At 45.0% G+C, this 280,199-nt stretch overlaps 24 protein-coding genes, 1 long non-coding RNA gene, 1 other non-coding gene and 1 pseudogene across 35 annotated transcripts; 18 read left to right on the top strand and 9 right to left on the bottom strand.

The window, feature by feature from the left end:
* The first annotated feature begins 1,582 nt into the window (after nt 1-1,582).
* On the top strand, nt 1,583-6,223 carry LOC133929406 (3-deoxy-manno-octulosonate cytidylyltransferase). 2 transcript variants are annotated; one of them, XR_009911597.1, is made up of 8 exons: nt 1,583-1,896; nt 3,004-3,049; nt 3,144-3,230; nt 3,324-3,448; nt 3,702-3,841; nt 3,920-3,971; nt 4,068-4,201; nt 5,831-5,928. XR_009911597.1 is itself a non-coding variant. In XM_062376144.1 (8 exons), the coding sequence occupies exons 1-8, from the start codon at nt 1,666-1,668 to the stop codon at nt 5,921-5,923; spliced, it is 885 nt and encodes a 294-aa protein (XP_062232128.1). In that variant the 5' UTR covers nt 1,585-1,665; the 3' UTR covers nt 5,924-6,223. The 2 variants fall into 2 exon arrangements, 1 of the variants encoding a protein (XP_062232128.1); XM_062376144.1 differs by having other exon boundaries at nt 1,585-1,896; nt 4,091-4,201; nt 5,831-6,223.
* Nucleotides 6,224-31,208: 24,985 nt separating this feature from the next.
* Nucleotides 31,209-33,063, top strand: LOC133929908 (gibberellin 2-beta-dioxygenase 3-like). Its single transcript, XM_062376665.1, has 3 exons — nt 31,209-31,728; nt 31,849-32,191; nt 32,375-33,063. The coding sequence occupies exons 1-3, from the start codon at nt 31,337-31,339 to the stop codon at nt 32,708-32,710; spliced, it is 1,071 nt and encodes a 356-aa protein (XP_062232649.1). The 5' UTR covers nt 31,209-31,336; the 3' UTR covers nt 32,711-33,063.
* Nucleotides 33,064-40,517: 7,454 nt separating this feature from the next.
* LOC133929405 (ubiquitin-conjugating enzyme E2 36-like) lies at nt 40,518-44,194 on the bottom strand. 2 transcript variants are annotated; one of them, XR_009911596.1, is made up of 8 exons: nt 44,058-44,194; nt 43,892-43,919; nt 43,675-43,761; nt 42,657-42,715; nt 41,731-41,772; nt 41,570-41,643; nt 41,272-41,376; nt 40,518-41,170 (listed from the first exon to the last, which is right to left on the bottom strand). XR_009911596.1 is itself a non-coding variant. In XM_062376143.1 (8 exons), exons 1-8 carry the CDS (start codon nt 44,091-44,093, stop codon nt 41,133-41,135), a joined length of 462 nt encoding a protein of 153 aa, XP_062232127.1. In that variant the 5' UTR covers nt 44,094-44,192; the 3' UTR covers nt 40,518-41,132. The 2 variants fall into 2 exon arrangements, 1 of the variants encoding a protein (XP_062232127.1); XM_062376143.1 differs by having other exon boundaries at nt 41,272-41,369; nt 44,058-44,192.
* A 2,080-nt stretch (nt 44,195-46,274) lies between these two features.
* LOC133929404 (trihelix transcription factor ENAP2-like) lies at nt 46,275-53,231 on the bottom strand. 2 transcript variants are annotated; one of them, XM_062376140.1, is made up of 2 exons: nt 51,570-53,231; nt 46,275-46,634 (listed from the first exon to the last, which is right to left on the bottom strand). In XM_062376140.1, the coding sequence occupies exon 1, from the start codon at nt 52,599-52,601 to the stop codon at nt 51,588-51,590; it is 1,014 nt and encodes a 337-aa protein (XP_062232124.1). In that variant the 5' UTR covers nt 52,602-53,231; the 3' UTR covers nt 46,275-46,634; nt 51,570-51,587. The 2 variants fall into 2 exon arrangements, with proteins under 2 accessions (XP_062232124.1, XP_062232126.1); XM_062376142.1 differs by lacking the exon at nt 46,275-46,634 and adding an exon at nt 49,912-50,041.
* A 3,627-nt stretch (nt 53,232-56,858) lies between these two features.
* LOC133929907 (uncharacterized) lies at nt 56,859-57,699 on the top strand. Its single transcript, XM_062376664.1, has 2 exons — nt 56,859-57,100; nt 57,194-57,699. The coding sequence occupies exons 1-2, from the start codon at nt 56,986-56,988 to the stop codon at nt 57,307-57,309; spliced, it is 231 nt and encodes a 76-aa protein (XP_062232648.1). The 5' UTR covers nt 56,859-56,985; the 3' UTR covers nt 57,310-57,699.
* A 2,593-nt stretch (nt 57,700-60,292) lies between these two features.
* LOC133929403 (tubby-like F-box protein 10) lies at nt 60,293-64,316 on the bottom strand. 2 transcript variants are annotated; one of them, XR_009911595.1, is made up of 5 exons: nt 63,678-64,315; nt 62,942-63,029; nt 62,090-62,228; nt 60,958-61,645; nt 60,293-60,885 (listed from the first exon to the last, which is right to left on the bottom strand). XR_009911595.1 is itself a non-coding variant. In XM_062376139.1 (4 exons), the coding sequence occupies exons 1-4, from the start codon at nt 63,939-63,941 to the stop codon at nt 61,087-61,089; spliced, it is 1,050 nt and encodes a 349-aa protein (XP_062232123.1). In that variant the 5' UTR covers nt 63,942-64,316; the 3' UTR covers nt 60,293-61,086. The 2 variants fall into 2 exon arrangements, 1 of the variants encoding a protein (XP_062232123.1); XM_062376139.1 differs by having other exon boundaries at nt 60,293-61,645; nt 63,678-64,316.
* Nucleotides 64,317-82,362: 18,046 nt separating this feature from the next.
* On the bottom strand, nt 82,363-83,392 carry LOC133929402 (photosystem I reaction center subunit VI, chloroplastic-like). Its single transcript, XM_062376138.1, has 3 exons — nt 83,168-83,392; nt 82,924-83,053; nt 82,363-82,669 (listed from the first exon to the last, which is right to left on the bottom strand). The coding sequence occupies exons 1-3, from the start codon at nt 83,290-83,292 to the stop codon at nt 82,490-82,492; spliced, it is 435 nt and encodes a 144-aa protein (XP_062232122.1). The 5' UTR covers nt 83,293-83,392; the 3' UTR covers nt 82,363-82,489.
* Nucleotides 83,393-93,190: 9,798 nt separating this feature from the next.
* LOC133929400 (golgin candidate 5-like) lies at nt 93,191-102,458 on the top strand. The gene is made up of 19 exons (XM_062376137.1): nt 93,191-93,872; nt 94,452-95,659; nt 96,012-96,083; nt 96,296-96,370; nt 96,718-96,832; nt 97,129-97,190; nt 97,288-97,335; nt 97,800-98,084; nt 98,261-98,320; nt 98,406-98,489; nt 98,651-98,716; nt 98,875-98,973; nt 99,096-99,314; nt 99,590-99,677; nt 99,787-100,010; nt 100,861-100,920; nt 100,996-101,109; nt 101,903-101,977; nt 102,069-102,458. The coding sequence occupies exons 1-19, from the start codon at nt 93,728-93,730 to the stop codon at nt 102,093-102,095; spliced, it is 3,126 nt and encodes a 1,041-aa protein (XP_062232121.1). The 5' UTR covers nt 93,191-93,727; the 3' UTR covers nt 102,096-102,458.
* A 4,145-nt stretch (nt 102,459-106,603) lies between these two features.
* Nucleotides 106,604-108,100, bottom strand: LOC133928190 (uncharacterized). The gene has a single exon (XM_062374426.1). The coding sequence runs from the start codon at nt 108,098-108,100 to the stop codon at nt 106,604-106,606; it is 1,497 nt and encodes a 498-aa protein (XP_062230410.1).
* Nucleotides 108,101-115,131: 7,031 nt separating this feature from the next.
* Nucleotides 115,132-115,213, bottom strand: TRNAS-CGA (transfer RNA serine (anticodon CGA)). The gene has a single exon. It is a non-coding gene; the product is annotated as a tRNA-Ser (tRNA).
* A 484-nt stretch (nt 115,214-115,697) lies between these two features.
* Nucleotides 115,698-119,114, bottom strand: LOC133929399 (probable beta-1,4-xylosyltransferase GT43E). The gene is made up of 4 exons (XM_062376136.1): nt 118,826-119,114; nt 117,396-118,468; nt 116,781-117,030; nt 115,698-116,343 (listed from the first exon to the last, which is right to left on the bottom strand). The coding sequence occupies exons 2-4, from the start codon at nt 118,319-118,321 to the stop codon at nt 116,173-116,175; spliced, it is 1,347 nt and encodes a 448-aa protein (XP_062232120.1). The 5' UTR covers nt 118,322-118,468; nt 118,826-119,114; the 3' UTR covers nt 115,698-116,172.
* Nucleotides 119,115-128,890: 9,776 nt separating this feature from the next.
* LOC133929398 (auxin-responsive protein IAA19-like) lies at nt 128,891-133,007 on the top strand. Its single transcript, XM_062376135.1, has 5 exons — nt 128,891-129,369; nt 129,906-130,135; nt 130,987-131,128; nt 131,839-131,900; nt 132,693-133,007. Exons 1-5 carry the CDS (start codon nt 129,038-129,040, stop codon nt 132,728-132,730), a joined length of 804 nt encoding a protein of 267 aa, XP_062232119.1. The 5' UTR covers nt 128,891-129,037; the 3' UTR covers nt 132,731-133,007.
* A 12,840-nt stretch (nt 133,008-145,847) lies between these two features.
* LOC133929397 (U-box domain-containing protein 25-like) lies at nt 145,848-148,219 on the top strand. The gene has a single exon (XM_062376134.1). It carries the CDS (start codon nt 146,702-146,704, stop codon nt 147,743-147,745), a length of 1,044 nt encoding a protein of 347 aa, XP_062232118.1. The 5' UTR covers nt 145,848-146,701; the 3' UTR covers nt 147,746-148,219.
* Nucleotides 148,220-157,974: 9,755 nt separating this feature from the next.
* Nucleotides 157,975-160,193, top strand: LOC133929906 (protein SPEAR1-like). 2 transcript variants are annotated; one of them, XM_062376662.1, is made up of 5 exons: nt 157,975-158,249; nt 158,383-158,487; nt 159,149-159,210; nt 159,344-159,434; nt 159,529-160,193. In XM_062376662.1, exons 1-5 carry the CDS (start codon nt 158,019-158,021, stop codon nt 159,625-159,627), a joined length of 588 nt encoding a protein of 195 aa, XP_062232646.1. In that variant the 5' UTR covers nt 157,975-158,018; the 3' UTR covers nt 159,628-160,193. The 2 variants fall into 2 exon arrangements, with proteins under 2 accessions (XP_062232646.1, XP_062232647.1); XM_062376663.1 differs by having other exon boundaries at nt 159,149-159,235.
* A 10,380-nt stretch (nt 160,194-170,573) lies between these two features.
* On the top strand, nt 170,574-172,601 carry LOC133929905 (aldehyde oxidase GLOX-like). Its single transcript, XM_062376661.1, has 2 exons — nt 170,574-171,172; nt 171,273-172,601. The coding sequence occupies exons 1-2, from the start codon at nt 170,645-170,647 to the stop codon at nt 172,599-172,601; spliced, it is 1,857 nt and encodes a 618-aa protein (XP_062232645.1). The 5' UTR covers nt 170,574-170,644.
* A 707-nt stretch (nt 172,602-173,308) lies between these two features.
* Nucleotides 173,309-176,751, top strand: LOC133929396 (exosome complex component RRP41 homolog). Of its 3 annotated transcripts, XM_062376132.1 has the most exons (12): nt 173,309-173,475; nt 173,561-173,607; nt 173,714-173,774; nt 174,307-174,348; nt 174,425-174,492; nt 175,018-175,096; nt 175,188-175,224; nt 175,585-175,701; nt 175,790-175,875; nt 176,052-176,141; nt 176,312-176,369; nt 176,455-176,751. In XM_062376132.1, the coding sequence occupies exons 1-11, from the start codon at nt 173,419-173,421 to the stop codon at nt 176,354-176,356; spliced, it is 729 nt and encodes a 242-aa protein (XP_062232116.1). In that variant the 5' UTR covers nt 173,309-173,418; the 3' UTR covers nt 176,357-176,369; nt 176,455-176,751. The 3 variants fall into 3 exon arrangements, with proteins under 3 accessions (XP_062232116.1, XP_062232115.1, XP_062232117.1); XM_062376131.1 differs by having other exon boundaries at nt 176,312-176,751; XM_062376133.1 differs by having other exon boundaries at nt 173,392-173,475; nt 173,561-173,617; nt 176,312-176,751.
* A 5,963-nt stretch (nt 176,752-182,714) lies between these two features.
* Nucleotides 182,715-184,620, top strand: LOC133929394 (uncharacterized). Its single transcript, XM_062376130.1, has one exon. The coding sequence runs from the start codon at nt 182,759-182,761 to the stop codon at nt 184,091-184,093; it is 1,335 nt and encodes a 444-aa protein (XP_062232114.1). The 5' UTR covers nt 182,715-182,758; the 3' UTR covers nt 184,094-184,620.
* Nucleotides 184,621-186,472: 1,852 nt separating this feature from the next.
* LOC133929393 (uncharacterized) lies at nt 186,473-190,556 on the top strand. Its single transcript, XM_062376129.1, has 9 exons — nt 186,473-186,905; nt 187,696-187,821; nt 188,236-188,443; nt 188,585-188,701; nt 188,849-188,977; nt 189,170-189,219; nt 189,343-189,440; nt 189,584-189,868; nt 189,979-190,556. Exons 2-9 carry the CDS (start codon nt 187,752-187,754, stop codon nt 190,483-190,485), a joined length of 1,464 nt encoding a protein of 487 aa, XP_062232113.1. The 5' UTR covers nt 186,473-186,905; nt 187,696-187,751; the 3' UTR covers nt 190,486-190,556.
* Nucleotides 190,557-191,129: 573 nt separating this feature from the next.
* LOC133929392 (large ribosomal subunit protein bL21m) lies at nt 191,130-198,396 on the top strand. Its single transcript, XM_062376128.1, has 5 exons — nt 191,130-191,617; nt 191,704-191,784; nt 192,395-192,496; nt 197,783-197,857; nt 197,978-198,396. The coding sequence occupies exons 1-5, from the start codon at nt 191,207-191,209 to the stop codon at nt 198,047-198,049; spliced, it is 741 nt and encodes a 246-aa protein (XP_062232112.1). The 5' UTR covers nt 191,130-191,206; the 3' UTR covers nt 198,050-198,396.
* A 2,285-nt stretch (nt 198,397-200,681) lies between these two features.
* On the top strand, nt 200,682-201,620 carry LOC133929904 (uncharacterized). 2 transcript variants are annotated; one of them, XR_009911667.1, is made up of 3 exons: nt 200,682-200,783; nt 200,900-201,070; nt 201,176-201,620. It is a non-coding gene; the product is annotated as an uncharacterized LOC133929904 (long non-coding RNA). The 2 variants fall into 2 exon arrangements; XR_009911666.1 differs by having other exon boundaries at nt 200,688-201,070.
* Nucleotides 201,621-209,155: 7,535 nt separating this feature from the next.
* On the top strand, nt 209,156-217,730 carry LOC133929391 (probable ubiquitin-conjugating enzyme E2 24). The gene is made up of 10 exons (XM_062376127.1): nt 209,156-209,786; nt 211,572-212,399; nt 213,229-214,640; nt 214,855-214,977; nt 215,070-215,213; nt 215,284-215,490; nt 215,601-215,664; nt 216,302-216,441; nt 216,535-216,846; nt 217,112-217,730. Exons 3-10 carry the CDS (start codon nt 213,240-213,242, stop codon nt 217,337-217,339), a joined length of 2,619 nt encoding a protein of 872 aa, XP_062232111.1. The 5' UTR covers nt 209,156-209,786; nt 211,572-212,399; nt 213,229-213,239; the 3' UTR covers nt 217,340-217,730.
* Nucleotides 217,731-219,411: 1,681 nt separating this feature from the next.
* Nucleotides 219,412-224,766, top strand: LOC133929389 (putative ubiquitin-conjugating enzyme E2 38). Its single transcript, XM_062376126.1, has 8 exons — nt 219,412-219,584; nt 219,698-219,815; nt 222,350-222,484; nt 222,585-223,031; nt 223,107-223,170; nt 223,362-223,501; nt 223,602-223,913; nt 224,153-224,766. Exons 1-8 carry the CDS (start codon nt 219,565-219,567, stop codon nt 224,444-224,446), a joined length of 1,530 nt encoding a protein of 509 aa, XP_062232110.1. The 5' UTR covers nt 219,412-219,564; the 3' UTR covers nt 224,447-224,766.
* Nucleotides 224,767-226,236: 1,470 nt separating this feature from the next.
* On the top strand, nt 226,237-228,104 carry LOC133929390 (uncharacterized; annotated as a pseudogene).
* A 2,753-nt stretch (nt 228,105-230,857) lies between these two features.
* On the top strand, nt 230,858-233,635 carry LOC133929387 (MACPF domain-containing protein NSL1-like). Its single transcript, XM_062376123.1, has 7 exons — nt 230,858-231,205; nt 231,295-231,533; nt 231,635-231,839; nt 231,936-232,001; nt 232,134-232,317; nt 232,422-232,588; nt 232,706-233,635. The coding sequence occupies exons 1-7, from the start codon at nt 230,945-230,947 to the stop codon at nt 233,399-233,401; spliced, it is 1,818 nt and encodes a 605-aa protein (XP_062232107.1). The 5' UTR covers nt 230,858-230,944; the 3' UTR covers nt 233,402-233,635.
* A 144-nt stretch (nt 233,636-233,779) lies between these two features.
* LOC133929388 (uncharacterized) lies at nt 233,780-239,765 on the bottom strand. Its single transcript, XM_062376125.1, has 17 exons — nt 239,463-239,765; nt 238,814-238,877; nt 238,478-238,586; nt 238,221-238,283; nt 237,654-237,754; nt 237,487-237,553; nt 237,324-237,395; nt 236,536-236,697; nt 235,966-236,039; nt 235,777-235,874; nt 235,322-235,429; nt 235,105-235,199; nt 234,870-235,007; nt 234,716-234,763; nt 234,485-234,599; nt 234,131-234,228; nt 233,780-234,046 (listed from the first exon to the last, which is right to left on the bottom strand). Exons 1-17 carry the CDS (start codon nt 239,542-239,544, stop codon nt 233,957-233,959), a joined length of 1,584 nt encoding a protein of 527 aa, XP_062232109.1. The 5' UTR covers nt 239,545-239,765; the 3' UTR covers nt 233,780-233,956.
* Nucleotides 239,766-251,058: 11,293 nt separating this feature from the next.
* Nucleotides 251,059-255,683, top strand: LOC133929386 (aspartic proteinase NANA, chloroplast-like). Its single transcript, XM_062376122.1, has 2 exons — nt 251,059-251,808; nt 254,476-255,683. The coding sequence occupies exons 1-2, from the start codon at nt 251,276-251,278 to the stop codon at nt 255,299-255,301; spliced, it is 1,359 nt and encodes a 452-aa protein (XP_062232106.1). The 5' UTR covers nt 251,059-251,275; the 3' UTR covers nt 255,302-255,683.
* Nucleotides 255,684-256,384: 701 nt separating this feature from the next.
* Nucleotides 256,385-258,741, bottom strand: LOC133929385 (large ribosomal subunit protein eL43z). Of its 2 annotated transcripts, XM_062376121.1 has the most exons (5): nt 258,590-258,741; nt 257,479-257,518; nt 257,289-257,377; nt 256,718-256,800; nt 256,385-256,627 (listed from the first exon to the last, which is right to left on the bottom strand). In XM_062376121.1, exons 1-5 carry the CDS (start codon nt 258,590-258,592, stop codon nt 256,564-256,566), a joined length of 279 nt encoding a protein of 92 aa, XP_062232105.1. In that variant the 5' UTR covers nt 258,593-258,741; the 3' UTR covers nt 256,385-256,563. The 2 variants fall into 2 exon arrangements, with proteins under 2 accessions (XP_062232105.1, XP_062232104.1); XM_062376120.1 differs by lacking the exon at nt 258,590-258,741 and having other exon boundaries at nt 257,479-257,545.
* Between the last annotated feature and the right edge of the window lie 21,458 nt (nt 258,742-280,199).

Genomic DNA, 280,199 nt, shown 5'->3' with positions numbered 1-280,199 from the left:
TTTCAGATGTGATCGTACAAGCGCATCGGCATTGGCAGACCCATTATTGACCATAGCGCGTACCAGTTTGCTCCAGACGATGTCGATGGCCCAACTATGGGGTCCTTGTGGTGCAGACGCAGGGTAAGTGCCATGCTACTTGTATATGTATATGTTCATTACGGACATATTTTTGTTTCTCTAACTTAGTTTGGTTGTACAACTTAGTTGGTTCAGCGTGCAGACACACAATGCCTACCTGGACTTTGTTCACCAGTTTGATGAGCTGATGGTGAACTGTGTCCGCTGGACTTCGTACACGGAGGCTAATGTACATCGACATGCTCCACTTGGACTTTCATTGCTCTGTTTAGGTGATCGGGAGTACTGGCTCATGACTTGCACTCTCGACATCTACGTCGAGGAGTACTAACCCCCATCGCGTGATATGGTAGTTCAGAAAGTTACAGACGTTCCCGCTATAGGTGACTAGGTCAGTGCCTACCAACATATATATGTGTGTAACGTTATAATTACATTTTCATTCAACCATCTTTCTACACCTGTTTCACGTATATATGTAACATACACATGTGACTATCAACATACACAAGAGCAACTCATGAGAAAGACAATGAAGAAGCACGTCGTGGCTGAAGCACGCAAATCAGAGAGGGAGATGAAGCAGAAGAGGGTCCGCTGCGCTAAGGCGTAGGGCCCGAAGCCTTGCGAGAGGGTAAATATCCTACGTAAATATTCTAGGTGCACTCAGTAGAGAGTATCTATTATAACCAGATATTTTTTTATTCCCTAAGATATGTTAGGATTAACAACGAGACGCTATTAGATTAGTCTTTAGGTATACCATACATACCAATGTTTATTGTCATAATCTCTTTATAGTTAGTGTCCTTTCGCACTGCGACGATAAACCCGATGTCCCATATAATATTTGTCAGTGTATGTAATCTCCGTGTCGAGTTTAATGCTAATAGTGCTTCACAACTACAATTGTTCGAAAACATAGATTTTGTATCATGCAACATTATTTCACTAAAAATTACTCATACAATTTTACATCAAATAAATAAATAAATATCGATAAATTTACATCAAATTAAAATTTTCAAAACAATAACCACTGTCGACAACTATTTGTATAACTAACATTTCTCACCGAATAAATATGCACTATTTTTCAAATTGCCATATATAAAAAGTTAAATTTAAAAAAATTCTATATATGCACATCGTTTGTTCAGTGAGAGAGTATAACATGTCGCCTGCTAAAAGAGCGATATGAAGGTCTCGCACGTTAAGAGACAGCTAACGAGCAAAATCTTCTTCTCTTATATTATTTAATTCGCTAACCGCATGAATCTACAAGTTTTCATCCATTTAACATGTGAGAATGCAAAACCTCATCTACTTGTTTCAAATGAAAACATATATTTGTATATGTAACAAGGTCTCGTCCATTAAAGGGACTACGATACGTTAAATCTGCGATTCTATAAAACGACGTGTATTTTAAAAATATTAAAGAAATAAAATATATAAAAAAATTCCGAGATGAGATCACACGTACGTGGAGTGACGTAGTCGTACCCTGGTACAGTCGGCCTGTCGGTCAGTGCTCATCCAGTGCTGCTTCGCGTGGATCCAGGCGGCCGGGCCGAAGACGCGATGCCGATCTGCGCGCCGTCGTCGGACTCCTCGGCCTCGGGAGGCCGCGCGTGGATCGTCCACGGGCTGGCGCTCGGCACGGCGGCGGCGGCTGCGGCGGCCGCGGCATACCTGTACCGGCGGCCGGGCGGGTTCCGCAGCCGCGCGGTGGGCATCATACCCGCGCGATTCGCCTCCTCCCGCTTCGAGGGCAAGCCGCTCGCGCTCATTCTCGGCAAGCCAATGATCCAGGTATCCGCCACACTCTCCCCTCCCGTGATAGCACGGTTGTACTTCCCGCGTCGAGACTGGATCTGACTGAGAGAGCGAGTGGAAGCCTACGGTAGAAACATCGAATGGGCAAATTGTATGGGCAGCTCGCGGTTTGAATAGCGAGGCGAGGTCGAATTGTGCTGTTTCGTCGTCTGGAGTTGGGTTGCGATGTCATGTCGGTGTCGCCTTCTGTTTAGAGTGACCTACAGTAAGAGCACGGCGTTACAATGAACGCAAGATGATGTTTTTTGGTTGACTGTACTATAACATTGCCAGTATTGCCGGTCTGTTGATATACCAAGTCTAGGTGGAAGTGGAATAATAGTGTTGTGAATTGTGATGTTGTCCAGACCTCATTCTTGACAGTGCAAATTGATTCTCAATTCAGTGACTAGGGTGAATTTATGTGAAGCTGCTGTAATGTTGTGTTTACCCAGGTTGGGTTAAGATAAAATTGGCTACCTCAATATAATCTAGTTCAAATAATGGAGTTCCTGTGGCCAAGTTGATTACTTTGTTATCTATGTTCCAAATGATAAAATTGAGTTATAAATTATAGTATATATAGTGCATATTCTGCTTCTTTAGCAGGAGAGATGTCCACTTGTCCAGTATTCATTTGGTACTATTGTATACAAATATATGTGTTCATTTGATCCTTTCGGAGTGTTTTTCATGTGAGAGCCCTTTGACTAGAATGTACTTGACCTAATATTGTATTGGTCATCAATATTTTTTCAGCGTTACAGGTTAAGCTTGATTTCGTTTTTTTTTCTTGAGCTGATAAGCTTGATTTTGTTGTTTGTGGCTGCAAATGAATTTCTATTTGATCGATGGATTTGGAAAAGGAAATAGCAGATAGGTTTAAGTTTGAGTCAGTGTGTTATTATCTTTTCCACTTATTTTGTTGAGCAATGTGTATAGTTTCTACAGTACCTTATGTGGGCACTTCTTTATACTGAACATAGATCTAGTTATTTCTGAACGGACATTATTGCTTCTTGAATTATTTTTGAAAATATATTACATTTTAGGGTTTCTTGTTTTGGTGATCAGTTTAAAGATTTTTAAGTTTCACATTCACAGAGAACATGGGAAAGAGTTATGTTAGCTTCTTCTTTGGACCATGTTGGTAAGCCCAAGACGGCAAACCTTAAAGTTGATATTTTATTTAATTGGTTTCAGTGTTTGCCGTGTTCACAATTTCTCTGTTTTCCTTTTCTTAGTTGTGGCAACGGATGATGAAAGAATTGCGGAATGTTGTAGAGGATTTGGAGCTGATGTTATCATGACATCAGAATCATGCAAAAATGGTACAGACAGTATTGTTTTGTAGCTATGTTATCTTTTCATGATTATGTAATAGACTACTGTATGTGTTCATTTGTTTATGCTTGGCAATTTAGGATCTGAACGCTGCTGTGAAGCGCTTAAAAAGCTTGAGAAACATTATGATATTGTCGTCAATATTCAAGGAGATGAGCCTCTTATTGAACCAGAGATAATAGACGGTGTGGTTATGGCACTGCAGGTGGTTACTTATGAAACACTATATATATGTTTCTTGGACTTCTCTTCAACCAAACAAAATCATTCTTAGCTTTAGTGGCTGCGGACTAAATCTTTTGTTTGTTGAAGCATACTCCGGAAAGTTATGTCCTTGTCATTCTAATTATGTTGGATATTACAGATTTCCCTTGACCTTTTACTCCTAATCACCCCATACCTTTGCACATCTTGTTTTAATCAACCTTATTTCTTTGCACTTCCAATTTGGTTTGCAGCGAGCTCCTGATGCAGTCTTCAGCACGGCTGTTACTTCACTGAAACCTGAAGATGCATTCGATACAAATCGAGTGAAGTGTGTTGTGGATAATCAGGGCTACGCAATATACTTCTCAAGAGGGCTTATCCCATTTAATAAGTGAGACTCTGATGTTTGCTTTAACTCTTCCATCAACCATATTTTCGCATACAATTTTTGACTTTGAAAATTTTTCAGATCAGGGAAAGTCAATCCTAAATATCCATATCTTCTTCATCTGGGAATTGCGGTATCTTATCAAACCTTATGCCTCATAACTATTTATGTTTGCTTCATTGTCTTTTGCGATTAAACCTGTGGGCTGTAACACCCCACACTTGACTAGTTATTGAATGTTTTCTCATGCAGGGTTTTGATTCAAAGTTTCTGAAGATCTATCCAGAACTTTCACCAACTCCATTACAACTGGAAGAGGACCTGGAGCAACTTAAAGTTCTTGAAAATGGCTATAGGATGAAGGTAATTTGGCATGGAAACAGAGCTTTAGGAACTATGATATAGAAAGTGCCAGTTTGTTACTGCTCTGCAGATTTTGCGTGATCAACTTGTATGGTTTGATAGCATTTCAGTTGAGTTGGTAAATGGTAGTCTGTGTGTTTAACTTGGGCAGTATCATATCCCCTGTGCTGGTCGTGCTGTCCTTGTTAGAGCTGTTCTCACGGCTATCCCAATTTACCACTTGATGGCCCTGGACATCCCCCGTTGGGTGATTAAAGCAATCGACAAGCGGCGGCGTGCTTTCCTTTGGAAAGGCCGGAAAAAGGTTAATGGTGGACATTGCCTCCTTGCCTGGAGCAAAGTTTGTTTGCCAAAAGAGCTCGGTGGTTTGGGTATTCACAATTTGGAGCTGCTCAGTTGGGCCCTTCGTATGAAATGCCTGTGGTTACAAAAAACTGACCCTCATCGCCCTTGGATCAGCTTTGGAGTTTCTGTTCCTCATCAGTCCTCGGCTTTGTTCTCGATCTTGGTCACCTCTGAAGTTGGCAATGGTCGCTCTACTAAATTTTGGACGGACCGTTGGTTTTTGGGTCAATCTCTGGTGGATTTGGCGCCGGATTTGTTAGGACTGGTGCCTAAACGTATTGCGAAAGTGCGATCGGTTCAACAAGCCATCTCTAACAATTCTTGGATGCATGATCTCAGAGGAACCCTCACTGTCCAAATTCTCGAGCAGTTCCTGCATATCTGGGACCTTGTGTCTGAGGTGCAGCTTCATGAGGAAGAGGAAGACACGCATATTTGGACTGCTAACCCCTCTGGCATTTTCTCGACCAAATCAGCCTATCAATCCTTTCTCATTGGGCATACTGGTTTTGACCCTTGGAAAAGGCTGTGGAAATCTTGGGCACCACCTAGAGCAAAGTTCTTCATTTGGCTCGCTTGCCATAACCGTTGTTGGACGGCAGATAGGCTGTCTCGGCGTGGCTTACCCCATCCATCTAGGTGCCCTCTCTGTGATCAGGAGGCTGAAACCATAACCCACCTCTTGATTGGTTGTGTGTTTGCTAGGCAAGTTTGGGTGGATGTCCTCCGGGCTGCTGGTTTGATGTTTGCAGCCCCGGCTCCCCCTGTTTCAAACAACTTCCAAGATTGGTGGCGTGAAGCTTCCTTGCTGGTGGACACAAACCGAAGAAAAGGATTCCATTCTCTGGTCATACTCATTGCTTGGTTCATTTGGAAACACCGCAATGAATGTGTCTTTGATAATGCGAGTCCTTGTGCCTCCTCGCTGGTCCAAAAGATCGTCGAGGAAGCCTCTTCCTGGTGTTTGGCGGGTGCTGCTGAGCTTTCTTTGCTCTTTGCTCAGCGCGTTGGCAGTAGTGGTTGATCAGTGTTTGATCAGTGAGCTTGTGTGTGTGCGTATTCTGTTTTGATCTTTTTGTATAGTTGTGTTGTGGTGCGTGCGTTGGTTTTGAGTTTGGTGTACCCCCTTTTATTCCTTCTTAATATAACGACGGGCAGTTCCCCTGCCGGTTCGAGAAAAAAAAAAATCCCCTGTGCATGGTGCATGCACTGTTATAGACTAACAGTCTGTAGTTTATATCTTAAAGTGCTGAATTGAGTTTTCGTTTCTTTCCATGGCTGCAGGTAATCAAAGTGGACCACGATGCCCATGGTGTGGATGCACCTGAGGATGTCAAGAAAATAGAAGCATTGATGCGAGCAGCAAACATTCAGTAGCAAATGGAGTTAAAGGCTCAGTTTCGAATTGACATCGGCATAAGCTCGGTTAGGTATTTTGGTCTGCTTACATTCCTGAAGATAGCATGATGGTAAGCTGTTGAGTTGATCAGTTCAGTTGCTGTTTGTGTGTGCGTTGGCTCCCACATGTCTCTGTATTTGTGTTCGTACGACAGCGTTTCAGGGAGTGGCCAAATTTCCTTGGTCCAGTCAATGTAATTATTAGATATATGAATCAGTTCCTGAAGTTTGTGCTAGGCTGCTAGCTAAACCTTGAATAAGAGCACATGTTCATTGTCAGTGTTGCATTACTCAGCAGTCAGGGCACAGGTGGGTTGTATCTATACTTCAGGAGTTAGCCTTCGTAGAAGTAATTTCGGTTCTTCTGTAGAGTGGTGATAAATGGTTTTTTTTTAGACGGGTACCAAATGGTTTCTGGAGCAGAATAATACAGTAAAAAGCACATCCGTGGTATGATATAGACAGGCAGCTTCGCACTACCCTTGAAGAACATCCATGTCCATGGTTATTTTGTCATAAAAACAGGACCAAGTTATGACGATTAACGAGCAATGCAAGTAGGAAACCACATGAGACTAAGCAGGAATACTGAAACGACGCCGGTTAAGCAACTCAATTCAAGTGGGAAACGCGAACGTGCCTTCGGCACGGTGTTAAGGCCAGAGGATTGAGCCGAGCCCACCTGGGCTTTAAGTCCAGTGACGCACGGGAGGATCTGATTTATTTTGGATTTCTCCGGTTTCTCCAGCGTGACGCTACAGAAGGGATTACGACGTGCTCGTCGTCTTCGGGATTCTCGTTGGGTCCTGGTGATATTTGATGGACGCTTTCTTCAAGCTGTGTGTAGTTGTAGGGCTAGCATGTGCGTGCGTTAGGTGTGTGTGGAGTGAGTGCGTGTGTGTGGTGTGAGTGCGCGCGTTCATGTTCAGATACTGTAGCTGTATTCAGTGGTGAAGAGTCAAAAAAAAAATTCAAGTGGGAAACCACATGGACGCCGGTTATGAGTCAGGAGCAATGCAAGTAGGGAACCAACGCAATTCAATGGTGCTGCGGGTCAGGCCCGCCCGGTCCGTTGCAGCCGTTGCTCTCTACCGTCTCCCGTCCGTGACGCATCCACCCGAGTTAAAATCATTTCAAAGGATTCTGGTCAGGGATCAAATTCTTTTTACGAAGGGATTTGTGTTCCCGTTACAAAAGGATTTCAAGATCATTCTCTTTAGAATGAGATTCTCTCTCATTTTCTTTCACAAATCACTTTTTTTTTAAAAAATTATTGCAGATGAGAGAAAATAAAAAAATAAAAAAAATCAGAAAAAGAACAAAATGAAAGAAATACGATTGAAGATGATCTAAACGAGACGCCGGAGCATGAAGTCCACGCGGCCGGTGGCTCTGCGGACCCGCGCGCCAATGGCGTTGCCACGAAAGGCCCTGAGCTAAAGATCAGAAGGCATGACAGGTGAACGCAAAGCCTCGTCTACTTGTTTCAGGATGTACTCCACCAGCTACGCTACTAAACTTGGTGGTGGGTGAGTATGTACTGCCTAGGTATTGCGATCCGATTAAGTGTTTATATATGGAGCTAGTGAATTGGTGACTGACGATCACATCGTAATGCAAGCAAAAATAGCCCAATCGACTTCGTGCGCTGCGCCGTTGCGGCCTTCAAATCTCTAATCTTACGAAGTCACTACCCACTATCTGCGGACGTCAAGCGTTTTGCTACTGATCGGTGAGAACTGACAATGGCATCGCTAATCTTTGTGCATGAGCCACTGAAAGAAAAGGCCGGCGGTGAAGAGCATCACATGACGGCCAAAATCATTATGCTGTGTTTTACTAGAATGGTATTTGATACAGTGACATGCGGTCTTTTGTCTTTAGCAGCGCGTGCTCCTCCCTCTCTCTATATAGAAGTGCTATATTAGCTAGGGTATACATACACCACCCAAACCAGCCCAGCCTGTCAAACTCCGACCTAACTCGACCCAACCCACTCCACCGTGCATCCAACTCACCTAACCCAATCAAAGCAACCAGACCCGTTTCCCCTATATGCTCGCATCGTCCCACATGCGCCAGACCCATTCCCCTCCTCGTTCCCCTTCCTAGCGACTCCATCCGCTTTGCCTACGATGGATTTTCTGGATCGAAGTGTTTTGCAGATTCAAAACATATCGTTGTGTTCGAATTGCTGTATGTAACGCTGAATATATTTAATCACGGACGTGCCAGTATACAAACGTATACAAGAGAATATGAGACAAATGTAATTGAAACACGTAACTTTATTCATTCCTTATCGAAATCATAAATTACAGTTTCATAGTTTATAATTTGTTCCACACATGTACAAATGCACAAGATATCTGACTAGCCTTCAAGCGATCTTTCTGTCCTAGTTCCCGTGGCCTCACGAGGTCGCCGGTTAATTACATCTGACTTCCCGGACAACCTTCGATTAAGCTGTTGACTGGTCGTCATCAAATCATCTCCGAGTCTACAAGGCTATAGTCACACGCATCAAAGACAAAGCAAAGTTATAACGTTAGAAATAAATAAAATAGGAAGCGGGACAAACAGTCTAGCGTGAGCTTTATAGACTGCTTATATATCACGGGTGATCATCGGCCACGTAGGCCTCATAATTTGTAGCCCCTCATCATCGGCCGCAGCCTTTGGTACTACAAGGAAACAAAGTGAAAGAGAGTCCAGCTACGCAACAGTTCACTAGCTACAACCTTGCAGGAGCCCAGTGAACTGCAACGTTTCTGAACTCCTATCTACGACCCCCTAACCTCGACAACATCTCACATGCAACTCAGCCACGAAGGCAAACACCACAAAGGCGAAAGGGTAATAACAATGGAAACCAAAAGGGACAACTGCACGGCCGGGCCTCAATCTGCATCATTAGCCACGACATCCTTAAGTAACAGTAGTGCTCAGCACAAAACAACCATAAAGGCAATAACAAATCTCATCATAAGACAGCCAAAGCAGAGCTCAGCTACAAAGGCGATGGTCATAGTGCCACCCAATAACAGAAGGGGCAAATCAACATCACCAGCCCTACTTATGTGTCATGACAGAATATCATCAGGCAACAACACTATGTCACATAGCAACACAAACACATGATCACAAAAGGGGCAGCACCAAGGAGCACCCACATCAGGCCATCAACACCATGGATCTACTACCATCAAGCCACCAGAACAAGAGAGAGAAGGGCACAAAGGGAAAAAGGCACCTACGCATCGTGACTATCAAAATATGGCAGCAAACGCATCATAACAATATAGCAACAGAGAGTAGCATCATGTGTATTAGCTCAGCCCTAAGAGGAACAAAAGGGCAGCAAGCAACTAGCAGCCTCATCTTTCAATGAACAACATAAGCCATGGATGAACATCATGATAAACTTCCTAAGATGACAATGCCATTAGTAATAAAGAAATAGCGATTGCTTGCTGAGAAAACCGTACGAGATATACAAAGAGATGATGACAATACCTTATTCCGTTAGTAACATAACGGAGATGAGAAAACCGTACGAGACATACGTACAACAAACTAAACGATAAAGGTCTTCGTTGGGCCGTACTTCTCGGTCCCTGGAAAAGGTCTGAACGGGGCTACGCCGTCCCTCCGTTCAACGACAAAGAAGCAGGCCAACATCTCATCGCGTCATTCCACGCCCACGTCCCTAGCCCCCAACAACAGCACCCGCGCAAGGTAAGCCCATCAGGAGCGATACATCCTTGAATGTGGGCACCATCTCGTCACATGGGAGGTGAAACGTATGCGTCTCAGAGCGCCACCTGTCGACAAGGGCCGTGAAGAGGGCCATGTCATAGCTGAACCGCATCACCACCTTCGAGGCCCCTACCAACGCGTCTACCTTCACTAGCTGGCACAACGGAAGTAGGCCAGCAGCACGTAACCTGCAAACACAATACAGTTAGAGACGAATAACAATAAAATCGGGAGCTCCTCAGCCTATATCGCAATGCGGTATGAATGGTGCCTAACGTCGATCTCAAGGTCAAGCATCTCTAGGTGCGTCATACCTGCATGTTCAGAATTTATTTACATTTGTATATGCAACACAAACATAGAGTAAGAAGTGGCGACCACTCTAAACCTTGTCTAAACTATCTTTATTTATGGGAACTAAACAAGTAAACGTCCAACATATAACATGACATAATAGATTGTTCAAATCGTACATAAATATATGACCAAATCACAACTTAACACGTTACAATCTCGCACATAATGATAATCTTAATACTAAAATAGTAAAATACAATGTTATGCATATGAATATCCATAGCATCAACGGCTGACGAACCCGAGGATGTCTGCTATCTGCACCAAACTCGAAATGACCTACTTCCACGGGGTTCACACTTGAGACACCAAAAATATATTTCTAGTAAGTGTGTCATGACATATGTCTAAATACTATATCTAATTGCTAAGATATGCATATAAACAGGATCTAATTGCTAAAATAGATCAAACTCTAATTCTAAAACTAGATCTACATCACACCTATGTTTAGTGATTATCCTATCAGATTTGTAAAAAAATTCTAATTATAACATCTAACCTATGTCAAAACTTAACACTACTAACTATCCTACCGGATTTGTAAAAAAACAAAGAAAAAATATACCTCTTTTCTCTGGCAGAACTTCGCCATACAATTTTTTCACCCTTGTCTTCCCTCCCCTCTCCTATCCTCTCCTCTCGGCTCAGTGGGAAACAAATGAGGGCATGACATCGGCAAGGCCTGCCGCACCTGTTTAAAAACTCAAAAGATCTAGCCCACTCAACAAGCTACACCTTTTGGGTGGACCTACGCGGCAGAGATACCACGAAAGTCTCGCCCGTTCAACGAGCGAGAACTTGATCTCGCCTGTTGAATGGGCGAGATCTTTCTCTTTCTAGTTATTTAATTTGCTGATCGTCGGGGCTCATAAGATCTCGCCGATTAAACAGACGAGATATTGTTCTCGCCCGTTGAACGGACAACGGTAGTTTAGATCTACGATTTTTTAAAACAACCGTATATTCTTGAAAATACTAAAATATTATATATATATATATATATATATATATATATATATATATATATATATATATATATATATATATATATATATATATATATATCCTCATCTCGCCAGTTGTCACGGGCCACGGCCCAGCTACCATGTTGGGCCTGAGTTGGCCCAGCCCAAATGTCTCAGATAAAGCAAGGATTTGGTGGCCCAGCCCGCGTGTTTCCTCAGCTCGACGCCTTCCATTAGGCGGTTCATCAGTACAGTGCGAGGATTGTTTCTTAGGTACTCTAAACAATATATGGTACACTCGTAGAATCACATACATCAACTCATAAAACAACTACCAGAAATCAGAAATACAGAGCTTACAAATTAATAAAATCTATCAAAAAATTCCACATTTATAAGGCACTCAAAAAAGCAAACATATGATTCCACCTTTGATGGATAAAAAGTATAACCACCCCTACTAACTAAGCATTGCTTTCTTAACGACTAAAGTATGCCGCTCCCTATCATTTTTCTCTCTCTAACTACGTGTCTATTCAACTTTGACGTTGTAAACATTTTTTTGGTTGCTACAACCTTTTTTTGCGCTTTTTCCCCCTATCGTTGCTACGACCTTGAAGTTACGAACATTCGATGGAGTAGTAGAAACGAACCCAAACTGGCACGCTGAACTTTATGCATTGACGTCTAGTACAGGGAAAATGCATATGAAAGTTCTTGCTGTGCAGTTCAACGAGAGAGTCTCTGCGACAATGTCAAGAGCCCTGTCGTCGAAGCAACGTTTGATCACGCACGGACGTCGTAACTTAAGCACGGTGTTGACTCGCTGCACGCAGGCACGCCTCGTACGTGAGAGCATAAACTAGCTAGGTGGACCGTCATGCAGTCCACGCGAACTCTCGCGTGCAGTTAGATGGTCAAATAAATATGATTCACGTGTGCAATCGACATTCTTTCTTTATTTTCTTCTCGGGAATTAATCCGTTTGGTAGTGTTTCATCTTCTATTTTTACATCATATTTTAAAATTATAGACTAAAAACTAGTTAAATTTTTATTTTTAATTTAAAATAGAAACAATATACCTCAACTAAATACCCTTAGCGTACATATGGTTTTAACTCAACAAATTTCTAAAACTATAAATATCCGGTTCAAAAAAAATTAAAACTAAAACTCTACTAAATAAACCATGAAAACACGTGCAGCTCCAAGTATCTTCGCTCTGAATTTATTCTTCACTCTGAATTTAATCATTCGTTTCACTCGCCAAAGGCCACGCACATGCAGCACAACACACGTGGCTCTGCTGCCTGCAGTCCCGAACACAAACCAGATTCGAACATGTTTTCCGGTGGGCGGTGACGCCATGCGGCGAACACTGTGGACGACAGGGATCAACGCTTCAACGGGGCATTACCGACCACTTAATTTCGTTTCCGTGTGCGCCTAAGACCATCTCCAGCAGCTACCTTAAATTTTCATCCTCAAAAATACTATTACAGCATCCTTTATCACTATTACAACATTCCTTATTTTTTCATCTCCAGCAGCTACCCTATTTCCTATCTTCTACCCCTCTTTTTCTCTCTCTGGACCCGTCTGTCAGCCTCTGTGAACAGTGCTGATACAGTACTTGCTACAGTCCCCGACGCGTTTTCCTTCATCCGGGCCCGCTGGCAGTCTCTGGGAGCAGTGTTGCTACAGTGATACGCGCTGCTACAGTAGTCCGCAAAAATACGGCCCACGTCTGTCTCTCCGCAACACTGTAGCGTCACTGTTTGGCACTGTAGCACTGGATGCGGTATCTGCTGGAGTGCATTTTCCAGTGCTACAGTACTTTGCGGAGTACTGTAGCACTGGATACTACCTTTGCTGGAGATGGTCTAACAGATTTTCATGTGGCGCGGACGTCGCTTGATCCGTCACCACTCAAAAATCCCGTTTCTTATTCTCAGAATCCAGCAGGTCGGCGTGCCATCTCACTTCCAGATTCGCCTCCTCGGGTCTATCCGCGAAGGCAGCCACCGTGGCGTCCCATTTGTTTCGCGCCACAGAATGCAACGCCAACCTTTTTTTTTCTTGTGTGTGCTGGTGGTGCTGTGCGTATGAAACTTCCTGACGGGAAATCAACGTCTGATATTTGAAAAGGCAAGCCCGGAAAATCTTAGGTGAAGTGTGGTATCTTAGTCCATTATTAAACACAAGTTGAAGTTGGATAAGCAACGATATAGGATTGACATGTCAACTGGTCTTCTTTTTTTCTTATTTCAGCGAACCTGTCAATAGATCATGACTGTTTATTTTGAACTCATCTGTACTGTGCATTCTAAGTCTCGTTCCTATCAACAGTACAAGTTGGCAGGACCAGAGTGTGATGAATTCTATAGTTGTGGCGTGTGACCAAACGATCAACGTCCACCCAACAACGACGCGTGCGCCGCTCGGTTTGCGGCGTGAACTCCAAGTCATGATCTGCCAATTGGCCGTGGAACCACCAAGCTGAGAACACGTCCGCTCTCCGCTCGTCGCATTCCTACGCACGCACGCACGGCAACTTTTCATACAACGAAAACCTGCGGCCGTATCCGTGTGCCATACCAAGTTTCCATCCACCGATCCAGCAACGCCGGCGACTCGCGGAAGTAGGAGCAGCAGTCGTAGCCGAGCCGCGTCCCCGCGCTCATCTGCCAACGCCCCCTCGCGCGCGGTGCAATAAAACTAGGTGGGTTAGCGCTTGTACGCTGCGCCTAATTTTTATTGCAAAGAGTATAATAAAAGAAAATTTAAAAAATAGATTCACCAATTTTAGACATCTCGATATTTATTTATAACATTATCAATATTTAACACATTTATTGAATTATAGAGAAAATAGTGATACTATCATACATGCAAATAATTTTAACATGTAGACGATATTAATACAAATAGAACTAAATTTGCTTCATATTTTTTTGAGTTTAGATATTTTCCTATGCATTTTAGATTATTTCATTAGATTTATCAATATAATTATTATTCATTTTGCTATTTTTCTAGAATTTCAAAAAATATGTGTGCATATATATGTATTATATATATATATATATTTGTATATATACATATATGGGAGACTCATATGAACAATAGCTACAATAACTTGACATTTAGAATCACTCTAAATTTTGCCCTTTTAATATATGTAATAGATTAGGTGCCCCGCTCGGCATTGACATGCGGAGATCACGAGTGATTTGGCTGCACCACACAGGCACACGCTGTACGAAACCAATCAAATCGCGAGAGAATTTGAACCAATGATGGCAGTGGGTGTCACGTCCAAAATGCTAATCACGTGATAAAGTATTTATAAGCATCATGACATTATGTTTATGTGTATTCGTTTGATAATTTGAGTTTAGATATATTTTAAAAATACTTGGAGCTTTAGAATCTTTTGAGAAAATTCTAAATGCCTTGGTGATGAAGAAGAATAGAAAAGTATAATAGAATTAAGTTTTCAGTACAATATCGCTCTCGCGGTCTGATCGGGATTTCACATGATCTGACCGTCAGAGGGTAGCCACATGGGCTTCCCATGATCTGATTGACATTTCCCGCTATCTGACCATCACAGCGCACAGGCTCAATTGAAGAAAATCGGCCAACTCTCTCACTCACTCTCTCTCACACTCTCACTCTCACTCGCCCTTCACCCACACATATTACTTGTTTTTTTTATTATGCCTTGATATGATGAAGCTTGTTGTAAAAGTATGTGTCGTGATCTTGAGTATAAAATACATACTGAGACTACTGGTATTGAATTCAGGTTAATCATGAATAGTTACTATTGTAGTGATGAGACGGACATGTGCTAGCTCTCATTTTATTAAATGATTGTCATAATGATTAATTCTAATATAATTTAGACGGTTGCTCACACTGGCGTAACCATTATAGCGTGAGGAAAACTCCGTTTCTGCAGAGGAGTGTTCCCTTTGGTTAGAACTATCTAAGATGATGATAAAAACTTAGCACATATGTTCATAATTAGGAATATCTAGGGAAAATTTTGTTATTTTTTAAACAAGCTAGCGATAAGAATAGTGAGTACTGAGTAGGATTATTATACATGTTGTGTAACCGACTGATTTGTTGGTTTTACCAACTTCTGAGATCCTAAACAGTAAAAGTAATTGTAAATAGTATTTTATGAATAATATCCACAAAATTTTAATTAAGAATAATTCATGCCCCGTTTGTCACCGCTATAAATCCAAGATTTCTGAAGCTGTGGATGGATTAAAGATATTTAGTTGAGTTATTTGGTTTTTATTTTGAACTAAAAATAAAAGTTCAAATTATTTTATCTTACCGTATAAAATTCAGATCTAATATGAATCTCGAAGCTAAAGTATGTTAAACAGATCTTAATCAAAGGTTACACTAATTGAAAGTGACGTACATCGAAGAAAATTAAATGGAAATGATACGAATAGATAAATAGTGAGAACATAGTGGTGAATAGTGCATGTGATTGGTACTTGATATGAATAAAAGATGATGAACACCTTTTGTCACCTTTGTGTAGTGGAAATTTAGACAATCTTTTTCCAATACCTTGAATAGAAATACTATATATAAAAGTATAATCTACAGATGAGGACAGCTAATCAAACCAAACTTTTCACTATAATCCTATGCTTCCATTACACTTTCTTTTTTGCCGACAAAGCAGACAGAGTTTCCTTTTACTTTTAGACCAATAACCAATTAATTAACTGGCTTATATATACATACGTACACACACATATATATATAGAAAACGAGTTTGAGCTTGATGTACGGGTAGTCCGCCATGGTTTCCTTTCAAAAAGAAAGGGAAAAAAAGAAAAAGTCCGCCATGGTTTCCTTAAAAACGAGTTTGAGCTTGATGCACTTGGGCGCTTTTGCTCACTAGTTGGACTACTGATAAACAAAGTCCAATTGATTAGGCCACTTGGCTAATGGCCACCGCGGTCCGGTGCGCTTATCAGACATGAATGCCCTATCGCTATCGGCATACGGTTTCTCGTCGTGGCGGCGCACTTATAGTTGGAATGTAGGTCAAAACGCTCATGGCAGACAATTTTTTGTGTGTGCTACTGTCATTTCAATGCAGGTTGGTAGCCGTCTACGATCAGATTTTTTTTTTTTAGCCATTGTCGGCTTCATCTTTCCCGTTTCCACAGCAGTTCACGATGCCATCTGTCATGCATACGGCGTACTCTTAAGGCCTTGACTGCCTCGTGGCAAAAGGATACAGACAATTTTACGAACTATCTAAACTCTGCCATATGAAAAACTATAACACACAGGAATAGTACAGACAATTTTGGTAAGCTTTGATGCACAGTCACGTAACATGACACATTAGCTAAGTACGTTATAATAAAAATATAAATATTGAATGTGGTAATATCATATGTAAACTCAAGTATATAGATTTGGATACGTTATTGGAACGATAATCTAGTTTTATTTTATATAATCTTTGAAAATAATAGAAGACTATACACTAATTTTCTTCCTAATTATTTATTTATTTTTATTAATAAAATAAGTCCTATATCTATAGCCGGTAACAAGAGGATGAGGCTAGAGGATAAGAATGAATAATAAAAATTAGTAAATTATTTAAATTTTAAAAGTTTTTATTAAATATGAGGAGAGTAGAGAAAGATATGATATAGAAACTGTTTTATACGGTAGAGATAAAGTGTTAACATAAAGTATCCATAACAGGAAATCCGGTCAATGTCCACTCACCTCAAAATTAGGGCCAATCAAATGCTATTGGCACCGAACTAGCTTTCAATTGATCCATCTAAAGTGCCTTTCGTGGTAGCGAGGTGAAGTACGAAAAGCTGGCAGAGTTGTTTTCTTTGCTCGCGTAATATGCGGAGGATTTCCATTTGGTACAAATAATGATTAGATTTATATCGAGATGGGTTCAGTTCCTGTCTCCATTCTTCTACCGTACCACGTACTCTAGGATTTGTTGGTGATGGTTCCTCAGCGTTTAGATTGGGTTTGGACTTTGGATTGATCTGAATTCAGCAAAGGTTATGCGTCATATTTTGTGCCAAGATGAGTAAAAGTAAGACTATCTTCAACTATATTTTTTTCGTTTTATTTTTTTTTCGATTTTCTTCTTTGTTCTTATTCTCTTTATTTTCTCTCAATTACAATAGCTTTTTTTCGAGAAGAATCGTGAGAAAAAAAGAGAGATAATCTCGTCCTAAAAGAAATGACATTGAGAATCCCTTCATGATAAAAACTATAAAAATAAAACGTTGAAACGTTAAAAAAAACAAAAATCTCTTCACCATAGAATTTTTGTCTTCAAAAGAAAACCGTTGACTAGTGGACAGGGCTTGAATGAAATGCTTTTAGTTGTTGCGCAGCGGAGCATGTGGCGCTAGGACAGGTACACAAACTCGATCTGGCCCAAAGAACTCCATACTGAAGGTGACCTGAATTTCCGTAGCACACTAGTACATCTGCACGACTTTTTTTTTATCGATATCAGCGCGACATATTAACTATCCGAAGAACCAGTGTACGTATGTATCACAACCATTTGCAACTTGTGGTTTGTGATTCTGAACTAGGACGCCGTCGTATCCTAGCAACATGGTTGTATCTTAGCAGTGTATATATATCTACCATATGGAAAGCTAAAATAAGCTTCTTTTATTCAGACTAGCACAAAAGCTTGCTCTTCGATCTCATCTATTTCGGTATATGACGCGGACACCAACGCATTTTACATGAAGAAACCTGCTACGATCAAAGTTCAGACTTTCAGTGATGCTGAGGGTCAGGGCCACCGGGGCTGCGCCTCTTCAATTCGCCGACGCCGTCGTCCGTCTCCTCTCGCATTACCTTCCCGAAGTGCCCCCTCACGGCCGCCGTCGCAGCCGCGTCCCTCCTCCCCCATTGCCGGCCGGCCTCGGCCGTCACAGCGGACGAGAGAACCAGAAAGACGCACAGCAGCACAAACACACCGGCCAGGACGCTAACCTTCGCCATGCACACTCTCCACTCGATCTCAGCTCGTCCCAACCGCACCTGGGCTGCAAGTCGGCAACGCACTGCGGGTCCGCGAGTGGTCAGGTACGCTACGCGAACGGCGCGGGTTTATATAGACGCGGGCGCCTCGCGCGCCCTCGAAGAGCCGCGCGGCGGAGCTAGTGCTCGTTGCTGACCCAACGCGGGCGGCGTACGTGCGGAGGTCAAATCGGTTTGGTCGTTTCCGCATTGCTCCACCGGCACCGGTCCGCGATAAGACGGCCGGCAACTACGCACACAGAAGTGGCGCCCGATAGGTCCTCCGGAGCCGTGACTCGGATCGGAGGCGTTTGCAAATGCTGGGAACTGATAAAGCACTTGAGCCGGCCGGCCGGCCGGCCGGCAAATGGCCGGAGAAATTAAATGGGGCTTGCACGTCGGATGTGCATGCCGCGCACTGCCGACTCGTACTGGCTCCTGTGGTGCGCTTTCTTCTGACGGAAAAGCTCGCGCTTGAGGTTCGGACACATCTCACGGTCGCTGTACTACTACAGATGTGGCGATTCTTAACGTGCTGGCCGGGGTTTGACCTGCTGAGCACAACTCTTAATTTTCAGGACAAGACCGAGAACGGTTGATCGGCGTTGAAAATGTATGGGCCGGGGCATAATGTGGTACCGTTTGAAAAGGACGTCAATGCAGTAAACAATTTCTGACCGAACACCGAAGCATTATCATGTGTATCTTTCCGTGGATCTTTCAGCCGTTGCACAAAGAGATTTTCCTTTTGGCATTGGCAGCGTTCCATCTGGAAGAAAGAAAGTGGGTGTGCGAGCGTGACGTATAATACCTCTTATCGCTTTGACCCTAAAAACAATAAAATAAATTATCGTGCCCAAACTGACAGGGTTAGCTATCCTGCTGCGTACGAGCAATCGCCAAAGAAACGCCGCCTCACTGACTCATGCAAAAGAGCTCATGTATTACGGCGTGTCGGCGCCTCGGCGGCCGCCCAAGCCATGGATATTCCTTAAAAGCTCATGTCAGGCTCGCCGGAGCGCAAGATAATCAATATTGTATTCTGCCTAAGATAAACTTACAAAATAACTATTCATGCCCGACACCCCGGTTACAACACCAAATATGGGTGTTTGGAGAGGCAATAAATAGTGTGGTTGGAGAGGCTTGTACAGCCCAATATCTGGCCCAGGTCATCAATCGCTACTTACTTTGGGCCCAGTACAAGGATATCATCCGGGGGAAAACACTTTGAGCAAACTAGCAAATCGGTACAAACGTGTTTGTGCAAACAGTGAATGTTGTCCGTTTAGTACTCATCCGAAGACTTCGGTTGATCTTATTATCTCACTAATATAAAATTATTTTGTGATAATTTATGGTTGCATGAGGGATTTTCTACAAATAGATGAACCTTAGCTTTCAGATAAGAATCAAATAAATAGTATTTATTATTTGTATATTTACATCTATTTACTTGTTTGCACGGGATATTTTACCGATCATCCCGGAACTTCTCTTCTTTCCTTGAAAAAGCTCGTATTCGAATTATGTTCAGTAATTTCTTAATTTGGTGGTTCGGTAAATCAAATGTCCAACGTTCCTTTTAGCAAACAGGGTTCATTCCGTTTATCGAGAAGTAGAAGTCAAGTGATTTTGAAAGAATCAAAGAAGACGGGAAGGATGTGCTTTATCCAAGTACCGTGAGTCGATCATTCAACTTCGTATGCACGGAATAGTCAGAAGTCAGAACACTTCGTCGTGTTGCCGTTCCATTGGGACAGCCCAATCCGAACCCCGTGCGGGTCACGTGAACATTCACTGGACAGACGCGCTTCGGTCGCGTTCATCGCAACAAGCTGAGGAGATAGCGAAAGCGACGCCTCGGTTAGGTCACTCGTAGCATGCAGCTAGCTAGGGACGTAGCTGCTTGCATTACATGAACTTGCATGTGTCACACACCGTGCGGTGCACCGGCAACGTGCGGCGCCTGATCAGCATACGTGACCGTACCCACGCATGCATGGAAGAAGCTTAGTTCATAGCCGAGGGCCCCGATCATCGATCGGCGCCGCGCCAGTGCTCATCACGTCGATCGAGCTAGTCTAGGCGGCAGTAGCTGCAGCTGCCAGCGCGACCGATGCGCCTGACACGTCTGTACTTGCGAGTTGCGCCCACCGAACGAGTCATCACCGTCGGACTGGCCCGGCCGGGCAGTGTCGCGACGTACGATGTATCTTGGCGTTCCTACGAGCTAGCTTTGTTGCTAGTGCGATGGAACACATCACCTACCGGCCGGCGGCCAGACTACTGCGGCCATGTGGCATGGATTCTAACCCAGCTTCTCTAAAAAACGATTATGCTCCCAAACAGTTCGTTTTTGGACGGCTTCTCCCGGCATCGCTTATCTCCTTTGCACTGAAAGCGAAAAGCGGCTCGCGACCTGCTTCTCCTACATGCCACAGTTTTTATGGGAAGGTGAAATAAAATTGCCTTCCAATTTTAGTAAAAATTACCCATCATTATTACTGATATACCCTCATCAGCGCCCAGTGAGCCCAGCCCCCGTGACCCCTCCTCTTGCCCCGACTCGCCTCACCCAAGCTCTAGCGATAGGGTTCACCCCTCTCCACCACCGCGTCACCGCCCTCGTCGACCGCGACGCCACCCCTCTCCCCTGCCCCGACTCGCCTTTAGGGTTTTAGTGCTATTCTCCCGACGGTGCCTCCACTCCACACTCAGATCGGGAGGCGAACCTAAGGTGACTGACCCCTCCTCGCTCTCCCTCCCTCTGATTGATGTTAGCTGGTTCTTAGTAGTCGAGTTTGAGGCGTTTTAGATCTATTTTGTGCTGTCATATGTTGACTGGATTGAGTCGGATGTGTCGAAGTGGTTTGCGTCGCTCGAATATGAAGTTTTGTGTCTGTAGTATCGAGGTAATTTGTGTCAATTCGTTGGATTACAGGTTCTAGACATGTCTTATGTTTGTCTGTCCGATTTGTCAAATCGTTTGTGTCGCTTGAATCTAAAACATTTGGAATATTATGTTGTTGGTAGCTTGTAACTGATATTGAACTTGGGTTAATTCCATTCCTGATTAGTCAAGGCAGGTCAACAATAATCAAATCAATTTATTACGCAAAGATTTAGGTACGCATTATTTCAGGTTTTTTACATCACATTCACTATTTGTTTTCGTTAAATGGAATGACTTGTCTATGTTTTTGCGGGCCATGTCCGAAGCCAAAAAAAAAATTAGGTTTGCACCATTGCAAAATGAAGATGAACTACAAATCATGTTTGATGGTGGACATGCACCAATGAGTCTGCGGTGGTGCCTGGTGTAGATGATATTGTATATGTACCTGTCGGTGAGGAAAACACCTCTTCTAGCACCCCAATTGTAGACAAACAAGCTAAGAAAAGAGTTATAGTTCAAGCATCCCCTGCAAATAAACATAAGAAGAATTTTAGAGACCTACAGTTCAAGCAACTTCTGGATTCTTTTGTGGAGAAAGCAAGTTCTAGCAGATCTTCCGCAACATCTACCCCTAAAGATATAGTTAGGGAAGAGATTGCTAAAATGTTAAACTCTATTATTGAGGCCGGTGCAGATAAAGGGAGTGATGAGTATTTCTATACCACACAACTACTCATCAAAAAGGAATATAGAGATGTGCTTGCCACTAAAGAACCGAAAGGGAAGCTCACATGGCTTAGGAGGTCATGGGAGGAGAGGAAGAAGCGTTAAACTTTATGTGTTGTATTGCATGTTTGCATGAGTTTAGAATTTGTTTAGTATTAAACCTTTTATTTTTATTCATGAGTTGTATTGCATGAGAAACTATTTTTATCATTTGACATGTGTTGTATTGAACATTTTATTTTAATTCATGTGGTTAAGTTCTATTGTTATGCTCATCTCATTTTATATAAAACCTTTTCCTGTTCGTGGATTGTTTCGAGTTCAACTTGCTCAAGTGAGTCAAGTAATGATGATATGTTAAGTTCTCACCAAGATAAATAGGATGAAGATGACTTCTTGTATGAAGCTCCAGCACTTGCTGATTATGCAATGCTTGATTTTGGTGACTTGTCAGCTAAGAGGCCAAGGAAACAATTGGTAGAGACTGAGATTCAGTGGGTTGAGAGGCAACTTAGTGATTCAGAAGATTGCTATGAGATGTTCAAAATGAGGAGGTCTGTATTCCACAATTTGCATGAGTTGTTAGTTAATAATTATGGCTTAACATCATCAAATGATTGTTTTTATGGATGTGTGGTGCACCTTAGTCAGTTAGACAAGGAAAGAACAAGTTTACCGATTCTGGAGTAACCATCGGTAGAAAGTTTACAGAAGTTCTTAATTGTGTGAATTGTTTGGCAGCAAATATTATTAAACTAAAGGATCCTAACTTTACTGTGGTGCATAGTAAACTTCGTGAGCCTAGGTTTTGGCCTCATTTTAAGAATACCATTGGTGCTATAGATGTGACTCATATTGCTGTAACTGTGTCACTATCAAAACAAGCTGTGTATGTTGGCCGATATGGATATTGTAGTTAGAATGTTATGGCCATTTGTGATATCGACATGAGATTTATATTTTTTATAGAGGGATAGTGTCGGTGTATCGGGAACCAGGGGTCCCTGAGTCCCGAGACCAGGCCGGTCGTCCGCCACGTGTCACCATCCCGTGAGGTTCCCCCCCTGCAGGACGAGGAAAATCTAAGTTTCGGGAGAAGGTGCTCGGGGCCACAGCCTCTGGTTCCCGAGCACCCCAGTTCCCCGATGACCCACAGAGTCCAAGTACCGGGAAGAAAGTGCTCGGAAGGGTTCCCCCTCGCCCCCAAGTACCATAGTCCCCCGATGGGCTGAACAAACAAGTGCTCGGGAGAGAGTGCTCGGGGCTGCACGTGACAGTCCCCGAGGACTCGGTTCCCCGAAGGGTCTAAAGGAGTGCTCGGGAGAGAGTGCTCGGAGCTGCACGTGGTAGCCCCCGAGGACTCGGTTCCCCGAGAGGTCTACAGAAGTGCTCAGGAGAGAGTGCTCGGGGCTGCACGTGGCAGCCCCCGAGGACTCGGTTCCCCGAAGGGTCCTACAGGAGTGCTCGGGGCTGCACGTGGCAGTCCCCGAGCACTCGGTTCCCCGAAGGTTCGCGCAAGATCGCCCGACGCCCCCGACAACCCGAAGGAACCCGTCGGCGGGGTGTCAGCCAGTCAAAGGTCCAATGCCGCATTTAATGAGCACGCGCGGCCTGACATTCTGACATCCTGACATTCTCAACTGCCCATACCATGGTGTCAGTCCCTGCCACGCTTTGGCAGGGGGGCGTGGGTCCATTAATTGCACGGGTCACATCCCGTATCATCCGGGGTACCTCGGGATAACGCTGCCAAGATCAAAGCGTTCCGCCTGTCACCCTGCCCTGACAGAAGAACAAGACAGGGTGGGCGCATCGGGCGCCTCTGTGGCCGCCCAGTGGGCCCCCTCAACGGCGCCGGAGGACGTCCACAGTGGCGGGTGGTCGGATGCGCGCCGCATTTTTCCACCGCCCCTGTCACTTCGCCCAGACGGAATGATGACGCCTTTCTCCGTGGCGCCTTGGCACTCGCGCCCCCTCTTTCCCATTCGGGATAAGTCGAGGTCGGCGTGTGTATAAAAGGAAAGGATGGAGAACACATGAAAGCAGCGAAGCCAAGAAACAACTAAGCCAGACAAGACGAGATCAAGAGAAGAGACCACAAGAGACGAAGAACATCACAAGCGAGCTCGAGCAGAGCTAGAGCATGGGAGCCTCAAGCTCTCTGTAGACAATACACCCTTGTAACCAGACACATCCTTGAAGAATTCCCTTTAAGGAAAGATATTGCACTCACATAGGAGTAGGGTATTACGCCCCCGTACGGCCCGAACCTGTCTAAACCCCGGTGCATTTATCTCTTTTTTGCACTAGGACGATCATCCCCCACCACCGGCCGTTGCATTTCTTTCCGTTTCCATTTATTTCCCCGACGAGCTTGTTCAGGATCATCCCCCCGGCCGAATCTTTAAAAAGGGGTCTCTCGGGATCCCTGCGACAGGAGTTCATCCTCCGACAGATAGCCTAGATCAGCTCATGACGCTCGGATATTTTTATATTCTTTAATCAGGTATAAAGACCACTTTCCACATCACCTAGAAGGTATTACTTCATTTTCTCGCTCTATGTTTTACTTTCGTCATAATATATCGAGAGCTTGTTTTTAACAGGAAAGTATTATTTAGTTGACTCGAGGTACCCAAACCGAGAGAGTTATCTTGCACCCTACAAGGGTTAAAGGTATCACATACCTAATTTCGTAAATAGTGGTCAACTAATTGGATTGAAGGAGGTATTCAATCATGCCCATTCATCGCTCAGGAATATTATTGAATGTTCTTTTGGTGTTCTTAAGATCAAATGACGCATTCTTCTAAATGTACCAAGCTACCAAATGAAGAAGCAAAAGAAAATAATAATTGCTATCATGGCCCTACATAATTTCATTAGAGATAATCAGTTACGCGATGAAGATTTTGATAAATTTGAGTTAGATGAAACGTATGTTGATGGAGAGATCAGACCTAATGCCAATGCAGATGATGTTGTGGATAATAAAGATATGGGTGAACTAGGTGATGATATTGCAGCAGCTTTGATGGCTTCGTAATGTTGTACATATCACAAAGTGTTGTATTTTGTTAAACTCATATGAACTACATAATGGATATTTATATATTTTATTGTTTTGTCATCAAAATTTTCTTTCAAAAAATATAAAAATAATGAGACAACAATGTCTCTACTAAAACAACAACAAATAAACCATCATACTTATCAGAGACATTTCAGTCTTTTCACATTTAAAACGGACAATCAGCCATATAAAAAATAGAACTGCCAAACAGCCTACTTCATTAGCCAGCAACTTCTCAGAGCAGCCAGGTTCTTAAATAACTTCTAATAAAAAAGCTATGTCAACATGGTCTACACCTGGCCAGGCACACTGTCTTGCATGCGTTCTCGATCTGTCCGAGAGTTTTGACATGCACGCGTGCTTCTTCTTTTTTTTTTTAACTTTTATACAGCTCATTTATCTGGGATTTGTACGTTCTTACGTTATCACATTCTTGGATAGCACGAGAGGCACATAGGATGCATGGCAGTGGAGTTTAGCAGAGTAGCAAGAACAACAGACGAAACGGCTCGCCGGCTCTCGATCGATACGGCCGGCGGCGCCGAGCGCGCGCCATACCGTACGTGGTGTGCGCTCGTCGGGCCGGGGACCAAGCTATTGGGTGACGGCGGCGATCTGTGCACATTGACGTGCGCGCACGCCAGGGTCCTGCTCGATTCGATCGATCCGCACGTTCGAGTTTGACACTTTGACTCCGGGGTTCGGACCCCAATAATTGGGCCGCGGCGTGGTCCGACGCGTGTTCGTGGACCCTCCGCGCACTCTGCCGCGGTCAGACGCTTGTCGGCTGGTTCTCCAGGCTGAGGGAGGGGCCGCGGCGGAGGGGGGCCTGGAACTGGAACCATCCTCCTCCTGGCTCCAATGCGTTGGACCTCGCGGTTCCGGAGTCGGCGACGTCTGTTGTTCGTGATATGAATGGATAAAAAATTTATGTGATCCGGTTTTATTCAAAGATTTTTTTTATGTTACATATTTCTCCTCTTTTTTTTTAATTACATATAGCAGCTGTTAGATAAAAAAGACGGTATAGATTAAAGTTTTATAGATGTCCTTTGGTATTGAGTCTCGTAGAATTTCTTTTGTCCCATAATATGTTAGGTGGGAAAGGTAACTCTCACTTAATATTTATCCAACCATCAATTCTTTTATATATTTTATATTTTAATTCTATTTTTTATACTAATCTTGCGTAAATGAACAGTTATGAAAGTCCTATGCCTGTGAAAGCTACGGAAATTTTCCCTTCCCACCAGCATCTCCAACCTTATCGTATCTATCCGGCAAAATACTGTACCAATTGCCGGTTTATTCTTTTGCTGATCGGAACACTCCGTAATGCTCTCTAACAGCTTCCGTTTCTAACGGTACAGTAATATGGACGGAGGAAGACAACGACAAACTTGCGGACGGATCGAACACTCCGTATCACTATTCACTAAGTATGCGTGTGGATCTAGAAAAAAAAAAGAGAGAAATAGAAGATAAAAAATAGGTAGCGACTAAAGATGAAAAAAATAAGAGATACTGTAATAGTATACGATCTTACGCACTTGCGCTAGTACTGTAGCAACATGTTGTGCGAGTTGTGTGGACCCATCGGAAAATTCGGATCTCTGGATCCGATGCCGCCTTGATCGCACGGGGTTTGCACGGTTACGACGGAGTGTGCTAGTCCAGCAGAGTGTCACTGTTCTAACGTGTCACATCGATTGACTTGCACATCGAATCGTAACCGTTACATTTCCAGGACGTTTTCATATTGCATTTTATACATTTAACTGGATCTTCGTTCATTTTTCTTTTCTCTAGAAAGATCGATGTCAATTTGTGTACATACTTCCTCGACTTTGCTTGATGTAACTTTGGCTCGCATGCACGTGTCGTACACGGTACACCAAAGGCCATGAGTCGTACGCCTGTTTCGTGCATGTCACTGGCCGAGTTACGGAAAAACTACGGATGCAACAATCTCGCTGATGTATACTGTGTATGGGCATATATTACAGCGCGAAGCTAAATACGGCCAAACGAATTGACGCGCATGCATGCTCTACACGTACGTACACACGAACAATTTCTACGGTCGTTGTACTTGTAGCTTGCTTCAGGACGCAGGGTCGATCGCTGTGTCACATTCGACGGAGCAGAACATGTTGCACGTCGTTTTAGCTTTTGTGTTACAGCAACGTACGGCAATGTGAACCACGACAGCGATCGTTTCCTAGTGTCGGTTGGAGATAGGTTTACAAATAGATCACAAACTTCTTTGTTAACATTCCCTTTCAATCTCAGCCTACTGGAATGAGTTTGAGATTGTGTCGTAACGACTCCAACATCGCCCGTGTTGAGGGTTTTGTGGAGACATCTGCAATCTGATCACTAGAAGATACAAAATGAATTTCAAAGAGCTCATAGTGTTACTTTTTTCTATAAGGAACGGTGATATTTTAAAAAAGATGAATTAGAACACTTACAAACTAATAGCTTCAAAAAATTTATAAGATAAATTTATTTCAATTTCTATCTAAATGTGTTTTATATTTATATAGTATATCTAGTTTAACATTCAAGAGGATTACAACATATTCTATGAAGGTAAATTGTAAGTATGAAAATAAAAAAAGTAAATAAGGTAAAGAGACAAACTCGGCACAATAGATTTTTACCCAGTGGTATCGATAACACACAATTCACCTCTAATCTATATTAGAGCACCAGAAAAGATATATACCTGATCACCAAGTCTTTTCCGGATACAATTTTTGAGCTACCAAATCGCCAAGACAAGATCTCAAGCACGATTAGTTACCAAGCCAGCAAGATGAGGTCTTGACGCTAACCTCTTTTCCGAGTACTTGTACGCTATTTTCACTCTGGAGCTTTAATCACAAAAATAAGTGCTTTCACGTCCCCACTCAATATTCTTGTTGCCACTTCACACTAAATCGGAGGGTCAACAAGTTACCGACGAGTCATCAAGATTTCAAGACACCGTCGTACCTCTCGGTACACGGTTAGAAAACTCCAGCCACATGACAGTGTTGTAGCTACTCCCACCGGCCACAAATACATGTTGTTTTAGAAAATATTTAGTTAAAGTTTTAAAATGTTGACTAATAATAGTTTTTAAAAATATTTAGTTTGGAAATTTTAAATTTATATGTGTAGATTTATTTTTTAAAAATCCTTAATAATATCACAAATTTAATGAATTTTATAAATATATTTTAATAAAAATAGTGATTAAAACCATGTATTAGAAATAATTTTTTGTTAAAATAATATATATTTATGAATCGAGGGAGTAGTAGGGATTTGGAAACTGCTGTGGATTTTAGCCCATGGTATTGGACGGTGGATTTGGTAGTAACGATCGGTGCTAAATATGGCTGAGGGCTGAGGCGTCCAACTTTGTTATCAAAAGATGAGCTGAATTACTACTCATGCTCGAAAGCTATGAGCTACTAGTAGCCTAGTACTAATAGGATAAACAATGCTCAAACAATACAACAGTGACATAAACAACGTCCTCGGATTAAGAAACTTGAATAGTCCATTTGCCTAACTAATATATCTTCAGGCATGAGGCCTTTAATAACATTTTAGCCCAAGGAGGTTAGCCCCAATTTTCAGAAAACAACGGCTATAATGGGAATAGTAATTATTTCACTCAATCATCTAAAGGGGAAAAAATGCAGTAGTGTCTTCAGGAGGATGATCTGAACTTCAGTGGAGGGAATAGCTAAAAAGATGTCGTTAACTCGAATTTACATAAGCAAGCCGTATATGGCCATTTGTGGATCTTTTTTCCAGTGCAGGTCAGACGCATATACGCATTCTTGCAAGTACACGTCCGGCCTGCAAATTATCAGCATACTGCATGCAAACTTCACTCATCACTGGTTTGACGCATAAGCCAGTGCCGCTATCTTGCCCCCGAAAGAACTGTGTGCAAGCGGTGGACTTCAGTGACTTGCCTTGCCTCTTGTGTTTTTTAGACCTCCACTCTTGTGGCACCAGCTATGGTATCTCATCAACTCACACGCACACCAACTCACATCCCTAATACATATGTTAGATGTACACATATATGTCTGCGGAAGAGATTTAGGAACCTCCAGGCTCCGCAAACGAAGAACATGTCGTTATCCTATTGTAGTCCAAAGGCACTAGAGGTCGACCCGAAATTATTTTGAGGACAAATCCTGGTGAGACACCCGGGAATCGATCCGAAGGATCGAACCCGAGCAGGCAACATGCCTCACTAACAATGCTACAACTAGGCTACATGCCCGTTCCCACCTTGCCTTTTGTGTTGTGCTCACGTAGACGACAGTTACTCCATTCCTTAGTTCTAATATGCAATGTACAGGATTTGTTCCTGTATCAGATCTAATTAAGGTGTGTTTGGATGCTTGTATGAGTTTTTTAAGCTGTAGTGTATATCTTGGATGAGTAGAAGTAGGCTGAGTAGATGCGGTGACTTCAAAAAAAAACAGTGTTTGGTTATCTGTATTAACAGATGTAATGGAGTTGCACCTGCGGATGTAATGACCATGTGAAGGTGTTTAGTTGTCTATATGGACGAATGTAATGACCCTGCACCAACGGATGCAATGACTATGTGAAGCTGTTTGGTTGCATGCATAGACAGATATAATGATACTACACCTGAGACTAACGAGTGAGTCTATTGTAGCACTGTAGCAGATATAATGTATCCATTACGCCAGGCTCCAGAGAAAAGCTCAATCCGGATGTATCTATCGGGCTAGGCTCCAACCATATAATTGCATCCACGAATATAGGGAAAAAACAATGTATACATGCAACCAAATGACATTCTCCACAGAAATATATGCACGGACAGAGCCATAATGGCTCTGATGCGAGCAATCAAACACATCCTTAGTAGTTCTGCACCACCACCCCAATCAACAATGACCCAAGCACCAAGTTTGGGCCAGTTGTGGGTGTTGTGTTGCGGTTGCACTGTGAAATATAATCTAGTTAGTTCGAAGATTTTTTACTTCTCCATGAAAGAAAATCTTATTTGTTCTAAGATTGGTACTGTTACAACTCAATAAACATGTTTGAATTAACACACTTCTAAAATTTAGGAGGTGTGATCAGACGACTATGTGAATATGGCAGCGGCTTTCCTGTGGGGGTTGATTTGGGGGAAGGGATGAGCGAAGATCGTCTGACAAAGCCGAGTTAGTGTGTCATCAGATTTAGTGATAGGAGTGCCACCGAAGATAGATGAAGGAGAGCAGGAGGCTGACACGGTGAGAGGAGGTGCGCGAGAGAGCTGGAGGTTGAAGAAGAGCACAACGCCGTCAGATGCAGAAGGATGTCGCTGAAAAAAGAAAAGAAAATATGACTGAAATATAGCAATACATCAAAAATTAGGTTTAAGCAAGTACTGTCACTTATCCTGCACTAGGGTAATTAAGGTGCATGACCTACTCTTGTTAAGGACATGTAAACGAGTGAGTATGTTGCAGCACTATAGCAGATATAATATATCCATCGGGTCAGGCTTCAGAGAAAAGCTCGATTCGGTGCGTATCCACCGAGTCAGACTCCAATCGTATAATTGCATCCATAGATGCAGGAAGATACATTGCATACAAGCAACCAAATGACCTTCTCTGCGTAAATATATACACGGCCAGAGCTAGGATGCTTCTAATACGAGCAATCAAGCACACCCTTAGTAGTTCTACACCACCACCCCAATTGGCAATGACCCAATCACCAAGTGTGGGCCAGGTTGCGGGTGTTGTGTTGCGGTTGCGCTGTAAAATGTAATCTAGTTAGTTCGAAGACTTTTTACTTCTCCATGAAAGAAAATCTTATTTGTTTTAAGATTGGTACTATTAGAACTCAATAATCATGTTTAAATTAACACACTTTCTAAATATCAGATAACTGAATTTTAGGAGGTGTGATCAAGGGACTATGTGAACATAGCGGCGACTTCGTAGTGAGAATTGATTTGGGGGGAAGGGATGAGCGGAGACCGTTCGACAGAGCCGAGTTAGCGTGCCATCGGATCCAACGGCGGGAGCGCCACCAAAGACCGGTGAAGGAGAACAGGAGACCAATACGGTGAGAGGAGGCGCGTGGGAGAATTGGAGGTTGAAGAAGAGCGCAGCGCCGTGAGATGCCGAACGATGTCGTGAAAAAAGAAAAGAAAAATGACTGAAATATAGCAATACATCCAAAATTAGGGTTATGCAAGTACTGTCACTTATCCTGCACTAGGGTAATTAAGGTGCATGCCCTACTACTTGTTAAGGACATGTAAACGCACTTCTAATCCTGGTTAGTGATGCTTATGATGCTCTGGCCGCCTATATATTCGAGGCCATCACCCCCTCATATCACCATAGTGCAGACGTGAAACACTACAACGCCTCGGCCCCCAGCAGCTCCCCTGTTCCTGCTCTGTTTCGCTGACTGCAGCTGACCAGCTGAGCTCTATTTCCACGTACAGAAAGGAGCACAGTAGCTTAGAGTTTCCTAGCCATGGTTGCGATAACCGCGCCCAGCTCGATCGACCAGATCCCGCCGATGCGGTACCCCAAGGCCAATGCGGGCCAACCGATCGCCATCCCGTCCGTCGACCTGTCGGCGCCGGGCGCAGCGACAGCGGTGGCGGACGCGTGCCGCAGCGTGGGCTTCTTCAGGGCGACCAACCACGGCGTGCCGGCGGGCCTTGCCGAAGCTCTGGAGGCCGGCGCGATGGCGTTTTTCGCGCTGCCCACCCAGGACAAGCTGGACATGTCCGGCGCCGCCCGCCCCTTCGGCTACGGCAGCAAGAGCATCGGCTCGAACGGCGACGTCGGGTGGCTGGAGTACCTCCTCCTCTCCGTCGGTTCCAACTCCGTTCCCAGCTCCTCCCTGCCGCCCTCACTCCGGTAAGCCAACCCAGCAGCACCATTAGTTGATTCCCGGTTCCCGGTTCCTCTCCGTGCACGCATGTTTCACTTGAAGAAAGAATCGATATCTAAAGAACGAGTCCGTGCATGCGCATGCAGGATGGCATTGGAGGAGTACACGGCGGCGGTGAGGGAGGTCGGCGGGCGGGTTCTGGAGCTGATGGCGGAGGGGCTCGGCTTGGACAGGGCGCTGCTGCGGAGGATGGTGGCGGGGAGGGAAGGCAGCGACGAGATGGTACGGGTGAACCACTACCCGCCATGCCCGCTGGCGCCGGGAGACTGCGGCTTGACGGGGTTCGGGGAGCACACGGACCCGCAGATCATCTCCGTGCTCTGGTCCAACTGCACCGCGGGCTTCCAGATCAAGCTCAGGGACGGCAGGTGGGCCCCCGTGCCCCCCGACCCGGAATCCTTCTTCGTCAACGTCGGGGACTCGCTGCAGGTACTAAACTATATTTTTGTCCTTTTCCTGTGCATGCATGCATGTTTTTGCTGCATATTGTTTAGTCCAAGCTTCTTTCTGTGATGTACCTGTTGCTCAAAACTTCACATGCACGCATCACTGCGGAAGTAGTGTGCACTAGCAAGAAGCTCAGGTCACTAATTGGTTTTTTTTTCCGATCAGGTTCTGACGAACGGGCGGTTCCGGAGCGTGAAGCACCGGGTGGTGGCGCCGGAGGGGACGCAGTCGCGGCTGTCCGTGATCTACTTCGGCGGTCCGGCGCCGTCGCAGCGGATCGCGCCGCTGCCGCAGGTGATGCTGGAGGGGGAGCAGAGCCTGTACAGGGAGTTCACGTGGGGCGAGTACAAGCGGGCCTCGTACAAGACGCGCCTCGGCGACTACAGGCTCGGCCCCTTCGAGCTGCGCGCCAAGCTCCCCAGCGAACCAGCAAATAGCGCCGATCCGCAGCTCTGCAACAGCGGCACCTGCATGCAGCAGCAGGTGGCACAAGTGTACTAAGCACAGCTAGCTACCGTACTAGGCTAGGCTCTTACAAATATTCTCCTGCACCCAAGAACCAAGATGGCCGGATCGTCCTCCTTTTGTTAAATCCATATGCGGTAACCTTGCCTCACTGCAGTACGTGCAGGCTCTGCTGCTCTGTGCCTGTCCGCTGCATGCGTGTACATGGTCCTTGTAACATCCCAGTAGTAGTAGTAGCTGTTTCCATGTATGCTGCCTCTTTTGTTGCTCACTGTTTAGTGTAACGTACGCAAATAGGCAGCTCGATTAGCCTGTGCGTATGTAACTGTATCTTGTGACCATTGCTCTGGAAGCTTTTATAAATGGCAACGTTGTGAAGTGTTTTGCATTCGGCAGCATCCTTTTTGGTTGGCACAGCCTTGTTTCCTTTTAGAATGTGTTCGCACGAGAATACGAGATTGATCGGGAAAAAAAAAAACAATTGGGATTTAGTTCCACAAGAATGCTGTGCGGCTGTGCCATTGATCGGTAAAAGACTCCTGTGTTCCTTCTTTTTTATCGGGTACTACTGTGTTAAACCGACGGATTCACGTTTGCTGCATCTGCCGATGTGATCGGAGAGGGTACTGGCTGCAGGCAGGTAGGGGACTGGTAGAGACACAACGGTTGCGCTGCGCGCTACCCGTGTCTCCGCCTATCCTTCCTACGTCTTGTAGGATAAACTTTGCCTGACCAGACGAGCAAAAAAGGGAACTGCATGATGCCCCGCTTCACTCGATAGTCAGTAGTAGCTGCTGCTGCAGCAGATTCTCCGAAGTCTGAAGAAGTCTTGACCAGGCAGTCACAGGCTCCGTGTTTGCATGAGACTAATCAGCACTGTGCAGCAACAGCGGTTGAAGATTCTGTTGTCACCTTGGTGAGTAACAGCTAGGGATGCAAGTAGTTACTAACGAGTAGTTTGGGTTACTATACATCCCCGCATATATATATATATATATAAAACTCATATTTAATATCTAGCGTGTTATATAGGGATTTTCTGTTAGTCAGTTTTTCTATTTTAGAATGATTGGTTTTCTATTTTGTAATAGAGATCTTACATTTATCAGTTTGTCTATTTTATACGGTGTGGTTATCTATTTTGTATTAATGATTTTACTGTTTTTTATTTTTCTATTTTATAATATGTGATTTCCGATTTTGTAAAAGAAATCTTCCTATTGCAAGCTAATTTGACGAGGTTGAATTGGCCGAGACATTAAATACTTATTTGAGGCGCATAACGCCTTAAATAGCGTGGAACTTTATTCCCATGTAAACAGATGTTAGTGAAACAACTAGCAGTGCTAGCTAAAATCAGCACGTCATTTGATACCTGTCCTGACGACACAATCCATTTACTGTTGAGTTTGTGATGCTTTCTATGTATTGGTAATAGAATTGTGAGCGGTACTATAACACAGACATGGGAGCTGTTGATGCGCACGAACAGTTCAGTTGTACACGTACATCATACATGTGAACCCTCCTCTGACATGAGGCCTCCTTTAGATTGCAGGGTTTTTTTTTTTTGAAAAATGGAGGATTACATTTCCTATAGGATTGTATACCGTTCATCCCTTTGGATTGCAAGATTGCAAAGCAGGAAAATGGGAGGAAAAGTTCATAGGATGCCCATTTTACATGAAAATCACCGGAAAAGAAACATCCAGTCCGATCTCTTTTCTCCTTTCCCTTCGCATCGGATCGAGGCAAACGAAGCTTCGGTGATGCTAATTGAAGGCTCAATCTGCCATTAGGCTTGAGCACCCCATTGCCAGAGTTGGGAATCAAATCGAGCCACCGTCGCGGTGCCTTCTTCGCCGCTGTCGCCCCTCCTCTCCAAATCGAGCCTCCGCCAGTGCTCGTCGCCGGATCGAGACACCTTCGCCGCTCATCTCCAAATCAGAGCTCCACGGATGGATAGGAACGAATGGACTCAGGCAGGATGCGAACGTACAGGATGAAGAGGAGTGGATGAGATGACACAAACTCCCTACTGACGGGTGGGACTTATTATTTGGACGGTCCACTGGTCAGTCACTTGCATACGATGATTAACAAATGTGATTATGTTCACTTTCATGTACATCTCCTAAAAATTCCTACATTTTTTTTTTCTGTGGCTCATTCAAACAGCTACTTCAATAAAATTCCGGTGTTTTCTATACCTATATTTTGCACATGCATTATTATCATATTCCCATGTTTTTTTCCTATTCTTACGCTTTTGCAATGCCGCACTCTAAAGGAGTGTTTCGAGTGTTGGTTTGTTTCAGAAACCGCCTGAAATGCTCCCTTTTTTGTGCAGACGAGTGCGCGTCTAAAAGCACAGATCGTTGTTCCGCCACTTTCGGCAATATCACGAGCTTACATTCCCACCATTTTGTAGAGAGTTTGCACCAGGTACTCTGCCCGCATCGCCATATTTCCTTTAGAGAACATTTACAGTACACTATGATACTAGATGATGGAGAGTATCATTGTTATGATCCAACCATCTATTTTAGTAGGTGTTATTGTAATTATCTTGATACCCTTAGAGGTAATTACGTCATTGACTGATCGGACTTCGGACCTTCGCCATCCATCATCGATCGACCGACGGAAGATGAAAACCCTAATAAATGAAATGAACAGAATAAGTGAAAGCTTATCCGAAAAATAAACTAACATTTTGATCTTCCCTAATTAAACATATAATTTACAAATTTATCATAATTTTTTTTTCCAATCCTACCCTTATGATACCCATGATACTGATGGACGATAGAGTATCATTGGACTAATCTAAACCACCGAATGAAGAAAATAGACGGCATACACTTATTTAGGTGTACTGTAAAAGTCCTCTTCCTTTGTATGTATGCGGCCAGGCTCTTACGAAAACGGCGCCAAACTGCCCGTGCGTTTTTGGAAGCAACATGTACAGTGGTCTAAATATATCTACCGTGGATGGTAGCGTAAGATGACAACTTGTGGCAATGGGTCACACGGAGAAAACCGTTTCCTCTGATTAGGGACGCCATTATTGGCTCTGGACCAGGTAGGCAGAGCAGCGAGTCCACGTTACCTGAAGATTCACTTGTCCAGCAGAAGGCACGAATTAGGGAGGCCAGGTCAGGTCAGCTGGTCAGGTCAGGTCAGGTCACACGAGCCATTGCGCGTCGTGCGTATGATCCTTGTCGTCTGATTTGACCAAAAGGAGGTAACATATTTGCATGATTAAGCAGCTGGTCTCCACAGCTAGCCCGTAAGGATGCGGTGATTCTGTCCCTGCAGAAGGTAGATGCCAGGTCCTTTTCTGCTAGAAATGTTTCAACAGATTCAACTTGGCTTAGTTTACGCGAGGATATACATGATTTGTCACGCCATGCATCTCTACTGGTCGTGAGTCGTCGCGATTTCAGTTCAAACTTGTTTAAATTATCTTCTCCTTTCTTTCATTTCAGTTGAAACTTGCCTTAGTTTACACTCACCGCTTACGAGTTGTTAAGAGATTTTGGGCGCTAAGAAAGAGACCAGCAGCAGAGCAGAGAGGAGGACATGGTGTCATGGTGAGGCTGGCACCACCTCTGGCTGTCTGCCTTTGGGGAGCTGCCATTAACCGTTCCATGGAGGGGCTGCACCTAGTGTGCGCGGCCATGTCGCACGCGGCGCGAATCAACGGGAACCTGGCCTGACCGGATGCCCTTCGGTTTCGTCCCCAAGGAGCACGAGCATCGCAGAGAATCTCTGTCGCGCCAGGTGTAAGTGGCAGGATGCAGCCCCCGGCCCAGCTCTCTCTGCCGCGCGCGAATCCGATTGGACAAGCCAGTGTGGGCGTGCGTGTGTGTGTGTGAGAGAGAGGGAGAGAGCTTTTTCCGTTTCATCCCGTGCATGCTAGCTCCTCAGAAGTTCAGATACAGATAAGGCTAGCTCCAGCAATTATTTTAAATTTTTATCTTAAAAATATTATTATAGTATCCTCTATTATTATTATAATATCTTTTATTTTTTTTATCTCCAGCAGTTATTCTATTTCCTAACTTCTACTCCTCTTTTTTTCTCCGGTCCCACTGTAAGCATCTGTGAACAGGACTGCTACAGTGTTGCTACAGTACCGACGGTGTTTCGCTCGTCCAGCCACTGGAGCGCCAGTGATTTCCAGTGCTACAGTACCACACAAAGTACTATAGCACTGGATTCTGTAAATTTGGAGTCACCGCTGGAGTTGGCCTAAAGATAGGGGCGACAGGCGAGCTGCTAGCCTTCTTGTTTTCCTCGTGGACATATCGGGTACCGCCAGCATCTATCCAAGTGCCGAGAGGTCCAATGCATCGATCGGCATAGGATCTTATCCACTTTGCGAGTGCAACTGCGCAAGCATGCTCCAGGGACCAGGGCTACCTAGACCAGGTGAACGGTACTAGGGTGTGGCACGCAGAAAGCAGGACCGACCAATCTCGACGGAAGGAAGGGCAACCAACCAACAACGCCCACAAGGAGGCATTTTAATCGTGGGGAAGGGAAGCGATAGAATCGAAGAAAGCATACGGACTCAGGACCAGACCTTCGTGCTGCCCGTGCCCAACAGGACACATGCAAGAATCGAACATTCGACCTCCCCGAGACGATTATAGATAGGTCCCCGGCTTCCTTTTTCCCCTTTTAGCAAAAGGAGTGCCCGACCTTATCTCGTGATCCAACTCTCCGGATCGTGACCCATAGCAGACCCACCCCACTGTATTTCCTCCAATTGCAACGACGAACTAGGATCGCATGAAGAGGGCACTGTATCACTGACAAGTTGTGCTCTGGTACTGTTCTTCGCAGACTGCGTTGCTTCACGTTTCTGCATTCTTGCTTTCGGAACAAGACGTTTTATACAGACAGGTTCGCGATGCGCTACTCTTGTTCACGGGGGCCGGTTGGATTTGGATGCTTGCTGCATGGCCTACCCCAGCACCACTAGCAGCTACCTGCCCTTGTCGCGCAACTATAGCACATGCCGCAGCAAACAAGAATTTTTTTATATTTTCTAATATTTGTAAAACTACATGTCTGTCATAAAATTTTATAAAAATAGGCTATATTCATCCGTTCATCAGACGGGAGTAACATCTTACCTTATGAAGGGGTAACATCTTGTGGGTCTCATAGAATTTTTGGTAGTTTTTTGTCTATTTTTTTAACCCGGTAGAATAGGTATTAGACATAGTTTGGAACGCAGATTTAAGTTTAAAATTAGGATTAGACATAGTTTAATAATTAGATCTTGTTTGTATGCATATTTTAGTAATTAAATGTAGTATTTAGACATATGTTAGGTATTAGTTGTAGAATTTAGATATAGTGTAGATATAACTTAGATAATGGTTGTAGGATTTAGAGGTGTTTGATGTAGCAACCTGATGATTTTTTTTGCAACGTAGATAACTGTTGGTTCATGTTTTTAATCAATGTTGCATTACTGTAGATGTAGTTTTACGTTTTTTTTAATGTTTTGACAGAATAATGTTAGGGTTTTATGTTGATTGACAAGTATGTTGGAATAGTGGTAGTTTATGATTTTTTATGAAGACAGTGAAATATTATATGGTCCGAAAAGGGTAGTACTGTTAGTTTTTGATCAAATGAACAAAGGTATTTCTAGAACTATACAGAAGAGTGTTGAACACTTATATGACTGGTTGATGCGAGATTTTAAAATAGATCTCGAGGTTTAAGAGATGATCATTAGTATTATGGGTAACCGTGTGAGAGATAGTGTGTACAAGGAGGTGTAGCTGCTCAGAGAAAATCAAGTATGGATGATGTATCTGCTGGATGTAGTGGAAAGAGGTTGACTATTTATGTTGCTTGTGCAATGAAAGAATAAGGAAAGAGTTGGGGAGATGCAGGGTGAGGGGTACGCGGAGGAGGAGAGTGATGACGAGGAGGGTAATGAGGATGGCGATCCCGATACTGCACATTCATCAGATGATCTGATTGAATCGACCAGTGAGGCAGACGAAGGGGAACAAATCTCTTCTCTAATTGAACTGATGGAGATGGATGATTTTGATGTTGATGAAGCTCCTAAGTATGGTATATCGCATGATGAGGATGATGCTCCTGTTTCTACGGATTAGAACAATTCTAACTTTAACAACCTTGTGGTGAATGAGGCGAATGAGATACCCTGGATGTATACACAGAATGAGATGATCGAGGGGGCTAGGAATCCTATCAGTTAGGTCATGATCGATGTTGTGACTCAATGAGTGACATCGCTTAGATGTCAGTTTTATGTTGTCAAGTCAAGCAAGAAGGAAAACGATGTAAAGTGCGTGAAGTGAAGGAGGGTTACCTGTGGTTGTTGCATGGCTTCAAAGGAGAGTGGGTTGAATATTAGGAGGTGTTGATTGTTGTGGACCATGCTTGAACGCTGAACAAACTTAAGCCCAGTCACATAAATATCACCTTAGCCTTTGTTGCTAATGTGACAAACACCCAGATTGTGAACAACCTGAACCTGTAAGATTTTTAGGGACCGATATGCATTAGCTCAGCCGACACTAAATAATGATCATCTGATTTGTGAAATGAAGATGACTAAGTATATAGAAGACAAGATAGAGAAGGCAAAGATGCACCAGATGAAGACTGTGGGACTACATAGCATAGATACGAAATTCTTTATAGGGACAAAGGAAGTAGGGGGCAAGCGTGAGATATGTTTTCCAAGAGTGCATCCTCTTCGATAATAGTTGTGTTTGCAGCTACTACAAGCCACTTCTACTGCACAAGACATGTTCACATGTGATTGCCACGTGTGCTATGACAGGCATGAGGACTCGAAGGTATATCGCGAACAACTTCAAAAATGAAGCTCTGTTCAACACCTGGAACCATAGGGTCTATGGTTTTATGATTTATGGTTTTTTCATGAAGGATCTTGGGTCGAATTGTATGTTCATCCCTAATCCCGAGAAGTTGAAATAGAAGAAGTGACGGTGCAGGACGACGAGGATCCGTAATGACATGGACAAAGCAGAAGTCGGTTGACGCATGAAATGGTGTAGCAAGTATAACCAAACATGGCACACTTACAAGAAATGGGTGTACTTAGTGCCAACATCGCTGAAACAAGTCCTTCCGGTTTAGTTGCAGATGGGAGATGTCCTCATGCCCATCGATCGTTGGATGCATCAACTCATTACGTTCGATTAATGTTGTAATTTGTTGTGTGATGGATATACGTATTCGCAATATTGTAGTAGTGACATTATTATTATGTTTGAGTTTGTATTGTGTTAATTTATGATTCTTATTTTATGCGAGTACGTTGTGTCGTGTTGAATGTATGTATGTAACTATAGTAACATATTTGTGTACACATTTAACAAAATAATGGCTCATGTCCTATGTTCCACTCTAACTTGTTACTTTGTATCTATTGTGCTTATCAAAGTGTAAATAATTTTTGAACATGAAGGTATGTCGCACCTTAAGATGCTTGACACTCAGCTCGACGTGAGGCACTGTTCGTACCTCACCGTCGTGTAGGGTGACGAGCTACATGTATTACGACCCCATATACTGGATTAGCTCATGAGGGTTAACATTCGCTGAATCCCGAGGTTTGTATCATTTCAATGTTATATTGTCTACGGCTTGTTGTCGCAATGGTTTGCTAATTGTATTATGTTTGAAGGTTGCGTGCTAAAATTTATTCTCTTTTAGATATCGTTTTAGTCTTCAACATATAAACAAAGTTATAATAAATTCTTTTATACATGACATATTTACTACTCTCGATTTCTCTAACATTCAATCAATAACATATAAATCACCAACCCACCACATTCATTAAATTAAAACTCCACTTTTTAATAGACTTTAATATGAACACTTAATAAAAAAAACCTAGAATGGCATCTATTTAAGAATAAACTTAAATTCCTAAAATGACATCTATTTAAAAACATTTAAAAACAGAAGTAATAGATTACTAGCAACAAACAAAGCGCGGAACCAATGTATCCCCAAAACTAATTAGGAGATGTTATCAACCTATTGGCAAAACAGCATTCTGGTTGGTTCTTCGAGGTAGTTTATCATCAATTCTCCAACAAGCTAAGAAATGCCTCCAAAAGTGTTCCTGGGGAAAGAACAGAAATTAAGAACAGCCTGTAATCGTTTGAGACAGCACAAATGCTCAGAGCACAGCAGACGAGATAACTGGAAAAGTAACCGAAGATCAAACAGAAACAGGCCAGGCAACAGTTGCTTTGACTAAAGGTGCACTGCAGTGAAGGGAGCCAGAGCCACAAGACATAACTCGAACACTTTTCCAGTTGCAACATATCTCAAATTTGCTCTTGTCAAGCAAATGTATTCAATCAAGGCCCACAAACTATGACAGTGTTATTACATCCAAAACAACGCTTGGTTGTCATGCCCCACTTGCATACAGGCCAGTCCACTCCTTCGCTGCAAAACCCAAAATGTCTTGTTAGGAGATCAGGAAAATAAAACTGCGAGCAAAAGAGTGTCTGTTCGTTCATGGCTTGGTTTACTACATCTACAAATACCTGTCTCAACAGCTTCAACTTCATTTGCTTTCCAGTGTTTTGCAATGTTGTCTGAGAGAGGATCATCTGGATTTGGAGCACTCAGCAGTGCCTGGATGCTGAAGACTGAATATTGTCAGGTGGCAGTAAGGTAGCACACTAGTACGGTAGACATCAGAGAAGTGCAAGAAACACTCTGGAATTGCATGCTATAACAACAAATGGCAACTCATGGTTTAACTACAATGTAGAGTAATAGAATCATTTATCATCTTCAGCAGATCTATTTGGCCAAGCAAGCAATAAAATAAGCAGATACCTCAACAGAACCGTGCGTATCTGAAGAGCTGGACTCCACTTGTCCTTGAGAATGTCAAGGCATATCCTACCAAGCTGTAGTGAAGTTTGTCAGCAATAGCCAATGAGGTATATATTTTTCAAAAAAAAAAAACTGCAAAGAATACCATTTGCCTTGCTTACCTTGTCGATGTTGGGATGGTAAATTTTGGTGAGAAATCTAACCTGCAGCAGAAATCAATGTAAAATTACCTTCAGCAGGCTTACAACAAAGTGACAACAGATAGAAATGTACAAATAGAATAGCTCTAACTACTTAGGTTAGATGATGCTAATCCTAAAATAGGCGAGTACACATACATAGAAAGAACCAGTAGGCGACAACTAAATATTTAGCAAAAAATACCCCATTTTCAACAGCAAGCAATGTACTAACCAAATTTGAAGTATTATACTGCGATCCAAGTGTCAATAATCAATACACTTTTCTAAACAAGGCAAGTGTTAAGTTGTCTGAAGAGATGAAATGTGCTAACAGAAGAACAATCTAATATAGAGATATGAGTATTAACTGAATGCTAGTACTGATTTTCCAGTAAAAGAAACAAAATGCTAGAATTCCTGCTCATTAAGTTTATTTTACAAATTAATGAATAGAAGTTAAAATATAATGTTGACTCCACCAGAACAGGAAGGGAAAAAACATAAATATTCATAAGAAGCACTGCTTGAACAAAGTTGAAGCAAAGAAAGGTTGACCCATTGAAATTACATTCCAACATCACTCCCGTGCTAATTATCATTATTAAACAACTATATAGCATTTCGCTTTTTGCATGATGGAAGGGACAATTATTTAACAAAAGGAAACATTATGGGGCCTGACCCTAGACATAAGAAGTAACAAAAGGAAACATTATGGGGCCAAGATCTTGATAGGATTCACGTTATACAGGCAGCATTAAATTTATCAAACAGTTGCAAGTAGAAAACAAACCATTAATTCATATCAAGGAAGTTGGTGTTACGGCCAAACACATACAACACAGAAATATTAATGCCAACTAACATTTGGTTAAACCAACATTAATGATTGATCAAGAAATTACCTTTGGAGCAGCCATTGGATATTCCTCAGGCAAGAAAAGCTCAAGCTTGAAAACTCCACCTGTCCAACACATAAGCAGAAGAAACTATCAGGACTTTGGGAGACCAGATGCAAATGAATAAACAAAAGACGGTTCCACAAAATTAAAATAAAAGTCAACATACCAACACAGACTAAGTTAAAAATTAGTACCCTTCAACAAAGTGAGACAAGTTATCATTTGCATTCTTAATTATCTACATGCACCTTATTTCAATTACTCTGTATTGCACATAAACATAGTAGATAATCCATGTTTAATCCCTGTTGTGAATAGGAAAAAGGAGATCCAATACTTTGACTACAAACTTTGGGATCATAGGCAGATTACTTTAATAGGACACATTCATGAACCTAACAAAGGAGCCAAAACTAGTTCCCGAGATCATATGGAAATTAATTGTGTGCATAAACGACTAAACGTTAGTGGTGATATCCCTGTGTGACATAATTTATAGATCCCTGGAAGCGCGGAAATAAAAAACAGGCCCACTAGAAATCTAGAGCTTGCACTGGCACTTGTCACAAATGAATACGGCAGCTGCATTTTGGCATGTTCATATTAGTCTTATAGTCTTAAAAGCACAAAGAACTACCATAACTGCATGGGCAACGAAACAACTGAATTAAACAGCACATGATGGCAATCATTTAGGAAAATGGCACTGTCCTATTCAGACTCGAGTTCAGAAGCGTATGCATAAGCTGGCCATACTGTTGAACTAACGCTACTCTCCTTGTAGACTATATTGGTAGTCCATGTACGCTAGTCCACTAATCAACTGCAGCCTCTTCACAAACAAAACTAGGCATACTGAATACCAGAACAATAACACCAATTGTAGTCCACGAAACACAACAATACTAAACACAAGGATCGCAATATCAAATCCACATAGCTCAGTACAAACATTAGAGCATCAGAAGCACACAGATGGCAATACACCAATATGACAACTAAACTCAGAAAAGAGAAACACCTTCATAGGGTGACTGCGCCGGGCCAAGGATCATGACATTGAAGTACCGCATGTTCTCCTCGGACGGCGACGCGCTAATCCCTGGAGCTGCACGCATGGGAGAAAAATAAAAGGTGAATCAAACAACATACGCGGGTAGCGAGACCACAACAGTAGCAGCTGACTCCCAATTCCACCAAAATTATAAGAAAATCTCGCAAAAATGAAAGCCAGGCACCTGGTTCGCTGAGAAGCCGCTGCGTCTCCTGCACAGATCCAAATTCCAAACGGATTAATCATCACGAAACATTGAAAATTTTAAAAGGAATCCGATTCCATCGAGCGGGAGAGGGCGGCCATAGATCTGGGGGTAGGGGGAGGGGCAACCAGATCGCGAGGCGCACCTTGATGATTCGGCGCGGGAGGTTGCTGTTGGCCATGGAGCCGGGCTGGATTGAGCAGGGCTAGGGGCGGGGATTGCCTCAAGCTTAGACGAGGGGGGGGGGGGGGGGAGCCGCCAATGTGTGGGTCGGCGAGGAAGGGAACGGTGATGGACGGATGCCCTTTATAAACTCTCCGCTTTCCGGCTTTGACAATTTGGCGTCTTGGCGAATGATTCCGAAGTTCAATGCAAGTGCTTAATGAAATCTTAGAGCTTTTTCAACCCGCTTCCTAAAGTCTTGTTATCTGTATCTCTGTAGAGTGTTTTTTTTAAAAAAAATCTTTCTATTTATTTATGCGCTATCTCTAAATTTTATTATTTAAATTCCACTTACCTATATTTTACTAATATCATATAACTAAAAAAGTATTTTTAACGCACCACCACCTTCCCTCCTCGACCTTGCAAAGCTCTTATGCGCCGCCCGGCACCCATGTGTGGAAGGAGGTGAGGCCACAACCACTCACGGTGGCTGTAGCGTTATTGATGAGGAACGTTGAGAGGTCCACGATTCGGTGAGCTCATTTTCAGTAGCTTGATTTAGCGAGGGATCGAGAGGGGTAGGGAGCCAATTCGAACCCATTTTTGAGCACGAATCCCCACTAGAAGAATCCAAACAACCTCATATATTCTTCAAAAGAAGAATCCCCACTAGAAGCATCATGGAACAATTTACGAGCTGCATTTTTCCAGAAAGAAAACGAAATACAGGGAACGATTTGGTTGCCAGGTTGCTCTGTTCCCGTTCGTTAACACGAACAGCAGAAATTATGCTCAGCATGGAACTGGTGATATATTCGGCGTGCAGGGACCAGACGAAAGGGGAAGGCAGGAATTCCATGATTCTTGCCGGCTTGAGTCTCACGCTACGCAAACTTGGTTGGAAAAGTTTCGCCCGTCTTCCCGTCGGTGGGAGCTAGAGATACCATTTCAGCGTCAGCGACTCTCTCGCCATAGCTACTTGGCCGTACGTAGATTTACACGGTGTTTGGTTCGAGAAATAAACTCATCTAGGATGGTTCATTATGAGTTCATGTCATGAATTATAGTGGATGACACCATCCCGTGTGTTTATACTAATTATATGCTCGTAAAGAATGAGGGGGTGATGGATCAACCACATGCGAACTATGAATGAGGTGGTAATATATCAACTTTTCCTCAAACAAAAGCACCCTATAATTCTTTGTGACATCGTATCGCGCGTACCAGTCGCTGCTAGATAAATACTTCAGGAGCAGGGAAACAAACGATTTGAACCGTGAAAGTTGTGACGCTGATTAGCATCAGATCACATCAGACCTGCGCATAATGCACGCAATCTCTCTTTAACTGTGCGAAGCCGATCGGTTTTAGTGGCGTCATTGCAGTGGTCACCGCGGCTTACTGTGAGCCTGACGATGCGAACTGCAGGAAATGAAGCAGCAACGGACGCACGAACGCGTCAATGCGTCACCCTCAGATGGCGACTGGCGAATGGCCAAACGGAGGTGCCGCTTGGCCCATAGCCGCTAGTTGCCAGGCCGCGTCATGGAGCCCCATGACTCTCGCCGAAGCCGGCACACAGTTCTTGCAGGGGCTCCCTTCCTGCAGAGCGGATTCTAAGGACTGGATTGTCGAGGACGGCAGGTCAGATGAATCGATCTGTGGAAATTTGAATTCAGTAATTCCTTCACACGTCTGCTCTGGAACTAGAGAACCGCTGCTTGATTATGACTCGTGATCGGGCCTTTTCATCTTCTGCCATCTCTTCTTGACATTTCTTCTCAATGGATTTGTGCCTCGGTCTCATGCTGTGTAATTGTGCCAACCATTCTGAAGGCCTCCCCCTGGAACTTAAGGGAGGGACTGATGTAGCTACCAGCCTCTTCATCACCAGGCCAATTACTGTTCTCGCTACACATGATTCGATTCGACCACATCTGTCATCTGGTGCCTGCAAAATGGATGTCTCCAAAGAGATATATATCACTGCTTTCAACAGACACACCAGATCCCATATGGATAGACAAAATGAGGACTGAAGTGTTGATTCACAAAAATTTCAACCCAAGGCCACATAAGACTACTGCCTACCGACTGCAATAACAGAATAACAATAACAGAATAACAGGGACTCAGGGAGTACCAAGAACCGGCACAGAAGTTAAGCTCCACAGAGCACAGAAGTCTTACCAAATATCTCAAGTCACGCTCGAATTAATTTCAATTTACTCAAACCTAAATGATTCAAAATAATCTAAACAATAAAAAAAGATTGCGACACTACTTACCACCAGAACATTTTTTTGACAATGTCATACGCTCAGAGCTACATTGTCAATAAAACAATTAGGTAAACAGCAGGGAATAATAATGTCAACATGGCTTTACACTAAGAATTTCTAATACTCAATTAATCTTCATATACTAGATTACAAACTGCAATTTCCTTCAGCCAGAAGAGCTCGGACTAAATTATCCCAAGGGCCGCAGGATTGTTCACTACCAAGCAGGCCTTCACTGGAGAGAACGACATCCCACGAGATTGCCAGAGGATCTGTAGAAAGATAGTTGGAAAACGATAAATAAATCATTTAAGAGAAGAGCAGCAATCAAATTAAAACATTGAGGCATATTTATTTTTCACACGTGCTAAATAACAGCATGGCTTGCTTTTCTTTAGAATATGCCTAAGAACGTAGCTATTTAACAGGCAAGCTTCACATCAGTTTGAAAGAGCAAAAAAGTAAATCGTTGTTTTTCGGGTCCCTATTAGTTTGGAAGATTCTTTGGTCTTTATCTCCTCTATATCAGCTTGGAATATCGTTCTTACTGTCAATTATGACAACAGTAAGTGAGGCATAATCTAAATGTGAGACGTGACCAATTGACAACTTTACTTCAGAAACTTTACCTGTTTTTTTTTTCTCGAACACGCACGAGAATTGCGTATCATTATATTAGAGAAGAAGGGTAGAAACCCAAGAACACCCACAAACACTCACGCCATAGGTTTTAGGTTTACAGTCGCGCCCGTGATTAAATTACAAACGACCACAAAACAACCTAATCACTAGGTACTAGGGCAGTAAGGAGGGAAAGTCCTTGAGCCCCAGCATCTCCCAGAATTGCGCCTCCTCCTCGGCAAGCAGCAAGGCTGCTGCCATGCTAGGGGCAACTCCGTTGAAAACACAGAGATTACGGTGCTTCCAAAGAGTCCAGGCACCCAGAATGACCAGAGAATTAAGGCCCTTTTGCACCTGACCGTAAACATCATCACTTGCCTTGCACCACCAGTCATCAAAGGTTCTGTCTTCAACTGAAGGTGACAGGCCATGAAGACCAAATCGCCTCAAGAGACTAAACCAGAATTGGCTCGCAAAAACACAAGTAGTGAGCAGGTGATCAATTGTTTCAGCATCCTGGTCACAATGAGGACAATGGGCTGGATGTGGCAAATTCCGTCGAGCAAGCCGGTCTGCAGTCCAGCACCTTTTGTGCACCACTGGCCAAAGGAAGAAACGACATTTGCCTGGTGCCCATGACTTCCAAATGCGCTCCCAAGACTGAAATTGGACAGAACCTTGGAAAAAAAATTCATAAGCCGATTTGGCTGAGTACTGTCCTGATGATGAAAACCGCCAACGGTGAATGTCTTGTATCCCCGACTGCAATACAATCTCAGACAGCAGATCCCAAAGATCAAGGTACTCGGCAAGCACACCAACAGTGATAGCACCTTGGATGTCATGAATCCAAAAATAATTTGTTAAAGCCTCCCGAACTGTGCACCTATTGACTCTTCTTTTAGGTACTGCAGCAAATAAGTAGGGTGTGAGATCTGCAATTTGATGTCCCTGCAGCCACCTGTCTTTCCAAAACAAAATGTGTGCACCATCTCCAATCTCAGTCACAATCGCCATGGAAAAGAAAGCATGAACACACTCATGCACCTGGATCGGAAAAAATGTCCAAGGCCTATCAGGTTCTGTTTTTTGCAGCCACGACCACCTCATCTTAAGAGCCCAACCCCAGACCGCCAAGCTCTCGAGGCCGCTGTACTTTGTCCCAAGCAATGAGACAGTGGCCACCTTTAACATCTTTTCTTCCTCTCCAAAGAAAACCCCGCCAAATCTTATCAATTGCCTTGATAGCCCATGGTGGGAGATCAATGGCCATGGTTAGGTAAACGAGCATGGCTGAGGACATGCTAAACCTGGATAGCCCGGCCAGCACGTGTCATAAGATCAGCCTTCCACCCAGGCACTTGATCTGCAATTCGGTCAATAATGGGTTGTAATTATGTTTTTGTCAATTTCCTCAAGGAGAGAGGTATCCCAAGGTATTTGCAAGGGAATTCTTGCAGCTCACACGATAGATGCTCCTGAATTACTGCAACATCCGTCTCCATGCACTGGATAGGAAAAACAGTGCTCTTATGCACATTAGTTTTAAGTCCTGAGGCTTCTCCAAAGAGGTTCAAGATGTCAAGCACAAGATCAAGATCATTATGTGCAGGCCGAAGAAATAGTACCACATCATCCGCATATAATGATATCCGATGTTGGATTGCCCTAGTTGAGATAGGTTGCAGCAAACCTTCCTCTGAAGCACGTGACACCATGTGACTGAGAAAATCCATAACCAAAATAAAGGGCATAGGAGACAAGGGATCACCTTGCCGTAATCCTCACCGGTGTATGTTAACCTCACCGGGGATCCCATTCAACATAACCTGTGTCGATGAGGAAGCCAACATCCCACTGATCATATCACACCAAATTGGTCTGAATCCCAATTTTTTCAAAACCTCAAGAAGAAAGGGTCAAGAGACCAAATCAAAAGCTTTTGAGATGTTTTGTTGATGTAAGAATCTCGCAGTTTGTTGCACAAGCATGAAGTTATCCTGTATGAATCAGCCCTTGATAAATGCACTCTGATTGGGGGTGACTAACTGTTGGAGCCGACCAGCCAACCTATTGGCCAAAAGCTTGGTAACAAGTTTAGCAAAACTGTGCAGAAGACTTATAGGTCAGAAGTCGTTTACATGCCCTACCTCTTCTCTTTTTGGTAGAAGTGTAATATAGGCTGTATTAAGCAACAAAAAATTCCTGAATTTCCTGCTCCAAATAGCCGAGACGGCAGCCATGGTATCTCCCTTAATAATTGGCCAACAAGATTTGTAGAAGCGCCCTGTAAATCCATCCGGCCCCGGTGCCTTATCAAATGGAAGTTGTTTAATTGTATTCCAAACCTCCTCTTCAGAAATGGGAGCATCAAGAACAGCGAGTTCATGAGATTCAATGCCTAACAAATCAAGATTAATAGTGTTGTCCCAGTCCACACTAGATCCGAGCAGGCGAGCAGATCACTATAGAAATCATAGATCACCTTAGCCTTGTCCTCATGGCTAGTGAGGATCTGATCATCTGAAGCAAGCTTGGTTATGAAATTCTTCCTCTTACGATGTCGAGCATGGAGATGAAATAAAAGCATCCCCATCACTAAGCCAACTGATCCGAGAACGAATCCTAGCAATTGTCCGCATGAGAGAAGCCAAAGCAAGGCAATGTTTTTTGAGGCAATTAGCCAATTACAAAGCCAAATCTCTGTGGCGGAAAGAATGCGGCTGTCCTGCACAATTTCCAGCTGGTGCAATACCTCCTTGGCAAGTCCAAACTGTGATCGAACATGGCCAACCTTTCTTTGACTCCAACTTTGCAGTCCTCGAGCAGCAGCTCTAAATTTTAAAGATAAGGTCTCCATGGGGCAGGAACGCACGGGTACTGAACACCATGCATGCTCAACCGCCTCATGTAAACCATCCAACTTCGGCCAAAAGGATTCAAAGTGGAATCTCCTCTTTCCGGGCTTATTATCTCTCAATATTTGACCAAGGATTTAGGTAGGTGTTTATGGAACGGAAGGACCAATGCTATTTCACGAAAGCATCTTAAAATCTACCTTTACAGTTACCCAAACATAAAAGGTATCAGATGCACATGAGGGGGCACAAGACCGTTGGCAAAAGTTATTAAATGAAGTGGCATACCAAAATCTCAGATGTGAAAAACAACTCTTGGAAATTTTGTTAATATGTCATGACAAGTGGTACTTTCAGAATTCAGCGATGCATTCACACTAGGAACGGATGCCAAAGCCCAAACTTGAGATTGAATCCTTACTGAGTTAGAACTTGTAAAGCTCAGCTCAATTAGGATCACCTCCATTCTCTTGCATGTCATTTTGGATATCAACACAGTATAGAACACACACCCTTGGCCATTACTTTTCTTAACTATATGTTAGCAAAATTTTAAAATACAATGATATAGAAGTACTTTTGTCAACAAACGTACTAATATAATCTCTCAGCCGGTGAATCTACTAATATAATTTTCACGCGTCAATCCTAAAAAGTTCTACAAACACTGGTGGACAAGATGTAAAAGGCTGTCAGCATGCATTCTAGGACGACAAAAGGACATAGAAACACACGCCCTGCCTAAGCGGCTGTGCCTATTCAAGCCTTTGATACACTAGCATATACAGATACACAAAAGGACAATTTTTCATACATATGCACCTGAAAATTGTCATTTTTGTATCTCACGAACCTGGTCGAATATCGACTTGAAATTTTGTATGGGATCATAACATTACGTCACCTATAGATGAGATTTTTTTCAATTTTTTTGAAAACTTCTTATCATGATTTCTAACAAAGGTTTCAAGCTTTCAACACTTATCTAGTTTTTACTGTATACACCCCTCGAACCTAAGCTTAATTTTGACTCCAGCTCTACTCATTTACGCCACTAATTCTAAGGAGAGATGCAGTGATACAAAACTCTCCATCAAAAATTAAAAGTGCCAAAGATTGTCTACTCTCCAGCATATTAACACTCATAAACGAACTCATTCGCAAGATCATGAATTAGTTTCTACATCCTGTCGACTATCAGTAAAATTCCATTACCAATTTAGAGCTGGTGCTATGGAGAAACCAAGGGAGAGAAAAATGAGTTAGCACCGATGCTAAGGGATGTAGGTGTGGGTGCTAAGGCTAGAATGCATGGTATCAACGGTAAGGTTTGTTATTGGTGCTAAACTTCATTTTATTAACAAAATTAAATACTTTAAATCAACTTAGCACCTATAAAGGGGTGCTAAGAGATAAATTAGAAGATGCTAAGAGATAAATTAGAAGATGCTAAGAGAGTGGTGTTGCTAGATAACTACTCTTCACACCCAACTCAAGGGGTAACAGATATAGGTGCTCTTACTCCCATATGGGGATCATGGAAGAATTTTTCACATCACAGTTAGCATTCGAGAAGCATGTCTCCCATATATCATAGCAATCCCGTCAATAACTAAAGGACATTAGAACATTTGCGGCAGCATTACAACATTATAAATTTATAATAGCCACAGATCAAACAAATGAACAATAGTCTACAGCAATGCTAATGTAAAATTCAGGCTTTACCTAAACCATTCCTCGCCGTCAGAGGAAGGTGGAGGTGGAGACGAAAGGTAGTGCAGCAACTGTGGCAACCAACTTCACTGCACCACCACCATGAGCAGCACCCCCTGCCGTCTTCTTTGTGCGCTTTGCCCTCGCGAGCTTCACATGGGCATCAACGAAATTCTCCATACGTTTAACCTCCAGCTGCTTCAGGAAGTCGATTCGCTGCCTCTCCATCTCCAATGCATGCTTTTGCTTAGCACTCTCCACGTGCTCGTACATCTCCGCAAAAGCCTCGATCGCCTTTGCTAGCTCCCTGAAACCTCTATCGCTACTGCCAGCCTCATGTCTGTTACGCTTCTTGTTATTGCCAAAGAGCGATGACACAGAGCGCAAAGGTGATTGATTCGAGTAGTTATTATTGTTACCGCCGGCATCATCAGAGTCCTCCGAATCAGACACTGGAGCTGCCGCTGCTGCAGCTTCCTTCTGGATGAAGGCAGCAGCAGGGAGTGGAGACCCACGTCGGTAGTTGGGCAGCGGCAGAGCCATAGGCGGAGGTGGGGACGGTGAAGGCGATGGAGGCTTCCTCGCGGCGGGGGGATGGAAGGGCATGGCGAATTGAGGAGCCGGCGACAGCGAGGGCCTCTTCGAGGCGGAGGCGCTGAGGCTGGGGCCGACGAGGCGGTCGAGCTCGTGGAAGAAGGACCAGGCGGACGGCGCGTTGCGGGTGCGCTCGGCCTTGTACTTCTTCTTGAGGGTGTCGACGCGGTTCTTGCACTGCACGTTGGTGCGCGGCGGGCGGCGGCGCGCGGAGGCCCCGCGGCGCGAGTTGACCGCGTTGGCCACCTCCTGCCACTGCTTCTGGCGCAGGTTGCCGCGGTTGAGCTCGATGTAGCGGCTACCCCAGGCGGCCACGAGCGCCGCCGTTTCCCCGTCGCTCCAGCAGTCCTCCCTGTAGGGCAGGTTAGGGTTGGGAGGCGGCAGCTTGCCTCCTCCTCCACCCGCCGCGGCCGCGGCGGCTGCAGCCAACGCCATCTCCTTCACCTCCATATCCTCCTCCTCTGCCCAGAATCAGATCTCACACCGAACCCTAGCCTTAGGACAGGCGCACGGAAGTCGTGGTGGCGTGAATTGGGGGGCGGTGAGGCGAGGCCGGGGTGCGGGGGTGGAATAAAAGGACACGGCGAGGGAGGGGTGGGGCGCCGGCCGAGGACGGCACGCGCGTCGCGCGTGATGCGGTGGGTGACCTGACCGGCGGGGGCAGGCATCGTGGTGACCGGATCGGAGACGTGCCGCCGTTGGATGCGTTTGACCGGGTAACCGGCGAAAGCGAGGTCGGTCGGGTTTGGGTTCGGAGACGGGCGGCTGGGCGGCTGGGATAAAGACGGCCTGCCGCGTCGTAGCGCAGGCGACACACCACCGGGGTCCGGAGACCGGACGGCACACGGTGGCGGCGGGACCGCGGGAAATTACAGCCATGGCGGGACGGCAGGGGTAGGGCGGGGATTTCGCGCGACCTCGGGGCACGGGAGGTGCGCGCGGGTGTGTCAGGTGGGGGGCGTGGGATCGTGGGTGATTGCTGAGGTGGTCGCCGTTGGTCGGCTTGCGTTCAGGCGCCGAAAGAGGAAGAGAGAGACGGTCTCGGAGAGGGGGAGGTGAGAGAGAGAAAAAACCACCTCGGCTCATCACAGGCTCGGCTCCGCGTGCTCGCGGGGTGGGTGAGGGTGGGGCCCGCGAGCGGCGGTGGAGGCGAGCAATTATTGCCGTCTCTGTTTGGTGGTGACGACTTCCCCGAGAAAGACGACGGCAGATTGCGGCTTGCCGCGGCAGGCCTCAGCTGGACTTGGCTGCCGCTAATCATCGGCGCATCAACTTCGTTCATCCACGAGTGTACAAAAAGAAAATCGAACATTTTTTCGGAGCAGTCGGATTTTACAGTGACGTATCTTCAGCTCCTCAACCTCCGTGTACTAAATACAAAAGCCTTGTTTCGCCTTAGCTGCCAGCCTGCCACGCCGTCGTTGGTTGCCAGCGAACCACCGGCGCCTCTTGCACGGTCGAGCAGCTGCCAACTTCCTCTCCTTCTGCCGGTCACCTCACCCTTCGTCTTGAGCGATGCCGTCGCTGGCGCTCCACCCTCACCGGCCACCACCCACCACACCCTTTTCGAGTTCCTCGTGGTGATTTTTACGGCAAAGCTATGGTTTTTTTTCAGTGAACTCCAATCCTAACCTCGCTTGGTCGATTGTACTGTCGCGGTTGGAATCATCTGTTACGTCAAGTCCACCGGGGGCTGCAACACCGGTGACCGTCTGGCCGTGAAGGGCGGCGACGCGCGTTTCCGTTACACGTACGTGGCCCGCCCCTCTCCAGGCTGCTCCCCGAGTCTAGACCGCTACGCGGTGCCCGCTGCTCTGCCCCGTGCGACACGCACTTGCGCGGACGGCAGCGCCCGCGCCGACGCGCGCTCGGCGTGGACTTGGGAGCCACCGGCGCCGAGTGGGAGTCGGGCCCGCCGAGGGCCCCGTCCGTCCGGTCCAACGGCGCGACTAACGCTGGCTTGCTTGTACCCTACCCTACCCCACCCACCCACCCATCAATTCCCGGCCGGACGGCCGGCCGGTACCAACACGTCGTCGGTTTGCCTGTGCCTTTACCCCCGTTTCCGGCCGGACTCGTTGTACTCTCCTCGTCTTTGCGTTAGTTGAGCCGAGCCGAGCCGTGCCGTAAGCCCGTAGCTATGTGCAACCACGCTGGAGTCCAGGCTAGGGATGGCGATGTAGCGTGATGGGTACAGGGAGAGACGTTTTGTCTTTTGTGCTGAAGCAATTTATAAATCACAGGCCGAAACCGGTGAAATCAAGGGGCATTACTTGAATGCGACTGCAGGTACATGCGAAGAAATGATTAAGAGAGCTGTATTTGCGAGGGAATTAGGGGTTCCAATGCGGACTTTGATGGGATCAAATGGCTGTTCATCTACCTTTATTCTTAGAAGCTCAGGCGGAAGCCCGTTTACTTATGTTTTCTCATATGAATCTCCTGTTTCCCGCTATTGGAGATCCTATTTGTGTGCCAACCCAAGACATGCTTATCGGACTTTATGTATTAATGATCGGAAACCGTCGAGGTATTTGTGCAAAAAAATATAATGCTCTTATATGGGACGCGTATCGTCTGATTTTGTGAACACAAAATCATCGAAATATACAGTAATATAAGTTTGATGAATAATACCTACATTATTACTGCAGTGATTCTACTGTTTATAGAGGTACTGTAGCATATAATCTAATACGTCCGTTCCAAATCTAACGGTTCAGAAATATTAATGTCACGATACTGTTCATCCTCTGACTTTATTTCAGCAAAGTCAGAGGATACGATTCCTTTCCCTCTATATCTATAGATATATCTATGAATGTCTATAGACGAAGAGTATATAACAAATTTGTTGCACATAGTTACTTATTATTCATGGATATACCTATTTACTCGTTAACCTAGATCCAGGAGCTACCTCGGCGACGGGTACTGGGCACCTGTGTGGGGCTATGCTTAGGTGTTGGTGGCACGAGGTGTTGAGCGATGATGCCGGTGTGTTGAGCGGTTGTGTGTTAGGCGACGGCGGCGCGATGTGTTGGCAATGGACTGTTGGGCGGTGATGGCGGTGCGGTCTTCTAGGCGGCGGTGGGGTGCTGGCCGACAAAGGGGCGGCAAGGTGCTAGCTAGCAGCGAGTGGATCTGAGCAAGGGGCCGGAGGGTCATGTGGCAACGAGTGGATCCAAGAGACCGAGAAGGGTCTCGGTTCAAGATCAGAGGTTAGGAATTGGAGTTGAATTGGGTCCACCTTTTAAGGATAATGCATGGATAAACGAGTATCACAAGTATGAGTAGGCTCGTATACTAATTTTTTCTCACAAAGGTTTCAGTACCAAATTTGCACCGTACCTGACCCAATTAGAGTATTTACTTGTGGATAAACATGTTTAATTGCCATCCCTAAGTCCGGACTCCAAAGGTTGATCTGGTCGTGTTGCTATGGCTACAACGAATAGGTGTGTCCGTGGATCTGGTTGTCTTGTTCGATCGCTTGATTAGTCCCAGTTGGTACCAGCAGGATAGTCCCCGTTCATGACATCGGGATCGCTCGAAATTCTGGGGGCTTCTACTCCTGCGAAACGCACGCGTTGCAAACAAGGACTTCCCTACGGCGCTTGATTTGAACCGTCGATTGTTAACCAACCTTTTTGCGTCCTGTTTGGGAGGGCGCGTCACCCCGTGATGTCAACATTTACTAGCTCGGTCCCAGCATCTCAAGCGTTGAGAACTCGTGCATCGGTTACTCTCGGATCCAGGATTTCCACACAATGGACTCTAGCTCGCGGCGATGGATAGGAGTGGCAGATGTGCGTGAGGACTTAGGCAGCGACTTTGAGCGTGTTTGGATCCCTTGCCATCGCTTGTCTTGTCTGACTTGGCAAGTAATCGAGTGTTAGTTCATTTGCTAACTGTCTAGGTGCTCGTGCTTTTCAGCCTTTCTTTGTCAGTCCGAGGGAGTCAAATTGGCTTTCTGTCGAAAGCAAGGCTAACCTTGCTCGGCAAGACGAGATCAGCAAACAAACCAAACAAGCCCTTCACTTCACGCGATTCACGTTCCATCTCTGGCCAGCTTTGCGCGGAAGAGGCGCAACGTTTTCGGCGTCAAGGTAAAACCGCTGGTACATGGAGGGCGAAAGCGAGCAGCTAGCTAGTCCTGCCAACTCCTGACCCGGCAGGTAGGCCGGCGAACACATCGACCACGTCCTTTCGCGGTTTCGCCGTAGGACCGAAGGCACCGTATGCGAGGCCGTGGCCTGTGCCGCGATAAATTTTGCAGCGCTGCCGAAGCCTTTTCCATGCCCAGGTACTCAGGTTCAGCAACGGTGGTGCCAAAGCCTGAAATCGCGGCGATGGATGGAGTCCGACAGCTTCAATCGCGGCGGCACTGAAATCGTTTGAACTTGGCACTGGCCTTGGGACTAAAAAACGCAGTCAGGGGCTCACGGTACAAACGCAAACTGAAACTGTTAAATAGAGCGTGTGTTCCTTGAGTACAGTTTGGGTTCAGTTGCGTGCAAAGAAGTTCCGTCAAATTTCTAACGCGAAAGGATACAATCACTCTTGCAAGCCACGAGTCAGTGAAGTGGAAAAATCTCGGTCATCGGAACTAGCGCCCAGGGGTCCGGTCCAAGTCGCCGGGTCTGACTCTGGCTCCAGCATTCGACTGGAGCTCCAATCGATGTATCCAATATTGGGGCAGTCAAAACCCAAGCACATCCGGGCACATATATAAGCACATTGTAAGACTCGGTAGTCGCTCCACACTTGTACCTCACTGGGCTGCTTGAAAATTGCGAAGTGTAGTGACAGGAAGAGCGGCTGAACTGCAGATATGCTTGGGAGGAGGAGAGGTGGCTCATCATCCAAGTCGCATGAACCAATTGACACGGGCGCCGCCACTGACAACGACCAGGGGGCGACCGTTTCCCAGTTCATCACGCGGCTCGGTAGGCTCAACTGAACTCCTCTGCTTCAACTGCCATTTTCCTGAGCCTAATGTTCAGTAAGAGATGCTGACTGCTCTTTGCTTCCTTTGGCAGATGAGTCCGCGACGAAGAGGCTGCAGCGATTGAACCAGAGGCTGAGGTTGCTTGAGCAGCAGATGGAGACACTGGAGATCGGCGTTGCGAATGCGGCCGGTGATTCGTACGAGTAGCCATTTCAGCAAACTTCTGCAGCTGATAGCTTCAGTGACTCTTCAGGCGAATTGAGAATTGAGATGATAGCTTCAGTGACTTCGTCTGCTCGATTTTACCTGGTGGTGCTCAAGCTGAAGCCGACCCGTTGATTCAGGATGATGATACCGCGCACTAGTTCTAGAGTTTTCTTATGGTTGGAGGTCTAAGTTTTCGCGTTGCTTCGTGGCGCCTTGTCGTAGTTATATGTGATCGTTTGGTGAACATGTTTCTGTTATCTTTCGTATGTTTAGTCTTGTCAATTCTTTTGCTGTCGTTATCTACTCTTTTTGCTGTAAGACCATGGGTATAAAACTGAATTCCGTTATTCTGTAATGGAAATGGGGTTTCTCTGTATCGAAAAAGGAGGCAAAAATGCGAATTTGTACAATATATTTGAGTATATTTATTGAAATAGATAATATTTTTCTGTATTCACGAATTTAACATCTGTATTCGATACACGGTGTGCCAAAAATCACCTGTATTTGGCACACGGTGTGCCGAAATACCTATTTTCGTACACCGTGTGCCGTCACGTCATGTCACGTCATGCTTTACTTTTTCTTTTTCGCTTTCGCTTTTTCCCTTTATTCCCCGTCGGTCGGTTGCATGCCGATTGAGCTGCTATAAAATGGCTGGCTGCACATTCTTTTGAGCAGAGCAAAGGGAGCGCGAGCAGAGCGAGTTGGCTGCGTGAGCAGAGCAGTAGGTGAGCGCGAGGACGAGAAGCATTTGAAGCAGCAGTCGAGCTCGAGGAGGTGTAGTGCAGCAACAGTCGAGCGCGAGCAGGAGTAGAGCAGCAACGCGTGGAGAGGACAACTTTTCGTAATAGTAAGTACGTAGATTATATATGTACTTAATATTTTGATTAGAAAATATAATTAGAGAAAGTAGAGTATTTATTCCGTTCGAGCACGTACTACTGTATCCACACTCCTGCATGACGATCCTATATCGTGGTACATGCAGGGCCGAGTTAACGGTTCTGGATACACATTCAGTGGAGTTGCAACACCACACGGCGATGAAGATGACGAGCAAGGGCACACATGGCAGGGACCAGCTCAGGCTGCTGGGATGAGTGCCACACACCTGCCAGACGCTTAGCCCCAAGGGATTCCCTTCAGGGGTCATATTCCCATCGTGAAGGGATTTTTGTTCTCTTCAGCGCTCTAACGGTTTCCCTTCACGGTTCCTGTCACAATAGGATTCCCAAAATCATTCCCTTCATGACGGGATTCTCTCTCCTTTTTCTTCGCGATTCCACTCGAAGGGAAGCTGTTGGAGATGAGAGAAAATAAAGGGAATGGGAACGGGGAAGGGAATATGGTTAGAGATGGTCTTACACTCCTAGGGATTACGTGCGGCGTCATCGTCGTTAATAAGTCAGTGCAGTATATTGTGTACTCATCTGTACTATATTCACTATATTATATACTCATTTGTACTATGCCTGATGCACTGTAGTGTTAAAATAATTACATTTAATTTACATAATCTTTATCAAATAATTAGGACACATAACTTATTTATGAGTTACTTATTAAGCATTTGTATATATCAATTATGATATTTCATATATGTTTAATGTTTATTAAATAAACAGCGATTCGTACTTTGGTGCAGAGCAAAAACGTTGCAGTCAAAGATCAATACATATATGGCGGGATATTCTAGTACTGGCTACCCATGGACACATACAATGATCGATATAGCATTAAATGACTCCTTGCAGGTTGTACATGGAGGGAAGAATGATCCCTTCAATGAGAGCAACATAATCCAAGCTGTGTCTAAATTGCATGCAAGACCGCCATGTTCTGCGTTCATCGTTCTATTCCTACATGTAACAACCGACGACCTTAGGACCCTCTTGCATGAACACCGCCAAATATATCTCAGGGTGTGTGAACTAACCGACCATCCTTCTGTGCTGGGTTTCTGTATGAGGCAAAGAAGGATGAAGATGTTACCCGACTAGTATGCATCCCACATACAGGTTCGTCATTTTCTATTTGGTCACCATACTTATCTTATTGCTATTGATTCGAATGCTCCTCTTCTACGTTAGCCGTTCCCAGAAGACGCAGAGTTAATGAACAAATAATCCCACACTTCTTGGCAATACATATGCTCTTCGACGAGGGTGTGATACCTGATTCACGTAGAAGACGACGAAGATCAGCGAATCTAAGGGGTATAAGAGCGCCCTCTACTATTCTACCTGAAAATGACGACACCGATGTGGACGATGATTTCATACCACCAATGCCTCGACGTTTCACCAGTCATACAGGAGAAGGTTCAACGAACACTACAAGAGGACGTTCACACACCACATAGACATGGTGTCCAACCAACAACAAAATAGGACGTGCTCCTACCGTGATACCTCAAGACGACGACGACAATTTCATGCCACCTCGACCCCTCCCTTCGAGGCCTCCATCTCCGGAGGACCGTGATGACCGTGAAGATGATGTTGAATTTCCTTGTACCCGTCATCACAACTTACAACCACCACCTTGTAGAAAATAACCACCTTACCCTGATAGCCTTGACTGACACAACTGACATTCTTTCGCTAATGTACGTTGTCACTTTTCGCCGCCATCTTGAGATGATTAATGATACAAGAGTTAGTATTGTGCATGTTCAAACATACCTAAGTGTTAAGGCTGTCCGCCGACTTAAAGACTGCATACTTTCTTTCTCATGCATTTTAAAATATACAGTTAAATTAGCAAACAATTTCTAATTTTATTAAAGTTACTAATTACATGAAATGACAACACACTGGTACACAATTTTAAATTTTGTTAAAATTTACCAATAAAATGAAGTGCCAACTCACCGAGATAAAATGACAGTTAAATTAACAACTCGTTTTAAATTTAGTTGAAAGTTGCCAACTACATGAAATAACAAAATACCGATATCAGATGACAGAAGCGAACCGCAGCCAACCACAACCATATTTGCCAATTACATAAAATAACAACACGCACAAAAAAACAGTCAGGAAACAGGTATTTCGGCATATCGTGTGCCGAATATATACAGGTGATTTTCGACACACCGTATACCGAAAAAATCATTTTCGGCGCACCATATGCCGAATACAGATGCTAGAATCGTGAATACAGCAATATGTTATCTATTTTAATAAATACGTTCATATATATTGTACAAATTCATATTTTTGCCGAAAGAGGTGACTTCGTCTGCTACACAGCAGGCGAGCACCATGGCTGAACTTTGGAATTTTCACCTCGTTTTGGAGGGCTCGATACTTCATTATATTCCGTCACTACTGTGAGTTCATCTGTTATTTGGATCTGGATCACTAATCATCCTTTCTCTGCAGGGACTACAGCAGACACAAATTGACTGTATTTGTATAACCAATCACCACACTCAAATAGTATATTCTGGTTTACAGCAATATATATAACATGGTGGCTCTCCGAGAAAAGGGGAAGTAGTTGCTCATCAATTCAAGGGCATATACAAGAGGCTCTTTTTTTTGTTTCAATTCCCAGCACAAGCTAAGCCTGCATATATTCCGTCTCAGAATCAACAACACAATTAACATGTGTAATTCTTGTACAGGACAGAAATTGTACCTTGATCCAAACCGGAAGAAAAGTGGCTAACTGAGAAAGCCACGGTAACAGCACGAAGAAGAGCATCAGCAAATCAACTGCTGCGGTACGCAACCATATTGTGACATGAAGAACTTCTGAACAAGATTGTTACTCACAAGCTAGCTTTGTGCCAAAGCTGCTAAGGCAGATGGCGAACGCCTGAAATGCTGAAAGCGGCTGGCGATAATCCATCGTGAAGATATTGCTATCAACCTTACCAAACTGCAGAAGAATGGTTTCCTCATCCCCGATGCTATCAGGATGGCTTGGATCGGCTGTAGCCTCCAACTGGAAATTTTTGACAGATGCAACTGTCACCCGCCCATGGAAGTTCAAGCACCAACATTGCAAGTGCTCGTGCCACTGTGGAGCTTTGTTTCTAAGGACAGTGGTACCCATCCGCCTTAGAGACTTCACCTTGAAGGAGTTCTCCCAGGTCCCCTGAACTGAGGGGCACTCCATGGTGCAAAACATCCTCCTAGGCCCTCTGGATTTGAGCAGGTTGTATTTGTATGAAACCTGTCCAACATCAAAGTTGCCTGATGATACTTGGGGCCTGATTCGCCTGCTTCCAAAACGCCGAATAGATCGAGTGCTTGACGCCTTTGCACCATCATATGGTTGCTGGCTGTCATATATTTTGAAGTTTGTTCCCCAAAAGTCAGACCTACAAAGGGTGCAGCAGAAGTACAATAAGGTCAATTAACCACAAGCTTACAACACAAACACACAAGGCTGAACAAAACAATCGCTTCTCCACATTGTCCGAACCAAGAAATCAAAGGGGAAATATAGTAATCTGCAACACGTAATCAGAAACAGTGAACTGCTTAAATTTGTTAGAGACTGTTGGTTTGCAGAGTTCCAATCCACAAGACCAATAAGACCCTCTGTTATTTTATTAAGGGAATATAAAAGAGCTAACATGGATAATGGACAACTATCATACATATCCAGGTACTACAGTTGTTCGCTAGTGGGTATTATCAATTTATCACTTCTCGTAAATCAAATTCAGATGACATTTAAAGTTCATACCTATCTGTTAGCAAAGCAATGCATCCAAGGATACACTGGGACGTAAAAACAAACTATGGATGCATGAAAGTACCTCAATTTTCCCACATATGCGTTGCTTCCTTGTGATAGATCATCAGCATCAAGGGAAATAATGTACTCTGTGTGGGCACCCCGCCGAAACCTTCTAGCTGCCATGAGAAACTTTCCTTTATCCGTGGTAGCTATCAGATCTTCAAATGTTAAACGATCGGTAAAACATTTTGTCATAAAAAAAGCTCAATGGAGAATGAAATAAGAAAAGAATGGGCATGTAAACTCAAGAGAAATAGAGAATAATGTTAAACAAGCATGCACAGGCTAAACTATTATAGGCATCCATGTAAAATTTTGTCCCTTGTATCAGCTTATGCGCACAATCTCTTGTGTTCCATCAGAAATCACGTCCAAGGTAAAACATTCTAGTTACCCATGTAAATCTTTTGTCCAATCTATCAGCTTGTGCTAAAAAAATCCCTTAATGTGCTGCATGTTATTACACTGAAATAAAGCACACAATATTTCAGCGAGCGAAAGGGCAATATGATATTAGTTTAACAAACTTTGGATGCGACAGGAACCAGAGAGATAAGGAACTTGCGAAGTTAGCAGCACACAGGAGCCACAAGTGGCTCACCTTATAGCCATTCAGTTCTGAATCGCGGACAAACATTTAAAAACAATTCAAACACAACATTCAGTAAAGATGAGTTTGAACACATGCATTACAGATACTTAAAACAACTGAAGCCAATAGCAGAGATGAAAAAAAAAACTCGCAACATAGCATATTTATTCACACTAAATGTCGAAGTATGGTTTGAGACTGAAGTTCACCACTAAAACGAATAAGAATAACACAATAAAAGCATGGTGAGTGGCACTGTATAATGTCATATAAACTTACTGTTTGTCAACCCAAGGTAGAGATAAAACATAGAGTTATTCTTGTTTCGCTTGATGAAGCACTGGATCGGGAAGTCTTTTGGCCCTTGCTGTTCAAATCACAAGGAATGGAGCAAAAAAGGATCAGCTTTAGCTATAGAGCTGCCTGAAATAAACTAGAATAGATACCTGAACCCACTCTTTCAACCCTTAACAAAATTCAACACAGCTACGTTTATGCTAAGTTGCTCAAACCCAAAGAAGGTCATACAAGCCTTTAGCGTGCCTCGAACAAGACTGTAAACTCAAACCTGTAGCTATAATATTAATAGGCATTACATTGGATCAAACCAACTTTCAATGTAAACATCCCACGCCTAAATTTAGTGTCATATTTGTAACAGGAGAGCATAGATAAAACATAAAATTCTCCAAACACATGTATCGGCGAAATAAGAAGGACCTGAACTACATTAGCGCCTGAACTGAAGGACTTCTCTAGATATGGAACTTAGCACTTTAACAGTAAAACTTTCCTAGACAATGTGGTGACGACCAAATCCTATGGAAACACAGCTTAGACCCTATCTATCCCAATCTCTCTCCCAAAATCCTACATGAAACTGGAATTTCTACAGCCCTAGTGCTCCAGCCCAGATACCAAATCGGTCTTATTAACCGAAACACCGAGCTAATGGACGCCTTCGCACTGAGCCAAAAACCGACCCCCACCGGGCGTGCTCCCCCTCAGTCCTCACCTGCTTCAACGAGGACGGGAACGTGATCTTCCCGGACTCGGGCAGCGGCCGCACGACCGTCGCGGCGGCGTCGCGCCACCGCCTGCAGACACAGGCGCATGACACCACGTCCTTCCGCGCCGGCCACCGGGCGCCGCCGGACGCCTCCACGCGCCGCACGACCTCCGCGACCAACTCCGGCAGCAGCCGCGCCCACCTGTCCTCCTCCGCCTCCGCCACCCCCTCCCTCCTCACCACCTCCCCGGACTCGAGCGGAGCTGCCATCTCGCACGCAAGGGTAGTAGGGTTCCTCCTCCCCTCTCCCTCGCTGTGCTTTCCCTTCGTCAGCAGTAGCGCAGCGCAATATCGCGCAGAGATTACTCGAAAGAGAACCAGGTGTCCGTGGGCAATATCGCGGTTACTACGTGCGACCCCACACGTTCTCTGGTCCAATACTGAAGAGGAAAGAGAGAAAAAGAACACGTATGCCGCTTTAAAGGAAAATAAATAAATTTGCTTGTCAAAACCGGATCTGGTTCTGCCGTTGCGCGCGCGCGAGCATTTATTATTGCGCTTAGCACGACATGGATCAGGGATGCAGGGTCTCCGCAGCCAAATCCTGCTTACGTTACGTTTAGGACTAAGATCGAACTTAATAAAACATTCTTTCCGAGGCCTCCGGCCGATGCTAGCGATCTGGATCCTCTACTGTTGCAACTAGTAACTACAGAGAACTACGTTAAAATGTATTAGATCATTTCCCAACCGATTGTAGCAGATGCTATAGTAACCGATAAACAGCAGAAAGCGTTGCTACAGCATAACGAACACTGTTGCTACAGTGTTCGTCTACCGCACCACTGCACATCGCTATTCATATACTCACATTTTACTGTTTCAGCTGCTATAGTAAAATACATTGCCTTCTCTACTGCAGATGATCGGGTCCCAATACTAGTTGGTACGCTGGAGAGGAGAAAGAAGCAATATAGAAATAATATATATTGTATTGTTATAGGTATCACATCAAAGTGAAAAATCGGGCATAACAGTGTAGTCGATCAATTCAGCTGTTGTTGCGAAGTATAATTGGTAAAAGGAAGAGAGGTCTTAAGATCTCATCAGAAGGGTCTGATGATCAGAGAAGATACATATAAGAATATTTTGTTTAAATAAGGTTACAGTTATTAAAGTTTAAGATCAAAGCACCGGATGATTCGTGATCAATGTATTACGCACACCTTATAATCGATCAATTCAGCTGTTGTTGAACTTAGAATGATGTTTTTCATTCTAAGTAGGGCTCTGTCGGTGTATTTAGAACCAGGGGTCCCTAAGTCCCGAGGCCAGACCGGCCGTCCACCACATATCACCACCCTGCAAGATAGGTAGAAACAGAGTGCTCGGGAGAGAGTGCTCGGGGCTGCACGTGGCAGCCCCCGAGGACTCGGTGCCCCGAAGGTCCCGCTGAAGTGCTCGGGAGAGAGTGCTCGGGGCTGCACGTGGCAGCCCCCGAGGACTCGGTGCCCCGAAGGTCCCGCTGAAGTGCTCGGGAGAGAGTGCTCGGGGCTGCACGTGGCAGCCCCCGAGGACTCGGTGCCCCGAAGGTCCCGCTGAAGTGCTCGGGAGAGAGTGCTCGGGGCTGCACGTGGCAGCCCCCGAGGACTCGGTGCCCCGAAGGTCCCGCTGAAGTGCTCGGGAGAGAGTGCTCGGGGCTGCACGTGGCAGCCCCCGAGGACTCGGTGCCCCGAAGGTCCCGCTGAAGTGCTCGGGAGAGAGTGCTCGGGGCTGCACGTGGCAGCCCCCGAGGACTCGGTCCCCCGAAGGTTCGCGCAAGCTCGTTCAAAGACTCGAAGGGCCCCGTCGTCAGGGTGTCATCCAGTCAAGGGCCCGATGCCGCATTTAATAGGCGCGCGTGGCCTGACATTCTGACATCCTGACATTCTCGGCTGCCCACGCCCCAGTGTCAGACCCTGCCATGCAATGGCAGGGGGGCGTGGGTCCATTAAATGCACGGGTCCCGTCCCGTTTTCGCCTGCGCGCCTCGGGATAACGTCGCCAGAATCGAAGCGCTCGGCCTGCCACCCTGCCCTGGCAGGAGAACAAGACAGGGTGGGCGCACCGGGCACCTCTGAGGCTGTCCGGTGGGCCCTTTTCAGAGCACCCCGAAGCTTCCGCAGCGGCTGGTGGTCGAATACACGCTGCCTTCCTCCACCGCCCCTGTCACTTCGCCAAAATGAAATGATTACGCCTTTCTCCGTGGCACCTGGGCATTCGCGTCCCCTCTTTCCCATTCAGGATATGTCGAGGTCGGCGCATCTATAAAAGGAAAGGATGGAGGACACCGAACAAAAAAGAAAAAAAAAAGGAGAGGAGAGTCAGTCGAAGAACAAGAAAACAACAGCCCCCGATCGCAAGACGATCAAGAGTCCAGCTAGCTAGAACATAAGAGCCTCCAGCTCTTTGTAAACAGCTCTCCTTGGAGAACCAGATATATCCTTGAAGGATCCCCTTCAAGGATAGATATAACACTCATACAGGAGTAGGGTGTTACGCCCCCGCGCGGCCCGAACCTGTTCAAAAACCCGGTGTACCCGCAAGCCAGCGCATTTACTTCCGTTCCCGCTTTTTTCCCGTACAAGCTTTTCTAGGATCATCCCCCCGGCCGAATCTCTAAAGAGGGGTCTCTCGGGATCCCTGCGACAGGAGTTCACTCTCCGACAGCTGGCGCGCCAGGTAGGGGGGAATATCCCTAGATTGTTTGTTTCCCTTTTTTTTCTCCACAGGAAAAGATGGCCGGTGGGCACCGTCTCCAGCGTTCCGGCTCCACTTCCAGTAACGGAACGCCGCCCCACGACCAAGAGGTTTTTCCCGCCCAAGGGGATCAGGGCGCTGGGCCCATCAGCGCCGCCGCTGCCGGCGTGCTCTCCGACCCCCAGCAGATGGTCGGGGCCCCGGCCGCTAGGTCCGCCTCTGGATCACGTCGAGCGCCGCCCCGGCGCAGGCTAGCTTTTAGTGAGGCCAGCCCAGGGAGCGCCTTGCTTGCAGCGCAAGCCCTCCTCAGGCACCCTCCCATTCGGGCCACGCCAAACACTCCGGAAGGCCGGTGGATGCAAGATATCGCCGCTTTGGTCGGCACCGCTCGTCGCCAGATGCAGGTCGAGAGCCCTCGCGCCACTTTTCAGCGCGGTGCCGCCAGAGTCGGCTCCTCAGCGGGCAACACCCGCACGGGCGGAGGGGCCTCCAGGCGGAGCGCCATCCCCCAGGACGTATCCGAGGCCCGGGACCTCCGTTTGCGTCTCGACGAGCGAAGGGGCCACGAGGATGCCCGGGTCACTCTCGAGCGCCAGCGGGAGACCCGGCAGGGGGTTGGGGCAGAGGACCAAGCTTCCTCTCTCCCGGTCCACGACCACCGGGGATCCCCGGCTCGCCGTTCCTCTCCACCAAGAACCCCCGCTCGTGCTGCGGGGTACGGCACCGGTTGCCGTGCCTTCACCACCGAGCTCCGTCGGGTGAGGTGGCCTTCCAAGTTCCGCCCCGAGCTGCCGGAGAAGTACGACGGGTCCATCGACCCCGTCGAGTTCCTCCAGATCTACACGACGGCCGTCCAAGCGGCCGGAGGCAGCGAAAAGGTGATGGTAAATTATTTTCATGTTGCCTTGAGGGGTTCCGCCCGCTCCTGGCTTATGAACTTACCCCCGGGATCTATCAGCTCCTGGGACGACTTGTGCCACCAATTTGTGGCCAACTTTCAGGGTACGTTCGCACGTCCCGGGCTGGAGTGCGACCTCCACGCCGTCCAACAGCAGGAAGGGGAGACGCTGCGTCGATTCATACAGCGTTTCAGCCAGGTTCGCAACACTATTCCGCGAGTGGCCCCCCATGCTGTTATTGTTGCTTTTCGGCAGGGCGTACGTGATGAGCGGATGCTCGAGAAGCTAGGTACGCACGAGATCGAGACCCCTGCGGAACTTTTCGCACTGGCCGATAAGTGCGCCAAAGCTGCGGAGGCCAGGGCATGGCATGCTCCTTGCCCCGCTTCCGATCGACCAAGTTCTTCCCGCTCTGATAAGCGGGAAAAGAAAAAGAGGAGGAAGCGCGAGGCTGCTCCCGTTGAGCTAGCCCAAATCCCCGCTCACGGGGAGCCACAAGAGCCCGATCGCCGGCAAGAGCGTCGGCCGGATGCCGATCGGCGCCCCGTCAGGGCCCCTGCTCGGGCTCCTTCTCGGGCCTCTGCGCCCGCGAGGGCCCCAGCGCCGGCTAGGGCGTCAGCTCCAGCAAGAGCCCCGGCCCCTGGCCGGGCTCCTATTCCCGCGAGGGTCCCCGCTCCCGCGGGGCCCGAGCCAGGTAAATGGTGTCCCATACACCTGACCAGATGGCACGACCTCACAGAGTGTCGTACGGTCAAGGGACTCGTGGAGCAGCGCCAGAGGGAGCGCGACGAGTCTCGCGGGGGAGGCAATACCGAGGTCATTCCCAACAATGCCGAGCTCGGCTTCCAGGAGCCCGAGCATGCGGTTGCCTTCATCGACGGAGGCGCCTACACACCCTGCTCGCACCGTGGCATCAAGGTCATGCGGCGCGAAGTATGCTCGGCAACCCCGAGCGAGGAGGCCGCAAGACCCCTGAGGTGGTCGGATGCTCCGATCACGTTCAGCATGGCCGACCACCCCGTCAGTACTGCAGCTGTGGGGCGGCTACCTCTGGTCATATCTCCCACTGTCTGCAATGTCAAAGTCGGCAGAGTGCTGATCGACGGTGGTGCCGGCCTCAACCTCCTTTCCAAAGAGGTTTTTGAGAAGCTGCAAGTACCTTCCCGACGCCTAAAGCCGTCGCTCCCCTTCTGTGGAGTAACGCCCGGGCACTCCCTGCCCCTCGGGCAGGTTGAGTTGCCTGTCACGTTCGGGAGCCGGGACAACTTTCGTACGGAGTGCGTCCTCTTCGATGTCGCGGAGCTCCCTCTCCCCTACAACGCCATCCTCGGGCGTCCGGCGCTCGCCAAATTCATGATGGCCGTGCATTATGCATACCTTACGGTTAAGATGCCCGGCCCCGCAGGCTCTATCTCCGTGATCGCTGACTCCGGTGGCGCTGTCTCCTGCGCCGAACAAACCTACATGGCCCTAGTCTCAGCGCAAGCCGAGGCTGATGGCTCTTCAGGGGGCCCGGGACCCTCTTCATCCAGACCCCGACCCGCCGCCGACACGACTGTTCCAACGAAGGAGGTCAAGGTGGGCGAAGACGCTACCCAGGTTGTCCGTATCGGCAGCGACCTGGGCAGCAAATAGGAAAGCGCGCTCGTCGCCTTCCTCCGGGCTAACGTAGACGTGTTTGCCTGGCAACCGTCCGATATGCCCGGGATCCCTAGGGAGGTGATCGAGCATCACTTGGCCGTGCGTCCGGACGCCCGCCCAGTGAAGCAGAAGGTCCGGCGGCAGGCGCCAGAACGCCAGGAGTTTATCCGCGAGCAAGTCCGCAAGCTCCTCGACGCCGGATTTATCCGAGAAGTTCTCCACCCCGACTGGCTAGCAAATCCAGTCATCGTCCCGAAGGCCAACGGCAAGCTTCGCATGTGCGTGGACTACACCGACCTTAACAAGGCTTGTCCTAAAGATCCTTTCCCCTTACCTCGCATTGATCAAATCATAGATTCAACTGCGGGATGTGATCTTTTATGCTTCCTAGATGCAAATTCTGGGTATCACCAGATTCGCATGGCCGTAGGGGACGAGGAAAAAACTGCTTTTACTACCCCGGTGGGGACTTATTGCTACATGTCAATGCCTTTCGGCCTGCGCAACGCTGGATCATCCTTCCAGCGCGCCATTCGTATCACACTTAACTCACAGGTTGGCCGCAACGTCGAGGCTTACATCGACGATCTCGTGGTCAAAACCCGAGACCGCGCCACCCTGCTCGAGGACCTTGCCGAGACTTTCAACAGTCTCCGCTCTACCCGCCTCAAGCTCAACCCGGAGAAATGTGTCTTCGGGGTCCCGGCGGGCAAGCTCCTTGGTTTCTTGGTCTCTGGCCGAGGAATCGAGGTCAATCCGGAGAAGATCCGGGCCATCGAGCAAATGCGACCCCCGGTTCGACTCAAGGAGGTCCAGCGCCTCGCCGGCTGCATGGCCGCCCTCGGGCGCTTCATCTCTAAGCTCGGGGAGCGGGGGCTCCCCCTCTTCAAGCTTCTGAAGAAATCCGGTCGTTTCGACTGGACGCCGGAGGCCGAGCAGGCCTTCCGCGACTTAAAGAAATACCTTACCTCGCCACCCGTTTTGGTGGCTCCTTCTCAAGGTGAGCCCCTGCTGCTTTACGTTTCGGCCACTCCTCAGGTTGTGAGCGTAGTATTGGTGGTGGAGCGAGACGAGTGTTCAGGGCCGGGTGCTGGGTCCCAGCTCCCAGAGGCCCCCGATCACTCACCTGTCCTCGTGGCTCCCCCGGAGCGAGGGGTCGAGCCCGAGCACACTGCTCTTCCTAGCCAAGGAATCGAGCTCGAATGCCCGGCCAACCCCGACCATACCGCCGACCCTGGGAGCTGTAGCAGCCCCCCGGGTGGGGCCACCGTCCGGGCCCGCCGGGCACAGCGACCGGTGTACTTCGTCAGCGAGGTCCTCCGGGAAGCCAAGACAAGGTATCCTCAGGCTCAGAAGCTGCTCTATGCCGTGCTCGTCGCCTCCCGGAAGCTGCGCCACTACTTCCAGGCGCACAAAATCTCAGTGGTTACCACTTATCCACTGGGACCCATTCTCCGAAACCGGGAGGGCACCGGGCGCGTTGTCAAATGGGCAGTAGAGCTGGCGGAGTTCGATCTACACTTCGTTAGTCGCCAGGCAATTAAAAGCCAGGCGCTCTCCGACTTCTTGGCAGAGTGGACGCCCGTCCCCTGCGTCGACCCAGAAGAGTTTTCTGCCTATCCCGGGTGCGACGCGCCCGGGTACTGGGTCATGCACTTCGACGGCTCCCTCTCGCTGAAAGGCGCAGGGGCCGGAGTGGTTCTCACCTCCCCAACGGGTGAAGAGCTCCGGTACGTCGTACAGTTGCATTTCCGCGCATCCAACAACATGGCGGAGTATGAAGGTCTCATCGCCGGCCTCCGGGCTGCAGTGGGGCTCGGGATTCGTCGCCTCCTGGTCAAGGGGGACTCCCAGCTGGTCGTCAACCAGGTCTCCAAGGAGTACCAGTGCACGGATCCTCAAATGGCGGCGTACGTGGCCGCAGTCAGGAAGCTCGAGAAACGCTTCGATGGCCTCGAACTACGGCATATCCCTCGCCGCGACAACGCTCCGGCCGACGAGCTCTCTCGCCTGGCCTCATCACGTGCGCACGTCCCTGCCGGAGTCTTTGAAGAAAGACTCGCACGGCCTTCCGTCCTGCCTGCCGAACAGGATGAAGGGGAAACCTCGAACTCAATTCAGGGGACCCCGGCGGTGCCCTCAGTGGGAAACCCCGTCAGGGCGCCGCCGTCCGGCGAGTGCGCTGTGCTCACCGAATGTTCTCAAGATGCCTCGTGGATGTCTGACATCCGAGGGTACTTGAAAGAAAGGTTCCTACCCGAGGATGAGGCGACTGCCGAAAGGGTTGCTCGGCAGTCCAAACGCTATGCCATAGTAGACGGGGATCTCTACCGACGTAGCGCAGGAGGTGTCCTCCTAAAATGCATCTCTCGGGCAGAAGGCGGCGATCTTCTCGCTGAGATCCACGAGGGCGAGTGCGGTGGCCATTCATCGTTCCGCGCGCTGGTCGGGAAAGCCTTCCGGCAAGGTTTCTACTGGCCCACAGCTCTCCAGGATGCTTCCGAGCTGGTTCGGCGCTGCAGGGCATGCCAGTTCCATGCAAAGCAGATTCACCAGCCCGCTCAGGCTCTCCATACCATTCCCCTGTCATGGCCTTTCGCGGTCTGGGGTTTGGACATTTTGGGTCCATTCCCCCGAGCAGTCGGGGGCTATGCATACCTATATGTCGCTATCGATAAATTCACCAAGTGGCCGGAGGCAGTCCCAGTCATCAAGATAACCAAAAGCACGGCGCTCCAGTTTGTCCGCGGTATCACTAGCCGTTTTGGTGTCCCCAATCGGATCATCACCGACAACGGCACCCAGTTCACTAGTGCCTTGTTCGGGGACTATTGCGAGGATCTTGGCATCAAACTTTGCTTCGCTTCCGTCGCTCATCCTCGGAGTAACGGGCAGGTCGAGCGTGCCAACGCAGAGATACTAAAGGGCCTCAAGACCCGGACCTATGACGTGCTCGCTAAGCACGGGAAGGGATGGGTGGATGAGCTGCCAGCCGTGCTATGGGCCAACCGGACTACGCCAAGCCGCGCTACCGGGGAAACTCCTTTCTTCCTCGTCTACGGCGCCGAGGCGGTCCTCCCCTCCGAGCTTACTCTAGGCTCCCCTCGAGTGCACGCATACTCTGAGGGCGAGCAGGAGCATCAAAGGCGCGACGACGTAGACTACCTGGAAGAGCGCCGGCGGCGTTCTGCTGTCCGGGCGGCTCGGTACCAGCAGAGTCTGCGCCGTTATCATCTGCGTCACGTCCGGGCCCGGTCTCTCGAGGTGGGGGACCTAGTTCTCCGGCGCATCCAGTCGCGCGAAGGAATGAATAAGTTGTCCCCTGTGTGGGAAGGTCCTTTCACCGTAATTGCAGTCCCCCGGGCAGGTTCTTTCAGGTTGGCGACGGAGGAAGGGCAGCCACTCCCGAATCCGTTGGAACATCGAGCATCTTCGACGCTTCTACCCGTAGACGGTCAAGCTCGCGGTTCAGGTTGATAAGGCCGGGGGCTTCTCCCCGCCCGAGCAGTCTGGAGGCTTCGCCCCGTGTGGTAAATCGCTGTCACCCAACCTTGTAAATATCGTACATTCAGTATTTTAATAAGCAATCACTATGGCAAATTATTCCTCTGGATCCCCTATGTTTAATCTGTCTGGTGAGGTGCTCGGTTGTGCGAGAAAAAGTTCGCTCTCTCATTTTTTCCCGTTGATAAAAGAATCCCAATCGGTATACATACGGGCAGTCGCCGCTGACTTACGTCCGACATGGTAGGCTGTGGTATTCGGTGTCGTAACGGGCTCCCGGGCACTAACCGAGTTTCGGGGCGCTTTGGGTAATCCCATCACTCGAGCTACTCGAGTAGGCCGGAGCTCAGGCCCCCGGAGCGGGCTGTCGGTGCTCGGTCTGGCCTGTCATACCCGGGCGCCACCGAACCATAGGACCTCTAGGTTATGCCTCTGTCCACCCTTGTCTGCCGGTTCGGGTATTCGAGAGGTCTCGGGTCGAAAAAACGAGAGCAGTCTATGGCAAGTACCGCACTAACAGAGCGCACCAGACAAAGAAATTCTATATTCTCTCTTTCAAGTCACAGGTCGGCAATCACAAGCAGTTCGGCCGCAAGGGCTTCAATGCCCCGGTCTCTGGTCGGCCCCAAGGGTCTTCGGGTGGTCCTACCGCCTAGGCTTGGGTGGTCGAGATCACCCGACCCTAGGAGCCTCGTATGCCTCTGAGCGCTCGGGCGCTCCGTTGAAAGAATCAAGTCCCCGGGCCCCCGAGCTCGGAATCAACCCCTTCTGGATCGGCTGGCCGGAAGGCCGACGGCTGTCCGGTGAGTGGTTATGACCAGACAAGTCTGTTTTCAGTGAATTTATGTTCCCGAGTCCTTCTCGGGGGCTCTTGCGCTTTAATCTGCTCGGTGAGGTGGTCTCCTGGCACGCAAAAACCCTGCCACGTGTCGGCTTTTTTTCAGAACGACAGAGCGGTTCGTAGAAAGGAGTACCGTGCGTGCGGTAACGTCTGACCGAAGCCCTTCGTGGTGGTCGTGGTGTTCGGTCCGCTCTTAAGGACCCCGAGCACTACCGGGTCCTCAGGTGCCCTGGGTAATCCTATCACTCGAGCTGCTCGAGTAGTCTGGAGCTCAGGCCTTGGGGGCAGGCTGTCAGTGCTCGGTCCGGCCCTTTTTTGAGCCCGGGCACCACCGGACCGCGAGGACTCTTGGTCACATTCTCGCTCACACGCGTCTCCCTTCTACCGGCTGAGTGGTCGCAAAGTGAAAAGGTGTCCGCTGGGCACGGCGTGTTCCGGGCAGGGCCGTTCCATCTCCCGAGCAACGGAGTCTGTGTCTTTGTTTCTTAAACTAGGCAGTACGGACTCGCGAGAGCTTGAAGGCTGGCTGCGCCAACGCCAGCAACCAGAACAACTTCATTTCTCGGGGATGGGAAGGTCGGGAGCGGCCCGACTGAGTACTCCTCGGGACTTCCAGGCGGAGCGCCAGAGGAAACATCAAGCATACAGAGAAATTGGAGTTGCGAGCCCAAGGAAAAGCTGCCATTATATTCACAAGACATAGACAAAGCATTTTTCTAAGGGTTCACTCCTAATATTCACTCCTGCATCTACAACAAAAGAAAAAAGGGCGCCGAAGGCCTAGTCAGCGGCAGAGGCGTCGGCTGAGTCCTCTGAATCGTCCCCGGGGGCTGGCGGTGGCGGCACCTCTCGCCTGAAGCCGGCCGCCACCGCAGAGGCGGTACTCCTAACCGCTGCTCGGGCGACCTCCTCCTCAGCCTCGACCACTCCCTCCCGCGCCGGCTCCAATGGGAAGTCCGGGTCCCTGCTTCGGTAGCAGGCCAGGACATGCTCGGCCACGGCTTGGGCCAAGCCACGTCCCTCCCGGGCGGCAAGTTCCTGAACTGCCCAGGGCAGGGTCTCGAGGCGCTCGCAGACCTGCTGCAGCTCCAACACTTGTCGTGCGGGGCCGTCGCCCTTCGTGTCGCCGACAAGCCGCCCAAGACCACCTTTCTCCATGGCCCGTCGCATCCGCCGGAGTATATCCTCCAGCATCTGCACGAGGTTAACCCGCGAAACAAAGGCTGCCTCGAGCTTCTCCCTGGCAGCCCGCAGCTGTGCCTCGAGTCCCTGGTCCTCGGCCGGACCGGAAGAACCGCCAGCTGCGGCGGGGACGGCATCCTGCTTCGCCTTAGCCACCACCTCGGACAGGGCTTGTTCACGGGCGGTCAGTTCCGCCTCGTGTTTCGCATTCTCTTCCGCCCTGGTAGCCGCGGTGGCCGCCGCGGTAGCGGCTTCGCCCTCCCGGCGACTCAGCTCGCCCTCTCGGCGATTCAGTTCGCCTTCCCGGCGACTCAGCTCATTCTCCCGCCGGGCCAGCACCTCCTCCTGCTGGACCACCGAATCCTCCCGGGCTCCGAGATCAGACGCTAATAGCTCGTTATCCACTTCCCGGATGGAGACGTCCTCTTCCCAGCGCTTGACTTCTCCTCTGATCTTCTGGAGGTCGTCTTCCCAGCGCTGGAGGTCGGCGCGCGTCGTCTCGACCGCGCCCTCTCGGCGGGCCAGCTCGGCCTGCCGCTCCTCTGCAAGCCGTTCCCGGGCCGTGACTGCCGCCTCCCTCACCTGCGCCTGCCCCATCCTGGCAAGGGCCTCGGCCGCCTGCTGCCTCGACGCCTCAGCCAGGCGGGCGGCGTCTTCTCGTTCCCGCGCGGCCTCTGCCCGCGCGGTCCTCAGGCCTTCTCGTTCCCGCGCGGCTTCCGCACGGATGTCCTCCAGGAGCTTCTGCTCCCGCGCGGCTGCCGCACGGGCCTCCTCTCGGGCGCCCGCCAGCTGCGCCTTCTCCAGTACTAGGCGGGCGTGCTCGGCCTCGAGCTCCCCCTCCTTGGCCTCCACCGCCGCGCCCAACTGCCCGACTGCGGCTCGGACGCCTTCAATGGCGGCCAAGAGGGGATCGGCAGGCCGGCCAGGCACTGCGAGCGCCGGTGGGTCCCAGGCTTCTCCGCCGGATGCCTCCAGGGGGGCCGAGCTCTCCACAGGGCCCTGTGCCGCCATCCGCCCCGGGCTCTGCCTGCCCGGGGTAGGCTCCTCCGGAGACAAGGCCTCGGACGGCAGCTGCGTTCCCGCATCAGCCGCCTTGCCCACCGGCCCCGGCGAGGCATCCGCCTCCACCGTTCTCCGCCCCGGGCTCTCCGCGCCCGGGGTAGGCTCCGCCGGCGCCCTTCCGGTAGTCGCCGCCACCGCCTCTCTCCCTATGGCCGCCACGTCGATTGGCGCCTCCACGTCGATTGGCGCCTCCGCCGTTCCTACACTGGCCTCCGCTGGCGCAGCGGGCAGGTTCGGCTCTGGCCTTGGCGCCTGCTCCCTCTCCGTCGCCGCAACGCCTGCGGCCGGCCTACGGGAGACAAGTAAAAGTTGTCAAAACTTAGTTCGGGCCGAAAGGACCCATGGAAAAGCAAGAAAAATGACTCACCGATACCGCCATTTGGCCGCTGGGAGCCTAATGTCCGGGTCCGGTGCCGTCGGTCCGGACCCCTCCCGCCGCCTCTTCCGCTGAGGGCTCGGCTGGGCCACCGCGCGGGCCTCGGGTGCCGCCGCACGAGTCTCGGTCTCCGCCGCGCAGGTCGCAGGCGTCGGCGCGGGCCCCATCCGCACCAGGCGCGGCTCCAGCACCGGAAACGCCGCCGCTGCCGTCGGCGACGGCGGAGACTCCGGCAGCAGGATCAAGGCCCGGGGTCGTTTTCCCCGGTCTCCCGGCGTCAACTCTTCAGCAGCTTCAGGGGCGCCCTCTTCTCTGGCGCGGCGGCTACTGCTTGTGGCGGCCCCGTCGCCAGCCTGCGCCGAGCTGCCAACAACCTCCTCACCCAGGAGTTCTTCCAGCCCGGGGAGCTCAGAGGCCTCGGGACTCCGGCTTCTTGGCCGGTCCACGGGCCCTTGGGCGTCAAACTCCGGCAGCCGCCTCATGATAGCCACCCGGTCGGGATGGGCGCAGAGCGCCATCTCCGGCCACGGGAGCTCCGCCCGGCTCATGTCCTCCGACCCGGTGATCACTCGGGTCATCCCTCGCAGCTCCGCCTGCCCCAGATCCCAACTCGCGCCGATCTGGGTCCTAGTGATGTCCTCCGGCCCGGTATAGAACCAGCTTGGTCGGGCCCGCTCCCGCAAGGGCGCCAGTCGTCGACGCAGGAAGTCCACGACCACCATGACAGAGGTCAGCCCGGACTCGCGCAGCTCCAAGATGCGCTCCAGCACCGGCTTTAGCCTCGCATCTTCTGGCGGCGGCGCCTCCCACGTCGATCGCCGAGGTTCCGCCGCCTTCTCTGGCAGTTCGAGCCGCTCATGGGGGTCGATGTCGACGAAGAACCAGTCCCGTCGCCATTCCTCCCATTTGCTGCGCACCACCTGGGGAATATAATGGTCCCCCAGGCCTTCCCGGAGCCGAAGGTTGCAGCACCCCGCGACGTCCGCCGTGGAGTGCCCCCTCTTCTTCCCCACCGGCCGAAGGACGAAGAAGTGGCGAAGCAGCGTCGCCGACGGCATCACCCCCACGAACATTTCGCAGAGATGTGCGAAGACCGCCAACGCCACGACGGAATTGGGGCTTAAGTGCGCCATTTGGATGCCGTACGTCTCCAGCACTTGCAGGAAGAAGGCGGAGAACGGCGGCACTAGCCCCGCCGCCACGAAGGAGGTGAAGAGGACGATTCGTCCAGGAACGGTCGTCGTCGGCGTCAGAGTCGCCGGCCTCACCACCACAGCACCCTCCTGACCTTCCGGCACCAGCAGCTTCTTGATTTTATCCGCCGCCTCCTCATTCCTCAGGCGTGATTCCGGCAAGATGCTGTCCGGAGTCCTATCCCGGCGTCCTCCTCCAACCCTCGTCATCTCAGCGGAGTGGAAGGCGTTTTTTGGTGGTGAAGAGAGAGAGAGAAGGAAGAACGCTCCGGTCGCCTGGGAATTTCCTAGGGGCTTCGAAGGGCAAAGGAAGCAGGAGCACGGGTGCGAAAGAGCGTGAAAAAAGGGAACGGACCGATCCATTCCCCCTTTTATATCTCAAAATTCAAAAACTGCCGCCCGGACGGTTCGCTCGGCGAAACGTCGCCTCGGTCGACGCAACTGTCAGGCGAATCTCCCGCCGATCGCGCGATGTCAGCGGTTGCCAAGCGTATTTTTCCTCGATCTGCGCGGCGACCGCGCGGGCCGCCCGTATGATTATCGTGCCCTTCGGAAGTTGAGTGGACACGCGTCCACTCATTTTCCCGTTGGGGCATACTTGATGTCTAAAAATCCGCAGGGACCACCTCTCGAAAGCTTGCCACATGGCGTCCGGCCAGCCTTGGCCTCGATCGCGACGAAGGGCCCATTCGCAGTCTCCGTCCCATCGACTGCCAGCGGGCCCGGGGGCTACTGTCGGTGTATTTAGAACCAGGGGTCCCTAAGTCCCGAGGCCAGACCGGCCGTCCACCACATATCACCACCCTGCAAGATAGGTAGAAACAGAGTGCTCGGGAGAGAGTGCTCGGGGCTGCACGTGGCAGCCCCCGAGGACTCGGTGCCCCGAAGGTCCCGCTGAAGTGCTCGGGAGAGAGTGCTCGGGGCTGCACGTGGCAGCCCCCGAGGACTCGGTGCCCCGAAGGTCCCGCTGAAGTGCTCGGGAGAGAGTGCTCGGGGCTGCACGTGGCAGCCCCCGAGGACTCGGTGCCCCGAAGGTCCCGCTGAAGTGCTCGGGAGAGAGTGCTCGGGGCTGCACGTGGCAGCCCCCGAGGACTCGGTCCCCCGAAGGTTCGCGCAAGCTCGTTCAAAGACTCGAAGGGCCCCGTCGTCAGGGTGTCATCCAGTCAAGGGCCCGATGCCGCATTTAATAGGCGCGCGTGGCCTGACATTCTGACATCCTGACATTCTCGGCTGCCCACGCCCCAGTGTCAGACCCTGCCATGCAATGGCAGGGGGGCGTGGGTCCATTAAATGCACGGGTCCCGTCCCGTTTTCGCCTGCGCGCCTCGGGATAACGTCGCCAGAATCGAAGCGCTCGGCCTGCCACCCTGCCCTGGCAGGAGAACAAGACAGGGTGGGCGCACCGGGCACCTCTGAGGCTGTCCGGTGGGCCCTTTTCAGAGCACCCCGAAGCTTCCGCAGCGGCTGGTGGTCGAATACACGCTGCCTTCCTCCACCGCCCCTGTCACTTCGCCAAAATGAAATGATTACGCCTTTCTCCGTGGCACCTGGGCATTCGCGTCCCCTCTTTCCCATTCAGGATATGTCGAGGTCGGCGCATCTATAAAAGGAAAGGATGGAGGACACCGAACAAAAAAGAAAAAAAAAAGGAGAGGAGAGTCAGTCGAAGAACAAGAAAACAACAGCCCCCGATCGCAAGACGATCAAGAGTCCAGCTAGCTAGAACATAAGAGCCTCCAGCTCTTTGTAAACAGCTCTCCTTGGAGAACCAGATATATCCTTGAAGGATCCCCTTCAAGGATAGATATAACACTCATACAGGAGTAGGGTGTTACGCCCCCGCGCGGCCCGAACCTGTTCAAAAACCCGGTGTACCCGCAAGCCAGCGCATTTACTTCCGTTCCCGCTTTTTTCCCGTACAAGCTTTTCTAGGATCATCCCCCCGGCCGAATCTCTAAAGAGGGGTCTCTCGGGATCCCTGCGACAGGAGTTCACTCTCCGACAGGCTCCTACACTGATCCTCCTGTTGCCATCATTTTAGACATACATCACTCAAGTTGTAGACATACATCACTCAAGTTGTCTAGATGTAAGATCTTCAGCATCACATCCTATCACCTAAGTTATTATTGTTGTTGATTCACTCTTTTTTGTCAGTTATCATATATAAATTTAATTCGTGAATGAAGTCACTTATTTTTGCAGGAACATAACATTATTGTCACACACCTTTCAAAAATTGAAACACTTGAGACATCAGTCAAACTAGCAATTGAAGAAAAAGAGGTAAAGATAACAGTCTATGTTACAAATATATCTCATTGATACCCGTATTCATTATTTGATATGTTTTAATATTGTCTTAGGTTTTGCAACAAGAGAAGGAAGAACTTAGAAAGGCAATGGTGTGCCTTATAGTTGAGTTGAAGCAAGTTAGAGACGACCTTGATCATTTTGTTGCTCAACTGGATAACTTGCATACTGAGCTTGCTAATTACAAGGACCAGGACCAGGACCGTGAGAGCATCAGTGTAGGAGTGTCAACAATTGAGGTTTGTATCTTCATATTCATAATAATTTCTTGTGTGCGTGATAATTGAGCTTACATTTATCTTTTGTTATCAGAAAACATTTACTACACTACATAAAGAATTTCGGACTTTGTAGAAGAAGCTTGCGGTTGCAGAAGCAGCCAAATGACTGGTTGATTGTTAGTCAAGCCCCCCAAGAAGAAAAAGAAGGTATAAATATGGGTTGTGTTCTTTGTATCTGTATTGTAACTCAACTAATTAACTATGGAAGTATCTTATCAACGTCCATGAATGCAAAATCATAGATCAAACTGCCAATGCGAACAATCAATCGAAGGAATGGGTTTTCATGCTGAGACACAAGGTGTAGCTTAGGAGTATGTGGTATGGGATTCACCATCAACGTTCCGTCGATTGATTATGACTTTATGAGCAGGCTAGGATGGCCTTTGTAAATTGTAATGTGTGATTTCGGGCCTACGCACTGGTAGACCCAGAACAAAAATGATCAGGTATCCTAGGATGGCTTGCTGAGTGGAGAATATTCTATTTCAGCCTTGTCATGTCTGAGAGCTTCCCCTCGTGCAAGTCTTTCAGAACCATTTACTAATCACTACAGAGAATATTCCAAAAGCACAAAGATAGAATCTAAAAATCATCGGCGATATGGACCCATTTCGGAATCTAAAAACCACAGGTAGGGTGCCACACGAAACCGACTACGACTACCTCGAGGTACGTACCACCACCTTCTAGCCTCTATATAAACAAGATCTCTTAATGTTCCAATCAACCAATCTCAAGTTTATAATCAATATCGACGAAAGTTTGCCCCTGCTTCAAGATTAGTTGTCTAGTTGTTTAGATTAGTTTAGGCTAATCTACTTGATCTAATTAGCCTAATAATTAGTGTTGTATTAGAGCTCTCATAGTCAAAGAATATTCTAATTAGGCTCTAATTAGTCAATGTTCTAACTAGATCAAAGTTTAAGAGCCAGATTCGATCGCCGTTAAGGTATATATGTCTATGATAGTGTTTGTATCAGCTATATTGATGAAGATTGATTTACCTTTTATTAAAGTGTGCTAACAATCTTTTTTCTTTCTTGATGCTTGTTCTCATGATTATGCTATTTTCTTCGTTTAGTTCCAGACTAAGTTATTACATAATAGATGTAATTGTGGTGATTGGAACTATTAGTCAAACTATCATGCTAACTAAGGTATGAGTTGAGTAGGCACATCTCTGGTTTCTTTTGAGCAGATTTGATAGGAACGTCTTCAGTGAGCAGGTTTCTAATAGTTGATCTTGTAGACAACCAGGGATATTTGGGGTTTCTAGTTTTGATCTTATATGCATAGTTTGCATTTGCTGAAGGGTAAAGCAATTAGCTGACAATGTGATAGGTGCTTACAGTGAGTGTGTGGCTCGAAGGAAATGTTCAGGGGAGATTAGAGATTTAAATATGCTTAACTTAACTTAGGCAATATCAGCTTTTGGCTAGAACTATAATTAGTAATTACCGAGACCATGTTTATATGCTTAATTTGGCTACACTCATAATTTTAGTTTATGCCCTCTTAATGCCCTGAGGGAAAAATTACAACTGACCCATGCGCTTGCGGTAATTAAGTTGTGTACATAATAGATGTCAACAAGCTTTTCTAACGTCGTTGCCGGGATCAACAACTTGAACCTAGGGCAATTTGTTTAAATAAGTTGATTCTACTTTTATATTGCATATATTGTTTTGTGCATTCGCTAACTTAAACATAAGTTGGACGACCCAAAATCAAATAAACATTCGAATTATGTGGATGATCCTGAATCCACAATTAGGGAGTATTCCAAGAATATGTGTGAAGATCATTCATAATCTTTGGTTACAATCTTTCTTGTGTTTTAGTTTAGTTTTCTTTAGCAATCAACTCTTGATCAATGTTCTAAGTAGTAGTAAAAGCCTTTAGCTAGATAAATGATCCTCTTATTCCATGTGTTGAATATTATTGGAATACTCTAGGTGAAAAACTACAAATGACATGTGCGCTTGTGGTATTTATTAATTGTGTGTAACTTGCGACAACATTTGGATTAATTTTAATTTTAATGTGGTTTGACCTTAGTTTATTATTGCTTATCATGTTAATTAATTCATTAAATGTAGAAGAAGAAGAGTTTGGGGAACAACCTGAAGACCTAGACTACAAGGAGGGTCAATAGGACATCGAAGATGGCAAGTTCTAGCACCTTGGAAACCCATGATATGCTCCTTAAATTTTGATTGCAAATCTTAAATATATGCATGCTAGATAGTAGTCTCTATCTTTATTAAGTCATACCTTGTTATTGATTGCCCTATGCTATGTTAATAGAATGCTTTCATCTTTAGTTATGTTAATATATAAGGGCAATTTGCTAGGTATTATTGTAAAAATTGAAAAATATCATCGGTACGAGGATGATATGTGGGTTCTGAGCCTATATGTCGTCCTCACAACCGATGATATTTTCTAATATGGGCACTTTTGCGATGGTATCCACCCAATTTTACCTAATATATACTTGGATGTCGTCTTGTCCTTTAGAGGGGTGGATGTAAGGAGATACTACCAACAATAAATTTCACATATTTGCGACTGCTATTTCCCCAACCACCTACAATAAATTTGCCCACGCTCGAAATTTTGTGTTTTATAATAAATATAATATAAGAAACACAATGTCTGCAACGTCATTTTTACTTGTATGCCAAAGAGCACAGTATCAACAACATAAATAGACATGGATCCATGGCGATCGATCAAGGAGCGCAGTACAAGCAAGCTAGGTAAATGGAGGAGGAGCCGAATTTAGATCTTGCCACGTGGGCCCGCCTGCGGCGGCAGCTGCGGGCCCTTCTTGATCGGCAGAAGGTCCGGCGACGCCGACGCGCTGACGTAGGCCAGCAGGGAGCCGCCGCCCAGCAGCAGGAACTTCAGCAACACACCCCTCTTGGTGAATGGCGCGGCGAACGTCTCGAAGAACTTGCTCTGAAAACACAGAAAGTAACCGGCTAAACAGCAGAGTTTGTGTACGACTGTACATGTGAACCAATTTATCTTTTTGTCATTGCCAACCAGTGGATTCATTTATTTATCCCTCTAGTTCGTAGTTATTAACTCAAATAGTCCTATATTTTATTAACATGAGTGATATTATAATTAAATGATTAATTTTTTGAGTGACAAATTAATTATCCAATGAATGCAGTAATCAAACAAGAGCAGAATGAGGCATGAAGCACCTGAAGCGGGTTGTATGGCGAGGGCGCGTCGGAGCCGTAGAGGTCCCACTGCCCGGTGGTGTTGCCGATGTCGTCGAGGTCAAAGTAGACGCTCTTCTCGCCGTACTTGGCCACCACGGCGGCGCGAGGCCTGCAGCCGAGTGCACCCGCGTCCGTCACTCTTAGTTACTCTTGCATCCATGCTACATATGCATGCACGCGGTAGCTACTAGCAAGTCTGTGTGTTCACGGAGAAACGACGTACTTGCGGGTGGAGCGGCAGAGGGCGCGGGGCGACGGCCTGACGGCGATCTTCCTGCCGGAGATGGAGCTGCCGGCGAGGCCCTTCACGGCGACCGGCTGGACGGAGACGGCGGCGAGGGAGGCCATTGCGGTTGTGTACCGACTCCGGAGGAAGATGGTGTGGCAGGAAGTGCATGCACAAACTTAATTCCGCGGATCCTGCTAAGGACTCGAAACGCGTGGTGGCTGGGTGAGATTTGGGTGGGAGCTGAGGCGCTTCGCGTGGCTCGGGGATGGCCGAGGCCCATAGGGAGGATGCCATGTGGCAGGCTCCGGATAGGCTTATCCTGATCTCCTTATTCTGGGGCGTGCTGACGTAGCATGCCGACGTGGCCCATGGCTGTCTGTTCTCCAGTTGCAGCTTAATGGTGTTGTCCCCTTGTCCTAATCACAGCCGTCGAAATCTCTTAAGGATTCACGCTCGATCTTGCTAAGCATCTCGCAAACCTGCAAACTCATCGGGAATATATATTAATTGGACCGGAACCGTGCACGAGTCAATATGCATCGTAAATGCATTACTCTTAAAACACCCCTGATGATGCTACTCACAAGCTAGGCTTATCAACTGCTTAATTGTGGAAGGATGTACATGATCACAGGTCAATCGGTGACAGCATAGACTGCAGGCGATCCGGATTTGGTAGAATTTGTTCGGAAAATACAACTCCACATCAACGTATAATTTTATCCGTCCATTCCTCTCTCACGTAATATTCATATATTCATTAATTCTCTTACAGTTTTTTAGCATAAATAATCGGTCGTGATAGGATATATGTGCGTATCAGTAAGTTTCCCTTCCAATTTGCTCCTACATACGATATGCTTGCGTGCTCGACCTACTCGTACATCGTAAGCTGCTAGTAAGGGTCTGTTTGCTTCACGGACTAGTGCCGGATGAGATCGCTAGGTCCTAGTTTTTGACGTGCCGGCTGTTTAGTTCACGGGCGAGTGCGGAGAATATTTCATCAAGATTCTAGACGAGCTCATCTCTCAAAAAGACCTGGACGAGCTCGTCTACTTTTGTCCGCATATGTGACTCCTCACCACAGAGTGGATGACAGCGGGGTCAGATGAACAATATCGCCTGTTTCCAATTTTTTTTCTCTTTTTTTCTCTATTTAGACAGTGGGGTTGTCGTAGTCCAAAAATGATGAATTTTTTTACATATTTTATAATTCACGAGGATTTATCTCAATATCCCTTGTAGATTTCAAAATAAAAAACTCTAAATATGGCTACTCTAGAAATTCTAGTAATTTTTAAGCTCTCAAAGAAATTTCCAAAAATCTAGAAAAAATCATTAATATTCCTCTCATATGGTATAATAATTTTTAAAATTATTTTTCAACTCTAGTTTATTTGGTGAAAAGTGAGTGCCTTTACAGTGCTTTATTTATATGCATTTTTTTATTTCATGTGATATTCTTTTTTAATTTAATTTGAATTCGAACAAATTCAAACATGTATAAATTCATCCAAATACTTATAGAATACATATAAATATAATTATACACAAATTGAGATGTTCACCAAAATATCATCACAATTAACTCAGCTCATCTCATCCATCTAACCAAATAGAAAACTAGCTCTTCTCATCTATCCCAACCAAATAAAAATATAGATCATTATATATAAAAAAACATAAATAATCATATCACATCTAATATTATCCTCAACCAAACACACATAATTGAATAGAGAGTACATGTGCAATGTATGCAGAGATCTGTGCATAAGGTGATAAACTCAGTCTAGTCAATGTGTATGGCCGTACGGAACCCTATGTTGTGAAACGGGCCAAGTGGGCAGTATTTTAGGGCGTGTTTGGATTGTGACCCAAGGCTAAATGTGGCAGCTCAGGGCGGCACGGATTTCAAAATCTATAGATTAATAAGTTTTAAATTGCTATATCTACTAAACAATATATATAAATTACGATTCGTTTGCACCATTTTTTTTTCTTACAATTAAAACTACAAAATAAGATCTCACTTGAGTATATTTCGTCATAAAAAAATAATGACATATGAGTCATACATATCATGCTCACAAACTTTAACATGCCAAATTTTTTCATATGGCTGCAATCCAAATGCCATGTTTTTTTAGATTAACGGGGAACTTTATTGCTCAATAACCAACGGTATACAAATAAAATCTAGTGGGTTTTGAAAGCACACATGCCCGCCTAATCGCAATGACATTGTTGCTTTTGCTAAGGTATGCGCTTCACCATTGAATTCCCTCCTTCGTTCATGATAGAACTGTACTTCCTAAAACTATTTTCTTCCCATCTTAATGTCTTTCAGTACCACACTATACGGCCCAAGATTTGGATTAGAAATCCCCTTGATAACTTCTTGACAATCAGACACAATGTGGATTCTCTTAATGTTCATGTCCGCTGCCAGGGCTAGCCCTTCACTACATGTTGTTGCCTCTAGAACAGAGGGGTCTGTCAGACCTTGATACACAACTGCCGACGCCCCAAGAAAGTTACCATTTTCATCACGAGACACAGCTCATACTGTTCCTATCTCCCCTGATCTTGACAAACCTCCGTCAACATTGATCTTTGCCATTCCCAAACTGGGAGGTAGCTAGCTCTGTCTCTGCCTATATCTCGGCCCCAAAGTGGCAACCGAGTTCTTCTTATCAGGAACCATCTCTATTTCAGACAAAAACTTGTTTATGAAATTAAAAGTAGAACGAGGACTCTGGAATTTATTTTCATGGATAGCTCTCCTTCTCGCCCACCATATGGCTCACAATGTCACCAAAACCTTCACAAACTCCTTTTGCGATAATTTTTGACTTAAAGCAAACATCCATTGTTTTGGGTTAGTGCCTCCTTCAACTTCAATTGCTTCCGTCAACTCCTCATCTAGCAATACCCACACGCATCTGGCCATGTTGCAATCTACCATAGCATGCCTCCATGAGTCCACCGTTGCATTACATATTGTACAAGCCGGCACCGCCACCATATTCTAGTGACACCTGACTTCACCTATTGGCAGAGATGCTCGTGCAAGCGTCTAAGCGTAGACTCATAGTTTCGACGGTACAACAGTTCTCCATAACTTCTTCCAATCATCTCTAACTCCAGCAATGTTTGACACTTCCGCCCATCCTTCAAGCCAGTTTTCTAGTCGATATCTTGTTTCAATGAGCATTATGTATGCCAATCGAACCGTAAAGATGCCATTCCTTTCATAATGCTAGGCCCAAAAATCAGTCCGTGTAGTTAAAATGATCGGGATCTCAAAAATGGTCTCCACATCCATGTCATACAAGTACATCATTAATTTATTTCATCACATCTCCTTTCATGTGCAAGTATTAACTCTGACACTATTTTCGGCGGTTGTACCAACTTTGGACTCGCAGTTTAAAATCGTTAGGTAACCAGTTGTCCATCCATATATTTGTTTGCTCTCCCATGCCTATACGCTTCACTAGCCCCTGTTGTAAAACCTCCATTCCTGGACAGACTCCTCTCCAAAATTGTGAAGGCCTATCACCAAGCTCTGCATTCAACAAATCCTTTTCTAGAAAATAAATTGCTTTCAATAGCCTGGCGCTCAGTGTTTCTGGACTTTGCATGATCCTCCACGCCTGCCTCACAAGCATGGATAAGTTGAATAGCTCAATGTCCCTAAACCCTAAACCGCCCATATACTTAGGAATCAATAGCGCATCCCAGGCGACCCATGCCGTCTTCCTTCATTCTGCTTTACTTCCCCACCAAAATTTACGAATCAAAGCATTTATGCTTGCATAACCCTCTTGGAAGCAGGAAACACGCCATGGGTAAGTCAGAATGGCCCGAGCCACATACATTATGAGAATTTCCCTTCCCCCTATCAACAAACATCTTTCCATCCAGCCCTTAACCCTCTTCCATACTTGGTCTTTGAGGTACTGGAATGCACCATTCTTCTGCTTTCCCACATCCGAGGGTAACCCAAGGTACCGTTCATTCAAGCTCTCATTTTGTACATTGAGCAAAGCTTTAATTTCATTTCTCCTGTTTTCTGGACACCCTTTACCAAAAAATATGGAGGATTTATCAAGATTCACTTTCTTCCTAGAGGCATTATAATACTCTTGTATACAATTTTTCACTCGCAAATAATAAATGGTTTACCTGTGGTGCCGTTGGTGCAACCTTGACTCTAGCTACATTATCATCCGCCTTTCCTGATTTCAACAAGCATGACAGTCCCTCTGCCGCTAATAAAAATAGGTACGGTGATATAGGATTTCCTTGACGTATCCCTCTCGTTGGCCTGAACTCCTGAGCTAGTGCTCCATTGAAGAGCACCAAAAAGGCAACTGTGGACACACACCTCATCACCGTCGCCACCTAACTTGGGGCAAAACCCAACTTTAGTATTATAGCTTCCAAATATCTCCATTCTATCATACACCTTCATCATGTCCAATTTCAGTGCACAATGTGAATTATTCTTACTCTTCTTCTTCGTAAAGTGCAGACATTCATAAGTTATAATAATGTTATATGTAATGAGCCTTCCAAGGACAAATGCCGACTGTGTTAGGTGACGGGTTGGCTACACTAGTCTAAAAATAAATTTTTTCTACCGCATTCACCCAGGAAACAATACAAGTAGGAGATCATAGATCATTACAACTTGACGCATAGTGTAGCGAAAGAAGAGTTGGAGTAGACCGATCCAATGTCGTGCGTGTCAAACTCCTCGAGCAGCTTCTCGATCAGACCTGCGACCAACCCCGTGCAGGTGGTCATGCTCCTTGACCAGCTTTGAGCAGGTGGTCGTGCTTCTCGACCAACTCCTCGAGCAAGTCTGTCACGTCCTCGACCAACTCTGAGCAGGTGGTCATACTTCTTGACTAGTTCCTAGACCAGTTCATCGAGCAGGTCTGTCGCGTCCTCGACCAGCTCTGAGTGGTCGTGTCATGCTCCACGACCAGGTGAGCAGATATGTCGACCAACCGAGTAGATCCTCAACCAGCCAGACAGAAGCATCGTAATCTTCACGCCGAGGAGATCAGTGCTACAATAGCATCATCGCCTCTTCAATATCCACACATACTGAGTAGGATCACCGAGCGCCAATGTGCAAGCACCACGCGTGTGGCTAGGGTTTTGGTAGATCGTGCGGAGGATTACGGCTAGGGTTTCGAAGTGGCTCACCTCCGCAGCCCCACCCCACACCTCTCCTTATATAGAGCTCGCTAATGGGCTCGCACGTTGGAAGAACTTTATGACTCTAACACCTCATGGATCACAATCCAATTAAACATATTTATGAATCCAATTTACATGTTTTGTTCCAACCAATTAAGTGTGTGACCCATGCACCGATACCTTCACCTCATGATATCAGTCAAGCTCAATGTGAGATATGTGTCACCCTTGTGATAGCTCGACCATTCACTCGATTAAGTAGTGGATTCATCATGATTAACTCTTTAATCATATTGATATGGCCATACACTTTCTCAATTCAACTAACTCGAGAGGCTTAGAGATATCTCTTCCGTTATCAAGGAGGGATAAATTTCATCTTGATCGCTCACACCTCACGACATGTTTTATGACAAGCATGAAACTACCTTTATAACTACCTAGTTACGGAATAGTATTTGGTAGCCTCAAACTATGTCACTATACATTCTGAAAATCAATGACGATCTCAAGTCTAAGGATTCTACAGGTACACTATATGAGATAACAAATGATGGCACATCATAAATAATAATCTCAGCAGTATCTCAAGGTGGATCTATCCAATATCATGTTCTCTAGCATAAGTGTTCATATTATTGATTTGGTATCTCTATACCTATGATCCATGAAACGTGATCATCAATCAATACATGTGTTGGTCTTATGAATCATCACAATGATATGTGACCAGAGATCAAATTAGAATTACATCATGATATAAACAAAGAGTTCCACAAACAAGTCACATACTTGCTAATCAATATAAATGATAGTCATTCTTAGAATAACACATTATTCAGAAGTATATGAACATAGACATGTGATACAAATCATCTCTATGATTGCTTCTATGGCATATCACCTCCAGACTGCTAATCAGAAATCACCTCATGGAGAATCTGCTTCAGCCGGTTAGCAAAAACTTTGGATACAATCTTATATATCACATTGCACAAACTAATCGGACGATACTGAGCAAGAGAGTTTGGGTTTGATACCTTGGGAATTAAAACAATGAATGTCTTGTTGACCTCCTCCAAAGAGTCCTCTCCATTGAGCAATCTCAGCACTATGGATGTCACCTCACTACTACAAATATCCCAATGTTTCTGAAAGAAGTGCCCCGGAAAGCCATCTGGTCCCAGAGCTTTTATTGGGAACATTTGAAATAACACATTTTTAATCTCAGCTTCATTGTACGGTGCAGTAAGCAAGCCATTCATTTCACCTGTAACCTTCAAAGGCACATGTGATAGTACCTCCTTAACCCCAATAGTATCCTTCGAATGATACAGCTGCTCATAAAATGCAGTGGCCGCACCTTCTAGAACTTGCACATCCTCACAATTAGTTCCATCTTGTAGGATTAGTTTACTTATTCGGTTTTTCTACCTTCTCATGCTTGCTTTTTGATGGAAAAACCTAGTGTTGCTATCACCTTCTGCCATCCACTGTACGCGCGATCTCTGTTGCCACAAAATTTCTTTATGGAAGTTCAGTTTGGCAATCTGCTACTCCACCTTCTTTTCCTCGTATGATGGGCCGACACGGGCCGAATTGGCTCGCAGCTCAAGCAGCCTTACGTAGCTCCCGCAGTTCAACACGCACATTACCGAAAGACTCCTTCCCCTATGCAGCTATGGGTCCTGCCATTGTCCGCATATTTTCGCACAACTCTCTGGCTGATTGACATGTCACCACGCCCCATGCACGTTCCAACGTAGAGCAGAATCCCTCGTGCTGCTCCCACGCCACTTCATACCAGAACACTTTATCCACTGCTATGCGCTGATTAGCTGCCTCCATATTATTCAATAGCAATATCGGGGAGTGATCCGACTTAGCTACTAGCAAATACTGAACGGTGTCATGCGGGAATAATGCACACCAATCCCCCGTGGCAAGTGCCTGATCCAATCCGACTCGACAATACTGGCCGCCAACTACTTTCTTCTCAAAGGTCCATTCAAGACCTTTGTAGCCCAGATCATAGAGCTCGCACTTGTCCATCACATCTCTAAAAGCTTCAGTATGTTCCCAATCTCTCTCATTCGAGCCTATGTGTTCTTCTCTCCTGAGTACCTCATTGAAATCACCTAAACATAACCAAGGCAAGGATGAATCAGCCTTCAGGAAAGCCATCATCTCCCAAGTTTTGTACCTTAGACTTCTATCCGCTTCTCCATACCAACATGTCAACCTCCAAGGTTCCTTCCCCACATCCCTAACTTTCGTATCAATATGATACTATGAGTAGTTCCGCACATTTATTGTCAAAGGGTTCTTCCAATAAATGCACAGTCCACCACTCCGTCCACTACTATCCACTCCAAAAGCATGATTGAACCCTAGGGTTCCCGTCAACCCCTCCACTCGGTACTTCGCAATCTGAGTTTCAACCTGACAAAGCACCAACAGTGCACTTTCCTTCGCAAGATCGTGAAGCTCTTTGACTGTCATGAGATCACTAATCCCGTGACAGTTCCAACATAAGGTACTCATTGTGCTTGGTGGTGCTCCTCCGTAGAGCCCGCCAGTAGCTTCTCATTGGTTTCTTCATCATCTTCTGCTCACTTTTTCTTCTCAAGTTGCTTTGATAGTGTAGATGAACCACAACCTAAGCCTTCCATTCTTGGACTGCATTTGAACTGTCCTACTATGTCAAACACTTTGTTTTGAGTAAGAAAGAGTTGACTCTTAGCTCGCCCATCAGCTCCCATGTCCTTGAAAAGCCTATTCTTTCCTGATCTATCCACCTCATTCCCCATATTTGCATACTCCGGCGTCATCTCCGACTCCATTATATCATCCTCCCCTTCGTACTCCTCCATCCAGCCCTGGTTATATGTGCGACTGCACCCGCGCCCAAAACCTTCACCTCAACCTCCTCTTCTCCCCCCTAACACTCCCCCTTCCACGTCGGTGCCCACAAGACACTACCATCCACTTCCCCCATTTAATCTTCTCTACAGGGTGTTCACCTGTTCCACACTCCTTCAGCACATGGCCCATCAGACCACACACACCACAGAACTTCGGCACCTTTTCATACTTCACCACATACCTCATCTGCTCCCTGTCCTTCGTGATTATCACACAATGAGTTAGTGGCTTGTTCATGTCCAGGGTCACCTGGACCCTGATATAATTCCCAGCATCTGCATTTGGCTATAGCAATTGCAATGTCTTCACCTCTCTAATTCTCTTTGCTAGATTTTTTTATCATTGGCTCGAAGAGGACACCATCCGACAGGTCATAGATGCGTGGCCATACCTCGAGCCTATCCATCTTCATCACCGACGACTTTGTGAAACCATCGTAAGGCGCCATGAGAACTCCATAGCCCCAAAAAATCCATGGACCACCATACATCGCCTTCTCCCAATCCGCCAGACAATGGAACTGCACCATAAATTGATTATCTCTAGTACACAAAAATATATATCCCGTGCAAGAGTCCATGCCACTCGCATATCGCCAAAAAAAGCCCCCTGATTGATCTCCTTCTTTATCAGCACCCTAACCAATGCTAACCACTTCGTGTTTACTTCCACATCCACCGCCTCCTCCTCCCATATGAACTCATCTAACTCATCATCCTACATATCCATAGTGTTTAAGAGCTCTGCAATCGCCTCGTCCTGGCTAGGGCTAGAACTCTCTCCCTTCGATCTTGCATCCTCTGCCTTATCACCTATCTTAACAGACCAGCTGAGCCCGCAATCCGCTCGAGCACGTAGATAAGCACTCAGGAGTGAGATCATATTAGACCAAAAACCACAAGAACACTCACAACAAGAAGATCGCCAGAGGAGTTAAAACCCTAGCCGCTGCGTAAGGAAACAGGAAACATCATTCGAATGCCATGTTCGAGACCAAAATTTGACCATGCTCTGATTTTGAACATGATAGAATTTTGGCTTGGCCCACTTTGGACCAGAAACCAAACATGGCTTTAGACCGAACGGAAGGCCCAACACATGTGCTGCCACTACTAGCCTAGGTCCTCAGCAGTCAGCACCTCACTAGCCCATTAGGTTGAGCGTGATCGAACAGGCTGCCGATCCTCTATTGGGTTGAATCTGACATGAAACAGTCCACGCGTTTTTTTTATTTTTTACTTTATAATTTAGCGGAAATATATGCCCGTTTCAAAAATATATAAAAATAAACCCTTCTTGCTCGTTCCGTGGGCGATTATAAATCTCGTCTTTTCAACGGGCAAGATTTCAAAATCGCTCGTTAAACGGGTTTGAAATGATGTAGCAAGTCACGTGTCTGTGTAGAGATTCTTCTCGTCCTTTGAGTGAGAAAGAAATATTTCTCGCTCACCTAGAGGGTAAAAAATATTGGATAGCATGTGATCCCACTATAAAAATTTCATCGGATTAATCATGTCATGTTGATTTCAAGCCATTCAGAATGCTTATATTTCACTAGATTATTCGTATTTGTCGTGCCTGTATTTTCATAATATCTCTATATTTTTTTAAATATCGCATTCTTAGCGGACGGTTTATTTTCTACCACTAAAAACACGACTCTAAATTCCATTGAAAAAGATTTTTATAAATCTCGTCCTCGTAACGGACAATCCATTCCTTAACTTTGGTGGCCCACAGTGACAGGTCAGATGGACTTTCCTCGCTCTCTCTATAGTTTGGACAATGATATTGATCGTGCTCTCTTAGGCCCTTAGAAGGGCCATTTTTATAAATCTCGCCCGTTTAGGGTGAGATTTTATATCTCGCATGCTGAACGGCGCACGCACGACGCCAGAGAGATCGGTTCAGTTCAGGCTGAGATCCACCGATCCACTCGTCTCGCTGCACCGAGCCGAGCGGGGCGCGCGGTCGGCTCAGATCACACCGCACCGGCGGGCGATCACCGACGCCGACGCGGCGCCCCCACGCCAACGGCCGAACGCACTAGCGAACTCTCCGCCCCCTCGCCGTCGTGCTCCCCGACCCAACCCAATCCCAACCTCCATCCCGCAGCTACATCTCCCACCCCGCCATCGCGCGCCGGGAGACGAAGAGCTTCGTCCACTCCCGCGCCTACCGTCAACGGCGGCGTCGGTTCGGCTCCCACTCCCGCGCCTCCTCCCCTCGCTCTCGCGGTTCGCGGGTTCAACCGATTTGGTTGGCGGGGCGAGGCCGCGGGGCCAGATCACGCTCGCGCGCGCCTGGGTGGGGGAGGTGGGTCGGCGGTGCAGATCAGATCTATGCGCGAGATCTAGGGCGGAAGTGGAGGCAGTGGGCCGGTTGTGATCGGAGCAGGAGGCGGGGACGGTGATGGCGTGGTGGTCGGGGAAGGTGTCGCTGGGCGGGCTGCAGGACATCGCCGGCGCCGTCAACAAAATCAGCGAGAGCGTGAAGAACATCGAGAAGAACTTCGACAGCGCGCTCGGCCTCGAGGAGAAGCGCGACGATGAAGAAGGTACCATACCGCATCACTGATGCTGCAACTCTCCGTTCCGCCATTCTTCTTCTCTGTAATGCGATCGGGTTGCATTGGTGCATGCTTGGTTGTGTACAAGTGTTGAGATGAAAATGTGATGGAGCTGCCAGTGGTGGTAATGCTTATGTTCAATTGATATTAGTGTATTCCGTAGTTGTAGAGAGTGGCTTATTTGGTTCCAGCATTTGGTCGCAGGAAGTGAGTTTGAATTCTGCTTATCACTTGGTTTTGGCAACAATCTGCTTATAACCGGTTCCATTTCCACTTATAGTCCAAATTTATGCCTATCAATTTGCTGAATTCTGTACGATTGATTGGTTTAGGCATATAATCAAATCTTATGTGTACCTCTTACCAGTGCTGGAGTGATAACAGTTTTTGCACTGCCGGAGTCGATGAATTCTGTATGACTGATTGCTTTAGGTGTATCCAAAAGCAATGACTTATTATGCCCCTTTCTGTACCTACAGGTTATAAGAGCTTTATGTGGGAGCTTAGCATTGTGTTTGTTTACATGGTTATCGACATGTTGAAATAAATGTTTATTTGGTAATGCAGCATCGGGATCAAGGACATCTAACTCGGATAGAATAGGATTCTTCAATCCTGTCATGGCTTTCATGGGACATAATGGCGAGGAGGATGGCACTGAAGCATCAGAAAAGCCACAATCTCCGAAGCATTCATCAGCAGCAGAAGAAAATCGTGGCACCCCCACTAAGAAACATACATCTGAGGTAGATGCTTCTGAAGGATCAGAAACAGCACAATCTCCAAAGCAGCCTTCAAAATTAGAAGAAACTCATAGAAACTCCACTGAGTCAGCTGTTTCTGGGGCGGATGTTTCTGAGCAACCCATGACACCACACACTCCAACGCATCCTTCAGCAGCAGAAGAAAAGCTTGATGGCTCCATTGAGTCACCTACTCCTAAGGGGGATGCTTCTGAGGTATCAGAACCATCACAATCGCCAACACATCCTTCAACTGCAGAAGAAAATCATAGTGGCTCCATTGAGACCAGTTCAATCAGGAAGGAAAACCAGGATTACCAAGATAGCAAACATTTGGGTCCTAATGATGAAGCTTTACCAAGTCAGCTTGGAGAGTCTGGCAGAGACACACCTGATGTTGGAGCATCTTCTTCACCTACCAAGTTAGATCAATCAAGTGACATGGAAACAGCAGAATCTATTCATACTGGAAAGGAAGATACAGCTGATGGGAACTCCTCTCAGTCACAACCAGCAGATTCCATGCTAGGTAACTCAGATGATGTAGATGAAGCTGAGGGCAAGATTGTTCAAGAATTTGATGTCCAAAAGGTAAGAAGTACCCCACAGGAGAGCAGTGACACAGTTGACAAATTAACTTATCTAGAAGTCACAGTACATGATGACAATACTAATACTGCTGAAAATGAAGATGAAAGCAACCAGACAGAGGCAGGGGTAGCATCTGTCGTTGGACAGGAGGAGGATGCAAGGGAACAGCTTGAAGACCTTAGATCAAAGTCCATAATTTCAGAGCATGATTCAAATTCGCAAAATGAGTTGGTGGTTACTTCTGCAGATATGCCTGGTGGACCAGTAGAAGTAGGTTCTCCTGCAAATAGTTTGAGAAAAGAAGAAAAGATGCAGGAATCTATTAGAAGTACAAGCTCTCCGACTTTGGAATCTGTTGGTTCTGTTGTTGAGCTTGAGAAATTAAGACGTGAAATCAAGATGATGGAAGCTGCATTGCAAGGTGCTGCAAGACAATCCCAGGTATCATTTCCACATGCCTGAGTCTCTGCTGTAACAATTTAGTTTATGCTTGTGGAGTTATACGATAGTAAAGTTACGCTCAGATGATTTCCTACTTGGAAGGAGACTTCTTTAATTTGTGTTCATACTTGTTTTTGTGGAGAAGGTAAACATTTTAGTGAAGTTATACAAATCATGTTCAACAATATATACTGCAAAGGTGTCCTTCTCAATCATCACATGGACATTACTACTTTGTCAAAACATTGCATAGCATCAATGCTTCAGGGTCGTATCTTCAGTCATTTAGTTGCAACATACCCGTCTCTTTACTATTCATTGTGTGCGTAACAATACTGGATCCTTCCTGCAGTCCAAAGCTGATGAAATTGCGAGATTGATGAATGAGAATGAGCAATTGAAATCAACAATTGATGATCTCAAGGTATTTTTTGCGAGCAGATTTTTCATCTTTTGCCTTCCAGAAAGGCAGAAACAGTTGTTTATAACATCTTCAAATTAGAAAATACGGGTGTTTTTAGATAAACTATGTGAAAAGTGAACAAGACAAATATTATAAAACTATTATCTGAGTTAATCACCAGTGCACTTAGACTTTCATGAATTTGGGATTGATTGGTTTTTGATATGGTACAGAGTAAGTCATCTGAAGCAGAAATGGACGCACTTAAGGATGAATATCACCAAAGGGTAGCAACTCTTGAAAGGAAGGTGAGGCACAATATTTTTTGGTATAGTCCCCATAAAATGTCAACTAGATGCGGTCCCTCTTGTATTTTCTGGTTGATACTGTTGAAAACTTTTTACTGTTCACACAGTTATTCTGAATTGGTTTGGTTGATACAATGTTTAATAGTAAAAGGAGAAATCAAAGTAGGCTGCATTGTTGTTGATCATTAAAATGCCATTGCAAGAACGCCATAAGTTTCTAGAGTATTCTTCTTTTTGCTGTTTCCTGGTTCAACCTATACAATTTTTCCTTTGTGCCCTAGTTCATCTATACATAATATTAGACTTAGGGCATAATGTTTGTAATTTGCATGCCTTTATCTGTGTAGGTGTATGCACTAACCAAAGAACGCGATACATTAAGGAGAGAGCAGAATAAAAAAAGTGATGCAGCTGCCCTTTTGAAAGAAAAGGATGAGATTATCAGTCAGGTCATGGCTGAAGGTACACGGAACCAATGTTTATGCCTTTTCTATTATGTTTATGGTCAACAAATGTTAGATTCACATCATTTTAGGCCTGTCCTGGTGTAACGTCAAGAATGCACAAATCACTGTTTCTCTTGTTAAAATTTTAATGACCATTTCAAGCATTAGTACCACCATATTGTATTGATATTCCTTCCTATGTTGCTTTAGTCCAGATGCACAGTAGACCACTTATAATTATTTCCCCCACTATTTTCAGTTGGTTTTGGGCCATCTATTGGCCTCAACATCTTGTTTTTACCTATGAAACAGGTGAAGAACTATCAAAAAAACAAGCTGCTCAAGAAGCTACTATACGAAAACTGAGGGCACAGGCATGGAACAAAACTCTATGCTATGCTCATATAATAAATGCTTTTCTCAGTTTGATCAAGTTTGCTGTTGCCTTTTTCATTCTTCTGTTGAAGCTAGATTCGTGAGCTTGAAGAAGAAAAACAACGACTGAACTCAAAGATCCAGGTAAAAAGAATATCAACTTTGTATATTTATTAAAATTACCCGAACCGAGTTTGATTCTTATCTGTGTTAGTGATGCAAAATAACTAATTTTTGCTCAACTTCTTGTACATAATGAAAGGTACCTGTCTTTGCTGGATTTCATAATACAGAATCAAATTTACCCTCTTTGTGTATTACTTCTGTTTATATAATCTACACTATACTGTAGGGTTCCGTTTAAAAGTAGTTCGCATCACCCGTGTTTCATGATTTAGTTACAATCAAACAAGCTGACCAGTATAGCTGTTTACAGTTTCATGATTTAGTTACAGTTAAACATGCCTTTTTCCTTTTTATCTGTTGGATAAATGGAACAAAGTTTCTTCAGCATCCTGAACAAAGTGTTGTGTCCCGTTTATCAATTTTAGTTGCTGTCAGACAGCCTTCATATTTTGTCATGTACTTAGCAATTTTTGACTAAACAGGTTGAGGAGACTAAGGTTGAGAGTATTAAGAGAGATAAGGCAGCAACTGAGAATTTGCTTCAAGAAACAATAGAAAGAAATCAGACCGAACTTGCAGCTCAGAAGGAGTTCTACACCAATGCTCTTAATGCAGCTAAAGAGGCTGAGGCATTAGCTGAAGCAAGAGTCAACAGCGAAGCCAAAGTTGAACTGGAGAGCCGTTTAAGAGAAGCTGGTGAAAAAGAAAATATGTTGATTAAGACAATCGAGGAGTTGAGGCATGCTCTCACTAGGCAAGAACAGGAGGTAAATTATGAACATATACCACACCTGTTTATGTAACTTTCTGTATCTTTAGTAGAAGTAACCAGTAGATCTGTGCTGACCTAGCTGTAATCTATGCCTTATGGATATGACTATTATTTTGTAGCTGTTCAATGTCGTTTCCACTGACTGTAAATGTTTCTTTTGGGCTGTTTCAGGCTTCTTTCAGGGAAGAAAGGCTAAAAAGGGATTATGATGATCTTCAAAAGCGGTATCAAGTAAGCAAGGCTCTCCTTGGTTAGCTCGAAGTGTGCGGTAAAATAGTTATCGATCAATTCTTACTTTCATTATTTAATATTTCAGTCCAGTGAACTTCGCTATAATGAACTGGTCACACAAGTTCCGGAGTCTACCAGACCACTCCTAAGGCAAATTGAAGCCATGCAGGTATTGGTGCCTGTCTTTGCCTTCTCTTGTTCTTTAATTATTTCACCTTTCTTCAGTTATTTTATTTGGTACATGTGTAGGTATAGCACTTCTGCATTTTGGGAATTGATTTCCTTTTGCTTTTGTGAGCCTGTTAATCAATTGTGTGTTAATATTAACAGGAGACAGCTGCTCGAAGGGAAGACGCTTGGGCTGGTGTCGAGAGAACCTTAAACTCTCGCCTTCAGGTATATTTTGCTCCGATTTTGTGTGTTTAACAGTAGATTCATAAAGGCAATGATGAAAACTAATGAGGGTGATGTCTTGCCTTAATGCACCATGCATAAATAAAGGAAGAAATATTTCAACTATATAGTTTAATCTATCAATCTACTCAAATATGCAGGAAGCAGAAGCTAAAGCTGCTGCCGCAGAAGAAAAGGAGCGGTCTGTAAATGAGCGATTGTCACAAAGTTTATCTCGGATAACAGTTCTGGAGACCCAGGTTTGTGCATCAATTTACAGCAAAACAAAAATTATTTTACTATAAGGTCTTTAAGACCTCAGTTTCAGACCTTTAAGCCAGAGAAGTAATTCATTTGGCATAAATATTGGGTCATATTGCAGATTACGATTCTGAGAACAGAGCAGACACAGTTGAGCCGATCCCTTGAAAAGGAGAGACAGAGAGCATCTGAAAGTAGACAGGAGTACCTAGCAATTAAAGAGGAGGCGGTAATACAAGAAGGGCGGGCCAAACATCTTGAAGAAGAAATAAAGGAGCTTAGGGCTAAACACAAAAAGGAGCTGCAAGAAGCAGCAGAACACAGGGAGCTGCTTGAGAAGGTAGTTGAATCTTTAACCTAGTAAATTGTTTGATTAACCAGTCATATAACACAAACTTTGAAGTTTGGATGCTCTGCTATTGCTTGTTTTTTATGATTATTGGTTCCTTCTTCGACATGAACAGATTTTGTTAAGTCATATTAATCATATGCTTGCTATGAAAAAACAATATTTGATCAGATCAGTTCATCATTATGAACTACTAATTGTCTGGTTTGTACACGACCAACTTGAATAGAATGACTAATAATTTCTTTCATAAATTGCGCTTTCAGGACCTTGAAAGGGAAAAGGCTGCCAGGGCAGAACTTGAGAAAACATCTTCCCATGAAGCACCTAAAGTTCCGCTTCCAGATCAAACAAGTATGCTCTTTAATTATCCCAACTAATTTATGTGAATTAAACCCAACTTCTTTATCTTTCTTTCTTGTCTTACCTGTCTCTCTTTCGGATTCCTATCTGCTCTTTGAAGGAAATGCCCCTCTCAGAAAGCTCTCTAGTGCTGGGAGTATAAATAGTCTGGAAGAAAGCCATTTTCTTCAAGCATCGTTGGATTTATCGGACAATACTTCATTAGAGAGGAGAATGTCCTCAGAAAGTAATATGTCATATTATCTGAGGTCCATGACTCCAAGTGCTTTTGAATCAGCACTTCGTCAAAAGGATGGAGAGCTGGCTTCTTACATATCACGCTTGGTATGTATATGGGTCCTTCTGTTATTTCTCAAACTGTTTAGTTCTTCAATTAGTAACCCATGAAATTTTGCACCTTTCTCCTGCTGGTAAATAATTATAATAGAGTTTTAGAAACTGACAGCTGCTGATTATTTGTGCTGGGGCTGTCAGCGAGTATACCAGTTGGAACCAAAAGCTATGGATGATTTTCACTGTCTTCAACTGAGTTTATTCTTGTCTTGTCCCCAAACATATTTTTTCACACTGCTCTTTGAAAAATGGTAGAACTTTCAAACTGTCTGCTGCCATTTGCCCAACTATATTTGTGCCAAAAAGTGGTATGTTTTGGCTGTTTCTCAGTGTGTTCCTGGCTACATGATTTCTATCCGACAACATCTAGAATGTAGTAGCCAAAAGTTATTGCCAGGAAATAATATCTGCTGCCAAGCGATGTGCCATCCTGTACTGGTTTGAAAACCCTTAGTAACTTCAGACTCGTGCATTATGCACTCATACTCTCACACTTTTCTCTAGAAGTGCAAGTAATAATTGCTTTGGGTGATTCTGGAATTATGTTCTGACAAAGAAATGTTCCTACAACATGTGAAGTCATATATGCTGGTAACCTTGACAGATCTATTTTTCTTTCATATTGGTTGTTATAATATTGTTTTAGACAGTGTTCGTTCTAAAAAAAAATCATGATTTGGTTTTTTTATAATTCTGATCTGGGCTACTCTGTTTCGGTGCTGACATGATCTCTGGTCAATGGGAGTGTGTGTTTGTTGATTTACCTAGCTTTGCTAAACGTTGGGCATGATAATGATGCACATGCTCTTGTCTCTGAAATAATGTTGGTGCTGTGTTTCAGGACTCATTGGAATCTATTCGGAATTCACTGGCAGAGGAGTTGGTGAAAATGACAGAACAAGTAAATCCCGACAATCCAACCAGAGTTTTACTTCTTTATCTATACATGTGCAAACTGAACTGAATTTCTGTGCAGTGTGAGAAGTTACGGACTGAAGCAGCTGCTCTGCCTGGCTTAAGGGCCGAACTGGAAGCTCTGAAACAAAGGCACTTTCAAGCTCTAGAACTTATGGGGGAACGTGATGAAGAGGTATTGCTCCCATGCTAAGCTAGTTACCAGTACTTGATTGTGTTAATGGCTTCATCATAAGTACTGCAATAATACATGTACAAAAGATGTAACTATATGTTGTTTTTAATTGTATGGAAAAGAGAAGACATTTTCCACGAATCATAATGGTGAGCTTCAATACTGGAATAATCTGTATCTGTAGTCAACTTCACTATTACTAAACATTTTCCACAAATCATAATGGTGAGCTTCATATACTGGAATAATCTGTATCTGTAGTCAACTTCACCATTCCTGCACCAAGTTGGTTGTAATGACTTTAAGTGGGTGGAAGTGGAATTGCCCAAACAACAGATTTCTTATTACATTTTTTTCTTGGCACATTCTGCCTACCTTCTAACATGAGGCCAAAAAGTTGTTCAAGTAAACTCAGGCTTATGAACTTTGTATCCATCGAGCTGTTAGTCTTTATTTGAAGATGCACTTATGCTTAAGCTTAACAATAACTGGATTGTTTTTATAAGCTGGTGCAACAGGACCTTATTAGTGTCATAACGGGTTATATTCAAGCAAGAGTTAGTGTCAGCAATACATTTTTTGGACATGTTTGCACTGTGCCATAGTGATAAGCTGGTAGTTCATATTTCCGTTAATATTTATTTGTTAGCTAGAGTTGTGAACAATAGCAGTAGCTGCGTGCAGTCCGGAATTCAGACACTCGTTTGCAGTTCAGTTTTAAAAATAAGAAGTGCATAGTTCTTTAAAGTATCTTTTATTCCACGTTTACTTGAATTTTCATGCTGTTTTTCAGTTGGAGGAGCTAAGAAATGATATCGTTGACCTAAAAGAGATGTACAGGGAGCAAGTGGATCTTCTCGTTAGCCAGGTTTGAAGCTTATCCACTGAAACTCTGCTTTTCATTTCAGAGACCTGATAAGCTGCTGTTGCGCTGAACCATGGGTTTTTCCGTTTACCAGCTCCAGGCATTGGGCGCTCGTGTATAGTGCTGGTACGGCTTTGTCATGCCATCCAATTCTTGTCCAGTGCATCTGCAAGTCCCAGACAGCAGGTCTGAGACTCGAACATGTTTCTTAGAAATTTAAATGCTACTAATGTGGAAATTTTGTAACCATACAGCGACACTGAAAATATTCGTTCGTGTACATCTTAAGCACCTTTTGGTGTTGGGTTTAGGAGGATGCGTTGTTGTATACTAGATTGAATAGTTTCACAGTTTTACGTGTATTCTTTGCAATTTGTTTTCATTGAAGTGTATCAAATTGGGGTCCATTTGGAAGTGTACCCCAGAGGAATGCAAATATGCAATCAATAATATGGAGAGCTTATGTGTCCCTTTTCTATGTTCCTGTTTTACTCTTACTCTTCTGATTGGACATGGAACTCATGTGAAAGGCATACGGTAATGTGTTAGCAACATTGATTCCGAAATCAGGAGCTTTCAATCGTGTTCAAAGTTTCCTCGCTCTCTTGTTTATTTCCTCCTTGCAACCAAACTGAAGATCATTTAAAAAAATGAGTAAATTTCATCTGCGATCCTTCAATTTGTCCCGCATAGTCACCTTGGTCCACGAACTCCTAAATTGCAGAAATAAGCCCATAAACTTGGCCTGGGTTGTCAGCTAGGTCCAAACTAGCTTATGCCACCCCCGCCTGCCTAGGTGGCTGAAAGCGAATATGGCTCGGGAAAATAGTAGGTTAATTGATAGATGTACAGGGGTGTACATTATATAGGCAAGGATCGTCTAGGGTTTATAGAATACACCCAATCAACGGAGATCCTTGCCTAATCTATGATCAACTACCATAAAACTCTGAGGCAGCTCAGCCGCCAGGCTTGGGCACCAAGGCCCATGTGGCCGGCCCACAATAGCTCACGCTAACACGCCCCCGCAGTCTGATCGTCAGCCACTGCACACGTTCAGACTGGACCTGAACTCCGTGAACACCGAAGAAGGAAGGCCCTTGGTGAAGATGTCCGCATACTGAGATGACGTCGGCACATGCAGGACTCGGAGATCACCAACTGCAACTCGCTCTCGGACGAAGTGAAGATCAATCTCAATGTGCTTGGTGCGCTGATGCTGAACAGGATTGGAGGACATGTAGACAGCACTGATGTTATCGCAATACACCAGTGTGGCACGGCGAAGAGGGGCGTGGAGCTCCTGGAGGAGCTGGCGCAACCAGGTGGCCTCGGCAACTCCATTGGTCACTGCGCGATATTCAGCTTCAGCACTTGACCTCGAGACGGTGTTTTGACGCTTGGAGGACCAAGAGATGAGATTATCACCGAGGAACACAGCATAGCCCGAGGTGGACTTGCGCGTATCCGGACAACCGGCCTAGTCAGCATCAGTATAGACCAGGAGATCAGTTGATGTAGATGGTCACAGCAGAAGACCCAAATGAAGAGTGCCTCGAATATAGCAAAGAATTCGCTTGAGAGCCGCGAGATGGGGCTCACGGGGATCGTGCATGTGAAGACAGACCTGCTGAACAGCATATGCAAATCCGGTCGAGTGAACATCAAATACTGTAAGGCACCAGCAAGACTGCGAAAATCCGATGCGTTAGCCACAGGCGCACCATCAGGAGCAGGAACCTTGGGATTTGTATCAACCGGCGTAGAACACGGCTTGCACTCCGCCATGCCAGCACGATCAAGAATGTCCATCATGTACTGCCTCTGAGAAAGGAGAAGGCCATCGCCGCAACGCTGAACATGCATACCGAGAAAGTGATGCAGCTCACCGAGATCCTTCATGGAGAACTCCTGCTGAAGTGCTGAGATAATCCGTCGAAGAAGACCGGGTGAGGAAGCTGTGAGGACGATGTCATCAACATAAAGCAGCAAATAGGCAGTCTCTGAATTGCGCCGATAGACAAAGAGCGAGGTGTTTGACTTGGCTTCAGCAAATCCAAGAGACAGCAAATGTGTGGCAAACTGACTGTACCAAGCACGAGGAGCCTGCTTCAACCCATAGAGAGACTTGTTGAGCCAACAAACAAAGCCTGGATGGGCGGGATCCTCGAAACCAGACGGCTGCATGCAGTAGACTGTCTTGGTCAAGGTGCCGTAGAGGAACGCATTCTTCACATCAAGCTAGTGAACAGGCCATCGACGAGAGAGGGCCAGGGAGAGCACTGTGCGGACAGTCGCAGGCTTCACCACAGGACTGAAAGTTTCGGCGAAATCCACACCAGGACGCTGGGTGAATCCACGAAGAACCCAGCGTGCCTTGTACCGCTCGAGAGACCCATCGGCGTTGAACTTGTGCTTGAAGATCCATTTTCCCGTCACCACATTGGCCCGAGGGGGACGTGGCACGAGATCCCAGGTGTGGTTCTTCAGGAGAGCAGCATGTTCTTCTTCCATAGCGGCACGCCAACTCGGGTCGGCAAGTGCACTACGGAAGGTCTTGGGCACGGGGGACAGTGGCGCGGCATGGAAGATAGACGGAACTCGGAAGCCGCTCTTGGCGCGCGTCGCCATGGAGTGCTGATTGGTCACTGGAGGGACCGCAACAGCACCTTTAGGGAGCGGCGGGGAAGACGGACTGGCAGCAGCAGCCGACGACGACTCCGGGGGGGAGCCGGCAGCCGACGGAGGGCTCCCAGTGGGAGGCGGGGTCGACACGGCAGTCGGCGGGCGGCCCCGGCGCGTGTAGACTTGAGTGATGGCGCGATCCGGGGCAACCCACTGGGCAGGCACCGCATGCGGAGGGGGTGCGGGCGCCGCCAGCGGCGGGAAGCCCGGCGGCAGGCCACGCGGAGCCGAGGGCGCCGGGGGAGGGCTGCGCGGGGCCGAGGGCGCCGGCGAAGGGCCGCGGGCGGTCGTCGGAGACATCCAGGCCGCGCGGAGCGCTGGCGGGATGTACGACCGGCCAGCCGGCGAGCTGGGTACGGGGGAGGCCGCGCCGAGCGCGGAAGAGGGCGTCGGGGACCCTGGCGCGCGAAGCGCGGGCGGGACGTAGACCGCGCGCGCCGAGGGGCCGGTAGAGGACGTCGGCGACGCAAGAGGTGCCAGGGGCGCCCCAGGCTCAACCACAGGAGGGCTGGCGGGGGCGCTGGGGGCACCAGCGGAGGCCGTCGAGTCTCCAGAGGAGGTTGGGCGAGGAACGGCGACACCGGTGGAGATACCTGCAGGCAAAACTTTGTGCGGCGGTCCAATAGGAACGGGCACAGCGTCAGTAGTATCAAGAAACTCGAAGTCCGCGGGAGTGCGGGGACCATCACGCTCGGCAAAGGGAAAGGCAGTTTCATCAAAGATGACATGCCGCGAGATGATGACTCTATTGGAAGAGAGGTCAAGGCAGCGGTATCCTTTGTGATGAGCGGAATATCCAAGGAAAACGCTCAAGGCGGACCGAGGAGCGAGTTTATGAGGAGCTGTGGCAGACAGGTTGGGGTAACATTTGCAACCAAAGACTCGAAGGTGATCGTAGACCGGCGGCGTGCCAAAGAGGGCAAGGTGCGGCGTAGAGAAGCCAAGAGTCTTAGTAGGCAGAATGTTAAGTAAGAGGGTCGCCGTAGAGAGGGCCTCGATCCAGTAGGAAGGAGGCATGGAGGGCTGAAATAGTAGGGAGCAAACAACATTGTTAATGGAGCGAATAACGCGTTCAGCTTTACCGTTTTGAGGCGAGGTGTAAGGGCAAGACATGCGAAGATGGATGCCCCGGGTGAGAAAGAAGGTGCGGGTGCCAGAGTTGTCGAACTCTTTCCCGTTGTCGCACTGGACAGCCTTGACGGAGGCGCCATACTAGGTGGAGGCGTAGGCGAGGAAGTTGGCGAGCGTGTTGAAAGTGTCAGACTTAAGGCGCAGAGGAAAAGTCCACAAATAGTGAGTGCAATCATCAAGTATGACCAGATAATATTTATAACCTGAGACACTGGCAAAGGGAGATGTCCACAGATCACAATGAATGAGATCAAACTTGCTAGACGCACGAGATGCTGAAGCATAAAAGGGCAAACGAACATGACGCCCTAACTGATAAGCATGACATAAATCTGAACAGTCCTCTATCTGACTGGAGACACTAGACGCAAGCTTCGACAAAGCCTCATGACCGGGGTGACCGAGACGCCGATGCCACAGAGGGGAGGCGACCTTGGTGACAAGGGAGTGTGCTGGAGGGAGACGCAGGGGGTACAGCGGCCCGGAGCTATTGCACCTGACGATCTCGTTCCGAGACTGCAGATCCTTCACAGAACAACCAGCGGGGTCAAACTCAACAGAGCAGTTGTTATCGGTAGTAAACTGGCGAACAGAAATAAGGTTCTTAATAATTTGTGGAGACACAAGAACATTATTAAGAAGCAAGGAGCGAGGCAACTCAGCTGAGCCAATGGCAATGACAGGAATCATAGAACCATTACCGACAACAATGGATGAAGGAGTAGGATACCGCGGGGAACAGGCATGCGAAAGAGTGCTGGAAGTAGAGGTCATGTGAGAAGTAGCACCTGAGTCGAAGTACCACTCGTTGGCCTAAGGCTGGTTCAGCGATGCCGTGCTGAACGCAGAGGCTAGGGACTGCTGATCCCAGGAGGGGAGGCCGGTCATGGGGTTGTAGAACCCTGGTGCGGCCCACTGGCCGACCCCCTCAGCGGCAGTAGGTGCGGCAGCAGGCGGCTGCTGCGCGACGAAGGCCTGCTGCTGCTGAGGACGAGGCTGGGGGATGGGCGCCAGCGGAGGGCGGGGACCAGGCCACATCTGGATGGTCCCCGTCCAGGGGTTGTAGAAGGTGGGCCACGTGGCACCGGGAGGGGCGGCGCTCTTGGCGTCGGGCGCAGGCTGGGCGCCGCCAGCCTGCTGCTGTTGTGGGGCGCTGGTGGTGGAACGCTGGCCGCTCCTGCCAGTGCCGCCGCCGCCGCCACCGCCCCCGCCACTGCCACCGCGCTTGCTGCGACGGCTGTTGGCGGCCTTGGAACCGTTCCCGGTGCTAGCGCCCCCAGAACCGGCGCCGGACTGCTGAGGAGGGGCGCTAGCCGAGGACTTGGTGGTGGAGGCGGCGAGGGCAGCGGCAGGGGAGGTTTGCCGGTTCTCCAGGGTGAGCTCCTCCAGGATGAGGTCGTCGCGCGCCTCCAGGAAGGAGGGGAAGGGCCGACTGCGGCGAAGGAGCGTCCCGACGTGGGCGAAGCGCTCGTTGAGGCCGTGGATCACGTTGAGGACGAGGGTGCGGTCGGTGATGATCTCGCCGAGGGCACCAAGATCATCCGCCATCTTCTTGAATCGGCGGCAATAGTCGGTGACGGAGAGATCGCCTTGGACGAAGGTGCGAAACTTCGTCTCAAGCTGGATGGCGCGCGCCTCCTGGTTGCTGAGGAACTGAGACTCGACGGCGAGCCAGGCATCCCTAGCGGTGGAGCCCTGGGAGGAGATGACTTCGGCGAGGTCGTCGGTGAGGGTGCCGAGAATCCAGGACTTGACCACGCAGTCCATCCAGGCCCAGTCCGGGGAGGCAGGGGCCGGTGAGGCGAGGCGGACGTGATCCTGCAGGGAGAACTTGCCGAGGGTCAGCATAAACTGATCACGCCAGCGATTAAAATTACCGGAGTCGACGTCGAGGACGATGGGGATGAGACTTCGGATGTTGTGGACGGCGACCACCTGGGCATGCAGATTCAGAAGCGCGGCAGCTTCGTGGAGGATCATGGCAGCATGGAGGTCGGCCGGGGCGGCATGGGGACCCAGGGCGGATCCGGAGGACTCCGGAGGGGCGGCGGTGGCCTCGGCCTCCTCCTCGGCCTGGAGGGCGCGCGCCAGGGCGGCGTCGCGCTCGGCCTGCCGCTCCTTGGCGAGGCGCTGCGCGGCGGCCGCGGCGGCGTTCGCCTCCTCTTGGGTGGCCCGGAGGGCGAGCACGTCGTCCTGGACCGGGGTCTTGCTGCTGTCGGCGCCGAGGGGGTCCTTCGGAAGGGCGGCGGCGGCGGCGGCGGCGGTAGCTGCGGCGGCAGCGGTGGGAGAGGTCGGCTGGGAGCTGGCCATCAGCACAGCACGGTAGGGAGGCCGACGCGCAGGGGAGGAGAGGTGGGGAGGCGCTGTACGGCAGGAAGCCGGCGCGCAGGCGCAGCGCGGCGAGAGGCCGGCGTGCTAGGGCAGCGGAAGATGAATCCGAGGGGAAACCCGGACTCTTGATACCATGAAAGCGAATATGGCTCGGGAAAATAGTAGGTTAATTGATAGAGGTACAGGGGTGTACATTATATAGGCAAGGATCATCTAGGGTTTATAGAATACACCCAATCAACGGAGATCCTTGCCTAATCTATGATCAACTACCATAAAACCCTGAGGCAGCTCAGCCGCCAGGCTTGGGCGCCAAGGCCCATGTGGCCGGCCCACAATAGCTCACGCTAACAGTGGCAAGCCACCCTGTCGTTTGTGTGGCTTTGACGGGAATTTTAACGCCTTTATCTATTAGACGTTTGCAGTGTAGCTCCTCCAGTACCTCACATTGGCCTCCCTTTTTCATCGGATCCCTTTCTGGACCCGAGACCAAGCTGAGCCATGGAAAGGGCCTCGAGCTCTAGATCGTCTGCTCGGTGTCGGAGAAGACCACACATCCCCTGATTGGTGCACTACATGTTGATTGAGGCAAGTGGTGGAGCTCAAATCAAATACCCGAGAATAAGGAGTGCATCTTCTTCACTTGCCCTAGTCACAAGGTTTGTTCAATTCGATTTGGTGTTTGTTAATTTTCTACGGATTTTGATGGTTTTTGGTTTTCAATTTTGTAGAGAGATGGATCCGGATGCTCTTTTTGGTATTGGGAGGAAGACTCCTTGGAATTTTTGAAGCGTCGTGTCACTCGTGAGGAGCAGAAGTCAGGGAGAAGGTATGGACAGTAGCTAGGAGATGAAGTGAAGTATGAACTGAAAGCACATGAGGACCAGCGTGTAGATGAACTGAAAGCACTTGTTTTAGTTTTAGTGCAAATTGCAAAGGACATTGATGTAGTGTTGAAGGCTTTGCTTGCTGTTTGTGTGTGCGGTGTCTGTGTTTTAGTTTGCATTCTGATTGCTATAATAATGAAGTGAGCATGCATTCTGAAATCTAAATGAAGTGAGTTTGCAAGAAATTTATGCACACAATACAGTTGTTTTAACTATAATAATGAAGTAGCATTCATAAAAGTTTTCTCGTAGTTAGTATCATAGAGCACTTAATAAGCATCCAGCCATATTTTGGGTGCAACCTACATCACAGCACTTAAACTTAGCATCCATTGACTATAGCACCTAGAAATAGTTTTGGTGCATGCAACAAAAGAAAATATTGAAATATCATACTTTCAATGTTTTGCATCTGTAAAGCACCTATCTTTCATGGACAAAATACATCCATCTTTCACTGACAACTATCATACACAACTTGAAGACCATTAATTGCTCCTAGATCCAGTGGACTGCTTTTTAGTGTAGCTTCAATCTTCTTAGTTCCCCTGCTTTGGCCACTCTTTTTTTCCTTCTTTGGTGGTTGTGGTCAGTGTAACCAGTCTTGCTACTAGTTGGTTGGCTCCAAGGTAAGCACAGTCTGGCAATGGTCTTAGTTGTAGTGGCATGGTGCTTTGTGAAGCTTGATGAAATGGTTATGTTAGTACAAGCAGAAGAAGAAGATGGCTAAGAGAGAAGATGAAACCTTTACCCGTGTCATGATAGGTTCATCATCTGCAATTGTTTCCTGCACAACAGGTGTGGGCTTTCTTCTAACTGGTTGCTTAAAGCCTGCCTTCTTCAAAGCACAACTACTTATGTGTTAATTAGGGTCTTTACACCACCTGCAATGTATGATAACCCCATGCTTAGACAATTTTGGTCAATGTTTTCCTACAACTTCATGTGGTTGCTTCCTCCTGGATTTTGGTGGCCTTCCAACCCTTCTATTATACACAGGTGGTAGCACTTTAGGCCTATTGGTCTTCTCCCAATTAGTTTTGTCACTGCAAGGCATAATGTTGAACTCATAGACACTATTGTAAGTCTCAACAGAGTAGCATGCAGGAAGTTGATCTTCAATAGGAATCCTTTCATGCCTTAAGAAGGATATGGCATGGTTGCATGGGATCCCTGTCAAGTCCCATCTCCTGCAATCACAGTGCTTGATGGACAGAACCCATAATCTAGAAGCATAACAAGCTCTTCTACCTAGAAATAACTCCAACTACTAGCTTCAAAATGATCAAAGAATGACACTTTTGCATCCACATAAGTATGATTCACACCAAGACCACAGAAAATCCCCTATGACGAACCTTAACCGTGAACTCAGTACAACCAGGGCCTACACAGCAAAATTTTGCTTCAATGCACAACAATTTTACTTCAACCTACTCGATTTCAATGAAACATGAAACCCTAACCCTAAAAATCAAATCTTTACACTTCAAATTGTAATCTCCTTCTAACAATGAGGCATCTTGACCTAAAACACAGAAGAAATCAGGGGCAAGGTGGCACTCACCATAAATCGACGGCAGTTCACCTTCTGCCCACAACCTCGGTGCCATACTTCACCTTCACTTAGATCGCCAAGCACCTCCAGAGTCGTCCGCCACCCCTCCCCTCTTTTCCACAAGCCGAAGCACTCTGATTGCCCTTGATCCTCCTATATCCCCGCCACCTCGATCGCCTACCTCATCACCTCCCAGCCGTGACAAACGAAGAAGAGAGGAGAGGAAATGAGAATGGGGAAATCCATGGGGCTCACTGCCTATTTGAGGCCGCCATCCGCATCGCACACGCATCTCACGTGATGACCAAAGCCACGAAGGCAACATGTTGGCACACCACATAGGCAGTCAGAAACATTATGGATCTGTGATGGTACATTTAACGTGTTTGGTGGCCCTAATGTGCAGATTCAGAGTTTGTGGACCTAAGTGAGAATGCGCTACAAGTTCATGGACCTCGGGTGAATTTCACTCTTAAAAAAATGACAACATATATTCCTCATCGTGTCGGACTGCATCTATCTCTGATGCAAATTCAAACACCATATTCCTTTTGTGAAAAACACGTGATCCAAAATGCTAATCTCCACAAGTGCATAATGTTTATTCACCCTATTGAAGGGCTCATGTGTCATGCGCACCTTTTGTTCTGACATACTCTTGCTACAATAGTGAAACGCTCAGCTCTACACAACAAAGTCGAACCCACACTGTAGTACATCACGCGGCCCTCCCTGCACCCCCGCACGATCCTAGGCTGGACCATGAGCACCACGCGAAACGCGGCCCTGAGCACGACGTGCACCGCGACCGTGCGCGTGGCAGGCTCAGCGAGCCTTCGCGCGTTGGACGTGGCGAGGGCCAGCATCACGAGCAGTGCGTTCCCCCGTGAGGAGGGCGAGCAACGTGAGGGACGTGGCGACGAGGAGAGCGCTGGAGAAGGCACAACCATAGAGGAGTGCAGCGAGGAGGAGGTCCAGGTGTTACGCCATCGCGTGCATGGCGGGAAGCTCACGAGTGAGCCAGCGATGATGCCTACGAACTAGGGAAGCGAGGCAGAGGAGGCCACCGGAGAATATCGTGATAAGGAGAGGAATCATGCCTTGCATTCGGTTGCGGTGATTCCTTTGATTCTTTGGGGTTTTCATTGTTGCCTGAAGAGAGTGCTTGGTATGCTTCGACTAGTGGCAACTGGCTATATAAGTGTTGACGAAACAAGAAGGTGCTAGACATGGAAATGGTGTGTGTATGCAAGGTTACGAGGCAACAACCTCTTATGTTGCCGTCACCATATCAATGTGAATATTGTTGTCATTATGTAGAATTCATTATGCGCTTATATAAGATATCTTGCTAAAATAAAGAGAAACGTACAACCGAAGAGCATGCGTGACAACCGGGCAAGGTTGGGTGGAAACCTACTTCTTATGCCGTTGTTTTTTTTTTCAACATGAAAACCCCATTTTCATTACCGAAATAATGTAACAACCAGTTTTGTTACAACCTAGTCTTACAGGAACAAAGATAGAAGCCGAGAACATAAATGGTACTAAGAAGTTCCAAACCACCACAAAGCAGCAAAAAAATATGGGTAAAAGTTTAACCCGACACCAACAAACACCACTACATTTATCGTAACATCGACGGCAAACTACAGAAGAAATTAAGCACCCTCGTCTTCATCCTGAATCACAAGATCAACATTAATATGTTTATCTCTGGGAAGAAGCATCAGCTGCCCATCCGCCTAGAGATTAGAAGATTGCTGTTGAGCCCATAGAATTTGTGAAATAGACTGCAACGAACCTTAGGTGCTATGCAAAAGTTCCTACTTGCTCAAACCTTTTAGAAAATTTGCCCAGAGATTAAAAAACGAGCAAGCATGAAAGATTATTTCACTGGGGTCATGAATTATCTTCCTCTCAAAAACAAGAATTATTTCTAGCTTTCCATAAAGCCAAACAAATAGCAGCAATCACATAAAAGGTTTCTCCATTGGCCTGATGATTTAGGATCCACAAGTGAAATTGTTGTATGGAATTAGGAATGGAATCAACCCCAATACATGAGGGATCAAATCCCCAAACAGTCTTTGCAACAGGGTAAAGAAAGAACACATGCTGGATAGTTTCTCCTTATGTACAAAAATAATATGTGCCATCACCACTCACTTTCTTTTCAATAGATTATCTTTTGTTAACAGAGCATTTTGCTCAAGTAACAAGAGGAAAATCTTTATTTTTAATGGAATCTTAGCCTTCTAAATATGAACAAATGGTTGATTTGGAGAACCTCTAATAAACCAATTATATATAGATTTAACAATGAAGATCCCTGATTTAGTGTTGACCAAACAACCTATGTAGCACGGATACGACGATACGGATACAGATGCGTAATACGACGATACTATAGATTTAAAAATGAAGATCCCTGATTTAGTGTGTGCCCAAACAACCTATGTAGCACGGATATGGCGATATGAATATGAATACGCAATACGGCGATACTTCGATACGCCATTTTTTTCAAAAACACCGATACAGGGATACGTCTATATATATAATAAAAATGAAAAATTTATATTCACATATTCACAACTCACAAGGGAAGCACACATGCCAAAACCTTAGTCATTGAAATGATGTGTGTGACCAAACAACCCTATCCATAACCTTAGTCAATTGAACATGATTCACCCAACCCAGCATTAGATCCCACCATTCCTGCGGAGCAGGGTTCAACCATCTTCTAAAGGTAAAATTCCATTGCATTTCATATGCAAAAGAAACTAAAATCTCCTTTGCATAGCAAATTCTGTATAAAGTTGGAAACATTAGGGAAAAAGGTTTAGAGGAAATCCATTGTATCCTCCTAGAATCTGGCAACTCGGCCATTACCAATAATGATTTTTTGACCTTGCAAATAGCAGGATCTAACCTTAAGAAGATCAGCCCAGTAAGAGAAGCCATTGAAACGATGTTGCACAGAAACTATTGATGAAGAAAGAAGATACTTTTTCTTAATCAAGCATTGCCACATTCCATACCCATTTTTCAACCTCCACCACCATTTACATAAGAAGGCAACATTCATCTTTCTTATATCTTTGATCCCTAAACCCTATTTTTTTTTCTTGGGTGGGCAAATTTTATCCAATTTGATCAAATGATATTTTTTTTCTTGGTACCCCCACCCTGCCAAAAAAACTTCCTTCTAGCCTTATATATTCTTTGAATCATTGTTTGAGGTAACATAAATATAGACATGTGATAAACAAGCACATTGAAAAGATTGGCATTGATCAAAGTGTTTCTAACAGCAATGGAGACCAGCCATCCTTGCCAGTTATTAAGCTTCTTACTATTTTTCTCCTCAACTTTCACTCAATCAGCCACAAGTAGACTAGGACTAACAGGTATCCCCAAGGTATCTTATGGGGAAAGAGCCAATCTAGCAATGGAAAATATCAGCATAAATTTCAGCCAACCCAAGATCCTCTCCTAAAATGATAACTCCACTTTTCAAAAAGTTGATGTTAAGACTAGACATCAGTTCATAAAGATACAACAACAATATCATATTATTAGCCTTCTTAATGCCACATTGTAAGCAGAGAATGGTATTATCTGCATATTATAGAATAGCAAACCCCCATCAAACAAATGAGAAACCAACCCAGTAATAGACTCGTTTATCTGAGCCTGTTGAATCATTCTAGCAAGGCAGTCAGCAGCAAGATTAAAAAGAAAAGGTGTGAGGATCACATTGCCTGACTCCCTTATGGCTTTTAAAGTAAGAGCCTAGCCGATTATTAATCTTGACACTAAGAGTACCAGCACAAAGAACCTGTTCGATCCAATGCTTCCATTTAATGCTGAAACATCTCAGTTCCAAACAATGAAACAAAAAATCCTACGTAACTTTATCATATGCTTCTCAAAATCAAGCTTGAGGATAACCCAAATCTGCTTTTGCCTCTTAGTCTAATGAAGAATCCCATGTAAAGACATCACCCCATTAATAACATTTCTATTTTTAATGAAAGCATTCTGATATTTGCTAATAATATTGTCCATAAAAGACTTCAACCTAAGAGTCAAGACTTTAGTGATCCACTTGTAACAATAAAATAAGTAAATGGACATAAACTGTTGAATCCTAACAACATCAGCTGCCTTAGGAAGTAAAGTAATCACACCATTGTTTAATCTACTAACATCACGCACACCCTTGTAAAAACCTAGAGCCAGTGGTTAACGAAAGCCTACGTTCTGTGTTTAAAAAAGATTCATTATAATCCATTCTGAAAACTTAAGTTGGCTTGACCTTAGAAAGGGTTTGGTGAACCGAGTGGTTTCTGAGCCAGTCCCAGGCCGGCGATCTGGGTTCGAACCACGTGCTATCCCCAGAGGCACCCTCTGTTGAGGGCGTGGTGCCTCCCCTAATAAAAAAAGTTGGTTTGGCCTTGACAGGCCGGTCATTCGTTCCTCAAATCATCATCGCGCGCTTCGAGTCTAGATGGAGGATTGTGTAGAAAAAAAAGGAAAAATACATGGCACGACATCGTCGACAGCAGGATTCGAACCTGCGCAGGCAAAGCCCAACAGATTTCGAGTCTGTCTCCTTAACCACTCGGACATATCGACGCATGTGTTAATGCACTAATATCAATTTTTATTACCACTTTAGAACTAGCCGCCCTAACGAAATTTTGCCTACGAATTAGAGCACTGATCAACCCTGGACTGGTGTGGAGCACCAATCCACGATCACATGATGTATGATCGTTGGAACCATCGGCCAGGTCTTCAGCAAACCATGACCACGCACTAGCACGTGTCGGTTTACATACATAGTCCTGCAGCAGAAAAGGCCACACCAGCTTCTGAAGAAAAAACCATACTGATGCGATACTGCCTGACGTGTAGGCGAAGTGGTTGACAAAACGGTTCATCTGTGTGCAATTTACTGTTTAGTGTTTACATATATCGAGTTTCGGTGGGATGAGCTGAGGCAGCTTATGTGACCAAGAAATCAGACCTTACAGGTTAACCTGATTCTCACAGAACATAGGTATAATGTCATAATGTCATGAGGAAGAGACTGGAGACAAGGCCAAACAACTCCATCAGTTACAATTCACAAGCGGAATAGTTTGATTCAAATTTCTTCACGTATCAAGAGAGTATTTGCCATTTGCTCGTAAACAGTTACGATGTATGCGAGCTTTTACATCTGTAAGGTAACACATATAATAAAACAGAGGAACCTAAAAACTCTATCGAGGGGTATCTAGCTGACGAATATAAGGGGAACAAATAAAGAGCATACAAAGAATAGACAAAAGGGGGTGGGGGGGGGGGGTCTGGTCAGACGTCTTGATTGGCACTGCAACTTGCATGAGATTACTGAAAGGGTGGTCATGGCAAACTTGTTGATACTGCATGCAATCTGTTCAGGAAGGCATAGTTCAGCAGCCTCACCCTCATGGCCACCTGATAACAACAGGGAGTCGAAATCCAGCACCAACATCACCATGCCATTCGAGCTTCTGGATTGCTGAGAGAAATCACTTCTAGGAGCAGACAGTGCAGGCAGCAAGACATTATGTTACAGGTATGTCTGCTTCTAGGTTCTTATATAATGACCAGCCTTTGGGGTAGTTGAATACAGGAGGTACCAAGTTGAAATTCCAGATCATAACCCTGTTGCAATTGTCTGGAAGGCCTTCTATTTGACGCTCATTTTTAACAAGTTTTTCGATAAATCTCGACTCCTGCAAAGACACATGTCAGGTCAACCATCTATCTAATATTATGATAAAGAAGAATTCGGTTGTGGATATAACTTTTCATTGAATAAAGGATGGCCATGGTGCATTTCCATTTGCTTCATGATAGTTACTAGTGGCAGTACTTGGTTGAAAAGATCCCTTAAACATTTTTAATTTCTATTGATTTTACCTTCATTATTAATCTTTTGTTTATTTGGAAAAGAATTTTTTTCTTATATTTTGTTCCATCATAGAATTGCCCCCTTCCTTCAATAGTTACTGATAGGCAGTATGCTGCATGGAAATCTGAAAATGGGAATTTCGCCACATAGCAACTATAATCATTTTTTCAACAAATCTGAATGCTGACTTTACACAAACATGTGAAAAACAATTGTAAACTGACTAGCTGTATGAAGTTTACATTAGAACAAACTCACCTGCAGACCACCTCTTCCACCTGAGTGGACTATAACAGAATCCATAGGTGGGCGGTTCCATCTCTGAGGATCCCATAACATTGTGCTGTTGAAAGCAAAGGCAGAGAAACCAATCGGGAAACGGCGAGTCACACCCTTCTTCTGAATTGTGTGCCATCCAGTGACTCGATTACCTTTACAAATAGGACCTTCTAAAACTGCCCTATACTTAGTTCCGACATGGATTGCAACAGGCCATGTGCCAAAGCGCCTGCAAAACATAGCACAAGCTCATGCGAGAGGAAACATGGATGTCTCATTTAATTCTACTGAAACATGGCCAATAGATCTTTTGGTCTGAAACTTCTCGTTGGCAGTTTCAGGCCAGGCAATGGAGCACTGTGGTTTCCTAGTTTCATCATCGTTCAAGACTACTTAGTCAGTAAACAGTTACTAACTTTTGCGTTAAGTTAAACAAAAAAACTATGATAAGATTAACCCTCCATTTCCCATTCAATTAAACGGAAAGCCTATAATATTATTTATAGCAACAACTACTAACAATTCATATAAATGTGTTCATAATTTATCAGACATGTCATGACAACAAATAATTTTGTGGTAGAGAATTCTCACCTGATTTTCTGCATTTCTTCAAATACATCACCTGTGTATGACCGCTCTTCATCGGCAAAATGCATTATCCCATCAAGGCGATGCTTTTTGATATGATATATTGCATTATTCCTTTGGCAGACAGCAATCTTCCGTACACTTGTAGTATTCTTTCTACATATAAGATGCCTGTACATAACCCCAGAAGACCTCAGGATTTCGGCTGTTTCAAAGGACTGTTCAGGCCATTCCACCACTAACCACAAAAGAGGCGATTGTACATCTTTCAGAACATGAGCTAGCCGGTTCAAGTAATATGCCTGTTGTGGTCGAACCGAAGTGATTGTCACAATTATCAGCAGCTTCTTCACAGTGATGTCCAATTCGCTAATAGCAGGTAATGCAGGTGCTGATTCAGCAAAATTAGCCTCATCATCCAACATTGCAGGAACTGGAGGACTCTTTTCGAACTCTGGCTCATCAATCAGTTCTACCTCTTTCTCCACTACAACCGTCTCCAACTCCTTAACTTTAGTATCCATCAATTCCTTCTCAATATCACGCTCATGGAACAGAAGCCTCTTGTTTTCCGAGACTATCTTCTTATAGACATCTACTGAGAAGAATGGCAAGGACCCAATGAAAATGCCGACCATGAAACACAACAACAGACGAACTGCAATTTTCTTGCAGCTCAATCCCTTTGATTTTGGTCTCTCCTGAGACCGAGTATGCCTCTGGGACGTCATAGCCACCCATGCAGATTTTAGCTTGCTTGACAGCAGGATAAAGTCCATGGAGGCCACCGAAGCCAGCAGCCCCTTCATTGCGACATAGGACTGTGAATACAGCAGTTTAGGAGACGGCGAGGGATCAACAAACTCGGACCAGTCCCTAACCGACCCTTCCCGTAGGATAACCCCACTGTTCCTTCGACTGGACACCATTCCAGGATCAAGCTTTCATGTATACCTCCTAAACTACTCAAAAGCACGAGCTCCTCAGTCCACAATTGCTGTGCTTTATATCCCTTTTACTCATATGGAGATGTGGATGTAGATTTTTCGAGGTAACCAACTGATGCAGAATTGTACCTGCAAAACAAAGAGTTGTAATAATTACCTCAGCTCAGCTCAAGATCAAACAAACATGCTCACGCTCATCCATAAAACATGTTAAATTAAAATTTTCTTAATCCAAATTGCAAGAGTAGCAGGATTCATAGCTAAAGGTACCCGATGCTCTAAGGAGATCACAGGGGGCGGGGGGGGGGGACATTTGATCCCCGCAAAAATTTGGAAAATAAACTGCTAACAGTACTCCACAGCGCCACGCAGCACGGGAATCCGCAACTGGCTGGATCAATGGGAGTGCCCATCCCAGAAAGAAAGATTCGGATTCTGGCAAAACAAAAGGACGAATCCATCCCGAGCAAGCTATGGCTTCCTTACCGACAAAAGAAGAAACCAATCCAGGCACGGACCCTGATGGATCTCCACTCCACGGCAGTCCAGAGCTGGGATTGCGGCGCAAGGACGCCTGATCTGGATGCAGGCTTGCTTCGAGTACGGCTGCTGGCTCCCTCGAGGGCGCCCACGCCACTCCTTTTCCTCCGCCTCTGCTGTTGAGCTTCGGCTCGACTTCTCTATCCTCCGTCTCTCTTTATCTCTCCACGCTAATAGAGAAAAGGAGGCGGAGCAGCGAGTAAAAAAATGGCGGCTTGGCTCGGTCGCCGTCGGCGAGGAGGTTAGTTGGGTCACCGGTTACATTTAAGCCCCTAGATTCTCGCGGTTTTACGGATAGTAATCATTATTTGCGACTTCCGTACGGTAAGTGGGCCGAAACTGAAAGCAAGGTGAAACTTGGTTTAACGGGTCAAGTCGTGCCAATTGGGATTTCAAAATGGCGTGAGTGATCGAAATGGATAGTATTGACGTGACCACTATCATTGTTACAATATTCTACTGTAAATTACTGTAGCGCTCCTCACAAAATATTATGTCTCTTAGAAGATCCGGATTCCGTGTCGTGCATTATCGGGATTTTCTAAAACTTTGAGCCATGTAGAAAGTAGAAATGAATGTAGATAAAGGAATTTATACATGGTGGTGCAATTTTCAAAAATGAAAATAAGGAGACATGTGGATATTTCAATTGATTTTGAAACATTTAAATAGTCTTTAAAATAAAATAAAAATATAACGTTGTAGTTGAAATATTCTATTGACATCTTTGGTCAGAAGTTCTGACTCAGAACCAACTGGAGTCATCTTTTTTTTTTTTTACTCCCTCTATTTTTACTTTGTAAGACCTGTCTCTACACTAAAAAATGTGTGAATTCATCAAATTATTTTGTTGATCATGTTCGGCTCATACATGCTAACAATATTGTAATAGACAGTTTAAGCATGTTGATGTCATGCTATGCCAACTATTCTCTTGTGGAACAAATCACCTTCGTGACTTCTTCCTATAGCTCTAGTTTTACGCGTTCCTAATACTAGGACCAATTCTATATGATGCCATCTTGGCATGCCTTCGGTTCTTTTCATATACACTTATGGGTTTTGCTTTAACACAAGCATGGACAAATGTGTAGACTTGGTCTAATATCTCATGAAAACTAGTGAAATACAAACATCGTTCTATTGACCAGCTCTTCTCTAGAAGATAGATGCATATGTTGTACTCATGAATTAATCATGTGTCACACGTATACTAAGTGACGAGTGTAAAATATAATCCAAGCTTGTGTCTCAATTTGATATTCCTTTAAGTGCAATCTAAGAAATAACCCAAAAAATTCCCAAATAATGAGTCTTTGTTTTAAAAATTCCCTAATTCCAAGCAACAGCCCTAAATTTTATAGTAAGAAGGTTGCTATCAACATATAAAGCCTGTTTGGTTTGTTACCTAGTGTGCTTAATGAGACCAAACAAATTTGCATTTAAACCAAATAACCTCATAGTCGCCAGTTTTTAACCAATACTAGGAGGAGCATTCAGCCCATGAGCCACGCGCCACCGTCGTGCGGGCAGCCAGCTGGCACCCATCCAAGCAACTAAGGGTTTGATTGGTTATCCGTGTGAGAGCAATCTAACTTGACGGATGTGTATAATCTTAGAAAGATACTTGTTTAGTTGCTTGTATGCACTATTTTGGTCTGACCATGCGAATGTAAGGGTGTGTTTATTTGTCTGAATTTCTCTCAGCCTGGCTCAGTGAATACATATAATCTTAGGAAGAAACGTGTTTGGTTATCTGTATCTACTGTTCTCATCTGTATGTGCGGATATAAATATATAGTCTCACCCTGGTTGAGGAGTGAAGCTTGATTTTAGCTTCACTCCTCATCCCAGCTGAGCGAATGCAGGCTGCATCTGCTCAGGCAGGTGAGCTCACTTGTTAGTGTCATAAAATTATCTTTATACGAGTAACAATTATAATATTAACTCTTACATCCGCTCATACGACCTTAGATTCAGTAAAAAAAGAAAAAGAAAATCAGCTCAACATATCTTAGACAAATATAATCAATTAAACACTCTTCTTTTCAAAATATATAATAACTCCACTCAGGCTGCTTCCCCAGTCTACTTATAGAGCAACCACACATACTCTAAATGTATGTGCGCAGCCTGGCCTGACGGATGTATGCTCCTACATCTGTTTCTACAGACGAATTCACGTGTTAGTATCATAAAATTATTTTCATACAAGCAATAAATCACAATTTCAATTTTTTTATCCACTCCTACGACATCAGATTTTATCAACCAAACCGAAATTCAGCTCAACCTATACAGACAGATACAACTAATCAAATACTGTTTTTTAAAAATTTCACTCAACCTATATATATAATCCATACCAACAAGATTATACTCCCTCTAGTTGCAAATGTAGATCATTTTAGCCTCCTCAACTATTCTCTAAATATAAGTCATTCTCGAACTTCTATACATTTTTTCTCTTTTATTCCCGTTTTACCCTTGTTTAATAAATACTACCACTCTCACAAATGAATGAGTTATCTTTTTTAATACAAAATAAATAAAGGGTAATAAAGTCATTTGATCTACTTTCTTAATCTTTATGTACAAATCTAAAACGACTTATATTTATAATTGAAAAAAATATAATCTATACTAACCAGATTTATTCGAGCAATCAATCACACACCCGAGTGGTTGATCCAACAGTCTCTAACTCTCCGAGAGTAGGTGGTCAATGACGTGTGATCCCTCCTTACCGGTGGCTTCCTACGTGGTCTGGTCGGCAAGTCGTTGAAGTGGTGGTGGCCACGCCGGTTCGGTTGTTGGGAACAGAACGGATAGCGACCGTCCGTTCCGTAGGGCTGACGTACCCAGCGGCGCAGACGCGTGGACCCCGACTCGCAGGACGCTTAAGCTTTCTGAGAGAACCTGGGGAGCAACAAAATACTGACCGACCGACTTGTCCAGCGTCCTCGTGTTTCTAATGCTTCTCCGTGTCGCTAATCTAATATAATCCTTTTTATTATTCTCTAGGCGATGCAACTAATCAGTTTGTTCATTATCTAAAAAACTAATCATTTGTTCACCGAATGGTCACCAGAGTCAAGACAGGAATTTTGTAATTGTTGGATCCGTGATTGTTAAATTTACTCTCTCTTAAATAATCCATCTGGATGGAATGATGGATTACCTACCACCTGATCATTCCCGCTGCTACGTGTTAATTAGCATTATTGGCATCGCTAAGAATCTACATACATGTGACACTGTACATGTCTGCCTAGGTCTTTTTTTTTTAATAAAGGAAACTATCATCAGCAGGAAACATGTATCAAACCATCTGTAATTTTTTTAAATAAATAGATGGGAGATCAACCTATTATATTAAATAAAAGAAAGGGACCAGAATCGGCCTACGTATAAACGTAATTTAGATAACAGCAGAACGTCTGCTAAAAAAGAGCTAGTTACAATGACTCAAGTTGTACGAGGTGTTTTACACCACCCAACATCCATAATGATTACATAGAAAAAAGATGTAAAATACTTAAACACGGTATGGCCAAAGCAATACTATATTTCACACGATCTTTAGCTCCTAACGACCAAAAACAACAAAACCACTAAATAGTTGCTTCATATTGTTGCCACCGCTTCCAAGAGATAAACCAGCCTCAACGCCCGATACTGAAGTAATCACAAAAACTTTCAAAAATCTGACATCAGCCCGTAAATAGGAGACCAAGAACAAGGACATCAAAAATAGCTTACAAGCATTTAAAACAAACTCCATCATTGATCGATGCCATAGAGTGAACGCATGTATATCTGCAACGACACCTCCAAGAAGGAAAATGATGTTAGCATCGACACTGTCGTTTGATCTAGTGGAAACTAGCTAGACCAAGGATTTTCATCCTAGAAATACTAGGACCTCAAACGGAAGCATGCCAAGCCCAAAAGACGCTTTAAAGGAGGGAAACATGCACGCAATTGTTGTAGTTTTTAGGTTCACGAATTCGTTCAGCCACCAAAATGCGGTGGCTGGTGAATTATCCAAAATTCGTGAATATCGACACAAATTTGGTGAAATGCGGTAGAAAATGGATGAATTTTGTCAAATTTTAGATTATTTAAATTTTGAATTTGAATCGGATCAAAATGCAGTCGCATTCTGAATGCGGTGCAAGCTGAATTCATCGAAAACCGTGAATTTCAAGCGATTTTCAACGAATTTGTGAACATGTAGTTTTCACCCTGACCGCCCCTGTCAAGAGGATCCACCGCCATGAAGGAGCATGCCTATCGTATTTGCTCGAGGATCCAAACAACCTCAGCCTTAGGCACCACAACGTCGGTCAGACGACCACCCGAGCCACCACACAAATAGATATCTAGCCACGACATCTCGCAAGAGGACACCGGCCTAATCCATCGAATTGAGGCCTCGAACGACCTCTCGTTAGGAGCTTTGGATAAAAAATAAGACCATGGGACGAGTTGAATCCAGAGTTGTCATGTCCACCGGATAGGCAAAGTTCCATCGTGCCCGCAAGGAGGATCTCCCCGGCTGCGGCCAAGGGATCCAACGGGATGCCGCCAGTAGCGACCAACTCTAATGTTAGCCCATCGTTGGCACCTACCCCAACACCGTCCCGATTGACGCCCGACCGCCAGCGCCCACCGGGCTTAACCAGAGCCTCCCGGCAACATAGCACAAATCAAGTGGTGGCACTTGCCGTTGGACCACATGAAATCCCACGGCAAGACCTCGACAATGCAGAGAGTGGTGAACCTAAATGCCGCAACAACGTTGAATACAAATGTGACGATCATAGCCAGGGGGACCAGTCGACGACGTGGAACGTCACTGCCGTCGCTGCCATGACACACGCCAGATCTGAGGCCATCGTTGCAAATCTTGAAGAGAGGAAAAATGGGAGGGGAAGACAACAACGGGTGGCTGGCTTTGGCACCGCCGCACGCCGCCACCATCGTCACTCACCGGATTCGATGCCGACGGCCAAAGATGGGGTTTCTGAGGAAAAGATTGGGTTGATCCAGATCGCCCCCATGTCGCTTGGGAAACGACACAGCTGTTCGCTGGTCCTCTAGGCTCTAGTATACATCACTGAGTAGTCAAATCGTGAGTATTTTGAAATATGAAGATATGCTCTGCTTTCACTTAACGATGATCTCTCTCTCTCATTTGTTGGAGCCAGGGTTCATGAATTCATTCGGCCACCGAAATGGGGTGGCCGACGTATTCTCTGAAATTTGCGAATATTGGTACGAATTTAGTGAATTTGATAGTAACCAGGCAAATTTTGTCAAATTTTCTTTTTTTGAATTTTGAATTTGAATCGGATCAAAATATGATGCGGATTGAATACGACGAATTTGTAAATCTTGGATGGAGCAACCACTGAGTGTTTTTGTGATTATAAAATTAATGGACATCGATATATAGGTCCGCCAAAGATGTAGTCGTTGGCTTTAATTAAAGCTCGCTAACTAATCCCATCAGTTGATGTGACTTTCACCCACTGCCTTATATAAAGAAAAACAACAACCGGATATTAGACCTTTTGCTTGCATTGCATATCTGTCCTGCTGCCGTGTGTGCATTCTATCCTGCGAACGGATAAGAAGCTCACTGGTAAAGCTTGGTGCTAGAATTGAGTCTGTCGGGGTTCGGTCTCCTGACGTTGCATCTTTTGTTGGCTTCAATGAAGGTCCCGAATAAAAGGGGTCCGGTGTAAAAAAGAGAGAGTTGATATCGAGTTTTTCAGCGCGTCGCTCTGGGCGCCGTAAGTCACATTAGCGTAGCAAAAGTCGGAATGCAGAATCGCAGACACTCTTGAGTTCGAAATTTAAGATGAACTGGTGCCCAAAGAGCCAAGCAACCAACGCTGTGTCATGGCCAGGTAGCAAAATGCATTTTTAGACGGATCCTTTAAAAAGTGTGTACTCCGTAATTGATGATATGGTCCCTTTAAGCACCAACACACCACCATGCTAGCTAGCTTCGTCTTCGATGCGATGGTCCTCCTCCTTGCGAGTTGGTGAACTGACCAAACCACACGTCTGCACATGGCGACGGCATTACGGCAAGGTGCTGCGAAACTGCAGATTGGTCCTCAGTGCTAGTGGCTACTGCCATAGATCTAAGACCATCTCCAATCATGTTTTTTTTTTATTTCCTTCACTTCTCGATTTATTTTCTCGTTTCTATTTCTTTTATTTTCTGTTATTTTCAATAACTTTTCTCCGAGAGAATTACGAAAAGAAAGAAAAGAGAATTCCGTTCTGAAGTGAATTTCTTCGCAACGAAAACTATGAAGAGAAACTGTTGCAGTGCTGAAGGAAATAAAAATCTCTTCACGATAGGATTTTCGTCTCCAAAAGATTTTCGTTCGCGAAGGGAAACCGTAGACCGGGATCTAAGGCAAATAATCGAGCATGATTGTCATCAGTGTTGGTTTGGCCCTGCTAACCTCTTCTTTAGATGACGGGCCTGCCAACTTTGTAGCGACCTTCACCTGAAATAAGTAGGTGTAATCTAAGTTTTGGTAGCAAGTGTTCCTGGCTAGTTCAGCCCGTACAAATTTAGGCCCATGTGTACTCCAAACGGTTAAACTTCTCTGGACCGTTCGGGGCGAAGGGGAAAAACTTTTGTACCGTGCATTTCCTACTTCTGACCGAACCAAATGGACCAGCAGCACCGGCCGCGGCCGGGCTGGATGCATAGCTTTCAGGGTCAGGACGCGGCAGGTTCACTCGAGGCCACCCCGGACACTAGCGCCAGACTCCGATCCCCGCACTGCTGCCACACCTGCACCAGCCTGATGCATGGGCACGGCGCGGGACGGGAGGCAGCAACTGCTGTGGTCACACGTACATGACCAGAGAGGCCAGAGCATCAAGCATGGCCGGCTCTCCTTGCTGCCCTCGCCCACACGAACAGTTCGGCAGGCCTGCCTTTGTTTGGAGTGTCTCGTTCAGCAACTGGCAGGCACGCACACCAGGAAGCGAAGCGTCGTTGGAAAAGAAACACGGAGAAGCTCGTCATGGCCGCCGCTGCACTGGCTCTCTTCTCCTTTCATTTGCCGGCAGCGCGCGGAGGAAGGATTGGGAACGGGTCACCAGTTTTTCACCTGAAAAACGCACTGCCGTGGTCAAATCGTCTAAGATCATACGAAGTGATCTGTTGCCATTCATCTTCGCTGAGATTTTGTTTGTTTTGAATGATACTTGGAGGTTGACGATTCCGACGTCTGCTCAAAGAGAACACTCCACTGTTTTGCAATGGGCATACACTGCAGCTCCACTGTTCTGGTGGACTATTCTGCTCGCTCTTTTGCAGTGATCAGTGAATGAATACTACCAGGAGCGAGCAGGGACGCAGCAAGTAAATGCGGTGCTCTCGAGAACACCCCTGGCATGATGGCCGGCGAGGTGAGCGGTGATGATGGAAGGGGAGCAAAGCAAAGCCTAGTAGTGGTAACTACTCCTAGCGTAGCAGTAATACTGCTGCTGCCACTACTTGTAGTTGTAGTGGTCTAGAGGTGTTGCTGCTGGAGGTGCAGCTGGCACCTGGCATCCGCTGCCGCTGCATGCATGCCTGCTCAGGCATTGTCGCGCCAAAGACGCCAACGCAGCGGCAGCGGCAGCGGCAGCGCCATCAATTCTGATCCACCGATGCGTTCCTGCTCTGAATCTTGTAGCATCACCTGTGTTGTGTTCCATGATGACCTCTGCTGTGGGTTCAGTAGTCGAATGAACATTATAATCGCAACGACTAATAGCCGCACGCCCGCACGTACCAATGATGATTCATCTCAAAAGTTCAGTTCCAGAGTTCCAACCACGATCACATGGTTGAAGAAAGGCCGAAGCCGGATGGAGCTTTCAGCGATGTGAGAGCACATAATTCGGCCCCCGCACCAGGCCGTCAGCTACCAAAACAACGCGCGGAAACGGCATAAATCGCCGCGGAATCCGGGGAAAGCTCGCCTAAGGGTATATTTGTTTGGGATTCTGAATTATGCTTACAATCGAATTATATAAATAAATGGATAGATTTTAGAAATAGATAGTAACAATCTAGATTTGAATTATAACATAACCCACATCAGAATAACTTTTACAATCTATAATATAAAATTCAGATTCTTACAATATGTAGGAAAACAAACAGACACTACAAGAGACAGGCGGCCGGCATGCTTGCCGCTGCTGTGCCGTGCCCTGCCGTGCGCATCTCTCCTGCGCGCCCTGCCAGCTCGCGCCTGCCCGGCCCCGGCAGGGAAGTGCTCAAGCGGGACGCGAGAAACAGGCACGACTGAACGAGATGGCACGGCAGGGGAGACAGCGCATTGCCTTCGCCACTAGGCCCGCGAGTCGTGCATGGGCTCGTCGTCGTTCGCGCGTTGGAACGCGGGAGTCCAACGTCTACACACGGCAGCGTCAGCGGCTCTCTGCTGGTGGTGGATTCCGAGTACGCGTCGCCGGGGTGGGAGAGAGCGACGTCTGTGCGACCGCTTTCCTGCCGTGGCCGCCACTGCCCACCGTGGCATTAGTTAATCCGCTTCGTTTCTCACGAGACCAGACCGCGCATCATCATCATCAGTACGACGCACCCACCACAATCGCGAACCGAAGAGTATAGCAGGCAGCGACAGCACCGAGAAGCGAGGGATAAATTAATAATTTGAAGCATCGTTTCTTTGATTATGATACTAGTATCACTTATATCAATAACTACAAACCAGTGTGATAAATAAATAAAATCACTTCTTCACGGTAGCCAAAAATCAATTGGCGAGAGGTGAAAGTATTGTTCTACGAGCATGTGGGACCAGCCTTTCACGGGCCCACTGTCAGTATGCCGGCTAGGCTGGTGGTGAGAGTGGCGCGGCAGCTGTCTGGAATATAAAATCGAAAAGGGTATCCTCGCCGAGATCCTGTCGCTGCCAAGAGAAACATTATCCTTTTGTTCTCAATGTAATTAACCGCCGGCAGTGGGTGCTCTGCTTTTTGTCATTGTCGAGGCTGGAATTTGCCCCCGTCTGCACTTGTAACCTCTTTTTTTTTTTTGCCAAGCATATTGCCGTTTTGCTTTACGTACCTTTTTTTCCAGTCTACTGCTGCAGCCCATTGCAGCCTGCCTCATAGACATGGCGTATCAGCTTATGGCGCCTGATTCCCGTTCACAGAACGGTCACATCGCAATGGCAAATGCTCAAATGTGTCACACCTGTCATTGACTGTAATTGAGCTGCACCTGTTGCTTTGACTGTTCAGAAGAATACGCATTGACGCATTGATCGCTCACTCGAAGTCACCATCGTAACTGTGATTTTGGCTTGCCAATAGACCAGGGGTCAAACGGTCAGACGCGCACGTTTTCCCATCCCTATCCATCCTATATTCCTATCTGGCTGCCCCCTCTCCCCTGGCCCGGCAAAATAACCCTACATGACATGTGTATCCGGCAAAATAATCGATCTGTCCTCAGCGAGTGTGCATAAGACACGCATATATATGCGTAAGTTACGTGTAAATATGTATATGTGCGTTGTATTTTTTTAAAATCATATGTTCTTATTTATTTACAATTCAGATCTAATTTATAGCGTGATATATGATAATTTTTTCTAATACAAGATTCTTTCTAATGTCATAATAATTTTTATCCATCCTATCTGGTTCCCCAAAATAATTATATATGACATGTTCTTGTGTATTTTTACGGTTCAGATCTCTTCCATAACGTGGTATATGGTAATTTTTTTCTCCCACACATGATTTTTCTAATATCATCATAATTTTTATCATATATCACCCTGTTAACTATTCAAGCCACAAATAGATGATATATCTGGCAGGATTATTTTTCTCCGCCCGCGCATAACAGTACGCGCACCCGGGAAACCACACGGCCCGAAAAGCGGGGAGCAGAATAGAAAGCGGTCCCTCTCGGTCGGTCGGCCACTTCTCGCTGTCACACGCCAAGCCGCCTTCTTTAACAAGGCACCACCGCCACCTCCTCCTCTCCAAACGAACAAACAAAAAGAGGCCTCTCTTCCCTGCCCCGCGCCTCTCCCCACCCGTCTCTCAGCTCTCCTCAGCCTCTCGCCGCCCCCGCCTCCGGCTGCGATTCCGATGACTCCGCCCCTCGAGGCGCGCGACTACATCGGCCTCGGCGCCGCCGCCGCCTCCTCCTCCCCGTCCTGCTCGTCCGCGTCCTCCCCCGCCAGCCAGGCGCCGGGGCCGCACCTCGCGCTCCGCCTCGGGCTCCCGGGGTCGGAGTCCCCCGTCGACGCGGCGCTCACCCTCGGCCCTGCACCTCCCAGGGGCGGCGCCAAGCGCGGGTTCGCCGACTCCCTGGACCGACCCGTGAAACGGGATGCTGCTACCGATGACGCTGCTGGGGGCGTGAGGGGGGAGGAGAAGGGGATGGCGGAAGCCGCCGCGGGAGCTCCACGAGCTGCCAAGTAAGTGGGTGCTGAAGTTAATTCATTTCGATTTTCGAGTCAGGACGGTTCGGACATAGACTGTTAGCTCGTCTGATAGGCCAAGTTTGGCCTTTGCTTTGCTGTCGGGGGGTTTGTAGGTCAGTATGTGATGATAGCTCAATGGGTTTGTAATAACAGTACTGATGATGCTTGATTGCGGCTGGCACGTACCAAACATAGAATTAGTAAAGCAATTTTTTTGAAATCTAAGCACAGAAGAGCAAATTTCCTGCTAGAATCACCACTTGTAAACGGATGTTCCTAGTTCTAACGGACTGCTTGGTGGTTGTCTTTATTTTCCAACTATGCCAGTATTGTTACAGAAGCCTAAGTAAGTTGTTTGAGATAGAATCAGCTACAGTTCAGGTTATGTAGGTTCTTGTTGAATCTAGAGTACAATAGAATATGTGGAGTACCCTGGATATGATACATTCATGTGTCTGATGATTTGTTAAAAAACTGTTTGATGATGTTTGGTATTGTGTGGACTTACATTTGGGAGTTTTATGTTCTAGGGCACAAGTTGTTGGATGGCCGCCTGTTCGGAGCTACCGGAAGAATACGTTAGCTGCGAGTGCCACAAAGACCAAGGAGGAAGACGAAGATAGAAGTGAGGCAGGATGCTGCTATGTTAAGGTCAGCATGGATGGAGCCCCGTACCTAAGGAAGGTGGATCTCAAGACATATTCAAGCTACGAGGATCTCTCACTTGGTCTTGAGAAAATGTTCAGCTGCTTCATCACTGGTAAGTGCTGCTGTTTTCTGTTAGTTATTCTGCGACAATTGTCAAATCGTTTTTTCCCATGTGGTTTTAAAACGCCTATTATTGTCATGTAATGAGCTAGTATTTCACTAGCTCATGTAGTGTTGGGAGTAATGTTTTATGTATAGCTTCGTTCTGCTTAGTTAAGTCTTGAGGGCAGTGCACGGTAATTGTTGGAGGAGGATGCATAGCTAATGTCTAGTGAGTAACATTAGCTTGACAGTGGCAGTGCACTATTTTGACCAGTCAATGATAATCTGGATCAACAACTAATATGTAGTCACAAGGGCTAGGTAGAATGACATTTCAAAAGAAAAAAAGGAAATAAAGTGAAATTGCTAATTAGGTTCCAAAAATCTTTTTCCCTACATATATAACAAAGAAAAGAGTGACTAGTAGTTTACAATAGTTGAGAAGTGGCCACTATTCTATTTTGACTGATCAATGATCAATATCAACAAATAAGTATTGACCAGTATTATCTAGAATGCCCTCTTCAAAAGAAAAAGGAAATAAAGAGAAGTTGTTAATTGTGTTCTAAAGGTCTTATCTACTCTAAAGTATAGCAAGCAAGAAGAAAGCAGCAGTAAAGGTCATTATCTATTCCTTTAAGATAGGAACAAAGAGAAACATTTCATACTAGCCCGTATTTCAGAATCTACTCTGTTATTCTGTGAACTCTAAACATTATTTATCTCTGTGTCAATGGAAATAGCATTTATGTGTCTACATGAAACATTTCTAGCACCCCTTAGGACCAAGATCTTCCATTGTTCTGTAAAATATAGATGCATCTCAAAGAAACACATATGTTTAAACTTGTGGCATTACAGGTAAAAGCAGTTCATGCAAGCCATCAAGAAAAGAAAGGCTTAATGATGGTTCTAGGGCTGATGCCCTTCAGGACCAAGAATATGTCCTTACTTACGAAGACAAAGATGCTGACTGGATGCTCGTTGGTGATCTTCCCTGGGAGTGAGTTCATAACTTTGTGTGGTTTGAGATATTCTTTAAGCTTCGCTATCCAATTGATGAGATTCCTTTTCTGTTTTCGCAACTGTAGTTAGGACTTAGGACTCAGAGATCCTGAAAGCGATGGAAGTCGATACAACTTTCCTACAGCAGTCTAGACTAGTGATGCAATTAGTCAAATCACACTTGTATTTCAGATGGGTTTTGGTGGCAGCTAAAAAGTTGGCAAAAATATTTAGTGAAGACCCTGTATTTGATTAAATGTCGTCTGCAGAAGTGGCTACTCTATTTGAGTTTACCAACTACTCTTTGAAATTCAATTTTGCACTTCTTCTGAATCAGTTTGTTCATATTATATTTGCCTAATGTGTGAATTTCTATGAATTTCCCATCTCATCTTTGTAAGAGAATAATACATACACCGTACAACTGTTGATTTTCCTAAAGATGTAGGCCAGATGTCACTTGCAAAAAATGTCCCTTGAAAGTTTTCATTTGTCATCTTTGAAGAGACTATACTACTGTTCTGCCGTCCTCTTCCTTTATTTCTATGTATAGTTCAATATTTTTTTCATGTGTGTTGTTCGAAATTCCCGACTTATGAATGTTTGTGTTTTCCTTTTCATTGCTTCAGTAGCTATACATTTACGGTTTTTTTCCTTCTGAAGAGTAGTATACTTCTGTATGCTTACTATCTTTGCCACATTCTGCAGCTTGTTCACCTCAAATTGTCGGAAACTGAGAATTATGAGAGGTTCTGACGCTGCTGGCATGGGTATGTATACTTGCTAGCATCTGTACTATTTGTTCATCTTTGACTGTTGAATACTTTGTTAGACAAATTAAATCTTAAGCATAATCTAATGTTTCCTTCCCTAGTATAATTTTGTTTATCTTGGGTTGCATATTACTCCATCCAGTCACAAAAGAGTGTCGTTTTGGGCTGCATGTAATCAACACGTTTAAACTTTGGCCACCGATATCTTTTTGAATATCTAGAATTGTCTTGAAATATTTTTTTCAAAATGTTATACTTTTTTCTGTATTATATATACAGTTTCTATTAGTAATTGGTGTTCAAAGTAGTGTGTTGTTCAAACCTATAATTGTGACTGGAGGGAGTATGTTAGTTGCTGATCAAACCTATAATTGTGGTAATTTCAAATAAACTAAACTATTCATGTCAAATACGTCTTCATTTGTTGCCATTATATATTTTTTTTAACACACATTGTTCATTTAACTGGGTGGGAGGATCTCTGGCCATTGTGAACTACAATATGCTATACTATTTTTGTAGTTGTCTTTTTATGATTTGGCTGAAGTTGAGCTAGCCTTTATTTTGCCAGAAAATACTAACAGTTAAGACCAACTCAGGGTGTGCTGGAAGTATCTTGAAACTTTTTTTTTTTTGAAACAATAAGGTATATTGAGCATATCATCCTTTGTTGATATCTGACATTAGCGAGCGTTGGTTGCTCTTTCGTTTGACTGTAACTTGTAGTTAACATATCAGCTTCATTACGGTTTGTTGCTTTCTTCTGAAGTATGTTCAATCTTCCTGCAGCTCCAAGATCACTGGAACAGATGGGTCGGAACAAATAGGTGTCCTGTCCTACATCTGAACAACAAAAGAACGGACTAGTTTAATTGTGAGATGGCACTGAAGGGTGCGATGGTTATTCCGAAGTGCTTCTGTTAGACTTTTTTACATGTGCAGTGAGATCTGTGGCCTACTGTAAGACACCCATTTTGCCCACGAGATTGTCATGTGTCATTGTAGATGGTCGCTTTTGTCTGTGAAAGATCGAACCCGGTAGCCTACTGCTTCCTCTATGATACTTTAATTTGTTTGCTTATATATATTCAGAAGTTTGCACTGCGCACTGTAGAAGTAAAAAAATGTCCCATCTTGTCATAAGAATTCTTCTCGTGTTGTGTCTTGAAGTCAAGCTAATTATTCAGCCGAAAAACTCAACTCAGACATCTTACCTGAAACTCAACTCAGAATTCTTCTCTGTTGAATAGAATCATCTTTAAAAATTGTTTGACAGCTAGTTAGATTGGTGAATCAGAATCACCTCTAGCTGGTTGGATTCAATTTTTTTAAAATGAGAATGGTGGCGCAATTGATCAATTTACTTTAGTCTTGATTTGTTTTTTTTTTTGTTTAGTGAGTATTTCATGGTTAATAGTAATTTTAACATGTAAAACATATCAATACCCATCAAAATTGGTTTCATATAGTTTGGAGTTATTCCTTTTACTATATATTTTAAAGTGTTTCAATTGACTTTAATGATTTTAATGGCGTGGGAGAGGTAGGCAGATAGAGCTAGGCCCACTTGTCAGATGCCTGAGAGGATAAGGCACTGGTTTGACTAGGCTCTGGACAGATCGAGAGGAAGAGGGTGAGACAGGGGGTGAGGGAGAGGGGCAACAGCGGCGAGAGGGGCGGCAGTTCTGTCCTACATCTGAACTATGAAAGAGAGGTGTGAGATAACACCTGATGTTTAATCTGAAGTGTTTTTGGTAAACTTTTTTACATATGCAGTGTGATATGTGGCCTACTGTAAGACGCCCATTTTACCCACGAGGTTGTCATGTGCCATTGTAGATGGTCGCTTTTGTCGAGTCTGGCTCTAGTGTAGGGCGGCCTGCACCTATTATTTGCTGGGCCAATATATCGGTGATACCTATCCTCTTTGCAAACAAAAAATAACTGTTTTTGGAAGCTAATCTGATTGCTACGGAATGTATGCGCTAGCGCCAAATACTTCGCGCCCTCGTCGACTCCGCACCGTCACGTGTGTCCCGGGATCCTCTGTTTTTTGACTCTGCGCCATCGTGTGTCGTGGAATCATCCTTTCTTCGATTCTGCGTCGACGTGCAAGATCATCCTCATCTCAGTAAGTAAGCCGAGACGTTCTCCTTTTCCTCTGCTTCATCCATACTCCATAATGTGAAGGCATGGTATATATCGCATCCAATCTCCCATCTTCACCAGGTCTATTAATCTCTAGATCGCAGAGTTCCATACCTAGCCAACCATCAATCTACTATCCTAGCATGCAACACGGACATAATTATTATGTCTTCTAATTGAGATGCCACTTATTTGTGTTGTGTAGTAGATCGTGAGATGGGAAACCATAAGGACTCAACAAGCTTACATGATGATGACAGTAAGAAGATGGAGCTGGTGGTTGGTGTGGAATTTGATCATGAAGATATAGCATATGAATTCTATAATGCTTATGCAGGACAACATGGCTTTAGTATAAGAAAGTATTAGCATGACCGATCCAAATCAACAGAAGTGATGCGAACAAAGAAGTTTGTTTGCTCAAAGCAAGGATTCAGTAAGAAGAATCTATCGGAGGCAAAGCAGAGAAATCGATAAGATACAAGAGTTGGTTGTATGGTAGAGATGACTATTAAAATCAATTTGAGTGAAAAATATCTTGTTAGCAGTTTTGAAGCATCACACAATCACGAACTTGTATCACCAAACAAGTTTAATTTGTTGCGTTCGCAGAGAAGGATAACAGAGTTACAAAAAGCTCAGATTGACATATTGAATGATTCAAGTGTTAGACCCAAATCTTGACATGAGGTGATGAGTAGACAAGCAGGTGGCAGACAATGCCTTAACTTCATTCAAAAGGATTCTTGAAATTATTTGCACTAAAAGCATATGCGATCAATCCAAGAAGGAAACACTGGTGCTATTCTTCAGGACTTGGCAGGATAAGCAAATGGAGAATCCATCCTTCTTTTATGCAATTCAAGTCGATGAAGATGAGATGCTGACTAATATATTTTGAGCATATACAAGGTCAGTCCTGGATAACGATTGTTTTGGAGATGTGATATGATTTGACACAATATATAGAACAAACCGTTACGGGAAGGCCATTTGCTCCTTTGTTGGTGTCAATCACCACAAGCAAACAATAATTTTTGGTGGTGCATTACTGTATGATGAAACAACTGCTATATTTGAGTGGTTGTTTCAAACTTTTAAAAGAGCAATGTCTGGAAAGGAACCAAAGACAATGCTAACTAACCAATGTGATACCATTATCAGTACAGTTGAAAAGGTTTTCCTTATTCAGCACATCACCTTTTTATATGGCATACGTACCAAAATGCTGCTATACATTTGAGCCATATTTTCCAGGATTCCAAAATATTTCAAAAATATTTTTGGAAAGTGTGTTTCTGATTATGACGATGAATTCATCATAGCTTGGAATGAGATGATAGAAAGGTACAACTTGAAAGATAATGAGTAGCTTAGTAAATTCTTTCAGAACAAGGAGAAGTGGGCTTTGGTTTATAGTCAACAGACATTTTGTGTAGATATGAACTCTATACAAAAAAGCGAGAGCCTCAATGCATTACTGAAAAGAAATTTGCACATTCGTCTTGATTTATTGGATTTCTTCAATCATTTTGAGAGAGAGGTGGATGATAGAATGTTTGCAGAATTGGAGGATGACTTCAATGCACGCCAAACAGTTCTTAGGGTGCCATAGGTGCGGATGTTAGTACAGACTTCAAAAGCATATACACCTACGGTGTTTGAGATATTTTGAGGAGAATTTGACATGGTGATGGGATGTTGTGCATATAGTAATGGCCAAGACGGCTCTAGTCGCCAATACAAGGTTATTGATACTAGTAAACAAGGACAACATGCATTCTCGGTGGAATTTGTTCCTGATGGAGCAAAAGTGTCATGTTCTTGCAAAAAAATTGAGTTTGTGGGTTTTGTGTCGTCATGCTCTAAAGGTAATGGATTGTTAAGGTGTTTCCTTCGGAATATATTTTAAAAAGATAGACAAGACATGCTAAGATGGGCCCATCAAAAGCCAATCAAAAGTGTGCCATGGAAGAAGAAAAGAGAGTTGTGCTTGCTAGACGATATGGAACATTATGCTGCTCTTATAACAACATATTGAGTTGCAGAAAACCCTGAAGAATATGCTCTACTAGAAAGAACTTTGGTACAATTGATGGAACAAGTTGATAAAATCATGCAAGGAAGCCATCTTGCAAGTATTTCGAGGAGTTGTACACTAATGGAGAAATGACATGCTGAATGCAATAGGGAAAATATAGTACTTATATAAGTGTTGGAGGGTGAACTCCTAAAGCAGGAATCCAGAGGGACCCCTTTGAGATTCGATCGGGGGGATGATTCTGAATCTGTTTTGCGGGAGAAATAAATGGGTGTAAATGCGATGACAGGTGGAATGGAATGATCGGATGCATAATGCAATAAATGCACTGGAGGTTTTTAGACAGGTTCGGGCCGCACTGAGCGTAATACCCTACTCCTGTGTAGATGCTATAACTGCACTGAGAATGTCTCTCAGGAATGTTGCTGGTTACAAGAATATTTGTCTATCCTAGAGCTTCGAGCTCCTTGTTCTTTGGTGATCTCAACTTCTGTGCTTGTACTGGACCTGTGTCTTCTTTCTCGGCTTCCTCCTTATCTGAGACTCAATCCCAAGAGTGTTCTCTCTGTTACTTGTCTCAGAGTCCCTTTTCTGTGTCGATCGGCCCTTCCTTAAATACTTCACCGGCGGTAGCGTGCCCAGAAAGGGAGGGCACGAGCTCCAAGGCGCCATAAATGGAAAGTAACCATCATGGGCTGCTGCACGAAGTGATGGGGGGTTGAAAACGTGCCCCCGTCCGGTCTCGTTTGTCATAATGTTGTTCTGCAACGGGCGCCGCAGAGAGGGCCCACCGGGCAGCCACTGAACGGCCCGGCGTGCCCGCTCGGTCTTGTACGCCTGACACAGCAGGGCGGCAGGCAGGGCGCCTTAGGCCTCGCGATGTTATCCCGAGGCGCGCCGGATGACGTGGGATGGGACCCGTGCATTAAATATTTCCACGCCTCCCTGCCAGGCCGTGGCAGGGACTGGCACCGAGCGTGGCAGGAGCAGTTGGAAGTGACAGTCCACGCGCCCTCTTAAATGCGGCATCGGGCCTTTCACTGGTTGACACCTCACCGTTGGACCTCTGTGGGGGCCACCGGCGAAGGACTTCTTAGACCGTCGGGGAACCGAGTGCTCGGAGATCACTGTTCACAGCCAGAGCACTCTCTCCCGGATATGTCCTTTCTTGGTCCTCGGAGAACCGAGTGCTCGGGGGCCACTGTTCACGGTCCCGAGCACTCTCTCCCGGAATTGATTGTTCAGGTCCTCGGGGAACCGAGTACTCGGGGGCCGCTGTTCATGGCCCCGAGCTAAAGATGGCCAACTGGGCCGGGCCTAACGGGCCAGCCCGCGGCACGAAAAAATTGGCCCGGCCCAGGCACGGCACGGCACGAAAGTAAATGGGCCGTGCCGGCACGGCACGGTTAGGCGGGCCGTGCCTGGGCCGGAGCCGCGGCACGCCGGGCCGGCACGGCACAGCCCATTTAAGTTTTTCTATGTTTTTAAGGTTTTATATAATTTATTTATCTCTAATACATAAAGAGATCCTTAACAGGGTGGTAGAGCCATTGCTTCCCATGTATGAGGTCTTGAGTTCGATCCCTGCATTCGGCGGTTTTTTTATGTTTTTCGGGATTTTCACGTGTTAACGGGCCGCCAGGCCAGAAAAATACTAATGGGCCTATCGTGCCACGGGCCGGCACGGCACGGCCCGATCTTAAATGGGTCGTGCCTGGGCTGCAACCACGGCACGTGGGCCGGCACGGCATGGCCCGTTTAGCTAACGGGCTGTAACGAGCCGTGCCCAAAACGGGCCGTGCCTGACTGGGCCCGTGCCGTGCCGGGCCGGGCCGCCCATTTGGACATCTTTACCCCGAGCACTCTCTTCCGGAACTAACTTCCTTGGGCCCCCGAGGTATTCGGGTGCTCGGGGGCCACTGTTTGCAGCCCCGAGCACACCCTTCCCGGTACTCGACTTTTCTGGTCGTCGGGGGACTTGGGTGCTCGGGGGCCACTGTTCACGGCCCCGAGCACTCTCTTCCCGGCACTTAGTCTTTTCGGATCATCGGGTAACTCGGGTACTCAGGGACCACTGTTCATGGCCCCGAGCACCCTCTCTTGGGACTTAGTCTTCTCGTACCTCGCAGAGATGATCCCCGCGGGAGGGCGCCACGTGGCAAACTGCTGATCTGGCCTCGAGACTCAGAGACCCCTGGTTCCTGTGTCACCGACAATAAAGAATCAAAAGAAAGGACCAAAAGGATCTAATAACAAAAGGCAAAGAGATGGACTTGAAACAAGCAAGACAAAAGGAGGAAAAGAAGTTATATATTTTATAAGCTATATAGCTCTTTCTAGTAGCTAAACAATTTTATAATTATTGTTGAATGGGTAAAGTTAAAGTGGACAAAAGTATTGGAATTGCTCCTGTATCATCTAAAGTTGTCCCTAGTTATGTGGATACAATCAATTTCAGTGCTCCCTAAGTATTTTGGCATAAAATGTACCCTCCATAACATGTTGGTATTAAAACCTTATTTGAAATCATGCTTTTACTGTTCACATCTTACATTGGTCATCTTCCAGAATTTAGTAAGCTTGCAGCCGCAACAGCTATTCCTCATTTATAATGGCACTCCAAATTAGGTGAACTCTTTGCTATAATCAGCATCTAAAGTGTACTATTGATATGCATCAATTTGTGATAATTGATCATGTCTATAGAGTTTTACTCAATTACTGAACATAGGGCAATTGTCAAACCAGTATGACCAAATGCATATGACAATGATAACAGTCTACCAATTTTTTTTGAATATTATCATGTCCAAGTTCTATATCCTAGCAGTAATCTTGTATTTTATTTATTCTTGCAGGCCTCCCTTTTCCTAGAGAGTCATTTGCAAGATAGGAATCTATAGAGCTTCATCCAAATTTTTCGTTCTTCTTGTCTTCACATATATCATTAAGAAAAATTCTATGCACTTGTTTTGGAATGGACTTTGACATAGTGGTTTTCTGTTAAAATAAGTCAAACTAAAATGTGATCAGTTTCAGCTCTATTATTTCAAGTTTTTGATTGAATATTCAATGTGAAATCTGATGATGACTTCACTGTAGATTTCTTATCTTTTTTTAGGAAGAAAATATAACATTACAAGTTTCAGAGACCGAGTCTGAAATAGTTTAGATAATGCTTTTATACATGTACACAAAAGACAACTACATGTCCAAATAATCAAGCGCTTGTCAGATCCATTTTGTTCGATGCTAGTACGCTGGAGCTACAGTGATCGAGCAATGTGCATTTAGAAACCATCTCGTGTTTCCCACATCACCCTGCTTCAATGTATAAGTCACATGCTACACAAGGATCAAGCTCAAATCTCCCCCAAGTTCTCTGCTAATCCAAGTACCATCGACGGAGCAGGTCATCAAGATCTCTCGTCAGAGCATCATTCCCATGGTGACATTTTCGTCACTCTCACACCGGCTGCAACATCTGCCGGCCGCTCCGCCCATGTCTCGCAGCGAGTACGAAGCAGCAGAGGACCAGCGAGTACGAAGCAGCAGACGGCGCAGAGTTAAAGAACGGATGATCCTGAGACACGCGCGACAGTGCGGAGTCGACGAAGGCGCGAAGTATTTGGCACCGGCGCGTACGTTCCGTAGCAATCAAATTAGCATCCAAAAACAGTTGATTTTTATTGGCAAATAGGATTGGTACCGCTGATCTATATTAGCCCTGGAAACAATAGGTGCAGGACGCCCTGCACCAGAGCCGGAGTGCCGGACTCGCTTTTGTCTGTGAATGATCGAACTCGGTAGCCTACTGCTTCCTCTATGATATTTTAATCTGTTTGCTTATATATATTCAGAAGTTTGTACTGGGCACAGCAGAAGTTTTTTTTTAATGTCCATCTTGTCATCAAAATTCTTCCCGTGTAAGCTAATTATTGAGCCCGAAAACTCAACTCTGACATCGTACGTTTTGGATTCGGATTCTTTGTTTATCTGGTGAATCAGAATTATTTTTAAAAATTATTTAGTAATTGGCTGAATTGGGTTTATTGAAGGAGAGTCTAGTGGTTTGGCAGTTGACTGAATTCGGTTTACTGAAGGGGAGGATGGTGGTGTAATTGAACAATTTATCCTTATCTTATTTGTTGTTTTCTCGTTTTTTTATATTTTATAGTTATTAGTAATTTTAACATATAGAGCATGTCAATACAAAATTGGTTTTATATCGGTTAGAGTTATATTCTTTTTACTATGTATTTTAAAGTGTTTCAGTCGATTTTAATGGCGTGAGCGAGAGAAGCAGAGAGTCAGGCCCACTTGTCAATCGCCTGAGATGATAAGGCATTGGTTCAACTAGACTCTATACAGACCGAGAGAAAGAGAGTGAGTGAGACAGAAGGAATGAGGAAGAGGGGCGGTGGGACTCACTAGGGGTGGTGGGCCAGATCCGGCTCGAGTGGAGGCAATCATGGAGGGTGAGGCATAGCTATGTGGGTTTTCTTGGTTTAGGGCTCTCGGGTGAGGGAGGAAGGAGGGAAAGGAGCTCGGGTATGGGCGGTGGAGCTTGGAGGCATGTTGGGAACTCATCCCCTGTTTCTCCCACGAAATACTCTCCAGTTTGTTTCGTGACTTCATGCTATTTCTCTAAGTCATTTTGCTTAGAATAGCCTGGAGCCTCCTCGTTTGGATCGCTGAGGAGATTCAAAGGAGGATCGGTACTAATTCTCCTTACCAAATAGGGCCTAATACATCATAGGTTGAGATGATGTTACATTTTCTAAACTTCTATACTGGATCTTGATCTGAAATTACAATGACCCTCCCGTGTTGTTGTTTTTAATTTTTTGAAAGGGACTATCCTTATCTATTTTTCAGCTGAATTCGAGCTATCCTTTTGTTGCTTCGAGGCCGTCTTTAGCAAGGAAAAATAGATACGATGTCATTTTATTTTATCACATTGGAAAAGATTTCCCCACTTCTACACTTAAGTTAATAAATTTTCGTTACAATCGTATGGCCCCGACTTGGGCATGGGCAATGAAGGCCATGCTGGGCTGAATGCAGTTGCGAATCTCAGTAGGACACACCAACCGCGGTGATCTTCTGAAAGCCAGATGTCAGATATGAGCCATGCTGTTCGGAATAGGAAGAACTAGGAAGAGACACGCCACGCCTCGTGCGTTCAACTCTATAGCTGAATCATGTATTAAAACTCTGAAGAAGGAAAGATATATACATTTACATGACACCAAGAGCAACGGAAGACATTTCTTTAGCTTTGGCATGAAACACAACAAAACATGGCTACTACATTTCATAAGTTCATATAATGCTGCCTGTACGGTGTAAGTACTGAAAAAGAAAAATTCAGTGCTAAAGAAAATCTACAGACAAAACAGGATAGTGTCGAAATAGTTGTGTTTGTAACTTATCCAACAACTAACAATAGTAAGTCGATCAGGAGATGTGCTTCTGAGGCTCAGGTCCAAAATGATTATTCTTGAGACAAAACAGAGAAGATCTAGCAAAGTTTGACCGGTAACATAATTTAGGCTATGCTTCATTAGCAATTTCCGTGAGTACATGGGCTACGGAATGTAGATTTGGCAATAAAATCTACCTAATGACCACTAGAACATAGGAGCACTTGGCTGTTGGGTCTCTATCCTGTGCAGGTCAGGTGAATTTGTTTGTTGATGAGGCCGCAAACAAAACAAAACACGTACGGCCTCAGATCGCCGCCGCAAGTGTCCTGGTTGGCCAGTTAGTCGGTCTTTTAGGGTGTCGATCAGCTTCAGCTACCTGATTGGCTCTATCGCTCATCGCTCTACTTTACAGCTGCTGCGTGCTACTCCTACTTCACAGGCCAGATGGTTCCACCGATTGGAGTTTTCTCAAGGCAGGGCAGGGTTGACGTATCATTTCGTTGAACAGCTAGCGAGCGCAGGGCAGTAAGGCAGCTTATCACCTGATTCTTGTAGTGCCGGAGGCGCACAAGGATCCGGTCCTTGGCGGAGCCGGCGAGGAGCAGGAGCACGTGGTCATTGCTGGAGTGCTCGCCGCGCTGAAGCCTCGAGACGACGGCGACGGCAAGGCGCCACCTTTGCCGAAACATTGTGAAAAAACGGGCTTTTCTTCCTTGGAACGCCCCTGCTCAGCCGAGGACGGTCCCCCAATCGATGGGAAGGAGCAAAAACCATGTGGTTGATGTTGCTGCTGTGGTGCAGGATGGAGGAACCGATTCGCCATGCCGGAGCTCGCCGCGGCAGCATCTCCATTGTTGGACCACCTGCTCGCCGAGGGTGGGGGCAAAAAATGAAGCAGTGTTCCTCCGCCGCCGCCGGCCAGCTCTCCGGTCCCTTGCAGCCTGTAGGGGAGGTAGCGCCGCCGCCCCGCTTCCCTTTCGCGTCACCGACACCCAGAGTTGTGCTGTCGTCGCCCGGGCCTGTGCCCGACGACCGGATATGTGCTGTCGTCGCCCCAGGGGCGAAGCCAGAAATTAGATATGGGAGGGGCCAATAAGACATAGAGGGGGTCAATTAGACTGAACTACAGTTAACACGTGCTGATTAGTATTTTATTAGCGAGATGACAGCGTCGTTGGGGAGTGCCAGGCCCCCTCTGACCCATACCATGGCTTCGCCACTGCCTCGCCCGGGCCTGTGCCCGACGACCGGATATGTGCTGTCGTTGCCCAGGCCTGTGCTGCCGTCGGCCTGGTTGGCAGCAAAGGGAAATGAGCCTAGGGAAGAAAAGCCCCAAGGAGATTTTAATGGGCACATGGACTCCCCCGGGAATAACCCCGTCTGTGATCTTTTCCTATTGTTGTTTGGTAATGGAGGGATACAAAACTCCCGCGTATCTAAAAAATCACAAAAATTGAAAAACAATTCATGAAAATCAGAAATATTGATAGGGGACAAACAAGATACATGTACTTGCAAATATACATCTATATTGCTGATCATTTGAATTATACACTTTTGAACTATTGATAAGAGGACAAAAATATATATGTAATAATACAAGAACTAGAATGCTCTTACTGAGGGACATCTGAAATGCATCAATCAAAAGAAATATGACTCCAATAATGCTATTCCTTGGCAATAAAGATACTACCACAATCAATTGTCATATATCCCTTCATGGTTTACATACAAGATTTATAAATTTTGGTTCACAGATACTTAAATATCATTCAAACTAATGCTCAATAAAATGATAAGCTCATTGCGAACTCAATAAAAATATTCAAACATCTGCACCACATTACAAGATCACCCGTACATTCAAACTATGGTTTTCTCCGTATACAAAAAATTGAGAGCTTTAAATGGAATGAACCATCGTAGATACATAAATATCTATATCTAATAGCAAATTATCTGAGAACAGTTTTAACAAAAATATCTCGCTTCTTGGCTGAAAGGCAAATGAACACCAAACAACTACCAATGGTCAGCAAACGACTTCAGATCCTACAAAATCTCCTACCTTCTGAGCCTAGACAATGCATGAGAAGATGGCTATTACACTATGTTCTGATCAGATAGTCACAAATACAAGAAGTTTGGACTTGTTAAGGAAACAAAACCGTAAAAGAAGGCTGATCAGAACCTGTTGAAAAAACATGACTATTGAGATGTTGAGAGGTATTTTTTCCTTTCACAAGCTCTCTCCTATCGGTGATCTTGAGCGCTACAAAGCGTGTTGGGTTCTTCGAGGTTCCACTCAATAGCCTGTCATCGACTTTGATAAAACTTTTAGTCTGGTTGTTAAGCCTGCTACTATCACGACAGTTCTCATTATCGCTCTCTCCCAAGACTGGCATGTTCATCAGCTTGATGTGAAGAATGCTTTCTTACATGGCACCATTACAGAGACAGTCTATTGTGCTCAACCCTCTGGCTTTGTGGATCCAGTCAACCCTGATCATGTCTGTCGACTGAATAAATCTCTATATGGACTCAAGCAGGCTCCTCGTGCATGGTACAATTGGTTTGCCTCCTTTATTCTATCCATTGGGTTCGTTGGTGCCAAATTAGATTCTTCACTATTTATTCTTCATCGCGGCAGTGATACATCTTATTTGCTCTTATATGCGAATGATATTGTTCTTACTGCTTCCTCTGAGACTCTCCTTCGCCAGATTATAAGTGCACTTCAGCATGAGTTTTCCATGAAAGACCTAGGATCGCTCCATCACTTTCTTCGCAAGTCTGTCAGTCGTCATGATGGTGGCTTATTCCTCAGTCAGTGGCGGTATATTCTGGATATTCTTGCTCGGGCAAATATGAGTGACTGTAAGCCATGTTGTACGCCATTTGATACAAATGCCAAGCTTGCTTCGGATGTTGGTCCCCCTGTAACTGATCCTACACACTATTGGGTTAGCCGGTGCTTTACAATACCTCACTTTCACCAGACCCGACATTGCTTATGATGTGCAGCAAGTCTGTCTTCACATGCATGATCCTCGGGAGCCTCACTATGCTATGGTGAAACGCATTCTTCGGTAACTGAAGGGCACACTTGAGTTTAGCTTACAACTTCACCGCACCTCTATTGGAGCGCTCGTTGCTTATTCTGACGCAGACTAGGCAGGCTATCCAGACACTCACTGCTCGACTTCAGGCTACGCAATCTTATCTCCTGGTCTTTAAAGTGGCAGCACACTATCTCTCCCTCCAGCGCCGAAGCTGAGTATCGGGTTGTCGCTAATGCTGTCGCTGAGACTTCTTGGCTACGCCAGTTACTAAATGAGCTCCACTACCTGCCACAGCGTGCTACTGTTATCTACTATGACAATATCAGTGTAGTCTATCTCTCTACCAATCCAGTGCAGCATCAGCGCACCAAACACATTGAAATTGACTTGCATTTTGTCCGGGACCGTGTGGCTGTCGGAACATTGCGTGTTCTTCATGTGCCTACCTCGTCACAATATGCCAATGTCTTCACCAAAGGCATGCCATCTTCGTTATTCATGGAGTTCAGATCCAGTTTAAACGTTCGCTCTACTCCCGCTCCGCCAGTGGGGTGTATTAACGTATATTTGTTGACAGACACACAAGCACCTCATTCCTGCCGTGCATGATGCGCTACATGCGCGACACATGACGCTACGATCACCCGCAATCACAGGATCAAGGATCAAAGAACGGTCTCTGTAATCACAGGAGCGAGGATTAGTCTATGGCAACAACCAGAATTTTTTCTATGTTTGTGTGCATGTCGCTCCATCGCTTGCATGCATGTCTCTCCATGTTTGTTGTTTCTCCCGTGTAATCTATATATATGTAGCAATCCTTACTAATGAAAATTATTCAGTGTATGAGTATTAAATTCTTTCATGCTTTTCAGAACTATTCATTTGGATTTAGATTCGTATTAAAGAGGTGAGTGAAAAGAATTATAGAATATAAAAAAAATTAACGGATGAATGAGTATTAAGTAGAAAGAATAAATATCAAGATAGATAGACGGTGTGCGTGCAACCCATTGCGGAGTCGTATTTCCGAATGGCTTAGACCAACTCTAACAGCTCCTGTATCCATTTACCGCTTCACTGTGCCGACTGGTCTGTTGTCCTTTTGTCTCCTCTCAACATCCGCAAAGCTCTCCAACAGATACAGTATCAAGCTTTACAGTGTTGCGGAGTGAGAAGATGATGCTCCAAATTTGCAGACTAATGTAGCAACCCTTAATACTGTTTATATAGTACGACTATGGATCTAAAGGGAAGAGAAGAATAATATAAGATGGAATAGGATAGTTGTTAGAGAAAAAAAAATAGAAAATACTATATTATAGGTGATCTTATGCGTACGTGGCTGTTCCACAAAAGTGCTTCTCCTACTCCAATAATGCAGCTGGCGATCGATGGATGTGCCAATCAGCAACTGCCCCGCGCGCGAGTTAATTGGCTGTTGCCGCGCAGTGCGGCCGTACGCCCGCGCAGGCACGGATCGCTATCGCGGCCGCAGCAGCCGCAGCGTCTGAGACGGCGCGAATCCGCCACCACTCCCTCCTCTGCCGTCCCCATCTTGCTGCAAGATTCATTTCATTTCAGCCCCAGCGAGGCATCAATCAACGGGAAAGAGAAAGGCAGCGAGGATTGCAGCTGCGTCGCAACTCGCAAGGACGGAGCCGCACATGCCATGGGGATGCTTGCGCCATATGGTACCCTGACCCGGGCTGCAGCCTTGCCGATCGCTTTGCTTGTCCCCTTTTGATCCCAGTAAAACGTTACTGCCATGCCATGGTTAGCTTAACACCGTGCAGCCCCGCGGTCTTCCTCCTCTTTTTACTGCGCCGGTAACGCCACCCCCTCCGGCCTCCGTACACGTGCTGTGCTAGCTACTTAAGCAAGCCATGAGCGGGCACAGCGGCAGCGGCAGCGGCAGCTCAGCTTGCGTGGCTGCGCAGGATCCGCTCGACAGAGCGCGCGGGTAGTCAGTCACTCACAGCACCAGCATTCAATTAACTCGGGCCACCACCACCGCGGCTTGCCACCTCCATATCAACCAGCTCTGAGCTTGTCACTCTGCTCTGCGGCGTTCCTTTTGTGCGCGCAGCTCGATCAGCTCGGCGCCGTCGTGAGATGAGCCGTGCGCAGACGGGCGGGGGCGGGGGCGCGGGCGGGGGCGGCGCGGCGAGGCTCAAGGCGTCGCCGCGGGCGCTCTTCTCCTGCGGCATCTTCAGCACCTGCACCCACCCGGCGCTCAGCCCGACGGCGACTCCCAACAACAATGCGGTGCCGGGGAGCAGTACTGTCAAGGCTGGTGGCTCGACCACGCCCTGCGCCGAGGCTTCCGCATCGCCGGTGCTGGAGGCGGCGGCGACGCCACCGCCTCCGCAGCAGCGGCATCAGCGGATGCAGAGGAATGTCGGGCCGTCGGCGTCGTCGTCTTCGTCCTCGTCGTCGGCGTCGCAGAGCTTCACGCAGTGGAGGCTGCCGGTGCACCACCCGCCGCAGGCGTCCGCGTCCGCGTCGGCGTGTGGGGGAGAAGCCGGGGACGCGCTGTTGAGCGCGGAGGAGAAGTTCGCGGCGGGGGAGGTGGTGTCGGCGCTGCGGACGGTGGAGAGGGAGATGGAGGCCGCGGCGAGGGCGGTGCCGGCGGGGGTCGTGGCCGGAGTGGTGGCCGCGGTGCGGGGGCCGGCGACGGCGAGGCTGGCGGCGAAGGTGCTGCTGGTCGTGCTGCTGGAGGAGAGGAACAGGGAGACGGCGGTGGAGGCGGGTGCAGCGTCGGCCGCCGTGGAGGCGGTGGCGGCGTCCGGGCCGGCGGGGGCCACGGCAGAGCGCGCGCTGGCCGCGCTGGAGCTTCTGTGCACAGCCCCCGGCGGCGCCGTGGCGGTGCGGAGGGAGGCCCTTGCGGCGCCCGTGCTGGCACGGGCGGTCGAGGGGATGGCCGGCCGCGGTCGGGAGTGCGCCATCGGCGTCCTGGCAGCCATTTACGGCGGCGGCGGCGGCGGCGGCATCGAGGACGGGTCATCGCCGCCCCCGCCGGATGTAGTGAAGGCGGTGGTGGCGGCGATGCAGGGGGAGTGCAGCGCGCGAGGACGGCGCAAGGGCGCTCAGCTGCTGCGCGCGCTGCAGGAGGGCGGCCGCCTGGGACTCGCGTGGGACGGCGTCGGCGACCACTGACACGCGGGCCGCGTCTGCCAGCCTCCCAACCTGACGCATAGATCTCAAGTGTGCTCTCCGCTTACACGCGGGCCCCTGTGGCAGTGACCAATTAGGTGGTTGCACTGCGGCCGAGACCACTGAAGCGTGGGCCCGCGTGAGGACGTGAAGGAGCAGTGACTTGGCTTTGGTTCAGCGATCATGCTCAGGGAAACGGTCGGTTGGGTGATTGATTTGTGGTCACCTTTTGCAGCCTGTGATTTGTACCATCTTTCTCGTGAAAATTTATGGCTCGCATGACGCATCTGGCACCCACTCTTCTCTTCGTTTGTTGCTAGTAGGTCGCATGAAAGTTTATCTGTAGAGTCCGCTCCAGATTAGCTCCAAACAGAGGCTCATTTAACTCTCGACAAAAGTCATCATTTGCATAACGCTCTCTGCAAATATGTTGAGATCATAGTATCCCCACACCCCATAGTTGTTCCTCCTGTTCCTTATCTCATCTCTACACTTCTTCAGTACTGGATGTGCAGTAACGACTGAACCTGCAGTCTATTTTTGCAGATCAGACAATGTATGCACACAACTACACGAGCCTGAGCATACAGTTTTAGCATCTCTCGCTAGTTTCGAACAACAGGGCTGCTGGTTGGTCGCGCCCAAACCAAAATCCTTGCTGCCATCTCACGAGACATACAGCAACCTGCACCGTGTGGTCAGTCTGCACTCTGCAGGAAAATGCACACTAGTGGATCGCAAAATGCCTCTTTCTACCACTGCACCAGGCGAATCCCATCCCCAAAGCCCACGCGTGTTTCCAAAGGCTCCAAACACACCGCCGGTGCCGCTCCAGCTGAGCTGCTGCTGAAGCTGAACTCATCTGGACATCTGGTCTTGGCAAAGGATTCAGCAGCAGTTGCGGTTTGGTGGCAACACTCCTCACCCTACCGCAGCCAATCCTGCCCTGATTCTGCCACCCTCTCCTCCCCCTCACCTTTGGCATCTGCTTTTCGACGCAAAGATAGGCCTGTTGCATCGATCTCCAGCTCCTCTGACTCTAGGTTCTGTTGTGCCCAACTCTGACTGACTGATGGCTGACCGACCGGCCTGTAGTGATGTCACTTTTTCAGAGGCCCCTGGCCCCAATGGCGTCGCGGCAGGGCAGGCGGCACATCCTTTTCCTTGTTCCTGCTGTGAATACTTGTCGCGCCACCCCCAGGTAGGAGGCTGGTATTGTTTGTTGAGCGACATTCGCCACTGGTTTTCAAATTTCTTTTTTATGGAGCAGCCATCAGTGATGGTAGCTGCCGTGTATGCTATGGCCGGTGAGGTTTAAGATTCAGAGAGGAGAGAAGGTTTTTGAGGTCCTGGACTTAAAAGGGATGTCTAGAGAAGAAATGCCTGTGCATCGTTCTCCAGCTCAGCTGGCTCTTCGCTCTCTTTACCTCATCCTTAAGTTGACTCTAGGTTCTGACTCACTGACCCTTTTTCAGAGGCCCCTGGCCCCACCCAATGGCATCGCGGCAGGGTAGACGGCACATCCTTTTCCTTGCTCCTGCTATGAATACCTAGCGCGCCACCACCCGGAAGGAGGCTGAAACTGTTTGTTGAGCGAGATTTGCCATCGATTTCCAACTTTTTTATGCTTCGCACCTGAAATTTAGGAGCGAACATCAGGCGACAACGACCACAACGTACACTATGGTCAGTGAGGTTTAGAGTTCAGAGAGGAGGTTTTTGAGGTACCGGACTTAGAGAGATATTAAAAAGAAGGCTGTTCGACGGAGAAGATAGGTGAGGGGAGGTGGCCAAGGCATCATCGGCCATGGGTGGCGGAGGTCGGCTAGTGGGCTAGTGCCAATGGCGGGGAGGCAAGGATGCAATCCGACGGAGCTAGGTTAGCGCGACGGTAAGTGGTGGGCGTGGATCTAACAGCGAAAGAGCGTCCAAAGGTGGGTGGAATAGGGTAGCACTGTGAGAGCGATTACGTGAGCTAGAGAAAAAGATAGACAAGTGCCGTCCAAACGCGAATCGATGGCCAGGGCCTTATTATTTTTCTTGAAAGGATCCAACGGTCCATGAAATCGCACACTGGTCGCATTGGTTTCATGGGTTCGTGGGCTTGTTTGCTTGGTCTGATTGTGCTCGCTTTTGCTCCAAGCAACGCGGCAACGTTCAATCCTATGGATTTATTAAAACTTGACGTGATTGCTGCCACGAAGGGTTCGACTGACGGATGGAATATTACGACAGCTAATAAGCATGCACGGTTGATGCACGGATAATGCCACCCAATTATGTGTGATATGAACACTTCAGAAGAATTATATCTATGTGACATGTAGCTATCAGACAAGGGCATCAGAGGCTAGCATCACTACATTAGTCAATGGCTCTACCCGTCACCGTAATACTTGCTTGCCACTATCGACATTCTTCCTTTGGATATTCACTGGGTAGCAGAGAATTTGTGATTCTTTTTTCTTTCTTCCACTTTCCTTCCTTTTTTAAAAAAATTGAATGCTTAAACTCCAAGCTAATAAGCTGGATATATACAAGGTGATTAGCGTGACAGCAAAGCGCAAGACGTATGGCCAATCCATGTCCACATGTGCTTATCAACTCATACCATCTTAGATTGCAACGTTAAGGACAGTCAATTTGTCAAATGTGATTAAACTATGGAACAGCTAACTGCAGCAGCTGCAGGTTAAGAATGTCATAAAGTATATATACATGACCCAAACGAAGGAATAATAAGAAATGGATTTCTTGATCATCCTTTTATTTGGTGCTCACGCGGCCTGAACTTAATCAATAGCATTTTCTTAGCTAACTTTGCACTCAGTGGGTTGGAAGAACTTCCTTTTGGACGCTGGCATGCAAGCACGTACTGTGATTCTTTGGCCCAGTTAGGTTAATCAAAGGGTCTGTTTGTTTCAGCTTCGGGTTGTGACTTTCAGCTTTTACAATTCGAAGCTGAAACAAACAGACAGCTTTTGGTTATAGTTTTTTAAAATCTGCTGGTTGGATTGTGAGAATCTGAGAAGCTGGTTTTTCTCAATTTTTGATAGATTGTGAAAATCCATTTTACTAAACTGTCCATCAAATTTTTTTAAAATCTACAATAAAAAAGCTTTTCACAATCCAGCTTTTTACAGTCCAGCTTTTCACAACCTAGCTTCTATAAGCTGCTTTTCAAAATCTCCAGCTGAAACAAACAGACCCTAAATAAATTTGATCAAGCCTACTTTTTTCTGAATGATAAAAAGTAACATCTTGATTATTATACATAGATCTTGTTTCAGCTTTTCTACACATCTAGGCCGGCCGGACTGAAGTTTCTGAAGATAGGAGCAGTGGAAGTAGGACTATCTTAGTACTATCTTAGTAGTATCTTAGCTAGCAGGGGGGGCCTTCTTTGCTATGAAAGCAACTGCATTTTATTTAATTAAAAACAGCCGTAATTAGTCTCGAAAAGCTTCTACACATTCAACTAAAATATGGAGGAGCATCATGCATGCACAGCGTGTTGCTATTTTCTAAACCACATTGCTCAGAAAACTCCCTACCCATTTAGCTAATTAGCCTAAGCCAGCCTTCCAAGAGTTAGGTGATGTTCCCTTTAAGGAGTTCATTCGCGAAGATCGGATGCTTTAAATCTCAACATATCCTTTTGTTTACTTAATAAAAAAATAATCTGATTATTAATTGGTTGATGCCGCGCGTGTACTTTTGCATATCGTCTGTTGCTGTTCCTGCAGCAGTTTGCACGCGTTGTAAAGCTAATGCTGCATTATATATCTTATGAGATTTTCTAGCTCTAGACCATCAATTTTCGATGCATATTATCATTGATCGGCACAGGAAGGAGATCCAGGGGCCGCACGTGATGTTAGACTTAATCCTAGCGTGGGCCTTGCGAGTTGAATCACACAGAAGCAATGAGTACTAGATGGCTCGTATACGGGTAAGGTGTCATTCGTTTGTGTGCAGGATTATGGATCAATGTGCACGAGTTTAGTTAGAGTTGGAATTTGAAAATTGGAGGATCCGATTCGGTTTAGAGATCGGTTTATCTTCAGGTAGTAATTGCTATAAATATGAGTTATAATCTCTAGTTTTTTTTTTAAGTTGAATAGAGTCGTACATTCCTCCAGAAAGCTATTGATCTTCTTCTTCTATTTTTCGTGTTCTCATCGAGTTTCTACTATTCGGCGTTTGGCTTGTTTCCCATTTGATTTCTTTTATCCTTGATTTGCTTCTCGTCAAGTTCGATCTTCTAGTTCTTGTGCAAGTTTTAGAGGACTAAAACCAACATATGGTATCAGAGCCTTACAGGACACGCACAACCTAGCTCACCGAATTATCCGGCATCGGCGACCTGCTACCCACCGGAACAAAGCCGGCACCAACTCATGAAGATGTTGTCATTCCTCAGGGCGAGGCGGTGTGGGAGAGTGGCGGTAGGCCATTTTAGTACCCGCAGTTGACAGCGATGAATTACACAAGCTGGGTAATTCAGGTGCAAGCGATGATGGAAGATCAAGACTTCTGGGATGTAGTCGATCCAGCGGCCGGTGCGGCCGTCGACGAGAAGAAGGACAAGAAGGCGAGGTCGCATCTCTTCCAAGCGCTCCCGGAGGACTTCCTGATGCAGGTGGCGAAGAAGAAAATGGCGAAGGAGGTCTGGGACTGTCTCAAGGCAAGGTTTGTTGGCGCGGATCATGTCAAGAATGTGCGGCTGCAAACGTTGAAGAGTGAATTCGATGCCATGTGTATGAAGGAGGGAGAGACCTTGGATTAGTACGCTGGAAAGCTCAACGACATGTTCGTTAGGTATGCAAACCTGGGGGCAATGCATTGGTCAAGAAACTGTTCGACACTGTGCTGAATCAATTCCTCAGTGTAATCACCATGATCGAGCAGTTCAACAACCTTGACACCATGTCATTCAAGGAAGCTGTAGGGAGGCTGAAGACGTATGAAGAGCGTGCGCACCTGCGCGCATCCAATGGCAGCAGCAACACCGACGGCCAACTCCTGCTCACTCGGGCCGAGTGGCAGGCACGACAGAAAAAGAACAGCAACGACTCCTCGTCAAGCAATGAGGGGAAATCCCACACTCCTGTAGATAGCAGCAACTGCATCCAGGGTGGTCATGGACGTGGCAAAGGCCGTGGTAGAGGTGGTCGTGGCGGGACGTCGCGCAATAACGAGGAGAGTGGCTCGGGTGGCTTTTTTGCCACAACAAAAGCCACATCAAGTGCTATAATTGTTACAATATGGGGTATTACGTGTCCGAGTGCAAGGCACCGAAGAAGGAGGAGGAGACACATCTCACTTGTGCCGATGACATTGAATCGGCCTTGCTACCTGCGGTGTCAAAAGAGCCGACACCAGAATGGTAGCACAGGCGGGGAGCCAAACTGCTAAATGAGTAAAAGATAACGCCGGAGCTACGCAACACCACAGAGATAGGTGCAAACTCGGAAGTCTGGTATCTGGACAACGAACTAGCAACCATATGACCGGTGACAAAGGAAATTTTAGGGAGTTGGATGAAGGTGTCATCGGTAGGGTGAAGTTTGGGGATGGCTCCCCGGTGCAAATTATGGGCTTAGGGTATATCGTGTTTAGCTACAAGAACGTCGACCGGTGGCTGATGCAGGAGGTCTACTACATTCCCCGATATTGTAGCAATATCATCAGCCTTGAACAACTCACTGAAGTTGGACATAAGTTGATTATGGAAGCCGAATATTTATATGTGTATGATAGAAGACTTGCATATTTGTTGATGAAGGTGAGGCAAACTCCAAATCGCCTCTATAAGATCGAGCTTCATCCAGCGACGTTGGTGTGTTTCTTAGCAAGTCTTGAGGACCCGACGTGGCTCTGGTATGTGAGGCTCGACCACGTCAATTTCACTGCCATGAAGCAACTCATTGACAAGGAGATGGCGGCGGGAGTGCCGCCGATCACACACCCAAACCAGCTATGTCAAGGGTGTTTGGTGGCGAGGCAACCATTCCCGGCGATGGCAACTTACAAAGCGAAGGAACCGCTCGAGCTGCTACATGCTGACATGTGTGATCTAATTACACCTTTGACTCTCGTCAGTAATAGTTATTTCATGTTAATTGTTAATGACTTCACTCGATGGATGTCGGTGTATATGATCAAGTCGAAGGATCAAACCTACTCCATGTTCAGAAGATTCAAGTTGTAGGCCGAGAACACAAGCGGGCAGCATGTTAAGACGTTGAGGACTGATTGTGGCAGAGAATTCCTCTCTGCTGAGTTCACCTGGTTGTGCGAGAAGGTCAAGATCGAGTGACATCTCACCACACCATACACGCCACAACAAAACGGCATGGTAGAGCAAAGGAACAGAACAACGATGGTGATGGCAAGGTCTCGTCTCAAGAGCATGAATGTGCCTGGAAGATTTTGTGGAGAGGCGTGTGACACGCGGTGTATCTACTGAACCATTTGTCGATGAAGGCGTTGGACAATCACACTCCATTCGAGGCTTGGAACAGAAGGAAGCCACATCTAGCACACCTTTGTGTGTTCGGCTGCACGACACATGTGAAGGTGATAATACCACACTTGAAGAAGCTTGACACTAAAGCCAATCGATGGTGTATCTTGGCGTCGAGGATGACTGTAAGGCCCACCGTCTCTTTGATCCATGACGTGGGAAAATTCATGTAAGTCGTGATGTCAAATTTGAAGAAAACGTGGGGTGGAGTTGGAGCACAGACGCTGGTAGGGGGATCCATTGGATTTCTCTGTCGAGGAGGTGTTTTGCACAGAGCCAGCGAAGGGTGGCTCTATGCCGTTATCGTGTGGCTTGGCAAGTGAGCCGACAACTATGGCACAAGTCCACCCAAACCCTTCATCGATTCCGCTGGCTGACAAGATGATGCCAGGAAGGCCAGCAACCAGGACACGTGGTGATGCACGCACGACAACAGCCTCTCCAGCATCTCCCTCCACTCCGCTGGTGACGTTGGCCCCTGAATCATCGACGAATGACCAAGCCACATCGCAGTCGAGCGGGAGCGGCATCACTAACGAAAGGTCGATGACATCATGAGAGATGCTCTAAGGGTGGATCTCGATAAAGACATGGAAGAAGAGGCCATGTTCGTGGAGACGTAGGAGTCATCCTGCTACCGTGAGGTAGCTGGGCAGCAGGTCTGGGAGGATGCCATGGCCAAGCAGATCGAGTCCATATAGAAGAATGACACATGGGATCTCATTGTGTTGTCGGCTAGACACAAGCCGATTGGACTCAAATGGGTTTATAAATTGAAGAAGAACACAGAAGGAGACGTGATTAAGCACAAGGCAAGGCTGGTCACAAAACGATATGTGCAGCGACAAGGAATCAATTTCGAAGAAGTGTTTGTGCCGGTGGCTAGGCTGGACACCGTGCATGTCATTCTTGTTGTTGCAGCCAATCGAGGTTGGCAAGTTCATCACCTTGATGTCAAGATTGCATTCTTAAATGATGAGCTCGAGGAGGAAGTATACGTAGCCCAGCTGGAGGGCTTTTGTAGTGAAGAATAACGAGCATTGTGTGCTCAAACTCAACAAGACGTTGTATGGACTCCAACTTGACAGAAGCTTGAAGCAGATTGGTTTTAGCAGATGTTCACAAGAGCAGACCGTATACACAAGAGGATTAGGTCTTGCAGGTGTGATAGTTGGAGTATATGTTGATGATCTCATTGTGACAGGAGAAAGTCCAGAAGAGATCATAGGATTCAAGCAGTAGATGATGAGCGAGTTCGAGATGACCAATCTCGGATTGCTCAATTACTATCTCGAGATTGAGGTAGCACCAGAAGATGGGCGAATTACAATCAAGCAAACAATGTATGCGAAGAAGGTCCTTGATCAATTCGGTATGCTAGATTGCAATTCCATAAAATTCCCTATGGAACAAAGGACTCAGCTACATAAGGATCCAAATGGGCAGCCGGTGGATACAACTGAATATTATCGCATCATTGGTTATCTAAGGTATTTACTCCATACAAGATATGACCTTTCATTTGCTATCGGAGTGGCAAGCAGATTCATGAAGAAGCCCATAGTGGTGCATCGCAAGGCAGTAAAGCAAATTCTTCGGTATTTGAAGGGTACCGTTCATTATGGGCTTGTGTATACAAGAGGAGGAAGAGTAGAAGTAATCACCGGATACACTGATAGTGATCTGGCCAGTGACATGGATGACAGGAAGAGTACCAGAGGTATGGCTTTCTATATCAATGATAGTCTGGTGTCACGGTATGTCTTCATGCGAGGCTGAATTCATGGTGGCGATAGCGGTGGCATGCCAATCATTTTGGCTTAGAAGTCTGTTGGAGGAGCTGACAGGAGAAGAGCCCAAAACAGTCAAATTATTTGTTGATAACAAATCAATGATTGTTTTGATGAGAATCCAGTTTTTCACGAACGCAGTAAACATATTGACACCAGATTCTATTTCATTCGTTAGTGCGTTGAAGGTGGCCATATTGAGGTTGAGATCATCTGCACAGAGGAGCAGCGAGCCGACGCTCTGACGAAGGCATTGCCGATGGTGAAGCTGGCGGTCATGCAGTATCTATTGGGAATTCGTGATCTCAACCCTCGTCAGGATTAGGGGGATTATGTTGGACTTAATCCTAGCATGTACCTCGGGGAGTTGAATCATACGGAACCAAGGAGTACTTATATGGCTGGTATACAGGTTGGGTGTCGTTCGTTTGTGTGCATGATTATGGATCGTGCAGTGTGCACGAGTTTAGTTAGAGTTGGAATCAGAAAATTAGATGATCGGATTCGGTTTAGAGTTTAGTTTATCCCTAGATAGCAGTTGTTATAAATATGAGTTGTAATCTCTAGTTTTTGTAAGTCGAATAAAATCATAAATTCCTCCAAAAAACTATCGATCTTCTTCTTCTGTTTTTCTGCTCTAGTCGAGTTTCTGCTATTCTGCGTTTGGCTTTGTTTCTGGTCTGGTTTCTTCTGTTCTTGATTTGCTTCTCGTCAAGTTCGATCTTCTAGTTTCTGCGCAAGTTCCAGAGGACCGAAACCAACACGTGAAGCAGAAATCTACGATTGAAACTGTAGCAACTGGCAAGTGGCAACTATATTAACAAGAAATGCAGGTGTCCTGGACCTGTGGCCATGATACACATATGTATGTGGTTGTGTTCGATCAAGGAGGATCCTTTCCACCTAAACTGTGATCCATGTCCGATCTAGCTGATGAGCCTGATCTGATCCATGATGCAACCAGCGAAGCTTCTGATTCCCGAGATCGCCGAGAAGATTTTCTCCGCATCATCTCTCCCTCCCCTACGGTCTATGGACACTACATACTAAATTAATTCCTCTCCTCAAATCTCTTTATTAGTTTATTTGTACCATTTTGATTCGGCACTTAGAATGTTGTTCCATGTCTCTCCAATTGTTTGGTTGTATATTGTTGCTTTTTGTTCAGTGGTGGTATGTAATGGATATATGAGCTGCATAAGGGAGTTGGTTGTACCAATTAAGCAAGAAAGGAGATTCAAAGGTCTATGTACTAAAGTACTTCACCATCATTTCAACCTCGAATACGTGGGGTCCTTAATTTTCTTCCTCTTGCTAATATTTGACACATCAAGAGTACCAAGATTCTAGACTTCCAGTTCACAGCATTATTGGAGGCAGGCGAGAAGCTAGAAAGAAATTGATGGTGTTGCACACATGTATAATTTTGAAGTAATATTATCGATTTTAGTTGTTTTAGGTGGTCAAAATAAGCTACTTAATGCTAAAACTTGTTTCTAGCCTAGTGCATGTGCACCACCCTGCCTAATGTGGTTTCGCCACATTTGAAGGGACGCAACTGTATTAATTTATTAACAGACAACATTTTTTATGCAACTTCCGTTTATGTGCCATTTCTGCGGAAATTTGAGAATCTTACTGTAAATTACTTTCCAAAGTTATCAGGGGTGCATTTTTCTGACAAAGATATCCCCCGAGATTGTCCCCGAACAAATCAAATCATGGAACTCAATTTAAATTCTCCTTTTGTTTTAGTGATAGAGTTTGGGCACATGGTGCTGATTATAATATGCTAATGAGCACCATGCCACTACATAGATCAAATTAATAATTCCAATTAAAAAAAAGGAGATATCTCCCTTTCACTTTAAGAGGCTTCTTCACACCATCCTGCTTCTCCTTTCTTTCTTGCTCCCATTTCTTGGTCGTCCTCTAGGTCTAGGCTAGCTAGGGATCCATGAGTGCTAGCAACTCTGGGGGCAGCATGGAATGGGGAAGGGGAAGAGCATCTGGCTCCAGGAAGGGCAAAAGAGCCGGCAACAACAGCTCTGACAAGCCGAGGCAGCCGCAGCGAGGCCTCGGCGTGGCGCAGCTGGAGAAGATCAGGATACAAAGTGAGATGGCCGAGTCCTTGCACCACCCTCTTGGCCAGCCACCTCTTATCCATAGAACTGGTAGCTTCAATTTGGTAATCGTTCAGGCATATATGTATATATGTGATCATTTGGTTCTTTGATTTTTGGTTCCGTAAGTAGTATAGCCATACTTAAGTCTAGAATTTCTGATTTGTTTTGTGATTTTGTAATCGATTGATCGAGCAGGAAGATGTGCGATTGTCTCACTCGCTGCCATCGTCTCCATCCTCCTCCTTCCATGCTAATATCAGTGTTTCGTCGTCCTACCCAATTCATCGTCCAAATCTTGCGGTACACATGCAATTGTTTCTTTTTTGAATAATCGTTCGGCAACTGTGGATTAAGCACTGCTATATACTAGCAGAGATCACTCAAATTAATTTACCAAAGGTAGCCTTGTGAGATTGTTGCTATTTTCTTGGTATCCAGATTAATTTCGAAATTCCATGATTAATAGAGATATATGCATTTTTGTTCTGATAATTTAGTTGATTAATATAGTGCAACAGCAAAGAATGAGTAATCTACGATATGAGATCAGAAAAGTTAGCAAAAAATTGATCTTATTGACCTTTTTAAATTTTGTTTCCAATGCTTTTGCGAGGTACTTCCATATTTGTATACTACTATATAGCAAAAAAATGATCTTATTCCCTTTTTAAATTTTGTTTCGTCCGATGCTTTTGCGAGGTACTTCCATATTTGTATACTACTATATCAAGAATGCATCATATGTATATATAGATTACTTCGGGCGAAAGAATGATATATATGTCATGGAGCCTAAAAGATGAACAAGAATGCATAATATAATTAAGCCTAAAAGATGAGCAGGAGAGTATCATTGCAGCTCAAAGGGTTTTATTCTCCCATGCACGTGATGGCCTTGGCTTGCCTGCATATCTTACGGCTGGTGGTGTGACCTAACCTTGTGTCTTGTACTACGTATTAGATGGCATATGGAGAGAGAGGAGACATAAGATATGGTGAATTCCAAACGGATCCCATCATCAGGTGCGTCCATGCATGCATGTACAAGGTTTATTCACGTCTACCTCCATTATCTTGTCTCGTGATCATATCAAAGACGACCCAAACACCCAATGCAGTAACATGTGCGCATCTTCCTAATGTGCCTTCAATTTAGATCACCTTACTACCATGGCGCTATCTACGGTTCAGAAGCACACGATTACTCCCATCAGAGCAACGTCACATTGCCTCTCTTCGAAACTGAGGTGCTTATGCTAATTTGAAGTGTATTAATATGTGTGTGTGCAATTTCAGTTTTGTTGATAACTTATTGAAGTGTACGTTACTTCACTTTTGTAGGAATCCATTTCCTTGAAGAGACAGTACGATCTAAATCAATCGGTAGACTCGCCGAACTTAGATGATCAACAAGAGGTGGATCTTGAGCTCAAGCTATGATCCAAAATATGCCTTCTGTGGCTCTACCTTGCAGTTAAGTTCCCTGGTTATTTCTGCCACAAGAACTAAAGACTTTCAGTCTTGCGTGTAATGCATGCACATCGATCATAAGAAAAAAAGATATGCATATGCGCAATTCTTTAAGACACGGTGTGTCGGTGTGTAATTGAGTTACTGAACTGAACTGATCAAGTACCGGGATTTGGTGATATGCTGGCTAGCTAGTTGATATGTACATTGTGTATACTTTGGTAGCATAGAATTAGTTCTTTTTCACCGTGATGTTGCAAGTATGTATACTCATCCGCATTATATTGCTGAGTTCAGAAGAGAGTAGTGGTGCAAGTCTATATCTCTGGCACGTACTGCCATTACTTCAGAATTTTGCTGATGCGAAATCAGAACAAAGGAGAAGACCATAGGTCTAGCTAGTGCTGATGGTTAATGCTCCATGTATGTTTGACACCATGGAAAGTTGGCATGCATGAAGCAGGTTGTGCGTGCTCATTGCATATTTTGATGGCCATGCTCTCTGTTAACTGTGGGCTTGCCTGTTTTATTTTTGAACGAACAAACACGAGATTGTGTGTCTATTTCATTGATAGAGAATACAATTTTTCTTAATAAGTACAGAAGGTTACTCTCTCTCTAGCTAATAGAGGTGCTAGATGCCTCGCTCCGGCTATGGCCAAGACCATGCCTCCTTGATCTTTGCAAATAGTGTCTCTGGCGGGGCATCTCGATGTTGGAATACCCTTGAGTTACTCTCCTTCCATATTTCCCATGAAATTAGGATGATTAGCGTTCTCAGCTCTCCTTTCTTGGTGTGTTACCGGTTGAAACAATATTGGTCTACCATTCGTGAGTATTTTCGCTGGGCGGCCATGCTAAGGGATTTATATGTGGTTGGGAGGTCTATGTGGCAATGGAGGCCTAAATCATCTTGTTGTATTTGTTGGGTCCAATGTCCCTCCAAATGAAGAAACTAATAACCTAAAAGCCAACATGGCCCTGTGCGTGTGAGCCGTTGATTGCCGTCGTGATGGACGCCGGAGATACATCCTCTTATGTGAAGGGGGTAGGTGAAAACCCTAGCCTCTCACCTTAGTTCAGGTTGAGAGAGAGACAGTTGTGTAGTAGGTGAGAGAGAGAGAGAGAGAGTAACATCTATAGAACGACCAAAGGAGAGACGAGATGAGAAGAAAAGGCTTGCTGTCCAGATCAGTGTGTCTTATGCAACCTTTATCAATCTTGTGATCAGAAGCTAAAAACGTGGTTGAATCAGTATCAAACTTGATGAGATCGTTTGACACTTGTAGATCTCTGATTTGTACGGTTGAATTGAATATTTGGTTAGTGGAGCACAAGATTTGAGCTGAAGTTTGACAGCTCTGTTAGCAGCGGATTCAACAGTGCACAGTTTTGGCACAAGCTCGGTTTGAGGGGTCAAACGGTGTCCAATTTAGCTGATTTTTGGTAAGTTCGTGGAGGACTCATTGATCTACAGTTCTGCCAAGTTTGAATGAATTTAGATATGTGGTTTGCTCGGTGTGATCTGAACTCCGAATGAGACAGAATGCAGTCTTCTCTGTTTAGCTAAAAGTGCTAGTCTGGTCATATCTTGCTTTAGTGTTATTGGTATTGTTGTTATACCTAGGTTGTGATTATTTTGTTGGTGTTGCTGATATTGTGGTGTACCTGGAGGTTGTAGAGAAGACTATTTGTATCTATTATCGCTCTACAGTGGAAAAGGTTAGAAGTAGGCTGATTGCCCCATGGTCTATGGATTTTTACTTCTCTTGATTGTATGACGTTTTCTATGTAAATAATTGTCACTTGTGCATATTGTGTTGTTTATTCCGCCGCTAACTGTTGGTTGAAACTGTCCTCAAAGTTTATCATAAGAAGAGAGATTAATGGTGCATGGTTACTACCTTTTATTCCTAACAGTATCTACATTCAGCTAGGAGATGGTGCGCTATTTCTTGCATTTGGCGGCATAGGGGGTATGAGGGGTTGTGTGGTCATCCCATTAATTCTAGTCTGTTTGATGTTCATATATAGTTTTTTTTATAAAAATCCTGATTCACGTGCGTCTACGAGCAATCAACTCATGTATCACACGTGGCCCACGTAATAGGCCAAGTTGTGGCGCAAAAAAAACTATTTCTTAATGACTTTTTTTAAAAAAACTTTTTCTCAATAACTTTTATCTCAAAACTATTGAGCTAGAAAAGTTTTTTAAGCTAAAAAAAAGAAAGTTGTGGAGGAAAAAACTTTCCAAAAAAAAAGTACTAGGCTGTCGGGGAGGTTCAAGAGCTGTCCCTTGGCGCGCACGTGCAAAAAGAACTTTTTACTGTAGCAGGAGGCTATGTAATATTTTCTGAAAACTTTTCCCCAAAACTTCTGAATAAACTTTTCTCGTTAGTTTTTTCTCAAAACTTTTTTAGCCAAATTTTTTCCATGCAAACTTTTTCAAAAATAGAAAGACACGGGAGATTTTTTTTCTACCAAAGGGAAGAGCGAGGGGCTGTCAGGAGATTCGCATGCTGGCGTCCTGGCGCGTGCTAATTAGCGGCGTCCGGTGTTTTAGCTCCAGCCATACGAAAGAATTTGTATTTTGGAGGCGTCCACGCCTTCCAAATCAGAGTCTCGTAGGTAGAGCCGGCGGAGCTACGAACTGGGCTCGATATGCCGAGGCCACCGTGCACTCGCCATGTTGAGTTAGCTTCCACGTGATGTCGTCTGGTGTGCTAGGAGGTGTACTTCACGTACTGCTGTCCAGAGATGTACAGATACCTGCAGGTGTGTCTGCATCTGTGGAGGCTTAGGTCTTGTATCTGCTAGCATATGATATGGCGAGTATTATCCTTCCATGCTTTCAAGACTTCAGATTAGTGCAAGGTGCCAAGGAGGCATTTGTATCAGAAGTTGAGAAAAATTATGCTTTTCTATCCCGAAACCAACAGAAAATTATGGTCGTTGAGAGAAACATGAGTCGCGTTCTAGCTATCACCTGTGTAAACATTATAAGCATTGTTAAGTTCTATCTGACGCTAGCCAGCTAGCTATGAATTTGATCAGTGAATATATGTACAGGTATTCATAGATGTTTACACCTTGGAAACATATATATATGGTGCAGTTCATATATGCATGCATTCGCCACTAGTTATTGTACAAGTATGGATGTGATTATGTTTTCCTTCAAAAAAAAAATTGAATGAAATGTAATCTCTAGTTGTGTTTACTCTGCTAGTGAATGAATTTTCACCTTTAATCTGAAGAAGTTACAGAGTCAGCTATTTGTACAGATACGTAAGAGCAAGATGTCAATATATATCACGCAATTCATCAGCTGTGCTGTAGTGCTGTGATCTCTCAAACTAGACATGCTTTTATCATCATTCTCTTCGTCTTGTTAATCAATTAATAAATAGTACATGAGTAACTAATAATGCTTGGATTGACAAAAAAACATTTTTCTACAGGCGAAGACAAACAAAAACATCAATGCCCCAGCTTCTTTTCCAAGGAAAAGAGGCTACGCGAGATCACAAAATAATGGTGATATACAATACTAATCTGACGCCTAACCAATATCAGGATATTGTTCTTCATGCCTGGCCTTTCTTGTGCATGGTCGATAGCTAGCGATAAAAGGCTACAGAATATTAATTCTTGTTGATACGCAGCAGCATGCACCACCCTCTCAATCTTCAGTCGTATCTGCTGTATCTGTACGTAATAAGAAGAGTACAGCAATCCAACAATTAATAGACAATGACAGAAGCTCTCTGTGCTGTCTACGCGGATCAATCAGCTTTTGCAAATATCAAGCTGTAGTTTTAAACTAGCTAATGATATGATTAATCATCGCATGCATGTGTTGCTAATTGAGTTGTGCATGCGGAAAGGGACGCGCCAGTACTGCAAGTTGCTCAAAACGTACGCCTAGCTCTCTCATGTCTCTCAACCGCCAAGATTAAAGGAGGCCTTTTCTGAGTTAAATATGGCATCGATATCTATATGTTTATAAACCTTAATCATGTAATCGTGATGCCAGAATGGCAGAATGCCAGTACATATATATATGCCTGCTTGTTGCAAGCAAGTTGCACTGGGTACCCGTGCTCTTGCAAAGGGTCCTCCTATAGATGATCTAGACCGATCGAGTCTTCTAAAATTATCAGCACGAGTGGACCTTGTTGTGCCACCGCCTTACATGCATCGACAGTCCCGTACGCACGCACGTATTTTGTATCTTGCGGCCATCGACCGAGACTCCGAGAGACGAAAGATGCTACTCTCCTTGCCAACCTTTTCGCAGATCGATCGAAGAAAGAATAATACGCATGAACTTGGACGGTAAACTCAAGAAACTAATCGCGGCTAACTTGTCAATCTGTATGCCCTTAATTGGTGCGTACTCATTTGCCGATGATGGACTCTCTGCGACCGTGCGTACTCATTTGCCGATGATGGGCTCTCGCCATGCTATTGCTCCACCGCTCTCTTCCTCGCCATGCTATTGCTCCACCGCTCTCTTTCTCGACATCTTCCGGCGCCATTATACCAATGGAGAAGCTTTAAGGTGGTGTTTGGATACGGAGATATATATGGATAGGTTGGGAATGGGAAATAAGTGGTGGGTTAGATCTAATCTAATGTTTGGATATAAGGTTTAGGAAATTTGAGTTCATTTGGGAATAGGATATGAGGCCTCATCTCTTAACATTTCATTCCCGAAGGAGATGGTGGGTTGCGGTGGAGTAAAGAAATAAAAATAATTGAGAAAATACAAAACTGCCATCTATATGTATACGGTCCTCTTCTTTTGGAAAAGGGTATTATGGTCATATAAAATATTATATCCCAAACCAAACCCAATCCATACCAAACAATGGAATGGAAAATATTTGTATAACCCTAACCCATACTCACCTCTATGCATCCTACCTCATTTTCATTTCCCATACCCATTACATATCCAAACACCACCTAAGGGTATATTTGGTTGGAGCCCTGTGAACGTGCTTGAGAAAAAGTCATGCCTGAAAGTAGCATGAGGTCCGCGAACTAGCCTGCGACCGAATGGTCAGTTCCAGGTTGAAGCTCCGTCCGAGACGAATTTCTGTGGAATCAGCCGATTTATGGTCCCCAATAAAATTAGGGCAGTGGCAAATAATCAAGCCTTTTTTTTAAAAAAAAAAAGTAGCCTGAGGTCTTGATGTTTTTTTGCCTGGTCAAGTCTCGAGTTGAGTGTTTGGTTGGTGACTGTGCCTAGGAACATTTGAAATAGTGTTATCCTTTATTAATTCGGTTATAGAATCCTAAGGTAATTATATGTAACAATAATTCAACTAATAAGCTTTTGGAATAAATGATAATTTATTTTAGAAAAATCTACTCTTGTAGATTGCACTGTCATCCGTATATCGTCCATACGGGTCATTCTATATCCAAAAGAAGAAAATCCAAACTCTTGTACATTGCACTGTCATCCGTATATTGTCCATACGGGTCATTGCGTATCCAAAAGAAATCGAAAAAAAAAAGAATCAGAAGGCAACAAGTGGATAGTCCGCAAAGCTTAGAAACAATCAAACAACCCATTTTTATTGCTGCAGTAGCATACCCATCATGGCCAAAAGTAAGCAAGGCGGTAGCGTTTGTCTTGGTGCACTGCAATAGTGAGAACAACACGTGATTAGCGATGAATCATCGGGCCGTCGCAGCGTTCCGGAGCCAGGCGACCTGGGCCTGGGCCTGGGCAGCACAGGCAGTGGCCAGGATCGCAGAGTTTGTTTTTACATTTTCTAACTTAAATAATTAGATAAATAGACTTTGGATAAAAAAAATTATAATAATAGATGTCTACCGCTAGATCTTACCACCCTCTCATTAGACGGTTAGTAGACGGTTAAAAATTATTTCATCACATAAGAAGAATATTAGTAAATTTTTCAGATTTTTGGGAATTTATTTGATGCCCTAACAATTACTTAGAAGTTATAAAAGTAGATTTTTTTGGAGAATTTTAGTTTAAATTCTACATAGGCTTTTTAGGTGAATCTAATTAAAATAGGTTACACATGAATTATGGAACACGTACAAAATGTTTAGAATTTTTGGAGCAATAGAAGACTACTATTTTAAATAGAGAAGATAGGGGGAAAATAAACGTGAAGTATTGTTCGTCATAGGGCACTGTTCATGACGGTGCTACCTGCTCTCTCAACAGGCGGTAAAGCCTAAACGCCCAAGGAGAAGGCGGTAAGACCTAGCCGTACCACTGTGGCATGCTTACCGTCCTCTGAAAGGGTGGCAGGCGGTAGGTGTCTATTATTGTAAATCTTTTCATTCTGAATCTATTTATTTAATTATTTAAGTTAGAAAATGTAATAAAAAAAACTTAGGATCACAACCAAACAGTCTCCCGACAAGTTACAGCTCCCCAGCCAGACACTTGCACTTCTATAGGTATATTTGGTGGAGCTCTTTCTAATTTAAATTGTCTGATGGAAATAATTCTCTGTGGAAAGTAATTATGTAGCTTAAAGTTATTCTCTAGCGATATTTTATGGTAAACCCTACGAAGAAAATGATTTTAAGGGAGAAGTGAATCAGGGGGATCGAGTTTTTTTAGCTCCCAACATCTAGTTCATTTTAGTTAATTACTCTTATAAAATCACTCTGAAAACTAAAAACTGTAAACTATTGTTTGACAAAACTCTCCTAATTTTACTTAAAAACTGTAAACTGTGTGATATTCTTCTTTTAATTCAATTTGAATACATGAAATGATAAAAATACATATAAATAAAGTATTACAAAGGAACTCACTTTTTCACCGTATAAACTAGGGCTAGAAATAATTTTAGAAATTAGTCCATTACATAAGAAAAATATTAGTGAATTTTTTCATATTTTTGGAAACTTATTTAAGACCCTAACAATTATTAGAAGTTATAAAAGTAACATTTTTTAAGAATTTTAGTTTAAATTCTACACAGACTTTTTTAGGAATACAATTAAAATGAGTTGCATATGGATTATGAAACACGTATAAAAAGTTATATAATTTTTTAGTAATAGAAGACTATTATTTTAAATAGAGAAGATGAGAGCAGAATCAGAGCCATAAATCGTACTCCTGCCGAGTCTTGCTCATATTGCGGTAAGGGCCTAGCCATCAAATCAGAGAGCGTTAAGGGTCATTCACGTATGGGTGAAAGCTTACCACCCTCTCAGAGAACGGTAAGGGCCTAACCGTCTTATTAGAGAATGGTAGAAATATATTTTTGCAAATCTTTTCATGAGATGGCTATTTATTTAATTGTTCATATTAGGAAAATATAAAAATAAAAGTACCACGCTCACGCCCTTCCACCTGGCCAAGTGTGTAAGGCGCGCGCACTATATCGTCGGCCTGACTACCAGTAGCTCCAAGCTTTATGCACATAGGTGTTCTTATCCGAGTTTTAAACCTTCTCTAACCTGGATTGTTTAGCGTTCCTTTGCGAATGTTTTCGAAGCATGATACTTTTATTATTGTGTTGAGCATGCATCATATGCACACTTTTCCATTGTTCATTTATTTATGCGATGCATTCTTGATTCATTTAGAGAGTGTCGCGTCGACGATCCAAGTAGTTGAAGGTAATATCGGACCACTGAAGTTCTATGAGTGCTGTGCAGGTAGTGTCAGGCAAGCGCCGGAGTAGCAAAGCAAGTATCTAAACATACTCAAGCTACTACTTTGGATCGATTGTGTATAATATGATAAATTATGTTTTATGTATATTTGCATGTTTAGCGTTCCAGAGTCAGGTGATATGGGTAGAACCTATGTTGATGTATTACCTTAACATTGATATTGTTGTTAATCCTTATCCTTGTAACATATATAAGATAATGTTGATATCTAACTTTAAAGGTTAACCGAAATACTTAGCAATGCATATGTCATCGGTAGAAGTCAAGTGATGGTTTAATCATTGCTCGTGAGCTTAGAGCTTACTTATGGTTCATAATAATAATAATATTGGGATGGATGAGTAGTGAGGATGAGGCGAGATGTGGGCGATGCTAGGGGTAGGTCAGGAGAGGAACCCGAATGTCATAGATCGCTTGCATCGTTTAAGCAACGACTATTGTTGCAGTTGGCTCTAGCACTTTTCGTATTAACCACATATCGATCTAATGGTAAGATAATCCGATTATCATATGTCGTGCTGATGCTTGCCTTGCAGCCCTATGACACGTAAGAGAAAAAAAGGAAAAGCAAGGTGGCGGGGAGCCAGAGGTGTCTGTGACACGCTCGCGGTAATCTTGGTACCATAAGGGTATGTGCAATTGAGTAGTTCTGGGTGTGAAAAAGGTTGATACGAGTACCCCATTGTGTAGGTCTGTGTGGTCAAGCAAGCCAAATGGTCATCGAGTCGTGTGGGTAAAGATGTACCTCCCTGCAGGGTATAAGAACAATTTGAATTATCACGTTCTCGGTTATGAGCATGCTTTTTTCTATTTGCAGTAGTCGTAGAGTTACGAATATGGGATAATATGGTATGGTATGTTGAGATGATTCTATTACGGATATGTTATGATAGTTCCAGTTATATATAGGTTCATATTGAGGATTACATGATAGAAAGGTGTATGTGGTTAAGAATAGATGCTCATATATTTGTGTTAAAACTGCTTTTGCATTTGAACTTTACTTAACCTTATGGCCGATCCTTGCTAATTCGTCCAAATGTATTATCCTTGGAGTCGGGTTATTTATATGTACCCAATATGGATTAAGTCTTGTGAATACCTTCGTACTCACGCTGCTCTTTTAGGTCCTATCGACGTGGGGGAGGTATTGCTCGGCTACTTCATGCCCTCCGAGGTAGGTGGCGGGATGAGTAGTGTAAACTACTTGTGTGATGTTATTTTGGGTGGAACCTAAGGGCATATGACTCCACATATCTTTTTTTAATAGATTTTGTCTTCCGCTGTGTAGTTTCTCTTTTGGCTAGGGGTGATCTGTTTTATTGTCTCACTAGCTCTCTCTTTTTATTGTAAATTATCGAAAATTGTTAATACTTAAATACTTGTAATATAATTTTATTATTCGTTCTTTATTAAGATTTGTTGTGATGATATATGTTAGAAAGGTGTGTCTTTCGATCTTGGTCCCAAAACATATGTCGGGACTACTGGAATGATATTCTGTCTAATCATTACAGACGTAATTATGAAAATGATCAACTTAATGATTAATTAGAATGCTATTTGGACGGTTTCTCACATTGCAGGACGACCAGAGCAAGACGGACGTATATATCTGTCATGATGATAAGCTAGGAGTAGTTGGCTTTGTTAGGTGTATGTCTGCCACAGAGTTTAGTATGATCAGTTTGTATATGCATCTTCTCTCTTGTTATATAAAAGGGAGGATCCGACTTGTAGAATATTGAAAAATATATTCTATAACAAGTTCATCCAATCTATAAGAAAATACATAGGATATATGTCTATTATCATACGGGAGATCTAAACATGAATAAAATCTTTGTGTTCTTGAGTCCATTAGATCCAACCTCAAGAAATGTGTATCAATACGCCAATCGACCGGTATACCCCAGATTAACGGTTAAGGGTTATCCCCTGATAGGTTTAAATATCTATTTTTAATCCAAAATAAGAACAAGATGTCTCAATCAAAAATTCTCAAACTGTCTATAGCTTTAGCTTCAAAAAAATTTAAAGGTAGGAATAACCAGCACTAAAAAACTTAGAGTTGAAGCTTTACCAAACATATCGATTCACATCGGTTTTCACGCAACATGTGCAGTAGATGTGGCTAGCAGTGGCCAAACAAACGTTGGCGCCCCATGGCTGGGACCGTGCCAACCGGTGCCTCCCTCGTAGGTAGTGTGGCCGAGAGCGCATGTCGGTACGGTCGCACCGCTACATTGCTCTGCTAGGCTTCACTAGCCCGCGACTCTTTGAATTTTTAATATATATTTTCAATATTACACTTGTAACCTACTGTTGCCGTTCCAACTAAGTTAGAAGTGCAATTTTTGAAACAAGCACCTAATTATACATATATTAAAAAATGTATAAAAATTCCAACTCTTTCAGCTGAGCGGGCCATCCAAAACCTCCATTTAGGAGAGCCGAGCCAAAACAGACTAGTGGGCCGTCGTCCCCTTGCTGGAGCAGCGCAAGGCCAGCTGAAGCTGCAGTTGGCCATCGTCCCTCCTTTCATAATGACTAGCCCGAATGCATGAAAATGCCAAACCAAACCAAGCTTAAATGGGCCATTGGCCCAATTTGCTCCGGTTGCGCTCCCCTCTCCCAACCAGAGCACGGTGGTACCGTTCCAGTTGTGAGCCGAACCGGTAGGGTTAGAACCCTCCCTCGCATGCCCTTTAGAGTGAAGGAGTAATTTATTTCGAATAGCTTAAGCGTTCGTAGACCATAAACAAACATCATGTACCCGTCGCTAGCAAAGTAAAAGGCTTCGTAATTATTTTCAGTAGGCATGTGTATATAATGCAGATCTTTAAGTGTATATAAGATATGTATATATAGAATGTGGCGTATGCTCAGATACTACACGTCTATCTAGTGCTGAGGCTTAAAAAAAACCGGAGCACGGTTCTGTCTGTCTCGTGCACGAGACGACCGTGACAGAACAGAGCACGGTGCGCCGAGAGCCCGGCCGGAACAGATGGCAGCCCCTTCGGGCTGGCGGGAGCAACGACCACGTGGCTCGCTACACTTGAATATCGCCCCCGGCAGCGCTCGGCGCCAGCTATTTGCACAGCCAACGGGGTCGAGGCCGCGGCCAGAGAAATGAAGAAGACCCAAATTTAGGCGCTGGAATTGAAGGCACTTCCAATAAAAAGATGAGCACGCTGAGGAGGGAGGGAGCGCGCGATCCTTCTCTAGCCAGGCCGGTCACGGAAGGGGGGAAGGGAGGGACCAGCTCCTCGACCTCACCGCCGTAGCCATCATTATGGGGTCCCTCCTCCGCGCCGCGGTCTTCGCTGTGGCGCTCCTCCTCCTCGCCTCCTCCGGCGAGGCGTTCTTTGATCTCTTCAATATCTTCCGCCCGCGCTCCGAGAGCGACTACTTCCAGAACGCCTTCGACGGCTCGCAGGAGCAGGCGGTGCCCACGGAGACGGAGCAGGAGGAGCAGGGCGCCGCGCCGGCCACGGCCACCGGCCTCACCAGGGTGCCGCCATCGGGCCCGCCCACCAAGGCCGCCAAGGACACGGTAGAGCTCGCCGTGGACGACGGCGCCGGGCGCGCCGGCGCATGGACCATCGTCAGCGAGAACTCCGGTGTGTCGGCCATGCACATGGTTGTCATGCGCCACGGCAAGGCCATCATGTTCGACACCACCACCACCGGCCGGTCGCTCATGCGGCTGCCCCAGGACAACTGCCGCATCGACTCGCGCGCCAAGCAGCAGGGCACCATGGACTGCTGGGCGCACGCCGTGGAGTTCGACTATAACAACGGCGGCCTCCGCTCGCTCAAGGTTTGCATGCCGCATCTTGCATCATTCATGCATGGCTCCCTGGCTGGCATGTCAATGTCGACCGTGCACGAACCGAGTTTTAATGGCATGGCATGCACAGATCCAGACGGACACTTGGTGCTCGTCAGGCGCTTTCGACGCGGACGGCAACCTGGTGCAAACCGGCGGCTACTTCGAGGGCGAGAAGGCCGTCAGGTACCTCAGCCCGTGCGACACCTGTGACTGGTTGGAGCACCCCAACAGCTTCGCCGAGGGGAGATGGTACGCGACGCAGCACGTGCTCCCGGACGGCCGGTTCATCGTGTTCGGCGGCCGGCGCGCATTCAGCTATGAGTTCGTCCCGGCGCCGGGGGAGACGAACGACAAGGCCGTCCCCATGCCGCTCCTCCGCGAGACCACCGACGACGTGGAGAACAACCTCTACCCGTTCGTGAACCTCCTCCCCGATGGCAACTTGTTCGTCTTCGCCAACGACCGCTCCGTCATCTTCGACCCCAGGATCGGCAAGGTCGTGCGCGAGCTCCCCAAGCTCGCAGGCGGGGGGCGGAACTACCCCGCTTCCGCCATGTCCGCGCTCCTCCCGCTCGACCTCCGCAACGCCAGCGGCGACCCCGAGCCGGAGGTCATCATCTGCGGCGGGTCTCTCAAGACGGCCTTCAAGTTCGGCGAGAACAACACGTTCCAGCCCGCGCTCCGCGACTGCGCCCGCATCAACTTGGCCAAGCCCGACGCGCAATGGGAGGCTGAGGACATGCCCGTGGGCCGCGTCATGGGTGACATGCTCATCCTTCCCACCGGCGACCTGCTGCTGCTGAACGGCGCGGCCAAGGGCTGCTCGGGCTGGGGCTTCGCGCGGCAGCCGATCCTGACCCCTGTCCTGTACTCCCCGCAGCAGCCGCAAGGGTCGCGGTTCCGGCCGCTGGCCGCGTCGACAATCGCGCGCATGTACCACTCCAGCAGCGCCGTGCTGCCCGACGCCACCGTGCTCGTGGCCGGCGGCAACACCAACACGGCCTACAACTTCAGCGGCGTCGACTTCCCGACCGAGGTCCGCGTCGAGCGGTTCTCCCCGCCGTACCTCAGCGAGGAGCTCGCCGCCAACCGCCCGGAGATCGACGTGGCGTCCGTGCCTTCGGACGGGATGCGGTACGGCGCCCCGTTCACGTTCCGGTTCTCAACGCCCTCCGAGGCCGTGGGCGAGGCCGACGTGAAGGTCACCATGTACGCGCCGCCGTTCACCACGCACGGGTACTCCATGAACCAGCGGCTGCTGATCCTGCCCGTCACCGGGTTCAGCGAGGAGGGGCAGAGCTACGCGGTCACCGTCGACGCGCCGGCCAAGCCGGAGCTGGCGCCGCCGGGGTACTACCTGGTGTTCGTGGTGGCGAAGGATGCGCCGAGCGTGGCTGCATGGGTGAAGATTCGGTGAAATTGGCTGTTGGATTGCGGTGTGCGTTGCTGTGAGATCGTGTATGGAAGTGGAGCGCAGTTAATCCATGTAATCTTCTTGATTTTCGGCTAATCCGAGTTGTATCTTTCTTCGCGTTGTCTGGTTTTACGTAGGATTGTGTATGGAATCAGATTAACCAGATTGCCACTCTACTATATGATTATGCTCTTCAATCTTCATATGTTTGGCTGCTAGCCTGAACGTTGGTGCGCTAGTGCATAAACACACATACACAGATTGACGAAAACCGGATGGTATCTCGATCTCCAAAAGCTTGACATCCTACCTCATTGTAGGAAGTACTCGCTCCATCCAGTAATATCTTAGATCTAAAATTTCTAGTTATTTTTTGGAATTTAAATGGTTTAAAATAAAATTGTTCAGCTGTAAAGTTATATATATTATCGATAGGTACAATTTTTATATAAAAATTATTTCTATTTAAGATCATATGAAAAATTATAATTTTTTTAATATCATCTACGGGACATAGATATATCAGCAACTAGTATGCCATATGCGACAGGTCCCTAAGGAATTACTTGTCGGTACACCGAATGCTGACAAAAAAATAGCTATATCTGCATTTTTTTCATTTTAAATTATATTTTTGCAATTTTTAAAAAGATAATATTATTTAAAAAATCGAGAGTAGCTGGGTGGGTCAGGCCTCCTCGAATGGGGCACAGGTCCGAACAGAGGGGAACCCCGCAAAAACCCTCGCCTCGCGGCCTCGCCCACAAACTGCGTCGCGTAGGCGTAGCTAGGGCACGAAGAGAGAGCGGCGAATCCGGCGATGGAGTACGTGAACCCCCTCACCGGCTTCCGCGTCGACGGCCGCCGCCCCAACGAGGTGCCGCCCCTTTCCCATTTCCCTACCGCTCCCTCGCGCGGTTCACGCGCACCCTATATCTCACTCGGTGCTCGACATCGCGCAGATGCGGCAGCTCAAGGGCGAGGTTGGCGTCGTCGCGCGGGCCGACGGGTGAGTAAAGGTCCGACGCTGATAGACGGGGAAAGCGGGACTGTTCGATTAGGGTTCCGGTGGTAGTTTTGGTGTTCACTTTTGATCGGATTGTCGGTCTGCGCAGGTCGGCGCTGTTCGAGATGGGCAACACCAGGGTCATCGCCGCCGTCTACGGCCCTCGAGAGGTGCATCCCCTACTCTAATTAGTGTGTTTCCGCTTACCTGTGAAAGGCCATGCGCACGGCGTGTTTGAGGAAATGCCTCTCAGAGGGGATTTACTGGTATAATGTGAGGTTTAGAGTTTGTAATCGGAATTATGATGATTTAGGTTTAACCTTTTTGGCGAACCTTTTGAAGTGTACCACGAGATGACGTACTGGTGATTTAGTCGGGGATGGTACATCATGTCCAAGAAACCATTAGGATCAAACATGGCATATGAGCTGTAGAACATGCTAATTTGTTCCACAGGAGGTGTACTGGAATAGTCGAAGTAGAATTGTGGAAATCAAAATCAAATCGCTTTCTTTCTTTGTTGTGGGGCTGCAAGCAACACCAAGGCTACCCTGCATTCTGTTTGTGGTGTTCACTAGAGCTTACTTCTGCACGTGCTTTGTCGTACCTCTTTTTTTTTTCCGCTGTCAGGAATGGATTTTTTTTACTTTGACTTATTTTGCTATCCAATAAAATTCCATGCTCTTCGTTTTGCTCATTCAGGTCCAGAACAAAGGGCAGCAAGTAAACAGCAGCGAGGCTCTGGTAAAGTTTCATTAGTCTAAGTTCATTGAGTCTCGATTCTCCATTTAGGATGCTTTCATGAGAAATCTGTATGCAGGTGCGTTGTGAGTATAGGATGGCAGAATTTAGTACTGGGGATCGGAGGAGGAAGCCAAAAGGTGACCGGTATGTTCCAACTTGAAGAGTGGGATTTGATAAAAAAACAGTTCAGTTATTCACAATAATGGATTCGTTTGTTATCAGTACAAATTTCCAGCATGGCAAATGTGTGTTATTTTTGTCTCTACCTTAACACGAGGCTTCTTTTCCCCATATTTGTCTTTTCTCACATGTTTTGATATCAACTGCCTTCTGATTTTAATGACAGTATTTTTGTAATCATGTTAGACTTTTCTTAAAGAGGAAAGCATCCTCAAATCAAAGTATGGGTGTCAGATCGATGACTTTGTGTTTGTAACAGTGTACATAATCAAATGTCTCATTTAAGATAAGAAGTTTCAAGAGTATATACCATGTAACATGAAGCAAATAGTGCTGTAGTATAACTTAGTTCATTCACTTTAGTGCTTGTGAGGTGAACACCCAATGGCCACTGTCCAAAGTGAATCCGGGTTGCCTGATGCTAGTGCACATGGTGTTTCATTTTTAATATAACTACAATAGTGAACTAAAGCTACTATCATCTTGCAGGCGATCAACAGAAATTTCGCTTGTTATTCGACAAACAATGGAGGCAAGCATATTAACAAATTTAATGCCACGCTCACAGGTTAGTTCTATTTACTAACTTGCCCTTCAAGAAATATTAATCTTAAGTGATATCAGGATCAACTTCCGATGCTTATTATGCTTGTATGCAGATTGATATATTTGTCCAAGTTCTTCAAGCTGATGGTGGTAAGTGTGTTACCTTCTTCCCGATTGTCAAGTTTGAAATGTGCACACTACATTCACCCCTAGAATCACTCTATTATTTATTCTAGAACGAACTCTTTTTTGTTCCATGCCAAAACAAAGCCAACTTAATTTTTCAGAGACCGAGTAAATATAGATGTATGGTCCAAATGATGGGACGTCCAGCAGAATACCTATCAAATCTTATGTGTGCTCTTTGCCCCCTCTGCTATATTACTCTCAGACAGGCATGCTACCACATAGTTTTTCTTGTGTATAATTCGAAATGGTTTTGTCATATTTAGCACTTTGAAGTGATCTTGACATATCTTGAGCAGTTGAGCATGACCGTGTGTATAACAGGAACAAGGTCAGCATGCATCAATGCTGCAACACTAGCTCTTGCAGATGCTGGGATTCCAATGCGAGACATTGTCACATCTTGTAGTGCTGGGTATCTGTGTTCTACTCCTTTGCTCGGTAAGACACCTAAGTTATTTTTATATGTAATGGCAAGCTAAAACTCATGACAAAAATAAAAGCCATGTAATCTAATATGCTATTCCAGATCTGAATTACATAGAAGACAGTGCTGGGGGTGCAGATGTCACTGTTGGCGTTCTTGCAAAGATGGACAAAGTGACACTTCTGCAGGTTCGAAAAGATCATCAATTATATCTTATTGTTTCATATTCTTAACTCCCCTAACTCTCTCTTCCTGTTCTCATGTTCTGTAATATTTTGTACGCTCTTGTTTGCTGCATAGTGCTCTTTATGAGAATTTAGCTATCCACCAAAACCAAGGCTAGTGCTGAATAGTTCCTTTTCAGATGGATGCAAAACTACCGATGGATACATTTGAAAATGTAATGGGACTTGCTATTGAAGGGTGCAAAGCAATCGCAAATTACATCCGGGAGGTAAAGAACCTTTTATTGTTCTCCAATTGTTCTTGGGTGCAGTTTACTTATTTTGATTTGCTTTTACATCGACTTATCCACCTATCATTGTTGGCACATTGGAACTTCTAAATACCTCATGAATTCCCCACTGTGATACATGTTGATTGGTGACTTCCATACTGAAACAGGTGCTATTGGTGAACACAAAACAACTGGAGTGCCAGCGTGGTTAGTTGAACCTGTCAGGTGAAGGCCATTTTCCCAGCTTCTGCAACGTTTGAAGCCTGGACTGGTCTGTGTAACTCTATTGATTTATGTGCTTACTCGACAGAGTATCCAGATTAATGGTCTGAACATGTTAAAGATCGCTGACCCATCAATAGACATGACACACCGTGTAAACGCTTGCTGGTTGAGGGTAAATGGCTTTGGTGCAGTGCACAAGAAATATCTGAGCTTGCTTGTACCAAACTACAAACGAGTGTGAAACTTCGAATGCTGCTCAAGGAACTGGTTCGCTTCCGGATTTAAGATTACGAGGAACTGGCAATTGCAGTCCTTTGTTTGCAACTATTGAGATTGTTCCCCTTGAGAGCAATATATAATCCGATACATATTGAATGTGTCATTCTGTACTGGGTTTTTGTGCATGTATTTTGTTTTTTATGTGCTTGTCAGTTTATGGTATTTTGCAGAAAATTGTCGTTCCATGTCGTGCCTTCAAAATACAGCATTGTTTCTGGACGCTGATGAAGTCCATGAACCAAACTGGACTCCTAAGTCCTGACAGACCTGACTCCAAATTGGTGGGGGGGGGGGGGGGGGGGAATGCAATTCCATGAAATGGTTGGTTGGGGCCATATAAAATTTACTGACCCCTTGAATATCAAAACTAAACTTGCAAAGCAACTATGTTGTTCAAATAATATGCTGAATATTCTGCTGTGCCACCGATTGGCAAAGCGTCTCGAGGGCTCCAGATGGCTAGAAATGAAGTCAGGAATGGAGCTCCAAACTAAAGCAATCTTTGCTTGAAGCTGAAAGAGCTAAAATACACCGGTTTTTGTCCTCAAACAAAAGCTCAAGATACAGGAGTCTAAACTTACATAATAAATATCAGTACGTGATGAGCACGGAGTAATAGAAGAAATGGATGATATAGACACAAAATGGAGCAACAATTTGTAGTCAAGTATTCTCTCTGAAACCAGCAAATTAGTTTTCAGCAGACGCTGCTTGGTTACCGGCAGGGAATGCTGGTAAAGTTGCATTATTTTCTTGGCCCGGAGCCGCATGAACTCCTCCGGTCTCATGTGACTTGTGAGTGCCATGGCAGGCACATACTATTTTCACCTCATTTCTTCCATACTTGTATGTTACACCTGATATGATTCTACCATTTGGTCCAGTCCCAGTGGTAGAAACCCAGGGAAGATCAGGATACGATCCAGACCCTCCAAATTTGACATTTGTTGCGATGCCTGGCCTTATGGCAGAACCCATAAGAGGGATTCCCCTATCAGCCTTCTTCTCATCTTCGGCATGAGAAGACAAGGAAGCACGTCGTCAAAAAAGCGAACAAATCAGTACTCTCCAGTCGAGATGAACAGCTGGCGAATATTCAAACATGCACAGATAATTTCGGCAGTAAAATAGCAATGCACACAAGAGGGTTAGTATGGCCTTCCGCTAAGGTTTTTTTTTTTTTTTGGTGGCTTAGGCAGACTTCGCCCAAGCGCAATGGCAGAGCCAAGGGCACCAAGCAGGTCGAATTCAGCGACGACCACTTTAACATGCTTGGTAACACGATTTTTATATTACGTAGCAAAGTATGGCCATTCAACTAGTTAACATGGGAGAAACGGAAAATCTATATATATTTTAAGAAATAGATAAAAACGCATAATCCACTGCAGCTGTTAATCAAACATGGATAATATAATCTGCTTCTTATGAACGTCAAAACAGCCAATAGTTAGGTCACAGCATTGGTTGCTATTACTATTATTTTCCTGTTTATTATTCCCTCCTGGATCAAGAACTTGCATAAGAAATATACATAGGCTACGTCAAAATCAAACAGCTATTTTTTCTCATTTGGCTCACGAGGAGGGCTCTCCAGTTTGCCGTTCTTGTCAAGAGACAGGAGGTGTATCCACTTCGTCCACATTTCTGAACCCAAGCTCTGACATATCTTGCTTTGCCATCAAGTTTCCGAGGAAGATAAATTCAGAGATTTAGTACATAAGTAAAAAATTGATTTGGTGTCTTAATGGAAAGAGCAGCAGCAAACAAAAAAAATTAGAAGCAAAATGCATTTTGTTATGAGGCAGCAAACATTTCAAATGCAAAGCGCACCTTGTTACGAGCTGGGATAGTGAATTTCAGAGATCAAAGTTGGTAACAGCTCTCCCCAGTGCCAGTAAGATTTTCTAAGTTAAAACAATCAAACGTTCTCTCTTAAAAAAGATTAGTAGAACTACCAAAATGCCCCTAAACCTATGCAACACCGATATGGATACGGGTATCGGTATTGGGCCGATACCGATGCGGGGATATGATATTTTTTCAGAAAATTCAATACGCCGATACGTTATATTTTTTTAAAAAAAAACAGTACTACCAATGAGAATAACTAAACAGAAGATACTGAGCAAAAACAACTGTTTGATCATATGTGGGGAAGGGAAAGAGAAAAGAATCCTCACTGTAAACCTTAGCAATAGGCAAGACTTCCCGACACCCAAGACCCCGATGAGCACGAGATTGAAGAGATAGTCACTGCACAAAAACATAAAATCATCTCATCATATGACATCATAACCCAAGCATCTAATAACACAGTCGCACACATCAGCACATGCTAAAAACTTTGTAAACACATATGCAACATATAGGGACAACACATCTACAACTAGACAGAGAGAAAGCATCGCGACTTTGAAGAGCTCCGAGCAGATGGGGTAAGAGAGATCCGAATCGATGGTCACTGGGCCCGCCCCCGTGGCCGGCCACAAGATCGGCCGTCTACCTGACTTTGCCCTGACCACGACAGATTCCACGAGCCTGCCACCAACCAAATCGAATGGAAGCATGAATACAGAGGTGGGAGAGGGGACTGGGTGACTTACTACTCGTGGTTCATGGCAGCGGGTGAGACGAGGCGGCGACTCTTGCTCTCTGGGGCGTCAACGTTGGTTTGCTGACGACTGCTGAGAGGGAGCTAGCGGGCGGCAGGTGAGACAAGGTGGCGGCTCTTGCTCTTTGGGGCATCAACACCAGTTTGGTGGCGACCGCCGAGAGGGAGCGTGTGGGCGGCTGGCGAGATGAGAGGGAGACGCGAGCAGACGTGCGTGTAGCTAGCCATTTAGGTTAGCTACTGGGCCAGAGTTGCACTATCAGGCCAGGCCGTATCCTATAGAAGTATCCCTAAGGTATCCACAATGTATCCGTATTTTCTGATTTATTTTTTTCGATATTCCAGAGATACGTATCGAAACCGTATCTATATTGGATGCCGTATCCGATACGGATACGGTCTCAGATTGAAGTATCGGTGTTTCACAACCTAAACTAGTAGTTTCCCACTTGTCGTTGGCAAACTGGTTGCTTCACTCAGTCACCATACACATACCTTCATATAGCACATTGCAAGTGTTGGTCCAGAGGATGCAAACAACATAACATCCCAGGAGGCCAAACTTGGTTGCTATAGGCTAATGTAGCAAATAGAAGTTAATTCACTCAACAACTAAAATCGATCAGAACATGTTGTAGCATGCTGAGCATGTGGACTAAATCTCAAACTATCGAGTGCCGAAAGAGAACCATACAACAACGCTTTCACATCAAAAAAAGAACATATTTATCAATCTCATTAAACGATTTTTTTCTCAAAATACTGAAAGCATTTATGAGTGCAGGAAAGAAATTTAATTTCAACCAAAAGGCCAATTATCCAAGAACTCTGACAGTAACTGATAATTCTACTTCAATTCTATTAATATGTTTGCATGGCTTTCTTGGGACATCAATTTTGTAGTCTGTAGCATGCTAAACACACAAACAAAATTAGGTTTAGCAAAGTATTGATATGCCAAAAAGGAGAGGTTATGCTACCTACATTATAATAATTTTTAGAGCTCTGAAATTAGTATACAGACAGTAAGAACTAAGGCAAAAATCTAAAATTAGACTAACATATATGAGCGTATTTGCCAAATAAACAACATATTGTCATATTTACAATTTTAGCATTCGTATTCAGCACATCATTTATCGAAAATGGAATTTCGGTACACCGTACGCCGAAAAACCGTGGACCCGGTCAAATTTGGCACACGGTGTGCCGAATATGGCACTGTAGCCCATATCAACCGTATTCGGTACACGGTGTGCCGAATATAGGCTACAGTGCCGTATTCGGTATATGGTGTGCCGAATATAGGCTTTCCACGCCAACGGAGACCGCACGGCAGGCAAAGGCCACATTCGGCACACCGTGTGCCGAATACGGTTGATATGAGCTACAGTGCCGTATTCGGCACACGGTGTGCCGAATATGGGTTTTTCGGCGTACGGTGTACCGAAAATCCATTTTCGGTAAATGATACGCTTAATACAGATGCTAAATTTATAAATACTACAACATGTTATCTATTTCGACAAATACACCCATATATGTTATCTAATTTTAGTTTTTTACCTAAGAACTAAGCATATTAACCTCTCCATCCGACATTCCAGATACTTCTTTGAGAACTGCCGACATTTTTCAGACTGAAATCCTGTAGATATCCAGCAGGCAAGATAGTCTTTCTTCTCCTGTTTGAACATTCATCTCTCATATAACAAGTACATAATGACAGTGGTAGTTGATGAAAAAGATCTGCAGTCTTACCAAATCATACTCATGCAAGTGATCCAATGGGAATACACCTTTTTCAGGAGGTACAAGCCTCACTCCCCAGTTTCCACCAAAAGCACCACCTGCAACAACTTATAAAATTATTCAAATCTTCATATTAGTACAATCCCGCAACTTAGGCATGACAGCATATGAATGAGGAAAAGTTTTAAGCTCTTCAAAACTGTAACAGATGCGTAAAGCAACAACGACAATAAATAAGTGAATACTAAATAGGAAGCCATTTGAGGAGGCCAACCCTGGGCCAGTACACCTCCTTATCAGCACTCATTTGCCAATAAGTTAGGATTTCGACCAGGAATAATCAAGAACAAAGGCTTCCAATAATGAAGTCAGATCTCTGGCAATCTATTTACTGACAATGCTCGAACACTGCAGAAACACAAGAAAGACACAAGTCAACCATGCTAGTAGCATGGATAGCATTCAACAGTACATTCAGTAAAGACAGTACATGAAATTTACCGATTGAAACTTCGACTTGGTATTAGTAAATACCATATTTACCAAACTATCACAAATTGTGGGATGATAAGACAACCTTTCAGTGCGTTACCGAAATATCAACAAGTATCATAAAGCCAAATGACAAAATATCCTATACAGGCATTCTGTACTGAAGTGGTTTGCAAGTTGCAACAGCAAACATGCCACCACCGAACGAATATAACTCTCAAAATGCATTTAAATAAGGGTGCTCACACCTGAAACCAACTATGGAGATTGGAGGCCAACTTCAAACAAGGAGAAGGTAACGAACTGACAAGAGTGTACCAGAACGTACAGATGCATCCACCAGCAGATCTAGAAAACTAGCAGTGTGGGTGTCCCCGCCCACGCCTGGACGCCGTCGGCCGTCGCCGCTCGCGCTCGGTGCCTCCTGCCAGTCTGTGGAATTCGGCGTGGTGGACTGGACTGGCGTGTGATGATGATGGTGGTGGTGGAGTTTTGGGCTTCTGGGGAGCCTTTTGTTTTTATATTTCTTCAATAGAAAAATTACGAAAATAGATGCTCATTTTAAAAAATCACGCATCTAGACTGCTGCTACTATCGCCCATTGAAAAAGCTATAAGCACATGTCACCCTTCCAATGTCGTCTTTTCAACGAGTGACAAGTTAAAAATAAATACAAATATAACATTTCAATACTCTTAAAATTCAAAACACTATTGAAATTGTCATAAAAAATTCTGAAAAAATGTATTATGTAGAGGATACTATAATCTAGCTTAAAAAATTTAACTCAAATAATTATTTGCACAATGAGAAACAAAAAGAAAAGTTTCATTATACATGGTGTATTATATTTTTGTTTGAAAAATTTAGAAAGCTAGATCACAGTATCCTCTACATCAATTTTTTTAAAAATTTCATAACTATTTCGTTAGTATTTTGAATTTAAGCGGCGACATGCGTCTAGATATGCTATTTTTCAAAATAAACGTCTATTTTTACAATATTTCGATTTAAAAAATGTAAAAATAAAAAGTTCTCTGGGCTGAGGACATGGCTTACTGGACTGAGCTACACACCTAGCTCTATGAATTTGGCCCACTTTAGCTGCTGACATTTTCGATTTTTTGGGGTCCCCACCTGGACCCACGTGTCATAGGGATACATCCTGGTAAATGATGAAGCCGTATAAAATGCTCCCTTCCCCTCGCACATCAAACCCTAAACCCCTCTGCTCCCCTCTCGCGCCGCCGCCATGTCGCCGCAGCAGCAGCACCCGGTGCCCCGAGCAACGGTGGCCGGCGCCGTGGCCTCCCTGACCAAGTGGATGAAGAAGCGCGCTGCGGCCGCTACCCCGAACCTCCTCGCCGACGAGCGCGACGACCTCGTCCTCCTCCAGCTCTCGCTCCGCCGCGTCCCGGCCTCGCCAACCACCAGGCCGCACTTGCTCCCACTCCCGCACCCCGTCGTCGCGCACGCCGGCGCCTCCGTCTGCGTCATCTCCGACGATCGCCCCAACTCGCGGTCCCCGCCCGCCTCCGACCTCCTCGATGCGTCCAAGTCGCTCCACTTCCCCGTCTCCGAGGTCATCCCGCTCTCCACGCTCCGCACCGACTACCGCCCCTACGAGTCGCGCCGCCGCCTCGCCGGCTCCCACGACCTCTTCATCGCCGACCGCGCCATCCTCCCGCTGCTGCCGCGCGTCCTCGGGAAGGCGTTCTACTCCACCAAGAAGGCTCCGATCGGAGTCGACTTTACCCGCGTCGGGTGGCCGGAGCAGGTCCGCAAGGTGCTGGGCTCGTCGTTTTTGTACCTGCGGTCGGGGACCTGCTCCGGGATCAAGGTGGGGAGGCTAGACATGGAGGAAGAGGAGATTCTGGACAATGTGATGGCGGCGGTGGAGGCGGCCGTGGAAAAGGTGCCAAAGAAGTGGGCAAACGTGAGGGCGCTGCATCTGAAGGCTGTGGATTCGGTTGCCCTGCCAATTTACCAGGCTGTACCGGAGTTGGGTATGAAGATTGAGGTGCCGGTTGCGCGATTGGAGGGAGAAGTTGGTGCTGGGGAGGTCATTGATGCTGCAGAAGTGGATACTGGGAGGAAGATGACGAACAAGAAGAAGGCATTGAGAGGAGAGGGAGTTGTCAAGGAGGAGAGTGGCAAGAGGAAGAGGAATAGGAAGGAGCAGGATGTTGTGATGCAGGAAGAAGTGCAGGCAGAGACCGTGAAGAAGGGAAGGAAGAGTATTGTGGTTTCTGTTGATGAGGAGCAGAAGGTTGGCAATGGTAAAGAGAATGGCAAGCGTGCATCGGTAAATGTGGTGGAGGAGGCAAGCAAGAACAATAAGAAGGGTAAGAAAGGCAAGAAGGACGATCCCAAGCTTGAATTGGAGGATGATGTGGATGATCTTGGCAAGAACAAGACTAAGGGTAAGAAGGGGACAATCGGGGAGGGAAAGAATAAGAAGAGCATGAAGGGTAGAGGAGATGGTGGTGAAGTCCGTGTGGAGGAAAGCCAGGAAGATAAGAAGAGCAAGGGGAAGAAATCGGATGGCAGTAAGATCAAGAAGACAAGGACCAGGGTAAGGGTATAATGTTACAGTTGATATTCCTGCTGGAGATGCCTGTTAAAACATTGGATTGACAATGTTCTCCATTGAGGCCAGCTGGATATGCAAAGCATTGATAAACTGGGTTAATCACTTGTAATTCAGCTGGAAGAACCATATCATCTGTCAAGGTTCTCTGTTGTATCGGTAGGCCCCCCTTGATAAGGTCACCTATCAATTATACTGCAGGATGCTGTAACATTTGATCCCTCAGAGGTTTCTTCTGAAGTTGTTTCATCAGGTTTTGTTTGCTTAGTAGCTCAAGCCTTTGGCTTATAGAACTATGGTGAAACTGTTTCTTGCTAAGACTGTAATTCATTTGAATCATAGCAATTTTGTGTTCATCTAAGAATGTGCTTGTGTTGTCCTGTCTTCTCTGAAGTACCTGTCATCTAGCTTTCACCTCGACGATATACTAGGTGGAATTATATGAATTGTCAGACTTGATGAATTTTCTCCCACAATGTCACTGTCATCTAGCTTTCACACAATATGAATTGTTTCTTCAGTCATCGGAGGCGTGACATGTGATAATATTATCACTTCCATGGTGTTAGATCTAATGGAAAACGTTGGAGTTAGGTTCAAGGACCTTAGACAAGTTAATTACTTCATGCTGTACATATTGTCAAGGAAAAATCATAACAGATGCTTCAATGTATTCCCAGTTATCTCTAGTTGCTTCAATGTCTCTGAATAAATATTTTGATCTGGCATGCATCTCTGTGCAGCAACTTCATTTTCTCTTGTCCGGTTGTCCCTGTACCGTATTTTTATGTATCCTGCTGAATTTGCTGATGAACCATATTGGTGCTAGCATCATCAACATTCAGCATGGAGCAATTTGTCTCTTTAATTTGTCTCTTTCTGAATTGATCATAAATTTGGCCACCACTGGCTGCTCTGTGCCAACGTTCGCACATTTTAACATTTCATTATTCGTACCGCACGTCGGCACTGTATGTGAACCATCTGTAAAATGGCGCTCAGATGAAATGCCAAATGGAGCTAGCGGTCGTCTCATTGCTTCGATTTGGCTTTGGCTGGTCTAAAGGTGGTCAACTTGACCGGGTCTAATGGGTCAGTTCGAGGCACGGGAAAAATGATCTAGTCCAGATACGGTACGAGAGTAAATGGGACGGATCGGTACGGCATGGTTAGACGTATTTGAGCCGTGTTTGAGCCAGGGCCGCGGCACGTCACGGTCTGATTTAAGTTTTTCTATTTTTCTAAGATTTTATATAATTTGTTACATAAAGAGATGCTTAATATGGTGGTAGAGTACTTGTTTACCATGTATGAGATCGTAGGTTCAATCCCAACATTCGGTGGTTTTTTATGTTTTTTTTTTCCGATTTTCACGTGTTAACGGACCAACAGACAAAAAAACATCATTGGGCCTACCGTGCCGCGGGCCGACACGGTACGACCTGATCTTAAATGGATTGTGGCTGGGTTGCAGCCATGGATTGTGGCTGGGCTGCAGCCACGGCACGACATGTTTAGCTAACGAGTAGTAACAGGCCATACCTAAACAGGTCGGATCGAACCTGTACCGTACTGAACTGGGCCGCCCATTTAGATACCTCTGGGCTGGTCAATGGTGAACACAGAACCAAGTGTGCCCATGGCTCTGTCCTTCATACCATGAGATGTTATAATCGAATCCACTAATCTTACATAATTCAACTGATAAGTGTATAATCTGACCCACTAAACTTATATAATTTTACACGGAACCAAGAACATTGTTGTCATCATAAAACTCTGATTATTAAGATGACCAGTATGATCGAGCGCCGAGGTTGGCTTAGCTGCCCTAGCACCGGGGGCAGGCACAAAATAGTAGGTATACATATGTATATTTATTTTTTTTAAAAAAATTGATTATATATCATATGTAATACACGTAGATATTAATAGTTGTTAAAATTTTAGAATTACATATTGTATTCCGACTTAACAAACTATTCATAATTTTCTAAGCATTTTCTCACTACCGAACTCTTATCATTTCAAAAACCTAATTAGCTATTAATAGCTCAAATGTGTGATGTAGCTTAGTTATCAAATAATTTTTTTTAACTACTAGTTATGTGAATATACTTTACACTTAATGTGGACGTACAGGAGTGTGGGTGGGAGCGCGCATGATAGGCGGGTTCACGCGGGAGCAGGCACAAGAGCGTGCATGAGCATGGACTCACACGGGGAAGCGGAACGGAACACATGCATCGCAAATACTATAAGGGAAACATATGCGAGCCAAACATAAACTACTATATATTTTTTAAATAATAAAAAATATATATTCATCGTTAAAATACCATGGCTGCCTCGGCTAGTACCTGAACCGAGAGAGTTCGCAGGGAGAGACGAAAGACGTTCCATCATGGACCAACAGGAATTGGTGCCTGGCAGCCAACAGCCGGCGGGAACGGAGCCCGTACTCGTGTCAACTGCCCGCTCGTCGGTCTTGGCCAGCCGCGATTGGTGGCGTCGCGTAGTCGCGTTCCAGAAATATTGGCGCGCCCAGCGTGCCACGGCACGCAGGGGGCGCGCGGCGCGTCCCACGCGGCGCCCATGCGCGCGTCTCCGGATAAGCCCACTCAGCCACTCCTCCGATCCAACTCCCGGATTGTCGCGAGCTTCTTGGACTCTCTCTCTCTCTCTCTCTCTCTCTCTCACGTCCGTCTGCATTGGAGCGGAAGCCCGGAGGCGAAGTCGTTTGGGAGGGAGCCTCGAGGCGACGGACGGCCTGGCGAGTTGACAAGCAGCTAGCGAGCTCCCCTGAGAGGTACAAGTACAGTGTACAGTGGCCTTCTTGGTGGTTGCTGTGTTCTCGTGTGGCATAGGCGACGAGTTGCATTGCGTGCATTACACCTGTTCGGTGAAATGCCTGTGAGAGAGAAACATCTTAGTTTTTCTTCGTCTAGGAGTTCGCCGCAGGATATATGCGCGTTGTTATTTCTATAACTCGTCTCCTCGTTTTGATCCTTCTCTAAATTAAAGCTGTGAGCGAGTTTGCCTTGAAGTTTCTTTGTTTCGTGAATTGTGATGTGTGATCGGTAATTTAGCCATGATCCCTTGTACTCGGCTAGCTTCTGTCATAATTGGTGAATAGATTTCTCTTGCACATTCAGTCATTGGTGGACGGGTGGCGTTGGCCCTGTAGGTATCGTCCACCGTCATACCAAGATATTAGTCTACCCTCTTGCGTGTGCTGTCAATGTACTCCCAATAGTTGGCGTATTTTTTTTTTTTAAAGTTAAATTTTATATACTTTGACTAATATTTAATCAAATTATAAGAATGTATAGGGTATAAAAATTATACAACTAGGTTCACAATTCAAAATGATTTCACACTATCTAGGTTTTGTAGTTATAAATGATATATTTTGTGAGAAAACCTTAGTCAAAATCTTATTTCGAAGACCGAAACTAAAAAAATACGCCTACTATTTCTGTACGGAAGGAATATTATACAAGTACCGGAAGATATAACATCTTTGGTGCTGTGTTGTGTCCATGCGTTACCCTTGTTGATACATGCTGGGTTTGTTGACTTGGTTTTTCTTTTGTTAGGCCAAAAATGTATCATCAGGGGTGATGCTCTCCTGTATCATCTGCCTGGATCATAGATGGAGGACTATTTTTCACGCTTCCTAAACCTTGGGTGGCAGTTACGACAATACTTGACAGAATTAATAGGTACCAACTTGAGCTTGTATGTCTTGGTTGACAAAACTACCTGGGATTTGGACATGCTTGTATTTCAGTGCACATAGTCGTCTTGTTTCCTTTGCTGATTCTGAATTACAAGTTCTTAGTTTTTACAGAATTCCTATTTTCTTTCTTTATTTATATGGAGCGTTTAGTTCAAGGTTTATTACTTTCTGTTGGATAGGAGTACTAGATGTGTTATTATTTTGGGCACACAACTCTCTCTCTCTCTCTCTTTTTTTGTAACAATATGGGCAGACTTTCAGAGGCTTGGACTGGATAAGATGTGCTTCATTGCCACTAAAAGAAACAAATGCTTCTCAAAGTTGGGAGAAGCCTGAAAATTGATGTTTCTGTTGTGTCTTTCTTTCTTTTTATTTGTTTTGTCTTTTATCTTGGCAGAAAATTTGCTCGGATGCATTGATTGGATTCCTCAACATCGTGGAGTTCAGTTATCTGCTTGCCATGGAAGATCATTGCCTGGCGCCACAGGATATATTCATGAAGGAACATATGTATTATCTGTTGGTAATACTAAAGAAGAGCAGCCTGCAAATGGAGTATCTGAAGGCACGATAATCCAAAAAAGATTTTCCAATATTTGTCAAAGGTTCAGTTTTCTTGTAGCTTCATCAATAAGAAAGCTGATTCAGAGAATTTTTGACACTTGGAAAGAAATTCTGTTGCATCCCTTACATATGCGGTTTTGTCTTGTGTCTCACGTTCACTATGGAACTACTTGTGCTTTCAGATCATATGGCAGGTCTTCCTATCTTCTGCATGGCTTTGGGTTGGTACAAAGATTCACATTCTGTGTCCGAGATCTGTGGAGTCTCTTTTCCGGTGAGATTCATGCCAAACTAACCAGGTTAGTTAATGCCATATATCCAACTTTTTACATCTTGCTTCGATACGTTTTTATCTACCTGGCGCATCTTGCAGTCTCAGGGATCAATTCCATGCAGCGTAAATCTCATATTCCTCATAAATGCTAAAATCTTCTGTATGCTCACAGGATCTTACATCGTTTCTGGACAACACTACAGGGATCTTGTGAAGATATAGGATGGTTGCAAAGAACTAAAGCATCTCTTTGTTCAGTTGATGGCACATGTCGCTTCAAGGAGCTTTTGCATGATGTCAGGTGTGTTTTTCCTGCCCAGGTTTAGTGAATTCAGTACAAAAAGCATTATTGTGTTTTAGCAGAATGTTTGTGTACCATTGCTCTCATACATGATACTAATCTATAATTTTTCATTACCGATTAAGTTAGACTGAAAATGGTTAATCAGTTCATAAAAAGATCAATCATGCTAAAGGCTGCTTAATATTTCAGAAATGGTGTGCATTACCTTCCCGATACACTGGTTTACTTATTTATTCCTGGTGAGACATCTTTTTTCACATAACGACGTTCTTATTTTTTTAAAAAAAAATAACCTTACAATGCCATTGCTTAAAAATTACTCCCTTTCGCTAAAGGAATCCTCACTGCCCTCCTTTATGCAGGGCTTTTTAGCAACCACAGTCCACTGTATTTCGTCAATACTAAAAGATTCTTTTCGAAGATGGGGCTTACATGCCATGTTGCAAAGATTCATAGCGAGGTAACTGAACTCAAAAAGGGTGGCATGCAAGGTTTTTCTAGTTTATCTATCACTAATTTCATTCTTTTTTTGTATAAATATTGATCAGCAGATGCTTGTGTTCCTTTCTGCTTCTCCTTGTGCTTACCTTTCACATTGTCTAGGCATCAGTGGAGAAAAACGCTTGGGAACTGAAACAATACATTGAAGAGCTCTACTGGGGATCTGGTAAGCAGGTTTTACTCCTGGGTCATAGCAAAGGTGGAGTTGATGCTGCCGCAGCAATTTCCTTGTACTGGTCCGAGCTCAAGGGCAAGGTTGCCGGTTTGGCATTAGTTCAAAGCCCGTATGGTGGCACACCGGTGGCCTCCGATATCCTTCGAGAAGGCCAGATCGCTGATAAGGAGACAAGGAGAATCATGGAACTCATCGTATGCAAACTAATCAAGGTCCTCATTATATTGGTTTCTGCAATTACTCGATGAAATCCGTCGCTTATGAACGTTGTTCATCCATGCTCTCTTCCATTTCATACCGTTTAACAAATGAACAACTACAGGGCGACATGAGGGCCTTGGAGGACCTCACATATGACAAGAGAAAGGACTTCATCTCCAAGCACAAGCTCCCCGTGGATGAGCTGCCGATCATCTCCTTCCACACAGAAGCCAGCATCGCGCCAACGGTGCTCGTGGCATTAACCCGCGTCGCCCAGGCTGAGCTCCTCCCATGGCTCCCCCTGCCACGGTTCTTATCTGCATTCGAGTTTGTCGAGTCAATGCTTGCCCCCCTGAAGGTCCCCGTGGTCGCACCCGTGTCGGCGGCAATGGCGGTCACCGCGCTCCACCTGCGGCTGCGGTACGGGGAGAGGAGCGATGGGCTGGTGACACGGCGCGACGCCGAGGTGCCAGGGTCGGTGGTGGTAAGGCCGGAGAGGAGGCTGGACCACGCGTGGATTGTGTACTCGACGCTGAGGAAGGGCAGTGCTGAGGGTGATGCCAGCGAGATGTGCGAGGCTCTGCTGGCCTTGCTTGTTGAGATTGGCAGGAAGAAGAAATTTTGCTGACCAACTTGTCATCTGGATGGTCATGCAAAAATGCTCCTGCCTGGAGTCTGCGTCCAATGTTGAACTGGACCTTACTGCCTGGAGTCTGTATCTAGCGAAAGATACAATTCTACATAGAATAGTGAAAATACATTGTATTTATATTTGTTGGAAGAAAATACAGTATGAGAGTATTCTCTTTTGTGACGTATTATGTTCTTTGCAATATGATTTGGTATTTTTCCTGGCATTATATAATACAGTTTGATTCTCTTGGATTATTCAGTTGCCTCTTCTTTGTGTACTCTGTTGGCAAGTAATTCACTGAATACGTATTCTTGATCCCTTCAATGATTCCGCCTTCACACAAAGTGTTGGTTCCCACGACACTAAAGTTGTATTCGGTAGAACTTTAGTTCTCAGTTTCGTATTAGATCTTAAGTTTATAGATTGAGATAAAATAATTTAAATATATATTTTTATATTAAAATAAAAATAAAGTAACTTATCTAAACATTATCGATGTTTCTATTATTCTAATCTATAAATTTATAGAGTTAAAAATATTCAGCACCAAAAAATTCTGTAAGCTGAAGGTGTGCCAACGTGCGGCCCAACGTCAGTGTCACTCTCTCGTCTCCACCCCTTAAACCCTCGTCAAAACCGCTGCTCGAAGAATATTTCCATTTCTACCCTCTTCTCGCCTCCACCCGCCGCCGCCGCCGTCGCCGTCGCCGCAGCCATGGCGTCCCGGCGCTGCCTCCTCCGCCTCCTCTCAAGCCGCCTCGTCCCTCAGAGATCTCAACCTCTTGCACCGGTCTCGATCGCGACCCGGACCCTGACCTCTTTGTCCGAGCCCCTCGGCCCCCCTACTCCCCGCGACCTCGCCTCCCTCCGGCTCTACCACCCTTCGCGCTGCCACTTCGCGACCCGCTCGTCTGGCGACGAAGAGGACGATGGCGAGCACTACGACGACGAGGGGAGCGAGGACGAGTGGGGGGAGGAGGAGGCGATGGCGGCGAAGAAACCGAGCGGGAAGACGGAGGAAGAGAAAGTAGCGGAGGCTGCGGAGATAGGGTACAAGGTGTTGGGATCGCTCGGGGCCGACGAGAAACCCTTCAAGCCCTACGAGCCCGCCTTCGCCGTCGTCCAGGTCTGCTCCATTGGGCCCCGGTCTTTTGATTTGGGTTTGGGGGTTGGATCTGGTGCGTGATTGCGTGCGCTTGGTTCTTCCTGCAGATTGGCTCGCATCAGTTCAAGGTGAGCAACGGCGATTCCATCTTTACGGAGAGGTTGAAGTTTTGCGATGTGAATGACAAGGTAAGAGTGGCACTTCGAGGGCAACCTATTTACTTGCATTTTTTGAGCTTGCTGTTTCATGTATTATCTTCGGATAGTTACATTTAAAGCGGATAGTGTTGATATTCTTGATATAACGACATTTAGAAATTAGAATTGCGTGAACTAGCCACTGTTCTAACTCTTTTTATCTGGTAGTGCTTTGGGCCATTGAAAATTTGCTCCAATTTTGTTGAGAACTTGGGAACCTTAGCTTATAGGTTGAAGTTATTTATTCTGTCTGCGGGAATTTCTTTTCAGGCCCACCTTTTTCTTTTCAATTCCTAGATCAGTAGATCAAGATTGATTTTTAGCATCTTGAGTAGTTGTGAACTTGTGATTGGTGGAATAAGAAGGATCATCGTTCCAGGCTTCTTGTTTTAGTTGGATATAGTACGTCTACCTGATTTCCACAATAATGTTTCTTTAGTTTATCACATTTTACAAATTAAGAAACCCAATCTACTGGGTGACTTCATTAATTCTTTTTATGATCCTAGCAACCAGCATAGGTCTGTGCTTGTTATCCTGTATATTTTGTTCTATTGATGATTTGCTGATGGTACTGTTGTCTGCATGACTTTGCTCCCAGTTGATCTTAAACCGAGTTCTCATGCTTGGTTCGCAAACTCAAACAGTTATTGGGAGGCCAATTCTTCCTGATGCCGCTGTTCATGCTGTTGTAGAAGAGCATGTAAGGACACTTATTTCTCACTCTTTCTTTTTTTGGTACAACATTATTCAGTTAATTGAAGTTTATGAAGTGATTATTAAATTCTTTTGTAAAAACAAGTCTGTAAGTGTATCCAGTTGATCGATGGAATTGTGTTTTGCAAACTACTTGTCAGGCTCTTTCCATCTATCTATGCAGATTTCACATTTCAGATTTATTTTAATTCATTTGTTTTGATAAATCTACTTATTATTGCGTAGTGGCCTAGGCTGATTGATTCATTTGAAGTGGCATAGCTGATAGTAGTCTAGTCACGTTGGCAGTGCCAGAGGAACCAGATTTCCTTATTTGCATTATCAATTAGTCATCCACTGTTCGTCTTCTACACATTTTCTAATTTCTGGACTGTTATGCCACCATGATTTGATGGTTGTAAATTGTAACATCTAAAACATGCACCTCATTCTGCACTCTTCTGAGCATGTTCTAAAGGCATCTTTTAGTGTATGCTTATAAAAGTAGTAAAATCTTGTTATGTATTTACTCCACATAAAATTTACGAGTTACTGATTGATATGTGTTGAGGACACCTATTTGATCTGTGGATGACCACATTGGACTGCATCATTATTATGCTTATACCTTGAATTTCATCTGATGATTGAGCTTGCTTTATTATTTTTAGATTTTTCTGACACCATATGTTCATACATCTATAGACAGTGGTTTTTGATTGCCAAAGATGAGTATGTGTTAGGGGAAATATCCCAACCCATAGATAATACTAAGGGGACGCCGTCAAAAGCTTCTCCGGAGCTCTCGAGCTCTGGACTCCCTGCAGAAGCTAAGGCCGGAGGCCGTGAACCCATAAGACCACCGTCTCTTGAGACAAGGGAAGAAGCTAGCCTCCGAAAGGAATATCAGTAAAAGGAGAAGACCAAAGGTAATTGGCCTGACACGAAGTGACCGGTAGTTAATGCCGGTGGCCACCCTGACCTTCCAATGCAAGTGGAGGTCACTTTGACACACGGGACAGTGTAGCGTCGCAATTAACGACCGGCTAGGTACCACGTCCTTAGGGCCACTTGCTCTATTGTATTTGCCATAGTAGATAATGTCTTCTGAGCATGGTAAAAGTATTCTATCTACGCCTGGGCTATGCGATTCGGCCGGCCCTAGGTCCCGACAGTGTAGTGATAGCTTATATCACTCTCTGTAAGGATATACCTGTATATTTACACCCTAAATGACACTATAAATACATAACCTTGGCCATCATACCAGAGGATCCAATCTTTTTTACTATCAACCGTTTTCTGTTCTCCAGTCTCTCCACTTCTTCTCCAAGCTTGAGTCTCTTCTAGTCTCTTCACACTTTGTTCGTAGAAGACACATTTCAGTCGGCTGCGAACCGACACGCTTTTTGTTTGACTGATCGTGTGTCAGATCGTATGAACAACTTGTGCTCGATCACGTCCTTAAGGACTCCGGGCATATTAGACGGACTCCATGAAAAGACGTCCGTGTTCGCCCGGAGGACTCCAGGATGGGGCACTGCCCATCTGTGCCGGTCACGACTTTGTTAGCTAGAGGAGGGTACTTCGAGAAGGAAATCATTTGAGTAGACATCAATAAATACGATTAGACATGTTAGGTATGGGCGTCCTACGACCGGTAAGGGCTAGTCTTGGGACCATATTATATTGTAAGGAGTCTGGTCGCGCAAGCCTCGCGTTGGTCGTGCGATGGGCCAGGGTTCAAGAAATATCTCCCGCCGGTGTCGTCACATCTCTCGTGGAGCCCGTTAGTCAGGATGCCCCCTTACTCAATTCTCCGACATCCGGCAACCGCCGCTGGGCTCCGGATGGCAGGGCTAAAGGCCGAGGGGGTCGCAGACTGCCTCTCTTGGCCTAACCATCGGTTTTACCTCTGGCAACTGCCACTGAGCTCTGGTTGGCCCTGCCTTCGGAGCCTCGCCACGGCTAAGGGCTGAGGGGGTCGTGGATTGGCTCCCTTGGTCTAGCCATCGGCTTCACCTCTGGTAACCGTCGCTGGGCTCCGGATGGCCCTGCCTTCGAAGCCTCGCCATGGCTAAGGGCAGAGGGGGTCGCGGACTGCCTCCCTCAGCCTAACCATCGATTTCACCTCCAACAACCTTTGTTGGGTCTTCGGAGCCTCACCATGGTTAAGGGCCGAGGGGGTCGCGAACTGCCTTCCTCGGCCTAGCCATCAGCTTCACCTCCTCCAACTGCCACCGGGCTCCAAATAGATTGCTTTGAGTCGGAAATCTGGAACAAATTTGGGGAGGAGTTTGTACCGGCATCGGATAGAAGAATGTTTGTACCATGTTGGAACCTAGTGGCGGCCAAGGCTGAGGGGGTCGCAAACTACCTCCCACGGCCTGAACCGTTAGCTTCGCCTCTATCCACCGCCACTCGGTTCTGAAACTATCTCGTTTCTGTCAAAAAACTCGACTCATGGCTCTACTATCGGCTACACCTCCTCCGCTAGGAACTATGAGGTCAATATCTCCCGCCAAAGGCGTCGGGGTTCAAACCCTCCTCGCGTCGATGACATCTACCTCGGTTGTGTTGAGGTCTAAATTTGTGTAAGACTTGGTCGTTCCAATCGCCCCTAAAACACTTGAAGAAAAAGAGCTATAATCGCACTCTCTGGCCGCTAACAATCGTTGCGTGCGAGGGGGCCAGGGAAGGTGAGGCACTGGAGCTTAGGTGCACACATAAAAAAACATGTCTGGCTGCATGCCCAGTGGATCGCCATACACTTCGATCAAAGAAAAGAAAAAACACTAAACAGACCAATGACTTAGTTATATTAATAAATTTCACATCAAAAAATGCTTACATGCCTTCCCGAGTTCCTAGTATCAGGACTACTTGGGACCAAAAGCACTGGCAGAGGATAGAGAAGAAAACTACAAGCCCTAACAGTGGCGCATGAACCGACATATGCACTTTATCTGCAGCCTACCGTTGCGGAAGCTGATGCAGTAGCCAACCCTGCATTGTCAGAGGATAAGGATGAGGACGAAGAGGACTCCTCCACGGCCTTCTCTCCCACCTTCTTGGCCTTCTTCATCTCCGCCCGGGCTGCCTCCCTCGTCAATCTCCTTCTCTTCCTCGTCAATCTCCTTCTCCAAAAGATCTCAGTCGACCTCTTCATCGTCAAAGATATTGATAATCTTGATTGGAGCGACCAATCGGACTGGAGATTGAGACGGAGTGGCGGGGGCGGCTCTCTTTACAAGGATGGAAGCACGATGGTTGCCGGCTCCAACCTTGCGAGCATGCCCCTGGGGCCGCTCTCCCCCAGGGCACCACGCCAAGTGGAACTAGCGTCGGCACCAGAGGTGACCCTGCCCCAGTCAAGCCAATCGAAATCATCGACATCTCCGACGATGAAGAGGACGCCATGATCAAGCCAAAGAAAAATCACTCCTTTGTAGACCCCAGCTTTTATAGGGATACCAATCGTTTGCGTATGCCTAGGGAAGGAAACGGAACCACCGCGGGTGTCGTCCCATGGCCTTCCTAATTATTATTCTGAGGGGTCGTGGCCACATCCCAGTGAAATCCGTGCACACGTGGCAACTCGTTGTGGCAGTGTCCTAATATTTTGCATACACATCTCGTCGTATTTATTATTTGAATCCCTTTCGGCACATGCATGGGCAATCGACATAAGACCCCAGGAGAACCGGCGCATTACCCCGTTAGACGCACTGATGTTACCACGCGTCATTAAGTACTTGTGCCAAAAAAACGGGGAGAATATCTTATCCCTACATACGATCTCCATTATGACGGTTCAAATGGCGAAAAGGCTCGCCATCTGAGAAGTTGAAGAGCTTGCTCTGACCGCCGCAGGGCTTCAAACAGCCTTGGGCTCCAATGTCTCTAAGCTTCCGATCTCAGCATGGGCTCCGAAGCGCATTGCCTCTATGCTAACAGCCTCAGCATGGGCTTCGAAGCGCATTGTCTCCGTTCGAACCTCGACGGCCTTCGGCTCCAACGCCTCTACGTCTCTGTCCTCAGCATGGGCTCCGGAACGCATTGCCTCCGTTCGAACCCCGGCGACCTTTAGCTCCAACATCTACTACGCTTCCGACCTCAGCATAGGCTTCAATGCGCGTAGATCCCAGCAAACCCCCACAGCCCTTGGCTCTGACATCGGCTCAACCACAGGTGACCCCCGTCGGGCTTCGGACTTCATCATCCTTGTCGAGCTTCAGATAAACCAAGTTGATATCTTTGACTCTCATCATTGGGCTCGAGACCACGCAATTTCCTCGGGTTACGCCATCTCCATCTGACTTCGTCACCATCGCTTACAGTCATCACCGAGAGGCTCTGCAACGGCTAGAAGTTATATTAGGATATCCTGACTATGAGGCTGGGCTGAAGCTAGTTCCTTCTCCATTTGTTCGCCCCTCCACACCTCGGGGCCAACAGATGAGGGGTACTGTTGGGAGAAATATCTCAACCCATAGATAATACTAAGAGGACGCTGTCAAAAGCTTCTCCGGAGCTTTCGGGCTCCGGACTCCCTGTAGAAGCTAAGGCTTACGGAGGTCGTGAACCTATCAAGCCATCGTCTCTCGAGACAGGGGGAAGAAGCTGGCCTCCGGAAGGAATATCAGCAAAAGGAGAACACCAAAGTCAATTGGCCTGACATGAAGTGACCGGTAGTTAATGCCGGTGCAAGTGGTGGCCACCCTGACCTCTTGATGCAGGTAGAGGCCATTCTGACATTCGGGACAGTGCGGCACTACAATTAACGATCGACTGAGTACCGTGTACCTAGGGCCACTTGCACTACTGTATTTGTCATAGTAGATAATGTCTTCTGAGCAAGTTAAAGTATTCTATCTAGGCCTGGGCTATGCGATTCAGCCAGCCCAGGTCCCTGCGGTGTAGTGATACTTTGTATTACTATCTCTATAAGGGTATACATGTATATTTACACTCTAAATGACACTATAAATACAGACCCTTGGCCACTAGACTAAAGGATCCAATCTTTTTTACTATCAACACGTTTTTTGTTCTCCTTGCTTTTCACTTCTTCTCCAAGCTTAAGTTTTTTCTCTAGAAGAGACTCTCGCTGCATTTTGTTCATAGAAGACATCTACTCTTCCGCCAGGAGTATGCAAAAAATTACTTTTCAGCCTTTCTGTCAAGATACCTATATCTTCTTTACTTTGCCGGAGCTCATTTTGATCCGACTGGTCCTTGTAATATATTGTTGGATAAATTTGAGTTCAATTTCTCTTGATAATCTTATCAGGCCCTAGATGCAAAAGTGATCATATTCAAGAAGAAACGGAGAAAAAATTACCGCCGAACAAAGGGTCACCGTCAGGTAAATGTTTATGCGGTTCTAGTTTCTACTATGCACTATTCTCAAAAGAAACAACAAAGCTTTTTGGTATTTGCCTTGTCCACCTGTTGTAATTCTTACTGTACTCGTAACCATTTCCAGGAATTGACAAAACTGAGAATAACCAGCATTGAAGGAATAGACAAGTCAGAGACTGTTGCTGCTGCTGTCTAAATTCGGGTCGATGAAGGAAGGAACAGTGCCTTTTGTTTATGTCGGCGATGCCCAGGCAATCCTTAAGGCTGGTCTTAGAAGTTCAATCAGAGCTTGATATTTGATACCAGTGTACTGTTGCTTCTTTTCTTGTTCATTCAAAGATTAAATGAAAGATGAAGTCTTGTCCCAGCATCTCACACTATGCCAATGTTTTGAGCAGTTTGGGTCCTCTGCTGTGGATCGGCTGTCATAGTTTACAGTGACGCTGATTTTCCATTTGTTTGCGCTACCTGTTCTGCGTTCATCCTTTAATGTGTCCCGATACATCAGTGCCATGTAATAATGAAACTGTAATGTTTCGTTTCTACCTGTTTTGAGATCTGAAACTGTAACTGTAAGCGCTTGGTTATGCATATGTTGCTGTAAATCTTGCTCTTACATTCTTGATATCTTGGGAGAATTTGCAGCTTGTAAGTAACCTCCAGTGCGCATACTTTCTCATGGTAACTATCTCAGCTTCCTGAGACGGAACTTCCATCGATGAGCAAAGCTGCCAAAGCATCAGAACTGAAAGTGTCAGCTCCATTTGATGGGATCATGGGGACACAATTTACTACCGATGCAAGATTGGCAGGAATTTGGGAGGATAGGCTACAAGAAAAACCCTGCACTATGTTATGCTCTGATACTAATCTGATTCTGAACACGGTGCTTTGTCGGAGTTATCCGTTTCCTGTAGATATCATACAGATCCAGCATCAGTTCTGCATCCCTATCCGTTTTGATTGAAGCTGCAGCTGTACTGTCGCACTAACTTTGGAAACGAGAAAAAGGAAAGGTTACAAGAACACTCAGTGGGCACAGATTATAGTGATTTCCCTCCAGTCACTTTCTACATAATATTGTTATACTCTCACATGCCCTATGAAACATACAGAAACCATAAAGGCATCTTCAATTATTAGAGATAACTGCTATGTTTTAATTAAGGGAGTTTATTTTTTAATGTTATGACTAATATGATTCTCATAGAGAAGAAAGATGGTCAAGTATTAGCTCTTGAAAAGTGATAAAGAGTTAGTACTTGCAAGTTATCTCAGTACCTTTCCTCTATGAGTTATAGAGAATTATGAATGATGGAAATCACATAAATTTTAAGAATTATGCTCTCTCAATTAAAAGATAATAGTTATGTATAAACATTGGAGATGTCTTAATAATCGATGAAAAAATTGTAACCCTACTTGTCCTCTCATGTTCTGTGTCAACGTAGCAACCACAAGCCGTGTTTGATTCATTGTGCAGGTATTTATCAATCTTTTCTTCTCCCTGGCATCCACTTTGCAACTTGCGAGGCATTACATGATGATGCAATTAGCACTAGCACCAACGAACACTTTGAGTTAATCTAATCGCTGTGTGTAATAATTTTGCTCGTCTGCAGTTCAATAGATTTAATTTTAATCGGTGGTGCCGCCGGCGAGCTTGGTGATCTCTACGGTGGATTGGACTTCTGAGGCATGAACTACTTTTTGGTCATTTTGTGTGCTCGTGGTTGCAAACTTGCATTTTGCTTTACAACTTAACATACGTATACATACATGTACGGATAATTTTTTTTCCTTTTTTGCTTTGGGAGGAGGAGAATAAATCTTTGGCCTTACAAGTTACGATGATGTCGAATCGTTTGTCCCTGCTTCTGTTGCTCCTGTCTTGATTTGCTGTCGACCTTTGGAGCTGACATCTCTTTTTTATAAAGAAATATTTATTAACTTTAATGTTACATCAAGGTGATATATGTATAATTTCTATATAGCATGAATGCACATGACAAAAAAAAAAGAGAAACAGAAAAGAAGAAAACAAAAAAGGCAGCCAACCAGCAGACTAAGAAGGAGCTCCAATTCGAAACTTAGCCTGCTATCCAAACTGGATAAAGATCTCTCCTCGACCATCCGCTCTAAAAAAGTACATATTCACACCACCATAAATTGATGCTTCTGCCATTGTAACACCGTTAAAAAAACGGAGCAATTCACGTATAAGTAAAAATATAGAAGAGTTAATTTTTCTTTTATTAAAGATCATATTATTTCTTCATAGCCACAACGATCAACAAAACACATCAGCTACTACCATGCACAAACATATCAACTGTCTTGAGTGTAATTTTACCTTTTTTATTTCTTTACTTGGCCTCTGTCGATCTTGTTCTCAATGTTCTGGCATGAAATTTTGAAAGATGCTGCAAAAGTCTATTCCCCGAGTCCTCAATTGTTCTCTCTCTGTCTCGGTCTCGCAAGCTTGATGTCAGGTGTATGCATGTTTTTTTGTTTCTTTTCTCAAGTGATCTCAGCGACGATGATCTGTGTTCTATAAGACTTGCAACTCATGGCATCACGTAGCCCATACTCCAAGGTTCTTCGGTGGCATATAGCTAGTCTGTCTCAAAGTTGCATGTTAGCCAACTCTGGACTAGAAATATTCTGAGACGTGCCACTGTCAGTGAGTGACAATCTTAAGTTGATATCACCTGTTAAAATTTCTCCTGAATCTGATTGACATTATCTTATAATATTAGAGTTCACACTATGTGCTGCAAATCTATTTCTATGTGACTAAAGTCTAAAGAAATCAAATTATGCATCCACATAGTCCTTTTCATATTACATAAATGCAGACCCAAGGATATGCATGCATGGAATTCCAGACCTTCAGTTTGAATAAACAATTTGGCTACCATGATGATATGGTTAGACGCAAATAAGCAAACATTCATTAGGAACACATCCTGAGCACCAAAACACTGAAACTAATATGCATATCCCTGAAACTGACATGAAGTGTCATGGTTCATGATCTTTGCAGATCTTATACTGAAGTCTGTCTGTGAGACTAGGATGCAGCATCACGGCTGTTTGGGAGCCATGTTCATCTACATAGCCTCCACCAATCCAAAGTTGCCACACAAAAAGGCAGAGCTGGAGGCAATGCAATGATGCACAAAGGCACTTTGCCAAAGGTGGAGCACCACCATTGGTGGGTGCCATTGCAGGTCTCACATATTGGAGCATATCCTCTTCAAGTGCTTGTTTTTGGTTTAAAGAACTGATCTGGCTTGCTGCTTTGCATCTTCCTTTTTAGGTGCCTCCCATCCCACTTTCTGTCATGGTCTCATGGAATGAAGTAGATCGAGCTTATCCAATTCCTCATTCGCAATTGTTGCAACTGACAATCCTCCTCCTTTGTGACAAGAAAAAGGCCACCATCGTCCACCTTCTTTTGGCACTGAAATATATATGCAACTGAACTTAAATTCTGTATACACTTTTTAGCTGAAGCTCTCACTTGTGTTCTGTAGCAAATTTAAGGTAAAGGCTAAAGGGAGTGAGGCATATGCTGCAAGAGTGGTTTGAGCCTTTTTCTTGTAAGGTCACATTCAGAAAATCTCAACCTGCAGCTGTGTCTACCTTCTTGGAAGGTTAAGAGTGTAACAGAATATGCTGGAATAGTGGCCTTCGCTTTTTCTTTGTAAAGTTAGTCTCAGGAAGATTCTGAGACTGTTCTAATCTGATGATTTTTCTAGTAAGCTTCCATTGACCAAACATTAATCTGCTGAATTCTTTGGAAAGTTGAGAGCACAAATGATGGCATATGCTGCAAGGGTTACCTGTACTTTTGCTATAAAGCTTGTTTCACAAAGACTCCATTCATCAACAAACACTGTCTAACATCAAACATACATCAACAAATATTGTACTACAAAATGAATTGTACTGCCTTCCTGAAACTAAAAAAATATAGTGTACTGCCTATTCGAATTGAAGGACCCCTACAATTTTAATAATTCTTAATTATTTTTAAAATCTCGTATTGTAGAGAGACGGCTTATGATAAGATCCATTCTCTATTAGTACTATATTACTAATATAAGTGGAGGTAAGGGATTTTCTCCTTATATATTTTCAAAGACCCCACCTCATCGTGTGAATTATATTGACTGCTAATTGAGAGTAACACTTAAATTGAAAATGCTCTCATTACGTGAGTCGATATAAGAGTTAGGGTTTTTTACTCTTTCTCTCTCTGGTGCGTTGTCGTTGTATTCTGCTCCATCCCAACGTCGGTGTGCACCGATAAATGGGAGAGCATGTCTCTAAAGCCCTCACTTTTGAGATCTTGTACTAGGAGATGACGAATAAGATTTTTTGAAAGCGATTTGCACGATTGCTCAAGTTCTTCACTATGGCTCATCTTCCTAATCGTTTGGGCACCGCTCGCTGTCACCGTCAACAAATCCGACGCGTCGTCAGCAAGATCGATCATGCCGTCAACACGGTGGAACCCACATCCTTAGCAGTCTTCGCAACACATGACCAGTATGTAAAAACATATTACTCGTACTTTATTTCCTATGATTACTAATTTTTAGTATAGTAGATCTAGTTATTTGTAGTGTTATCTTACATATGTCTAGATTACGATATGATGATATAAACATATCACTTTATCGGTGTCTATTCATGAATTATTTATAGATTAAATTAAACCTAGAAATACCTTATTTTCCAACACTACCTTCCTCGAACCTGTGTTACCTGGACATCCGTGTCCAAATTTTTTTGCTGAGTCGGACTCTCGTGTATCCGTGTCAGATTCCAAGTAGTATTTGGCGTGTCCCAATTTTTTCGCCGAATCGAACGCCCTGACACGAGTCGGACTTCGACACCCGCACCCATATCTATGTAACACAGCCTCAGAACACACATCAACAAACACTGTCTAACATCATCTACCGATGACGATGTCTCTCAACGCCGTTTTCTCAGTTTTCACCACTCCATTACTATGAAAATCTACAAATCGTCGCTAAAAGCCTTTCCGTTTTCAGATCAATGCCACAATGGAACAGGCCACAAGGACTGGGAGGACAACAGGAACGGAACTCGCTGACCTAAATGCTTTGGTAGACCCATGAGACTCGGTGGCTCCAAGATCTAGTGGGGATTGCACAAGTGCATCATTGATTGCATACTTGAACATGGTTCCATGACGAATTAGTTTGGTGGAGGCCTACTGCTAGGCAGAAAAAAAAGAGAGCTTGAAATGGAAGCAGCAGTGCAGCACTATGAACAGTCCTCCAATTTCCACAGTGCAAGGATTGGATGTTTCATAGCGCTAATTTGTTAACAATCTATGCGATCGTAATCAATAAAAAACCTCTTTCTCTGCCTTTATTTAGCTCTCAAGCATTGGGCTTGAAGGATTTTCAGAAAAGGAGTTTGTTGTATCATTGTATGCATGTGCAAATTGTGCCTCTACAGTCCAGACACCTGCTTTAGCGTGCTGTCTGCTGATCACAGTACGCAACAAGGTGACTTCTGACTTGGATTTGTCTCAGTTTTTGCTATGCTGCAAATTGCCCCTGCGCATATGGTGCAAATTGTTCATAGTGGGACAATAACCGGGAGGTGCCATTTAGATCTTTGCATATAATGTGAAAAGGGAAAATCTTTGCACAAGCATCTGGTCCGAACCGTTGACTGAACGATCAGGTAGTGCATTTGATCTATTAATCATGTGTACAAATTATCTAGGATATGAACCGTCAATCAACCGGGGTGGGTTTTAGATCGACCAACTATTTGTAGTTTCTTATCTGCAGATTAGATTCTAGAGGATATGTGGTTTGGGAACTTACCACTCTGACCAATATCTCGGATTATTTAATATAGTGCGCCATAAAAAAAAACCGTTGCTCAGGTGTTGCAGACAAGCCCTCCATATATTACATTTCAGCGAAATCTAATTGGCCAAAGATTGATTGCTGGAACGAGCTCCTGCCAAGACTCCACAAACATCAACTTATCACAAGAACAGGATGAGTTTAAATGGAATTTGACTCAAAACAGCAAATTCTCAGTGAATTCTTTGTACCGCGCCCAAAAACACTTGTGGCAATTAAAAATACCCACCAAAATCAAAATCGTTTTGTGTACCTCCGACAAGGAGCCCTTTTAACAAAGACAATAGAAATTGATAAGATAGTCATAAGTGTTATTTTTAACATAAAAATAAGACGATTAAGTACCTTTTTTTAGTACCATTTTGCACGGTTTATAATCCAGATGGTTTCCAACCTTTACCCATCCCATAGTGGCTCCCACATGATGGGAAATTAGCTTAAGGGCGTTGGTAAACAATTGAAAGCTCATGTATTGGTGGGAGCGACGGTTCTGTGTTGGTTGCTAGGCTATGCAGAAATAACCATGTTTTAATACGAGGCATACCCCTTCTCCTTTACTGTTATATATACATGTACACATTGGCTCCGTTCTTAGTCTGTGTTTCAGCAACTATCACTTTGAGATACGATAATAGCAGTGTGTATGAGGTTGGAGTAGTTGGTTAAAGAGCTATTCACCAGGCACGAATGGGATTCTAGACATCAGTGTTGGAGAACGGGTAGACTACACTAGCTTAAAATAAAAAAAAAATTCTACCGTATTCAACTAGGAAACCATACAAGTAGGAGATCATAGATCGTTACCACTTGACACGTAATATAGTGAAAGAAGAGTTGGAGTAGATCGATCCAACGTCGTGCGTGTCAAACTCCTCGAATAGCTTCTCGATCAGGTCCGCGATCAGCCCTGCACAGGTGGTCACGCTCCTAGACCAACTCCGAGCTAGTGGTTGTGCTCCTCGACTAGTTCCTCGATCAGCCACTAACCAGATCTGTCGCATCATCGACTAGCTCCGAGTGGTCGTGTCATGCTCCGCGACCAGTTCCTCGACTAGCCACTGAGCAGATCTGTCGTGTCATCGACTAGCTCTGAGTGGTCATGTCATGCTCCGTGACTAGCGCCGAGCAAGTATATCGACCAGCTAAGTAGGTCCTCGACCAGCCAAGCAGCAGCGTTAAGATCTAGACACCAAGGAGATCAATGCCACAATAGCTACAACACCTTTACGGTATCCATACATACTGGGCAGAATCGCCGAGTGCCGATGTGCTAGCACCGCATGCGCGGCTAGGGCTTTAGGAGATCGTGTGGAGAACTATTGCTAGGGTTTCAGAGTGGCTCTGCCCATCACCTCCACCCCCACGCCACTCCTTATATAGAGCTCGTTAATGAGCTCCCACGTTGGAAGCCCTTTATGACTCTAACACCTCATGTATCACAATCCAATCAAACTCATATACTAATCCAATTTGCATATTTTGTTCTAACCCATAAAATATGTGACCCATTGCGTTCATATATAAACAGCTACGACTCAGAAACCCTTTCCAAACCAAAATCAATAGCGGTCCCTAATAGGATATGTTGACTCTTGAGTATACCTAAAGATCATATCGACTGAACCTTAATATACACATGCACCGATCCCTTCGCCTCACGATATCAATCAAGCTCAAGACAAGATACGTACCACCCTTATGATAGCTCGACTATTCACTCAATCAAGTTGTGGATTCATCATGATTAACTCTTTAATCATATTGACATGAACATGCACTTTCTCAATCCAATTATCTCGAAGGGCCTATAGATATCTCTCTTGTTATCTAGGAGAGGCAAATTCTATCTTGATTGCTCACACCCCACGACATGTTTCATGACAAACCTGAAGCTACCTTTATGACTACCCGGTTATGGAGTAGCGTTTGGTAGCTCCAAAGTATTTCACTACACATTCTGAAAATCAATGACGATCTCATATCTAAGGATCATGTAGGTACACCATTTGAGATAACAAATGATGGTACATTATAAATAATAATCCTAACAATATCTCAAAGTGGGTCTATTCAACATCATATTCTCTAACATGAATGTCTACATTATTGATTCTGTATCTCTATACCTATGATCCGTGAAACATGATCATCAATCAATACATGTGCTGATCTTTTGAATCATCCCAATAATATGTAATCAGTGATCAAATTAGAATAGCATCATGATATAAAAAAAATTCACGAACAAGTCACATACTTACTAAACAATATAATTAACAATCATTCTTAAAATAACACATTATTCAAAAATACATAAATATACACATGTGATACAATCATCTCTATAATTACCTTTGAGACATATCACCTTCAATCGGATCGTGTATCTGTCTACTTAGCCAGCCTGCTCCTGCTATTTATCTTTTCATTGTTCTTGATGGTTAGTCTCTTTTTGTTTCCCTTTTATTTTATAGGCTACGTGTATGCTAGTTATGCAGTGATTGGAAGTAGATTATTATGCAGTCATATCGCATGATGAAACATAAGAATTAATAAAACTTTATTTATAAAAAAACGTACATATATATATATATATATATAGGACACATATTCTATACTCCTAGGAGTATGTACTCCCACATGCAATATACCACCTAAACAAACACTTTATACTCTTTTATCATTTTTAGTATACTCTAATACTAATTCTAAGATACTCTAATATGAGTTGTATGAAAAAAAATTCAATGTTAGCCTTTCATTTTTGCTATATACTCTTTTTTATACATAAAAGAAGTATATACGCAAATTATGATAAAAATCATGGAATTTCATAAAAATTTTCGTGGGATTTGTATTGTAGTATCTTATAATTACTAATGAAGTATATTTAAAGTGATAAAGAAGTATAACACACGTGTAAAAGTGGTATATGAGAGGTGGGAGTACATACACCCAGGAGTACATACTAGTTTTCCTATATATATATATATATATATATATATATATATATATATATTCATTTCACCTACAAGAGAGCTGATCCAATCGTTCCGCTAAGACCTTTCACCAGCTAATGCTGAAACATCTGCTAAAACAACGCAACCAACACGACACAAACTCGGAGCTGATGATGTGTCAATAGCTCAGTGCATGTAGTTCATTGCTTCATTATTTCTGGTGCCACGTAGTTGGGTGCCATGCTCGTGATGCAAGGAAAATATGCATTTCATATCTGCCAAATGGGGCACTAATTAAACTACCACCTTCTTCCCCACCCACCACTGCGCTAGTGGAGCAGTGACGACGCAGCTGAAAAATTAAACTAACTTGAAAAGAAACCTAATTGCGCGCTGTTTGTTCTTGGCATGTTTGCTAAGAATAATTTTAGGTAGGTAGTTAGGTTGACGGCATAGATAATGCGTGCTCCATGGAAAGATGGCCTCGGTCGATGATGTCAAATAATTTGTCCTGTTTTTCTATCTAGGAGGTGAGCACATCGTTGGTAAGAGGCTAGGGCATTGTTGGTAAGAGTAAAATGAGAAATTATGCATCGCGAAATATACAGTGACATATTTGCGTGAGTATATAGTGTGCATACAAGAAAGTTGAGCAACCCATGCAATCACATTTTCACAATTTGACGTTCAAAAAGGAGGCTTGCAGTTCCTGGCCACAATCAAAATCACCACTTAATCGATGCTAATTCCAGCACAAATGACAGTCATTTGGTGGACCCTTTTTTTTTATCTGTTTGAGACCTGAAAACCCAACTAATATTTGACACACTTGCAGTGGCCAGAAATAAAGGATGTCACCAAACAAAAAGAGAGGGGCTCGGATCCTCGGTACTAGTGGTGGATCAATACATAGGATCATTATTTGCACAGTGAAATGAGCCTGATGCTACAGTTCCCTATATTAATCACATGTCTCTAGTTTACTGTACATCCAATTTAGGATTGTATCTATGCACTGTGCACTACTGTAGTGACCGATCTAGCCCTGTCTATCGCGAAATGGACATCTCAGATCCGAGCTAATGCAGAGGATTGTTCATCATCTGCATTAGCTCCTTTAATACAGAGGATCTGAGTTCACAAGAGAGGCTTGTGTTGTTGTGCCGCTGCACTTCCAGCGTGTGTGCAACGGTGATTTCAGAATCCTTTAAAGTAGTATTTGGTTAGAGAGGGAGGTGGTATGGGATAATGTCATCCATGTAATTAAGGATATTATGATTTAGATACTTGTTTGGTAGGTGAGATAGAATAAGCTCATTTTAAAATCTCGAACCCATTATCAGTGTCACGTTTCGAGTAGTATGGCTGCGTCCGAACGTTTTTTAGGATCGGCTTTATTCAGAATATTTAAAGAATATTTTTTAATTTCTAACCATATTATCATATTGCTCTCCATTCAAACCGTAAAAAACAGAATAGATCTGTTACATCTCGTAACATCGCATGAACCAAACATTACCTAAAGGATTGGTGTACTTTCTTGGTAGGAAAGTGCATGGTGCTTTACATGTGGGCTTGGGAATATGAGTATATCACCTCCAAATAAGAGTTATATTTTTACTATTTTTAGGTTGACTACTTTTATATTTTCGTTACTACCCGTCGAGCCTCCAAATAAGGTTCCATTCAGAGCGCAAGAATTTCATAGAAAACATTCAATCTCTGCAGTGACAAAAAAGATTTCCCGTGTCCAGGTCCAGAGTTACCATAAAAAGAATAATTTTATTTTGTTACCGTGAGTTGTACCAGTTTAAAGCTTGATTTAGACTAAATGCGTAAAATAAAATGCTATACATATATATATATATATATATACATATTTTTATAAAATATACGAGTTATGATAGAATCAAACGATCTCCACTATCCACCTGACTTATTAAATAATTATCATGTAAACATTCTCCATTCTAAAAATATATTTAATCTTACATTAATTATCTTTTATATCTAGATATCTAATATTTATTTTTTATATATTCTAAAAATATATTCAACCTCTAATTATTTGTCTTCTACATCTTAGATGGCTAATATTTAACTTTTATATGAAACATACGTAGAATCAATTATTCCCATACCGACCTTGATTTTTAAAGAGTTTATCGACTATTACCACAGTATATTGAGACGCGGAACCAAGAATCGAGCAAGAAGTCCGTGTTGGATAAAGAGATCAAAGAGGAAATCTTTTACCAGCAACTAGTGTGAATTCCGGGGCGATCGTGCCGCCACAAGAAAAAACCGATTTGACAAGGCACGGGGAAGAAGAACACAATCGGCAATCGCTTCCCTTCTGCTCCATTAACCGGCCAAGTTACTGGCTGATTACCGCCACTGTTTGGTACGCATCATTTCACGCGAGGGGACGGCGTGGAAAGAAAATTCCAGAGCCCAACCAAAGCTCCAGTTCGCAGCACAGCACTCAGAGAAAAAAAAATGAAGAAAAAGGCGAGATCGTAAAGTGGCAGAACGGAATCCCATTAGCGCAGCGCAATTAGGCGCGCCACCAATTAAAGAAACCAAAAGAATTGGGCGCAGCACCGGAAAGGCGAGGCCTTTGCGCACCGTAGAAATTACCGGCACCGGCACCACGACCAATCGAGCAGCCGCCGAGCAGTCAGCAAGAGCCAAGAGCCAAGAAGCTCTCTTCCTGTCTCCAGGCTCTGTCTGTGCCCTCTCTCCCTGCGTTCTCACTACCACCTGAAATATCAGGGCGCCCGCGGGCTCCCAGTTCCACTGATCCGGGCTGTGATTTGGTGCGACTTGGTGGTGGAGTTGGTGGTGTGCGTCTTGGTTGCTGCTTCCTTCTTTCTCGCTTGGAGGATTTGGAGCAGTTCGTATTCAGGACTGGCTGGCCATGATCGAAGGGTTCGGGGATGGATTGAGGCGTGGGGGGAGAGGAGGGCAGCTTCCTGATCTTCGGTGATCGGGTTTGGGTTCTTGGGATCATCGGAGCAAGCATGGCGGCGGGTTCGAATTGTCAGAGGTATGGATGCCCATTTTAGCCAGCCTCAAATTTGGTTCCTTTCGCATTCTGTTAATGGCGTCGCCACCCTGCCCTTCGTGCCGCCGCCGCCCTGGGCCTCCCACGCTCCTGCCCTTCGTGCCGCCGCCAGCCACTGCGCCTCCCACGCTCTTGCTCGGGCGACCACCAGCCGCCGCAGCCATTTGTTCGTTTCTAAGAACCTGCGACGGCAGCTCAATGGCTAATTCTTTGTGCTATGTCGATTTTTTTCTCTAAGTAGTTCTGTCATGTCTCCAGGTGTTATGTCGTTTGCTCTTTGTAGTTCATGGAAAACGAAACTTTCTGAATTCTTTGTTGACTTTGGAGTTGAGGGATTGGACAATTTTGCCATATTTGATAATGGTGCAGGGTACTAATATTTAGTTTGGCTCCTTTTTGTTTTGTTTTGAGGATGTAACTAGCAAGGAATGATAATTGGCTGTATTTGATTTGTTTGTCAGGCTTGCTCATTTGATGGGTTGTCATTTAGCTGTTTATGAGTGATTACGATGCAGACGTCCATGCGATTTGTAGTTGTCATCAATTTTTTTCCTAGGAAGGATCCAATCTTCCGAGCCAACTACACAAATTGACTTTTGTTATATTAAAGCATGGACTTCAGATGTTTCTTTGTGCCAGTTTTGATTTGAGTTTGGCAATTAGGCATTTTAATTTTGTTTTGTCTAAAAAGGGCATGCTATTTTTGTACTCGACATCTATTGGAGAAAGGACATTTTACATGCTTATGTTTATGTGTGTTCATAGCAATCGAAGCTCTAATCTTACTATTTCTTCTGGCATTTTGAGTAACAATCTTTCTGTATTGTATTTCCTTACATGGCGTTTAATTTAATCGTTGTTTTCCTTTTTATCTCAATAACTTCTGTGTCAGGTTAAACTGGCTTACTGATTTTTTAAGGTGTCTAGGACTACAGTCATTTTGGTGCTTTCTTACAAAGTATAGATAGTGCTGATGATTTAGCAGCATTGACTTCTGATACCTTGACTGTTAGGTAGTCGAATAACGTCGCGTGGAATTATTATGTGTGATCTATATCTGGGCTGCTTACTCTCTTTTGTATCATGGATCTGCACCATCTGCTATGCTGTATTGCGAATTTGCTAGTTGTTTTGTTTTCGTTGAAAAAGAAAAAAATGGTGGCTGTCATTCTTGAAAAGAAAATGGGAAGTCACACAAGCTGGAATAAAAAGGTGGAAAAAAAATCATTTCAAGCAATTGTTCAGTCTTGTTTATTATGTTTATAGGTTTTATTTTTCTCATAAGCTGTAAAATGGTTATTATTTTAGGTCTAGTCGTTGCATTTTTTACTGTGCTTTATTTTTTATCTCTTCTTTTCCCTTAAAAAGAACTTATTTAGCATTTTTTGTTATCATTAGTTATCAGTTTCTTGCAACTGAATAAGATTTTCCTCAATCACTAAGACTGGTGATGTGATGTGATGAAACTTAGAAAAGCATTTTATTCGAATTTTGTATATTATGAGAAAAAAAGATAGCTGATTCTGATCTGCACTGTTTTTTAACTATAGCATTTAATTAAGAAACTGTTTTAACTTTTAACCATGCCTATTCCCGACAAACTCCCTTCCATTTCCCTAAAAATGAACTTCAATTGTAAAGGACATCAGCTACCATATTGTTTTAGAAATTTTTCATCTTCCTTTATCAGCGTATTATCTGCTTGAATAGTGTTGTTTTTGTAGTAAGATGAACAATTGAACTAATCATTTCCTGCTATGGTTGCAGGTTCTGCTGACCTTTGCAATTTGATTGAAAGGACCACTCTATTCTGTGATCTCAGCATATGTGAAGCCCTCTCTGATGAAAAACTGTTATCTTGGTTGCTTCTTGATGAGTAATTTTGGATTATTCCTGGCCACTTATGTCCTCTGATCATCCAAAGCATACCCATCTATTAGTTGGTTTTCCTCTATTGGAATTACCAACTTTCATAAGCAAATTCTTGTTTTAGGGCAAATCTCCTTTGGCAAATATAGTTCGGAGCACATCATCTTGTCGACCTACTATCCTGAGCATATTCCCTTGTTGGATGAACTATCTACAGTGACAAGACTTCCAAATAATCTTCTCTTAGGAGATTCTCATTTACTTTGATGGAAGATTCAGAAGGTTTCGTTCCTGGTCAATCTTCCTCCATCACAGCTGATTTGCTGGGCAAATCTCCTTTGGCAATAACCTACCAATAGTTCTTCTGGGCAAATCTCCTTTGGCATTAGCTTTTACTTCAGATCTCTCTCTGGGCAAATCTCCTTTGGCACTAGCTCTAGCTTTAGTTTCAGATTTCTTTGTGGGAAAATCTCCTTTGGCACTAGCTTTAGCTTCAGATTAAGGTCTGGGCAAATCTCCTTTGGCATTAAGTACTACTGTTTCTTATTTACTATTTTGGGTAATTCTCCTTCGGCAGTGAGTATTAGCAGCTATATCAGGGTAATTCTCCTTTGGCATTAACACTCAAGTGTGCTGGCTGTATGCACATAAGTTCTACCAAAATATCACTCTTTCCTGTGGTTGTGTTTTCAGTGAAAGACTGAATATCGACAAGTACTCTGGAAGGTAATATGTCAATTTCTTTCAATGAGAGTTTTACGGTGCATTAGAGCTATGATGATCATTCATTAGTTGTAGTCCATTGATCCATAATTAAAGGTACTTAAGTCATGTGACAGGTAACAACTTAAAATTTGAAATAGAAGGCTAGAGAGAAATGCTTATCCAATGCTCACGTGGTTAATTCAATCATAGTTGTCAATGTCAAATTTAAAAAAAGATGAGGACGAATTGTAGTGAATAGATTAGCGTATTACATAGTTATTGAGTAATTTGCAAGGCCATAATGGAAATGTGGCCACAAGGTTTTTCTGCCGTTCCTCATGTGGTTGATATAATCATGGTTGCCATAGCAGAATTGAAGGGAAACAACAAAGAATTAAGCATATAGACAATAAAGCCAATAACCAATAGCAGAACTACAGAATAAAGAGAGCGATTATCGGCACACCATGATATTGAGCGAAAATAAAGCCAATGACCAATAGCAGAACTACAGAATAAAGAGAGCAATTATCGACACACCAAGGGTTTTGACAATTTGAAACAGTTAATATTTATCCTGTCTTTTTTAAAAAAAAAAAAAGACCTAGGTTGCCCTTACGTTAATTAAGGGTTGGTATTCTTTAGGTGTCGGTACCTCCCAATACCTTGCAAGCACCGTAAAAAGTCTCTTTCAAATTGTTTTTCACTCATTGTGGTATCTAATCCTCCTGTTTTGCCTTTATTTTCTGCAATTATACTTGTCCAGCTGCCTTTGTATTTTAAAATTCCAAACATCAACTTGCTTATTGTTGCTTGTTCTTTATCACATTATCTAGACGTGATGTTGCAGGGCTTGGAATCATGGATTTGTTTGCAATTGACTCGGATTGTGAGTCATACAGTGGGACCAGTGACAGCGAGGACCAAGAAGAATGTGAATTTACATACAGTGACCATGCCCAGAACATCTTGTCAAGCCTGGACGAGAGCATTGGCAAGATTGATGATTTCCTGACTTTTGAAAGAGGGTTTCTGCATGGGGACATAGTCTGCCCTGTTTCTGATCCCTCAAGTCAACTGGGACGTGTTGTTGGTGTTGCAATGTTTGTTGACTTGGAGACAAGCTCTGGTGACATAATTAAAGATGTAAACAGCAAGAAGCTTTCAAGAGTGAGATCCTTTGTTTCCGGTGACTGTGTGGTTATGGGACCATGGATTGGACGAGTGATCAGAGCATTTGACTTGGTTAGTGTTGTATTCAGTGATGGAGCGAAGTGTGAGATGCTGTTAAAGGATTCTGAGGTACTGAAGCCCATTCCTCCTATCCTTTTTGAAGATGCACCTTATTTTTACTATCCAGGTCAACGTGTGAGAATTATCCATCCCTCGGTTTCCAAGTCAGGAACATGGCTGTGTGGATCATGGAGGCCCAGTAGAGATGAAGGTGTTGTGTCTCATGTAGATGTTGGGCTGGTGCATGTGAACTGGATCGCCTCTGTGACAAATGTTTGGGGAGATCAATCATCAAGTCCTCCAAACTTTCAGGACCCAAAGAACCTCACATTGTTGTCATGCTTCCCTTATGCTAATTGGCAATTGGGTGATTGGTGTGCTCTTAGAGCTGATGACGATGGATGTCTATGGATGAATTCTAGCAAGTATTGCGTTCTTCGTAAGGCCCAAAAGTGCGACTCTCGCATGCACATGGGTTTTCAGGCTTATGGTTCATCATGTTCTCAAACATATGTTGTTGCAAAGACAAAGAGCACTGTTGATGTTCTCTGGCAAAATGGAAGTATATCTCTTGGCCTAGAACCCCAGACATTGGTTCCTGTTAGTACCCTTGGTGATCATGAATTTTGGCCAGGGCAATTTGTCCTTGAGAAACTGACAGTAGAGGATGCTGGTAGGTGTCAGCGAGCTGGGATAGTGAGAGATGTGGATGCACACGAGCGAACTGTAAATGTAAAATGGATTGTTGCAGCAGGTAGTGACACTGTTAGTTATGGAAGTGACCCCAATGTGGAAACTGTGAGTGCTTATGAATTGGTAGAGCACCCTGATTTCTCCTTCTGCATTGGTGAGGTCGTTATCAGGTCAGCTGTGAACATAGGCATGTCTGAAACAGATCTCACAAAAGGGTCAATAGCAAGCAGGGAATCATTGGTTACCGCTTCTGGCTTCTTATCATGCATTGGAAATGTTCTTGGGTACAAGGATGATGAAATTGAAGTCCAATGGGCTAGTGGTGTGGTATCCAAGGTAAGCTTATGTGTAACCCTACAACTAGCTTAAAAATATCTGTGAAACTAACTTTGTAAGTGGTGGTCATGTTTGGTTAGTCTTACCTTCTCATGCTGCACTTCTTTCTTAATCTAATCAATTCTATTTTCGAATCTTTTTTTTTTTTTTTACTTCTGAGAGTATCGGTATGGACAAACTATTGGTAACATATCATTCTCTTGTCCAATGTCAGGTGCAACATTTTGAAATAATTGGATTAGATAGGCTTTTGGATAGTTCACTAGAATTGACGAATGAGGAACATACAACAGTAGATGTGGCTGAACAGGAGGAAATGCACCATGGGAATACAAACGTCAGTTCCCTTTATACCCTCCATGTGTACTGATTATCATATTCACCTTTTTAATATGTACCAAGTGATGAATGAACATTTGTTTTATTCAGAATGCTCAGGAGGAGTATACTGAAGACTGCACCGGATCCTTGTGCAAAGCCACTGCTTTCCTCTTTCCCACGACAGCTTTTGATTTTCTGACAAATGTGGCTGCTAGTTTGTTTGGTACTCATGGTTCTCCATCTTCAAGCTCAGTAAGTTCCATTTGTTGCTAAATAACCCAAGTTAATTTTTCAGAATTCTAAGGTGAAGTTGTTCTTTCAGGTTATGGTAGATCCTCGATATCAAATTGTAAATGTGGCAGAACTGCAGCCATCTGCAGAAGAATTTTCAGAAGCCGAACAGATAGTGGAGTTGGTGGCACAGATTGAGAAGCCAAATCTATCTTCAGAAGATGGCATTCCAAAAAGATTCGATGTAGTGACTGACTGTTCCGATCATCACTTTGTGAAGGAAAATGACCACGAAAATGTAATGCTTTAGCTTCTGAAGCTATCACTACCTTTTTATTTCTTTTCAAGCGACAGCTATTGGTGTGTATACAGAATTCTGTGTAATGATGGTTATTTCTATTCTGTTAGGTTACAAGAGTTTGGGTGAAGAAGGTCCAACAAGAATGGACAATCCTGCAAAATGATTTACCAGGTGTGCTTTTCTGTTGTTTTGTAGTTGATTCAATCAGAACACTTTCCGTAACTGCTTCCTGTTGTTAAATCTGAAACTTCAGTAGCTGTTTATTTAGCTCAGCCTTTTATAGAGACAATCAAAACTATTGATAATGGATATAGACCACAACGTTACGTGCTTACATACATGCATTGATATTGAAGGCTAGGTGGAAGTCAAAATGCTTCACGCTCCACATGATAGCATAGAATGCAATTATTCCATCTCAAGCGGTTACACTTGTTCATATGCATTGAAGGAGAGTACTGAAATCAGTTAGGTGTACCTTATCACGTGTGTATGGGCCTTTGCATGTTCAGCGTAAAGCAAGCTGTTAAACTGCTACATGAACAATGGAACACATAATGATGTTGGGTAGGACAAGCATTCTTTGTAGGGGTTCTTGCCCTTGGTGGCCAAAAAAATATTTGCCGCCTGGTACTAAGTGATCATTTATTCTGCTTATTAGATGTAGTAAAACAATAATTTATTCTGATTATTTTTTAGGAATTTATTCTGATTATTAGATGTAGTAGCAAGTGTATGTTTCTCAAAAACTTATGGGGTATATTTTCTAATATGACAACTATATGTATGCTTTGTTTCAACTATGCAGATGGTATTCATGTAAGAGTTTATGAGGAAAGGATGGATCTTCTGAGGGCTTGCATTGTTGGGGCAGCCGGAACACCTTATCATGACAATCTTTTTTTCTTTGATATTTTCTTTCCTCCTGATTATCCTCATGAACCACCTGTAAGTTCTTCCATTCTAGTCTCTATTATTCTTTCATAAATCTTCCAGTTTATTTTTTCAAACAGTAAAGAATACTGTAAATTTATTTTTCAGTCTGTTTACTATCACTCTGGTGGCCTCCGCCTGAACCCAAATTTGTATGAGTCGGGAAAAGTATGTCTCAGCCTTCTCAAGACATGGACAGGAACTGGTAATGAAGTGTGGAATCCAGAAAACTCGACTGTTCTTCAACTGTTGTTATCCCTTCAGGCCCTTGTTCTCAATGAAAAACCTTATTTCAATGAGGCGGGCTATGACAAATTTGTGGGAAAGGCGGATGGAGAGAAGAACTCCATCACATACAATGAGAATGCTTTCTTGCTGTCATGCAAGTCCATGATGTATGTTTTGCATAAGCCACCAAAGGTACGTCATCAGCTAAATTTTTGTATGGACTGATTTCTGAGAACTTCTTAGTTTGTATGCATCTATTTTGAAACAGTTTATATGCTTCAACTGAATTGAGAGGTTTTATTTAACTAGAGAAGTAAAGTATGCTGCTGAGAAAGTAAAAATGCTATTAGTACAGTGTGTGGCGTAAATCTATACTGATTTACCTGAGTTCAGCTGCATCACTCAATGTTAGAAGTAAGATATGTCTTGATGGATCTGTTTCTTTGTCTGAATTCAGCATTTTGAGAAGTTCGTCAAGGAGCACTTCACTTGCCGTGCCCCACGCATTCTGGATGCTTGCGACGCTTATCTTGGTGGCGATCTCGTCGGACATGCGCGTGACAACGCATACATATCAGAGGACGGCAGCAAGAACTGTTCAACCGGTTTCAAGATAATGCTTGCCAAGCTTCTGCCGAAACTTGGCGCTGCCTTCTCCGAGGCTGGGATCACCAGCGACCAGTGAACCAGAGCAAGCAGAGCAAGCCTTCTCCCTGCATCAGTGATGATAGTTTGCGACATGGGTATTGTAGATTCGCCACAAAAATGAGACCGTTTATCGGTGATGATTATGCGTGTATTCCAAAATAAATTGCTGCATGTTGTATGTGTTACTTATGTATGTCTTGTAAATGCGGAACAGTATATACGCATGATTGCTGAACTGAAAGGTTGCTAGCTGAAGGCAACTGGAGTGGCCGGGTTTGGGTTGTGTTGTCCTTGGGTATAAAAAGTATGTAAATGTGTGTTTTGAAATGGTTTTTGTCTGTATTGTTGACAGAACAGCTGTATGTATATATATTTGCTCGTACTACAGTGTGAAATAAAAGGCTACAGTGTGAAATACAAAGGCAACATATCAAGTGCGATAAGCTCACGAACAGGTTCCTAGGTGTGCAATACTGCAGTCTGCTTTTGGTTTGGGCTCTAAATCAACATGAAAGATTCTATAAAATTCATTATTTATTCCATGGAGTGTTGTAGCTCCAGTTAAATTCAAACTGACGATTTGTTGGCAAAAAAATAAATGTTGTTAATAATGGCATTTGTCTTTTTTACTCTTTTCATTTTCCATTTGATTTTTCATTATGTCATTTTCACTATCTTGATATAAAATGAACTGAACTTGAAGGCTTATATATACACTGGATAAATTACAAGGTACAATTAGAGTCTCTTTTTTTCTTTTCTGGAATTTTTCAAGGTAGCTTGGCATCTAAGCCAGAAGTGACAATTAGACCTAAAGTGCCTTTTCACTGGATATATTCTCTCCACACCTTTTCTTTTTTAAAAAAAAAAATCGCTTAGATGAAAACAAAAATTTTGGTCCAGTTAAAGGTATCTTTAGCTTCGGTTTGATTTTCCTATGGTTGAATTCGAACTCAATCCTCTATCCCGTCTCTTAGGTTCGAACGGAGCATACTGGTGGAAATGGCCAGCATCTTAGGCACCTGTCTCTGTCTGCTTAGAAGAAAGGATATTGATGTGATATGAATCCATTAGTAGTCAGATGCAAATCCTCATAATGAATATGTTAAAAGATAGCATAATTTATGAACTAAATCTTTACCATCTGTGAAAAATTTACTGGAAATGTTGTTAGATATTTGTAAGGTGTATTAGAAGTACAATGAGTCAAACCACGCGAAGAACATATCAACATTTAGTCCCGGTTTGGAATACGGGATATTTCCCTAAAACCTACAGAAATTGATTTGCTTCGTGTAAAATTAATGCGTTCTAAACTGTGTTACTATTTCCATCTAGCCATATTTTTAGCAGTCCTACCAAACGGCTCTTCGTACTCATGATTTTTCAACTCTACCTTAAGAACTGAACAATCTTAAGAAAAAGGAAATGAGGCGAGGGCCAAAAAAAAAAGAAGAAAAGAAAGCTAGAGCAGAAGCAATTTTTTTTTAAAAGAATCACTATTCAATTGGCATTCACGACTTCTCAAAGTGTTTATTTTCTTCATCTGAATACTTAAAAGCGATTTGAATGGTTGAAGTCTTGAAATTTTCTAAAAAAGCTTCAAAGTATGAGCGACCCTGTACAGCTCTAACTTCAAGAATTATTAGAGCTAAAGAAGCTCTGTCAAACATATCCTTTGTTATCATTACTGATTTTCGTATAGCTAAAAGTTGAAAGAGACAGATGAGAAAAATATCAACAATGGATCATACATGAGGTGAGACGAGCGTAGCGGTGAAAAACAATATGCCCATGAATTGTGTATCCCGGCACGTCACATTAACATAGGGATTAGATGCGTCTGTAATCATATTTAATCGTAACTTATGATTAGCTTCAACTTAAAATATTACAATTACAATTAGGACATGTGTGATTATATTTTACTGACCAGACACGCACGTGAGAGGTCCAGGGCCCACAGTCCAGCCTCCCATGGGCAAACCCTGAAACAGTCCACGTGCGATCAGAACGCAGAAAGCCCAGGCTGGAAGAGGGCCCACTTCTGACAGCTCACCGAGCGTTTATAAATTCCAATATCCAAAGTGCCTTTTCGCATTTCTCCACTTCGAAATTTATTTCCTCGTAAATTTCTCTCTTCGGTCTCCACTCTGCACCGCACCCATCCACACAGACCCCTCCCCCACCCCACCTCGCCGGAACCCTAACGTCAGCCCCCGCCTCCGGCGATCGACGGCGATATCATTGCTGCGTCCTCGGATGGCGACCCGCGCCTCCAAGTGAGTCCCCCCCCCCCCCCCCCGGCCGCCGATCTGTTTGGCCGCTCTCTTCGTTCCGTTTCGCCCTTCCGTTAATTCTGATGTTGTTTTGATCGGTCCGGTTTCCCCTGCAGGAGTTACCTCTGCGCGGGCAGCTCGTCGTTCGAGGATCCCGACGTGGTTGAGGTGTCGCCGACGGTCGCCGCGGCCGTGGGATGGACCTCCGGCCACCAGAAGAGGAAGCGGAGCCAGGTGATGCCCCTTTCTTCACTGTGAATGGTTTTGTTGTTGTTTTCGGAATTGGGGGTTGTGGTGCGTATGGATGCTTGATGCGGTTTGGTGATTGCCACCTGGTCATAGTTGTATAAACGGTTGAGTTATCTGATCTTCACTAGCTGACTGAAGATGACGATCCCAGGCTGCAGAATTGAGACTACTTGTTTGTAACTCTAGATATTTTGGGATTGTTCTGGTTGATGAACTGCGATCATGTTTAGAATTAGTTGGTTTTGATGTGTTCTGGTGATTATCTGATTGTGGAACTGTGGTTAATTGCATGGTGAAACTATAGTTTTGTAGGATTTGACTGTTTGTGGTATCCTGTTTTGGTCTTAAAGACTGTAGTTTTACCTGTCAGGTGCTCTCTGTCATGCGGGTATGCCATGTGATAATGGTGGTTGAGACAAGTCTTTGCTAGTGGGAGGAAAGTGAATCTCATATTTCTATTAGCTTACTCAACGCTTTGATTTTTTTCTTTCATGATTTTTGACGAGTCATCGGCTGAGTTTGAACTGGTGGTTAGGAGGTATAGTTTTGTACTGTTTTCATGCATTGCTGGGCGTCCTCTTATGTTACACGTATGGTAGTTTCAAACCAAGAGCCTGTACCTGGCTTTATTTGAAGGAAGAAAATTGTTCAATGTACAATTGCACAACCATCGGGAATTCAAAGGGTGAGCTGGGGATGCTAGCATTACAGAGTATAGCACAAAACTTACCAACTTCCTGTACTAATCATGGGAATAGAACTCTTAGATGACAATCAGGATGAGAAAGCAGAATTACATATGGGCTTAACATACACACAAGTCCTTGATCTTTTTGTGAACTTATGACAGTCTTGGTTATCCTTCAATCAGATAGGTGCTGGATTTGTTTACCCACAATTGCCATCTTATTCCCGATAGTCCGCAAACCCCAACTCATGGTTTATATTCTGGATGACATATTCCTGGTTTGACCAGCCAACTGACAGCTCATCCACTCATATGCATAACTTGCCACTGGGCACTGCTAAAGGATGTTTAGAAACATATCACTGCAAAAGAGTTCATTCGGAGAAATGCTGCTCCAAAATAATCTTTTAGCTCTATGACATTACAAAAACATAGCTCCTTAGTAAAACATCGCAAACACTTCAAATTTTTAATGATGCTCAAGTTTTTTTTAAGAAACAGGAGGGAAAGTACCCCACCCGATTTTCATATTAAAACCCGATAAACAAGCATTACAAGTAGGTATCGACCATTTCAGAAAAAAACAAAAACAAAAGATGTGGCTACCCGCCAACCGCTTACAGCCGCTCACCGTTTGCAGACTGAACATATGAAACTACTAAACAAAACCATCTATTTCCTGTTTTTGAACTAAACCTGACTCCAGGTTAAGAAACACTACAACAAAAACTACAGAACACTCCAGCGCCATTTGCTTTTTCACACAACAATTCTCCCCAGCACCAAAGTCCATCCATGTCTTGTTGTAAACATCCTAGGCCACCTGCTTCACCTTCTTTGACTCATCACGCAGCACCTTTCAGTTTCTTCCTTTCTGCAAAATTGCCCAACTTTCCAAATATGAGCATACAGTAATGATGCTCAAGTTATCCTTGCCCTTCTGAATAAACTTATTTTGTATTGTCATATGGAAAAAGCTATTTTGAAGTGGCATCAAATTTTTTTTCACTTAAAGAAATAGAGTTGATTTGCATTGTGCACACATCACAAAATTAAGCTACTCCTACCAGTTCTCCTTTTTTTCCATTTCTCCACATTTGTTTCTGTTCACTTGTCAGAGAAAAAAAATTTGTGAGAGGAACCTTAGTTTTCCATAGGCTTTGCATTGCCAAACCGTTTAGTCTCCGAATCCAATTCCCTACATAGGGATTGGATTTATACAGAAGTCTCCTTTTGTGTTCATTTTCATGCTGTGCCTGCCTTTACGTTGTATGCTAATGAATAGACGTCTGGTAATAGACATATGGTGAGGTTTTTATAGGAAAAAATTGATCATTGATGACAGCGGCATTGTCAAGTGCATATCTTATGTATAGTTAAGAGCTGCTGGATTTTTTCCCTTTATGTTATCTCCTCTTTGTTTAAATACTAAAAACTATTTTCATTATGTTTGCACATTGCATTGATGTTCTGTCCATTAATGTACATGGTGAATGACAAAATTCTTCTAAATGCTACTATTTTGATATATCGCTCTTTTTGAAGCATCTTGGGGATGGCAACTATACAGTTTCTGAACACCTTGCATACTACATTTATATTGTATAGTAAGAGTGTTAATCGCGGAACCAAAGTTGAAATTCTGGAAACTATTCTGATCGATGCATCTTCTTCTGAATTTTTTTTTGTATGTATTATCTTCTGTATAGGCATTGGTAGTACATTGGACTTCCACTATAAGATTGACTATTTACATATCACATTTCTGTAATATAACTCTATTGTGCTATGCATTGATGTGTTTGAATTTTTGTGCCTGCTGAAACAATAGGTTGTTCCTCATGAAGTGATTGAAATTGATGCTGATGATGACCCTGAAGGGGTTGTGATTATTGGTGAGAAAGCATCAGTTGACAAGAATAAGAAAGCTGTTGTGTATCCGATGGATTGGCCAAAGCATGCCAAGGTGAATTACCACATTTCTTTCCCTTTTTCATATTACTTGCCTGTATACCATATTACCATGTCAACCTCTGACAGATTCTTTTCTATGGAAACAAATCCAGAGTAGTTTGTTTCATGACATTGCTGGACCAAGCAAATATACTTTAAAAACCACAGATCCATGGTTGTTTGACCACAGCATATATCAAGATGGCCCAGTTTACAACTATTCTGATGACTACCCTTATGAGGGATTTGAAGACGACTATGCTTATGATGAAGATGAGTATGATGACGACGGTTATGATGCTTCATTTATCGAAAGTGAGTATAACTATAGTTTGTCTGCCAAGTTTGATGACTTGGATATTCCACCTGGTGTGGAGCCTTCTTTACCATGGCTGCAGAAGACTTCTATTGAGATTGCAAATAAGACCAAACCCACAAAGATCATGGATGAGAAAATTGATGAAAAATACAAGGCATTTAAGCAGTTCGATACTGTTGATGATTACAGTGATCATTTTTATTCAAAGCCAGAGTCAAGAAAGCTCCAGGTGGTGAAAAAGGTACCAGTTTTTAGCTTTCCCTCTATCCTTTGTCGTCTTAGTGTAGTCCAATACTTAAAGGTATCCTTTAAACAGCCATCAAAAGACTGGGCGAAACGTATTCAGCATGAGTGGAAAGTCCTAGAGAAAGATTTGCCAGGTAGGCAGCTCTTTCATCTTATACTCTAATTTTATGAACGTTGATGCAGTGCTAGTTTTTTTTTATCATCTTGACAAATAAGATGAAATCATTTTGAATGTTTTTTTGTCTTGGTGATATTTACTTATCATTACTGTTTGTAGAAAGCACTATAAATATAAGAGTCTTTAATGATTATATTTTTTGAGTAGATACTATATTTGCGAGGGCATATGAGGATAGAATAGACCTGCTTAGAGCTGTCATTATGGGACCAGCTGGCACTCCTTACCATGATGGACTCTTCTTCTTTGACATTTACTTTCCCCCTCAGTATCCAAGTGTACCTCCAGTAAGATTTCCTATTTTAGCAGTTTAGCTCTATCAATGATTTTTCATCTTTCTTTAATCATCTTTGAAGGATCATGTGGTGGTTATTTAATTCTTTACAGCTGGTGAACTACCGTGCTGGTGGGTTGCGGCTTAATCCAAACTTGTATGCTTGTGGGAAAGTGTGCCTTAGCCTCTTAAACACCTGGTCTGGCAGTGGATGTGAGAAGTGGAATCCATCCAATTCAACCATGCTGCAGGTCCTGGTCTCCATTCAGGCTTTGGTTTTGAATGCCAAACCTTATTTCAATGAGCCTGGTTATGCTATGCATGCTAACACACCTCATGGGGAGAAAAAATCCCTGACATATAATGAAGATACTTTCCTGCTATCCTGCAGGACGATGCTGTATTCACTTCGAAATACACCGAAGGTATGCTTCTGTGCTTATCCTAGCTATTGGAAGAGTACTTGTTCCGGTTATCATACTGAAGCTTTAGGGAACCAACGTAACCATAACAAGTTGGCAACTGCCATGGGATTATGGGACTCCACATGATATACGATTAAATATGTAGTAACTTTTGTGGTGAAACCATTTTTATTTAGCCGGCTATGCTTTCATATAGAACCTTGATACCTGCAAATTTAATGTGGATGTACCTTCTGCAGAATTTTGAGGATTTTGTTGCTGGCCATTTCCGCAAGTATGGGCGCAACATCCTTGTCGCTTGCCGAGCCTACCTGGACGGTGCCCAAGTTGGATGTCTTGCTAAAGATGGAGTTCAGGATGTCGACGAGGGTGACAAGAGCTGCTCAGTGAGTTTTAAGCAGTCACTGAAGAGACTATTCGAGGAACTTCTGATGGCATTCACCGTGAAGGGTGCAAATTGTGACGAATTCCTTACCCAGAATGCGAGATCTGGGTCTTCTACAGCGACAGCGGACACCACATTGAGGCTGTAAGGCAGAGTCGGCATGTGAGAGTAATAATCTTGCCATTCAAGCTATTCGAGCTACTACCCCTATCTTCAGTTCGATAGAGGGGCTGCAAGAAATTGTGCCTGAGCATCTAACCGTTTTCTGTAGGTAGTCTATGTAAATATCCTTGTCTAGCTCTTCCGGTGAAACACAAGTGAGATATGCATGCATGTAGGGACAATATTTTTACATAGCTATAGCCCATAAGTGTATTTACCATCGGGGCCCTCGTCCGGCTGCTTATGTCTATAAGTGATTGATGTCTCCATATAAATTTATATTATCTAATGAGATTTGTCAGGTTATCCCCTGCCTTAATCGTTCTTGGGATCTCAGGCTCAGGCTACCTGCATAGTGCACAGTCAGCAGTGTATGCTTGCATCGTGTGCTTGCTATTACGGGCTATCTATGAGGCTGACATGTGGGCCTGCTCTGTCAGATTGAAGGATCAATTACAATTTTATTATTAAAATTTATTTAGAAGATGTAGTTTTCTGATAGTTTAACGGTAAGCAACGTATGTGTAGTTTTACGTAGCTTACGCTTTCCTAATTATGCAAAGGCAAATTATCTCAAGTAGTAGAAACCATGAAAATGCTCCATTCCTATGCATGGTTCCTAATCTTTAGGTGCGTAACGATTTAGGGGACGTAGAATTGAAGTAGCCGACGAGGTTTGATGGTTGGCGTTCGATTTCCGGTAGGATTCCTCGGTCTTATTTAGTGTAGCTTGTGCTTTTGCACGGTCTGTTTCCTAGAGAATCTTTTAAAAAGCAAATTCTATTTTTTTAATTGTGCAGTTTATTTTTAGAATCTGTTTACTGATAATCTGTATGTAGAATTATGCTGTTCAGCATAGCTCATGTGAAATTTTTCAGAATCTATCAACAGAAGTTGTATCAAATAGTCTTTATTGGTGGGTTTAGAGGGAGCTCTTGGGGAGGAAGGCTAGCCCGGTGGAGGAGGTAGGTGCGGGGTGGAGTAGTGAGACTGTAGGGACACTGTTGGGTTAGGGCGGGGGTGAGCGTAGATAGCCCAGTGGAGCTAAATTAGCGTGACAGCGAGTGACACTAGTGGATCTGACGGTGGAAGCGATGCTGGAGACCGGTGGAGCGTAAGAGGTGTGGATGAACACATAAAGGGTGACAAAAGGTTTTCTCGGGAAGGAAGAAAAATAGAGCTACTCTGTCAAAGGAAGAAGGTAAAATGACGGCTATCAAATTTTGATAGTACAGGGAGGGAGGGACGGATCGAGGGTCTATTTATTTTGGATTCTGAATTGTGCTTCACAGTCAAATTATACAAACAAATGAATAGATTTTGAAAATAGATTGTAGCAATATAAATTTAAATTATGATATAAACTACCTCAAAATAACTTTTACGATCATAATTCATAATGCAGATTCTCAAATCTGTGAAACAAACAGGCCTGAGACCCGACGGGTCGAATTGTAGAGACCTCTACCTCGGACCCGGATTCTCTGCATTAATACATCATTAATGCAGAGGATCACTGTTTACACAGTAAAATGAGTCTGATGCTACAGTGCTGTGCATTAGTTAATTATATATATACTGTAGCAACAGTAATCTGGTTCTACGTAAAGTCGTTTCGGTACTGTAGCACACTATTGTAGAGATACTGTAGCATACGAATCTGATGCATCCACTCTGAAATCAACGGCTCAGAGCAGACCTAAATGCACTTTACTGTAACTACAGTAGCCTCTCTGCAGTTGCCAGTAGCAACTGCAGAGGATCCCGATCCCTCTACCCCTCCATCGTCTCCTTCACCAAAACCAGACGGGACAGGGGAGAGGAGATCTCTCGCTCTCCGCCTCTCAAATGGCGCCACCACCCGCTAACCCTAGCCACTATCCGCTCCTCCTCGCCCTCCTCCTGTTTCTGATCCCCGCCGCTGCCGTCGCGACCTCCTTGTCCACCTTCTCCTACACGACCCGCTGCCCCACCCTCCCCGCCGCGCCAGACCTCACCGCCGGCGACGGCGCGACCGACGCCCGGCTCCCCATCCTCCAGCTCTCCACCGGCTACTTCTCCGGCGGCGGCGCCTGCCTCTTCGGCTCCGAGCCCTCCTCCCTCCCGCGCTCCTTCTCCCTCCTCCCCTCCTCTGTCCTCCGCACCACAAACGCCTCGCTCCTCCACGTCTCCGCCACGCTCACCGTATCCGGCGGGCGCCGGCCGTTCCGCGACCGCGGCCGTGCAGAAAGGCGGCGGTTCTGGACATGCCTCACCTGTCACAATTGGGTCAATGTTGTTTGATGGTAACTCTTTGGTGGTTCCTGATCCATTCTCTCATCATGCAACAGCCGAGATGAAGCGGAGGCTGACTAATGTCAGCTACGACATTTACTATGTTGGGAATTGGTCACTAGAATCGTTCCATCGTCGACACATCTCTTCTGAGGGTGTTTATGATACTAAGACGGGCTCCCTTTGCATGATCGCTTGTAGAGAAGCTAATGTCTCGTCGGACTGTGAAGTTCTGGTAACTGCTCAGCTTTCTTCTTTGGATGCAAAAGTAACACAGCATGTGAGGGGCACAATTAGAAGCTTGAGGAAGAGGACTGATCCTCTTTTCTTTGAAACACTAGACATTGCTTCCTATGGGATGTACATAGACGAAGTGGATGAATCAATATGGAGAATGGACTTGGAAAGCACCATGGCCTTGACCTCTATGACACTAGCATGTGTCTTTATTTCTGTGCAGCTGTTTCATGTCAAGAAGGTCCCTGAAGCTCTTCCTGCCATGTCGATCACCATGCTTGTTGTTCTGGCTCTGGGTTACATGATCCCTCTTGTGCTGAACTTTGAGGCTCTCTTCAAGAACAGCAACAAACAGACTGTTCCTCTTTCAGGCGGTGGATGGCTTGAGGTGAATGAAGTTATGGTGCGAATCATTACCATGATAACCTTTCTGCTGCAGTTGCGGCTTCTTCAGTTGGCATGGTCTGTGGATGCAAGCAAAGCTTTGTCATGGGCTGCCGAGAGGAAAGTGCTCTGGATATGCTTGCCATTGTACTTCATTGGGGGAATTATTACTTGGGTTGTTCACGTGAGGTTTAACTATGGCCGAAGGATGCTAAGGCTTGTCCACATCACTCCAGTTGGACATGCATTCTGGAAGGACCTTGTGTCTTACGATGGATTAATACTTGATGGGTTTTTGCTCCCTCAGGTTCTCCTAAATGTATTCGCAGATTCCAAAGTTGGAGCCCTTTCCCCTGGGTTTTACATCGGAAGCACCTTAATCCGTGCACTGCCTCATGTGTACGATGTGTTCAGGACCCAGCATTTTGTGCCCAGCTTCAGACCATCTTACATATGCAAGCCTTCATGATGATCTCTTCAGCCTTGCATGGGACATCGTTAGTGCTTCTGTTCCTTCAGCAGCGGCTTGGAGGTGCTTTCTTCCTTTGTTCGAAGAACAGGAAGACGAGCGAATATGAAATGGTTTCCACAGTCAGTTCTTAACAAAGATTGAGTGAATATGAAATGGTTTCCACAGCCAGCTCTTAACAAAGCTTTACATCATAGTTGCAAGAGGAATGCAGAGGAGATTTTGCATGTAGACTTTGAAACACTTGTTTCCTTCCATGATCATTGATTATTTTTGCAAATGTGCTTGTTCTCAGTGAAAGTCACACGCATGATGATACGAAAGAAGATATTCAGGTTGGCAAGGTGCGGATCTTGGTTTACGATGCTCGGTTAGTTAATTCCCTTTCCCGTGTTGCTAATTACTCTGCAGTATTTTCATGTGTTGACGTGACATCTCTGTGTCACGGGTGGTAATTACGCCTCTTCTTACTCTAGTGCATCGGACCAAGTGGGTTTGTATTGCTATTTTCTCGAAATCCACTTCGATTCTGGTCTAAGCTTGCATTTAGATTCCATCAGTGCGTTTCCTGTGTTATAAAGGTCCATGAGTTCAGCTGAGCACCACAAAGAGGTGCGAGGGTCAAGTGTAAGACATGGGTTCTCGCTAGTGACTGCAACTCGTGTGGAAAAACCACCTAGTTCAGAAGAAGAGCATAGTGTGAAACAGTTCAGTTCTCATAAAAGTCAAGAAAAAAAATCCTATTTTCCAAGCAATGCCTTGTTTACCTTTTTCTGTTGAAATTACGGGGGAAATACTGTCACTTGATCTGATCTTACACGTCAACCACACATGTGTCAAAAAAGTTAAAATTTCTTATTACCAAGGGTTTTATAGTTTTATAAAATAGACTTCAAAAGTTACAGTTATGTGTTATAATGATATAAATAGTTATAGTTTTGTAAAATTTACTCTATTTATTTTTACCCCGCTTGTGCATCTTGATTCAAGTGGTCCTAGGTGAGTTGGTGGCACTTGTTATTAGCCACTTGATGCATATTCAATCCATGGCTGTATGTTGTTCTGGTACCGTTGTTGCACACTGGTGTGACTCGCATTCCCATCTCTCCTCGAAAGTTCCTTATACCCAGTTCGTACGCGTGAGAGCGCTTGGGTCAAATACGAATGTTGCCAAGCGCTAGGGCCATGGAACCTACCAAGGTCAGGCAGAGCGAAGGCGTAGGACCGTGATCCTCCGTGACACCGTCGCACCGGGCCAGCAGTGTCAAGAATCGATCTTGATATTTGGCGATTGTGCCAGAGCGCCAGAGTTACATCAATTCACTGAATGGGTTGCCCGAATGGAAGGTTGATGGCGTCGACAAATTCTTGCCAAGTCGGGGCCAATGTGGACGCTCGTGTGGAACTTCATGTCGTCGTTGCCATCGGGCTACCCTTTAGTGCCTGAGGCGGTGCCAAGTTCCAAATTCTTGGACTGAAGATGATTGATGGCGACATTAAGGGTGGAGTATTGTATCTTGACGTGGTTGATCTTAGAGGTGTTGGTCGTGATGGCCAGGAGCAACTGGTCGATCTTGGCCACCAGGGATTTAAGGCTATCACCATTGTTGCTCATGGTGAGAGGCGCACAGGAGCGACGAAATGGAACAAGGGTGAGAGAGGGGGGCTATCAAGCGCAGGACCAAGAAAGTCTCTGATACCAGATGATATAACAGTAGATGGGATCGAAAGGGAAAATGAAAGAGCAAGGGTAAACAGGCTCACCCTCCTTGAAGGCTATGAGCTTTAGGGTTTAATTCTTGCTTGTCCATAGATGAAATTGGTCTGGCATTAAATAGCCAGCTGCCTAACACACTTTAGGAAATCAATTTGCTAATCTTAACTAACCAATCTGCTTATATCCGAATCTAACAAACTAAGGAACAATATCTGACTTAACAAACTAAATCCCTATCTCTGATTTCTTGCCTCCCTTCTTTCGCCTATATGTTTTACTGATGAAGGCATCCACAACAGACATATTCAATACCTAAATCACCAAGCAGAAATCCAAATGGTTATCTACAAAAGGAAAAAAAAATGCTACCACATTACACTAGTCAATCACAAGTCATGACCACATCAATAAAAATAGGTCAATGCTATACTTCAGACACCTGCTTTTTTCAGACAACATCCTCAACTGTCCGATCGACATCCTCTCACCACGGCGGCCTCCTGCCCTCTGCGTGCTTGCCCCCGCCTCACGCCCTCCTCCACCCATCTCTAACGGCACTCCCACCGCCGGCACTGCCCACAACCGCGTTAACCCGACTCCGCTAGGCTATCTCCACTCGCCCCCATCTCGGGTACTGCCCATGCAATCGTCCTCTGTCACTCGCAGCCAGCGGCGCACCCATGTCTGCCTCCTCTGCTCGAGCCACCCTGCTGCCCGTCAACCTCCTTCTAAACCTAGTAGCAGACAAATCCTTGCTGGGAAGCCGTCGTCCTCAACCTCAAAGTCCTAACCACAAAGGTTGTCATACATCACACATATTCACTCGATCGTCTGCACACCTTTTAAATTTCAGTTCTATAAAAAGTGTGATAAAAATAAGAGGATCCAGACCGCAAGCCTCCAAACAGGCCCCTTTCAGCTCACTCTGACACGGCTGCTCCCTCACGATTCCTGAGCTGCCACACCTCGGCACGGTCCAGTCGTCCACCAAAAACCCCGTGCTCGACGCCCCGTTTTGGCCCGTCTCCGCGTCGGTTGACCGGTCGCCTAGCCCCGCCGCGAAAACGACGAGCCCCTCACGACCCCGTCAACCCGCGCCGGGCCACTGCCCCGCCCGCACGTCACTCCTCTGGTTTGTCCCCCGCCCGACGGTGCCCCACCACCCGCGACCTTAACCCCGCGCGCGCCGTCGCCATCGCCCGCCCCATCAGCGCCGGCAGCTTTCGTAGGCTGCCCCACACCACCACACACACGGCAGTCGTCCTCCAGGCTGCACCGGGTCGCACGGCAGACTGGTGGGATGGAATAGTACCACACCAGTGCGGTGGCGACACAGCGTCGCCTCGCGGTTTATAACGCCGCGCGCGGGCGCCAGGCGCGGCCGGCACGGGGGCAAAAGAGAGATGAGGGGCTCGGGCGCGCGCATGACCGCGCAGGCCGCGGCCGAGGCGGCCGTGGGCGCGGTCGGGTGCGGGTACGACCTCACGGGGGACCTCCGCCTCGGACGCGCCAAGCCGGCGGGGAGGCTGGTGGGGATCGACGGCGCACGGACGCGGGAGCTGCTCCTGCCGGGCGGGGCCGTCGTCGCGGACGTGCCCGTGGGGATCGTCGCCGACAAGGGCGAGCGCACGCGGTTCCGCTCCGACGTCCTCTCCTTCGTTCAGGTGCGGACAAGTTCACGCTGCTCAGAACTTTAGACTGACGCCTTGGGTTCTTGACTCGAGTTGAGCTCTGAGTGCTGCTTTGGTGGCAGATGGCGGAGCAGGTGAACCAGTCGCTGTCGTTGGCGGGGAAGATCCCGTCGGGCGCGTTCAACGCCATGTTCGACTACCGCGGGTGCTGGCACAGGGACGCCGCGGCCACACGGAACCTCTGCTTCGACGGCCGCTTCGTGGAGCTCTACAGCGTCGAGGCCGTGCGCGCGCAGCTCGCCCTGCAGGACCGCGTCAAGCAGGACGTGCCGCCCTTCTGGGATCCCCCGGCGCTCGCCGAGTACGTACACGCCTATTCCCCTCAGTCCCAGTAGCGCGTGCTGTCCCAGTGGCGCTCAGCTGGTCAGCTAGCAGCTAACGCGGTCTGCGATTCTGCTGCAGGTTCATCGACACGTACGGGACTCACGTTGTCGTCGGGGTGAAGATGGGAGGAAAGGACGTGGTGTGCGTCAAGCAGCTCAAGGGCTCCAATCTGACGCAGAGCGACGTGCAGGCCCGGCTCAAGGAGCTGGTTGACGACAAGTTCTCTCAAGACGGCATGGCAAGTTCCACTGCAGGGGACGACAAGTTCTCGCAGGGGCTAACCGTGAGTTCTCTCACTCTGCTCTGCATGTAGCTCAGGTCACTCTGCTCTGCTCTGCGAAGTACCATAATTCACAGCCGTAGTCTTATTGTGCAACAGGGAAATTTTGGTCCCGGTTCAGCTGCCCGGCACTCTTTCAGATCACCAGTCGTTTCTCACAAGGATGTAAGCACTTCGTCCTTTTTTGAAGAATGAAAACAAGCACTCCATTCGACGATTTACTTGCTGATGGCAATGTGATCGTACCGACTGCGAGAAAAATAAATAAACTGGTTGCATGTTGCACCACCTCCACAGGACATCGTCAGTATTCACATCAGGAGAGGGGGCGTCGACACTGGTCAGGGCCACAGCAAATGGCTCTCGACGATCACCAGCTTTCCCGATGTCATCTCCATGGCGTTCGTGCCCATAACTTCTCTGTTGTCCGGCGTTCCAGGCTGCGGGTTCCTCAATCATGCGGTGAATCTCTACCTCAGATGTAAGCATTTCTGCCGCAGCATAAAGTCACTCTCCGGTGCTCCGATGCTGCGAAAACATGCCTAATCCGGTGATCGCGTGTCCATTTTCTGCTTGTGGAATCAGACAAACCGCCCATAGAAGAGCTTCAGCAGTTCCTGGAGTTCCAGGTGCCACGGCACTGGGCTCCAGAGTTCGGTGAGCTCCCACTTGGCCTCCAAAGGAAGAAGAACAGCTTGCCGTCTCTTCAGTTCACCCTCATGGGCCCTAAACTTCATGTCAATACTGCCAAGGTAACCATCAAAACAACGTTCCCTACTAAAAAAGTTGTCATTTTGATTATTGTTATTTGCAGAAGTTGGCCAAATTGCGCAACATGTTCTCAGCGTGTGTATCTGTGTATCGTACAGGTTGATTCTGGCAACCGTCCGGTGACCGGCATCCGGCTGTTCTTGGAAGGCAAGAAGAACGACCGGCTGGGCGTGCACCTCCAGCACCTGTCGGCGACGCCGAGCACGATCACGGTCGTCGGCGAGGCCGCCTCGGCCGAGGACGTCACCGTGAACGAGCGCGACTACATCGAGCCCGTCAAGTCGCCGTTGCTCTCGCACATCTGCACGGCGCCGGTGCAGTACAACGGCGCGCGGATCGACGACTGCGCGGCGATCGTGACCAGCGCGTGGCTCGAGGTGCGGGAGACCTGCTGCCTCAAGAAGGTGCTCTTCCTGCGGCTGGGCTTCTCCGGCGTCGCGGCCATGAAGATACGGCGGTCCGAGTGGGACGGACCGTTCGTCGTGCCCCGGAAGTCGGGCTCGCTGTCAGTGCGGCTTAGCGCGGCGCTGTCTGGTGGCATAGCGCAGATACCGCCGTTGCCGGAGGGGAAGGTGGAGGTGAACTCCGCCATATTCCCCAAGGGGCCGCCGGTGCCGCTCCCCGTTCAGAAGATGGCGAGGCACGTGGATACCACCGAGGTGATGAGAGGCCCTGACGACCTGCCGGGGTATTGGGTTGTCACCGGCGCAAAGCTGTGTATGGAAGGCGGCAAGGTTGCGCTCAAGGTCAAGTACTCGTTGCTCATCGCCGTGCAAGAGGACGCTGACGTTTGAGGCCTTCACTGTCGTCGATGCCTCAAGTTCTTTTCTTTTTTCTTTTTTTTGGTGTAGCTTGTTTGCCGTGGTGTACAGTTCAGTCGTGCACATAGTGTACATACACACAGAGGCAGCTATACTGTAAAGAATACAGAGTGCACAAAGGCAGCTGTTTGGTCTGCCAATTCAGTTCGATCTTGTAAATCTAGGCGCAGTTTAGATATGCAGAAATTACCTGGTTTAAGCATCCAATATGAGAGGGGGAGGGGGGGTGATTGCATCTGCTATTTCCAAAATCTGGGCCTGCAAAAGATGGATTCATTTACAGGTAATGCTGCTTGGGATGGATTGGCAACGACCAGCACGGTTACTCTGGCTTGCATCTACAGAGCAAAATAGAAGAACCAGCATATTTGTTTTGCCGTTGCCATTTTGATACCATTCATGTCACACATGTCCTCCCCACTATCCAAGTACATCATAGCTATGTTTGTTAATCATACAGAAAACCAACTGCATCAGACGCTGGGCCATGAGATCATATTTTACTTTGGATGAAGACTCGAGGGAAACTTAAAACCTCTCTGCAGTGACAACCACTGGCCGTGCCTCCACGCGCTTCCTATCAGAAAGGTAAGGGCCCCGTGCCACCGCATCACTCAACTGCAATAAAATGTTTTGTTTTGCTTGTTAACATTCACGATTTAAATAATGAAATTGGCAGATACTGGATCTGTGAGAGCATACCTTCCCAATGAGTTCAGAAAGACTTGCTTCATGAAGAAGATGTGAAGATGATAAGGCCTTGTTGATAGCCACACAGCAGTCATACCGTGCTTCCATGCCTACGATAGTGAAAACATGTTATCATTAAAATAACGGATCCATTAAAAAGAAATAAGCATCGTCCAGGATTGGATTAGTAACTATGGATGACTTGAGCATGGCATCATGTTCGATTCTAAGCTTCCGGTAACTCTAAACCAGTTGCATAAAATGATTTCCAAATGCTAAAAGAAATATCATACTGCATATCTGTTGAAAAAAGTTTAGACAGTTACAATTGCTACTGCATTAGGACCAGATGTATTAATTCCTTACCAAGTTTGGTTGTCTCCATTGTTGGATCCGTAACAAGTCTGATTATATCTGAATTTGAACAAACTTCCCTTAGGCACCATTCTCGGACGACCAGTCCTGATATTACTCTATAGCCCTGCAGATATTCAATGGCACGAGTCAGTAGTCTTTACTCCAAGGGATATATATTCATCTGGTTACATTAAAAATATTCATTAGTAATACAAAAGTAACTGAGCATGAGCTGCTTACAGCTATCCTTATATCTGGGTCTTGTTGTAGAATTGATAGAAGAAGAGCCTGGCAAACAATTAGGCAAGAACAACCAAAAAACACTACTAAGAAAGACAGAATATAACCACAACGAATAAAGATGAACAAAACTAGAAAAAGTGTTGCAACTAACTGAAGGGGTTAATTTTGGACTGTCTGCTGCAGTGGTATAGACCAAGCGCTTCAAGTACTCTTCAGCTTGACCATCTAGCTTCATTTGGTCTTCTTGCCGATCAACACCACATATGCTCCCAAAGGCATGTAAGGCAGCCTGAAGATACGTCATATCTCATAAGAGGGACAGTTTATAACTGCCTTATCAACAGCAACATGCATAGTAGTACAAGAAATTAAGCACACAAACTTACCAGCTGTCTACCTACACCCTGTCGATCAAAGGACGATTCTACCACATGTCTGGCAACATTTGATGATGTGAGCAACAAATGTGCTCCTTGAGTTGCTATTTCACCATTAAAGACAAACAAACACTAAGGTTCTGTCTGAATAGTGAGATAAAAATGTTCCGTTTCCCGTCTCAACCTGGAGTAGAATTCAGTGACATCAAGAGGAAGCATGACTTACTTGTACCAATTAGACCCAAGGTCTCCAATGCACTCTCAATTTCATCAGCATTGTGGCTTTCTTCCATCTTCAATATATTGTCAATGGCCAAGAGAAGATTTGTAACACCTAACATGGGGAATTATAGATCAGAACATATTTCTAGTTCCATTTGTAATAATACCACAGAAGATACCCTGATAACATTTAGATGAATAAAATGCTTGTAAACCCATAATTTTCCTAGTAAAGGTGACATCAATAACAAAAGAAATGGGTTATCAACATTCCTCGAAACTTCATATGTTCATGGACATAGAAACACACAACCAATATATACTTGTACAATGCAATGAAACGAAAATAGGTAAAGAAGTAAAAGGCAGGACGATGAAAAATCCACACAATCCAAAATCTACAATGCTCAAAGTTGTGGAATGACTGGTAAACAGAAGTTTGAAATAAACGATACTTACAGGATTGATCTATTGCCGTAAAAGCATCAGCTGAAGAAAGAAGCCTCCCGCTAATTAATGCTGCCCTTGACCGAATAACAGAATCAGCTGAGGAGTCACTACACGCAAGGACCAAAAGATAAGACTAACACAAATGGCTAAACAGTAACAAAAGGAAAAAACAGAGATATAGAGGCAAGAACCAAGTACTTAATCACATCAATAATGAGTTCAAGCAAGTTGGTCTTCAGCAAGAAAATATTGCTGTGAGGGTGTTCCACGAGCTGCAGTGATAGAAGACATAGTTAGCCAAAATATATAGCTTCTCCCGGAAAATCCAGAATACTAACATAGCATAACAAAATACCTATGATTGCCATAATTTTGTTGCAAGTTGACAAGGTATAACAGGCATGGAAAGAAGCTACAATGATAATGATTCGATGACACTGGTTTCACTTAGCATGCAATAAAAAAATACTAATGCAAGTCTTCTGCAAAAGAATGAACTAAAAGGTTACGAAGAATCACACAAGCACAATAACATAAGCGAAAAATGTCTTGTTCCATCAGAAATACTAGACTGCATTTTATCTTTTATTTGTATAGGTTCTTCAACCTAAATGAATAAGGCCCCTTCTCCGTACAAAATAGAGCTAAGGATATAATCCTTCGCTGAAAAAATAGGTCTGTAAATCAAGTATTCGCAACGAAAACATGAGGACGCAAGCCAAACATTAAGCCATACAAATGAACAGAAAAAAAAACCTATCCTTTTACCTCATAGAGGACCTCCAGTGCACTCAGGGTTTTAAGCATATCTTTTCTATCTTTTATTTCCTCTTCAAATATGCTAAGAAGGTTTGAGTCACGAATGGCAGTAGCAGTATAACTTGAAACAGTGAAGAGCTTAGCTATCAAAGATAGAATACGAATCCGTGCCTGCAATGGTGAGAAGCATGAATAACAATTAGTCATGTTGTGATTCACCGATCAACAAGAGCATCTAGTACAACATAAAAAAAAAAGGTTCTACTCTATTACAATAGCTTATTTTGTTAGCAACAGGGAAAAGGGAAATATGCACAAACATTTGCAAGTATGGAAGGCAAATATGTAGACTGCTTCGATCGGTTAAAACAGAATACAACCTTCGCTCCAAAATAGATGTCATCTAGAATGCGCGCAATCGAACTTTCAAAACTTTGACCATTACTATACTGTACATAGAAATACAATAGCTGCCACATAGAAATGATACTACTACATTCCTCATTAAAAATACTTCTAAAGTCTATGCCATTATTTTATATTAAATTTTGATGGCATATACTTAATAGTTCGAAAAATAAATGATTAACCATGTGCATTGCAGACCATATCAATGTCCTAAATAACGAGTGAATTGGACCGGAGGTAGTATTAACTAAGGTGGTCTAATTGGTTTCTTTTTTAAGCACTGCACTTCAGTTGTTGCTATATGTAGACCGGCATTGGTCCAGGACAGCGTGTCTAATTGGCTAGTTCTGTAACGCACATCTCAGAAGAATGGACACAAGGCGTCATACCATTGAGGATGATTGAGCCGCCACTTTGTCAAGTTGCACAGGTCCTTGACCATCTGGTGGGAATATGATATCCTACAAACAGGAATGAAATAGCAGTAACAGCCGTCATCCCCATCTAAGAGAATATATGTTCAATGCTTTAAAGAAGAACTATTGGACTCACAGATCCTTTAGGAATTTCTGCTAAACGCTTTATGGCATTCAGAACTATTGCTGAAATTTCTTCATCTCTGCAGAAACCCAACATAGCTAATAAAAAAAATCTCCAATTACAATGCATGTAACGCAACAGGACTTGTTGGACCAAGTTGGTGCATAGAAAAGCAATACCCCTCAACCAAACAATTGATCAGAAGAGGATATAGATTGTGCTGCACGACTGTTTCCACAGCTGCTGAGCTATCTTCAGCCTTGTCAAGAAGATGGCACACCTGATGTAGTGATATAGAATTTCAAGGTGAGCTACTAGAGACAATGTTTCGCCAAAAGTTTATAGAATATTTTCCTTGTAGAGTAGGCCATTGAAAATAGTACAGCGATGGCAATTTACTAACATGAAAGGCATCATACATGAAAGTGTTTGCATGAGTTGGGAGAGTACTATCAGTTCACACAGTTCACTGTGATTGGTTACTGTAGTACTTGAGTTAAGTCAAGATCAAAGAATCTTGAAGGTTAATAGGTACACATCTTAAAAGAACTTTTATGCATTAGCAGGACTTGCACAAGTTGCCATCTAAACAAAGCAAAAAGATGACATGAAATATTATGGCAAAAATCCATGGCACAGTTACCACATTTTCTGAATGTCCAAAATGGATAGAAGAAATAAAATTGGAATAAAGATAGCAACATTAAAAAATAGCATGCACTTAGAAAACACATTCAGGTACATACAGATTTGCAGGCTAATTTTCTGATATTCTTTGAGTCTGTGAGCAATCCAGCTTGAATAAATGCCTGGAAGAGAAAGGAACAATGGAGAATTCAGATCATCAATATACATAAGAATTAAGCCAGGTTATTTACAAGAAAAAGTATGCTGATCACTTTGTATGATACTTTAAAACATAAATATATTGATCAAAGTAAGAGTTGCAGGTTGACACTTGACACGTCTAGATAGAACATTGGAAGGAGAATGTTACACATACACCATAGCTTGGCAGAAGCGATGCTCCATATCTTGAAGCAAATACTTTGTCCAAGCATTCCGTGACAGTTTCATCCACCCCAGGTACATCTGCATCACTCTGCAATGCACTACAGGAGAAAGACGAATTAATACAGCGATCACTAAAACAGGATAATGCACATAAGGTGCCCGTGGACAATAGATGCAAGGGGATCACATGAACAAGTTAGCATTGGCAATGTGAGGGCATCTCGCATTGCAAACTTCCATACAGAATATGTTAAGAAATTACGTTGCCCAAGGAATATACTGTAAATCAACAACCCAAAACACTGGATGAAGGAAGACAAATTACCCGAATAGCCTAGGCAGAGGGAATTGTTCCAGGAACTGCCTCACAGTATCCTCACCATGCACTCCTGAAAGAAAGGAAATGTAGATTCAGTCCTCTCGTCGGTACCTAAGTGGCCTATTACACCTTTGCCAAATGCAACTACTACAACTTAAAATTTAAGTAAGTCTCCAATATGCACCACTTAGTTTAAAAGTGGTAATCCCCTTTCTGGTGAAAAAAATAGCCTTCACCCACAACACATACTTAATTACACACAAAAACGCACACATCAACGGAAGGTGCAAATACAAAACCAATAGCATCTACAGCTTTACAAATTCAACTAGTCACAACCTAACTGATAAGACACGGAGATAGTAATATTTCAGATTTACAGCAGGAAACGTGGAATTTTTTTCATACAACAACAGAATCCCGAGAATGAATCAGCCGAATGCGGAGGTCAGCCACACAGCCAGTCAGGATCCCCTACTAAGCTCCAACCTCATCAAGCTCCACACCAAACTAATCCAACCCGTCCCACGATCAGAGGCAAGCAAAACCCCTCCTCCAAAAGGAGGAGCTCAGAAATTCGGCGAAACGAAACAACCCCAGCAACTAACTTTGAGCCGCCCAAATCCAAAGGGAGGGGGAAGGAACGACGCCTTACCTGGGTAGGACGCAAAGTCGGCGGCCGCCCGAAGCATCGCGCCCAGCTCTCCCGGCGCCACCGCCGCCACGGCGGGCTCCATCCCGCGCCTTCTCTCGCCTCTGGGGTCTTGGCTTGGGGAAGGGGAAAGCCTAGCCTAGGAAACAGACCAACACGCGCACCGGCCGCGCCGCTCTGCTAGGGCTCGGAACCTAACGGCCCCCAAGCCAGCGGCCGCGTGGGCGGGCGCCCAGGCGGCGTGGCGCTCGCGGACGGCCTGGGGCGCTTCGTGGGTCCCGCACGCTGGCAGGGGCCTCGCGTGGCGAAGGGATGCGCCGCCGCGTCTATCCGAAACTGCCCGGGGTAACTGGGCCGCCGTACGCCCGTCTTCGAGACGCCGGATCTGGAGAAGTGAGAGGGAGATTTGATTGGGCCGTGTACACTTCGTCTGGGCTTGTTAAGTACTCCTTCCATTAAAAATGCTACTACTTCCTCCGTTTTAAAACTTTAACCGTTTATTTTTTCTACCAATATTTATACAGATAGTTTGATCTATATAATATAGGTAAAATATATTGATAACATATATCTATCTAATACTCTTTCGTTTTCCTTAACTAAGTATTTAAACAAATATGGTTAGTCAAAGTTTCAAAGTAGAGGTCAAAGTTGTCAATTATTTTGAAACGGATGTTAGTATTTTTATTATAAAAATCAAATTGTATATATTTTGATCAATAATTAGTTTAATTATAAGTATATTTAGTATATAAAAATTATACAACTAGATTCATATTTTAAAACTCTTTCACACTAAATTGTTTTTAGCCATAAACTATATATTTTGTGAGAAAATAATAATTAAAAGTCTAACTCTAAAATCGAGCTAAAATAAAATTTACTTATATTTTTGAATGGAGGGATTACTTAAGTTTTTCAAACTTTCCAGTGTATGTGGCATGTTGTCAGGGTTCCCAATTTCCCATTCGTTTAGTGTAGATACAGCTAGCTAGTCAATCTTAACAGAAGTGACTGGAGTTACCACAGGCTAATAATGTTAGTTTGCATGCTGATCATTATGTATGGTCAAACCATATGTTTCGCATTTGCTCGTGCGCTTGTGATCCATAGCAGGCCAGGTCGTCAGGGAAAAAATCTACTTTTGAAAATGCGACGAGATTAACTATGGCTAAATGAGGTAAGATTAACTATATGCATCAAAATTTTCATTCACACTAATTTAAACTACCATTGATTGAAGTTTAGCATGCATATGAAGCGGGGCGCGTGCCCCCTTCGAGTTAAATGGGTAGCGTGCCCCCTAACTTAGTGGGGAGACTAATCTATCTCAAATTTCGCCACACTTCAATATTTATGCAAGAAATACAAAATGATTTTATAATAATATTAATAGGTCGTTTACTTGTTCCTATATTGTACTAATTTGCTATTACAATAAAAAAAATTATCACACTTGGGTGATGAAACAACATATATAAGCATGAGGATGAGTGGCATTACGGCTAGTCAGTGAGTTAAAGTCAATCTCCTTGCCCACTTGCAACGCAAGTATTTTGAACCCACATTTTCTCTGACGAAGCACCTTATCGTAGATATATAGAAGAGAAATTATGTTAAAATGTGATCGGAGTGTACATGTTACTAGGAATGCAATCACCTTGAATGCATCTTCATCGGTATGTTCATCTCCGATATAGATCAGGAGAACTTTGTCAGAATCCAGTCTGGACGGCTGAAGTAGGTACTCCCATCGATCACTAGATGAACATTGTAAACAATGTGCGTGAAAGTGATAAAATCTATCAGGGATGGTGTACCTCGAAAACGTAACATGTGTCCAGTGGTTAGTCTGAGGCCATGAAAGTGGTTATTCTAGGATCTTCAAATAGAATTTGGAACTCTATAAATAAAAACACTCCATATAGAGGCATAAGAATACATCAACTGGCTTTCTACCTTGCCATATATTATACTACTGTATACTACCGTCATTTTTGAATAATTTCCATCATTAATTTACTATTCAAACTTTGATTAATACTAATTATTAACATATATATTTGCTAAAAATTACAGATCAAAGTTTGAATAGCAAACTCAACATTGACAGTTACCGGAAAGTGCAGGTAGTATTTAGTGTGTAGTCTTTCTTGCAATGTACAGTATGTCATTATAGTTCATGACCATCACATGGATTTAGGCCTTCGGTGTCTCTTGGCACGCACGCCATTCGTTTTAGTAAAAACCAAGTGAGCAATCACAGGTTGTACTTGTACCAACTACTTATTTGATAATGTATACTAATTTCTACCAGCTAGCTGAGACACTTTGTGTGCCCTGGCATATCAGAGTTTAGCACCTTCAGTGGTTCTATATGTACATCTAACCATCACTTGTGTCCTTTCTCTTGGATTATTCCACATGATAAGCTTGTCTCTACTGTATTACTCGCCTACCAAGTCCAACCAAGATCGAGGGTATATATGTACAATCAGCCAAAGAAATTAAATCATCCTTGTCCGCTTGCAACTCCAAGTACTGACCAGGAAACTTCAGGTCACGTAGACTCTTTCCAAGCTGTAAGCTACAAAACCTTTTTTTCTGAAAGACATGTAATGTCGGAATAGTCTCATGTTGGTTGTAAAAGGCAATACACTCAACTTAAAAGTACAGAGCTTCTCACCTCATTAGCTAGAATTTGAGGTGTACAAAATTTCTTTTGATCTTACAATTGGTATCATAGTTTGATCTACATCTTTTAGATCATAATCTTTGATCCAATAGACACGAGTGTGTGTGAAAAAAATCGTGTGTACCGAAAGGACATGACCCGAGGGACCGTCCTTGTACGGTGATGGGACGATAAATAGATGAGGAACACTAATATGTGAAGGAAAATATCGTTGGAATAGTCTCATATTAGTTTTGTAAAGACGATACACCCAACTTAAAAGTGAAACCCCTTACCTCATTTGTTAGGTTTTATGGTGTAGAAAGACACTCTCAATCATACATGTAACTCCATCGGTATTGTTACAACCTAGCCTAAACGTATTGTTTTTAAGATATATTCAGAACACTTAATTTTTAGTACCGATACAGTACCAAACATGTGGTGGTGTTCCCCTTGCTTCTGCAGTCGATGGATGATTCGCTGGAAACGAAGAACAAAAGACTGCTGGCTATCTCCGGCGCGCCTCTCTCCTAGCTACCCGGCCTTTTCTATTGCGAGGGTTTTGGCCGTGTGCCTGACAGAATATTTGCACGGCATGTGGCTTGATCCCGGTAGTCCATACTCAGCAGTTAGGGCCAGCACGTCCAACTTGTGAGTCAGTGACATTTCTATCTGGGAACTTGAAGATATGATATGCAGCGAATAAACATGAAGAACTTGCAGCTGGCTGAGAACATGTATGGCCCGTGCCTGATTAGATTCGTAAAGCGAACTCGGTAGCATGCGTTGCGATACAGCTTGGTTCGGCCACACCCGGAAAGCACAAGAGAATAAGCTCAGACCTAGCTAGATCGAATGGATGAAAGCGTCTACTGAAGGGCAGAAGACTTCCTATTCGGTTTAGTCGTCGAGAAACATGCAAAAATGTAGGAGAATTGTGGCTTAAATCGTAAGAGGAGCAATCAGGGAAAGCCATTTTCATATGGCCGTGTTCCTCGTGTGTTACAGAGCAACTCGCATGAGAAGTTCAGGTTAACTCAGCTTGGTACACCTTGGCATGAGTTTCTAGAGTGATGATACCGCAACAGGCCTGCAGCTAGTACTGATCAGTCGCTCGATTAAAATTCGAAACAAGGCCAAGTGGAACACCTGAGCAAATAATGGCTGTGCGTGGATTCAATGATGAGGAATGAGAGGTGCTCATAGTCCAGGTAGATCTACGCATGAAAGAAGATCAACCAATGTCTTCTTAGCGCTGTTTGTTTTAACATAAGATTATGAAAATAACTTATACAATCTGTATAAGCTAGTGAGAAATATATTACTAAATTATTTTAATATAGAAGCTGAATTGTTAAAAACTGGATTATACAATATAACTGTTTATTTTAGCTTATAAATTATAATCACAATATGTAAGCTGAAATAAATAGTGCTTTAATCAAATTCCGGACAGCAGTTCGTTGAGAAAGTGAAAGGTAAAACTCTGTCTTGCAATGCAGGCTAGCTACGTGTGATGTGTCCTGCCATAAGATTCACGGACCGATGGAGCCCACCTATCGCCTGGCCACATTTCAGAAGACCAAACCGAATAACCGAGGCAAAAATGTAAAAATAGATAATATATAAGATTTAATTTATTAAAATAGATAACATGTTGACGTATTTAAAAATTTAATATGTATATTCGACAACTCATTCACCAAAAATATGCTTTCGACACTTCAGCTGTCGAATACGGTACTGCACAGTATCATATTTGGTATCTCACTTACCGAATACAGCCTCCTGTGCTGTGCGCCGCGCTGGAGATCGAGGAAAGAAGCTAGAAAAAGCTTGTACATACGCGTTTAAATTTTTTATTTAATTGTCGATTTTATTTAGAGTTAAAAAATAGTCTAAAAATTCTAAAAAAAAATTTAGCAAACTAGAGCTCACTAGCAACCCGTTTTAATTAGTTTGATCCAAAAAGCTTGAGCCAATATTTAATTAAATAACTCTACTTTTATAAATTGTATCGATTTTTAATGCTCAAATAAATTCCCAAAAAATTATTAAAAAAATCACTAAAATTCCCAAAAATCTATAAAAATGTTTCCAACCGTTATTTGGTGAAAAAGTGAGTTCCATTATATTACTCTATTTATATGCATTTTTATCATTTCATGTGATATTCTCATTTTAATTCAATTTGAATAAAAAAATAAACATTCATATTGATGTATAGAAAAAAAATCATAAATTCACTAATATTCTTCTTATGTGATGCATGATAGGTTGACAACTAATACTGAGATGGTAAAATTAGACACTTAAAAAGTATAGAACTTAAGATGCAAATATATATTTACATTCATCTTTTCAAAGCAGTAATGATATGACAAGTTTAAATATTTATCAATTAAATATGGTAAATAATATATCCAAAATTTAAATAAATAGATAAGGAGCATGCAAATGAGGATGCCATCTCTCAAAACACAAAGAGAGAACCAAGCAAGAAATGAAGAAAAAAACAGTAAAAATCTTCAAGTTGGTCCATCGTTCTCTGAGCCACTTAGAGTGCATCCAAATTGATTCCACCGAAGTTATATCTGCACTGCGAACCAACGGTAGCGCCGGCGTCGCCTCGTTGGCTAGACCGGCCGCCGGCAGCACCACACGCCCACACCGTAGCCGCGGTCGACCTACGTGCCATCTGTTGTTCCAAATTATGTTTTAGCAACTTTCCGAATGAATTGATTCTGAATGTACAAGAATATATAAAAACATAACTGACAACATTTTTCATATAGGTAAACATGAACATTTCAAAAGCATATATGAAAACACATAAGCTACTCATGAATACAAATGAATCAAGACTGTTAGAGAGGCAATATAACTCATGAACATATATTGAAACAAAGTCATGGCTCTCAGAGCGAGTTGCTGACTTAACGGCCATCAACACATACTAAGATGTTACCGATTAGTGTATCAAATCTCCTCTAAAGCTAGGCCAAGCTACACAAGTCTATGATCAAGAGAACTCCTCTAGAAAGCACAATACCAGTCGGCAATCAGAGAATGACAGCCGAACACAGAACACACCAGGGCACCCAAACCATCAAGATCAGACAATATCAAATACAGCCGACTACAACTGATCAGAACAGAATGCCACAAAGTGACACCAGATCAAGGGTAACATGCAAAGGGCACCCAAGCCAACCGAACCAGACAGCACCAAAGCTTTCCAGAGTTCTCTTTTCAACACAGAACTACTGAGCAGAGGGTGACAAAGCTACACCACAGTGGACACACAGACTAATAACAGAATTTCAGCTAGATCAATAACCGGCAACTACAGCCCAGCTAAAGAGCTCAAATGATACACTAATCGCACTTAGCTCGCATTCATCACAGAGCAGAATATTGCCAATTCTAGCATGCATATACAGAGTATATATATATGAATCAAAATTGCACGCTAGAATGTAAAGATGGGATTGGAACGAGCTTACTGTCCAGGAGGATGAAGATGGCAAGGCACGCGAATGCGCTGACCCAGAAAACTGAGATTCCCCCTCTATGCCGAGGTCAACTGGGAATTGCTTTCGGAGATACAATGCCACAAAGCCGGCTGCGAGGCACACCACAACCAACTCGCAAGAAGCAGAGAAACCACAACAGCAGAAGTCCAATCACCGGGCCAAGGTGGATCCGCCGAACATTGCAAGCAATGGCGTGCTCGAAGGCACAGCCCAGAAGATACCAATCCACCACACCACTGATCCCCTCGCGCACACGCGTAGCCAGTCACCGAATCAGCCGAGCACCAAACATGCAGAAGGTGCGGCTCCAAAAATCCCGCACGAGGCCGGCGACTCAGAGCCGACGGGAACTCACCCAGCGAAGAGCTCAACCGTGTCGGTCTACGCCCCACCGGAGAAAGCCGGCACAGCCTCGCGCAAGAAGAAACGGAGAGAGAGCTGTAGATCAGGGCAAGAGGGAAAAAAAGCTCGCAGAAGGAAAACTTCGGGGTGAAGAACAGGTGAGAGCACCTGCCTTTTTAGAGAGAGGAAGAAGCACGGCCGCCACCCCACCACGCCTCAACGGCGCGCTGAAATCGCTGGGCGACGAACGGAGAAGCCAAGAAGGGCGGAGCCCCCCCCCCCCCAGCACGCCTCTGTAGCAGCCGCTCCCCAGCACAGGCGCAGCCAGGCACCCTATTAGGGCAGGCAGCTGGCCGGGTGGGCTGCTCGGCTTTTGGGCCTTGAAGCGGCCCATTCGGTCAGGCCAATTCCTTTTTTTTCTTTTTCCAAGGAATTTTACTCAATTCAAATTTGACTCCAACTCAAATTCGAATTTTAAAGGAAAAACCTCTTCAAATTCCAACACCATCGACCCAGAGAATCTCACGTCAAACTGACCGCGTCACCACCTTCGCATCAACAACCTATACTCCCCATCGTGATCAAGAAAGCCAGCGCGAACGCAGGTCTCGGCTGAACATATCCAATTCTCCTACATTTTTGCATGGTTCTCCACGACTAAACCATGTACCCGGAAAGTGCAAGAGAATAAGCTCAGACCTAGCTTGATCGAATGAATGAGAGCGTGAAGAGGGCCAAGTCCACATGGAGTTCCAAAGCCAGCGCGAACGCAGGGCTCGGCTGAATCTGAACATCTCCAAGTTTAGGATGACAAGACCACCATGAGTGACAGGTGTGCACACGCGTGTCCAATTCACCATGCATTTGTTTTTTTACAGTCGCATCTCCACTATGCGGTATACTTTGAAGATCTTTTGAGGTGTAGAATAGAAATCGAACTCTCGTTGATTCCATCTATCATAGAGTTTTGCCACTGAACTACAAACCCGTCCACACACCTTGCATTTGTTGCCCGTGAGTTCTTGGTTCCCTGCCCGAAGGAAACTCTTGCGTGTTTTATCCAACTCCTTGAGCCATGAAGGGCTGCAGCACTTCATCAAGGGTGATCTCCTGACAACGCGTTGTGGCTACCGAGCTCTTATCTAAGTTAAATCTTAACCCTGTTGCTTCTCCGAAACGTTCCATGATCTGGATCACCGTGCTAACATCTTTTGTTGGGTTTGTGAATACCAAGGCATCATTCGCATAGAGGAACAGGCGGATTTTCGCTTAATGCCCCGGCCTGCAGTGTCGAGAGACATCTCTCCTCCGTTGCAATATCAAATAGCCGCTGAAGCGTGTCAATTGCAAGAATGAACGAGTAAGGAGATAGCGGATCTCCTTGCCGAAGTCCACACCTCTGCAGTATGGCAGGAGTTGGGATTGCCATTTAGGAGGAAAGAGAGGAGGATGAAACAAAGATTAAGGCTATCCAATTTCTCCAACGCGTGTTCCAGCTTCTCCCGAGCTGCTTCCTGCCATGAATCGCCGCAAATCATCTAGAGGTACTTGGTAACGCGCAGGGTGCTCGCTATCACTGTCGTTCCATCGCGGGAGCCACCAAACCAAGTTGAAATGGTTATTTGTTTGATGAGTAGTTGACAAGTTTATCGATTTGATTTGTTAAGTTTTAGATTGCTTGATTTTGGTTTGAACATTTTGATTATAGATTAATTGGAGTTGGAGTTGGAGAAATATGTTTGCTTATCTCATGGTGTGCATGTGACCGGTGACGGATGTAACTTGGTGATCGACGGCGGATGATCGAAGCTAAGTGGGTGTTTGGTGCTGGACGATCAAGGAGACCGAGTAGAGTCAAAGATGATCTTAGCTGTACACGTGGAGGTCAAGTAAAATATGAAACAGATGATGAAGACGGGGTGTTGACAAAGTCAAGTGAAAGGAATGTCGGTGCAAGTGACAAGGCAGTCCAAAGAATTGGGCGCAGAAAAGACTTATCGGCGGTTAGGATCGTAAGACGGAGTATATGTGTCGACATCAGAGTGTTTGCTTACGGTGTAAGTAAGTGGCGAGTCATGCTTTGAGAAGTATGCAGAGAGTTTCACGGTTAAGCCTCGCAATCGTAGGAAGACTAGAGGAGTTTATGGCACCATCGTGAAACTTTTGTCGAGGCAAAACTAAGTCGTGAAGGCATCACGGCTGTTTGATGAACGGAGCAAGAAATAGACTAAAATACACTCAGTGGTAGATATGAGTGTACTACAAGAGAGTGATATTTAGAACAAGCTGGAAAATTTAGGGTCAAATTCTCTAGGCCTATAAATAAAGAGGTAGAACTATTAGAAAGTTTGAACCAGCCACTTAAGCCCCTTGCGCCACCCATTTAAGAGTCTGATGTTAGAGTTCTAGATGAGATGAATGATGAGTACTTAACCTATGTAATAGGTGTGAGTTTTGAGAGAAAAATCTTTATAATTTGTCTAAAATAGGGCTAACCTCTTTGAGTAATGAAATCTATGTTTTGCATATGCTTGAATTCTCCTCTTTATAGTTTCTCTCTATTGGTTTTCTTGTTTTTTTTTTTTTTGCAAGTTATCAATCTTGGTTGTGATTTCGTTTTCGTGCTTAAGCTGAATTTTTTTCACCTTATTGTAGTTAATCTTCTAGTAGCTAGATGCATAAAATTCGCGTATAACAATACACAATTGAGTATTAAATTTCTTTGCCTCTAACCTATCAATTTGGAGGTTTTCTTTACCCGAGGATCATCTCTTTATGTTTTTGGTGTTTCTCCTAAAGAGCCTATTTTATGTGGGGTTTAGTCATGGTTAGTTTGCTGGGAACCTAGAGTTCGATTGTAATAATGAGACACACCTTTTGTTAGATTTTTAAATTTAATTTTTAATCGGAACTTTTAGGTTGAGTTTGTATTTCTGCTGCGTTACTTGTTGAGGTAATTTCTTCTTAAGATACGAGTAGACCAAACATTTCATAAGAAATTTATAATGCGTCTATCTTGATTCCATAAGCTATCTTCCGCCGACCAGGGTGCTGGAGAAATTTATCTTAAATAATATTATTTTATTAAAAATTATAAAAATAATATCTAAAATCTGATATTTAAAAAATAGATACTTGTCGTGTCAATGAGTATTAGGATCTATCGGCAATCACGTGCTGACAGGTCCTCCTCTATCCCACAACGATATTGAAAGAAAAATTCGTATACTGACATACATACAAGCATCCATGCATCCACCAGACGCTAGCTGTTCCGAGTCTTCTGAGTTCTGGGTTCTGGCCGTATCCGGAGCGCGCACGTACGATGATGCGTCGCCAAGGCTGATCGGCGATCCCATGCAGAATGCTACGACGATGTGAGAGGGCCGGCCTTTCGTTTTTCGTCATCATCATGCTTCCTCCCTGCTCCCAATCCGTGTCTTTCTTTCCTGCTCGTCCATCCATCAATCCATCCGGCCAGGCCCTGCCTGTTGCCCTCTAGCTGGCCCTGACCATATCATCCATCTCCTGCGCCCGGCCCCTCAAGTACGCCACCACCGCACTGATGCACAGCACCACCCACTCGCGCCATAGATCGGTAGCTTCTCTCTGCATTCGTTTTTATGGTATCGTGCCATGTTCGCGCCCCACCAGCTGATGTGTTTGGTGCGATTTCTTCTCTCTTTTTAGGCAGATTTGGTGCATGCATGCTAGCTCAACCTCACTGTACGTTTTGCCTTGCATGCAACCCTGAGCTGTCAAAGCTTGCCTAACATTAGGTACACTGGGTCACTGGTTGCAACAAATTAAGCATTCATCATTTGTGCAAACTGAGCATAACTCAATAGATTAAGGTTGTTTGGTCAAATCTATTTATCCGAGTTCAAGTTCTAAACTCGACACGAGTAATAACTCGGATTTCGTGACAACGTGGACGAGTAAGATTGATAGACGACCCATCGACTATGGCTTGTGTAAGGGGGAGGCAGACATAGTTGTGGTCGATTCGGTCACTCCCGACCGGCCGATTTGTGAGGCGGCGAACGCTACGGCAGCCGCCGCGTGCCGGCGTGTGTCACCGCCCGCCGCGAACACGAGACGTTACACCCACAGCGGGAAACGTGCAGACGTGTCACCTGGCGATGTGCCACTCGTCAGCTTTGCATGCATCAGCGGAAAAGAGATGCGTGTCACCGAGTGATCACTCATGGCAAAGGTGACCTGATTTTGGTAAAAAATAAATAAATATCGTTACTAGTACTACCCCCTACGAGGTAGCGATTGCCAACGATGCAAGAGGGGAAAATGACAGGGGCCTGTGGACATGCTCGCATGGACAACATGGAGCAAAAATGGGGCACATGGCACGGTAAGAGTGGGATAACGTGCGAGAGGTTTAGCGAGTATGATCTATAGTTTGATTTGGACAGTGAGAGAGCTGAGACAAACACTGACGCCTCAGAATGAGAAGAAAATTCTATAATTTTTTTAAAATATCTCTACAAGATCTTGATACATACCGTATTTTTCTGATTTAATGGCTGGCATATGTAACTAAAAGAAAGGAGAGAGACACGTTGTATATATACGAGGAGATTTTTCTGTGAGATAGAGTTTCATAGAATTTACTTTTCTTAGAATAGCTTGCAACTACAACGCATGACCCACAAGGATGAAAATAATCCAATGAGACTGGTGTAATATATTTGTGATCCGAATCTAATCTACAATGTAATATATGGTAAAAAATTATTATAAAACTTATGGTAAAATCATAAGAAATCATGTATGATGAAATAAAAAAAATAAAAATATCATGTGTACTACTGTGAATTAGGTAAATAAGAGCAGAGCAGGTACGATTATTTTGCCGCGGGGACAACATATCTCGTCCCAGAACCGATCGGACTGAACCGGGAAGGAAATAATCCTCCACCCGGCAATCAAGCGGGCTGCCAACGAAGCACGCACAAACCGACCCAACCCAAGCGGCATGGGCAGCGCAGCAGCAGGTGCCTTTTATAAAAGACGACGTCTCCCGTCGCCGTGCTGGACGAAGCCAAAAAGCTCCCATGAGCACACGCAGGCAGGAAACAACGAGCACTCGAAGCAAAGCTCGTAGCCAGAGGTGGTAGCAGCACCAAGCAGGGGAGGCGAAATGGCAGGTCCTCTTGCGTAGCTCAAGTTACTCGCTTTGCTGCCTTCTGCCATTGCCATTGTGGGAGGAGGAGGCGGCGTGAAGGGGAACCGAGGGTCAAGAAATGGCGTTGCGCAGCCACCTGCTCGTGCTGCTCGTGATGCTCGCGCTCGCCGCGGCGGCCGGGGCGAGCGGTGGACGGCACTGGCACCGGCACCGGCACCGGGGGAAGCCGGCGCGGGCGCGGTTTGATCTGGTCCGCGCCGCGCCGGGCGCGTCCCTCGCCGAGCGGGCGAGGGACGACCGGCACCGGCACGCGTACATCTCCGCGAAGCTCCGGCGGCGCGCGGCTGAGGTGGGGGCGTCGGCGTTCGCCATGCCGCTGTCGTCGGGGGCGTACACCGGCACGGGGCAGTACTTCGTGCGGTTCCGCGTGGGCACGCCCGCGCAGCCGTTCGTGCTGGTGGCGGACACCGGCAGCGACCTGACATGGGTGAAATGCCGCGGCGCAGCCGGCGCCTCCCCTCGCGTGTTCCGGCCCGCGGACTCCAAGTCGTGGGCGCCCATCCCGTGCTCGTCGGACACGTGCACGTCGTACGTGCCCTTCTCCCTCGCCAACTGCTCCTCGGCGGCCAGCCCCTGCTCCTACGACTACCGGTCAGTACCTCCCCGCCGTTACACCTCCATCCACCCATCCCTTCTTTCTCTTCCTCTTCCTCTCGATGCCATCGACGTGCTTCGTACTCCATTGATCACCTCGTACCACTCGATCCAGTGACGTGCTTGTCACTCCACTGGATCTTGCCGGCCGAAGCAGTAGTAAGTGTTGGTTGTTGGGTGGGGTGGGGTGGGTCGGGATCCGCGTGCGCCATAAATCGCGCGGCTTGTGCTGGTCTCGCCGCGGCAGAGCGCAGCATTCAATTGGTTGGTTCGCTTGCCAGACGTGCTCGTTTCGGGTCGATCGCTCTGCTATGCTTGGTTTTTGGGGGCGCGGATCGATCGAAAGGCTGCGAGTTTGATCGCCCCATTTACTGCGCGAACGTGCCTCAACACCAGCTGCATCACCATCTGCCTTGTGCTCATTTTTGCATTCCTTACACTTCGCTCCTCTTCCGTACACTGTACTACTACTACAAGTACTTCAGACCAAGCAATTCGGTAAATTCTACCACCCCGTTTTGAAACAGATGTTGCCCTACAATATGTGTAATTAAATTTTAAAAACTTTAACCATTAATATATACAAAATTATTAGGTTTGACATATGAAAATAATATTAGTGAATTTATCATGAAAAATACTTTAACATCTGCTATTTTTTTTCAACTTTTAACAAAAAATAGTTGTTAAAAGTAATAATCAAACGTGTTTATTAGCGACCGTCTCGATTTCTAAACAAAGAGTAAAACATAACGGAGGTAAGAGTAAAACAGAACGGAGGTAATAGTGACTATTACTTGAGACCGAGTACAGACTCTAGACTGCCAAATTGGGTGGGAGCTAGGAGGAGACGTTAATGTTGTTGAGGAGGTGGTCTGGTTGCGGGCGTGGGCAAGGGCGGGACACATTTAATCCTACAGGCACCAGGCTGCGTCACTTGTCGTGCGAGAGATAATTGATTCGGACGCGAGCTCGGCCGATCATGGCGCGCACGTTACCGTAGGCGGCGTCGCAAGCGCCGATGCGCTGTCGTTCCCCGGCTTCCTCTTTTAAAATGGGGGGCAACTTGCCGCTGCTGGTGATGACTGGTGACTCGTCAGTAACGACGCCGCTCGACGAACTGGGGTGGCCAAAGTTGCCAGGCGCGCCATGTGTTCCGGGACTCGGATGAAAACGTTGAGAAATACGGGTGTGTGTTCGATAGATGCAACTGTATTGCAGAATGAACTTTTTTTTTAATCACGCCTCCTAATTTTCAGAGGCCTGAATTTTAGGATGGACACGACTGTGTGAACGTACAATGACCGTTATGGTTAAGGTTTTAGAGTTGGCAATGATGACTTTTTATAGGAATTTATCTACTGTTAGATTTAGAAAGAGGTTGACAGACGGTAGGCCAGCTCAACAAAGCAGGCTGGGGGAGAAGGGGCACCGATGTGGAGGATGGGCTGAGCTGTGCTGGGGTGGGGTGATAGGTGACGACCTCACAAATCTAGGTTAGTATAATGACAAGCGGTATCGCTGAATCCAATGGTGAAACTGTCGCTGAAGACATGTGAAGAAAGACGGAAAGAGAGAATGAGCACGCAGAGATGGGGCCAACACGATGAGAGGATAGTGCCAAAGAGCCGGAGGCTGAAAAAAAAGCACGACGTCGTTAGATACGGATCGAACGGCGGAGACATCGTCTAGGAAAAAAACAGGCATATATACCGCAAAAGCTTTTGTCTTTTGCTGTTACTGCGCTGGGTGCTCTAGCTCTAGCTCTTTACTATTGCTCCTGCCTGTGTGGGCCGAGAACAGGAAACGCGTTGGCTGATTGAAACTCTCCGGCCATGTGTTCCGTATCTTTGGACGATCTTGTCTTCCAACTCAGCTTTTGGAACTATTGCGATCTGTGGCCATTAGTTGCGCAGCCTGCTTTACAGCTCAAAGTTACAGGTAAATACGTCAAATGCACCGTACTAATCCAACTAAAAAAGAAATGGAAATGTGCAAATCTGGGCCTCTGACAGTCTGACTACTCCATTTTACTACTATCCATATCCAAGGACCAAGCCTATCCCGTAATCATCGCGTGAGTTGGGATTATTACTCTTTTCTGTCACTTCATCCTTTAGGTGCACTCATTGAGCTCTGCTTTACAGTTCATGAGGAGACGTATCTTTCCATTTCCAACTGTCTTAACGATTCTGATTCAGACCATATCGAAGGTGAGTAAGGCCCTCCACTCCCAATTTAGAGTTTGCATGCTAAAATAAAATAGTTTAAGCTTATTTTATTAGTCTAAAATAAAAATAAAATAGCTTAATCAAACACCCTTTATGTACCCTCAACTTTAGTTTCATAAATTCTTAAAACAAAGAATATTCAACTCCAAATTTTTTTAAAGCTAGAGATCTTAACTTGCAAACCGGTTCTTGGTGCCTTCTGTCGTCTCCCAAAAAGGCCAGGTCCCCATGTTGATTCGTATAATAGCACTGACCAGTGACCACTGTCTGACTAGTCTCACTTAAAATTTAGTAATTCGCAGCTACATTTTGAGCTAAACTTGAGCCATTTCTTGTGAACGCTAAAGCGCGCTGTAGCCGAATCATTTCATGTGCCAACTACACATGCTGATGGTGTGATGCACGAGCTAACGTTGCCTAACCGTCGTGGCAGGTACAAGGACGGCTCGGCGGCGCGCGGCGTGGTGGGCACCGACTCGGCGACGATCGCGCTGTCCGGCGCCAGCGGCGCGGACAGCAGGCGGGCGAAGCTGCAGGGCGTGGTGCTGGGCTGCACCGCCTCGTACGACGGCCAGAGCTTCCAGTCCTCGGACGGCGTGCTCAGCCTGGGCGACAGCAACATCTCCTTCGCGTCCCGCGCCGCCGCGCGCTTCGGGGGCCGCTTCTCCTACTGCCTCGTCGACCACCTGGCCCCGCGCAACGCCACCAGCTACCTCACCTTCGGCCCCGGGCCCGAGGACGCCGCCACCGCGCCGTCCCAGACGCCGCTGCTGCTCGACCGCCGGGTGAGCCCGTTCTACGCCGTGACGGTCGACGCCATCCACGTCGCCGGCGTGGCTCTCGACATCCCCAGCGAGGTGTGGGACGTCGACAAACAGGGCGGCGCGATCCTCGACTCGGGGACGAGCCTGACGGTCCTCGCCACCCCGGCGTACAAGGCCGTGGTCTCGGCGCTGAGCATGCAGTTCGACGGGTTGCCGAGGGTGAGCATGGACCCTTTCGAGTACTGCTACAACTGGACGGCTGGCGCGCCGGAGATCCCGAAGCTGGAGGTGCAGTTCGCGGGGTCGGCACGGCTGGAGCCGCCGGCGAAGAGCTACGTGATCGACGCGGCGCCGGGGGTGAAGTGCATCGGCGTGCAGGAGGGCGCGTGGCCCGGGGTGTCCGTCATCGGCAACATCCTGCAGCAGGAGCACCTGTGGGAGTTCGACCTCAGGGACCGGTGGCTCAGATTCAAGCACACGCGCTGCACCCAATGAACGGACGGTGCACGATTCATCCACCGTGTTGCTGGGCGATCTTGCTGAAACTGTAAGGGCCTTCGAGTGAATGGTTCTCTAAATAGAAAGATAAATTTTAGTGCAATGAAAAAACGTTCAGCTGAAAGCCTGCAATCGAGATCCTGCTCGTGATGGAAACTCCCACACAAATGGGAACTGACTTCTGAAACCATCTGAATTCTGAACGATAAATGGTGGACTGAAACATTGCAAATCAGACTGCACGACTGAGAGAAATGACAAAGGGCGGCAGACAACACTGGTTCAAGTAGTATCCATATTTGCAGCGCATACCGCGAGCAATGTCATCCTACACTTCAGGACTCTGTAAAGCCAAGAGTATAGTATCCTCTATTTCCCTGTAATTGGAAGAAGAAAATGTCAAACCTAACTACCTAAGGACGATGATTATGCAATGGATACACAAAATCATCTGCCTGAATACCGTATTATCCATGCTCGCAGTCGGAGCAAACAAGGAGCACCCACACGGATCCGCCAAAACATAGTCTAATAATCCTCAAATCAAAACGCAAAATCCCGTACGAATCCATCAAAACAGGCTTCCACTCGACAAAATCGAACATGGAGCGAGCATATGCATATGTACACAAACAATAAACCACAAAGGAAAAATGAGACATAAAATTCTGCACAAATCTTACCGTCTCCACGTGCTGCCATGGGTGATCTCGTTAGAGATGGGAAAGTAAATTCTATAAAATCTTTCACATTCTGATCCAACGGCTGCTACTTGCAACTGAGAGAAAAAAAGAAAACACTAGCATAGAATTTTCTTCCAGAGAAAAGGGCGGAAGCGGACATTGACTGCGCGAGGCAAAACGAGACCAGGCGGGCCTTCGAGACCGCTCCTCGCGAGAGGATACGGATAAGGACACAGGATTTAGCCACACAATAACGATCGGGTGGGCCCTGCTGGGCGACGTGGATAGCCTCAAAGGGTCGTGGTTCTACCGCGCTTTGGTACGCAACGCTGTACCAGACAGAACAGATGATGAGCTGTGTGGTATCGCAGACAGCAGTTGGGCAACCAGAACACAATCGAGGAAGCATTTGCATATCATCAAATTGGCATGAGAAACCAAGCACTCAGTGTATCAAGGATCCTACAGATAGATGAACATTTCAGATTATCCCTTTAGCTAAATAGGAAAGATAGCAACTTGATGACTTTTGATTGAACTACAAAATCTAGGCACTCCTTTTGGAATTGACCACAATCAAGCTTCGGTCTGCTCCCTCAGGCGACGGATTGTGCTTCTGACAGTGACCGCACTAGCAGTGCTGGAAATGCAAAGTAACAAAATTAGCAAACAAATGAACAAATGGCACAACAATTTCAACATAAAAGGAAAAACTTGAATCAGCACATACTTCATGGTGTAGGCGCCACCGGCCTTAACCTTCCCACAGTCCTTGCATCCCCAGATACCAACTGCTTTCCTCTTCACAGCAAACTGTAAACCAATAATGACGTTAGAAAAGACGATGGCACAAGAAAACAAAACCCTAACAAAAAGGACAACACGTAATATGGAATTCAAAGAGAACAGTCATGAAACCACAACAGAACTGGCAAAGAATGTCTTACACCACGACTATATGGAATGCTAGAACTCAGTTCAAGCAAGCGACTAGCACTCAGCTCAAAACAACAAGATGGCCTTATGAATGACAACCATAATCTGAGATTGCATTAGCAGTGCAGCTATAATCACTTCAATTAGCAGTAAAAATATTAAACTAAGTCACGAATCATGCTGTCCTCCAAAACAGGTATAGTATGATAAACCAATAACCTGTAACAAACCAAAAAAATGGTGCATCTTACCTACAACTTAACAAATGACAGCATGCAATAATAATATAAAAATGAACAGCAAAACACAATGGCCAGTTTACCATTTGACGAACAACACAAGCAATCACACAACCTGATGTTTACCTTGCCACAGAACTCGCAGAAGTACTTGGAGTGCTGGGAAACCTCCATCTTCTTGATCTGCTTACGCAAACTGGCACCATACCTGGTACCTGTATAGTAACAATACCATAACTAGTTAGCAATTAGAATATATGTGAAGATGAGATTGCAGATTGCAAAATAATCAACAAAGCTACTTCAGAGCATTTACCATATTTGCCAACAATTCCAGCCTTCTTGGTGCGCTTCGTCTGCAAACTCATCACAAGCATAAGAAATTAAAACACTCATAAAAAATATAATGTTGCCAGGGCTACTGCAATACAGCACCACATGAATACACCATATAAAGTGCATGGATAGTAGCTATGCAAATTTTGTATTTTCTAGGTCATTGGGTCGACCCAAAATTTTAAAAAATGAACTAAAGATTCACTCCCACCAAATTAAGTTAAAGAAAACAATGAAATAAATGCTGACCCGAAACTACTCATTGGGTACCCACTTGCATCCGTATTGGATAGAATCACTGAACCAACTTATATCGGTACAACTCGACCTAAGGAAATTGATACCAACTCTCCAAATTTAGGTAATGGCAACTACTAGCTGCCGCTGCTATCTAGTTGCAGATTCAAGCTCCAGTATTTTTAAGCGGAACAGTTGTAGCTCAAAGACATGTATGTGATGAACGTTCCGCACCTAAATGGTCAACACAAGTACTAAGATACCAGGTAGGCTTGCCTATTCTGCAGTACATATTCAGTCTCCCTACCTTACATAGAGTCTTGCTCCCAGGCGACTGAGAATCAAATAAATTTCAGTCAACGTTGTACACCGTCGGATGGGCATCGGACGCCTCGCATTCTTCTTCTTTCCAGCGTCTTCTTCCTCCTGCCTGTGCTGCTAGCTTGGTCCATTGCGCATCTGCGCCGTTGCCTGTCTCCTCCGCCCCAGCCCTTCTCCTCCATCTCCGTCGCGCCGCCTCACACCATCGGCGCCGTTCGTCGTCTCAAGCACCGGTGTGGTTAGGGCTCTGGGATTTAGGGGTTAGGGCTCAGGGATTTGGATGGGGATGGACTTAGAGGGATGGCCGGGGATGGTGGCCGGACAGGCGGTGGGCGACGGCAGGGCAGAGCGGAAACCAAATCCTCGGCAACCACAAGCGAAAACGCTTACTTCTAAACAGACGAGCACAAGTCTGCCGATACAATCACACATCCAGGCGATTCCGAGACCGAACAGATGCGAAACATGAAGCTCCGCGCGCGGAGGAAACGGATCAAAGGAGCCGTAGCTTAGGAAGAGCGGATCGTACGTACCATCTCGTCGGTGAGGAGCCTCGGGCTTTTGCAGCTGCTGCGGCGGCGCGGGCGAGAGGTCTCGATGCGGAGGCGGCGCGGGCGACGTTATAGATGCGGCTAGGTTTTTGGGGTCTCTTCGGGCTGTGACACACGCGGGGTGGGCCGCAAGCCCGCGAACGTGGATTTCCTTAGGGTGTGTGTTTTTTTTTAGATCTTATAGTGTGATTTCCTTAACGTGGATTTCCTTTTTGTTGATTTCCTTATAGCGTGATTGGTTGCATGGGCGAGTACATTCTAAAATGAAGATGTTTAGTTGCTTTTATTTACAATTTTTATTTAATTTAGTGGATGCAAATATACGATTTTCACCCTTAAATTTAGCTAGTCAGATGAAGTTATATCGCACCACGTGATGTAAGGAGCCTACAAGTCAGGCACATCCAACCTCTCATACAAATAGAAGGGATGGCACTCCTAGGAATTAGACTGATCGATCAAAGGCAGACTATATGCATGCGTCGTGTGATTTTCGTTTGTAGGCGGTGATCATGTCAATGTCTGATGGCCAACCTTTGGATGCTACCGCATGATCATCCCCATCATATATATCTGCAGCTACAGCAAACTTCACATCATGAGATGTCATCAGGCCGCCAATCATTCGAACAACTGTTCAACATCCTTGAGGGCACTTTTGCTGTACAGCAATTTGCTGCAATCCAAAGTTACACACTGAGACATCTCTATCAAAAGTATATAGCCATGTGGTGTTATCTGCACTAACCTCTCCAAAAATTATTTAGCACCAAGTTCAGACAAGCGATCAAACTCAAACTCGTGTCTACGGTTATATATATTCATTGTGGCCTAGTAAAGCATCTTCAGTGTGCAGAATAATAATTGTACTGAATATGAAATTATTGCACTAGTTTGGCAGGAAGGGAAATTTTCATATGTGTATGCACACACATGACTTATCAGGATTATTTATTTGTGTTCAGATTCGTGCTGGAAAAATGGTGAAAAATCATTAGGTAGATGAAGATAATGAAGAGATGAATGAGTATCATGTGAGTTTGCCTCTTAAACAAACTAGAAAAAGCCACAGGGGTATGAACGGACCTTGTGATCAGAGAGGAAGCAAGAATTGCAAAAAAAAAAAAAAGGTTGTAGTATCCCAGAAAAAATCTGCGCGTGCGTTGGGGTTACATTTTCCCATTAGATGTACAAAAAATTACTTCAAATTTAAAAAATTGAAACTCAAATCATGCACAAAGTTCACTATTCTGCATTTTGTATTTTCCTATTTTTTTGTTTGAAATTTTACTTTGCCGTTCAAATTTGACCTTTGTTCTGTCTCTAAAATTCTTAAATTAATTTTCAAATACTTAAACCCTCTCGGGCCGAAACCCATCTCCTTTTTCCAGCTCTTCAGCCCACCAGCCTAAGCCAACACCCCCCTATTCGCCTCACTGCACCACCTATGTTTTTCTCCCCAAACTGCACCACCTTGGTCCCATCCATCCCTTCCTCACTTCAATTTTCCGATCGAACACCCTCCTACGTTTTTCTCCCCAAACTCCGGCCACCATCAAATCCATCACCGCCGATGAGTGCATCTCCCTACCCTCAGTTCCAATGGCTTCCTCGTGGTTTCCTCTCACTCGCTCGCCCATTCCTGCAGCTTGGAGTGCATTGGTGGTCGTGCAGAGTAGGATCCAGAGCCGCCCATCGACACCGCTCCACTTTTCTCTCATCTCCGGTTACCTCCCTGACTTCATCAGCCCTCGAAAAGCTCCCTCCCTTCCCAAAACCTCAAACCACCCTTTGCTAGGCCCCAACACACACGCACACATGCCCTCACCGAGGCTCAAGTACATACATGAAACATTTATATCCCAAGCTCAGGTACATGCATGAACTTGCAGGTGATTTTTGTGTCTGAAGGAATTAGTGGATGGCTACATATACTGCCCTACCCTCTGGCGTGATTGGTTCTTTATATAAGAGTAATTTGATCCGGCGAATATGTATAATTTTAACAAGAAACGTGTTTAGTTGTTCTTATGTATTGTAACAATCTGATTCGACATATGTCAATATACGCTCGTAGCTTGGCTTGGGAGGAAAGCTGAATTCGAGTTTCACTCTATAGCCTGACCCGATGAGTACATGCTCATACATCCGCTTATACAAACGAAGTCACTTATCAGTACATAAAATTATCTTCATACAAGTAACCAATCAATCTTAACTCTTATATCCGCTTATGAAGCCTCAGATTCGGTTATCTAAATAGAAACTTAGTTTAGTTTGTCCAGATAGATACAACCAAACAAATATTTTTTTTCTTCATAAATATGACTCCGTTCAGTTTGCTTCTTCTCAACTTACGTATACCGTACATACTAGATACGAACAAGCAATCACACGTTACATGAAGCGTACATACATCGTGATCGTATCAGTTATGGGGTATACATCTGTGGTGCTTGATGTAGATTGGTACTAAGTTTACAGGGGGGCAGAGCTATTTTTGACTGGCCAGCTGGTTGTGCAGAACATGGGCAGGGAGAGAGAGAGCTGCAGAGAGAATATGGCTCGGTTGAGAAAGATGATCCAAACTAAGATACGTCCAGGCTCCTCTCTCTCTCTGGGTGTGTTTGTGTAGCATGCATTGAAGTCTGGATCGGTGATTGCGATCGACCCTTGTGCTGGATGAAGTATTTGGTGACACGTGAGACTGAGATGGGCAGATCGCGTTGTTAATTTGCTGGCAAAGCATTTGGGTGTTTTGCTTCTGCTTTTCTTTTGTTTGTCGTCAATGGGTTAGGAATGCGACTGAAGTGCACCGTGTATGTGGCACTAGGATGATCTTATCAAGCTATCGTTTTGAAATCCGGATCTCAGTACCAGATTATGAAATAGATCTCGAATTCGAAATTGAAAGATATCACAAGTAATCCTGAAGACACTAGGAGTACAGGAACTCGACTCATTTAGAAGTGGATTTTTCTCTAACTCATGTGAAAAGAAAAAACTATTCTAGAGGAAAGCCATGTAGTATTCTCTCGGAATTCCTTTATACAGTATGCATATGTTTGGTTTTTCGGATGAGATTCTGTAGAGCTGTATCATATAAGTAGATTGAATTAAAGTAGATTGAACAAAGTTATATTTATTGAAAATAATAGTGATTGATTGATTGTGTCTATCTAGACATATGAGCTGAGTTTTTGTTTATTTGACTGAATCTAAAGTCACCTGAGCGGATATAAAAACTGAGATTGTGATTAGTTATTCGTATGAAGATAATTTATAACATTGGCAAGTGAGCCTACCTGCATGACTGAATATAGATGCATCTGTCGGGACAGAATGATATCATATATTTGCATCCATCAGACTAAGCTGAAATAGTGAATACAAATAACTAAATACATTTGCTTTTAAGATTATACGTGTCTATAGGTACATACTGAAAGAGATTTAGTCAACCAAGCCCACACTATATTCCAACTCCAAAGGACCATAGTTTGAGTTATCCAATTGATATACTGAATAATTTTGCACAGATGTAGCAACCCACGAAGGTCCCAACGATATTCAGAAGGCCTCTCCCAGGCGCGTACGTGCGTTGAACCTGACAGACTGATCGAGTATTGCCCTTTCTTTGATAGCAGCAGGAACAAGGGTCTAGGGCGCAGGCACCTCCATCTCCATGTGCTCGCTCGCGCTGGAGTTGGTGTCCCGCTGAATGCGAAAACCCTGATTTGAGTGTGCTTGTGACTTCCCAACTCGTGCCCCTTGCCATTTAGCTATCGGAGAGTAGTTCAGTGCCTCGACAGTCGGGTTAGGGTTCAAGGTTAGGATTGAGGTCGGGGCCGGGCTCCATTGCCCGGCAGGCCTAGAGGGAAGGTAGAGGTACGTCATCGGGGGAGGAGGCGGGGCGCCGAGGCAAGAGAGATGCCTGATGGGACGCTTGTCGTTTAGCTATCGAAAAGGGTGCACGAGTTGGGAAGTTGCACGCGCGAGAATTAGCATGACTTCGCCAAATGCTAATTGCCCACCCATGCGCGTCCATCGGCAGGGCAGGCACTCCCACCTGAGCAAGTGTCATCAGCCTGCACCGCTTACCATGTTCGGCTGCGCGCCACCATGCTACGCCGGTCTCCTCTGTAGCTCCACTTGGGCACTCGACGTTGGCCCACATCTCCTTCAGAGGCCCGCCAACCATGCCAGACCATTTTCCCATCAAATCCTGATCACGCTGCCTCGGCCGGCCCATCATGTCTCATGTGGTTGTAGATTTTTTTTATTTTGTATTTCAAAAATAAAAAATTTGCAAAATTGAGCACCCATTTGAAAAAATTGTAAAAATAAACTATTGGTATCTGTTGGAGGGATGATAGGTTTAAAGAATAAAATACCGCCCTACCAATGGACTACAGGTTAAAAATCAAAAAAAATATTGTGCTCTATTGCTCTCTAAATTCAAAACACAATTGAAATAATCATGAAAAATTCTAAAAAAAGTATGTTATTACATTGTAAAAATTATTATTTGAGTTGAATTTTTTGAGAGATAGATTACAGCATCCTCTACAACATATTTTTTTCAGATTTTTTCATGATTATTTCGACAGTGTTTGAATTTTGATAGCAATAAAAAATATTATTTTTTTATTTTTAAACCTATTGTCTGTTGGAAATATGACATCTTTATTTTTTAAAATTTATGGTCCGTTCAAAGAGTGACACTAAAATAAAAAAAAGACTCAGTGATTGTACAAGTCAGTATTTTAATTATTTTCAGGTGCACAGATGAGAAAAGTTTCCAAGTTAGTAGTATCACTAAACTATGTCACTGCGACTACAATAGTTTTGTGCCTTGAGATTTATGCTTTGCCCCCTCTCCCACCCCACCCCACCCCACCCCACTCCACCCAATAAAAGTGACTATATTGAGGGGTTGTTTGGTTAGATCCCTGGACAAAACTGCTCGGTCCAGGCAGTAACATTCAACCTCAGGCCTCTGAAATACTGCCTGCACCAGGTAGGCCAGGCCAGTCCGAAACCGGCGAGTTTTCATTATTGCAGTCCAATTGCTCTCTCATCTGAGATGAGGTTTTGCCTGTCACTCTCCAGCACTGAGAAATGCAAACGCCGGCAATGGGGGCATCGGGCAGTAAAGGGGTCCAGTCTGTGTCTCCTCTCGATTATTCCCTTTTTCTCTTCAAAACACAGGAAAAATAGGCTCCACGATGTGGATCTCGTTGCTCCCGTTTCTTCCCTAACGTTTGCACTTTGCAGTAAATGGATCCATCAATCTGCGCTCAACGGCGCCGACGTACACGAGCCTGTGAGATTGTGGCATGGTCCAGCTCTGAATTAAATCAACCCATCCGCGCTCACCAGCGCATACACAAACGCCGCGGCCTGTTGGACCACGGATCTGTGAGTACGGCGTCGGGATCGTAGCCAATTTCAAACGAGGGACCGACCGATCGAGAGGTTTGGAGCGGAGCAGCTTGGTGTTTGGTTGCTTGAGAGGAGTTCAGATATACTATCTATATAAGATTTAAAGTTTATAAAATAAAATAAAATGATTTAAATATTTATTTTAATTTAAGATAAAAATAAAATATATCAACCAAATACTCTCGAGCTATCATAACTCCAAATATAATTATTTCTAAGGTAGATATAACCAGCTTGAATAATTATTAAAACTAGAGCTCTAACAAATAGATACTTAACGACCTCGGTTAAGGCAGCATGTGAGTGACAACCAACCAAGGACCAGCTGCTTCTTCCCGTTGTTCTCGCCACCTCGCTTTGTCAGGACCCGATCTATCTGCGCCCGCCAACGGTCCCGTCCGGCATTGCACCGTTCACTGACAAGGTGGCGGCCAATGCTCCCAAGCTCTTCATGCTTGTCTTCGTGATTCCACCGGCTCGCCCCTCACTATGTACCGCTGACTCCTATCTACCGACTAGCGGACAAGGACACGACCGACGATAGATGGCACCTCCGTAGTGGTTGTGCGTGTGCGTGGTCTGGCCTGGCACTTGGCAACACAAACGATGCAGATGCGAAGCCAAGTAGTTAGGAAACTCGAGCATGTGACTAGATATTAAGGTCATCTCTAACATATACTTTAATTTTTTTATCTTCTATAATACTATTATAGCATCATCTGATATTATTACACCATTCTCTTTTTTTTTCTCCAGCAGCTATCCTATTTTCTACTTTCTATTACCCCACTCCTTTCAAACCCACCACCATCCACTATGAATAGTGTTATGGGCTCCTCATGGTGTTCGCAAATTTGCCGGTCTCCTCCTACCGTCCGCATCACTGTATCACATGATACGGCTTCTGCTAGAGAGCGATACAGAGCAGGTAGAAGCAGCATCCGCATAGGCACAATGATATGGCTGGCTTTGCCACCTACACTAGAGGTAACCTAAATCGGAGCCATCGTCAGTCGTCACGAAAGCACACCCTCCAATCCTGCATGATTGGCCCTTGCTACTTGCAGTGTGATTATGCAAGGTAGGCTTCTCCCGTTCTTTTGCCGTCATCCTGTGAAACAATTGTTGGCTTGGAGGATGTTCAGCATAAGTTACCCACAGATGACATCTTCACTGTTCCTGGGGGTGTGGTGGGAGTTCGACGCACAAGTAACAGGCTTTCTGCATGCTCCGATAGGGATACAATGACGAAGGCGAAGCGTATGACAACAAAGAACAACTTGGAATAAGGTATGAATAATGTATCATTTATTTCTTTTTTCCAACAAGAAAGTTTCTTCTAATATCAAGAGCATATGTGTTGTTATGGGTGGAGATGAGAGAGATAGAAACAATTCAATTATTTCTATTAAGAATATTGATATTGATAGGTTAACTGTTACTCATAAGTCTCTTAATAATAATATTAGCAAGGTACTTAGTAACAGAACTTCTGAGTCAAATATGCATAAAGATGAGGAAGATATGGATATGATTGACAAGCACCTCAGTCACATATGCCATGATTTAATTGAGATTCTCAACGAAGAGGATTTTGATCAAATATGTTGTGATCTTAATACTGTCCTGAGAAGGAACAAGTCCAGTTCCAGAGGTAGGGATAAACACCTGCCTAAGAAACCAAATATGTCATCCAAAATTAATCTATAATGAAAGGGATCTTTTGAAATAGCAAAGGTCTTGGAGACTTGGCTAAACACAACTATATTTCAGATGTAATGAAGGAAAGACAGTTGGATTTTGTAGTCCTCATGGAAACAGGAAGAAACACATGCCCTGGTTCGCTTCTAAGACACCTATGTGGTAGCTTAAATTTTCTGTGGCACATTATGCCGCCCCATGGTAGGTCTGAAGAAATTATTCTTGGTGTGAATATGACAGCTTTTCATATTGGGTCAATTGTAGAAGGGAATTATTATACAACTTCTTAAGAATAAAGAAGACGACTTTATGTGGGCATTATATGCTATTTATGGGCCTACCCAAGATGAACATAAAGCAGCTTTGTTGACTGAAAGGGCCAATGTGTAGCAAAGAAGAGAACCCGATACTAATGGAGGGAGACTTCAATGTTATGAGCCGAGGATAAAAGTAGTGGATCTTTTGATTACAGATGGCCTCGATTGTTCATTGTTGTTATTGAAATATTGTACTTTCAAGAACTAGAGTTATCTAGATGCCAATATACCTAGGCAAATGAAAGAGATCCACCAATATTTGAGAAACTAGATAGAGTTCTGATGAGTATAGAGTGGGAGTTAAAATACCCCAAGGCATCGGTTCAGGGGGCCAAGCATGTTAGCGGAATGAACTAGAAAGAAAAGAAGATGCTAATATCCGAAATTGATACCCTGGACAAAAAAGCTGAACATACACCTTTATCAGCATATGAAATTGGGTTCAAGCATTACCTCAATGAGAGGTTGGCCCATCTCTTAACAGAGTAAGAACTTAAATGGTACCAAAGAGCCAAAGTAAAGGATTTACTAAGAGCATATGAAATTGGGTTCAAGCATTACCTCAATGAGAGGTTGGCCCATCTCTTAACAGAGTAAGAACTTAAATGGTACCAAAGAGCCAAAGTAAAGGATTTACTAAGAAAGAGATAATAATACTAAATATTTTCAACTAGTAGTCAATGGGAGACATAGGGAAAAAAACGAATATACAAGCTGGAACAAGAAGGTACGATATTTAGGGAGACTCAACTTAAGAAGTATATCATCAAATACTACAAAGAGCTCTTTGACCTCCTGAGATAAACAACTTCTCAATGGATGAGGCACATCGTGATGACATTCCTCAAGTGAGCACACAAGAAAATGAATTCTTGATAGCTCCTTTTACAGAGAATGAAGTTCAATGGGCCATTTTCCAAATAGAACATAACAGGCACCTAGGCCTGATGGTTTTTCCGCTGAAATTTATCAAATATTTTGGGAGGTGATCAAGGCCGATTTAATGGCTTTGTTTGCTGATTTCCATCATGACTCCCTACCGCTATTGAGTCTTAACTTTGGAGTAATTACATTACTTATAAATTGAACACCGCCTCAAAAATACAAGAATATCATTCAATATGTTTGCTTAATATCAGCTTCAAAATATTTACTAAAGTTGGCACTAACATGATAGTTGGGGTGGCAGAACATGTGTTTCGTTCAACACAGACTGTATTCATTCCTAATCGAAATATTATGGAAGGAGTTATAATCCTACATGAGATCATCCATGAGTTGTATAAGAAACATCTAAATAGAGTAATATTGAATATTGACTTCGAGAATGAAGGGATTTTCAGATAAGTGGTGCTAATTGATCCAAATTTTTGTATCCGGCAGGAGTGTAGGTACCAATGTCAATGATGACATTGAACCTTAATTTCAAACCCACAAAGGTTTACAATAAGGAGATCCATTTTCACCCATCCTCTTTAATATTTGTGGTGGATATGTTGGCAATTATGATAGCCAGAGCCAAAGAGGATGGACAGATCTCAGGTGTTGTACCACATTTGGTGGATGACGGATTGTCAATCCTGTAATATGCAGATGACACCATCATCTTCATAGAACACAACTTGGAGCAAGCCCGCAATATGAAGCTTCTATTATGTGTTTTTGAACAACTATATGGACTTAAGATCAACTTTCATAAAAATAAAATATTTTATTATGGGAGGGCAATGGAGATGGAAGGTCAGTATACACAACTATTTGGATGTGATACTGGATCATATCCTTTCAGATATCTTAGCATTCCCATGCATCATCGAAAGCTTTGTAATAGTGATTGGAGAAAGGTTGAGGAAAGATTTGAGCGACGACTGAGTAGTTGGAAGGGCAAATACTTGTCAGTGGGAGGCCAATTAGTATTGATTAATTCGGCTCTCTCTAGTACGTCAATGTTCATGATATCTTTCTTTGAAATTCCACGAGATGTTCTCAAAAGACTGGATTATTTACGATCCAGGTTCTTTTGGCAATATGATAGTAACAAAAGAAATATAGACTTACCAAGTGAAAAATCTTATGTCAACCTAGAGATCAAGGAGGGTTAGAAATTCTGGACCTTTCAATCCAAAATAAACACCTCCTTAGTAAATGGTTATTTAAGCTTCTAAGAGAGAATGGAGTATGGAAATAGTTGCTCAAAAGCAAATACCTTGGGAGTAAAGCCCTCACACAGGTCGAAGGAAAACCTGAGGATTCACATTTTTGGAATGGACTAATGAAAGCCAAACAGGAATTTCTTAAAAGGGGCACATTCAATATACAGGATGGCACCCAGATAAGATTTTGAGAAGATAGGTGGCTAGGTAATACATCTCTTAGTGAACAATATCCGTCGCTCTTTGGTGTTGTGAGGCATAGAAATGGTACAGTGGCAGAGGTGATGAGTACTATACCGCTCAATATATCATTCTGAAGACCAATTATTAGAGACAAATTAACAACTTGGCATAATTTAGGGCTCAAGCTAGTTAACATACAATTGATGCAGGACAGAGATACTTTTAGATGTAACCTTAATAAAAGCGGGTATTTTACTGTCCAATCCATGTATAGCCATATGGCAAACATAGACATTTTCTTCTCTAATAATTTTTTGTGGTGATTAAGACTCCCTTTGAAGGTAAAGATCTTCATGTGGTATGTAGGACGAGGGGTCATATTGACTAAAGATAATTTAGCAAAACACAATTCAAATGAGGATCTTAAGTGTAGTATTTGTAATCAAAATGAAAGTACACATCACTTATTCTTTGGTTGTCATTTTGCTACATCAATTTAGCGTGTTGTTAAAAGTGTCCTTGGGATTGACACACCGAGAAACATCGGTCATATGCTGGACGGATGGGTTAGAGGTGTTGGGGCAAATTAATAAGAACAAGATCTTTGTCGGTGTAGTAGCCTTATGTTAAGCTATTTTGCTATGTCGTGATGAGATTACGTTTAAGAAAAAATCAATCACAATTTTCATTGAGTCACTTTTTAGGGCACATACTGGCTAAGGTACTGGAGTCTGTTGCAGAAAGAGGAGGACAGGGGTGTCGTCTATAAGGCGTGCCAAGCTTTAGAGATCGTGACAATGTATATCTTTGTCAAGAATAGGTGATGTTTTAGTAATAGACTTGCTGGTAGTTGATTGATTTTTATAAAGTTTGTAAACTATATTTTGGTCCTATTCCGAATGCTTGAAGTTTGCAACACTTTTATAATAAAAAATCAGGCTGCATGCACTAAGTAGTGTAGAGGCTGGAAACTCTTTTTATTATTAAAAAAGCTAACCCTGGGGCAAAGGCAGCTCGGGCTGTTGAGCATGCGCTTTGCGTGTAATAAGAGGCGAGATGGGTAGGTGACAAAGTGAAGGAGACAGATAAGAGGGTGTCGGTGACACGGCTTGGCGGGTAAGGGGCCAGATGCCTGGTCTAACATAACGCCTCACCGGTTTGAGTTGTGACGGGATGGAAAATAATCCTACGAGTCCTGATCTCATATATATTAAAACCTAAACTCAATTTGTAGTTTGACACATGATATAAATTACCATAAAACTAACAAGTAAGGCAAATATATATATATATATATATATATATATATATATATATATAAAATAAAAATAAAAAAATTGTTACGTATCACGTTATAAATTATAAATTAGGTCGACCACGTATGCACAAGACCAGTCGATTGTTTCCCAACCGGGACCTCTGTCTTGGTAGTCGCTCACACTGGACGATTTCCTCCCTGGCTCTCTGTCGTGCGGGCCCGTGAAAGTAGGAATGGGCTGTCCTGGGTGTGCAGGTCAAGCAAGTAAGCAACCAACGAAACCATCGCTTTGATTTGTTCTCCCTGCCTTTCTTTCCTCTTCGCTGTTCCAAGATCCAATATCCAAACGCCAGCCGGTGATTTCGGATCTCCATCGCCTGTTGTATCCGTGCGCGCCGCTCGCTCCCGGCGACCTGAGACCGCTGGTGCCTGGTAGGTTTGCGCCCGTCGGAGGCTGCGTCCGACTTGCTCGGTGGCGGCCGCCTCGCTGCCGGGTTGGGCTCTGCTTTCGACCGCCGGCTGCTATTACTTCCAGGTCTCGGCTTTGTTGTCCAGTGATGCATCGGTGGCTGCGGCCTCCGACCGTTTGGAGGACCGACGACGAGCCCTTGTGGTGTCTCGTACAAGACCCATGTGTTTCTCCGGTTTTTTTATTCTCTTTTTTTTTCTTTTTTTTTATCTCTAATAATTTCGTTTTGAAGGTATTTATAAAGAGAAAGTAGAGAATCATGTATTGTAGAAAAAGATCTTATGAATAGATTCGTGAAAAGAATCGTGAAAAAAAAACTATCGAAGAGAATCCATTAGATATGATCTAAGTGTCATCATGGCCTTGCCCTTGTACGATTCTCTACCGTTTTGTTACGGCCGAGTCCAAATCTGGCTAGTTGCTCCCGTTGCCCGGTTGTTCATACAGGACTAGATCTCTACGATACGATGGTCATCTTAATACGTTTCGTTCCCAAGTGTCCAGTTAGCTGCCCTAATCGATGACAAGAAGCCATGTCAATTCTTGCGTGCTACTCCATTGGCAGTCTGCACCGGGAAAATCCAATCGTACTCAGCCCACGTTTAGCACGTGCGATAAACTAGCACCTCATCGAGTTGCAAGGCTATGCTTGTGGTCGATCCACCGACATCACACCGGCGAAAATTTCACCGATGAGGAGACGCCGACTTGTTGCAGACCCGACTCTGGACGAAGCGGTGTTTCGTTGCCATGTCTCACAGCTCGTGTAGAGATAGATAGCGTCCGGCTATCCGAGGCCGTGTTTGGTGAGCACGGAACCGGACACATTACACAGCCTTAAACTAGGTATTACTGCTCCAAGCAAACCAAAGGAAAGATACCACGGGCCTATCCTAAACTAGGTTTTCCTACTCCAAGCAAACGAAAGGACAGATGCCACGGGCCTATCCGATGGGAGCCGATTGATGATTTGCTGCCGCTCTAACACACAGTCATAGGCACTCATATGTCATCAACTTTCTAGCAGCAAAATACCTGTGCTGCACATAAACTCAGAACCCACGCCCGTGCCCCTGCCCGCAACAACTAACACCTCACAGTTTCATGATCTCACTAAAATGGACAGAAGATTTGCTCTTACCTAATTAAGTTAAGGAGTAGGCTAATGCCCGTATGTGCATCTTAAGTTGGTTTCATCCGCACGCCTCTAATTAGGAAACTATATTTAGTTGCTTTTCTCGTTAGGTAGACTACCTGATTAGGCATACATGATGCATAAATGCATATTAGTCAACACTAATATGCATTTAGAAATGCGTAACGTGCACATATTCTAGAGGAAGCAAAATGTTTTGACTAGGAAAAATATAGGTATGCATTTAAATTTAGCATCCCACTGTTCGTCTATACAAAGATATCATATAATAGAGTGTGAATTAGAAATTTCAAACATGAGCAGAAATGAATACACAGGTTCATAGATCACACACATCCAGATCACAGGATTCTGCACCATTTGCTTGATCCCACATGAGCAAATTATTCTTCTCACGAAATGTATCATACAACTGGCCATTTCAGTACCTGAATTGCAAATAAAGGAAAAAAAAAGGTATGAGCAATTAACTTGCAATCTACTTATTCATTTACTTTATGCTATACATTTGGTCAAAAATTTGCTAATCAGATAAAAAAATATGCTTTTTCCAAAATAGTTAACTATCTCACTGAATCATAAGATGTCTAACAGTGAATGCAAAATAAACAAAAGGTATATAAAAAAAGTTAAGTTTGTCAAACACTTCTTTCACATAGAACATTTAATGTTCAAACATTTGATTGACCTTTTGAGTACCGGGAGTTAAAAAAACAAAGGGTAAGACGAAAGCAGTCTCTCGTATGTTATTGTAAGGTGATTCATTCATAATATTTATTATGTGCGGTTTCAAGATGCCCTGGAGTTCCCTCTCCGGGAATTCTGTTTTAATTATTCATTCCGCCTAAAATCTTAGAAATTCCTTGATAGTTGGCATAAATTCGTAAGCTTTAAGTTTGTATTGTATTTATTCATTTATATTCTGCTACACATTTAGAAAAATTCAGCACTAATATAAATTGGGAAATATGTAGCTTGTACCTATAAATAATACTATTTAATTTGACTGCATGATATCATTAGCATGCTTACAAAGTATCATTAACATGGTATCAATGTCGTTGGGAACTTCATTTATTTGTGAGATCCCAGATAAACTGACTTTAAGTCTTTAATCTTTAGCAAAATGATCAGTATTGAGTTCCTCAACAGATGTATCATGAAGCTAGTTCCACAAATGACAATGCAAACTTACCTCAAATATGTTCGCATCCTAAGTACCCCAACGACATCTGATCTTATAATCTGCCCATTGTTGTTAACTAGAATGCTAACACTCTCCACTACATCCAAGAACACCTACAAAAACATAGATTTGGTGGTTTATCAAGTATTATCACAAAATTATCTACATTAAATGAGGGAGCAAATAGTATATCAACTTACTTCATTCTTCTTGTACCGAATCCCCTCACTCCTCCATGACACAACATTTGTCACAACCATTGGTGGCCTCTACGAGACCTCCATCCTGCATGCATTTGTCTTGATAAACTCGTTCAAGATCTTCGCCTCCGTATATTGCAGGTACCCAAAATCCATCATCTCATCAAGCAACTCATACTACACGCACAAAATGGGCACCCCCTTGAGTCATATACCAGCAAATGCACATCAAATAACAGTATTGATAAATTTACTTACCACAACGATAAAATTATCCCTAAGGGACTCTTCCTCCAACTCCTCCAAGTAGTGCTTGAACACTTGCACTCACGTACAAACAGCATGAACAAACCGAACGCTAAAATGACATTTCCATCTCTCTACAAGCAGAGGAGGCGCATGCATGTACATTGACGACATGGTGGAGGAAGAGGAGGATGCTAGCGACATTGCAGTTCTAGCGGGAGGCAGTGGGGAGGAAGACGTTGTTGTGCTGGATGAACATGTAGGTGATGCTGGTATCGTCGTAGACCACCGATGAGTGCGCCTCCATGTCGTCCTACCCATTCCACAGTAACTCAGCACCAAGGTCTCACAGATCTCAAGACACAGATAACATGCGAGGCGCGAGGTTCAGGTGGCTGCTTACCTCCTTATGAAGCGCTTGGCCTAGAGGGCGGAGACATCGCCACGGTAGTCGCGCCAGACAAGGACGCAACCCTTGATGTCCAGCAGGAACAACACCGACACCACGCCCGCCGCCGCCGGATCTAGATCTACACGCCCTCTCTACCTGCGGCCATGAAGGAGTGGGGAGGAGGGTGTTCTCAGATCTCGCCTGCTGCGTCAGCTCACGATGTGCTCACAACGGTACAATGTTTAGTGAATATAAACAAGTCTTTACCTTAAGTCTTTGCGCCAGACAAGGCCACATGGTTGAAAACAAGTCTTTACCTTAAGTTAAAAATATAAACTAAGTAGTAACCCAACTACCCATTGGGTGTCACTTGTATCCCTATTCCAAACAAATTCCTGTCAAAATGCTCGCAGGGCCTAAGGCAATCAAGCACGCAGCATGGTCAAGACTCAAGAGCAAACACTGAAATGCACAGCCACCAAGAAGAAAATGAGAGCTAATCCAACAGTCTTCTTTTTTCGTCTTCCTCAGACTATGAGAGCCTGGCAGTCCAACACTATGCACAACCCACCACCACCACCGAATGTCACCAAAAGGAGAAAAGAAAATAAAGAAAGAAAGAAAGAAAGAAGCCGACTACATCCTCATCGCCCAGATATACAAAATGGAATCGAGGCAATAGCACGGCGCTATGATCAACCTCAACAAGAGAATTTTTTTTTCTTTTTTGTTTCATCAACCCAGAGCGACCAAGGAGCCTGTTGACACGCTCCCTCCCAACCGCGACTCCGAGTTCTTCCACTGCGGCTGCTGGCCTTCGGCGTCGCAGTGCAGGCTCTCGCGATCAGTCCGAGTCGCTGTCCATGCTCTCCATCCCTTTCAGGCCCCGATGCTTCTGCTGCAGAACAGAAATGGATGAAGTGAGATTTGCCGTCAGGCCAGTGCGCAACGGAGAGAGGATTCAAAGCTGAAATCTGATTGGCCTGTGGAGCAAAGCAAACAGCAAGAGATGCCTCTCCTCTGATTGGATTGGCCTACGTGTATCTATAACCACAGACAACTAGACAAGAGACGACGACAGAGGAGTGTAATTAGCCAAGTCAACTAATGATTTGTTTTGCGTTAATTACATGTGCTAATCTACCCTCGCTTCCAACAGAAGAATAAGAAGAGCTCCCAAGTCAAGCAAAAGCCGTTGCTGTTTCCTTCTCTCTTCTCTTCTCTCCCATACTTTTCCAGCTCCAATTTTTTAGCCAAGCTCAAACCAATTGGGGTGACTGGCAGTAACACAAGTGAATCGAATGGAATTAACCAGTTCAAAAATTTCGACCAAAAAGGGCAAAAAGGCTGAGACTGAGCGAGAAATTTCGACCTTCTTGGAGCACTTCTTCTCGCGCACTTCGTACCTGCTCCTCGTCACATCCGTGAGCCACATCCCTGCGCAGATATACTGCACGAACACACAGGCAAAACACACGATATCAGGTGAGTTTAATCGATCGATTTGTCGATGGGTGCAGACGAGTAAGCAGCAGTGGCAGCATGTACATTGACCGCCTTCTCGACGTTCTTGGGCCTCTTCTTGGGTCGCTGCGGCAGCTTGGTGCCCTTCATGGCCAGGAGGTCCTCCTCCTTCTCCTTGCGCGACAGCGTCGTGTAGATCCGCGGCACCTCCAGCTTCGGCCCCGCCGGTTTCGACGACGAAGGCGCGCCAGCGGCGGCACCGCCCTGGTGATGCTGCTGCAGCTGCTTCGGGTCCGGGGCCATCAGCCCCATCACCGGCGCCGCGGCCTCCACCCTCTGCTGCGCCACCTTGTCCGACGCCGGACGCTGCCTCGCCGCCGACTTCCCACCGGGGCGCTCCTCCGCCGATCTGACCATCATCGTAGCATCAAGACATGCTAACGGGAACTAAACCGGCGACGATCGACTGACACGGCACGGTGGTTGGGGCTAAAGGGACGGTGGGTTCGGGTTCAGTAACAACAACGACAAGGGAATGAAGGGTGGATGCGATGAGCAAAAGCCCTTGGCTTGCCAGCGCGCTGCTGACGTCACTGCTCACCATTCACGCGAGCGCAGCAGGACGCCACCCAGGGCAGGGAAGGCAGGCAGCCATTAATGGACCTCGACATGACACGTAGAGGAGATGCCAGATGAGATCACGGAGTTCAATTTTGAAAAGACCAAAATTCGTTCTATGCTCATTGAGTCCTACATGTCAATAAAGAAAATTCTAAAATTAGATATTTTGTTCCTTCCGAAATTCGCGAAATTTTAACCCTTATGCCAGATAGCCACTCGGATGAACGGATGGTGGCATCGTTAGGTTGGGTGCTCCAGAGGACGACTTCTTCCTTGCTCGATCGGATGATCCTCACACGGAAGGATACAGGTTAGGCTACACCATACGTTGCCTAAAAAGATCTAGAAAATCACAGGAAATTTTGATGTGAAGGACGGGCAGGTCTGAAAAGGAGGGAGTATTCGAGCGTGCTTTTTTTTCCTCCTATTCCTATTGATCAGAAGTATCCAGCGAGCGTTTGGTGATCCGATCAAATCGAAACTGGCATGGGACAGGAAAACACACCAAAACTCACTTGGTTTCTTTAAAAGAAATGAAAAGAAAGAAACGGTGTGGACGGAGAAGATGGGATGTGACCGAGACAACACGAACCCAACGCAAACCGGTGCGGTGCGTGCGATAGAACCAGACGGCGGGAGCCCCGACACCGCCACGGCCGCGACGGCATGGACACGAGAGTACGGCTCGGTTGCAGGGGCAAAAAAACGGGAGCAAAAGAAAAGAACTGGTAGACGGGGGAGTAACTGGTTAAGACGGCGGCCATACCTGTGGTGGGGGAGCGCGCCACGGCTGTGCGGTGCGTCACCGGCGCCGCGCGCCGGGACAGATGAGCCGACGCGGAGGTTAGAGCCGCGGGTGTGCGACGGCCCGCTCGGAGGCGGCATCAGCTTGTCCGCCGGCGCGGATGAGCGGCGCTGGATCTTGGCGCCGGGCTGCCGGCGCTGCGGCGAGGCTGCGCTCGCCGACGCCGATGCGGACGCGGACGAGGCGTCGCGGCGACCGCGAGAGCGCTTGTTCTGGCCCCACCGAAGGAGGACTTCCCCGGCGCCGCCGCCGGTGGAGCTCGGGGAGGTGGTGTCGGAGAAGTCGGCGGGGTGGCGGCCGTGGTCGCGCGCGGGGCTCCGGGTCGCGGTGCGGCCGGGGGACGAGGAAAGTGGGGCCGATGCCGGCGGCTGCGGTGCGCGAGAGCGTGGCTTGGGCTCGAGCGAGGTGGAGGCGAGGTACGCCGCGAGACGGGAGCTGTCGGTGGCGACGGCCGGCGCGACGTCTTCCTTGCTCGATCTGGCGGCCGCCGGCGGCGGCGGCGGCTTCCTGCTCCCACCGCTGCCGCTGCCGATGCCGATGCCATTGGGGAGCGGGAGGCAATCCGGGCTCGGTCTCTGGTACCTACAGCACAATCAATCAAACAAGAAGCCTCATGAGCGATTGGATCGGACGAGAACAAGCTCCCACTTGGAATGGACGAACGGCAAAAGCTTGTCTTTCTGCAGAATTCGAACTAAAATAAACAAAATACCATGCTCACAAACTGCAACCATTCGGAGATCTGTTCAAGAGAAATCGTCAGAAAACACACACAAAACACAGAACGAACGGCGGCGGCATATGAAACAACCGGAGCAGAAGAAGGTCAGGGCTGATCTCAGCTACGAGCCAACAGAAACAGCACATACGAACGAATAAATCATTTGGCTACTCAGAAACTAGTGAATTTGGAGAGGATGTTAGAAAATCAAACATGACCGGCGCATATTAGCGAAATCCAGCAGCGAGACGAAAGACAGTGGAACACAGATCAAACGGCGCCTCGAAGAACCAGGAAAACGAGGACGAAAGAGAACGACGGCGAGCAAGACAAGGGACGGACAAAGTCGCTCTAACCGGCCGGCAGGAGCAGGAACGGCGAACCAGCAAACATCAAGACCGAAAACGAGAACGAAAAGTCGCTCCTTGATCTCAGAAAAGAGGGCGGGGCGAGAACACCCGAACGCAGAACAAATCGCTGCAACAGCGGCGGCGGCGGCTGGAGCCGGGATTCGCGTACCTTATCATGTCCAATGCCGAGGCGGGCTTCGACGGACTCGACGACGTGACGTCCAGAGCAACCGCGACGGCCTCCACGGAGCCACGCATCAAATCGGCTGCCCGCTATCCCTCCTCGTCTTCCTCCCTCCCGGTTCTCCAACCGCGCGCACACTCCCTCTCCTGCCTCGGCGTCTCGGTCTACAGATCAAACATCTGGGCCGGAGAAACCGAGGGGAGATCGCACGAAGAGAAGGTTCTTGCGAAATCTGACAGCGAGTACTCCACAGAGAGGAGCGGAGGGAGCAGCAATGGCGATGGAAAGCGGAGCCCGAAGGCCCGAGGCTTTATCGTTTCCACTCTTCCAACAATGCCCTCCATCCTTCGCTCCTATTCACCCCCAGTTCCTGCAGAGCAGTGCACCTGCGAGCCTATGGCACGCCTGTGATTAACACCGAGGCTGCTGGGCATTCGAGTAATCCGCTCCATGGCACACTCTGTGATTAACATACAACTCAGTGGGCTACTGCATAAACCGGCCCATGGCATGCTATGTGATTAACTCGAAATTCCCTGGGGATTTGCATAAGGACTGCTAAATTCTGCAAGAAAGTAACTACTTAGCGCTGCCAAAGCTCCCAGGCGGCCACGTCACGTCACCTAGTCACTGACGAGTGGGCCACACTGGATGTGATGCCACTTCATCATCCACGCGGTCCAGGTAAGCCAAAGTGCAGCTCTTATTTAGCAGACGACCATGATCTGATGACCCGAGACGTGGACGGAGATTAGACCACGTCCAGGATTCCATCGCGGGTAAAAATTCTATTATAAAGGGATTTTCGTTTTCTTAAATGTTCAACAGTTTCTTTTTAGGATGAGATTCTCTATATTTTTCCTTTACGATTCCCCTTAAATGTAAGTTGTTAAAGATGAGAGAAAGTAAAAAGAATAAGAACGAGAAAGAGAATCGACAAGAGAACAAAATGAAAAGAATATAATTGAAGATGATCTTAATAAGTAAGGATGCACGTGGGCAATGTGAGTAATTTTAGGTCACTACTTAATTTATATAAGAGATCACACCATTGGTGCTAATTTTACAATATTAAAGAGGTTATTATCCTTCTAGCTTAAAAAAAAAAGAGGTGATTATACTTCCAGCTCAAGAAAAGAAGAGAGATGATAAGTTCTTGCCGCCGGATTATGGATCCTAGTGTAACTAAAAGGATATGCATCCATGATTTCTATGGTGGATGACATCTTATATGGTGAGTGACACTATTGTCGATTTTCATATAGCCAAGCTAAAACTTCTTTTATCAATTATTTCTTTTTTTGGTGAGTCACATTGTTATATGCCAAAAATGTTCTACAAAGGCAAGCAACCATACAAGAAAATAATTATTCGCTATGATGGCATCACACTGCTAATCTTGTAAACAAAAATGATTCTAATGCGTATATCAAAGTGTCAAAAACATAGGATCAAATTGATAATAGTACGGCTCGTTGTCTTCATTTTTATAAAAGTATTCGTGTGTATTTGGTATCTTCTCTACATCGTGAACTAAGTTTTTGAAAATATCTTCATATAAAATTATATCAAAGAAAAAAAAATATAAAATATGAGAGCAAGATGTAAACCTTTTTTAGTGGTGATTTCCTCTTCATATCATGTGAAACTCCGTGGTTTCTCCTTCACATTCTCAGGCATGACCGTCTTGTGGATGAAAGAGGTGTGTCTTTTCTTTCTCTTATCTTCATTCCCATGCCTCCCCCATTCCAAACAGCTTTGTTTTGTTGTGAGTAAGCATATTGTTTTGTAAGTCCCATGAGGAGCAAGTGATGGATCTACAATAGATCAAGGGAGGGATCTAGAAAATAGAAGAATGGCACAATGGTCAATGCAAAAAATATATTGTGTTTTTATAACGGATAAAGAGGGTTGTTTTAGGGGTGGAGACTGAAGAACAATGCATTATGGATGGATCTTGCGATTTTACAAGAAGGTAGATCATGAGAAATAAACAAAAAAAAAGAGGCATTGAATTTCACATATTGAGGAGGGATTTGGAAAAGAAAATGATATATTTGGGAAATATAGATCTTACGAGTGTCCTTCGAGCGATGGAGGAACCGTGTATGCATCTCCTGGATCTTGGAAGAACTTTGTGATGGGTTTTCATCAGATCAAGAAGCGTTATTCGACGGAACAACCAGCACGAGCTAGGATATGTCAAGAAGAGGGAAAGTTAGAAAAAAAAAAGTCCATGAACAACTATTCATCAAAAAAGAACAGGTTGGCGATAGATCTATGCTATATGTTTGCGGCAAATCTCTTAGAAGAAGGCATGGTAGGGATGGATGTTTTTATTTCGTATCCAGGGTTTTTTTTAAGACATGAGGAGGTACGAGGAAATGTTTGATGGATTGGGACTCGAGTAGAGCAACCCGTATTTTTAAATCACCGAGCCACCTAACTTTGTGTCAACGGAAAGAAAGAACCAAATTTTGGGATGACCTTTAGTACAATAGCCCAGTAACACGTGGACTCTTACAAATGCATGGACCCATCTATCAGTGAGCAATGATACAAGAAAAAATTAAAGAGAGATGTACACATGAGTTCACTTCTACTTTTCTGTAGTCGATAAAACAGCTTGTGTAGAGGCATGAAGCATATGACATTGGTACGCTGTGGGCACACATTCTACCTAGTCATGCATCCATAGCCCAGCTCTCCTTGTGTGCTTCATGTAGCTTACTACGGTATTAT

The sequence above is a fragment of the Phragmites australis genome, chromosome 9 (genome assembly GCF_958298935.1).
Source record: "Phragmites australis chromosome 9, lpPhrAust1.1, whole genome shotgun sequence".
Taxonomy (NCBI): Eukaryota; Viridiplantae; Streptophyta; class Magnoliopsida; order Poales; family Poaceae; genus Phragmites; species Phragmites australis.
The sequence above is the reverse complement of the archived record's forward strand: the minus strand, read 5'-3'. Positions and strand labels throughout refer to the sequence as shown.

What these genes read in the sequence shown, in the direction of transcription:
- LOC133929389 (XM_062376126.1), top strand. Translation starts at nt 219,565, where the DNA reads ATGGCGACCCGCGCCTCCAA. An exon ending in ATGGCGACCCGCGCCTCCAA is followed by an intron (nt 219,585 to 219,697) that starts GTGAGTCCCCCC and finishes TTTCCCCTGCAG; the next exon opens with GAGTTACCTCTGCGCGGGCA. An exon ending in AGCTCCAGGTGGTGAAAAAG is followed by an intron (nt 223,032 to 223,106) that starts GTACCAGTTTTT and finishes TCCTTTAAACAG; the next exon opens with CCATCAAAAGACTGGGCGAA.
- LOC133929404 (XM_062376140.1), bottom strand. Translation starts at nt 52,601, where the DNA reads ATGGAGGTGAAGGAGATGGCGTTGGCTGCAGCCGCCGCGGCCGCGGCG.
- LOC133928190 (XM_062374426.1), bottom strand. Translation starts at nt 108,100, where the DNA reads ATGGCCAGCTCCCAGCCGACCTCTCCCACCGCTGCCGCCGCAGCTACC.
- LOC133929402 (XM_062376138.1), bottom strand. Translation starts at nt 83,292, where the DNA reads ATGGCCTCCCTCGCCGCCGTCTCCGTCCAGCCGGTCGCCGTGAAGGGC. An exon ending in CTCTGCCGCTCCACCCGCAA is followed by an intron (nt 83,054 to 83,167) that starts GTACGTCGTTTC and finishes ACTCGGCTGCAG; the next exon opens with GCCTCGCGCCGCCGTGGTGG. An exon ending in CGCCATACAACCCGCTTCAG is followed by an intron (nt 82,670 to 82,923) that starts GTGCTTCATGCC and finishes CTGTGTTTTCAG; the next exon opens with AGCAAGTTCTTCGAGACGTT.
- LOC133929397 (XM_062376134.1), top strand. Translation starts at nt 146,702, where the DNA reads ATGAGCCGTGCGCAGACGGGCGGGGGCGGGGGCGCGGGCGGGGGCGGC.
- LOC133929406 (XM_062376144.1), top strand. Translation starts at nt 1,666, where the DNA reads ATGCCGATCTGCGCGCCGTCGTCGGACTCCTCGGCCTCGGGAGGCCGC. An exon ending in TCGGCAAGCCAATGATCCAG is followed by an intron (nt 1,897 to 3,003) that starts GTATCCGCCACA and finishes TCACATTCACAG; the next exon opens with AGAACATGGGAAAGAGTTAT. An exon ending in AAAATGGCTATAGGATGAAG is followed by an intron (nt 4,202 to 5,830) that starts GTAATTTGGCAT and finishes CCATGGCTGCAG; the next exon opens with GTAATCAAAGTGGACCACGA.
- LOC133929905 (XM_062376661.1), top strand. Translation starts at nt 170,645, where the DNA reads ATGGGGTCCCTCCTCCGCGCCGCGGTCTTCGCTGTGGCGCTCCTCCTC. An exon ending in GCGGCCTCCGCTCGCTCAAG is followed by an intron (nt 171,173 to 171,272) that starts GTTTGCATGCCG and finishes TGGCATGCACAG; the next exon opens with ATCCAGACGGACACTTGGTG.
- LOC133929387 (XM_062376123.1), top strand. Translation starts at nt 230,945, where the DNA reads ATGAGGGGCTCGGGCGCGCGCATGACCGCGCAGGCCGCGGCCGAGGCG. An exon ending in GATCCCCCGGCGCTCGCCGA is followed by an intron (nt 231,534 to 231,634) that starts GTACGTACACGC and finishes ATTCTGCTGCAG; the next exon opens with GTTCATCGACACGTACGGGA. An exon ending in AGTTCTCGCAGGGGCTAACC is followed by an intron (nt 231,840 to 231,935) that starts GTGAGTTCTCTC and finishes ATTGTGCAACAG; the next exon opens with GGAAATTTTGGTCCCGGTTC.
- LOC133929403 (XM_062376139.1), bottom strand. Translation starts at nt 63,941, where the DNA reads ATGGCAGCTCCGCTCGAGTCCGGGGAGGTGGTGAGGAGGGAGGGGGTG. An exon ending in TCCCGTCCTCGTTGAAGCAG is followed by an intron (nt 63,030 to 63,677) that starts GTGAGGACTGAG and finishes TGATTTGAACAG; the next exon opens with CAAGGGCCAAAAGACTTCCC. An exon ending in CTACCTTGGGTTGACAAACA is followed by an intron (nt 62,229 to 62,941) that starts GTAAGTTTATAT and finishes TAACATTTGAAG; the next exon opens with ATCTGATAGCTACCACGGAT.
- LOC133929391 (XM_062376127.1), top strand. Translation starts at nt 213,240, where the DNA reads ATGGATTTGTTTGCAATTGACTCGGATTGTGAGTCATACAGTGGGACC. An exon ending in CTAGTGGTGTGGTATCCAAG is followed by an intron (nt 214,641 to 214,854) that starts GTAAGCTTATGT and finishes GTCCAATGTCAG; the next exon opens with GTGCAACATTTTGAAATAAT. An exon ending in TGCACCATGGGAATACAAAC is followed by an intron (nt 214,978 to 215,069) that starts GTCAGTTCCCTT and finishes TGTTTTATTCAG; the next exon opens with AATGCTCAGGAGGAGTATAC.
- LOC133929907 (XM_062376664.1), top strand. Translation starts at nt 56,986, where the DNA reads ATGCTTGGGAGGAGGAGAGGTGGCTCATCATCCAAGTCGCATGAACCA. An exon ending in CCAGTTCATCACGCGGCTCG is followed by an intron (nt 57,101 to 57,193) that starts GTAGGCTCAACT and finishes TTCCTTTGGCAG; the next exon opens with ATGAGTCCGCGACGAAGAGG.
- LOC133929400 (XM_062376137.1), top strand. Translation starts at nt 93,728, where the DNA reads ATGGCGTGGTGGTCGGGGAAGGTGTCGCTGGGCGGGCTGCAGGACATC. An exon ending in TACGAAAACTGAGGGCACAG is followed by an intron (nt 97,191 to 97,287) that starts GCATGGAACAAA and finishes TGTTGAAGCTAG; the next exon opens with ATTCGTGAGCTTGAAGAAGA. An exon ending in ACAGGGAGCTGCTTGAGAAG is followed by an intron (nt 99,315 to 99,589) that starts GTAGTTGAATCT and finishes TTGCGCTTTCAG; the next exon opens with GACCTTGAAAGGGAAAAGGC.
- LOC133929392 (XM_062376128.1), top strand. Translation starts at nt 191,207, where the DNA reads ATGGCGTCCCGGCGCTGCCTCCTCCGCCTCCTCTCAAGCCGCCTCGTC. An exon ending in TTTGCGATGTGAATGACAAG is followed by an intron (nt 191,785 to 192,394) that starts GTAAGAGTGGCA and finishes CTTTGCTCCCAG; the next exon opens with TTGATCTTAAACCGAGTTCT. An exon ending in ATGCTGTTGTAGAAGAGCAT is followed by an intron (nt 192,497 to 197,782) that starts GTAAGGACACTT and finishes TAATCTTATCAG; the next exon opens with GCCCTAGATGCAAAAGTGAT.
- LOC133929394 (XM_062376130.1), top strand. Translation starts at nt 182,759, where the DNA reads ATGTCGCCGCAGCAGCAGCACCCGGTGCCCCGAGCAACGGTGGCCGGC.
- LOC133929396 (XM_062376132.1), top strand. Translation starts at nt 173,419, where the DNA reads ATGGAGTACGTGAACCCCCTCACCGGCTTCCGCGTCGACGGCCGCCGC. An exon ending in AGGAAGCCAAAAGGTGACCG is followed by an intron (nt 174,493 to 175,017) that starts GTATGTTCCAAC and finishes ATCATCTTGCAG; the next exon opens with GCGATCAACAGAAATTTCGC. An exon ending in GTGTTCTACTCCTTTGCTCG is followed by an intron (nt 175,702 to 175,789) that starts GTAAGACACCTA and finishes ATGCTATTCCAG; the next exon opens with ATCTGAATTACATAGAAGAC.
- LOC133929405 (XM_062376143.1), bottom strand. Translation starts at nt 44,093, where the DNA reads ATGGCCAACAGCAACCTCCCGCGCCGAATCATCAAG. An exon ending in GCGGCTTCTCAGCGAACCAG is followed by an intron (nt 43,762 to 43,891) that starts GTGCCTGGCTTT and finishes CCATGCGTGCAG; the next exon opens with CTCCAGGGATTAGCGCGTCG. An exon ending in ATCCAATGGCTGCTCCAAAG is followed by an intron (nt 41,773 to 42,656) that starts GTAATTTCTTGA and finishes TTTCTGCTGCAG; the next exon opens with GTTAGATTTCTCACCAAAAT.
- LOC133929385 (XM_062376120.1), bottom strand. Translation starts at nt 257,539, where the DNA reads ATGCTTGTGATGAGTTTGCAGACGAAGCGCACCAAGAAGGCTGGAATT. An exon ending in TGGAATTGTTGGCAAATATG is followed by an intron (nt 257,378 to 257,478) that starts GTAAATGCTCTG and finishes GTTACTATACAG; the next exon opens with GTACCAGGTATGGTGCCAGT. An exon ending in GGTGGCGCCTACACCATGAA is followed by an intron (nt 256,628 to 256,717) that starts GTATGTGCTGAT and finishes TTGCATTTCCAG; the next exon opens with CACTGCTAGTGCGGTCACTG.
- LOC133929399 (XM_062376136.1), bottom strand. Translation starts at nt 118,321, where the DNA reads ATGGTGTCCAGTCGAAGGAACAGTGGGGTTATCCTACGGGAAGGGTCG. An exon ending in GAAGAAATGCAGAAAATCAG is followed by an intron (nt 117,031 to 117,395) that starts GTGAGAATTCTC and finishes TATGTTTTGCAG; the next exon opens with GCGCTTTGGCACATGGCCTG. An exon ending in GTGGAAGAGGTGGTCTGCAG is followed by an intron (nt 116,344 to 116,780) that starts GTGAGTTTGTTC and finishes GTGTCTTTGCAG; the next exon opens with GAGTCGAGATTTATCGAAAA.
- LOC133929398 (XM_062376135.1), top strand. Translation starts at nt 129,038, where the DNA reads ATGACTCCGCCCCTCGAGGCGCGCGACTACATCGGCCTCGGCGCCGCC. An exon ending in GTTGGTGATCTTCCCTGGGA is followed by an intron (nt 131,129 to 131,838) that starts GTGAGTTCATAA and finishes CACATTCTGCAG; the next exon opens with CTTGTTCACCTCAAATTGTC. An exon ending in TTCTGACGCTGCTGGCATGG is followed by an intron (nt 131,901 to 132,692) that starts GTATGTATACTT and finishes ATCTTCCTGCAG; the next exon opens with CTCCAAGATCACTGGAACAG.
- LOC133929388 (XM_062376125.1), bottom strand. Translation starts at nt 239,544, where the DNA reads ATGGAGCCCGCCGTGGCGGCGGTGGCGCCGGGAGAGCTGGGCGCGATG. An exon ending in CGACTTTGCGTCCTACCCAG is followed by an intron (nt 238,878 to 239,462) that starts GTAAGGCGTCGT and finishes CCTTTCTTTCAG; the next exon opens with GAGTGCATGGTGAGGATACT. An exon ending in AGGGTGTAGGTAGACAGCTG is followed by an intron (nt 235,008 to 235,104) that starts GTAAGTTTGTGT and finishes ACGTATCTTCAG; the next exon opens with GCTGCCTTACATGCCTTTGG.
- LOC133929908 (XM_062376665.1), top strand. Translation starts at nt 31,337, where the DNA reads ATGGTTGCGATAACCGCGCCCAGCTCGATCGACCAGATCCCGCCGATG. An exon ending in TCCCTGCCGCCCTCACTCCG is followed by an intron (nt 31,729 to 31,848) that starts GTAAGCCAACCC and finishes ATGCGCATGCAG; the next exon opens with GATGGCATTGGAGGAGTACA. An exon ending in ACGTCGGGGACTCGCTGCAG is followed by an intron (nt 32,192 to 32,374) that starts GTACTAAACTAT and finishes TTTTCCGATCAG; the next exon opens with GTTCTGACGAACGGGCGGTT.
- LOC133929386 (XM_062376122.1), top strand. Translation starts at nt 251,276, where the DNA reads ATGGCGTTGCGCAGCCACCTGCTCGTGCTGCTCGTGATGCTCGCGCTC. An exon ending in CCCTGCTCCTACGACTACCG is followed by an intron (nt 251,809 to 254,475) that starts GTCAGTACCTCC and finishes CCGTCGTGGCAG; the next exon opens with GTACAAGGACGGCTCGGCGG.
- LOC133929906 (XM_062376662.1), top strand. Translation starts at nt 158,019, where the DNA reads ATGAGTGCTAGCAACTCTGGGGGCAGCATGGAATGGGGAAGGGGAAGA. An exon ending in CAAACGGATCCCATCATCAG is followed by an intron (nt 159,211 to 159,343) that starts GTGCGTCCATGC and finishes CCTTCAATTTAG; the next exon opens with ATCACCTTACTACCATGGCG. An exon ending in TGCCTCTCTTCGAAACTGAG is followed by an intron (nt 159,435 to 159,528) that starts GTGCTTATGCTA and finishes TCACTTTTGTAG; the next exon opens with GAATCCATTTCCTTGAAGAG.
- LOC133929393 (XM_062376129.1), top strand. Translation starts at nt 187,752, where the DNA reads ATGGAGGACTATTTTTCACGCTTCCTAAACCTTGGGTGGCAGTTACGA. An exon ending in ATACTTGACAGAATTAATAG is followed by an intron (nt 187,822 to 188,235) that starts GTACCAACTTGA and finishes TTATCTTGGCAG; the next exon opens with AAAATTTGCTCGGATGCATT. An exon ending in ATTCATGCCAAACTAACCAG is followed by an intron (nt 188,702 to 188,848) that starts GTTAGTTAATGC and finishes GTATGCTCACAG; the next exon opens with GATCTTACATCGTTTCTGGA.